Raw genomic sequence first — 285,428 nt, 5'->3', positions numbered from 1 at the left:
GTTGCCAAGAGAGGCCTTATGTAATTACTTCAGTCATCAGTCTTCGTCCTTGAGTCAGTTCAATCTAGGCACCAGATATGTGCTAAGGAGACTTCAGATGGCTCCAGCCCATAGTTAATGAGTCATCCCCAAGCTCAGGATATCCTAACTGAGGCATCACAGGACAGGGGAAACCCTTCCCCAGGGTTCCACCTGAATTCCTTACCTGTAGAATTCATGATCCTAATAGAGTGATTGCTTCAAGCCACTAAAAAATAAAGTGAAAGTGTTAGTCACTCAGTGGTGTCCAATTCTTTGTGACCCATGGACTGTAACCCACAGGTTCCTCCGTCCATGGAAATCTCCAGGCAAGAATACTGGAATGGGTTGCCATTTCCTCCTCCAGGGATCTTCCCAACTTAAGGATCAAACCCTGGTCTTCTGCATTGCAGGCAGATTCTTACTGTCTGAGCCACCAGGGAAGCTCTAAGCCACTAAATTGTAGGTTAGTTTTATAAACACCAAAGATAATCAAAACAAGAACCTATGCCAATCCAGTGGCTAATGAAACTAGTCAGACGGCCAGGCAGTTGGGAGGAGTAGGATTGGAGGATGATGGAGGAGTTTGGGGAAAGCGTATGTTGAACAAATCTGTGCTCTCATAATGTGAGTACCTTTCTTGGGAGGTTATATGTTCACCACAAAGTCTGTTGTGTGGATATGTGACCCACTCCATAAATACAGGTTAATCTCCTTTCTTGGCAATGTCAGTGGGTTCCTGAATCAAACGTTTATCATAGAGGGAATGAAGATTATCCCTGGTTTCAATAACATGGAGTTCTCATCAGTGGCCATCCAGCTACAGGGAACACTCCTTTTTCTAGCATCAGTAACTGATCATGGGCTTCTAAACAGCATTATACCTAGAGAGACCAAAGAACAATTTAATGTCAAACAGCTCAGCTGATAAAGAATCTGCCTGCAATGCAGGAGGTCCTAGTTTGATTTCTGGGTTGGGAAGATCCCCTGGAGAAGGGATAGGCTACCCACCCCAGTATTCTTGGACTTCCCTGGTGGCTCAGCTGGTAAAGAATCCGCCTGCAATGCGGGAGACCTGGGTTTGATCCCTGGGTTGTGTAGATCCCCTGGAGAAGAGAACAGCTACCCACTCCAGTATTCTGACCTGAAGTATTCCATGGGGTCGCAGAGTTGGACACAACTGAGCAACTTTCACTGTTTACACACAATACCAGACATCTTTATGGTATGGGGAGCAGAGAGCAGCAATTTCTCCAAATTGTAGTAGATATTCTGAATTTATTTTTGCTTTCCCTTATCATTTTTCTCCGTCATTATGCTACCTGTAGATTAATTGGTTGCCTTATGCAAAGACGTGGTACCCCACACTAAATATTTCAGATTAAAGAAAGTCATTTTTTAAAGAAACAGGAAGTCAACGAGTTAATGTTCCAGGGATTCACTGTTCCTTTTGCATACCCCATTCCTAGTCACTTAGGTAAATTACACCTGAGAGTCAACAGTGTGGGGGTTTGATGTGTTGTCCTGCAGGACATGTTATACACTTTGAATAAATGATTACCACATGGAGTTCCTTTTCCACTTAAATATTCAAGTCGGAAACCCTAGGGTTTGAAATTGGGATGGAGGTTCTCGGGGTTATATTTGTTGACTCTCATGCCAATTGTTTGCTTTCTATCCTTTTGATTTTAGATTCTGATGGAATAGTTACATGAGGATTGGAATTCCACTGAATTGAAAAGTAAGGCTGCACCTAATCAGATGGGGTTCTTCATGCCCTATGTGTGTCTGTGTGTGTATGCTCAGTCACATCCAACTCTTTGCAATGCCATAGGCTGTAGCCTGCCAGGCTCCTCTGCCCATGGGATTTCCCAGGCAAGAATGCTGGAGTGAGTTGCCATTTCCTTCTCCAGGGGATCTTCCCGACCCAGGGATTGAACCCATGTGTCCAATATCTCCTGTATTGCAGGCAGATTCTTTACCACTGAGCCATTGGGGGAAAAAACAGAAGCCTACAGAGAAGGACTTCCCTGGTGGTCCAGTGGTGGGAAACTCACCTTCCAGGGCAGGGGACACGTGTTCCATCCCTGGTCAGGAAACTAAGATCCCACATGCCATGGGGCAGCTAGGCTCCAGTGCCGCAACTAGAGAGCCTGTGCTTTAACTAGAGAAGCCTGTGCACCACCATGAAAGATCCCATGTGCTACAACTAAGACCCAATGCAGCCAAGTAAATAAATACTAAAAAAAAGCACTAAAATCGCTACAGAGAGAAGATGACTGTTGCTGTGTTGCTATGTTTGTCTGTTCTCCTTAAGGGAAAATAGACTTACTGTCACAGTGGTGGGTGGAAGAAAATGTCAGTATACTGCAAGCTGACTTAAACAGGGTTACTGGGGGCTCAGCTCCCTCACCATATTGGGTAAAAAGTCATGACCCACTGATATTCAAACTAAAGGCAAAGGAAAGTATAATGGACAAAGGGAGTCACAGAATCCAATTAAGGCCTCAGTCGAAGAAGCCACGGTTACTTTTGCTGTGTCATGTTGCTTTGTTTGTGTTATTGTTTGCAGCCAAGAACTTGGACTGGTATAGTCTCCAAATTTGTTAACTCATTTTTCTGGAAAGTGATAGAAAAATCACAGTCCAGTTTAAGTTTATTGCTATTGGAATAATATAAATTTGCATCGATTTTAAATTATATTATCTACATTAATTATAATTTAGGAAGAATTATTGTATTTCAAGTAGACAGACATATAAATTTTCAAAATAGGATTTATTTGATTTAAATATTTATTTGACTTAAACATTTCATCAGGTAGTGAATGATAGTGACATGGGAAATTATTAATTTTTAGTATCATAGTATTTTATGATTAAAAATACTTATTTCTCAACTTTACATAAAATCTTTTCTGTATTAATAATGTTTTAATAATACATTAATAATAATCTTTTCTGTAATAATGACATTTCAACTAGTCTCCACCATAAAAATGAACCCTTTTCTTAAATATTCTTAATAAGAAAGTAATAGAGTATGGAGAGTTCCAGAAAAACATCTATTTCTGCTTTATTGACTATGCCAAAGCCTTTGACTGTGTGGATCACAATAAACTGTGGAAAATTCTGAAAGAGATGGGAATACCAGACCATCTGACCTGCCTCTTGAGAAACCTATATGCAGGTCAGGAAGCAACAGTTAGAACTGGACATGGAACAATAGACTGATTCCAAATAGGAAATGGAGTACGTCAAGGCTGTATATTGTCATGCTGCTTACTTAACTTGTATGCAGAGTACATCATGAGAAACACGGGGCTGGAAGAAGCACAAGCCAAAATCAAGATTGCCAGGAGAAATATCAACAACCTCAGATATGCAGATGACACCACCCTTATGGCAGAAAGTGAAGAGGAACTAAAAGCCTCTTGATGAAAGGGAAAGAGGAGAGTGAAAAAGTTGGCTTAAAGCTCAACATTCAGAAAACGAAGATCATGGCATCTGGTCCCATCACTTCATGATGGACATGAGTTTGAGTGAACTCCGGGAGTTGGTGATGGACAGGGAGGCCTGGCGTGCTGTGATTCATGGGGTTGCAAAGAGTAGGTCACAACTAAGCGACTGAACTGAACTCAACTGAACTGAACATTAGTATATTAAATTAAATAGCTTATTATTGGGGAAAAGAGTGTCAAATTTATAATTCTAAGCATTTTTCATTATTGAAGAAACCATAGTATACCATGATATTTAGTACATTAAACTAACATAGATATTTTAAGTTTTAAGAACTGATAACTAGGCTGTGGAATGGAAATAAGAATTTCATAAATGTTAAGATTATTTGCTACCAGAAAGGGAAGTTAAGTCCTGCAGGGTACATGCTTTGGATCATACAAAGAAAATAACGTAATGATCTAGGGTTGTTGGAGTCTTTCAAAATAAGTTGGTAGTTATGTAAGAATATTATTTCAGTGTTTACAGAGTAATTTATCACAGAAAAATGTTCAATTAAGATCCCAAAATGATTTACCACAGACATTTTAAGCATATCCAAACATTTTCCCATAAATTAAACATGATGTAATTGAGTGTTGCATTAGCAATGTACCACTGTTGATTCATGTGGAAATCACAGACGTTTCACTGATTACTATCCTTTCACCATATTTAATGTAGATGTCATAGGTATTTTCACGAGATTTTCAGTAAATCAACTTTAATGTACCGTTTTAAAGATTGAAGCAGTTTTCAAAATGTCGTAGTCCGTTTATTCAGGTTTGTTTAGAACCTGTTTAGAACTTACAAATAAGTGCTATTTACTTGAAGGATTACTTCAAGTAAAACTATTTAAATAAGTCATTTACCCGTGAGAACTCTTCATGTTTACCAATATATGACTTGTGTGTGCTCAGTCACTCTGTGTTGGACTCTTGGAGACCCCATGGACTGTAGCCTGCCAGGCTGCTCTGTCCATGGAATTTTCCAGGCAAGAATACTGGAGTGGGTTGCAATTTCCTACTCCAGGGGATCTTCCCAGATCTGGGATTGAACCCCAGTCTCTTGCATCTCTTACTTTGGCAGGCAGACTCTTTACCACTGAGCCATCTGGGAAGCCCTGATACATGACTTATTATCTGCTAAAAAGTGATTCTTTCTTATAGCTATTCATTTTGGATATTCTAGCACAAACATAATTAAAACATAATTAAAGCATACAAAGGCTATTTCATAATTCTGGTCTTTGGGTTTCCTAATAATCATACAAATTCTTTAGCCCATCTTTATTTATATCTAGATAAGCACCCAGAACAATTTAGGGTAGATGATTGAGAGTTTATTTCACATGTGAAATCTTTTTTGAACTTTTAAACAAGGAAAAAATAAGAATGGAAAAGTTAGATGGAGCCAGGAGTGAGGTTAATATCTAAAAAGCATACACTTGCTGCTGCTGAACTGCAAATTTGGCTCCAAGCTCTCCAGCAGCCAGATATTCCTTAAATAGCTTGAGGCTGTCTTTACACAGAAGCGAAAACCAGTCTGAATGACCTTGAGGCTACTCAAAGTTAGTACAGTATAAGAAGATTACAAGTGAACCATGCTTTACACAATAGATTCATTACTGATAAACTGTGCAGAAACAAAAATTTTGTACATGAAATAATGTTATAAATATACTCATGGAGGGATCATAATGATCCCTTTTAAAGAAAACCAAAAAAATGACTCCTTGTGTAACATGGAACTAATACACATACTTCTCTCATGTGCTTTGAATTTTTAATATTGGATTTTTCAGAGTCGATATGTAACATAAGGCCATCCTCTCATCTCAATATTGTGGTAGTAGAAATATTTAATGTATGCACCGAAGGGAGTAGGTTGAGACTATGTAAAATCCTTTAACTTTTGTTTGTTCAGCTGTATTTATCATGTTTCATTGCTTTTGTTCAATTTTCTGAGTGCATAGGGCAACCTACAATTTAAATTCCTTTGTACAATACGCATGTATTATCCAATGTTTGAAAATAGAAATACACACATCTTTAGTCATATTCAAAGATAACTCTAACATTCACCAGGTATAGCCTATCATGGTAAACTCTAGATATTGAACCAAGTATCACTTAAAATATCTTATTTTTTTTAAAGCTTTGCATTTGCTAAAATGGGTAATCTTTTATGATCCTTGAAATAAAAACAATCAGATGAATTAGACAGTTTATACCTAAAGGGAGCTTTATGAAGTTATCGGTTTCCTATTTTGCAAGAGAAAAGCACAGGGTGCCAAGAGTTTTCCTTCCTGTTGTATTCCAAGGCACCACACTGCTGCTGCTGCTGCTAAGTTGCTTCATTCGTGTCCAACTCTGTGTGACCCCATTGATGGCAGCCCACCAGGCTTCTCTGTCCCTGGGATTCTCCAGGCAAGAACACTGGAGTGGGTTACCATTTCCTTCTCCATTAGGCACCACACTGAGCTAATGCATAATAGGTTCTTGGTATGTTTAATGAAAGAAAGAAAGTGAAGTCGCTCAGTTGTGTCTGTCTCTTTGTGACACCATGGATTGTAGCCTACCAGGCTTCTCTGTCTATGGGATTTTCCAGGCAAGAGTACTGCAGTGGGTTGCCACTTCCTTCTGCAGGGGATCTTCCTAACCCAGGGATCAAGTTTGGGTCTCCTGCATTGTAGGCAGATGATTATTTAATGAAGGTGAGGTATTTGAATATTATTTCATGATGACATTGCTTAAGTGTTCACCTATGATGATTAAATTAAACTTCAGAGGTGCTCTTATGAAAGCAGAGAAATATGACTTACATGTCATCTATAAAAGCAATGAAACAGAAAATGTAACAGTGTTACATTCTCATTTAGAGAAGCATAAGTTTTTGTAATACTGTCTGGTATTTTCAAATGCTAAAGGAACTAAGTCAAAGAAAACAGTCAACTTAGAATGTTTGCTTATAATCCAGACTTCATAACAAAATGAAAAGTCTAACTTTTACTTATATTTAGTAAGTTGAAAAGTATTTTAGGGCAGTTGATCCACTTAGACTGAAAATGTTTCAATATGAATAACTCAGAAAATAAATCATTAGCAACACAGAATGAAAATACAATATTGCAAACAGACTAAGCCACAGATACCTGGCTAGTTTATTCCAACGCCAATGAAGACCAGAAATACTATTCAACTGTATGACAAACTGTATACCCGAAGTGACAAAAGCTATTTTAAAAACAAGTGGGAAAGTACACTTAATTTTCCCACAAAGCATGTATTTTCACTGTGTAAATATTAGGTTGATACAAAAGTAATTGTGGTTTCAGACCATGAATTTTAAATCATTATAACTAGGCTCAAGCACATCCTTAATAATCAAAATAGGAACCATTACAATCAATGCATTTTTGCCAACAAGAAATAAGTTTGTTTATTCTTGTAGCATAAAAATCTGTGCTTCGGGATTTGAAGAACTCTTGGAAAGTATTTCCTGCCTCCTGCTGGTTGTGGAGGCATTTTCCCTGCCAAAAGTTGTTGAGATGCTTGAAGAAGAGTTAGTTGGTTGGCAAGAGGTCAGGTGAATATGGCAGATGAGGCAAAACTTCGTAGCCCAATTCATTCAACTTTTGAAGCGTTGGTTGTGGGGTGTGTGGTCAGGCGTTGTTGCAGAGAATTGGGCCCATTCTGTTGACCAATGCCGGCTACAGGCGTTGCAGTTTCTAGTACATCTCAACAATTTGCTGAGCATACTTCTCAGGTATAATGGTTTTGCCGGGATCAGAAAGCTATAGTGGATCAGGCCGGCAGCAGACCACCAAACCGTGACCATGACCTTTTTTTGGTGCACTTTGGCTTTGGGACGTGCTTTGGAGCTTCTTCTCGATCCAGCAACTGAGCTGATCATCTCAGGTTGTCTTGGTAAAACCCACTCTTCCCGGTATATAACAATTCAATCGAGAAATGGTTCATTGTTGTTGCGTAAAATAAGAGAAGACAACACTTCAAAACAACAATCGTTTTGGGGGGGTGCAGCTCATGAGGCACCCATTTATTGAGCTTTTTCAGCTTTCCAATTTGCTTCAAGAGCCAAACGACTGAAGAATGGTCGACATTGAGTTCTTCGGCAATTTCTCGTGTAGTTGTAAGAGGATTGGCTGCAATGATCCTCTCAATTGGTCACTGTCGACTTCAATGGCTGGCCACTGCGCTCCTCATCTTCAAGGCTCTTATCTCCTTGGAAAAACTTCTTGACTCACCACTGCACTGTACGTTCATTAGCAGTTCCTGGGCCAAATGTGTTGTTGATGTTGCGAGTTGTCTCTGCTGCTTTACAACCCATTTTGAAGTCGAATAAAAAAAAAAAAATCACTCAGATTTGTTTTTTGTCTAACATGAGTTCTATTGTCTAAGATAAATATACACAGCAAGTAATATCATTAGAAGAAAAACATAAAGTGAGAAATGTGCATTAGAATGATGTATAACATAACCGCAGTTGTTTAAGAATGTATTGCCATGTCAGACAGCAAAGTTCAGCAATGCAAAATAGCAGTTACTTTTGCATCAACCTAATGTAAAGAAATTTAAAGCATTTACTCTGTTTGTAACAGAATTTGAATAGAAGACAGGAATAATTAGAAGATATTCTTAATGACACGAAGCTATTGTCGTTTAGTTCTTCTGAGAAAGTTAACCATAACCATAAACTTAGCCATAACCACTTAACCATGAAGTACTGTTTAAGGGCTAGAGTTGAATTAACCTTTATTTATGTCCACTTCTGAAAATGAAATTATAGCCAGTCAGCCAGGATATCTTTAAGCACACACACACACACAAAGCACACACACACACACAAAATAGGGTGAGAATAAAAGTACATTAGTGAATTAACTGTAAATAACATATAGAAATAAAGGATAAAATAATTATATCAAGATGGAAGGTAAAGAAAAAAATTTTAGTAAAAAGTATTGAAAAGGGAGCCTTAAAGCCATATTGAAAAGAAATTTGTAAGAGGAAAGAAGAAAGGAGCAATATAAACATCTGCTGTAGTTGAAGGAAGAAAAGGAAGAAAGGGAGGGAAGGAAAGAGGGAGGCAAGAAGGGTATGATCTCTTTTTATTTATTTATTTTTTATTTATTTTCGGCTCTGCTGGGTCTTTGTCGCTGTTCACCGGCTTTCTTTAGTTGCCCTGAGTGGAGGCTACTCTAGTTGCAGAGCTCAGGCTTCTCATTGAGGTGGCTTCTCTTGTGGAACACAGACCTTTAGCATGGGCTCAGTACTTGTGGAGTATGAGGTTAGTTGCCCCAAGGCCTGTGGGATCTTCCTAGACCAGAGATTGAACCCATGTCCCCTGCACTGGCAGGCAGATACTTAACCACTGAACCACCAGGGAAGTCCGAGAGTAAGATCTCTCAAAGTTCACTACAAATTGAAGACCCCACTCCAGAAGATTGTTCTGTCTCTTTTCTCACCAGAGTGGCTATTTCAGAAGTGTAAGCTCTAAACATAATAGCTTTCCTTGGAGGCGAATGGCAAGGAGTTTTTTAAATGTTTGTATGTTTCTTTCTTTCTTTCCAGTTTTGGTGTGTTTGGTTGGTTTCTGTCACTGGGGGTGGGAAGAAAAAGCTCTATCTATTCTTCTAATGGCAAAGAAAACTCTCCATCATTTATTTATCTTGTTTTTTTTTAATGTTTGAACATGATTTATTAATTTTCATATTCACTTCTGAATCTAAGTATTGCATTATTTTGTTTTTCTTTTTTTTTTTTTTTTAAATTTTATTTTTAAACTTTACAATATTGTATTAGTTTCGCCAAATATCAAAATGAATCCGCCACAGGTATACATGTGTTCCCCATCCTGAACCCTCCTCCCTCCTCCCTCCCCATACCATCCCTCTGGGTCATCCCAGTGCACCAGCCCCAAGCATCCAGTATCGTATAGAACCTGGACTGGCGACTCGTTTCATACATGATATTATACATGTTTCAATGCCATTCTCCCAAATCTTCCCACCCTCTCCCTCTCCCACAGAGTCCATAAGACTGTTCTATACATCAGTGTCTCTTTTGCTGTCTCGTACACAGGGTTATTGTTGCCATCTTTCTAAATTCCATATATATGCGTTACTATTCTGTATTGGTGTTTTTCTTTCTGGCTTACTTCACTCTGTATAATAGGCTCCAGTTTCATCCACCTCATTAGAACTGATTCAAATGTATTCTTTTTAATGGCTGAGTAATACTCCATTGTGTATATCCGCAAATCAATCAATGTAATACACCACATTAACAAATTGAAAAATAAAAACCATATGATTATCTCAATAGATGCAGAGAAAGCCTTTGACAAAATTCAACATCCATTTATGATAAAAACTCTCCAGAAAGCAGGAATAGAAGGAACATACCTCAACATAATAAAAGCTATATATGACAAACCCACAGCAAACATTATCCTCAATGGTGAAAAATTTATCTTGTTTGTTAATTCTCTTGCATAGCTCAAGCAACAGTTTAAGATATTTAAGAAGAAAAAAAAAATCACCAAATCCTTATTCCTATTTTAACACCATTGCTTCCATTATTCAGTGTTAACCTTCTAGTTTATTCACATCACATGGTATAATCAAAGTAAACAGATCATTTAGTGCTCTGATTTTTAACATGTTGTTTTTCTATGTTATTATGCGGTTTATATTTATCATTATTTGAGGGAATGAAATATTCCATGTTGTTTACTTATCTATTTCTCTATTGTTGAATAATCAGTATGCTCCTTAGGTTTTATTTATAATTGACACTATATTTGAATTCTCTCTCCATTTATGTTTTTTTTTTCTTTTTAATTATTGCCTTAGAATAAATTCCCGGGAATAGGAGGAACTGTGCCAAATATTATGAACATTTATAGTGCACTTTGTAAATGTTGCCAAATTGTTTTCTAAAAGGAATATACCAATTTATACTTTCATCAGTAGTATCTGAACATATCCGTTTTCTCAGAAAGTTGACAGCAATTTTGCTTTATCATTTGACCACACACATGCTTTGGGATTTTTTTTCCTCACTATCTTAAAGGGATAAGTAGATGAACATGAAAAGAATGGAACTTTTAACTTAGTCAGTTTGGAATGACTGAGGGTTCTTGTTTTCATTCAATAGCTGTTGTTACATCCACTCAAAGAAATATTATGCAGGAATAAATAAGGATAAACACAAATGCTACATAGTAACATAAAAAACACATTCTGGAATTCAATTCAAAGGAAAAGGAAGACTTAAAGGGTTTGGCTTGTCCACTTATGTTTCCAAACCCACACCATCTGAGAGACAACTGTGTATACTCAGTCTCCTTTCATGCCAAAAACTTTCTTGCAACACAGTCTGTCTCCAAGGGTAATACAAATCTAATTTTCCAAGAACACTGCTTGCTGCCTAACCATTTCTAGCTACCTACAAAGTTTCAGAAGAGACGGATCAACTCTGAGGCCCTGTAACTTCTCTGGATGGGCGTAATAAGTCACTTGGGAACATTGCAAAACATTCTTTCTTAAAGAATAGGGCATCTATCTAATTCTTTTCCTGGTAGTTATCTATCTGGTCCTTTTCTCATTAATTGCAATTAAATTGTAAAAAATTTAAGGTCTTTTTAGAACGTTTGACTTAAACTGCAACATTAACAAAAATATCTGCTCAATGTTAAACTCTTCTATATCTGTTTATGTATGGTCAGGCCATTCAAGACAGCTGTTCTCTTATTCTCTGTACGCCCCCCTGCTCAACCAGGCTCTGCTTCTCTCACATGAATATCCAATCCTCTTAATCATGGAACCTAATTAACTGCCTGCGTGCTTGCCCCTTGCCTCAGCTGCTGGTCTCCGTGGTAACTGAGCCAACCTGACATCAATTCTCCTATAAACGGAGGCTTCCTCCCCCTGCCACCCCCAGCCCCAGGTAGCAAGGGTTGCTGGCGTTTCTTGCTCACTGGCTGCCTCACACAGCACACAGTGGGACGCTGCTCTGGGACTTCACTTCAGACAAGTAGGATCTCCTGTCCCTTAAGCCATTGGTGTCTCTGTCATAACTACAGACTGTTTCTTCAGTCTTAAAACTGGGCAAGTACAACAAAGGTCCATCTTAGTCAAAGCTATGGTTTTTCCAGTAGTCATGTGTGGATGTGAGAGTTGGACCATAAAGAAAGCTGAGCACTGAAGAATTGATGCTTTTGAACTATGGTGTTGGAGGAGATTCTTGAGAGTCTCTTGGACTGCAAGGAGATCAACCAGTCCATTCTAAAGGAAATCAGTCCTGAATGTTCATTGGAAGGACTGATGCTGAAGCTGAAATTCCAATACTTTGGCCACCTGATGCGAAGAACTGACTTATTTGAAAAGACTCTGATGCTGGGAAAGATTGAAGGTGGGAGGAGAAGGGGACGACAGAGGATGAGATGGTTGGGTGCCATCACCAACTCAATGGACATGAGTTTGAGTAAACTCCGGGAGTTGGTGAAGGACAGGGAAGCCTGGCGTGCTGCAGTCCATGGGTCGCAAAGAGTCAGACACAACTGAACAACTGAACTGAACAACACTTGCAGCCTAACAATTGGCGAGCCAGCCGGGTGGCTGAGAAAACTCCCGTAAATGTCAAGATGTTGGGAAATAAGGACAGGGAATGAAAGTTGCAAGGTAACCCCCCACCCCCAGCATGTGGAGCCCTGTGGACACTTTACCATGAAAGGTGTCTTTTTATTCCATTATGTCGATGAAATCCTGTTAAACTCAGAGTCTCTTGCCAGTTGAAAAGTAGCAGCCCCACGCTTGTGCACAGGAATGGCTGATGAATACTGACAAAATGCAGGACCTGGGTTCTCATATACCTGGCTGTTTTATAGTTGGGTGGAGGTGGTGGTTTAGTCACTAAGTCATGTCCGACTCTTGTGACCCCATGGACTGTAGCCTGCCAGGCTCCTCTGTCCGTGGGATTTGCCAGGCAAGAATACTGGAGTTGCCATTTCCTGCTCCAGGAGATCTTCCTGACCCAGGGATCAAACTATGGTGTTCTGCATTACTGGAAGATTCTTTGTCAACTATGTTGAACATACCCCTAACGCACCACCCCTAAGCAATTACAGGCACAGGCTTTATGGATATTAACTCAGGGACAGGCTTGTAAGTTGGAATGGCTGCTTACTTGGAAGGGTTTGTTAGGGGACTGTGACAATAGCAAAATAATTAGAGCATTCTTGGGCTTCAGGTCCCAGCTATGCAAAAGTGCAGAGTGACGATGCAGTGTGATGAAACAACAGCTAAATGTAGCCTACCATATAAGGTGGAAGACATTACAGGAGGCCTATCCTAGTTATCTAGCAACCCAAAAAACATTATTTGGGATCTAGAATAGCTATGCATGATAGACTTCCCCCCCGCTACTGTAAACACTGATAAGAACCAAGGGATCCACTTTTCTTGATCATGAATTCAGGAATGGGCCAATAAAAATGGCCTACACTGGTGTTTCCACCTTCCTTACAAGCCCACTTCTGCCAGGCTACTTCATTACTGAGACGGAAACCCTCTCTCCCCATGTGTGGTCCCATCACGGTTCTCATGCTGTGTTAACCCACAAGCAGCTGGTCCAGGCAATCCGAGTTCGACTACTGACCACCAAAGGATGACTGCTGGTTATTTATCAGGACACTTAACTTGCTTCTGCCCTTGCCACAAGATCTAGCCCCAGAGGAACACATTGTAAAATGGCCCTGGGACTGGCAGGTGCTTGGTGGTTTCAGTTTGCTGCCTACAGATCTCCCCTGTCTCCTGCCGGGCTTCACTTAGTAAAGCAACTACTCCAGGCTCTCTACCAGAGAAAGGCACCCTTACATTACCATGGGGTCTGTCACATAGCTTCTCCAGTATTCAGCACCAACTGTCAGCACTGTGAGTGGACAGGTGAGATAGCCCTGCAGGCCAGGATGAAAACCACAGGCAGGGCTGACATTGTCTCAGAAGGCTGTTCTGCTTGTATTTGCTTAGTGGTCATGATCTCCCCTGTATTGTGCCTGTTAAACATCTTGCATTTCATCCTTAGTCTGAGCGGAGGGAATCTGTTCATGAACAGGTGGCTTCACTGCAAAACAAGTATGATTGCTGAGTTGCTAAAGTGAGATGACTGTGTCGTCCTCTTCTGGACTTCCATGAAAAACTGACTTGATAAGCATGTGACCCCCAAATTGTCCATCTCTTGGCCCCTCAATACTCTTTAGCTACAGCTTGTTGATTCTGTATGTGTGGTATATGGTTTCCATGTACCTCTACATACCTACTCCAGGGGTATCCGGGAAGATGGGTGGACACAGACTATAAGAGTTATGCATGTGTGCAGTACTCTTGCCTGGAAAATCCCATGGGTGGAGGAGCCTGGTGGGCTGCAGTCATGGGGTCGCTATGAGTCGGACACGACTGAGCAATTTCACTTTCACCTTTCACTTTCATGCATTGGAGAAGGAAATGGCAACCCACTCCAGTGTTCTTGCCTGGAGAATCCCAGGGACAGAGGAGCCTAGTGGGCTGCCATCTTTGGGGTTGCACAGAGTCGGACACGACTGAAGTGACTTGGTAGTAGCAGTAGGGATGAGTGTATAGTCAGGCCGCTCAAGATGGCTGTTCTCTTGCTTTCTGCTTAACCAGGCCCTGCGTCTCTCACATGACTATCTACTTCTCTTAATTATAGGGCCTAATTAACAGCCTGTGTGCTTGCCCCTTGGCCCAGGTGCTGGTCTCTCTGGTAACTGAGCCAACCTGACATCAATCCCCACTGTTAACGGTAGCCTCCTCTTCCCTGAGTAGTGAAGACTGCTGTCATGTCCCTCCCACCGTCTGTGCACAGGAGGGTGTACAACCTTGGATAAGATCCCTCTATCCCTTAAACCACTGATGTCTCTGTCGCTTACTCTGGGCTTTTTCTTTAGTCTTAAGGCTGGGCAAGTACAGGGCTTGGTACCTAGCAGTTTATAAGAATGGACTCTGGAACTAAATGGATTGTGTTCAAACCCTAGCTTTGTCACTTAGCTATGAGATTTTGCATATTACTTAACCTGTCTTTGATTCATTTTGCTCATTTGTAAAATGAAAATGGTGATACCACTTGTCTCAGGACTGGTACAGGATTGTGAATCTGTTATATTAATGATATCCTAGTGTCTAGAAGCACATAATGAAACATGGAATAAATTGTCTCTGATGTTGTTACACGAGAGATCTTTCTGTACTGTGCTGGCTCCAAGCTCAAGACAGAGTAGCTTACTAGTGACCTTCATTTCTTCTCCAACTGTCATTTTTTCATTTAAAGTAATACATAACAAAGAGAATAATTACAATAGCTGTCATGACTGAATGCTTATTATGTACCATGCACAGTGCTAAGTGCTTCACATGCTTTATGAGTCATCACAATAACTATGAAGTTGATACCAATTTTCAGAGGTAGTGACAGAAGCTTAAACTAAGTAGTATGCCCAACACCAGCTAACTAGCAAGTGGCAGAACTTAAAAGCAGTCCTGCCTGTCAGAATCTGTGCAGAAAAAGAGAAAATGTACTCAAATATCAGTGGTTTCTGGATCATAAAGTTGGAGTGATGATTTAAAATGCCTCTGCTGCTGCTGCTAAGTTGCTTCAGTCGTGTCCGACTCTGTGCGACCCCATAGGTCGCAGCCCACCAGGCTCCCCCGTCCCTGAGATTCTCCAGGCAAGAACACTGGAGTGGGACTTCTGTTTTATGTAGTAAGAGCATATTTCTCTGATAATATAAGACTTTGCATATTTAAATATATTTCAGATTCTGTATGTATTAGCATTTCTGTTTCATAATGAATAATAGTTCCTCTTATTGCTCACTCCTGTGAACCAAAAAGGAAGTCTATCTTTGAATCAGTCTTTTTATCTTTTGCACAAAGCCGTTCTATTACCGCCTTCTAAAAATGAATATAGTGTTTTAGAATCTGAATTCCATCTACTTGTTCTTAGCGCAAACATCACATACACAGATTCTATTAAAATCAAGTTAACATCCAGCCTTGCCTTGAGCTTGGCATCGTAAGGTCTCCTTGCTGTTACCCCTAGTGTCTCTAAGGGAAATCCCCTGATGAATTTGCATGGGGATCAGCAACAGAAGACAGGCCAAATGAAAGCAGAAACACAGCCTGGTGACACTCAGAGGAGTCAGGTGTGCCCCACACTCCATCACTTCTCTCCCAGAACTCTTAACGAATGGAGAAGAGGCAAGAAAGGCAGTGTGTGGCACGTCAGATTCATGGTTAGTGTCAACTAACACTTACTCTACTGCCTGTTAGGTCCTGTGTGCTTTTACCAGCATTTTCCCATTTTATCATCCAAGACCAGTGTGAAATAGGTATTATTAGTTCCTCTTACAGGTAGGGGTAGTAAGGATCAGGTTCAGCAGCTTGCTCAGTCACCCAGAGGACAGGCAGCAGACTTGAAATTTGAACCCTGATCTGCCAGTGGCCTACACTAATCTTTATATAGTGCCACCAACACTTTCATCATTCCTAGTGCCCAGAGACATAAGAGACAGTAATCTATAAGAAGCATTATATATAAGAGCAGATCCATAAATTGGAATACTGTAACAACATTAGTAAATAAATATGGGTCTATTTGCTTACCAGTCTGTACTTCCTTTGCTTTTTTATGTAAGAACTTATTTCTTGATTACATGTTTCAGTTTAGATGGTTTTTGCTAAATTTGTGATTCTTGGTATGAATTACAAAGTAAAATTTCATTTATTGATGTATGATAAATCGTAGATCTGGTTTATAGAAAATAAATAGTTGGAACCATAATGTTACTGTAACTAGAAGCAGAGTCCACAAATGTGCTAATTATTCCCTTCTCTGAGGTCTTTGAGAAGATATAACCAGTTCTGTGACCCATCTCGAAGGCTCTCATCATCAATGTTTCTGTCAATTTTATTATTCTATATATCTGTCAACAGGGAGCTTAAATAGGAGTGTGGACTTATATTGCTTTCAGAACTTTATGAAGATAAGGACATTTTAGACAATGGAATATGTTACCGAAGTGTCTTATGAAGTTTTTTATTTTTTCTGAGAGGCTGAGCTGTCATTTGCCTGGAATGGTTCAGGACAGTTCTGCCTGGAGGCAGGACTATGGACTCATTAACCTTCTAGCCCTGCAACTCTGTCAATCTCAATTCTCTCCGCAGTTTCAATCAGATACAGCTGCCTCTAGTTTCATTCTGGTTGGTTCAGTGTGGCTGTGTGCTCTTGCAATTTTCCATATTGCAAGGGAAAAATAAAGCATCTTCAATATATGTAGCTGTGTGTGAGGCAGTGTGCATGGTGGATCCTTCCTTACCGAAAGGCTCAGCATAAAATACACTGATAGACAAGCACACTGGTGTATAGAGGAGCACCATATGCCAAATATAGAGGATTCTTATTTCTCTTTGCATATAGATGAATACGCAGCTGTGGCACTCTCAGGAGGCCTCGGAGTCGACTTGGTCCAGAGGAATGACTGTGCTATTTTTGCACTTTCCCTTACATTATTTCTCAAGGCTTGAGGGAATTTAAATGTGACTTACTTGGCAATGACAAGTCTCTGTCCCCTCGGTACCTCCTGAATGAGATCATTTGCAAAAGTCACCTCACCATAGCTCATTCTATTTCTTCATAGACAAACAGTATCACTTAGATGGACTCTAGATTTCAAGAAAGAATGGTGTTTTATTTCCCCTTAAAAATGACTCCTTTAGAATGTTACTATTAAATTCATAGTAGTTTTGTAATTTATTTAAAAAGTATACGTTCTCTGGAAGCGATAAGGGTCATGTCATAGAATCTTAGTTTTTCTAATGAAGGAATTGAGGTTCTGAGAAATTAAATGGCCTGGGTAAGGTCTCCTGGTAAGTTAGTAGCATTACAGGCCTAGAATTCAGCTCTCTGGTGTCCCAGTCCAGAATTCAAGCCTCCTTTCCTTCTGAGGCCCTGTTTGCTGTTTAGTTACTCAGTCGTGTCCAGCTGTATGCAACCCCATGGACTGTAGTCTGCCAAGCTCTTTCCATGGGATTCTCCAGGCAAGAATACCGGGGTGGGTTGCCATTTCCTTCTCCGGGGTCTGAGGCCCTACATACTCCTGAATGAAACCGATTTTAACAAAAGCAGTAAGATCTCTCTTCAGTAAAATGTTACTGTACTTATCATGGAGTAGAATTTTGAAACTGTCAGATGTATTCATTGGTGGTGATTTAGTTGCTAAGTTGTATCCAGCTCTTGCAACCCAATAGACAGTAGCCCGCCAGGCTCCTCTGTCCGGATTTCCCAGGCAAGAATACTAGAGTGGGTTGCCATTTCCTTCTCCAGGGGAATCTTCCTGATCCAGGGGTCAAACCTGAGTCTCCTACATTGCAGGCAAATTCTTTACCGACTGAGTTATTTCTTATACTTGAAGAATTTTTTGAAACAATGAAATTCATCCATTCCCCTGGAAAATCTTTTAAAATGGAGACAAGTAGTAATGGCTAAGCCAAGTGTAAAATACACAATGAATTGGAGTCTGGAAAAAGTGACCATTTGGAGTCCTTCTCTATAGAGGGAATAATCAAAGGCCCTGGAAGAGGTGGTGACTTGATTAGAGCTATAATATTTTAGAGAGTAGGGATGAGGATTTTAAAAATCAATAAACTCATTTATAGAAATTCTTTTTGGAAACCACTTATACAAATACTATGAAAGGTTTCTGTGCTTCCTAATGTATTTGTATATATTTCTGGCAGAATATGTTTTAGTGGAAATCAAGACAGCTTTGAGTAAATTTAACCTCAATTACCCAAATTTTCTGTCTCTTTAGAATTTGAGGGAATTCTACAATAGTTGTATCAAGATTGAAGTTAGGTTGTTGTCATTATTAAGCTCTCAATACAATTGGCTATCATTATTTTCTTACATTTGTAGAGAGGCGGATCAATATTTCTAATGAGAGAAAAAAATAAAAATTCAAATGATCCGTTTCTCACTTAGCCAATATTTTAAAAAGCTATTTACTGAATTGCTTATTCATGCTTTAACCAATACTTATCGCTTGCATAATATGACAGGTAATATAGGAGAATGGGGACTCTGAAGTCAGAGTACCTGGTTTATGTTCTGGTTTTCTACCTACTAGATGTGGTCTTTTGGTAATTTGTTCCTTAGTGTCCTTGTTTGTAAAATTGGAGGTCATAATATCTACTGTTAGATTAAAGAATTAATGTCAAAGCATTTAAAAGAGCATATGATCAGGGCAAAATGTTAATTAACTGCTGCTGTTATTATGTGTTATGGACTATGGATGGAAGATAAACTAGGTATGATTTTTTTCCCTCATGGAGAACAAGTTAGTAATTGAAAAATAGTAAACAATTGGATAAATAACTTTAAGATACAATTGTTAAGCGCTAAGGGAAGTACAACATGAATAATAGCACGTGGAAATAACGTCTCTCCAAATATTCATGTGTCATTGTCTTGTTTGCAACCAAGAGAACCACACTTCATTTTGCTGCTCCACACCCTCTATGGTGACTGAGTCTCAAAATCTTTGATATTTTTAGGATTAATCATACACTTTCAAGTGAGTAGCAAATGGAATTTCACATCAGGACCATTGTGTTGGGCAGGCATCCTCAAAATAATTTATTTTCCCACTTCTTATTGCTTTATGACCATTTAAAGTTTCAAAAGGGTGGCTCAGACAGTAAAAAATCTGCCTGCAATGCAAGAAACCTGGGTTTGATCCCTGGTTCACGAAGATTCCCTGGAGAAGGGAATAGCTACCCACTGCAGTATTGTTGCCTGGAGAATCCCATGGACAGAGGGGCCTGGGGAGCTACAGTCCATGGGGTCACAGAGTCAGACACAACTGAGAGACTAGCATGTACACACGCACACAATTTCAAGACAGCAATCCTAATTCCCAATGGTTTGCTACATTTCTTAAGGCATAAATCTCTGCGATGCTCCAGAGACCTTTGTCCTAATAAAGACAAGTTCTTCTGAGAGCAAATGAAGAGAGCGTGAGCCAAGGTTTGTTGAGGAGGAGCCCAGTTGTCTCTTCCATTCAGCAGCAGATGGCACGGACAGCCTGAGTGCCAAGGAGGAAATGCACAACCCCATCACCCAACCGTTCTTGTCTCGCTCAAAAGCTCCACGTCACAACTACAGTCACATCTTCTCATTCAAGTCTCAGCCTTCCAGGAGGGAGCTGATTTGGATAATCTGCACTGATATTAACCAGATACCCCTAAGTATGCTTGGCATTTTGGCCCTACCCAGACATTTGAGGCAGATTGTAAACTCATATTTAAATGAAGGTCAGCTTGTTCCAAAGACTGCTCATAAGGGTTTAAAAAAGAAAATGGTCAGATTCTGCAAGAAATCAGGCTTTTTTTTTCTGATTTTTTTTCTTAAAGAATAAAACAATTCTTATCCAAGGATTCCCCAAATCAATCCTGGACACAATCAAAGTCCTAGGTTTACTAAAAATGATTTACTTGACCTTTGGTACTTATATTAAATGTCTTATTTTTAGACAAGATTCTTGAGGTCCCCTGTCAAATACAGGGTCATCAAAATACTTTATTGCTCTTTTTTCTTCTTGCCACAACACGGGTATTCTTTGGGCAAATAGGAAAATTTAGACTCACCCTTTAAGTTGGAAGACACAGATGACTTAAGCACAGGCCGCCCGCTACGAGGGAGGGTGCAGCCTAGGACTGCCGCGGTTATATAGTGAAGTGTTAAAGCGTTTCTGCCCTGTGGTACTTGAGTGTACTAAAAATAGGCAACCCTGAACTATTACTACAGTTGAAGGACGAGATAAAAATAGGAAATAAAGTTGAAAAAGTTGTATAAATAGAGTACTGGGATTAACAACTCAACGCACAGGATTGAATTCGCTAATAAGATGTATTAGTTTTCGTTGAATGTAGCAAACAGGATACGATTTAAATATTTAAGAGCAATCTTGGTTATGAAAGTATGTTCAAAATTTAAGGACGATTGACATTCAAGCAATGACAACTTATTTGAAATAAGGTTTCTTTCAGTTTTCCAGCTGGGAAGTTCCTTTATATCTTTTAATGGTACTCTTCTCACTTAGAAACAAAAATGCAAAAAAAACACACCCAAATTTGGCTAATAGCATCAGCTAGCTAGACATAACTGATCTAGCACATGTAGCTAAAACTCACTGGTGATTTATGGTGTCACGTTACCCTTGAATTCAATTCCCATTCAGTAGGACTGGGAAGAGCCCAAGAAATAAAGCCATTCAGTTTATTTAGCATAAATTTAGCCACTTATAGAGACAGCATCAGAAATTTAAAATTCTTCACAAGACCTTAAAAGATGATATTGAAAATTCTGGCTTCAAAAATTCTGTGACGAAAAACCTATCCTGGGAGATTAACTCTTAGCCTCTTCACTCTTCCTTTGTTTTGGCCTTCTGTGTTTCCACCAAGAAAACTAGCAACACTTAGCCGTGTTTCTTGTTCCTTCTGATGCTCCTGCTGTGATTCCAGGACCAGAATGCCATCGCTAACTTCTGAATTTCTACTGTTGTCTGCGTCCAGCAGATTAACATAAATGTGTAGGGACACCACTTTTCTGCTCAAAAACTTCAGAAGATTAGAGGATAAATTTGAAACTCTTCACCTGGATCTAGACTTGCTAAACCTGCTTTCATGTTTTAACATTAATAAAGGATAGGTTTGTTTTTATTAAACCAATTTATTTTCACCCCTGAACCTGCCATCTAATTCATAACAAGATAGTAATACTAATAACCTACCTGTGTCCTCCTTGTCTACTTTAATCTTACCCTTTTCCTCTCTCTCAGAGCTAACCACAGTCCTAAATTTGGTGTTTGTCCACCTCATTCTTAAGATGTTTTAACGTATATAAATAATCTTCAGTTTTATAAAAGCTTATCATGCTCTAGTTTGCCTTCTATGGCTTGCTTCAAACTGTTTTCCTCAACATTTGGTTACCAAGACTTGTCTGTGTTGCTGCATGTCTTACGGTTGGTTAGTTTTCACTTTTGTATAATATTAGGTTGCAAATATATCACAATTAGCTTTGATCCCACCCTCCTTGTTTTCTGTTTTGCTGTTACCAAAGTGTGCCAAGTGTATTGCGGACATTCTTGAACATGTCTCCTGGAAAGCATTCCTGCTTTGGTTTCTCTTGGGTGTGTGCCTAAGAGTGAAATTGTTGAGTTTTAGGTTGTACCAATAAGGGTCCTGGCAGGAACAAGGTCAAATTGTGTAATTGAGGAAAGTTAAATAAAGGAACTATTATGGGATGATGAAGCATGCTAGCTCTAGCAAGGGCAGGGAGCCATGGCCATCCCATCCCTGAAGAGGAAGGGAGAGGGAGGAATTACTGGAACCTGAAGAGGGCAGCTGCAGCTGTAGGAGGGGATTACCCAACAGAGCTCTGGCTTTTCGTAGAACTCTACCAATCAACAGCCTGGCAAAGAGGGAGCTGATCTCACTAAAAACCCTGACCTCACTCTCAACCCGTCCCTTCAGTGTTTGGCAGAGTCTCTCATTAGCTCAACCCAACTCAACCAGAATGCCAGGGAGCCCATTGACTAAAGTCTCTAAAGGTCAGCTTGCAAAAACAGAGCAAGGTTTTGCCTTTTCATATTCACAGGGTTCTTGAGGCAGGAATTCTGAAGTGGCTTACCATTCCCTTCTCCAGTGGACCGCATTTGTCAGAACTCTACACCATGATTGTCTGTCTTGGATGGCCCTGCGTGGCGTATAGCTTCAATGAGTTACACAAGGCTGTGATCCATGTGATCATTTTGGGGTGCTTTCTCTGATTGTAGTTTTCATTTTGGAGGCTGTGCAATTATAGTTCTTACTTCTTCTCTTTCCCTTTGATGGATGAGGCTAAGAGGGCTGTGAATGTTTCCTGATGGGAGGGACAAGCTGTGGGGAAAAACTCTTGCTCTGGTGGGCAGGACCATGCTCAGTAAATCTTTAATCAAGTTTTCTGCTGATGGGTGGGGCTGTGCTCCCTCCCTGTTTGTTGTTTGGCCTGAGGTGGCCCAGTCCTAGAGTCTACAGGCTCTATGGTAGGGCTAAAGGCTAACCCCAAAAGGACTTAGGCCAACATGGGCCTCCTAGTACTGCTGCTGCCAGTGCCCGATCCCTTCAGGAGGCCATTACCAACCACATCTCTGCAGGAGACCCTCAAACACTTGCAGGCAGGTCTGGTTCCGTCTCTTGTGGGGTCACTGCTCCTTTCCCATGATTCCTGGTGCACACAAGGTTTTGTTTGTGCCTCCCAAGAGGATCTGTTTACCCCAGTCCCTGTGGATGTTCTGTAATCACATCCACTGACCTTCAAAGTTGGATTCTCTGGGTATTCCCAGTTCCTTTGCTGGATCCTCAGGTCAAGAAATCTGACGTGGGGGCCTAGAGCCTTTGCAGCTGAGCAAGAAACGTCTCTGCTGTTACCGTTCTTCAGTTTGTGGGCCTCACAGTGCGCATGGGATTGGATTTTAATGTGGTTGCGCCTCTGTCATGTGTTGCAGCTCCTCCTTTGTCCTTGGAGTCTGTGAGTCGAGTCTGTTTCTATTGTGTACATATTCATTTGTGTCATACTTTTGATTCCACATTAAGTGATATCATATGGTATTTGTCTTTCTCTTTCTGACTTCACTTCACTTAGTATGATAATCTCTAGTTATACCGGGTTGCTGCAAATGACATCATTCATCTTATGGCTGAGTAATGTTCCATTGTATGTATGTACCACATCTTCCTTATACATTCATCTGCCAGTGGACACTCAGGTTGTTTTCATGTTTGGGGCTATTGTGAATAGTCTGGTTGTGAACATGCTACTGCTACTGCTAAGTCGCTTCAGTCGTGTCCGACTCTGTGTGACCCCAGAGACAGCAGCCCACCAGGCTCCCCCGTCCCTGGGATTCTCCAGGCAAGAACACTGGAGTGGGTTGCCATTTCCTTCTCCAATGCATGAAAGTGAAAAGTGAAAGGGAAGTCGCTCAGTCGTGTCCGATTCTTAGCGACCCCATGGACTGCAGTCCACCAGGCTCCTCCATCCATGGGATTTTCCAGGCAAGAGTACTGGAGTGGGGTGCCATTGCCTTCTCCGGGTTATGAACATAGGGGTACATATATCTTTTTCAATTATACTTTTGTATAATTTAAAATTATATACACCCAGGAGTGGGATTACTGGATACTATGGTAATTCTCTATTTATTTTGAAAGTATCAGGTAAATCAAACTGACCTGTCGTATCATTTAGGATCTCTGTTGCTTTATGGATTTTCTGTCTAGAAAATCTATCCATTGATGTGAGTGAAGTGTAAAAGTCTCCTACTACTATTGTATTTCTGTCAACTTCTCCCTTTAGGTCTATTAGTTTTTATGTATTTGGGTGCTCATACATCAGGTGCCACATGTAGCTATATTTTTGATGTACTTGTGGGAAGAGATGAGCTCCATGTCCTACCCCTCTGCCATCTTCATCATGCTCCCTCTTAAATTTTATTTTCCTTATTTCTGTCCTCCCTCTCACAGATAATGCTATTTTTAATCAAATCTTGAAGTGTATCTTTTTTAGTTAAGACTTAACAATAAAACTGTTCAATAAGCTTTGCTAGTAGCTAGTTGCTTTTGCCAAGTTAATGCTTGCATCACAACATCTCCTCTGACTTGCCTAAAATTCTTCATTGGTGGAAGGGAAACAAATGACCACAAATTAAACTCTCCTTTTCAACTTGTGCATAGTGCAGCTGTTCACTATTATAGAAGTATCTCAATAATTTGTTCCCCAACTTTATATTATGAATAATTTCAAACATGTAGGAAAATTTGAATAATCATGTGTAATTATAATCCAGATAACCCCCTATTAGATTTATCAGTCATTATAATGATCATCATATGAATGATGCTGAGGTTAATGAGGACATTAGCAGAATATCTTTCTTATTTTATTTTTTATTGAATGAAAGTGTCTTTAAATTCTATAATGCTTTTAAACAGTTTTCCAAAACAGTTTTCCAAAGTTTCACACACACAATTTCATATACTCTCAGAATATCCCTTTTTTTTCCCACTATATTGTGGTCTTTCCACCCTTCTTACTCCCTCCTAGTAATGACTAGTTTGTTCTATATATCTATGTATCTGAGTCTGTTTCTGTTATATTCACTAATTTGCTAATTTGTATTTTTATATTCCACGTGTAAGTGATCTTTTACACCACTTTTCTTTTTCCATTTGACATTTCACTTAGCATAATGCCCTCCAAGTCCATCCATGCATCCATGTTGCTGCAGATGGCAAAATTTTATTGATTTTTATGTGGCATTCCACATCTCCTTTATTCATCATCTGTTGCTGGATACAGGTTGTTTCACATGTCTTGGCAGTTGTAAATAATGCTGTGAATATAACCATGAACATTGTTATTGTTGCTGCTTCTAAGTCATGTCCAGCTCTTTGCAACCCTATGGTCTGTAGCTCTCCAGACTCCTCTGTCCATGGGATTTCCCAGGCAAGAATACTGGAGTGGCTTGCCATTTCCTTCTCCAGGGGATCTTCCCAAACCAGGGGTCAAACCTGCGTCTCTTGCATTGGCAGGCAGATTCTTTACCACTGAGCCACCAGGGAATGTTGATGTGAACATTGAGGTGTGAAGGTGAGGTGTTCACCAATGTGAACATTGAGGTGCTTGTATCTTTTCAAACTAGTGTCTTTTTTTTTTTTTTTTTTAGGATACATACCATGGAGTGAAATTGTTGGGTAGTGTAGTAGTTCTATTTGTGGTTTTGTGAGAAACCTCCATACTGTTCTCCACAGTGGCTACACAAATTACATTACCACTAACAGTGTATGAGGATTATCCTTTTTAAACATTTAATTCTTATTTTGTATTAGAATATGGTTGATTTGTTAGTTTCAGGTGTATAGCAAATTGATTCAGTCCAGTTCAGTTCAGTCGCTCAGTCGTGTCTGACTCTTTGCGACCCCATGAATTGCAGCACGCCAGGCCTCCCTGTCCATCACTGACTCCCGGAGTTCACCCAGACTCACGTCCATCGAGTCAGTGATGCCATTTAGCCATCTCATCCTCTGTTGTCCCCTTCTCCTCCTGCCCCCAATCCCTCCCAGCATCAGAGTCTTTTCCAATGAGTCAACTCTTCGAATGAGGTGGCCAAAGTACTGGAGTTTCAGCTTTAGCATCATTCCTTCCAAAGAAATCCCAGGGCTGATCTCCTTCAGAATGGACTGGTTGGATCTCCTTGCAGTCCAAGGGACTTTCAGGAGTCTTCTCCAACACCACAGTTCAAAAGCATCAATTCTTCGGCGCTCAGCCTTCTTCACAGTCCAACTCTCACATCCATACATGACTGCTGGAAAAATCCACGTGCAAATATCCATCTTTTTTTCAGACTTTTACCATATAGTTTATTACAAAATATTGAGTAGCATTTCCTACATTATACATTAGGTGCTTGTTGATTATGTTTTATATATGGGTGTGTGTGTGTGTGTGTATGTTAATCCCAGACACCTAATTTATTCCTCCTCCCACCTTTCCACTTTGGTAACCATAAATTTGTTTTCAAATTCTGGGTGTCTGTTTCGATTTTATAAATAAGTTCATTTGTGTCATTTTTTTTTAGATTCTACATATAAGTGATATTATATGATACTTGTCTTTTCTCTGTCTCTTACTTCACTTAGTATGATAATCTCTGGATCCATTCATGTTGCTACAATGGCATAATTTCATTGTTTTTACAGCTGAGTAATACTCCATTGTATATATACCACATCTTTAACTACTCCTCTGTCAATGGACAATTAACTTGTCTCTACGTCTTGACTATTATAAATAGTACTACAATGAATATTGGTGTGCATATATCATTTTTGAATTAAGATTTCTCTGCATATATGCCCAGTAGTAGTGATTGCTGGATCATATGATAGTTTTATTTTCTATAGTGGCTACCAGTTACATTCCCTCTACCAGTGTAGGAGGTTTCCTTTTCTCCATACCTTCTCCTGCGTTTACTGTTTGTAGACTTTTTGAAAATGAACATTAACTAGTGTGAGATGATAATTCATTGTAGTTTTGATTTACAGTTCTCTAATGATTAGTGATGTTGAGCATCTTTTCATGTATTTTTTTGCCATCTGTATGTCTTCTGTGGAAAAATGCCTGTTTAGATCTTCTGCTGAATTTTGATTTGGTTTTGTTTTTTGATATTGAGATATATGAATTGTTTTTATATTTTGGAGATTAATCCCTTGTCAGTTGCTCCACTTGCAAATATTTTCCTTCATTCTGTGGTTTGTCTTTTTGTTTATGATTTCCTTTGCTTTGAATGCTTTTAAGTTTAATTAGGTACCATTTGTTTATTTTTATTACTCCAGGAAGTGGATATTGCTTCAGTTTATGTCAGAGTGTTCTCCTTATGTTTTCCTCTAATAGTTTTATATTATTAGACCTTACATTTAGGTCTTTAATCCATTTTGAGTTTATTTTTATGTATAGTGTTAGAAAATGTTCTAGTTTCTCTACTTTCTAGACTTGGATCACTGTTTCTTTCCCAGGTTAGGAGAGTTTTCAGAGATTATGTCTTCAGATGTGTTCTCTATGTCCTTTCTCTCTCTTATCTTTCTGGGACTTCTAAAATGCAATATTAGTGCACTTGATGTTTTCCCAAGGGTCTTTTAAGCTGTGCTCACTTGTTTTCATTTTCTTTTCTTTCTTCAAAGGCAGTGATTCCCACTACTCAGTTTATCAGCTCACTGATAGGTTCCTCTGTATCATTTGGTCTAATGTTGATTCCTTCTAGTGTACTTTTCATTGAAATTACTGTGTCTTTTAATCTGCCTATGTGTTAGTTGTTCAGTCGTGTCTGTCTTTTTGTGATCCCATGGATTGTAGCCTGCCAGGCTCCTCTGTCCATGGATTTTTCCAGGCAAGAATACTGGAGTGGACTGCTGTTTCCTTCACCAGAGGATCTTCCTGACCCAGGGATCGACCCTGAGTCTCCTGCATTCCAGGCAGATTCTCTAACATCTGAGCCACCAAGCAGGCCCATTTCATCTGCCTAGTTGTTTCTTCAGTTCAGTTCAGTCACTCCGTCGTGTCCGAATCTTTGCGACCCCATGAATCGCAGCATGCCAGGCCTCCCTATCCGTCACCAACTCCAGGAGTTTACTCAAACCCATGTCCACTGAGTTGGTGATGCCATCCAACCATCTCATCTTCTGTTGTCCCCTTCTCCTGCCTTCAATCTTTCATGCATCAGGGTCTTTTCAAATGAGTCAGCTCTTCACATGAGGTGGCCAAAGTATTGGAGTTTCAGCTTCAACATTAGTCCTTCCAATGAATATTCAGGACTGATTTGCTTTAGGATGACTAGTCTGATCTCCTTGCAGTCCAAGGGACTCTCAAGAGTCTTCTCCAATACCACAGTTCAAAAGCATCAATTCTTCGGCGCTCAACTTTCTTTATACTCCAACTCTCACATCCATACATGACTACTGGAAAAACCATAGCCTTGACTAGACAGACTTTGTTGGCAAAGTAATGTGTCTGCTTTTTAATATGCTGTCTAGGTTGGTCATAACTTTTCTTCCAAGGAATAAGCATCTTTTACTTTCATGGCTGCAGTCACCATCTACATCTACATCTGATTTTGGAGCCCCCAAAAATAAAGTCTGCCACTGTTTCTGCTGTTTCCCCATCTACTTGCTATGAAGTGATGGGACTGGACTTCACTTCAAAGATCATGGATGCCATGATCTTTCTTTTTTGAATGTTGAGCTTTAAGCCAACTTTTTCATTCTGTTCTTTCACTTTCATCAAGAGGCTCTTTAGTTCCTCTTTGCTTTCTGCCACAAGGGTGGTGTCATCTGGATATCTGAGATTACTGATATTTCTCCTGGAAGTCTTGATTCCAGCTTCTGCTTCATCCAGTCCAGCGTTTCTCGTGATGTACTCGGCATATAAGTTAAATAAGCAGGGTGACAATATACAACCTTAACATACTCCTTTTCTTATTTGGAATCAGTCTGTTGTCTTATGTCCAGTTCTAACTGTTGCTTCCTGACCTGCATATAGACCTGCATATAGACTGGTGGTCTGGTAGTCCCATCTCTTTCATAATTTTCCACAGTTTATTGTGATCCACACAGTCAAAGGCTTTGTCACAGTCAATAAAGCAGATGTAGATGATTTTCTGGAACTCCCTTGCTTTTTTGATGATCCAGTGGATGTTGCCAATTTGATCTCTGGTTCCTCTGCCTTTTCTAAGACCAACTTGGACATTTGGAAGTTCATAGTGCACATATTATTGAAGCCTGGCTTGGAGAATTTTGAGCATTATTTTACTAGCGTGTGAGATGAGTACAATTGTGTGATAGTTTGAGCATTCTTTGGCATTGCCTTTCTTTGGGATTGGAATGAAAACTGACCTTTTCCAGTACCATGGCCCCTGCTGAGTTTTCCAAATTTGCTGGCATATTGAGTGCAGCACTTTCACAGCATCATCTTTTAGGATTTGAAATAGCTCAACTGGAATTCCATCACCTCCACCAGCTTTGTTCGTAGTGATGCTTCCTTAGGCCCACTTGACTTTACATTCCAGGATGTCTGGCTCTAGGTGAGTGATCACACTATCGTTATTATCTGGGTCATAAAGATCTTTTTGTACAGTTCTTCTGTGCATTCTTGCCACCTCTTCTTAATATCTTCTGCTTCTGTTAGGTCCATGCCATTTCTGTCCTTTACTGAGCCTATCTTTGCATGAAATATTCCCTTGGTATCTCTAATTTTCTTGAAGAGATCTCTAGTCTTTCCCATTCTATTTATGGATCTAGTCCCTTAAATCTATTTCTCAGTTCCACTGTATAATCGTTAAGGATTTGATTTAAGTCATACCTGAATGGTCTAGTGGTTTTCCCTGTTTCTTCAATTTAAGTCTGAATTTGGCAATAAGAAGTTCATGATCTGAGCCGCAGTCAGCTCCTGGTCTTGTTTTTGCTGACTGTATAGAGCTTCTCCATCTTTGGCTGCAAAGAATATAATCAATCTGATTTTGGTGTTGACCATCTGGTGATGTCCATGTGTAGAATCTTCTCTTGTGTTGCTGGAAGAGGGTGTTTGCTATGACCAGTGAGTTCTCTTGGCAAAATTCTATTAGCCTTTGCCCTGCTTCATTCTGTATTCCAAGGCCAAATATGCCTGTTACTCCAGGTGTTTCTTGACTTCCTACTTTTGCATTCCAGTCCCCTATCATGAAAAGGACATCTTTTTCAGGTGTTAGTTCTAGAAGGTATTGTAGGTCTTCATAGAACCATTCAACTTCATCTTCTTCAGCATTACTGATCGGGGCATTGACTTGGATTACCGTGATATTGAATGGTTTGCCTTGGAAATGAAAAGAGGTCATTCTATCGTTTTTGAGACTTCATCCAAGTACTGCGTTTCAGACTCTTTTGTTGACTATGATGGCTACTTCATTTCTTCTAAGGGATTCTCGCCCACAGTAGTAGATATAATGGTCATCTGAATTAAATTTATCCATTCCAGTCCTTTTTAGTTCACTGATTCCTAAAATGTCGATGTTCACTCTTGCCATCTCCTGTTTAACCACTCCCTATTTGGCTTGATTCATGGACCTAACCAGAGAAAGCAATGGCAACACACTCCAGTACTCTTTCCTGGAAAATCCCCTGGACAGAGGAGCCTGGAAGGCTGCAGTCCATGGGGTCGCTAGGAGTTGGACACAACTGAGCAACTTCACTTTCACTTTTCACTTTCATGCATTGGAGGAGGAAATGGGAACCCACTCCAGTGTTCTTGCCTGGAGAATCCCAGGGACGAGGGAGCCTGGTCTCTGGGGTCACACAGAGTCGGACACGACTGAAGTGACTTAGCAGCAATAGCAGCAGCAGCATGGACCTAACATTTCCGGTTCCTATGCAATTTTGCTCTTTATAGCATCGGACCTTGCTTCCATTACCAGTCACATCCACAACTGGGTGTTGTTTTTGCTGACAAAATGTAGTCCACTGGAGAAGGAAATGGCAAACCACTTCTGTATTCTTGCCTTCAGAACCCCATGAACAATATGAAAAGGCAAAAAGATAGGACTCTGAAGGTTGTTTCTTAGTTATTTCTAACTCTTTGTTTAAAAACATGTAACTTCTTGCTCTGTGGATCCATTCTTCTCCCAAGATCTTTGATCATCTCTATTATCATTACTCTAAACTCGTTTTCAGGTAGACTGCCTATCTCCACTTCACTTAGTTCTTCTGGAGTGTTATCTGGTTCCTTTGTCTAAACCATGTTCCTCTGCAGCCCTATTTTGCCTGCATTGCTATTTGTATTTTTATGTACGTGTCAGTTATGTTTCTCAGCCTTGGAGAAGTGGCCTCCTGTGGGAGACATTCTGTGTGTTCTAGCAGCCCACTCCCCTCTCATCACCTAAGCTATGTGTTCTAGGGGTTTCCTTCCAGAGGGCTGCATGGCTTCTTCTTTTGTGACAGGCTGATTATGTTAGTGGTCTGGTAAGCTGGACTGGCCCATAGCCCAGTCGATTGCCATGTACTGCTTTGTGCAGATGCTGCCGGTTAGTGGGGCCGAGTCATGGAACAGCTTGCTGCAGAACCCTGGGGAATCCTAGGCTAGTGCTGGCTCAATAGTGTGTGAAATCAGGGTTCAAAAGACTCAAGAGCTGTTGCCTGCTCACTGGAGAGTGAAGCCAGATCATGGGGTTGGTGCTAAAGTGCTGGCTTGCTGAGCCAGGTCCTATAGTCTGGCTGTAGGACCCTGGGATACTAGTTGTTGTTCAGTCGTTCACTTGTTTCAGACTGTTTGTGACCCATGGCCCACAGCACGCCAGGCTTCCCTGTCCTTCCCTGTCTCCCAGAGTATGCTCAGACTCATGTTCATTGATCAGTGATGCCATCCAACCATCTCATCCTCTGTCGCTTCTTTCTCCTCCTGCCCTCAATCTTTCCCAGCATCAGTGTCTTTTAGAAGGAGTTGGCTCTTCGCGTACCAAAGTATTGGAGCTTCAGCATCAGCATGAGGCTTTCCAATGTATATTCAGGGTTGATTTCCTTTAGGATTGACTGGCTTGATCTCTTTGCAGTCTAAGGGACTCTCAAGAATCTTCTCCAGCACCACAGTTTGAAAGCATCAATTCTTCAGCACTCAAAGTTCTTTATGGTCCAACTGTCACATCCGTATATGACTACTGGAAAAACCGTAGCTTTGACTATACAAACCTTTGTCAGCAAAGTGATGTCTCTGCTTTTTAATATACTGCCTAGGTTTTCATAGCTTTTCTTCCAAGGAGCAAGCATCTTTTAATCACTATCTGCAGTGATTTTGGAGCCCAAGAAAATAAAGTCCATGACTGTTTGCATTTTTTCCCATCTTTTTGCCATGAAGTGATGGGACCGGATGCCATAATCTTAGTGTTTTGAATATTGAGTTTTAAGCCAGCTTTTTCACTCTTCTCTGTCACCTTCATCAAAAGGTTCTTTAGTTCCTCTTCTCTTTCTGCCATTAGGGTGGTGTCATCTGCTTATCTGAGTTTATTGATATTTTTCCCAGCAGGCTTGGTTCCAACTTGAGCTTCATTCATCCCAATATTTCACATGGTGTACTTTGTAGAGAACTTAAATAAACAGGGTGGCAATATACCACCCTGATGTACTCCTTTCCCAATTTTGAATCAGTTTATTGTTCCATGTGCAGTTCTAACTGTTGCTTGCTGACCTGCATACAGGTTTCTCGGGAGGTAGGTAAGGTGGTCTGGTATTCCCATCTCTTTAAGAACTTTCCACAGTTTGTTATGATTCACACAGTGAAAGGCTTTAGCGTAGTCAATGAAGTAGAAGTAGATGTTTTTCTGGAATTCCCTTGCTTTTTCTGTGATCTAATGGATGTTAGCATTTGCCCTCTGATTCCTCTGCCTTTTCTAAATCCACCTTGTGCATCTGGAAGTTCTCTATTCATGTACTGCTGAAGCATAGCTTGAATAATTTTGAGCATTACCTTGCTACCATGTGAAATGATATGATTGTGTAGTACTTTGAACATTCTTTGGCTTTCCCCTTCTTTGGGATTGGAATGAAAACACCTTTTCCAGTCCTATGGCCCCTGCTGAGTTTTCCAAATTTGCTGCCATATTCAGTGTGGCACTTTAGTAGCATCATCTTTTAGGATTTGAAATAGCTCACCTGGTATTACATCACTCCACTGGCTTTGTTTATAGTGATGCTTCCAAAGGCCCACTTCACTTCACACTCCAGGATATCTAACTCTCGGTGAGTGATCACACAATCTTGGTTATCCTGGTCACTAAGAAATTTTTGAACAGTCTGTGTATTCTTTCCACCTCTTCTTAATATCTTCTGCTTCTGTTAGATCCATACCATTTCTGCCCTTTGTTGTGTCCATCTTTGTATGAAATGTTTCCTTGGTATCTCTAATTTTTTTTTGAAGACATCTCTAGTCTGTTCTTTTGTTTTCTCTATTTTTCATTGTTAACTTAAAAAGGCTTTCTTATCTTTCCTTGATGTTCTCTGAAACTCAGGTAAGTATATCTTTTTCTTTCTCCTTTGCCTTTTGCTTCTCTTCTTTTCTCAGCTATTTGTAAGGCCTCCTCAGACAGCCATTTTGCCTCCTTGCATCTCTTTTTCTTGGGCATGGTTTTGGTCACTGTCTTCTGTACAGTGTTATGAACCTCAGTCCATGGTTGTTCAGGCACTCTCTCTACCAGATCTTATCCCTTGAATCTATTCATCACCTCTACTCTATAATCATAAGGGATTTGATTTAGGTCATATATAAATGGCCAAGTGGTTTTCCCTCTTTTCTTCAATTTAAGCCTGAATTTTGCAATAAGGAGCTCGTGGTCTGAGCCACAGTCAGATCCAAGTCTTGTTTTTGCTGACTGTATAGAACTTCATCTTTGAGTACAAAAATATATAATCAGTCTGAATTTGTTATCGACTACCTGGTGATGTCCATGTGTAGTTTCATCTCTTGTGTTGTTGGAAGAGGGTATTTGCTATGACCAGGTGTTCTCTTGCCAAAACTCTGTTAGCCTTTGTCCTGTTTCATTTTGTACTCCAAGGCCAAACTTCCCTTTTACTCCAGGTATCTCTTGACTTCTTACTTTTGCATTCCAGTCTCCTGTGATGAAAGAACATCTTCTTTGTGTGTGTTAGTTCTAGAAGGTCTTGTAGATCTTTATAGAACTGTTCAACTTCAGCTACTTCGGCATTTGTGACTGAGTCACAAATGTGGATTACCATGATGTTGACCTGTTTGCCTTGGAAGCAAACCGAGATCATTCTGTCATTTTTGAGATTGCACCCAAGTACTGCATTTTGGACTCTTGTTGACTATGAGGGCTACTCCATTTCTTCTAAGGGATTCTTGCCCACAGTAGTAGATACAATGATCATCTGAATTAAATTCACCCATTCCCCTCCATTTTAGTTCACCCATTCCTAAAATGCTTATGTTCACTCTTGCCATTTCCTACTTGACCATGTCTAATTTACCTTGATTCACGGACCTAACATTCCAGGTACCTATGCAATATTGTCCTTTACACTGTCAGATTTATTTTCACCAACAGATACATCCGCAACTGAGCGTTATTTCTACTTTGGTCCAGCCTCTTCATTCTTTCTATAGCTATTTCTCCACTCTTCCCCAATAGCGTATTGGACACCTACTGACCTGGGGGCTCATCTTCTGGTATCATCCTTTGTGCCTTTTCATAACTGTTCATAGGGTTCTTGAGGCAATAATTCTGAAGTGGTTTAAAATTCCCTTCTCTAGTGGACCACGTTTTGTCAGAACTCTCCACCATGACCTATCCATCTTGTATGGCCCTGCAAGGCATGACTCATCGCTTCAATGAGTTACACAAGGCTTTGATTTATGTGATCATCTTGGTTAGCTTTCTCTGATGTAGTTTTGTTTTAGAGGCTTTGTGATTATAGTTCTTCTCTCTGCCCTCTGATGAATGAGGATAAGAGGCGTGTGCAAGCTTCCTCATGGGAGGGACAAGCTGTGGGGAAAACTGAGTCTTGCTCTGGTGGGCTGGCCATGCTCAGTAAGTATTTGATCCAGTTTTCTGCTCATGGGTGGGGCTGTGCTCCCTCCCTGTTTGTTGTTTGGCCTGAGGTGGCCCAGTCCTAGAGTCTACAGGCTCTATGGTAGGGCTAAAGGCTAACCCCAAAAGGACTTATGCCAACATGGGCCTCCTAGTACTGCTGCCACCAGTGCCCGATCCCTTCAGGAGGCCACTACCAACCACATCTCTGCAGGAGACCCTCAAACACTTGCATGCAGGTCTGGTTCAGTCTCTTGTGGGATCACTGCTCCTTTCCCATGATTCCTGGTGCACACAAGGTTTTGTTTGTACCAAGAGTCTCCGTTTATCCTAGTCTCTGTGGATGTTCTGTAATCAAATCCACTGGCTTCAAAATCAGATTCCCTGGATATTCCCAACCCCTTAGCCTGATCCCCAGTTTGGGAAGTCTGTTGTGGTGCCTGGAACTTTCCCAACAGTGTGAGAACTTCTTTGGTAGTATTGTTCTCCAGATGTGGTCACCCACCTGGTGGGTATGGAATTTGATTTTAATGTGATTTCCCCCTCCTACCATCTTATTGCAGTTTCTCTTTTGTCCTTGGAGTCTGTGAGTCTGTTTCTATTTTGTAGATAGATTCATTTGTATCATATTTTAGATTCCACATTAAGTGATATCATATGGTATTTGTCATTCTCTTTCTGACTTCACTTAGTATGATAATCTCCAGTTATATCATGTTGCTGCAAATGGCATTATTTCATTCATTTTATGACTGAGTAGAATTCTGTTGTGTATATGTACCACATCTTCTTTATCCATTCATCTGTCTGTGAACACTTAAGTTGTTTCCATGTCTTGGCTATTGCAAATAGCACAGTTATGCACATAGGAGTGCACGTATCTTTTTCAATTATAGTTTTTCTTGGATATATGCCTGAGAGTGGGATTGCTGAATCCTATGGTAATTGTCTATTTCCTCAAAATATCCCTTAAATCTATCCCTTAGGATCTCTGTTGCTTTATGGATTTTCTATTTGGAAAATCTATCCATTGATGTGAGTGGAGTGTAACAGTCTCCTACTACTACTGTATTTCTGTCAACTTCTCCCTTTAGGTCTGTTAGTTTTGTTTTATGTATTTGGGTGCTCATATATCAGGTGCCACACGTAGCTATATTCTTTATATATTTGTGGGAGGACATGAGCTGCATGTCCTACCCCTCTGCCATCTTCATAACACTCCCTCTTAAATTTTATTTTCCTTATTTCTGTCCTCCCTCTCACAGATAATGCTATATTTAATCAAATCTGGAAGTGTATCTTTTTTAGCTAAGACTTAACAATAAAACTGTTCAGTAAAATTTGCTAATAGGTAGTTGCTTTTGCCAAATTAATACTTGCATCACCACATCTCCCCTGACTTGCCTGAAATTCTTGGTTGGTGGAAGGGAAACAAATGACCACCATTTAATCTTTCCCTCTCCACATATGGCCTCTGTAAAAGGAGTATCTCAATAATTTGTTTTCCAACTTTATTTTAAATAATTTTAAAACATGAAGGAAAGTTTAAAAAACCTTGTGTCATTATAATCCAAATATCTCCTATCTAGATTTCGTAGTCATTATAATAATCATAATAATGATGCCGAGATTAATGAGAACCATAGCAGAATCTTTTTTATTTTATATTATTGAATGAAAGATTTTTAAATTCTATAATGCTTTGAAACAATTTTTCGAAACAGTTTTCAAAAGTTTCAAACACACAATTTCATGTACTACCACAATAATCTTTTTTCCCTACATGGCAGCTCCACAGTTCTTTCACCTTCCTGGTAATGATTAGTTCATCTCTATATCTGTGAGTCTGTTTCTTTGTTATATTCACTAGTTTGCTGTACTGTTTAAAAATTCCGCATATAAGTGATATTATACACCATTCTCCCCCTCTGTTTGACTTATTCCACTTAGCATAATGTCCTCCAAGTGCATCCATGTTGCTGCAGACGGCAAAATTTTATTTTTTATGGCTGAGTAATATTCCATCATATATCATTATATATGTGTGTGGGTGTATACACACACACACACACACACACATCCCAGCTTCTTTATTCATCATCTGTTGATGGATACAGGTTGCTTCCATGTCTTGGCAGTTTTAAATAATGCTCTAAATGTAAACATGAACACTATTGTTCTTACTAGATCATGTCTAACTTTTTCATGACCCCATGCACTGTAGCTGGCTCCTCTTATCCACGAGGTTTCCCAGGCAAGAATATTGTAGTGGGTTGCTATTTCCTTTTTTAGCGGACATTCTCCATCCAGGGATCGAACCCGCATCTCCTGCGTTGGCAGGCAGATTCTTTACTGCTGAGCCACCATGGAAGCCCAACGTGAACACTGAGGTGGCTGTATCTTTTCAAACTAGTGTCTTTGTTTTTTTCAGATACATACCATGGTATGAAATTGTGGTTAGTGTGGTGTTCTCTTTGTGATTTTTTGAGAAATCTCCATACTGTTTTCCACAGTGGCTGAACAAATTTGCATTTCCACTAACCATATACGAGGATTCTCCCTTTTTAAAATGTAATTTTTATTTTGTATTATAGTTGATTTACAATGTTTTGTTTTAGTTGTACAGCAAAGTGATTTAGTTATACATGTACAAATAACCATTCTTTTTCAGATTTTTTCCCCCTATAAGTTATTATAGAATATTGAGTAGGGTTCACTACCCTGTACAGTAGGTCCTTATTGATTTTATATTTGGTAGTATATAAATTATACTATATATATTTTATATATATATTATATAATTTATAGTAGGTCCTTGTTGATTTTAAATATGGTAGTATACATACGTTAATCCCAGACTCCTAATTTTTCCTTCCCTCCACCTTTCCCCTTTGGTAAACTTTCCCCTTTTGGAAAACAAAAGTTTGTTTTCCAAGTCTGTGAGTCTGTTTCTATTCTGTGCATAAAGTCATTTGTGTCATTTTTAGACTCTACATGTAAGTGGTATCATACGATATTTGTCTTTATGTGACTTACTTCACTTAGTATGATAATCACTGGATCCATCCATGTTGCTGCAAATGGCGTTATTCATTCTTTGTTTACAGCTGAGTAATAGTCCATTGTATACAGACCACATCTTTAGTCCTCTGTCACTGGCTCTTACTTTGTTTCTGTCTCTTTACTATTATTAATAGTGCTATAATGAACATTGGGCTGCATGTATCTTTTCGAATTATAGATATCTCTGCATTTATGCCCAGCAGTAGGGATTGTTGGACTGTTTATTTTTTATAATAGCTACCAGTTTCATTCCCTCCACCAGTGTAGAAGGGTTTCCTTTTCTCCACACCCTCTCCATCATTTACTCTTTGTAGACTTTCTGAAGAGGAACATTCTGACCAGTGTGAGGTGTTACCTCATTGTAGTTTTGATTTACATTTCTCTAATAATTAGTGATGTCAAGCATCTTTTCATGTGTTTTTTGGTCATCTGTCTGTCTTCTTTGGAGAAATGTCTATTTAGATCTTCGCCAATTTTTTGATTGGGTTTTTTGCTTATTTGATATAGAAATGCATGTATTGTTTGTATATTTTGGAGATTAATCCCTTGTCAGTTGTTCTACTTGCAAATATTTTCTCTCTCATTTCACGTATTGTCTTTTTTTAAATGATTTCCTTTGCTCTGAAAAAGCTTTTAAGTTTCATTAGGTCCTATTTATTCATTTTTGTTTTTATTTTTATTACTCTAGAAGGTGGACATTGCTGCAGTTTATGTCAAAGAGTGTTCTGCTTATGTTTTCCTCTAATAGTTTTATAGTATTCAATCTTACCTTTAGGTCTTTAATCCATTTTGAGTTTATTTTCATGGAGAGTGTTAGAGAATGTTCTAGTTTCTGAACTTTCTAGACTTGGGTGACTGTTTCTTTCCTAGATCTGGGAAGTTTTTAGCTATTATGTCTTCACATATGTTCTCTATGTCCCTTTCTCTCTCATATTTCTGGGACTTCTAAAAGGCAAATATTAGTGCACTTGATGTTTTCCCAGAGGTCTTTTAAGCTGTGCTCACTTGTTTTCATTTTCTTTTCTTTCTTCTGTTCAAAGGCAGTGATTCCCACTACTCGGTTTTTCAGCTCACTGATAGGTTCCTCTGTATCATTTAGTCTACTGTTGATTCCTTCTACTGTATTTTTTCATTGCAATTACTGTATCTTTTCACCCGCCTAGTTGTTTTTTTACTTTTTTCTCTTTGTTTAAAAACATGTAACTTCTTGCTCTGTGGATCCATTCTTCTCCCAAGATCTTTGATCATCTCTATTATCATTACTCTAAACTCGTTTTCAGGTAGACTGCCTATCTCCACTTCACTTAGTTCTTCTGGAGTGTTATCTGGTTCCTTTGTCTAAACCATGTTCCTCTGCAGCCCTATTTTGCCTGCATTGCTATTTGTATTTTTATGTACGTGTCAGTTATGTTTCTCAGCCTTGGAGAAGTGGCCTCCTGTGGGAGACATTCTGTGTGTTCTAGCAGCCCACTCCCCTCTCATCACCTAAGCTATGTGTTCTAGGGGTTTCCTCTCAGAGGGCTGCATGGCTTCTTCTTTTGGGACAGGCTGGTTATGTTAGTGGTCTGGTAAGCTGGACTGGCCCATAGCCCAGTCGATTGCCATGTACTGCTTTGTGCAGATGCTGCCGGTTAGTGGGGCCGAGTCATGGAACAGCTTGCTGCAGAACCCTGGGGAATCCTAGGCTAGTGCTGGCTCAATAGTGTGTGAAATCAGGGTTCAAAAGACTCAAGAGCTGTTGCCTGCTCACTGGAGAGTGAAGCCAGATCATGGGGTTAGTGCTGGACTACAGCTGGCACAACCAGGTCCTATAGTCTCCAGGGGTCCTGGAGCTGGGGTCAGATCACTGGTGGGAGGAGGGGCTGTTCCTGACACCTTTAGGTATGGGGTCCTGGGTGTCCTGAAGCTTGTGTTGGCCTGCTAGTGGGTCGGGCTGGGGTCCCAGGGAAAGGGCTGGCTTTCTCTAGGCCGGCTGAGTCTGTGGGCTGCAAGATTATGGTTTTCTTATGTCTGATGTCTGCCCTCTGGGTGAGGCTGGTCTAGACACTAGTGCATGCTTCCTGGAGGCAGCACTGGTGCCTCTCCACTGTGGGGTTGAGTTGGGTTTTAGTCCTCTCATGGGCAGGGTCATATTAGAGGGATGTGTAGAGGTAGCCTGAGCTCAAGAAGTCTTTAGCCAGACTGCCTGCTGATAGACATGGTGTTTCCCTGCCCACTTAGTTGTTTGATTTGAGGTGTCCTAGGCTACAGGCCTAGAGGCTGTTGGGTGGGGTCCAATCTTGGCACTGATAAACTAGAGGGAGGGTCCCAACATGGCTCCCAGCAGCGTGTCCCAATTCCCAAGTTGAATGTCCCCAAGGTTAGCCACAGCCACCCTCCACCTCCCTAGGACACTCTCCGAGACCCACTTTTAGATCTGGCACTAAAGAAAGTGAAAGTGTTCATCGATCAGTTGTGTCTGACTCTGCCACCGCATGGACTGCAGCCTACCAAACTCCTCTGTCCATGTAATTCTCTAGGCAAAAATACTGGAGTGGGTTGCCATTCCCTTCTCTAGGGGATCTTTCCGACGCAGGAATCAAACCTGAGTCTCCCACATTGCAGACTGATTCTTTACCATCTGAGCCACCAGGAAAGCCCAGGCTTCTATCAGATTACTGCTTTTGCTCTGGGTCCCAGTGCACATGAAATTTTGTCAGCACCCTTTATGAGTGAAGTCTCTCTTGCCCCAGTCCTGTGGGGCTCCCGAAATTAAGCCCTGCTGGCCTTTAGAGCCAAATGCAATGAGAACTTGTCTTCCTAATGCAGGAGGCCAAGGCTGGAGAGACTGACATGGGGCTCAACTCTCATTCCTGTAGAAGGATCTTTGCAATATAATTATTCTCCAGCTTGTGGGTTACACACCCAGGGGTATGGAACTAGATTGTATCATGAGTCTGCTCCTCCTAACTGTCTCATTGCCTTCTTATGTCTTTAATCGTAGAGGGTCTTTTATGGTAGGCTCTGGTATTTTTCCTTGATCGTTGTTCTGCAAATAGTTATGATTTTGGTGGACTTGTGAGAAGAGGTGAGCTCACTGTCTTTCTACTCTGCCATCTTGGCTAGTCTCTAGCAGAATTTTGCGAGTATATTATTTCCTGATGACTTAGAAGGTATCTAAAGTCCACCAACAGAAGTCATCCACAGGGTTTCTTCACTGTGAACTATTCAATGAAACTTTTCCTATTTACCATATGAGGGTTTCTCTGATGGTGAATTATCAAAGAGAATAAAGGTTGAGTCACCCTTCCACAAGGTCACTTTCCAGTTTCCTGACTCAGCTGGGCCTGCTCTCTCCTTTCCCCACATGTGGGATGCTTCAATCCTCCTTCTAGACTTTCATGAAATAGTAGGGTTGCCAGATTTGGCAAAGACAAATATAGAATGTCCAGTTAAATTTAAATTTCAGATCGGTGATTAATTTTTTAGTGTATCTCCCAAAGATTGCATGGGACATACCTAGACTTAAAAATAATTCATTGTTTATCATTGACATTCATATTTAGCTGGGAAATCTTTATTTTACTTGGCAATTGTATAAAAAACAAGTCCAAAGAGTTTCTAAGGGGGTTGTGGATCTCTTTGGTATTGGATCTCTCATTCTCCCAGTTCTGAAGATAAATTGAGAGGTGAGAAAGGGAAAGAAAATATTGCTGTACCACAGTAATACAGCAATTTTTAAGTTAGAATGATTTTTTGAGCTAGCTGGGAGCTAAAGAGAGATTCAGAGGTATATTTTTGATGGATTTAGAGTTCCCCCTGTGGAACTCTGGGGGAAATAGGGCATGTGAATCAGAACCAATTGAATGAATTTATATTTTGGGTTGCAGTCATATGTATATTTGTTTAAAAGGATATATTGAATCTATTGCCACATTAATGCTGTATAACAATCAACCATGGAACCTTGAGGGCATCGCTAGTTGGTAAATATTGATTGCTCACATACCAGGGGCAGCTCTGTGGCCCTGCTAATCTTGATTGAACTTGCTCATGTTTAGAGCTATGACTGTTAAATGCTGTACACTGACCTCAGTTGGGAGCAGTGCTCTCTGCATCGCTCATTCTTTATTTAAGGACCATTCAGCCAACCCAGAGATGTCTCTCACGGCAGCATTTCAGGCCCAGGGAGAGCAAGCCAAAACATGCACACTTGGATATCTGGTCTCAGAACTGGCACTGTGTCATTTTCATCTCATTCTATTGGTCATGAAACCTATTTCTCTGGGTGGGGAAACGGGCCGTGTCTCTTTAGTGAAAGGAGGTGCAAAGTCACGTGGCCAAAGGTGTAGAGCAGGTGCGGTAAAGAATCGGGGCCGTCACTGCCATCTACCACAAGGAGTGGGTAGGAACATAAGGATCAGCTGGGAGGTAAAGAAATTCCTTGACTTGAAAACTATAAGTTTGGAATTCTAGCACTTTTGCTTCAAGATGAGTAATTTGTGAGGCATCCAAATGAATTTTCTCCAGTTTGTGGAAGCAGAAATGCCAACAGTTCTACACAAATTGTCAGAATGTTTCACAATTTCTCTTGAAATACCTGTCAGAAAATTCTTTTGAGAGACACATGGTGGCATTTTTTCTTGCCATAAACAAAATATATCTATCCATATGAAGAGTCTGAGGTGTTAAGGAAGAAAACTTGCAGGAAAGTGGTAACATTTAAGAGAAAAGCAAGACCAACTGAAGATCTGGAACAAGTAGGTCCCTAATCAAGTGTCCTTTGAAATCTAGCCCCAGATTCTCCATCATTTGCACAGTTTGGCCACAGGAAAGAGCAGACTGAAAATGAGATATGGGATTCGGTCACTTGTCTGGTTGTGTGACCTTTGTAAAGTAGTGATTTCTTGTGTACTTTTTTATTCCATGTGTGGATCAAATAATATAAAAGTTTTGTGTAAACTCAAACACCACATAAATTAGCTATTTTTACATAAAATATCATCTAAGAAAAACATTTTATCCATGGAAATCTTCATTGTGACCCCTAATTGCAAGTTCCCTTTTCTTTGAAGACATTTACGACAGTCAATGAATACTAAAAAATGATGAGTTTCTTAACTCTTGTGTTTTTTTGTCTCTACTCGTAGTGGGTAAGAAATGAACTGGCACTAGACAAATAATTGTATCAACTGCAATTCTTTTAAGTTTCAAGGACACACAACATTAGGTCTCAGGAGAATGGCTGGTCTCATTCAAGGACTTGGACCAACTAGCAGTGTGTGGATTCTGGTGTCTCAGGCCAAAGCCAGATCTGATCTTAAAATGAGAGGGAAGGTCACTCTTCAGGAGGATGGGAAATAGATTAGATTATTAGATAAATAATACCTGTTCACCAGTAGTAGTATTTAATATAGGTAGTTTTAGCTCCTCTGGAGAAGGGATAGGCTACCCATTCCAGTATTCTTGGACTTCTCTTGTTGCTCAGCTGGTAAAGAATCTGCCTACAATGCTGGAGACCTGGGTTCAGTCCCTGGGTTGGGAAGATCCCCTGGAGAAGGGAAAGGCTACCCACTCCAGTATTCTGGGCTGGAGAATTCCATGGACTCTGTAAGTCCATGGGGTGGCAAAGAGTTGGACATGACTGAGCAACTTTCACTTCACTTTACAACCATCACCATGAGGTAAGTTTATTAATTCAATTTTGCAAAGGTAAAGAGGCACAGATAAAATAATCCCCATGATTCATAAATGGCAGACATGATTTGAACCAAGTATCTTGACTCTCGGACAGAACTGTGTACCACAGCAAGAAACAAATAATAGAACAGCAAACTGAAACATGACAGGGTAGATCTGTATGGGCAAATGGAGAAGCTGTTCCAGACACTGCTGGTACAAAGGGAAGATGCTAAATAGTATTAAATCTTAAAAACAACAGTAACAAAAACAAACCCTGTAAAAATACAAAAGCCCAAAACAAACCTATGTATTGGATATAAATATATCTACATATAGGAATTCATATCAAAACATTAATGTTGGTTATCACTGAAGAGGGGAGTGGGATGCTGGAGACAGAAAAGAGGGTATCTCAGTTCATACCCTATAATTTACATAGAATCTGCATAACTAAAAATATGCATTGTAAAGAAATAAACTGGCGGAAAAGGAAAAGGAAAATACTTAGATGCCCCAAATTCAAGATGAAAATAAATTTAAAGTTGCTTCTAAAAATATGCATTATAAAGAAATAACCTGATGGAGGGAAAAAGCAAAATGCCTAGATGCCAAAAATTAAATATGAAAATTGAAGGTTCTGACTCACTCCTGTGTCTTCATTTTGTTGTCACTTAAGGACACTTTGTTGTCCTTTGTTTGTTGTCACTTTGTTGTCACTAGTTTCACTAGTTTTCACATCCTTTCCCAATTGGGAAGAGAATGTAGCACGCTTTTCTCAAAAATAGTGTGGATAAGGGAACTTTTTTCAGAATGTATGTGTTTTCATGGTTCATATATATCCCCCTAAGTCCTGTGTGATCTTTAAAAAATATCCTAATTACAAACTATTTCAAGTATGCTAAAATCTGGACTAAAACTTGTTTTCAAACCAGTTTGTAAAAGAAATGACTACAAACACAATTGATGGTTCCTATACATTTCCCCAATCCAGTCTTCATTTCTTGATTCCCACTACCAAACATGTGTATTCTGTTTTTTCTGTATTTATAGCCATAATACATAGTATCACTTTGCATTTTTTTATTTTATATAACTGGCGTCATAAAACAAGCATTGTTCCACAACTTTTCTTCCTCATTATTTTTGAGATGTATCCATGTTGATATGCGTAACTATTCATTTTCACTGTTGTATAGAAATTTATTGTATGAATATACTATCAGTGTTGAGTGCCAGTTAGAATTCATTTCTGCTGCTTACATATAAGGCTGCCATGAACATTTTTATGTCTCAAGCACACACACAGCGCTTCTTAGGTGGAGCTAGTGTTAAAGAATCTGTGTGTCAATGCAGGAGACATAAGAGATGCAGGTTCAATCCCTGGGTTGGGAAGATCCCCTGGAGGAGGGCATGGCAACCTACTCCAATATTCTTGCCTGGAGAATCCCATGGACAGAGGAGCCTGGTGGGCTACAGTCCATAGGGTTGCAAAGAATCGGACACGACTAAACAACTTGGCATGTACACGAGCACACACATAAGTACTTCCTTAAGGTAACATGGTAAGAGATCTTAAATTTTATTAAATATTGCACATTTGATGGTTGTGCCAGTTTACTTTGCCACCAACAGTTTAAAAAAAAAAAAAGTCTTCATTACTTCATTGTCCTTGACAACATTTGCTATTTTGAAACTTACATTTTGGGTGTGATGTAGTACACTTTTTTGGGTTTGTAACTTGTGTTTCCTTGATTATTAGTGCAGAGTATTTTTTCCATATGTTTATTAGCCTTTCAGATTTACTCTTTTAAGAAATACCTTTGTTTTCAGTGTGTGCATATTTCTATTGGCTAGTAGTTTCATGAATCTTAGGGATTTTTACATTTTTATAAATTAATCCTTATATACAATAAACACTTTGTGGGTTATTTTTTCACTTTTAAGCTCCTCCATCCATGCGGTTTTCCAGGCAACAGAACTGGAGTGGGTTGCCATTTCCTTCTCCAGGGGATCTTCCCGACCCAGGGATCAAACCCTGGTCTCCTGCATTGTAGGCAGACGCTTTATCATCTGACCCACCAGGTAAGTCTAATGTACATATTTTAATATTTGTAAATGTGTATCTTTTATGACTGTGCCTTTGTCTTATTTAAATAATTTTCCTATTCTGAGGTCTAAAAAATGTTGAATATATTCATTTGAGTTTTAAAATATTAATCTCAAAACTTTAACTCAAATATATCCAAGAGGATAATCAAATACAATTTTTCAAAAAAGTCACTCCTTTCCCTATTGGTTTATAATGATGTAACAGGTTTCTATATATGTAGGTCTTTTCAAGTCTGATTCAAGGTAATAGCAGCAATATTTAACTTAATGTGTACTTTCCCTGTGTCAGAAACTCTGCCAAGCATGTTATGCATTTTGAAGTTAGAATGCATGGGCTTACATACACTAGTTGTGGTGGTAGTGGTTTCTGGAGTTTGAACATGCGGGCTTATGTATACGAGAGAGCCCTGATGAATGCATGGTCTCAGTATAATGTTTACTGAGTGATGGAGATGAAATCAGGTGAAATGTAGAAATACCTGATTGACACACACTGCATTTAAAAAAGCATCCCAAATATATAACTTGCTTTTATTAAACAGGGGAAAAATCAACATATTTTCCAAAGAGGCAGATATCCCAGTAACTAACGTAACATCAGTTTGTTTGACAAGGCATTTAGAATAAGCAAGCAATTAAATTCTTCAGGTAGGAACAGAACATCAACACGCTCCAGACCCCAGAATCGTTACTAGCCAACAAGTTAGGCATTGTTCTGCTTAACAACTTTAACTTTAATGTAAATATATATTATTTAGAATATTAGCTTCTGAACTACATAATGACTTTATCACTTTAATTAAAACCAGGATTTCTGAAACCTCCAAGTAATCTTTTAAAGTTTTCCAATATGGACATAAACTAACCCCTATTCTTCTCTACATATCGAATTTGAAATAACTGTCATAATATATCAACATTTTCACAGGAAGATTTTTAAGGCTTCTGGCACATAAAATGTGCAAAATCTGTGTGACAATAATGTTATAATTATATACAGAAAATATTTAAAATTCTCCTTGAGCAACTTAAGTTCTAAAGATTAAAAAACTTAAATGTCCATGTTAATAAAATATTAAAATACTATGAGTTTTTTGATAAACTTGACACTGATTTTGTAATTACAAAAGGAATGTGCAAGATAAGACCTGCACACTAAGTGATTCATCATTGAAATTAACTGTTAAACTGAATATACTTATTGACATCGTTAGTTTTCTAGATCAAACTTTCAGCACAAACAGGCTTTAATATAACTTAAAAACATTTCCAATTAAACTGTAACATTGAGGCAGCAAACGTCAGATCTATGTTTGCCTAGCTATTTAGGTGTCACATAAATAAGTCTATGAATCCTAATTTATCCTTTTGTCTAAGTCACCATTGTAGATAATGTGTTAATAAGTGGAAAATAAGTGAAATCAACAAAAAGTGACCATTTGTCATTTGAAAAAATGAGTTATCAACACCTTGTCTTAAAGTTCTGAAGCAGCATATTCAGTTCTTAAGGCAAAAAAGGCCAAACTTATTATTATAAATTATAAATTCTGGTAATTCTTCTTTTGGCATTAAAAGTCACAGCACAAATTCTTATGCTTTAATAGATAATATATTAGTGTATATCTCAATATACATTTGCTAACATTCTCCATCAGTCTGAAGTTGTTCTGCGCAGCAGAGGTGGTGAAGTGCGGCATGGCAGGGCAACATTTAATGGTTACCCGGGGCATCAAGGGACATAGAACGGCTGAGTCTTGACTTCCCATTCACATATATTGTATTTGATTGAACTGTAACCTAAGAGAAAGAAACACACTTTGCAGCCATCAGTGTAAAAGTGGACAGCTGTCTAATTTTGAATTTTCATCAATTACCAACATTTTAATTTCTGCTTAATTGTAAATACTAACATTTCATGTCATTCGATAAATTTCAAATAATCAAGAATAAATGTTCATTCTACCATGAAATTAAAAATTAGTTATTTCCACAACAAACAAGTTAAATAATCCATTAACACATCTTAGTCTTTACAAAATTACCAAATCAATTCAAAGGACAAGAGCATAAACAGACTGCAGGCCAAGCTGTTAAAGCGCATTTTTAGCTAGATTAATTCTGGTTCCCTCAAAGTACATTGGAGAATGTAGAAAAACATAGTGAATCCCACAGAGCAATGAATTCTGTAATTTTCATACTGATGATATTAACTTGAAGTTACTCTCTCCCAGGTACCCCTTATTTATAAGGAAAAAATAGCTTTGGTTTTTAAAATGCCTTCATTTGAAGCGCTAAAAATGTCAAACCTGTGACTGTTTTGCCAAAACTGCAAATACATTCCTAAGTTCCAAAATTCAATGACAAAGTTTCCTGTTTACAAGCTGTAAGTAAATAAAAAACACTAAGACAAAATTTCCTAAATAGCTTGAAATTCCAACATTATTTATAAGAATGTAGAAGAAAATTACCTGGGTTCTACATAGTAAGCAGGTATAGTATTTTAAAATATTACATGTAAAATATAACAATATTTTAAGAAAAATTATTTATCTCTTGATTATAATTTGACTAGCTTAGCTTCCTAACCAAACATTATCTTCTTCTCCCAAGCAGAGAACTGAAGTATAAAAGGCCAGATTCTGCCTAGCAACAGAGTAAGTTAGTGGAAAGGAAAATAAAATTGGCAAATTTAGTTGGCTTTGGTTTCCTGGTGCTTCATTTCTTGCCTTTTACTAAACAAAGATAAGTAATCCAAACTAATCAATTTTCTTGACTATCTTAGGAACCCAGGACAGAGTAGAATGGTTGACAACCATCCACCTGAAACAAAACAGCTAAGGAAAAAAAGTTGCCACCAGAGGAAGAACACTTGTCTGCATCCTTTTCAGTACTCATGTGGGATTACTTTCCAAATGCAGCCAACAGACAGGTGATGGCTTTTTGCTATGCTGTCTTGGTCTGAAAAGTCTGTGTGTGAGGGGTTATTTTTGTAATTCTTGCCAAAACTGCAGTTCTCACATTCTTTGAAAAGTAAAAGAATATTTGGTTTAAGCATTTAGAAAAGATACAGATGGTTCTGCTGCTGCTAAGTCGCTTCAGTCGTGTCTGACTCTGTGCGACCCCATAGACGGCAGCCCACCAGGCTCCCCAGTCCCTGGGACTCTCCGGGCAAGAACACTGGAGTGGGTTACCATTTCCTTCTCCAATGCATGAAAGTGAAGTCGCTCAGTCGTGTCTGACTCTTAGCGACCCATGGACTGCAGCCCACCAAGCTCCTTCATCCATGGGATTTTCCAGGCAAGAGTACTGGAGTGGGGTGCCACTGCCTAAATATCTACAAATAAAGATGCTCATTGTAACATCATTTATAGGGTAAAAAACTAGAATCCAGTTAAATGTCTACCAATAAGGAGCAAATAAGCTATGGTTCTTTCACACAAATTCTGTGTAGTCTTTTTTTTTTTTTTTTGGCTGCACTGTACAGCTTCTGGGAGTAGGAAATGGCAACCCATTCTTGTATTCTTGCATGGGAAATCCCATGGACAGAGGAGTCTGGCAGGCTACAGTTCATAGGGTCACAAAGAATCCAACACGACTGAGCAACTAAGCACAAAACACATATGTATGTCTTAACTTCAAACGCATTTTATAAAATACTGTGCTGGATGTAGTAATGCTTTATATGAAGACAAGACAAATCACCATGATTATATGCAGGTTGAGATGGGGGTAAGGTACAGGAAAAAGCCTTCAGAAACATGAAAATTCATGACTACATTTACACTAGAGCTATCAACTAGATAATTGTTCTAATGTGAACCAAGTATATAATGAAGGTTAATTGCTCAAGTATGAACAAGAGCCATAAGGCAGGTTGGTACCTGGAGTTAAAGTGAACATTTGGGTGCCAAAATACAGGCAAACACAGAGCCAACTTTCTGATGAACAGTCTAAACCCACTGTCAAAATCACTGGAGATTTTGTTTGGCACTATAACTGTTGTTCTATAAAAGAAATGTTAGAATTTAAAACAAACCAAGAGACATGTTCAGAACAGCACAGAAATATGGGACTTAAGCACAAGAAAGAAATTAGCGTAAGAAAGGAAAAAAGCGTAAGAAATTAGAGCCTTGTGTCTGTTTCTACCACCTTCTGCAATTTTTTGAAATATAATACATGTACAGAGACGTGCATTGAACAGCGCAATGAAAACAGACATATAGGTAGCCCACCACCCAGGTCAAGAGAAAGAATACCTCCAGCTCCCTCCTGATCCTGTCTTTATTTAAAATTTTGACTTTATCATGGATTTTTGCATTAATTTTTATATTTAAAAATATTGCATTAAGATATATTTATTCTGATTACTAATTTTTTTGGTTCCCTCTTAAATTGTGTTCCAGTCTTGCTCCAATAAACCTCTAACAACCCTTTTTCTTCCCCTCTGGAAGTAACCCTATTGTGACTTATGTAATTATTTCCCAACTTTTAGGAATAATTGCCACCTATACATGTATCACTATATAATTTAGTTTTGCATGCCGTCAACTTTACACATACTGTTTATTTATGTCTGTATCTACATTGTTGTCTTTAGTATATCTTATCTAATTTATTGCCATTTGATAGTCCATGCTTTAAATATACCACTATTTATTCTACCATTTTTGGATATTAAGGTTATATGTATTTGGAGCTATTACAAACAATATTCTTGAGTCTTGGCACATTGAAACACATTTTTAGCATATATAACTAGAAGTGAAGATGTTAATCATGGCATATAGATATGATAAACTCCACTAGACCCCGTGTCTTTTAGAGGAAGAAAAAGGATTATGTAAGGGATTTTCATTAAACAGAATTTAGGAGCTGGCACTATAGAGAGTCAGAGCTATCAATAACCTCCTACTGAAAGAGATAAAATTTAGATTCAATAGAACCTAAAGTAATGAGTAATAAATAGGATACAATTATAGGATCATCATTTAGGGCCTGCTTTCTGTGTTGATTCACATCCAGCTTGTTCTGGAAGCAATGAGAGCTTTATCTGTGAAGAGACTGCCAAATCAGGGCCCATAACACACGAAGTATACAGCTGCCTGCCTGTATGATTCTGTTGGCCTAAAAGGCATTTCCAACTTAATGCACTATTTTCTGCAATTAGTTCATTGAAACTAATTATTAATAATACATCCACTGACTTAATACAAAGATACTGCAGTTATTTTCTATTCTGCCATGAGCGTGAGGAACCGCTGTTCTCAATCCCTGGCTCTGAACACCCAGAAGGCAGAGGCTTCTTTTGACTCAGTTTTGTATCCTCAGTATCTAGTACAGTGTTTGGTATTTTTCTGTTTTTAAAAAATGCTTATCAAATTTACTGAATTGAGAAGTTTGAAACTCTATCCTTAATTTATAAGATTAGAAACAGAATTAGAAATAGAATTATTTTCATGAATGAGAATGTGCAATTTATTTACAGGAACATATTTCCCCCCAAAAGTATAAATGTCATGCCCTGTGAAACACCAATTTCAATATTCCTTTTTCGCTGCTGTTGTTTGCTGCCTGGGACTAAACTCAAATTCTACAAATAATCTACGAAATTCAGACCTACCCCCCTGAATTATTCCTTTGTGTTTCCTCCACTCCTAACAGCACACAATATTTTGCCTTTTCACCATATGTGCCCAGATGGGAATGCTAAGTCCTCTGGGCAAATGGCCGTCACTCAGGGCTCCACTGAAACCCACTAGGAAGCTGACTGACCCTCACGAAATGCCTTCCCCTTTTTCTATCTTTGCAGCATTCCTGTTCCTTCGCAAATTTCATTTTTGTTGAGTTCAGTGATTTGCTCAACAAGTCTCTTACTTTTCTCTAAATAGCTTCTAAAATGATTAGAAAAGCAATTCACAAAATGAAATGCCTAGGGAGTCAGTGAAATAATGAGTACTTTTCTTGTCTTGGTGTTGAGGAACTTGCATCCAAGATGACTAAGGCGAACAAGAAAGACATTTAGGGGAGACTGCAGCCTCTGGGAAGTCCAAGTCATGATGCCAGGCTTAAGGCTTCACTACATCCTGTTTCAGAGGATAAGGGTGAGAGAGGAAACTTATCTGTAATAACTCCCTGTGATGCTTTCTGGGGTTTACCCGAGAACAGAGTGCGTCACCTTGCTCTCTCACATATCAGTAGAAGCTAGACTCTGGCAGTGCATTATTAAAACTTGAATTTCTGCATTAAGTTTCATCTAAATTCCCTACATTTTTTTAGTTTAGCCTATAAAACTCCTCCCCGCTTAACCAGCCAATCAGTACGGTAGTAACTGATTACTATAGGAGCCAGGACTGAAAACGCAGGCTCTTACAATATCGCAGCTTTTCTGGAATAAAGGAGGGACTTTCTTTCTAAAAGACTCTTTCTTGCTGTGCTAACACAGTTTCTTAAAATAAGAGTCCGGGGCACTTTCTATATATAGTTATATAATAATGAGCAAAACTTGCTTTCTGCACCTGGCTCATGTTTTGGAAAACAGACCTGACGTAGTTTTAAGGATGTGTAACACTGAGAGAGTCCAGAGCTTATACTTCAAAAATGACCCTTGACTTATAAAAGGGGAACTTCTGGCATCTTCCCTATTCAGATTTAAAAGCCAGAAAACAATTTCCCCTAAGTATTAGTTTGACAGTGTTGAAAATAAACCCGATGTCACCCATCTGATAAAGAAAACTTACCCTTTTCAATTTGGCAGCAGCCTCTCCAGAACGAATTGCAGTCAGCAAACTCTGTCGGATCTGTTCTGGGTCAGAGCTTTGGAATGTCGAAGAACTTTGTCTCTTAAGGGTGAACGACGGGCAGTCAGTTGGAGATGGTATTTGAGGATTCTGTTCATTATGTGCAGAATTATTTTCCTATAAAAATAAATGTGAAAGTTATATGAATACCAGGTGAAGAATGGGCCAGTGTTCAAAACACTTTCATCATCAATAGCTCTTTAAGAACCCCCATTTGCTACACTGGTGCTTTACAGTATTTCCTCATCCTCTGAGTTATCTCTGATGTCAGGCTCAGCTGTAAGATAAGGGCCTTACTTTCCCTCATTTTGAACTCAGGAGGCTAAGGAAGAAAAGTGATATGTCTCTTTGTTTCACAGTGCCGTGGTAATTTTACTGTCCTTGAGTAAATGAAATAATGCTGATTTCTCCAATAGAGTCAGTTAGAAGAGACAGAGTAATAATAAAAATCCAGACTTAAAAAAACAAAAACAAACCCATTTTCATAGTTCCAATATATTAGTATTATGAAATTATTTTTGATGGTACAAATGGACAAATATTGGCAATTTCATACTGGTTGAACCTAGTGCATCTTCTAATAAAGGAGTATTAATGACTATGTAACAGCTTATTTTGTCTTTCTAGAAGTCACTGGGACGAAGTGATGCCCATGTTTTATTTTTCCCATGAGACTGAAAATAAATATTAGAAATTTAAGAATCAAAATTTTAATTAAACTTCTTAGGCATATTTAATAACTGATTTCATTGGCAACTATATTCAAACAATCTTAAAAATGTCTTTTTCAAACTGCCAAATAAATATCTTTATAAAAGATGAGTTAAACAGAACTCAGGCAATAGCTCAAAAACTGTATTATCTAAATCAAGCTTCTGTTGTTTAGAAGTGGTATTCCATTCTAAGAAAAAAACACAGGCTTTGCTCCCAAGTAAAGAATTAATCTCTATATCATATATCTCTTCCTGATATATCAAAGTAATAAACAAAAATGCAAACTATAAAGGAATATTTTTCAAGGTAAATATTGCTTTAAATTATGGAAAAATCTTTACTTGGCAACATGGTTAATGTTCTGTTACTCTGGGAGTGTTTGAAAAAATAGCATAAGATACTTCTGGAACTGTCATACAAATATGAAAGTATTCTTTAAACACTATCATAAAAAGTACACAATGTATTTTTTTAATTGCATGGGGATTATCATAATTCATACTGTGAATTGCATCCTCTAACTATACTACTTGAATCTAGCAAATTATATCATTTAGTTGATCCAACATGAAGTCAACAAATTCTCCTTTTTGTACATCACTAAGGTCAGATACGCAGATACCACCACCCTTATGGCAGAAAGTGAAGAGGAACTAAAAAGCCTCTTGATGAAAGTGAAAGTGGAGAGTGAAAAAGTTGGCTTAAACCTCAACATTCAGAAAACGAAGATCATGGCATCCGGTCCCATCACTTCATGGGAAGTAGATGGGGAAACAGTGGAAACAGTGTCAGACTTTATTTTTTTTAGGCTCCAAAATCACTGCAGATGGTGATTGCAGCAATGAAATTAAAAGACGCTTACCCCTTGGAAGGAAACTTATGACCAACCTAGATAGCATATTCAAAAGCAGAGACATTACTTTGCCAACAAAGGTCCACCTAGTCAGGGCTATGGTTTTTCCAGTGGTCACGTATGGATGTGAGAGTTGGACTGTAAAGAAAGCTGAGCGCGGAACAATTGATGCTTTTGAACTGTGGTGTTGGAAAAGACTCTTGAGAGTCCCTTGGACTGCAAGGAGATCCAACCAGTCCATTCTAAAGGAGATCAGTCCTGGGTGTTCTTTGGAAGGAATGATGCTAAAGCTGAAACTCCAGTACTTTGGCCACCTCATGTGAAGAGCTGACTCATTAAAAAAGACTCTGATGCTGGGAGGGATTGGGGGCAGGAGGAAAAGGGGACGACAGAGGATGAGATGGCTGGATGGCATCACTGACTTGATGGATATGAGTTTGAGTGAACTCTGGGAGTTGGTGATGGACAGGGAGGCCTGGCGTGCTGCAGTTCATGGAGTCACAGAGAGTCGGACACAACTGAGCGACTGAACTGAACTGAACTGAAGGTTAGATGGTGGTTAATTGATATTTTGGTAAACATATAACTGGAAAGTTGACACTGAATTAACAAAATGGGAAACAGTATTTTTCACAGAGCTAGAACAAATAATTTCACAATTTGTATGGAAATACAAAAAACCTCGAATAGCCAAAGCAGTCTTGAGAAAGAAGAATGGAACTGGAGGAATCAACCTGCCTGACTTCAGGCTCTACTACAAAGCCACAGTCATCAAGACAGAATGGTACTGGCACAAAGACAGGAATATAGATCAATGGAACAAAATAGAAAGCCCAGAGATAAATCCATGCACCTATGAACACCTTATCTTTGACAAAGGAGGCAAGAATATACAATGGATTAAAGACAATCTCTTTAACAAGTGATGCTAGAAAAACTGGTCAACCACTTATAAAAGAATGAAACTAGAACACTTTATAACACTATACACAAAAATAAACTCAAAATGGATTAAAGATCTAAAGGTAAGACCAGAAACTATAAAACTCCTAGAGGAGAACATAGGCAAAACACTCTCCGACATACATTACAGCAGGATCCTCTATGACCCACCTCCCAGAATACTGGAAATAAAAGCAAAAATAAACAAATGGGACCTAATTAAAAGCTTCTGCACAACAAAGGAAACTATAAGCAAGGTGAAAAGACAGCCTTCAGAATGAGAGAAAATAATAGCAAATGAAACAACTGACAAAGTATTAATCTCAAAAATATACAAGCAACTCCTGCAGCTCAATTCCAGAAAAATAAATGACCCAATCAAAAAATGGGCCAACAGACATTTCTACAAAGAAGACATACAGATGGCTAACAAACACATGAAAAGATGCTCAATATCACTCATTATCAGAGAAATGCAAATCAAAACCACAATGAGGTACTCTTTCACGCCAGTCAGAATGGTTGCTATCCAAAAGTCTACAAGCAATACATGCTGGAGAGGGTGGTAGAGAAAAGGGAACCCTCTTACACTGTTGGTGGGAATGCAAACTAGTACAGCCACTATGGAGAACAGTGTGGAGATTCCTTAAAAAACTGGAAATAGAACTGCCATACCACCCAGCAATCCCACTGCTGGGCATACACACCAAGGAAACCAGAATTGAAAGAGACACATGTACCCCAATGTTCATCGCAGCACTGTTTATAATAGCCAGGACATGGAAGCAACCTAGATGTCTATCAGCAGATGAATGGGTAAGAAAGCTGTGGTACATATACACAATGGAATATTACTCAGCCATTAAAAAGAATACATTTGAATCAGTTCTAATGAGGTGGATGAAACTGGAGCCTATTATACAGAGTGAAGTAAGCCAAAAAGAAAAACAGCAATACAGTATACTAATGCATATATATGGAATTTAGAAAGATGGTAAAGATAACCCTGTATGCAAGACAGCAAAAGAGACACAGATGTATAGAACAGAACAGTCTTTTGGACTGTGTGGGAGAGGGTGGGATGATTTGGGAGAATGGCATTGAAACATGTATAATATCATATATGAAATGAATCACCAGTCCAGGTTCGATGCAGGATACAGGATGCTTGGGGCTGGTGCACTGAGATGACCCAGAGGGATGGTACGGGGAGGGAGGTGGGAGGGGGATTCAGGATGGGGAACACATGTACACCCTTGGCGGATTCATGTTGATGTATGGCAAAACCAATACAATATTGTAAAGTAATTCGCCTCCAATTAAAATAAATAAATTTATATTAAAAAAGAAAATTATATATTTAAACTCTGATTTTAATTTAAATTATATATAACAATATTTGGTAAGCTCAGGTTGAGTGTATATGACAGTGCAGAGCTATGTTGTTTATTTTATCTAGTCTTTGATGCTGCTTATGTTTTTATATAATTAAAACAATTTATTTTGCTATTATGGAGAATTGGAGAAGAAAATAAAGTAAACCAGAACATCCAGGAAAGTTTTCAACAAACTGAGATAAGCAAAACACAGAAAACTAGTCAGAACTATAGTACAGTATACAAATGTATAAGCAAAGAAACTTTAAATATTTGCTACTGAGGTGATTATATAATGACCTTATAGTAATATTTGATTAAATTATATGAATTATAATGACTGAGAGTAAATAATCAGATTCTATGTATCACTACTCGTTTTTTTCCCCTACAGCATCTTGATTGCAGATTATGAATTAAGTAACACACGCTCGTTAAACCCATTTAAGTCATGTTGTATAAGAATCCCCCATTTTATAAAATATTACATTTACCTTATCACTCACACCTAGTTGTGGCATGTTCCCAAATGTACTGACAGAAGGAATCTTCCCTTTGTCTGCATCAGTTGGAGTTCTGGCAGAGGCACCCTTGACCTCCTCACTGCATGACTCTGTAGGGCTTTTGCTGAAAGACTGTGACCGTTTCACCACAGCGAGGGCAAACGGTGAAGGAGCAGAGCTGGAGTATGGTCGTGGGGCACCAAAAGTTTTCAGAGTTTTCAGATTCAGTGTTGCTAATTGACTCTTGGGCAGAGGAACAGGTTTGGAGGCCACGGGAGGAGGGGGAAGGGAGGCGGCCACGGGAGGAGGGGGAAGGGGCGAGGCCACGGGAGGAGGGGGAAGGGGAGAGGCCACAGGGGGAGGGGGAAGGGGGAAGGCCACGGGAGGAGGGGGAAGGGGCGAGGCCATGGGGGGAGGGGTAAGGGGAGAGGCCACGGGGGGAGGGGGAAGGGGGAAGGCCACAGCGGGAGGGGAAAGGGGCGAGGCCACGGGAGGAGGGGGAGGTGGAGGCGGCGGCGGAGAGGCCACAGGAGAAGAGGTTTCAGTAGGCTTCTGATTGCTGTCATCATCAGTGTTTTGAACGTGTGGCTGTGGAAGAGATTGAATAGTTTTACTTAAGGGAGAAAGAGCTGGCTCTGGAGGAGGTATTGTATCTCTTTCCACCTCTTTCTTTAATTCCTTTGGAGTAGGATTAGAGGCAGCTTGAACACTCTTGGCGGCTGCAGATGACACATAGTGATCTGAAACTCTTTTTTGCATCTGCAAGAAAAAAGCACTTGGTTTGGAGTGGGGATTAGAAACCCGCGATTTAAATTTTGACTCCAAAATATTGTTTATATCTTCCAATTTTGGCGCAAAAGGAGCTGTGCCAGTGTCACTCGTCATTCTGGGAGGTTTCAGAGGATTCACCATTCTGCTGCGGGTAAAGCTCTCGTCACTTTGCATCTGATGCTCTGTTCTCAGGGTAGGCTTTGATTTCAGGTCTGCTTGTGACTCCTTTGGGCTTTGAGAAATGACGAGATCTTCTGTTTGGATTGTAGTTTCTTTCACATTCTCATAAGTGTCCTTTTTCCCTAAAGTATGTATCTCCCGATCATTTTTATACCCTATGGTTTCCGATTCCCAATCTTTTGATATTTCTAGGGAGCGAGGAGGCACTATTTTATAAGTAGTCATCCCAATTTTGGGTATGTACTCTCTTGTAATTTCATTTGAAGGTTTTGGCTTGGGATTATAATCTTGTCTGTAAAATGGATAATTCTTTACATAAGAAGCTGTTGGATTTTTATCAGTTCCGTCTACAGTAGGCAAAAGATTGTCATTACCATGTGCACAAGTTGGATCTTTTAGGGCGAGTTGCTCTTCTGTATGTACAACAAGGGGGCCCTTACTCCTGAATTTTCCTGAGATATCTATAGAATCTTGTGGGCTTAAAGATAAGTGTCGAGTTGATTTGTTGTTACTTGAAGTTTGCACACTTTCATCAACTTTGACGTCAGACAAATTATGATCTTGCTGATCCCCATCAAAACTGCCACAGGAAGGGATTGTCTGAATTGCTGCATCTTGCATTTTTGTCTTTTCGGCACTGGGTTGAATCAGGTTTTGATCTGGTGCTGATGAAACAGCAAGATGATTTTCTTTGTAACGTCCAGCAGTATCAGTTTTATATGCCTGATAATTTGATAGTCTGTCAACTTCTATGTCCACGTTGTTATTTTTGGCAACACCTGCTACATTGATTTCTGTTCTCCTCACTCCATTTTTCATATTATTTTCTGTGTTTGTTGGAATGACAATTATTTCATGTTGATCTGCTGAGAGAAAAAATATAAAGTATATGAAAAAAATAGAAAAGTGCAAGTTTTCAGTACCCACCCTCCCCCAAAGTGAACAGGTTGGTTTGAATTCTACAGATAAATATTCAGCACACCAATTATATAGTAATTATACAGGTAATGGCATACAGAGAAAGTGGCATGGACTTTGGGATCATAGAGACCTGAGTCAGGAATCCAGCTTGACTAATTACAATCTGTATGGACCACATCATTTTACTCACCCCGTTTGAGCCTCAGATGTCAAAAACAAAACTATGTATTATATATCACTTATGTAACAGTAACATGCTTATTAGGATACCATATTGCCCAAAACAAGTACTCATAGAAGATAGCTATGATTTTAAGATGATATTTCAGTCTTTGTTAAGAATGACAAAATGATACTGACAGATTTTTTAAAATGTTTTTGTTCTGTTTTTTTCCATTTTGATTCTGTCTTTTCTATAATCCCTAGTATACTTATATTTCATTTAGCATTTGTTAGGATTGTTTCCCTTTTAATGTTATCAGTTTTATTTATGACAGACCACAAAACCTTACCTTTAAGAGCTGAAATAAAAACAACCTAAGTTATTGTCTGACTAATTAGGTGTCCTTGCTAAATAATTTTAGAGGATTTTGTTTTCAGTCACAATATGGGGTGGTTTCAACTACATTAAAAACAACCATGTGGGTTTTTATTTTCTTCTCTGTGAGAAAAGATAACTTTATTTTTCTCATGTTAGAATCCAGGTAGAGAAAACAAACTTTCCTCTCCCAACACTACTTTTCCTCTTAATTTTAATTCAGACCTCCTGAAAACAAAAATCTTTTGCCAGTGTCTAGGTTAACAAAGCAACAGTTGCCAGCCAACAACATGATGGCAAAGAGTTGGAATGAGGCTTCTGGAAGGAAACAGAGGCTTATGACTGAGCCAAGTGATTCATATATACTGTCGTCCTCTAGTCAAGTACCATGAAGAATCATTTCTTCCGAATAACCAGCTAGCCCTCTTCTTCAAAATCCTTGGTGGCCTCTCCTTTCAGATATGACAGTTTGCACAGCACAAGTGAAGTGTGGGCCTTGGAAATCAAATTGTGAATGAATGTCAAGTATTTCTCTATAGTTTTATAATCACTCACTTTCACCTGTAAGATAAAGTTCACTGTCTAAACTATAAAATGGATCCTCTGTGAAAAATGAAAAGAAAAAAAGGAGCCTAAATGTATTTCCTTTTCTCTTGCTTATTTCTCATTTTCCACTGAATATAGATATATCCCAGTTACAGAATGGAAACACTTTCTAAAAGTAAATAATTATAAAAATATATTTTTAAAATGAAATTCCCTATAATAAATCCTAATTTATTGGTTTTAGAACTTCTTCACATTTTCTGTGGGTTATAATTACTTTACCATTATCTACTGAATTTCTCACCAAAATTTCAAAAATTTCAGTGATTGCCAGGCCTACAAACACTACTGAATTCATTAGCTTTTCCTGCTACGTATCTGCTGATAATGCAAACAAAATGTCAGTGAATAGACAGGCTATTTTTCAGAAATGGCCAGTAGAGGGAGAAGGTATATTTTGTACTATACTATACTTTCCCCTACTCAAAACTGACACGAACATCAACCACCTGATGAAAGGATCATTTAGATAAGTGCACAGTTTAGGTTTAAAGAAAAAAGGAGAAAAGCAGAATAAAATTAGTTCTAAGGATAACAAATTATTTTAAAAACCACCCAGAGTTGATAGTGGTCATTGTAAATCAAGTGCAAATCAAAATAAGTATATTACAGAAATGTGCTTGGGACCCTAATACTAATATGATACCCAGATCTTTGCAAAAATGATTTAATTTTACTATGATTTTAAACAGTAAGCAGCTTTTAAATCACATCTCAATAGAAATGCTATTGCCATCATAATATATGTTGTTAAAAAGCTGCATCAAGAAGAAAAAATGGGGAAATTATGTACAAGTATATAAGTTGTACACTTGTATCTCAGGAGGTTATTGACCATAAGGACAATGAATCAAAGACATTCATATTCAAATTAACCAACACATACCACATGTATAAAGTGTCATATCTATATACAGCTGTCTATCTTGTTTGTGACATTGGGATAATCCAATACCTATTGAATTTATATATGTATCTATGTATCTCCGGAGAAGGCAATGGCAACCCACTCCAGTACTCTTGCCTGGGAAATCCCATGGACAGAGGAGCCTGGTAGGCTACAGCCCATGGGGTCGCGAAGAGTCAGACATGACTGAGCGACTTCACTTTCACTTTTCACTTTCATGCATTGGAGAAGGAAATGGCAACCCACTCCAGTGTTCTTGCCTGGAGAATCCCAGGGATGGGAGCCTCATGGGCTGCCGTCTATGGGGTCGCAGAGTCGGACACAACTGACGTGACTTAGCAGCAGCAGCATATCTCTCTCTCTATGTTTTCTATGGATCTTAACCTAGTTTTATGTACTAACATAATAGATTGGATTTGAGAATAAGCCATTTCCTTCATATCCCCTTAAAATACCATTGTGTATTCACTGCAATTCTGATTTGTATAGTTTCTTTTTTCTGAAATTCAATCCTAACTATATATTTTAACTGTTATCTCAGTATTCTGCTAGGTTCCATAAGAAATTCAAACAAAGTATCAGATATAATTTCTCTGATCGAAGACTGTCCAATCTAGTCAAGTAGTCGAGACACAGAACTACATGGCTTCCGGCAGTCAAGCAACAGAATAAGTGAAGTGGCAGGATTTGGATAATAGTTGAATGGGTGAAGATTATTTTCCAGACAAAGATAATAATAAAATAACCATAGTTCTAATGATAGAACTGAGTGAAATATATATGCCATGAGAAAGAATAAACTATCTTGATTTGGAGGTATGGGGGGAGGAGTAGGAAATACTGGTAAACTATTACATGATTAGATGGCTTGAGCCTGAAATATCAGGCAGACAAGTTTTACCCAAGGTATATCAACTTGACTATGAAATAAAACAGGCTTGAGTTAGGGAGTCAGTAGAAGGAAAAAGAAGTAGATCATAAGTATGCATAGAGTATACATTGGTAAGATTCAGAGCTAAGTTAGATAACCTCTAAGATTTAACAACAACAACATCACAAGACATGGTAGTGAGAAGCAAATTTTGGAATCAATACATATTGAACACATACTGCCTGAGTTCAAATCTGAGGTCTACCATTTACTGTGGGACCTCAGGTGAGTTATGTAATATCTTTGTGGATCAATCATCTGTAAAATGGGACTAAAGTAACAATACCCATTAATGAGTTAGTATACAAGATTAAATGAGCTAATATAAAGTGTTTAAGAAAGGTCCTTGACATATAGTATGTGCTATGAAAGTGTTAGTTATTAGTGCTTATGGAACTCACCTTTCTCTTGGTTTGGGTCCAGTGACTTCAGGTTTCTTACACTGTCAACTACCGTCTCTTTGTCGCTTGAATTACATACCATAATGTGTAGCCTTCTGTAAAAATGATATTGTATATTATATATGATACTATTCAAACACACACTCACACAACAATAAAACAGGCAATAATTTCCAAAGACAGACTGGAACAATCATCTTTTTCTGCCAAATACTGGAAATTTAATAGCAAAGAAAAAATAAAGCTAAGAGGAAATGGTGCTATAAAACATTAGCTTTCGTATGTGGCCCTGTAACAAAGCAAGATATTAGAAGCTTGGTAGGATGGACAGTTTCCCCAAGAGAGTATCTTTTTCTTATTATCAATTATTATCTTTTAAAGAAAAAGGAGCTAAATGAAATTTACTTTCATAGACATTTCCCTTACATCTGGCAAGGTCACCTTGTGACAAGTCAGAATGTGAATTAACTTCACTGGGTGTTTTTTTTTTTTTTTAATGATAGAGCAGTTTAATTTGGAGACAATCTCGTGCAAATTATAGTAAAACTTTGATAAAATGGTTTATTTTACGTTCTTGATTTCATCTTTATTCATAGTGTGGTATTTCTAACAGAATGTAAGCATACTTTATTATGACTTTCTATTTCTAGAACCAAGGGGAAAGTGCATTCTCTGCTTCACAAAATTGACTGTAAAAATGATTAGTGGCTTAACATCATATTCTAATATGCAGAATTGTTTTATAAACCAGTCAGTAAAAGTTCTTTAGGAGTATTGGTGCAAATTGAGATTATATATTTCATTTTGGCCAAATAGGTAACAGGCAAAACAAACACAACAGAAACAAAAATGCTAATCATACTCATACAAAATAAGTACATGTTGTGGTTTATCTGGCACAGGGACACCAAAACCATTGGATTTGATTTTATTTAAAACCAATCACATGTAAATAGATACTCTATGAATAAAGTTTTTTTAATGATGGTAAAAGGGATAAAGTATAAACTAAAGAAATGACTTCACTTGTGTTTAAAATATCATTTCTGTATTTCAGAAGACTACTATCAGTTAAACAAAGCACCGCCACCACTTCTGGCGTATGGACTACTTACTGTTCATCTGTGTTTCTAGTTCCTTGTTTTTCTTCTTTGGAGTTTTGTGAGGACTCTCCAGTAGCACTGCCAGGGCCTGAGTGAGGATCATTTTTCAGTGTATTTATTATATCAGTAGATACAGTGGGAATGTCTTGTGACTTCAGAGAAGTATTTTCAGCCTCATCTTTAGGCATTTCACTCAGTTCTTCCTTTTCATCTATCTCTTCAAGGCTATAATCAGAGCTTATTCCAGCTACAAAGAAATGAAGATATAATCCTAAATAATAATTTGTCTCATTTATCCAATGCAATTCTGGCAAGGAAGGAATTTTTAAAATAATAATTAGCTGGACTCTTTTAAATTCTGATTCAAAGCTAATAGTAAAATACTTGTCTAATGGTGAATAATTATGTTAATGTATAATCAGATTATCTCAGACATGCATTTCTAAAAATATGCTATCGCTCTAGGTTTTCTTTGTGGTAGAAAAAATGGTTACTTAAGCTTATAAACTTCAAGTTATATATTTCATTTAAGAATGTGTCTTTCAATTTAAATGACTTTTACCTTGATCCAATAGCATTAAATGTAAACAAAAAGAACACAAATTTTTAGATAGTCTGTAAGTGTAATTATCAAGTGTGACTCAGTAGTTATAAGTACTGTGATTGAGAATTGTCTGAGCATCCTTTAAAAACACTGATGCTCACCTCTACTGTACATCTGTTAAATTGGAATCTCTAAAGGACAGGACCAAGAATTTTTAAGATTCTTTGGGTGATTCTAGTGTGTAACCAAAGTTAAAAGCCACTTACTTAGATGCTTAATATAATTTTTAATATAATAGAATAAGCATTATGCTATGAAAATTGATTTTAATTCCTATTGAGTTTGATTCTCAGAGGCAACTTCCATTAAATCTTTTCTCTATATTATCAAAGTATAATGAGCATATACCTTTTAAGCAGATACACATGTATTTCCTTCTCTTTTTCTTGTTGGTTTATTTAATATAAATGGAACCATCATGTATCTGATGTTTTCAACTTTTGTTTCTCCACTCAACTGTATCTTAAAGGTTGTCCCATATCAATATGTGTGTGTGTGTATGATTCTTTTCAATAGCTGTGGTTAATATTTTGTTGAAAAAATGGTTTTATTATTATTTCTAACAACAAATGGCCAACAGGGTAAAAGACAAGGAGCCATCCTAAGTGGTTAGTGTCCACACTAGTTCTGAAAGTATATTTAAACCAAAGAATGAAGTTTTGGATCTCTGCTTATTTGAATATAATTCAGTACCTCCACCCACACAATAGCAGCTGAACAAAGTTTAATTTTGCCCCAATTGAGGGAGGGAAAAAAAGTAGTATACCATTGAATTGTAGTGATCTGCACATCTACAAAATTTAACAAAAAGTTTAATATATTTGAAGAGTATTTGAAATACTTAAAATGTATTTGTCTTTAAGCATATAGACAGAGTAGTATGCCATTTGTGATTTTTAATAAATATGGGGAATTTTAACATTTTTGTTATAAATTGAAAAGTAGATTACTAAGAAAAAATAATTTGACTCTAAGTAAACTTATATATATAAATATGTGCCCATACTTATACATCCAAGTCTTTATTGTGACATGAAATAGTTATTTTGATGCCAATGTACAATATTCTGCCTTTAAAGTAACTATATAGATATGACATCTATATAGTAAGAGCGTATTTACATAATTTAAAAAATGTATCCAGGAAAACTTAATGGCCATTACGGTTTAGATGCAAGTTGTTTTATAGATGGCTCCTTGATATATGCTAAGCTCTTTTGAAATCAACCGAGGTAACATTTAGCAAATTATTGATCTTTCTCCCTATTTCTCTCTTCACAATCACAAGTATTTTATATAGATACACTATTTTAAGCATGAGGTCCTCACTGAGAAACTGGTCCTAAAGTATGAAGAATGAGTCACACGTTTCAAAAGTCTTTTCAAATTATTTTTCTGGGGTTTTATGAAGTGAAGTCGTTCAGTTGTGTCCAACTCTTTGCTACCCCATGGACTGTAGCCTACCAGGCTCCTCAGTCCATGGGATTTTCCAGGCAAGAATACTGGAGTGGGTTGCCATTTCCTTCTCCAGGGGATCTTCCCAACCCAGGGATGGAACCCAGGTCTCCTGCATTGTAGGCAGATGCTTTACCGTCTGAGCTACTTATACTTAGTAGTTATAAGCATTATATGTGTGCATGCTCAGTTGTATCTGACTTTTTGTGAGCCCATGAACTGTAGCCCACCAGGCTCCTCTGTCCATAGAATTCACCAGGCAAGAATACTGGAGTGAGTTGCCATTTGCTACTCCAGGAGATCTTCCCAACCCAGGGATTGAACCCTGCATCTCCTACACTGGCAGGCAGATTCACCGTTGTGCTACTTGGGAAGCCCAAGCATTATGTAGGCTTTCTTAAATAAATTCATTCCTGTCATTAAAAGTCTTAGAAAAGGCTGTGATTCTTTTAAAAAAAATTCTAATCATCCAAGAGCACTTTCACACTTTGTTATTTGATTAGTACAGATTTTCCCAAGCTTTAAAAAATATTAAATCAAGTTTGTTTACTGATACTATGGTCAAATGACCAAATTTTAGAACTACAACAATAACAACGATTATAACAAAATGAGGTGGGGGCTGTGAACAATGAATACTTTTCACAGATGTTATATCGCAACTATCATATTTCAGCTTCATACATTCTAAGGGAAGACAATTCACTTTCAAAGAACAGAATATCCAAACCTTTAGTGTAGTTTGAAGATACAACAACTCCCAAAGTGTGTTTAAAAAAAAAATTTACAAAAATATCATTTGAAAGTGTAATTATTGAAATTTCTTTTACTTCTATAATTTGAATATATTTATCATAATTTTTTCAATCCTTCTAAAGGTTACAAAATTGAAACAAAAATAAAATTTAAAATATTTAAAATTCACAAAATTCAATTGTGTAAAAGAAATTCAAATAAACATAGTTTGTGGCATCTTATGTTATTAAAGCTTAAAATTTCACTAAGCCTTTTGGGACATCTTGTATATTTTTCCTGGAAATAGTCAAAAGGGCAAAATTGTTTGACAAACACTACCCTTTGCTAAAACAGAATTGTATTAGATTAAAGCTATTCTTGTGAACTTAAAAAAAAAATTCATTTATTCAGAAAAATGCTCACTGTATCCGACACTATTGTGGTTGTTACATGAATTATTTTCACTTTCATTTTTAGCCACTGAGGAAAAGCCAGGTAACTTACAGGGCAGAGATGTGGCAGCAGCCTCAGGTGTTCCAGGGCACCCCGAGACAGGGGCTTCGGCGGGCAGCTGGGACACAGCGCACTGTTCATTCCCAGGGCCGAGGGAGGCTTCTGCCAAAGAAGTAAAATCTGTGGTGATGGCACTTAGAAAATAGAATTAAGCAAACAGAGACCGAAAAGCATTTTGGAAGAAATTATATTTGTCACCATCACAGAATTAAAATTCTGATTGCTGTATTTCATGCTCTGAGCTTAGGAGGGGAATATTTTTCATTTCATACTGTATAATGTGGGTGTTAGCCACTCAGTCATATCCAATTCTCTGTGACCCCATGGACTATAGCCACCAGGCTCATGCTCTGAGCTTAGGAGGGGAATATTTTTCATTTCATACTGTATAATGTGGGTGTTAGCCACTCAGTCATATCCAATTCTCTGTGACCCCATGGACTATAGCCACCAGGCTCCTCTGTCCATGGAATTTTCCAGGTAAGGATACTGGAATGAGTTGCCATTTCCTTCTCTGATCTTCCCGACTAGAGATTGAACCCATATCTTGCGCACTGCGGGCAGACTCTATCAACTGAGCTACCAGGGAAGCCCCTCCCTGGTGGGAAATGGAGTCAAAGTATCTGTATCTCCTTCATGTACAGAGATTACAAGTAGCTTCTAACTTCATTCCCCAACTCACTGGAAGTTCTTTCTCAGTGGTTACAAGATGAGGAACAGAGGTGTCATACCTGGGCTGGACAGGCCCTCAGAAGAGCTCACTTCTACACCACTGTCGGTAGGAACTGCAGGTACTGACTGCGTGGCTAGAGGACAGAAGAGACATAACCTATAAGCAGGCAGGTCATGTTCACCAATGAAACGATTCCTTACTGGCTTAACTTAGTGACGTTTATATAATTCAGAAAGAGATAGCCCTAACCTCGTTAGAAACCACTTTACTTGTCTAGCTCTGATACAACTAAATCTGGTTAGATTCCCAATCCTACATGTAGTCAGTCCTGGAAAGATAATATCTTCTTAATAGACTCATAAATTATAATATGCTCATTTTAGGATCATGGAGCTATACAGCTTTACACTTTGTTAGGTTGCAGATTTTTCAAAGGTGGTGAGAATAATCAGGGACTATCTAAGTATTACTATTAAAATCAATTAATTAAAAGTTTAAGAACTATTATTATTTAATAAAAAGACATGATTTATAACATATCATATCTGTTGTCTAAAGAAAATACAGCACAAATTAATGTTAATGGGAAAATTAACATTACCAGTCACATGACTGTTCTCATCGCTTTGCAGCAGGACTGTTTTCGAGGGCGGGGAAGGTGCTTTTCGCTTTGTCCTTTTCAAAGATGAATTCCCAGCAGATGTGCTGCTGAGCTGCAGAGAACCCGTCCTCACCCTGCCTTCTCCATAGGAACTCTATAGAAAACAAAACAACCAAATGGAATTTCCATTCAAAAATGAACAGCAGGCTTTAGGAAGACACTGACCTTTCCATTCAAACACATCACATGCCAACATGGAGCTTACCAGTCAGGAAGCATTTACAGAGTAACTGCAATGTGCCAGAAATGGATATGTAAAGAAAAATAAAACATGGTTCTTCTCAAGAAAGTCAGGCTAGAATGGGAGGCAGGCATATAAACAACTAATTAAAATGTACATGACTCATAAAAACTAGCTTCCAAAGAAAAATCTAGAGGAAACTACTGGAGTAAAGTCAGAAGTGAAAAAGGAAAGAATATTTGTACATTGAGACTGGCTTGATCTTTCTCTTGTTAGCACAATACATCAATGACAAACATTTCAAAAATCTATATGTTTACCAAAAGCAAGGTCATCTGAGGTCCTTGACTCTATACCCAGCTGACGCTCACACTCACAGCATGTGACTGTCAGCAGGCTGGCCACTGCCTCCTGGCCCATCGCCATGTCATCTTGCTCTTGCCCTTTACAACAAACCTGCTTAAAAGAGTTATTCATAATTTTTTTCTCCCATTTCTCATCTGCCACTTGAACCCCTCCAATCAGACTTCTCTCAATCTTTGATCCATTAAAACTATTCCTGTCTGTGAGATAATAGAAATACATAAAGGTCTCTGTCCCTGTTGCTGGCACAGAGCTCCTAAAACCCTTGAACTTTCCTAACTGACAAGAACACTAGAATCATCTCTTGTTCTAATATTGGTCTTGGGCCCTGGTTCCTGCCACACATCTGGTGAGCAGAAGTGAAATGTTTTGTGTGAGTAGCAGAGAAGACTCAGGGAAGAAACACATAGTAGGAAAGAACTGGGTTTTCCCTACATTGGTAGAAAACTGAGTTTTTACTTTATACTATGAAAGTCATCAATGACCTCCTCCCTGACTAAATCAGAGGTTACTTCTTCAGTTCAGTCACTCAGTCGTGTCTGACTCTGCGACCCCATGAACTGCAGCACGCCAGGCCTCCCTATCCATCACCAACTCCCAGAGTTCACCCAAACTCACATCCATCGAGTCAGTGATGCCATCCAGCCATCTCATCCTCTGTCGTCCCCTTCTCCTGCTGCCCCCAATCCCTCCCAGCATCAGAGTCTTTTCCAATGAGTCAACTCTTCACATGAGCTCACTTATTGGACATATTAGCAGCATTACATAGCTGACCATCCTCTAAAGTCTCTTTTTTCTTACATCCAGAATACTATATCCTTATTCTGCATACATCTAACTTTCTATTTCTGTGTGCGTTCCTTTTCATCTAGTCCTTGGACATATTCTCTTTAATATCTATGGTCACTCTTAGTAATCTCCACTATCTCTAGGTTTTCTGTATTATTTATATTATTTATAGGTCTTGGACCTTGTATACATAATTTTCTATATTTATTTATATAAATAAATATTTGTATTATTTATATGTTGGTGATTCCAAACTATGTCCCCATTCCTGGACTTCTGTCTGATCTTCATTTAGTATCAAAGCCCATTTCAAACTCAGCATGTCTAAAACTAAGATCCTGATAATCCCTCCTTTCATCTCCCCCATTAAAAATAATCCTGTTCTCACAGTCTTCCCTGTTTCAATAAAAAGCAAGTCATTCTTCCATTTGGTTAGGCCAGAACTTGTGGAGTCATGCTTCCTTATCCCGTCTCTCACACTGCATATCAAGTCCATCCTGTTGGCTCATCAGGTTCGACTGCTACCACAGAGTCTGAGTCACCACTAAGAACCTTCTACCTGGATTGCTTCTTCCACACTGCTTCCCTACAGTCCTTCCGCAACATAGCAGCAAAGGTGCCTGTTGAGACAAAAATCAAGGGGCTTCCCTGGAGGCTCAATGGTAAAGAATCTGCCTGGTTAAAGCAGGAGACACCAGTTCAATCCCTGATCTGGGAAGATCCCACATGCCAGGTAACAACTAAGCCTGCATGCCACAACTACTGAACCAGTGCTCTAGAGCCCGTGAGCTGCAACTACTGAACCCTGTGCCACAACTACCAAAGCCTGCATGCCTAGAGCCCACGCTCTGACACAAGAGAAACCACTGCAATGAGAAGCCCACACACTACAGCCAAGAGTAGCCCACCCTCAACCCAACTGGAAAAGGCCCATATGCAGCAACTGAAGACCGAGCACAGCCATAAATAAATCTTAAAAAAAAATCAGGTGAAAGCACTTTGTTCAAAACCCCCTAATAATTTCTCAAGTGATACAGAAAAGCCAAAGTCCTTGTAATGACTTCTAAGGTTATCAGTGACCCAGCACCTAGATCTTTCTGACCTCCTTCTCCAAGTGTGGAGCGGAGTGAGCCACACTGGCCTTCGCGCTGCTCCTCGAATGTGCCAGAAGGAGTGTTCTCACCTCAGGATGGTTGCCCTTGCTGTTCCCTATCCCGGGAATGCTCTTTTTGTAACTTAACATCTTACCCTTTCATTTTCTTCAGGTCATTTCTCAAGTGTCACTTCTCAGTGAGCTCCTCCTTGACTCCCTCCCCCCACCCACCCACCCACACACAATCTCTCTTCCTAGCTTGATTTATGTGCTTGTGCTAAGCCAATTCAGTTGTGTCTGACTCTTTGCAACCCTATGGACTATAGCCTGCCAGGCTCCTCTGTCCATGGGATTCTCCAGGCAAGAATACTGTGGTGGGTTGCCATTTCCTATTGCAGGGGGTCTTCCCGACTCAGGGACTGAACCCACATCTCTTTCGTACTCTGCATTGGCAGGTGGGTTCTTTACCACTAGTGCCACCTGGGATATTTACTGTCAATGTTTAATCTTTCTCTAACAGACTACAGGATTGGCCTGTTTACCTTGTTTATTGTTGCTTCCACCAGGTTTGACTCTTAGGGTCAGGATGTTTTTTCCTCCTATTTTGCTCACTGCTGTATCTCCAGAACAATGTCTGGTTCATAGAAGTTTCTCGATAAATATTTGTTGAATGAATGAGAGAAATGGACCAAAAATTGCCTTCTTCATTTGCAAATAGAGGCTCTTGATAAATTTGGAGAGTATGTAAAGCTTGGGCCATTCCAATCTTATTAGACAATGTAAGTACAGCTAAGGAAAGCAGTATAGTTCATAAGATGTTTATTAGTCATTATGTTTTGCTACACACCACAAAAAGTTCAGCCAATTACTCTTTTGAAATATTGTCATATTTCCGTCAGAGAAGGAAGAAAGCTTGCCCTCCCAGAGAAAATTTTGAGTCAGCTGTTGTCAGTGCCTGCTCTGTTAGGTACCAAAGTGGAAGGCAGATCATCTCACAGGGACAGAAGCAGGGTCTGGTCCACAGTGGCAGGCACTTGGCGGAACACACCTCTCACTAAGGTTAAGTCATCTTAACAAGGGGTCAGACAGGGTGGCACCAGGCTGACCTTATCAGTAACTGAAACATTAGACTTCTGTACCAGTTGATAAATAGCTGCAACCATCAATCTCCTCTCCTCTCATTACTCTGGTCCCTTCTACAGAACCCTTTGCTGCTGCTAAGTCACTTCAGTCATGTCCGACTCTGCACGACCCCATAGATGGCAGCCCACCAGGCTCCCCTGTCCCTGGGCTTCTCCAGGCAAGAACACTGGAGTGGGTTGCCATTTCCTTCTCCAATGCATGAAAGTGAAAAGTGAAAGTGAAGTCGCTCAGTCGTGTCCGACTCTTAGCGACCCCATGGACTGCAGCCCACCAGGCTCCTCCATCCATGGTATTTTCCAGGCAAGAGTACTGGAGTGGAGTGCCATTGCCTTCTCCACAGAACCCTTTAGACGTCTCCAAAATCCAGCATGAAATGAGTTAGAACCTGCCACCCAAACCCAGATTTTGATTCTGAGTCACTAAAGCCAATTCTGATTAAATCAGAGGGTCACCCCCTGAAACACCTCACCTGGATGGGCATATGGGTGGGTCCTCACCCATATGCTGCTTGGACCTTTAAATAATCAGGAGAAAGGCCCTTGATGATAAGAGATGAGAAAGGAACGTAGTGATAAATCAGCAGTATTTAAATATCATTTTGAGTAGAACATAAAGTTTAAATAAAAACCTTATGATGATGATGTGTCTGTGTTTGGAAATGTTCACTTGCCATCTTATAAAAGTAACAAATTTAGGGACGGTTAGGAAGAAGGCCAAAAATTCTCCTAAAACAATGCGGCACTTCACTTTTTGAAACACTGATCTAAAATATCAAAAGCAGTAAAAATGTCATTTTATTTCTTGATGAGGTTACTTCTGTAAAGCCCTATTCAAGTAGGCCTCATTCCTATCACAGACCTAGTTTATCAAAAGAAACACAGTAGGTGATCAGGAAGTAACTGGTGAGTGCATGAAGCCATGGCTTCATCTGGTCCTCCTAATTCTACGCTGACGCCATGTTTCCCATCTCTGGACTGATTGCTCTCATGTCATCTGAAAACAACTTGTGTTCCCCTTCAGGTCAAGTTCCCAGCCACAGTCATTTATTGGTCTTTTCTATGACCTGACAAAAGCAGTCACAACATGAATTTCTCAGACAACTATATCTGTTTAAGAGTTAGAGCTCTTAAAATTTGATTATAATATTATAAAGCAGATAGCACAGAAATAAAAAAAAAGGGGAGAAATGTATATACAGAGATTCACAAATTTATATGGACTGAATAACTCAAAGACAGAGTAAAAATAAACTCATGTATTTCATTTATCATCCTAGAGGTCTTAAAATAAGCTAACTTTTTTTTTGTACAGGATATTTATATTTCTATGGATAAATAATTTAAAATTTATCAAAATATACATATTTCAGCATCACAAATGTTGAACCATTTTTAGTAGCATTTGTGAAGACAGTTGAGGGAATGCATGTTAGAAGGGCAAAGCCATGAATGTCTTGCAGGGAGCATATGTTTTATAACCTTATTCTGTAAGATTTACCCCCTTCCTCTATTGTACGGGTGTGTAATGAAAGCAAATGGACTTGTGTTTCTAGACTAGCACATGGGTCATACAGACTTAAGAACAAAGACCTTTGAAGAGAACATGATCATCACTGCGTGTGACCAGGTCAACTTATGTTAACTATATCACTTGATTCCATGCTATAATTAATGATAAGAGCTTACTAAATTGATGACAAAAATGTAAACTTAACGGATGCTGTAAGATGGACCAGGCAGGATTTTTTAAGGACTAAGAATGATGAGTTTAAAAAATAAGCCTCAATTAGTGATGGGAATATTACTTTCATTTTGAGATATGAATGATATTAGCATTCAAAGAATAGCTTAATATACATTTTTTGTTGTCCTATAAGAGAACACCACAAGAGTTTTTAAATTAGTGTGTGTGTGTGTGTTTAGAGGCTGTTAGAAAAGAATTTTAATCAGCTAAGCAGCAGCCAAGAGAAAATCAAACTTGGACTTATTCCATGTTAATTAAAATATCGCTATTAAGATTAAACTGAAGGAACCCCTGGATCCTATATGAAAACATTTCTCTTGGGTAAAAACCTGCAGAAAAAGAAAGTGCATTTAAGGTAGAAGACCTAGGTATTTCTAAATAGACTGTAGCCAAGAAAACTGGCATGTGCCTTGGGATACTTGTAGAATAACAGATCCAGTACACACGTATCCAGTACACAAGTAGTACCTCTACTTTCTAAAAAGTAGACATACTAAACTAACGCAGTTATTTAAGTAAACACATGAGTTCCTACATAAAATATTAAAGAAATAAAAAAGGGTGAGGAAGGGCATTATGTATTCTTCAGCCCCATTTTGTTCTGCGCACTGCAGGAATATGCTCCTTAATCGACTCCCAGTGGTTCTACTCTTTCATTCATCAGGGTTGAGCTACCCAGGATGTTGAGTGTGAATCTGTCTAATTGGAGAGAAGTTTACAGAGGGTTTGCAAGCTGGAAGAGAGGCAATGTAATGGTTACCAAACACAGGGGCTTTGGAGTCAATGCCAGGGCTTGCACCAGGAGAGCATAGCATTTACTGTCCCTGCAACCTTCTGCTTCCTCCTCCACAAAGTGGGACAAGTAACAGTACCTGCTTCACTGGGGTTGGATGCTCATGTGAAATGACCTGTGTCAGGCACGGGGTGCTGCACCTGGTACAGGGAACCTGCTCCACAAATAGTAGCTCATGTTATGACACATAATTTGCCTCAAGTATGTGAAAGTGTAAATAGGCCAATGCCAGTTATAATTAGGGGTTAGAGCAAAAAGTATAGGTAAAAGGAGGTATTTAAGACTGGTCCTTTCTTTAGTGCTGGTGGTGCTGGGAGTCCTACTAGAGTCAGTCTCAGTTATAGTCAACCTCAAACAACTGCAGGAGCTTGTGCTTAGTCCACTTTACAAACCAATTCCACTGTGTGTAAAACTCCACCGTAAGTCACTTCAGGCAGCTTCATCATACCTTCATCAGACGTTAAAGGAGTTTAATAAAAGCTAAATGTTTAATACCAGTTTGTTAAATCTTAGTGGGGGGGGTGTATTAAAGTATATAAATCTGAAATATTTCATACATTTAGTGCAAACATTTAAAATAAAAGAACTGCTTAGAACTGTCTTTAGTTTTTACCAGCTAGCCAAGGTACATTTCCTTTGCTCAAATTACGATGGAAATTTTTAAAAGGAGTTGCTGCTGCTGCTGCTAAGTCGCTTCAGTCGTGTCTGACTCTGTGCGACCCCATAGACGGCAGCCCACCAGGCTCCCCGTCCCTGGGATTCTCCAGGCAAGAGCACTGGAGGGGGTTGCCATTTCCTTCTCTAATGCATGCAAGTGAAAAGTGAAAGTGAAGTTGCTTGGCCGTGTCTGACTTTTCATGACCCCATGGACTGTAGCCCACTAGGCTCCTCCGTCCATAGGAATTTCCAGGCAAGAGTACTCGAGTTGGTTGCCATTTCCTTCTCCAAAAGGAGTTGAGATCATATTATATTTAAGTCCAGAGGATTTACAAAACAAGAAAACAGAGAGGTTTCTTCTTACTGTGGGAAAAATGCTTTGGTTAGTGATTAGAAATCTCCAATTATTTATTTTAGTTAGAGTCAGTAAGTCTGATTGCCTTCAGCAAAAACTACACTTCTAACAGTAACGTACATCACTGAATTTTATTGTCTGTGAAAAAAAAATTAGTGCATAAACAGAATTCACTAGTGAAAGTGACAGGGTCAAGCTGAAAACCATGCCAGATAGTTAATCCCTCATAATTCACATCCAGATCAGAATTCACTGGTTCAAAATAAAAGTAAATTTAGCTGAAGAAAACAGAATTGAATGGCATTCAATAGATTTACTTAGTACTAGAACTGTAGTAGTTATTAAATTACTTATTAATCACAGTTGAATTACCTGATGTGGATCATTGAAATCAATATATTCTGGTTAAAAGAGAAGAATACAATTAGGAAAATAAAAAGACTAAATCAAAGGATGGAAATACAGTGATTCAACTTCAATGACATTGGTAAGTGTTTCTATTAGAAGCTTTTGGATTTTAGTTTGTTTATAATACGATTTTCCATGTAAGGTGGGGTTGGGTTAGAGAGAACTTAAGCAATCTCTTAAAATTGTCTTAAAACTCATATGATTTTCTTTTCTTCTTTAGGCACAGATTCCCCTTATCCTTCTCCAATTTGGACACTCTCAATAAATGCTGTAAAATATTATAATACCTTATAATTGATATTAGGTTTTCCTAATTTACTATGGATTAATCATTTCTATCCTAATGACTAAATTTCCATTTAACTGAAGGTCATGCTTTAACTTTTTTTTTTAAGCTAAAACCACAACTTTCAGGACCTTAATTCGCTGACCAACAACTGAACCCTGCAGTGAAAACATGGAGTCCTAACCCCTGGACCACCAGGGAATTCCTAACTCTTAACTCTTGATAGAATTCTAAAATACTTCTACAACTTAAACGACAAATCAATTTTCTTAAACTTTAAACATAACTATTATACCAGAGTGAATGTAATATAGAAGTATAAGATGTTCTATTGAATTTCAAAATGGGCAAAGCTCTGAAGGTAGGTTTTTCTTATTACAAAGCAATCGGTTTTATTATTGATTTGATCATAAAGTTAGCACAATCTCCCATGAGACTCAAACAGTGCATATGTTGACGAGGAAAAAAAAAAAAGAAACATCACTGTAAATATCAGTAAATACAGGTTACCTCCTAGAAATTTTGTTGTCCAACCTTTACCTTATACCTGCATACACTCACACAGACAAATGCACACCAGCTTTGACTTGTGCTGGATGAAGGCATACATGCCAGTTTCTTTGTCTATGATGGTTTTTCACACAGTATGCTATCGTTTGGTGGGTCTACAGCAAGTTTACTTTGCTGCCTTGAATCCTGCTTTTTCTATACCCTTTTTCCCCTTGGGCAGCACTTTGTCAAGACTCCTAAACATTTAGAACTTATATACTCTATTTTTTAATTCTCTCTGTAATCCTGTTTTAAGATCCTTCATTGATAGCACTGAAAGTCTAAGCTTGCTTTAGTCACCTTAGATTTTAAAAAGTCATATCAGTGAAGGAGTATAAGCAATAGGGGTGATATTCTAGGTATCACACAACTATAATTAGGGAAAGGAGAAATAGGGAAGCAGTCTCAGGGCCTGGAGCTCTCAAATCCACACTATATAAGCAGGCATCTGTTCTGCTAATTTTAATGGTGTTTCTATCAATCCCCTGAAATGAATTCTACAAGAGGTAGCAATGAGATTAGAGCTGGATCCACTTACAGATGTCTAAATGACTACCACCACCTTTCACTTGTGACTTTTAGAGTTACTAACAAGTTAAATCTCTTCAGAGAATTCTGAGTGGCCAAGCCTAGCAAAGCATTTGTCTTAGAATCATCTAGTTTTAAAGTCACTGTTCAGTTCAGTTGCTCAGTCTTGTCCGACTCTTTGTGACCCCATGGACTGCAGCATGACAGGCCTCCCTGTCCATCACCAACTCCCAGAGTTTACTCAAATTCATGACCATTGAGTCAGTGATGCCATTCAACCATCTCATCCTCTGTTGTCCCCTTCTCCTCCCACCTTCACTCTTTCCCAGCATCAGGGTATTTTCAAATGAGTCAGTTCTTCACATCAGCTGGCCAAAGTATTGGAGTTTCAGCTTAAGCATAAGTCCTTCCAATGAATATTCAGGACTAATTTCCTTTAGGATGGGTTGGTTTGATCTCCTTGCAGTCCAAGGGACTCTTAAGAGTCTTCTCCTACACCACAGTTCAAAAGCATCAGTTCTTTGGCACTCAGCTTTCTTTAGAGTCCAACTCTCATATCCATACATGACTATTGGAAAAACCATAGCTTTGATTAGATGGACCTTTGTTGGCAAAGCAATGTCTCTGCTTTTTAATATGCTGTCGAGTTTGGTCATAGCTTTTCTTCCAAAGAGCAAGCGTCTTTTAATTTTATGGTTGCAATCACCATCTGCAGTGATTTTGGAGCCCAAAAAGATAGTCTGTCACTGTTTCCACTGTTTCCCCATCTATTTGCCATGAAGTGATGGGAAGTGAAGTGATGCAACCAGATGCCATGATCTTCGTTTTCTGAATGTTGAGCTTTAAACCAACTTTTTCACTTTCTTCTTTCACTTTCATCAAGAGGCTTTTGAGTTCCTCTTCACTTTCTGCCATAAGGGTGGTGTCATCTGCATATCTGAGGTTACTGATTTTTCTCCTAGCAGTCTTGATTCCAGCTTGTGCTTCCTCCAGCCCAGCGTTTCTCATGATATACTCCACATATAAATTAAATAAGCAGAGTGACAATATATAGCCTTGACGTTCTCCTTTCCCTATTTGGAACCAGTCTGTTGTTCCATGTCCAGTTCTAACTGTTGCTTCCTGACCTGCATACAGATTTCTTAAGAGGCAGGTCAGGTTGTCTGGTATTCCCATCTCTTGAAGAGTTTTCCACAGTTTGTTGTGATCCACACAGTCAAAGGCTTTGGCATAGTCAATAAAACAGAAGTACATGTTTTTCTGGAACTCTCTTGCTTTTTCAATGATCCAGCGGATGTTGGCAATTTGATCTCTTGTTCCTCTACCTTTTCTAAATCCAGCTTGAACATCTCGAAGTTTTCAGTTCATGTACTGTTGAAGCCTCACTTGAAGAATTTTGAGCATTACTTTGCTAGCGTGTGATATGAGTGCAATTGTGCAGTAGTTTGAGCATTCTTTTGCATTGCCTTTCTTTGGGATTGGAATGAAAACTGACCTTTTCCAGTCTTGTGGCACTGCTGAGTTTTCCAAGTTTCTGGCATAACAGTGGCAAACTCACTGTTAGTCAATGATAATAACATCTGTGTTGTCTGGTTAACAGACTCATTAATCTGAACATACCTTCCTCAAATTTTATTACCTTCAGCCTCTTTTAAGGGATGCCCCAAACACATGTGTTGGCTTTTTGTGTTACAATTAAGAGTTCAAGGAGAAAGATCTCACTTAGCCCATGATTTATTTTGCTTTCCTTCTTCAGGGTTCAAAAATCTTTGGATGAGTAATACCAAGACTAGATATCACTGTCTAGTGTAACACTGACCAAACCCAAGACCCCTACAACAGAGCGCTTTCATTTGTTAAAGCCCGATTTTAAATGACAACAACTTAAACAAAAAACAATTTCATAATGCTAGAGTTGAAAAAGACTTGGAAATTTTGTTACAAAACCTTATTCTACAGAGGAGAAACCCAAGCCACAAAATTCAATGTCTTGTCCTTCAAGGTAGAAGATGATGAAGACGACAATGCGAAAAATGACCCCCAAATGAAGAATATGAGAAAAATGACCCCCAAACGAAGAATATAAGAGACTTCTGGCAGATTCAAGAGTCTCTCTCAAGCCAGGCTAGGGTTTCTTCTGCCACAAAATAATCCCAGCCCTCTCCACACATATCAGAATAAAACTAAAACACAAATTTTACAACCTGTGTTACACCTGTTCTTGCAAGGGTTTTACTTTTCTCTCCCTCAGGCAATCTGCTTCCATTTTATCAATCCTCCAGTACTTTGAGAAAGTATGTAATCAAGTCTTATTAGTGGTAATCCCTTACTTATAACATTTTTTAATCCCTGAAGATATGGGCCTAAGTAGTATATCTTGAATGAAAAAAGACAAGATGAACCAGGAGAAAGCAGAGATCAGGATCAAGTTAAAAACAGGACAGTGGTAACTATGGTTCTCTGTGGTCATAGTGATCAAGACACAGAGATGTCTAGAGGCACAGCAGGAGAATACAGGTAACTGAATTAGGGTCTCCACCAGAGTAAAGGAACAATCAAGGGAACAAAGTAGGACCAACTCAGTTCATCCCAGACGAGAGTTCAGACTGTATGGCCGGCATTATCCAAGTGACCCCACCTTTTTATTACTGAAGCTCCAGGAATGGGGCCAGCTTCTCTCCACCCTGACCTCTGTTAATATGCTGGTTACCAGAGAAAGGCATGTCTTTAGAACCATGTGGTCCCAAATACCACAGTGGTAGAAAGGCTAAGAAAGCTTTGTCCTATAAGAACTTGTAAAGGAAGACCCCTAACACCGATTATTTTCTATGATACTTAAAAAAAAAAAAGTTTTGGCTGTACCCTGCAGCATGTGAGACCTTAGTTCCTTGATCAAAGATTGAACCTGTGCCCCCTGCATTGGAAGGTAGAGTCGTAACCACTGGACCACCAGGGTACTCCCTCAATGATATTTTATTAACTCAGAATATGTACTTTAGAGAGGCAAACTAGATAAGGAAGTGAAAGCCCCACTAATTCCACAAATGACCTATTGTTCTTTGAATAGTACTGTTCTTTAAAATTTAGCAATTTTATAATGTGCTTAGTTCTTTGCATTTAGGTCAGAGGTAAAGCTGGCAGAAACTTAAAAAGTAATTGCTCAGAGGAATGTCATGAGCATTAAATGAATAAAGTGAGCCTTGTCTGAAATACTAGCAAATGTTATATAAACATTAGTCATAATTTCTGCCCTTGTGTGATTATGACCCTTTCAAGAATTGATGAAAAGTACAATGCAAAGTATGTCTTGTATCTGGGGAAACCTTCAAAGAGGAAGCATATCAAATATTTTATTGTGCTGGTACATTTCTCTACTGAATGAAACAAGTCATATTTTTGGAAGTACAGACAGCTGTATACTGTATATCAAGCTGAAAATGCCATGGCAACCACTGTTCCTAGGCAATTGGAGAATTATATGTGTGGTCCACTTTCTATATCATAAGTGGAAAGTGGAGGTGAAAATCAAATGTTATGAGATAACATGGAGAAAAAATTAAAAAGGGGTATATTTCTGAAAAATTATAAGTATATGCTCTATTACAACAACCTTAATGACTGCATAAAATGACTAGATTAAACTCATTAAGTGAAGCAAGTCCAAATATATGCTTGCACATTTCCTAAACGTATCACAATCTCTCATCTATTTGTAAAGCATGATAAATATTAAAAGACAAAATTGGGTAAGAGATGAAAAATGTCAAGTATTTAAAAAAAAAAATCAGCTGTTAAAAACTAACACTCTAGGTATTATATTTCACTTGCATAAGACTATATGGCAAAGAATTTCAGTTTCTCAACATTTGAGTGTTTGTCTGCAGCAGAAAGCAAAATGAGACCAAGTGAAATGCCCAGTCAAAAGCATTCCTGGTTGTGTTTCCAGCCAAAAGTCAATATCCTAAAGAAAATGAGATGTCATGCCACTAGCAGTGAAAAGCAGTTTTCTGTTGTATACACACACATCCAAGGAGCAAAGTCACACCAAATGTATGAAGAATTCTCCGAAAGATTCTTTGGATTCTATGGGTCAAGGTTACTACAGCTTCTGTCCAACTCTCCTTTCACTTCTTCAAATGTAAAATAAGCATAAAAGGTTAACTTGTCAATAATACTAGGACGTCATTTGGCCACTGATTTCATTAAATGTGCTCTTCACAGATACTTGGTCAGCAGACACGGGTCAGAAACTGGATTTTTGAACTTAGTTTCAATCCCAGAACTCTAAGTCACTTTTAAGCCAATACCATTGCATTTCTGACTTCTGTCATGTATGAAGTCAAGGACAACCTTATTTAAAAAATTATATGCATTTTATGCAGTGATACGTGTGATCTAGTCCATGAAATGACAGCATGGGCCAGCTCTTACATATGTTGTTGCACAAATGGCATTTCACATCTTCAGGCAGAATCATATTCAAAAAATGCTTTAAAAGAACCAAGGAAAACTGCCAGAAAATTTGTAATTGGATCGTTTTCTCTTCCAAATGAACATTTCCGTAGAAAACAAGGTATTTCACCTTTACAAGGAAAATGACACTGTAGAAGTGACAGTAAACTATGTAGTCTTTTTAAATATATGCTGTAGATGGATAGAAAGAATTAGAGATGCAGAAATGTTCCCCCAAAAGGTCAGGATAAATTATTTTACTAACTAGGATCATCATTGAGTTCTCTTTGGAAACTGCACGACTGGTTGCCAAAATTAGCTCAGAAAATCAACAGCCTTTTATGTGAATATTTTCAGTTGATGCCCCAAAATCACTATCCAAATACCTTAATTTGCCAGTGCTGAGAAATGCCTTAGAGGAATGAGGCAAATTATTAAATACAGACTGCCAAAAAGTATAAAATAGATGTGGCTAGCAACATTTTTTCCAAGCTACAGACTGACTTATCTCTAAGCCTAAGGCAAATAGAATTATCAGTGATTACTAAAGAACATTAAAATAAAAACTCAAAATGAATAAAACTGTGCTAACTATAAATAACTTTCTCACACATTACTGTTATTTCTCTCTCTAGCTCAGTTTCCTGGTAGTTCACCCACAAGAGATAAGCATTTGCTATTTCTAATATAATGTAACTATTTACAGTATTTTCTTTCTGCTTTATTCAAAGGATGCTTTGGGGGGAAAAACTGGAAAAATCAGAATGCTATAGTTCTGTTAAACAGCGCACCCTTGTGGTTTATTTTACAACCTAAACAATAAAAATCATAGGACAAAGATGTATCCAAAATTTTCACCAACATGGAAATTATTTTGTTGTTTATTTTTTTCCAGTAATTTTTCCCAGTTTGGTATTACTTTTAGGCTTTTAGGCAGTAAAAATAGTGCCTTTTTAAAATTTCAAATTCAAAACTAAATTGTTAAAAGATATAAAATGTCTACAGTGATTATGACTATATGCTTTGCTGAATTTCTTGAATATTTTCATCTGATGCTATAAAAAAAATTTCAATTCAAGAGTGAATTTCATTTATATACATTAGGTAATGCACACTACATTTTAGTTGTTGGTCCATAAGCTTTTAACACAACTTTGCCAAAATTCTGGCTTCTTTGTAAAAGCTTAGGAAAAATATGGCCAAGAATTATTTCAGCCAATTACTATTAAAAAGTAAATGTAAGCAATGTTTAAGTTATCCAAGTACTTCTTAAAATTTACCAGATCTACCCATGAAATGGCAAGAATACACAGAAGAACTGTACAAAAAGATCTTCATGACCCAGATAATCATGATGAGTGATCACTGACCTAGAGCCAGATATCCTGGAATGTGAAGTCCAGCGGGCCTTAGAAAGCATCACTATGAACAAAGCTAGTGGAGGTCATGGAATTCCAGTGGAGCTATTTCAAATCCTGAAAGATGATGCTGTGAAAGTGCTGCACTCAATATGCCAGCAAATTTGGAAAACTCAGCAGTGGCCACAGGACTGGTAAAGGTCAGTTTTCATTCCGATCCCAAAGAAAGGCAATGCCAAAAAATGCTCAAACTACCGCACAATTGCACTCATCTCACACGCTAGTAAAGTAATGCTTAAAATTCTCTAAGCCAGGCTTCAGCAATATGTGAACCGTGAACTTCCTGATGTTCAAGCTGGTTTTAGAAAAGGCAGAGGAACCAGAGATCAAATTGCCAACATCCGCTGGATCATGGAAAAAGCAAGAGAGTTCCAGAAAAACATCTATTTCTGCTTTATTGACTATGCCAAAGTCTTTGACTGTGTGGATCACAATAAACTGTGGAAAATTCTGAAAGAGATGGGAATACCAGACCACCTGACCTGCCTCTCAAGAAACCTGTTTGCAGGTCAGGAAGCAACAGTTAGAACTGGACATGGAACAACAGACTGGTTCCAAATAGGAAAAGGAGTATGTCAAGGCTGTATATTGTTACCCTGCTTATTTAACTTCTATGCAGAGTACATCATGAGAAATGCTGGACTGGAAGAAACACAAGCTGGAATCAAGATTGCCGGGAGAAATATCAATAACCTCAGATATGCAGATGACACCACCCTTATGGCAGAAAGTGAAGAGGAACTAAAAAGCCTCTTGATGAAAGTGAAAGTGGAGAGTGAAAAAGTTGGCTTAAACCTCAACATTCAGAAAACGAATATCATGGCATCCGGTCCCATCACTTTGTGGGAAATAGATGGGGAAACAGTGGAAACAGTGTCAGGCTTTATTTTTCTGGGCTCCAAAATCACTGCGGATGGTGACTGCAGCCATGAAATTAAAAGGCGCTCACTCCTTGGAAGGAAAGTTATGACCAACCTAGATAGCATATTCAAAAGCAGAGACATTACTTTGCCAACAAAGGTCCACCTAGTAAGGGCTATGGTTTTCCAGTGGTCATGTATGGATGTGAGTGTTGTACTGTGAAGAAAGCTGAGCACCGAACAATTGATGCTTTTGAACTGTGGTGTTGGAGAAGACTCTTGAGAGTCCCTTGGACTGCAAGGAGATCCAACCAGTCCATTCTAAAGGAGATCAGCCCTGGGATTTCTTTGGAAGGAATGATGCTGAAGCTGAAACTCCAGTACTTTGGCCACCTCATGCGAAGAGTTGACTCATTGGAAAAGACTCTGATGCTGGGAGGGATTGGGGGCAGGAGGAGAAGGGGACGGCAGAGGATGAGATGGCTGGATGGCATCACTGACTCGATGGACGTGAGTCTGGGTGATCTCCGGGAGTTGGTGATGAACAGGAAGCCTGGCTTGCTGCGATTCATGGGGTCACAAAGAGTCGGACATGACTGAGCGACTGAACTGAACTGAACCCATGAAATACTAGAATTTTATTTGACATTTTCATTGTATATCCCATACCTGATTGTGTGAAACTGTAGTTAAAAGTTTACTTATCAATTCTCTTGAACACCTACTGTGTTACAGAATTTCTCTGGGGAACACAAATCGTATCCTCTGGTTGGGAATTTAAAAAGGGAGAATTTAACAATGTTATAATCTTTAAACAATAAAATAATGTTTATCTTTAGAGGATGGGGTGTCTATCCCATAACATGTTATATCCATCAATAGAATATTATGCAATGTTAAAAAGGGAAGCCCTTTATGTATTGATAAGGATATCCAAAATATATCATTCAGTACCAAAAAGTGAGGTATAACATAATACATGTAGCATATGACTGGCTGAGAAATTAAATAATGTAGGTTGAATATTGACTTGAATATATATACATATAGTCAGGCTGGAAGAATACACAAGACTGTTATTGGTTGCCTTTAGGCACAAGAATTTGGCTGGCAGCAAGGTTGGAATGGAGAATTTTCACTATATTTTCCTTTTCATCTTTAGAAATATATATCATAGGAATATACTACCTAAACTTATACATAAATTAAAATGAAACATAAAAACACAAGAGAGACAAATTCAGAGAAAGTAAGATTATCCCATGTTGGAATCTTTAAAAAATTCTCCATGAAGCAGGTAAAGGAAAGGTATAATTTGAATGAGCGAGGAGGAATAAAGATGAAGCTGCAGGAATTACTCTATTCTAAAAGCATAGGAAACATGGTTTTTGCACAAGTGATGTCAAATCTTCTGATTAGAGTTAGAAGCATACTGAAAATGATGAGGAATTAACATTAAAAAAAAAAACTTGTGCTTTTGTACAGCAACAGAAACCACCAACAAAATGAAAAGGCAACCTGCAGAAAGGGAATATTTGCAAATCATGTATCTGGTAAGGGGCTAATATCCAAAATATATAAAGAACTCATACAACTTGATAGCCTAACAAATGCAATTTTAAAAAATTGGCAGAGGAACTGAATATGTTTACAAAGATTTACAGATGGTCAGTCAGTATTAGAAATGGTATTTAACATAATTAATCATCAGGGAAGTGCAAATCAAAATTACAGTAAGATGCCATGTCATACTTGTTAGAATGGCCATTATCAAGACTGTAAGAGATGTGTGCTAACAAGAATGTCAAGAAAAGAGAATCCTTGTCACTCTGGGTAGGAACATAAATTGGTGCAGTTACTATGGAAAACAGTTTGGAGGTTAGTAAAATAATTAAAAATAGAAACTACCATATGATCCAGCAATTGCACTTCTGGATATGTATTCAAAGGAAACAAAAATAGGATATTAAAGAGATACCTACACTCCCATGTCACAATAGCCAAGACATAGAAACACCCTAAGGGTCCATGTATGGATAAATGGACAAAGAAGATGTGATATGTTAAATATGTGTATGTATTATATATATGTATGTGTATTATATATATACATATATGTATATATATACATATGTATATATGTGTATATATATAATACATATATAATACACATATAATACATATATATATATATATAATACATACACATACATATGCATGCACACAGGAATATTATTCAGCCATGAGAAAGAAGGAAATCCTGCCATTTGTAACAACATAGATGGACCTTCAGGGCATTACAGTAAACAAAATAAGCCAAAGACTGCCAAATATTGCATGGTTTCATTTACATGTAGAATCTAAAAATCGAACTCAGAGTAGAAGAGGTTACCTGGGGCTGGGGGAATGCGGGAATAGAGAGAAATTGATAAAAGAGGACAAACTTTCAACTAAAAGATGAATAAGATTTGAGGATCTAACTGAAACATAGTGACTACAGTTGACAACACTGTATTATATAGTGGAAATCTGCTAAGACAGAACTTAAATGTTCATATAAAAAAAAGAATGATAATATGTGAAGTGATGGACATGTTAAATAGATAGTAGGAATTCTTTCACAATGTATTTCAAATTGCCACAATGTATTTAAATAGTTTACAATTTTATTTGTCAATTATACCTCAAAATAACTAGAAAGAAAGAGAGAAAGGGGAGAGAGGAGGGAAGATGTGTGTCGAGCCTTTCACACCCAACAAACTGTGTAGAGGGCCTTAAATGCCTGGAAAATAACAGCCATCTATCCAAAGTTTCTGAACTGACAAGTGACTATTATAAAACATAAATGTGGCAGCTTGCCACATCCTTCATATTGTGAAGATGAGAAGGGGCAAAACAAGCTAAGTACTGACCTTCTCCTTACATTCCTGCCCCTGGATTCCCTGAGGCATGGCTTTAGCAGAGGGAGTAGAAGAAAGGGACAAGGAGACACTGTGAGGAGAAACTGAATGGTTAGTCACTAAGTGGATGTGGAGAGAAAAAGAAAGAACATCAAAGATCATCTTGACCTTTTCAAACTAGGAGAAATAAGATTGATTTTATATACATTGATCTCCAGATGATCAATGCCCAAATCAGATTGATTATATTCTTTGCAGCCAAAGATCAAGAAGCTCTAAACAGTCAGCAAAAACAAGACCAGGAGCAGACTGTGGTTCAGATCATCAGCTCCTTATTGCAAAATTCAGGCTCAAACTGAATAAAGTAGGGAAAACCACTAGGCCACTCAGGTATGACCTAAATCAAATCTCTTATAAGTGGAGATGACGAACAGATTCAAGGAACTCGATCTGGTAGACAAAGTGCCTGAAGAATTATGGATGGAGGTCCCTAACATTGTATAGAAGGTGATGACCAAAACCATCCCCAAGAAAAAGAAATGCAAGGAGGCAAAATGGTTGTCTAAGGAGGCCTTACAAATAGCTGAGAAAAGAAGAGAAATAAAAAGCAAAGGAGAAAGAAAAAGAGATACCCAGCTGAATGCAGAGTTCTAGAGAATAGCAAGAAGAGATAAGAATGCCTTCATAAGCAAACAATGCAAAGGAATAGAGGAAAACAATAGAATGGGAAGGACTAGAGATCTCTTTAAGAAAACTGGGGATACCAAGGAAAAATTTCATACAAAGTTGGGCACAATAAAGGACAGAAACAGCAAGGATCTAGTGGAAGCAGAAGAGATTAAGAAGAGTAGCAAGAATACTCAAAAGAACTGTGCAAAAAAGGTTTTAATGACCCAGATAACCACAACGCTGTGGTCATTCACCTAGAGTCAGAATCCTGGAGTGTGAAGTCAAGTGGGCCTTAGGGAGCATGACTACAAACAAAGCTAGTAGAGGTGATGGAATTCCAGTTGAACTCTTAATCCTAAAAGATGCTGCTGCTAAAGTGCTGCACGCAATATGTCAGCAAATTTGGAAAATGCATCAGTGGCCACAGGACTGGAAAAGGTCAGTTTTCATTCTAATCCCAAAGAATGTTCAAATTACTGCACAACTGCATTCACTTCACATGCTAGCAAGAGTACGCTCAAAATCCTTCAAGCTAGGCTTCAGCAGTACATGAACTGAGGACTTCCAGATGTACCAGCTGGATTTAGGAACCAGAGATCAAATTGCCAACATCTGCTGGATCATAGAAAAAGCAAGGGAATTCCAAAAAACATCTGCTTCATTGACTGCACTAAAGCCATTTTGATAGTGCAGATCACAACAAACTGGAAAATTCTTAAAGAGACAGGAATATCAGACCACCTTACCTGTCGCCTGAGAAACCTGAATAAAGGACAAGAAGCAACAGTTAGAACTGGACATGAAACAACAGACTGGTTCAAAGCTGGGAGAGGAGTATATAAAGGCTGTATATGGTCACACTGCTTATTTAACTTACATGCAGAATACATCATGTGAAATACTGGGCTGGATGAGGCACAAGCTGGAATCAATACTGCCTGGAGAAATACCAATAGTCTCAGATATGCAGATGATACCACTTTAATGGCAGAAAGTGAAGAGGAACTAAAGAGCCTCTTGATGAAGGTGACAGAGGAGAGTGAAAAAGCTGGCTTAAATCTCAACACTAAAAAAATGAAGATCATAGCATCCTGTCTCATCATTTCATGGCAAATAAATGGGGAAAAACTGGAAACAGTGACAGATTTTATTTTCTTGGGCTCCAAAATCACTGCAGTGACTGCAGTCATGAAATTAACAGAAGCTTGCTGCTTGGAAGAAAAGCTATGGCAAACCTAGACAGCATATTAAAAAGCAGAGACATCACTTTGCTGACAAAGGTCTGTATAGTCAAACCTATGGTTTTTCCAACAGTCATGTATGGATGTGAGAGTTGGACCATAAAGAAGGCTGAATGCTGAAGAATTGATGCTTTAGAACTGTAGTGCTGGAGAGGACTCTTGAGAGTCCCGTGGACAGCAAGGAGATCAAACCAGTCAATCCTAAAGGAAATCAACCCTGAATATTCATTGGAAGGGCTGATGTTGAAGCTCAATACTTTGGCCACCTGATACAAACAGCTGACTCCTTGGAAAAGGCCCCGATGCTGGGAAAGATTGAGGGCAAAAGGAGAAAGGGGTGACAGATGAGATGGTTGGATGGCATTATTGACTCAACAGACATGAGTTTGAGTAAATTCAGCAGATAGTGAAGGACAGGGAAGCCTGGTATGCTGCAATTCATGGGGTCTCAAAGAGCTGGACATGATTTAGCAACTAAACACCAACCAGGCAGTGAGGAGTCAATAAGCAACCATGAGTTCAAACTTCAAGTGGAACGATATTGAGACTGGAATACAAAGCTGATGTATTCGTTTCCTAGACTGCCGAAACAAATGACCATGACTGGGCAGCTTCAACCAACAAAAATGTATTCTGCTGCAGTTCTGGAAGCTAGCAGTCTGAGATCAAGGTGTCAGCAGGACCATATCCCTCGGAAGTCTGGGGAAGAGTCCTTCCTTGCCTCCTCTAGGCTCCTGGTATTCTCTGGCTTGTGGCAGTGCCACTGCAATCTCCATCTGTCATCACATGACCTCTCCTTTGTGTCTCTGTGCCTGAGTCTTCCCTGGTGGCTCAGTGGTGAAGAATCTGCCTGCCAATGCTGGAGATGTGGGTTCCGTTCTAGGTTGGAACAATCCCCTGGAGAAGGAAACAGAATCCCACTCCAGTATTCTTGCCTGGAAAATCCTATGGACAGAGGTGTCTGGTAGGCTACAGTCCAGGGGGCCGCAAAGAGTTGGACATGACTGAAAAACTAAACAACATTCCCCTCTTGCTGTTGTAACACCAGTCACTGGATTGGGCCCAACGTAAGTCCAGGACTTTCTCATCTCTAGATCTTCAGCTTGGACTTCTTTTGAGGGGGACATTATTCCAAACACTACAGCTGAAAACTCAACAAAGAATAGATGTTTTCTCTGAAAGAGTAGACACAGACTAAGATCATGAAGAACTTGTGGCAAAAAAAAAAAAAAAAGAAGAGAGCTGAGCTATAAGAAGAGAATTAGGGCCATGGAAGAGAGAAAAAATAAGACCAAAGGGAGATCTATCTCATTGAATATGGCGAAGAAGTTAAGGAAATATGTGGTAAGATGCCTTGGAAGGCATGAACTCATGAACATGCATGTGTGCATGTCCACACACTCATACACATACTCACACAGAGAACCACAGCTTCACTGTTAAGAAATTTTTGTAATGAATAAATATTTTAAAATGATTTTTCAGCTTCTCTAGGGAAAAGTAAATAATTCCAGATCCTGCCAAACAATACATCAAAGAACTAACCAGATGTCCAGATCAAAGGAAAAAATAATTAGAAAATTATATAAAAATGTCTAAATTTCCAAAGGCAACAAACTTTAAAAAAAAAAAAAAAATAGCCTTGAACATGGGGGCATCAACTGGTCACAGAACAGAGAGTGAGAATCAAAAGAAAGGGTTTTTGGTGAGGTCACTGGTAGTACAGCCTAGAATTTTAAGAAGCTGACTTTTAGAAAGACAATGTAGACCTCTTCAGGCTCCAAACACAAAGGAGGTTCACTGTAATAGATTGGATGAAGTCATCTGGAAAGGTTTGTGAGCAGGGGCTAAGATGTATTTCTGTAGAAAGGAAAAGACAGACTTTGGTAACCACTCAAGAGTGTAATAATTTATACTCTTACAGTACAGTTTTATGGTAATTAAAAATATAAAATGATCCTGAAAGTGCTACCTTTTAAATGACTTGCTGTGAAGAAGTACAAACTAGTTATGGTCACAAAATGAAGTCTTTGACCCTGACGTGGGGTCCCTGCTTCTCTCACTCAGCTTCAATCTCAGTTTCTTGCGCATGCTCAGACTCACCAACACTCCTTACATTCCTTGCATCTTTCAACAAGGCTCCTCTTGCCTGACTAATACACCCCCACACATTTTTAAAGACTGAACCCAACCACCAAGCATTTGCCCTGGAAAACTCTGTAGTAAATGATTCTATAATTTGAAAAAAAATAACTATCCTCCTGATGCGTAAGATGAGATTTTATACCACAGCCATTTGACGAGAGAGCCTTATAGAAATAATAAGACAGCTTAATAAATGACTTTCCAAGTAACTACTGAGTTTCAGCATTTTTTTAAGTTCATTTCTATCTAATCCAGTTGCTACTTTCTAAAGACACATATGACAGTTTATAAATTACAATTTAAAAGTATAGTTAAAATATCTCTAAGATTAAGCAAATACAAAAAGTTTATTAGTTGAGAAGGGTTAATTTCTTGAGCATTGAATTTACTAACTTTCTAAGGTGGAAACAAAATCCTTCAACTAGACACAAGAAAACTGAGTTTCTCAAACACCTCAAAATAAATTTGCTCTCAAAGTTACTTAAAACAATTGTCAACTCCAAGCAACAAAATATATGGTCTTATGTTCAATCACAGTTACTTAAAACTTCAAATATAACTCACCTGAATAAAGCAAAGAATGTACAGACATTACAGACATGAAAAGTTGTTTGCAAGTGGATTTCTACAAAATAGCATGTTCCAGGAAAATTTGGGATTAAACAGAAGTAATAGTGAGAATGTTTGGGAAAAAGGTACACCTAGAACAGTGCCTTGAACATCTAAGTATATGATAGTAACTGTAGTATTTTATATATAAAGACTTTTTATAATAGAGTATATATGTATCAGGCAGACCCCCCTGAGAATCTGAGAGTCAGGTCAAGACCTGACTATATGTAGTTAGAAATCCATGAAAGTAACATAGATTGTGTTGCTGTTAACAAAAAGAAAAAAAGCTGTGTTCACAAATAAATATTTCCTTTCCTAATACATGCATCAAACAAGAACTTCCAGCTGGGCCTTAATGAACCAGGACTTTAAGGTTTACAGATGATGTATTTGCTTGTATATAAAAGCTACTTAAAATAGGCATATTTTATTCTTTACTGCATTTCAGAACTGTACATAGGGACTGTCTTCATGGTACCAATGCTGTTAGTAACTAGTTATTCATCTAATTACATATGAGTAAATGTTACTATTAGCAGCCTATGTGGAAAAGGACAAGTTAGTAAAGAGGAAAAATGGATGGTCCCCTTCCGCATCTTAAAAATACAAACCAAACAAATGTACATACCTCCTCTGTTTCATCCACACTCAGGGATTTCACCATACAAGAAGCTGGCCTCTCCTGGATGTGCGCGGGGTCCTGGGGGGAACTCTGAGACCCTGGCATTGGAGGCAGTGGAGCACGCCTCTTCTTGGGGGCATCCGACGGCAGGGTGTTTGAAATATACTGTTTGGAAATGGTATTGCTCTTTGTAAAAGTTGGCCGGTGCTTGCTTACTAGAGGAGTCGCGGGGGCGCTGACAGTCTAATACAGAATGAAAAGGCAAAATCTACAGGTAATTCCATGGTAAAAAGCACATGCAGTTAAAAACAGATTAGAAGAGTCTTATAAAATACTACATAAGAAAATACGTACTTGCTCCCGCTTTTTCTTACTGCGTTGAAATAAGCTGAAAAACCCTTTACTTTCTTTATCCTTCATAAGGTCTAGGTTTTGTGATATTTGGCAGGACTCTAAAACAGAAAAAAAGCACCTTACTTTTGTTCACAGAGTTATATGTTCACCTCTGAGGTTTCTCTCGATTACTTTTCCTTGATAACTATTTAATGATAAAAGCTACTAGCTATGATCTACTATAAACCAGGCACTCTGCTAGGCACCTCATATTTTAATTGACTCTCAAAGCAGCAAGCACATTTAGTATTATTGTTCCTGTTCCACAGTAGGGAAAACTGAAGCTTAAAGAAACTAAGATACATACTTGGGGCAAAGGTCAGGAAATGACAGAGCTAGGACATAAACCCATTTTGTAGTGACTCAGAGTGTGTTTTACACACAACTATCAACATTTTAGAAATAAAAAGGACACTTTTTACTTTTAAAAGGATGTTGTAAAAAGGATGTTGTTATCATACAGTTTGTATCTTTGTTGATTTTGAATTATACTTTTTTGTCTCAGCTAAACTATCATACTAAGTATTTAATTCTCCAAAGCATGATTCATTATAATTACTTCAGTTCAGTTCAGTCGCTCAGTTGTGTCTGACTTTTTGCAACCCCATGAATCGCAGCACACCAGGCCTCCCTGTCCATCAAATTACTTAGCACTCTGTTAAATGTTTTAAAATTTTTATTTCTGTAATCCAGGGGTTCTCAACTGAGGGTGGTTTTGCACATACACACACACACACATTCACCCGAAGACATTTAACAATGTCTAGGGACAATTTCTCTTCCCTGGAGAATCCCAGGGACGGAGGAGCCTAGTGGACTGTCGTCTCTGGGGTCGCACAGAGTCGGACACGACTGAAGCAACTTAGCAGCAGTAACAGTAGGGACAATTTTGGTTGTCACGACTGAGTTAGGGTGAAGAGAATGTGCTGTTGGGATCTACTGGATACAGGCTAGTGATGCTGCTAAATAATACTCTAAAGCACAAGACAACAATAATACTCTAAAGCGAACAGCAAAGAATTATCCAGCCCCAAATGTCAATAGTGCCGAAATTAAACCATATTTTAATCAGAATGGCAAATGTCAAATCTTGATGTTGCATAGGTAACATTTCATTTTCTAAACAGTATTTTCTAATGTCAACTGAAAGGGCTTACAAACAACAAATCCAGTACCCCCAAGTCACCCTGGCCCAGATTGTTTCTAAATCCCATTTCCCACTAAAAGGAACCATCTCAGGAACCAATCTGACACAGTTTCTCTGGGCCACAGTCAGGACAATTTGGACATCGTAAGAATAACTCAATAAAGTGAAACATAGCACACATGTTTAATTCCATAAATTCATAACAATACTAAAAAGTAACTGACTCTCATTGGCCATTATTTTTAAAATTAAGGGAATCACATTTTATCCTGCGTTTTCTGAATGAATTCTATTAGAGAGAATAGCTGACATAGGAAAACTGGCTTTTTTTAGAAATATCTCAACTACTAATAGGAATATTTGTTACAGATTATAATGTTTTATAACTCTTAATTAACTAAGACATGTGCAGTGATGTTCACAGCAGCACTGCCAACAATACATAAGACATGGAAATAACCTACATGTCCATCGACAGATGAGTAGATAAAGAAGACGTGGTATACACACACAGTGGAATACTACTCATCCCCCCAAAACAATGAAACAATGCCATTGGCAGGAACATGGATGGACCTAGAGATTTTCATACTAAGACAGAAAGAGAAATACAAATACCATATGCTATCATTTATACATGGAATCTAAACTATGACATAAATGAATCTATCTATGAAACGGACCAAGAGACACAGAGGACAGACGTGCGGTTGCCAAGGAGAAGGCAGGGGTGGGGAAGGAATGGAGTGGCAGCTGGGGTACAAGCTATCATATGTAGATAGGATGGCTAAGCGACAAGGTTCTACTGGATAGCACAGAGAACTATATTCACCGTCTTGTGATAAACCATAGTGGAAAAGAATGTTAAAAAGAATTATATATATGTATAACTGAATCACTTTGCTGTAGAGTGATATATCAACTATACTTCAATTTAAAAAGATACTGGCAATGATTATTGATGGCTAACATCAATAAAGGTAACTTGTTATTACATGTCTGTTAATGGAAATACACGATACAACCCATGAAATATTCTTATCAAAAATACCTCCCCCAAATCTGATCAAGTCTGTAGATTTAACAATCAATTTACAGGAAATAGAGGATAAAGGAACATGTTAAGTGGCACCACAGGATGCAATCAGCCAAATTCTGAATGTGGAAAACACCATAAGACAAATGACCTGGTTTCTTCAACAAATAAGTTGCAGATTTTAAAAAGAGAGACAGCAGTGGGCATTTATACATTTTAAAAGCCTCTCTCATGTGAAACACATATGAGTTTTATGGCAAATCACAATATAATCTCTGTGACATTGGAGACAAAGTACTATATGTTGAAATGTGCGGGATATATCCATAGCAGAATTTAGAGCTCAATGATAGTCTTAAATACATAGTCTTTTCTAGTCTTCTTATTTAAAGAAAAAGTTTCAAAAATTAAATAATTTATGACAAAGTAGGAGTTATTCCAGGAAAGCAAAGATAGTTAACACCAATAAATATATTAATGCAATATGCCTCAATAAGACATAAAGGAGAACTATATTTCACAAATTAAAACTTCATAAATCTGATGCTTCAAATATTAAATAAGCACTATGTATTCTGTACAATGAGTTTACTGACAATGCTAGCAACTAACAATAATAGGATTGTGGACAGCATTTTATGGTCACAAATTTTTTCACATGCCTAATTCATTCTTTAGAACAATCCTGGGAGGTAGGTGTCACAAGCTACCTGAGCTATTCTGAGCCCTTGTTATAAATTGGGGACTGTAAAAAATTGAAAGGCCTGGGTGACGATGACTAGAGAGTTTGAATAACTTGCACCACAACAAATAGACATTAAACACTAGAATTGAATCCAGTACCCATTTAAAGATGATGTGCAATACCTCTGACTTCTTTTTTTAAGAAATGCTACTATTTCATTTTAAGATAGACTCCTCCACTAGTTGAATGTAGATATACAATTAAATTTCATTGGAACAGTGAATAGCAAGTTCACATGGCGGTGCAGCGCAATAACTATAACCAGAGTACTCACGTAGTTATTTTTGGCAAAGTAATTTCCAGGCATCCTCAACAGTGGTTAATTCCTAAGTCTTCACTTAAAGCTCAATTTCAAAAAAAAAAAAAAGCTCAATTTCAGGGATCACTACAAGTCAGTGTTAAACAGCAGGACAAACAAGGACTTGAGCTTATTTAGAAAAGCAACTTAAATACTGTAGTTTCCTGTTTCTCAAAGAGGGGCTGTAAATAATTGCACACAAAGTTCTAAGCCTTCTGATCTTATCAGACAAAATAAGGAGGCAGGAGCATTTACAACATTTGGATTGAGCTTGTAGATTCGGACACTGTAAAAGGAGCTTTTTACATTTTCCTGTTACAATCTCTTACGATTATATTCACAACATTTAATACTCTGCATAAACCACATACTTTTTTGGCTGGAGGGGATATTAGAAATCAGCGCATTCAACAGCTTCAAAACGAGGCCAATAAGATTATGGAATGTGCTTTGGGTTATGTATGTAGACAGTGGCAAAGTTAGGAGTGAAAGCCATGTACAAGTAACAGAATGCTGTTGCTGGAAAGAATCAAGAGAACATTTTTTTCTCTTGATTATCATAAAAGTGGGAGGTGAGATCCAGACAAATAAAGTCATTTGCCTGATCAGCTTGCCAGATGAGCTTAGTAGCTAAGGCAATATCAGGATTAACATGCCTATCTTCTGATTATTAGCCAGTATACACTTTACACGGAGAAGGCAATGGCACCCCACTCCAGTACTCTTGCCTGGAAAATCCTATGGATGGAGGAGCCTGGTAGGCTGCAGTTCATGGGGTCACTAAGGGTCGGACACGACTAAGCGACTTCACTTTCACTTTTCACTTTCATGCATTGGAGAAGGAAATGGCAACCCACTCCCGTGTTCTTGCCTGGAGAATCCCAGGGACGGGGGAGCCTGGTGGGCTGCCATCTATGGGGTCGCACAGAGTCGGACACGACTGAAATGACTTAGCAGCATACACTTTACAATCATAAGAATTTTCAACTCCTTTGATTAGTCTAGTCTTCATGATAGCCACTAGAAATAAATAAGTACACTATTACTTATGTGGCCTTAATTCTTGGAATCGAGAGGTTCATTGTGTTATGAAAAAATTCTAAATGGTGAAGAAAGAAGATTTCAGTAATTTAATAACACTTAATGTATATAGTTTATTAAGTTTTTTTAGTAGGGGGTAATTATTACAATAATCAATTATCTGAACCTATTTTTTAATGGGGAAAAGATTTCCAGACTTTATTATTATTGGATAATTTTTAATAAAGTTTTCTGCTATGAAAGTAATATATTTCCATTATAAAATTCTATAATATAAAGAAAAGAAGGATGAAAAATGTCACTCATAGTCCTACCACCCAAAGGTATCCACACTTAAAATTTTTATATATTCATTTTCAGAAATTTCATGTAAAATTTTTTTAAAATATACTAAACATTAAAGAGCTTTAAAAGCTGATTTTAGCATAAGCACTTTCCATATTATTACAAAATATTCACAAGCAATTTAAATTTGCAAACATTGCCTATAATGAATATACCCTTAATAGTCTGAATAACTATTTCAAAAGAAATAATTTGGGACCCTTCTTGGAACCACCAAGCTTTCAGTGTATGTACCCAATAAAGGCCCTAGTAAAATCACTTTTTCTTGTCTGAGAGTGAAGGATATGTTTTTCTCATTCTTAATGTGATGTTAATTTTCAAATAGTTATTGAAATGTAATTATTGTATTAAATTCAGGAATCAAGGTGGGAGCTTATAAACTATTTTTCAGAAATAAAACCCAAAGATTTTCTAAATTAAAATCTCTTACAAAATGTATATATTAATAGTCTTAAGAAGATAAGTAATATTATCAGCTTGGTTAATTAGTGTTAGTCACTCAGTCATGTCCAACTCTTTGCAATCCCATGGACTATAGTCCTCTAGGCTACTCTGTCCATGGAATTCTCCAGGCAAGAGTACTGGCATGGAAAGCCATTCCCTTATACTGGCATGGATAGCCATTCCCTTCTCCAGGAGATCTTCCCAATCCAGGGATCGAACCCAGATCTCCAGATTCTTTACCATCTAAGCCACCAGAAAAGTTCCATGAGCAGTTTTTATAATTTACCCAATAGAAATAGAGATTTCATATTATAATCTTTCTACAGATTCATATCTTACCTTGTAAAGATGACTTGTTGAAGGCAGTAACAGAAGTGGCTACAGAAGGAGGGAGTAAAAGAGGGTAACTTGACTGTAAAGATAATGTCTGTTCAAGTATAAAACATCACTGAGTTGAAACATTTGTCTATGAGTTATTTAAAGCCACAATCTCAAGTTGAAGTTCTCTACACAGAGACGATGTAAGTAATCATTCTTCACAAAGCTTTTATTACTCCTAATAAAACAGATTTGTGTTGAATAAAGAAACTTGCATTTATCTATTAGATATCATAGAAACCAACATTATCTAAAATCTCCAAGTTTTAATACATTATATCTATAGATTTATACTCCAAGTTATCCTATTTTGAAGACTTTTGTTAACTAGACTGACTCATTTTATAAGCTAATTGATTTTGGGTGCTGAACTTAGAAAAATATTTGTCAATATATTCCTAAATTTGAAAGAAAATTAAGACTCAGACAAAACCATGGTGAGTCTCCCACAGTACAGTTGGATTTTTTTACCATCTGAGCCACCAGGGAAGCCCATGAATAAGGGAGTAGGGTGGCCTATCCATTCTCCAGGGGATCTTCCTGACCCAGGAATCAAACCAGGGTCTCCTGCATTGCAGGCGGATTCTTTACCAGCTGAGCTACCAGGGATGCCCTAAATATTCAAAGGTAGATGGAAAAGTGTAAAATGTAAATGACAGCTAAGAAAGACAAATTTTTATTCCAATTTTAATAACTGAACTCAAGTTAAATTTTATTACATTTAGTTTTCTCTTTTTATTTCCAATGACGTGTACTGACTTTACTACAGGATTCTTTATGAATTGGAGAATACTTATACATAAACACAAAACATGCATACATATGCACATCCTGTCAAATGAACAACATGAAAAGTCTTACTTACCTTTGCTGACATCGATGGCATATAATTCCCTCAGTCCCAGTTCATTAAGAGATTTTGTCAAGTCAAGGGGCTCCTGAGACTGATAGTCCTTCAATAACTGTGTGTGTAATGGATCAAACTCACATTTGCTGCATATAATGGCGATAAGTTCTTGAAGAGGTGCATGTGGGCTAACTCTTACTATTGTCTTCTGCGTTTTCTTAAAATTGATCACTACTCTCACAGTTTTCTGAAACACAGATTAAAGCCAGAGTTACACCATAATTTACTGGGGTTTTTTTTTTTTCCAAGATAATAAGAACCTTCATTTTATTGTGTAAGAATTCTTCTTCTATAGCCAAGTTCAATAATATAGGTAACATTAAGAATTAAAGTGAATAACATGATGATATACAAGTACTGTGACCTTATTTTTAACTTATGGTGTTTCTGGTGGAAGTAAGTGGCCTGAATTTCCATCCTGAGATCTGGAGAAGATTGGAGGCGTTTTCTAGAATAGTCTTTGTAGCACTGCTGTTGCTGCTAAGTCACTTCAGTCGTGTCCGACTCTGTGTGACCCCATAGACGGCAGCCCACCAGGCTCCCCGTCCCTAGGATTCTCCAGGCAAGAACGCTGGATTTGTAGTACTAGAATGTCATAAATTTCTGTCTCATACTTCAGACTTTAACCTAAGTCCCAGTTCTATTCCTGTATCTCTAGCACCCTCACATTGCATAATATGAAATTACCATAGTTTACTGACCATCTATCTCCAGTCATGTCTAGAACAATGAGATAATCTATGGAAAATTATGTGTTGGAACAAATACAACATACAGTATTTTCTACTTTGTGGTAAAATTTTCATTTTGATTAATGTTACTTCCTAAATCCAAACCAGATGCTTTGAAAAAGGTTGCTTATTAAGTAATCTAGATTAAATTCATAACTCTTATAAAGTATTAAGTCGGAGAAGGCAATGGCACCCCACTCCCGTACTTTTGCCTGGAAAATTCCATGGATGGAGGAGGCTGGTGGGTTGCAGTCCATGGGGTTGCTAGAGTCGGACATGACTGAGCGACTTCCCTTTCACTTTTCACTTTCATGCATTGGAGAAGGAAATGGCAACCCACTCCAGTGTTCTTGCCTGGAGAATCCCAGGGACGGGTGAGCCTGGTGGGCTGCCGTCTATGGGGCGCATAGAGTCGGACACGACTGAAGCAACTTAACAGCAGCAGCAGCAGCACACGCTAGTAAAGTAATGCTCAAAATTCTCTAAGCCAGGCTTCAGCAATATGTGAACCGTGAACTTCCTGATGTTCAAGCTGGTTTTAGAAAAGGCAGAGGAACCAGAGATCAAATTGCCAACATCCGCTGGATCATGGAAAAAGTAAGAGAGTTCCAGAAAAACATCTATTTCTGCTTTACTGACTATGCCAAAGCCTTTGACTGTGTGGATCACAATAAACTGTGGAAAATTCTGAAAGAGATGGGAATACCAGACCACCTGACCTGCCTCTTGAGAAATTTGTATGCAGGTCAGGAAGCAACAGTTAGAACTGGACATGGAACAACAGACTGGTTCCAAATAGGAAATGGAGTTCGTCAAGGCTGTATATTGTCACCCTGTTTATTTAACTTATATGCAGAGTACATCATGAGAAACGCTGGACTGGAAGAAACACAAGCTGGAATCAAGATTGCCGGAAGAAATATCAATAACCTCAGATATACAGATGACACCACCCTTATGGCAGAAAGTGAAGAGGAACTCAAAAGCCTCTTGATGAAAGTGAAAGTGGAGAGTGAAAAAGTTGGCTTAAATCTCAACATTCAGAAAACGAAGATCATGGCATCTGGTCCCACCACTTCATGGGAAGTAGGTGGGGAAACAGTGGAAACAGTGTCAGGCTTTATTTTTCTGGGCTCTAAAATCACTACAGATGGTGACTGCAGCCATGAAATTAAAAGACGCTTACTCCTTGGAAGGAAAGTTATGACCAACCTAGATAGCATATTCAAAAGCAGAGACATTACTTTGCCAACAAAGGTTCGTCTAGTTAAGGCTATGGTTTTTCCTGTGGTCATGTATGGATGTGAGAGTTGGACTGTGAAGAAGGCTGAGCGCCAAAGAATTGATGCGTTTGAACTGTGGTGTTGGAGAAGACTCTTGAGAGTCCCTTGGACTGCAAGGAGATCCAACCAGTCCATTCTGAAGGAGATCAGCCCTGGGATTTCTTTGGAAGGAATGATGCTGAAGCTGAAACTCCACCTCCTTTGGCCACCTCATGTGAAGAGTTGACTCATTGGAAAAGACTCTGATGCTGGGAGGGATTGGGGGCAGGAGGAGAAGGGGACGGCAGAGGATGAGATGGCTGGATGGCATCACTGACTCGATGGACGTGAGTCTGAGTGAACTCCGGGAGTTGGTGATGGACAGGGAGGCCTGGCGTGCTGCGATTCATGGGGTTGCAGAGAGTCAGACACGACTGAGCCACTGATCTGATCTGATCTGATTGTTGTCACTACTATTATTAGTACTTTGGTTAATTTTAATATATTAGTAAAGAATAGTATAATAGTCCTCATTTAGATATTTAATACTGCTAACTCAAAGTTACCAAGAAGATTTTAAGTTCCTCCATATTTTAATGCAATTGAATTAAATTTTGTATGTAAATGGAATTTAGAAACATGACCACATTAAATGAAACTTACAGATTGCAGATCTTTAAAGTTTAACATATATTCCTAAAATACCACATATAGTCAAATCCTACAGCATAAATAATACAATTTCCATCTAGATAAATAGGATACATATCTTTATGGAAAATAGCCCAATATCCTAATATTTAATATTCAATCAAATGTTGTAGAAAGCAAAGGATTTTTAGTATTGTCCATAAAAGGTACCGTTTTCATTAAAAAAAAAAAAAAACCCTTCTCATAAGAATATGAAGAAAATATGAGAATGTATGTACTCAAGTCATGTGTAAATGAACTAATTTTAAAAATAAACCTTTATATATTTTTTAAAGTTAAAAGTGGTTTATGTTGTTCCTAATGAAAGAGTATTTCTAGAAACCCATTACTTCTACCCCCTGTTTGCTTACGGAAAGAGAACAATTTTATAAAGGAGAACTGATGAATGATATTATCACTATGGTAAAAAATTTTTGCTTAAAATCCATACATTACAGAAAACCGAGCCATCATGCAGCTCAAATTAACAATAATTTATAAGTTAAAAAGTTACAACCACCACTTACCATGTACAGAGAAGTAAAAAAAAATTATTTTAAATTCTTAGAGGAATTTGTGTTCAAGAATTCTAAAGCCTTTTAAAAAAAATGTAAAATACTTTTTAAAAGAATAGCTCAAAATATAGATCTTTCATAACTGTCAGATTCTGATATTGTCAAAAAGATCACTTTAGCACATCTAAAATCTAAAGTATTCCCCAAATCCTAGTTAATCCAAAGATAAACAACCAAGTGAATCCTAAGCAAAAAGGTCCAGGAAAACACGATAGCCATACTTACACCGAATTAGACCAGGAAAAGCAAATTTTATTTCATTTACACTGAGCTGCAATGATTTTAAATGATTTTAAATGATTTTAAAACTTAACTTAGTATCATGTCAAAATCTACTATGAAAATCTTACCTCTGGTATTAAAGGTGTAGGTTTCTTCTTATCCAGAATTTTTGGCTTTAAAATTACTTTTTCCACCTCCAACATTCCTATTGGTGTGTTTGGCTTAAATTTAATGGGGTTCTTTTCAGCTGAGAGCAGATCAATTGTGTGACTTGATGGATTTAAGTGATATTGTGCACAGAGGAAAATCAACAAGTCCATCATAGGTTTACTGTAAAACAAGAGTAGTGCTGATCATGGAGCAGTTTCATTACCTGTTCAATTTATTGTTTCAAGCATTTTTTATGGGGCCTCTGGGGAATGGCAACCCACTCAGTACTCTTGCCGGGAGAATTCCATGGACAGAGGACCTGCCGGGCTACAGTCCATGGGATCACAGAGAGTCAGACACAACTGTGTGACTAACCTTCCTTTTTTTCTTATCTTCAGCAGATAAAACAAGCCTACATAATACTGTGAAAGCTGCTTAAAAAGCTAACTACAAGATATTATATTTAAGCAGACAAAATTATAATAGTTTAAAATTCTAAGTAGTATTCAAGAAAACTTGGATCCTTGTGTTGGTTTAAAAATTCTGTATATTTTATCTGCCAAATTGTCTTCATATCATAGATTTCAGGAGAAGGAAAAGATCTTCTTTACCCAAAAGCAGTCACTTAACTTAGCAGATGCTCCTTTACAATGTCACTTGGAATATGACCAATCTTTAGCTTACAAATTGGTTCTGATAAGAATACAGTATTGTCACTTTTGGTCTTTAGAAAGCATAGAATCTACATGAGGAAGGCCACAAAATCCTAACGAAAAGTGTCACACAGACTTCTTCAATTCATTCAAACAGCATTTAATATCCCTAGGCATTGGCGACAGGGTACAACTTTATGGCATACCTTCTCTCAGATACCCAAAACACTGCCAGATGGACTAGACTAAGTGTCAGCAAGCTACAGTCTGCAGGTCAAAGTGGGTCCACAGTCTTGTTTTTGTAAATAAAAGCTTATTGGCACACAGCGAAGCTTATTTGTTTATATAATATCCAGGGCTACTTTCGGAGAAGACAATGGCACCCAACTCCAGTACTCTTGCCTGGAAAATCCCATGGATGGGGGAGCCTGGTAGGCTGCAGTCCATGGGGTCGCTAAGAGTCGAACATGACTGAGCGACTTCACTTTCACTTTTCACTTTCATGCATTGGAGAAGGAAACGGCAACCCACTCCAGTGTTCTTGCCTGGAGAATCCCAGGGACAGGGGAGCCTGGTGGGCTGCCATCTATGGGGTCGCACAGAGTCGGACACGACTGAAGCGACTTAGCAGCAGCTTAGCAGCAGGGCTACTTTTGTGTTATAATGACAGATTTGAGTAGATGTGACTGAGACTGTAGGGCCCCCCAAACCTAATACTTTTTTACTAATTGGCTCTTGACAGAAAAAAGTTTAGGAACTCTTATGCTAGACAGTGAAAAAATAACCAAGTAAATGTATGATAAAATTTCAAACAGTGATTAAGTGTTCAACACTAATAGTAATACAGAACCTATTTCTATACGGAATTGCTAATTCGACTTGAGATTCAGAACACTTAATTTTTTGCTTCCCTTTCCACAGATTCCAACTGCTGACACAGACTTGTTTTCATTCACTTCATCTCCCTTCTCTCTCCCACATACAAGCTGTACCCATTATACATATAGCAAGAAAAATAAACAGAATTGTGTGGTCTCAAACTCTTTCTTAATTGTCAGCATTTGAGGAAAGCATACCAAAAAAATCTTTTATATTATGTGCTTTCTGCAAATGTCTGGAGGTCCTAAGCTGTTAGCTCATACTCAAGACTGAGGCAATAAAATACTGTCTAAAAGTCTTATTTTTGTGAACTGAGGTTTACAGGTTGATGGGCTTCACTTGAGGGTAATCAGGTGACCAGCTTCCCCCCACCCCAAAGGTAAGTATAAATGTCAATAAAAGATAATTCTCCAATTTCTTACCTAGATTATGAACAGCTATCAGTCTTTTAGAAACTTGACAGCGAAATGAGACTAAAAAACCTCACTGTTCAGTATGCTATTTTTAATTTAGTACATCTGTTCCCATATGCACCTACCCTCAGTCTCCTAGGTGGAATTCCCAGGTCTGTAGCCTCTCTGGTTCAAGGTTTCCAGAGAGGAAGTATCCTGCTGGGGAAGAATTAGTTGTCTGACATTCCGTGGTCCTGAGGTCAAATACTTTATACAGATTTTCAAACCATCCCCTGGGTTCAGCTCCCTACCTCACCCTCAGCTTCTGCAGTTGTTGCCCATTCTTAGGCCATTCCACTTGTTACGGGATAAAGAGGCATTTTTCATAATGGTGCACTCACTTTTCTCTCTCCCACATACTAGTTGTACCCATTATATATATGCCAAGAAAAATGAATAAATAAAAAATAAATCCCTCAGTAAAAAAAAAAGTTCTCTGTAATATGTTTCAGTCCCCCAAATATGTTTCGTATGTCTTTATTAAAGGCTTGTACAGTAATATTTAGGATTTTTATTTCCTTCTCTTGAGCTACCTAGTATGTTCATACATAAATTTTCTATAATTGCCCAAATTTTGGCTTTGGATAGTACACACTCAATTTCATCCAGAGAAAGACTAGCATAAGAGTATTGTTGAAGTTTATTTTTTGGTAACAGTACTCTATGATAGCAATTTGATGCTAAATACCAATTCTAGACTGGAAAATGGTACTTCTTTCCCTGATAGTAAATAAAGTTAAGAAGGATTAGGTAATGTCTAAATAAATACAATATAATTATAAATACAAAATATTTATACAAAATAATTATAAATTACAATAAATTATAAATCCTTATACATATAAGCTGAAAGAGGAGAGAATTTTCAGTGCCAACTCAATGGAGACATGTCCACTGTAGTCTATGAGTAAATGGTATTATGTTCAGATTATATTTTCCTTTCTCTCTATATATATAAATGTGCGAGTTAATACATGTTAAAAACTCTAAACTTTATACTTCACATCTTTTACTTGTTAAATGTACAGTCCTTCTAGAATCTCTGCCAGAAACACTGAACATTAGCAAGACAAAAACAGTGATTAGTATAAAGTTTTGTTTTTGTTTTGTTAATCTATTTTTATGCTACCATTTTTTATCTATTAGGGAAAAAGATACTTTAAAAACTTTTTAAAGAACAATTTAACACTCTAACTCTTCTGATATGCCTTAATGAATTATTGTATTTTTATCTGTGATATGCAAATTTTATTCCTTTAGTCAAAGTGGTCACCTATAATTTGCACACTATACCAGATTTCACAGCAAAAAAAGTTGCATGGTGACTAGAACTTTTGAATTCACTGCCTAAATATTTTCTAATAAACAACTCTTGGAAAAGCAACTAAAAGTTACAGATCTTCTTTATGACCTTATTCTCTCATTCTATAATTACAGCTTCAACTTTTACTTAATTCCAGAGGCCAATTCTCTCTAGAAAATATTTGTGGGCAGATAATAAAAGCAAAAGATCAGTAAGTTCTGTAACAGACAAAAATACACAGGGATTTGATACTGCCTGCAAATTCAGCAGTGGCCACAAGACTGGAAAAGGTCAGTTTTCATTCCAATCCCAAAGAAAGGCAATGCCGAAGAATGCTCAAACTACCACACAATTGCACTCATCTCACACGCTAGTAAAGTAATGCTCAAAATTCTCCATGCCAAGCTTCAGCAATACGTGAACCATGAACTTCCAGATGTTCAAGCTGGTTTAAGAAAAGGCAGAGGAACCAGAGATCAAATTGCCAACATCCGCTGGATCATGGAAAAAGCAAGAGACTTCCAGAAAAACATCTATTTCTGCTTTATTGACTATGTCAAAGTCTTTGACTGTGTGGATCACAATAAACTGTGGAAAATTCTGAAAGAGATGGGAATACCAGACCACCTGACCTGCCTCTTGAGAAACCTATATGCAGGTCAGGAAGCAACAGTTAGAACTGGACATGGAACAACAGACTGGTTCCAAATAGGAAAAGGAGTACGTCAAGGCTGTATATTGTTACCCTGCTTATTTAACTTCTATGCAGAGTACATCATGAGAAACGCTGGACTGGAAGAAGCATAAGCTGGAATCAAGATTGTCGGGAGAAATAGCAATAGCCTCACATATGCAGATGACTCCACCCTTATGGCAGAAAGTGAAGAGGAACTAAAAAGCCTCTTGATGAAAGTGAAAGAGGAGAGTGGAAAAGTTGGCTTAAAGCTCAACATTCAGAAAACTAAGATCATGGCATCTGGTCCCATCACTTCGTGGGAAATAGATGGAGAAACAGTGGAAACAGTGTCAGACTTTATTTTTGGGCTCCAAAATCACTGCAGATGGTGACTGCAGCCATGAAATTAAAAGACGCTTACTCCTTGGAAGGAAAGTTATGACCAACCTAGACAGCATATTCAAAAGCAGAGACACTACTTTACCAAAAAAGATCCGTCTAGTCAAGGCTATGGTTTTTCCAGTGGTCATGTATGGATGTGAGAGTTGGACTGTGAAGAAAGCTGAGTGCCAAAGAATTGAAGCTTTTGAAACTGTGGTGTTGGAGAAGACTCTTGAGAGTCCCTCGGATTGCAAGGAGATCCAACCAGTCCATCCTAAAGGATGTTCATTGGAACACACCAGTCCTGGGTGTTCATTGGAAGGACTGATGCTGAAGCTGAAACTCCAGTACTTTCACCACCTCATGCGAAGAGCTGACTCATTGGAAAAGACCCTGGTGCTGGGAGGGATTGTGGGCAGAAGGAGAAGAGGATGACAGAGGATGAGATGGCTGGATGGCATCACCGACTTGATGGACATGAATTTGAGTGAACTCCAGGAGTTGGTGATGGACAGAGAGGCCTGGTGTGCTCTGATTCATGGGGTTGCAAAGAGTTGGACATGACTGAGCAACTGAACTAACTATACCTAAATGTGAACTCCTCTCTAGCAGCTCCACCTCTTATCAGACTTTCTTTCCAGGACCTAATACAACACAGGTCAGCGTCACTGAATGAGGAATTTATAGGAGCCAATGATTATTTATCTCTTAGGTAATTCTGCTTAAATATCCATGAGCTCAAACATACAGCAGACAATATGCATTTGAGGTGGCTGTTCACTGTCTGATGCATGAAAAGGTGAAACTGTCAAAAGGCGACTCACATGCTTAAAAAAAAAAAAACCACAGAGGTGAGAAAGCAGTTTTGATTTTTGTTTCTTAATTAACAAACTTGACTACTAGCCTTGTTGCATCTAAAGACAGTACACTTAACATAGAAATGGGGTGTAAGCATTAACTGAACTGAAGACTTCATCCAAAATCAGCCTCAGATCAGTTTGACTGCTTGAAGTATTTAATTAAAGGCTCAGCATTTGGCCCTAAAAGCACAGAAGAGATAACCCTGACCTAGCCAATTCTGAGGGTGGGAATTACTGACCATCTGGTTCTACCTTAAAGGAGCTGTAACACAATAAAAGCAGGACACTAACTTTAAATAGCCCTGCACACAGTGGGACTGCTTTGAGGATTAACTAGTCACAAAGTGCTCCCCTAGAAAACAAAATCCTCTCTTGAGGATAGTTTAGAATTATCCACCCAAATGCCAAGTTACTTCTACCAAAAACAACAATTTTAGTTTGATGGTAATTATCCTAAGCTGATGTACCTAACAACTGTTGGCTGAAAGGTCTAAGCACGTGATCACCATAGTAAGGACACTTCTTTTCCTATTTGCTAAGGTGGGAGCACGTGCCAGCAGTCTACCCGAAACCCAAGCCAAATAACTGAATGTTGAATAGGATTGGCTGAATTTGATCACCACTTCTTCATTCAAACAAGAAACTGTCTTTTCCTCCTCTATATCACCATATTACTTTGAATTTTGGCTTATTATTGAACAAAGTCTGCTTTGCACTATTATTTATAGATTTTTTTTTAAATCTTGTAAAATAATGACTTTCTAGAGAGGGAATTAAAAAAAAAAAAAAAACTTAAAAAAAAACCTCTTCTTTGAACCAGAAGAAATCCTTATGAGATTTCCCACTCCATTTTGAAATAACAATTCTTTGTATTAATTTCATATCTAGTATCTCCTTTGAGTTCACAACCATGGCAAAAGCTACTTGCACTTTATGAATGAAGAAACTGTGGTTAGAAAAGTGACATAAACAGATTACAAACAGCATAAATAGAATTGGCTGCAGTCAGAGTGAAAATGTCCTGACTCCTAATCCAGCTACACTTTAGCCTCAGGATCACATGCAAGACTCAGAGCAGATGGCTTGCAACAGCTTTTATGCTATCTACTGCAGTTTTACTTCAAAGATTGATGGCATCACTAAATAACTCCCTGAAATCCTCCAATGACCCTTCCTGCATTTATGGTACATATGAAGGGTAATCTTGTCCTAGTTTTATTACCTGCTAGATAAAAGAAGACTTCTGCTTTGAGATTTTAAAGATCCACTTAGGTATTAAAAATGAAAGTCAGGATTCACCAAAGAGCTTTCAGATCAGCTCCAACAACTACCTAGGTGAATTTCCAAATCCTGCTGCTGCTGCTAAGTTACTTCAGTCGTGTCCAAGGGCTGTTACACTTAAATAATTTAACAGTTAAAACTACAACTTTTATTTAGCAGCTGTAGTTAAATAAGTATCTAAATCAAAATTTAGAGCTTTCTTATGGAGCTCAGTGTAAATGACCCTGATGCTGGGAAAGATCAAGGCCAAGAGGAAAAGGGGGTGATAGAGGATGAGACAATTGTGGATGGCATCACTGACTCAATGGACACGAGTCAATGCTGCACGCCAGGCTTCCCTGCCCCTCACCAACTCCCAGAGCCTATTCAAACTCAAGGTCATCAAGTTGTGATGCCATCCAACCATCTCATCCCCTGTCGTCCCCTACTCCTCCTGCCTTCAATCTTTCCCAGCATCAGGGTCTTTACCAATCAGTCGGTTCTTCACATCAGGCGGCCTAAGTATTAGGGTTTCAGCTTCAGAATCAGTCCTTCCAATGAATATTCAGGACTGATTTCCTTTAGGATGGACTGGTTAGATCTCCTTGCAGTCCAAGGGACTCTCAAGAGTCTTCTCCAACACTACAGTTCAAAAGCATCAACTCTTTGGCGCTTAGGTTTCTTAATAGTCCAATTCTCACATCCATACATGACTACTGGAAAAACCATAGCTTTGACTAGACGGACCTTTGTTGGTAATGTCTTTGCTTTTTAATATGCTGTCTAGGTTGGTCATAACTTTTCTTCCAAGGAGCAAGCATCTTTTAATTTCATGGCTGCAGTCACCATCTGCAGTGATTTTGGAGCCCAAAAAATAGTCTCTTACTGCTTCCATTGTTTCCTCATCTATCTGCCATGAAGTGATGGGACCGGAAGCCGTGAACAACAACAAATGGAGCTCAATGTGGTTATGCCATGCAACAGATTTTCAGCAGTGTGTTTTTGAAATCTATCACCCTATCATATAATGTATTTACTACACATCTGTCATTTGACAGTTTTCAGTAAATATAAGAATGATTCTGAAATTCTGAAGTTCTTCTGAGATCCATACCACTTGCTGTATTACTGGTTTAGGTGTGGGAGGTAAGCAAAACTGACCCACATTAATCCAGTGAAAGCTTGTCATTTTTTATAGTCTACTTTCTTCCAGTAGATGGCACTGCAGTTCATGTAAAACACTCCTGAGTTAGTTCTCTGACCCACCGGGTACCAGTCAAAACTCTGCTCACAAAGGTCAGACATACGAGGTGACTTGCTTGAGGTCACATAGCAAGTTATGGAATAAACTGTAGAGCCTGAGACTTCTAACTTCAAGTTCCATGCTTTCTTTATTTGTGTTTTCATCCCTGATATTCTAAGATTTGCTCACATCAAAACAAATCCCTATTTATAGTATTCAGGACATAAAACAACACAAATTATAGGAGAGAGAATAGGCTAAGACATAGAGTGCTCTCCCTGTAGGCCAACAAAGAGAGTTAATATCAGTCATTTATCAAATTTCCAAATTAAAACTGCTTTTAAAATGTCCCCAGAGAAAAAGGGAAAAATATGTATTCAATGAGAATGACACCCGACTATAAAGGACACAGAGTGACGTACAAACATACCTGCACATTTCCATCAGCGTTTAACCTATAAGCTCATTTTCATTAAAAATTAACTTTTCCCAAACACTAGTAGATACCACCACATGTGCTATTGCATAGCATGGCATTTTCTGAGGCGCTTAGCCCTACACAGCTTGCCTCTAACAACAATATTCTTTAATGCTCACTTTTAGCAAGGCCCAGAGCTGCTTTGCCTGGTGAAAGATTATTTACTTGACCTGCATACACACACACACACACACACAGATATATATGTATGTATGCATGCATATATATACACACACACACACACACATACATACACATATACCTGTACTTCCTTCCTTCAATCCAATCATCTGTAATAACAGGACAAACAGAAATGCCCAAAGTTTTTATGCTGCTACTCAGCATAAGGATCACAAGGCAGGATGACAGATACTGGGTGACTTTTGGTCACTAAAGAGGCAGTATCACTAAGCTCTGATACCAAAAGACTGGTAAGCCTGTGCAGATAGCTCCTAACCTGATTCAGGATAACAAGTTTTTAGTTTGCCCTTGAGCATAAGTCTATTACCATCTCCAACTTTATTGTGTTCCCTAATATGAATAAGCTCTTCAGTGAAAAATCAATGTACAAACAAGTGTATTCTAAGATAATGTTGTCTGTTACATCCTCAAAAATGGGCCTTTGAGCATACCTCTGCATGCGCTGTATGAGAACAGAGGGGAACTTTCTAAAGAACCTCCCCAAGAATACATTTTGAGAAGCACCAATTTTTCTGAAAAGTTAAATGAAGCATAAGTTTCTAAATATTTATTTCAGGCTTATATTGACATTATTCTTCAAAGGAAATATATATAAGTAACACCACTGAAATATACAATACAAAGAATATTTAGACAAATTAAGAAAAATGTCAAAATATTAAAAATATTAGAGAGCTCCTTCATAGTGACATAAGGAGCTTTGATTTATTAGTTGCTAAGAAAACTTTATGCCCTTAATTAAACTATTCAATTTAATTAAAATACTCTTCCATAGTATACTCTTCCACTAAATCCCTGTATCATTTTGTTGAAAATTGTCTTATTCCATTTATGGTAACAAAGCCAAGAAGAAATTTAAGTTATCTATACCATGGCTCTGTATATTAGGTAGCTAACATTTTTCAAAAATAGAATTTTTTTTCTATAATAACATTTTTGTTTTTCTTGTTATTGTTAAACATTGATTTTTTTTTTTTTTTAAACAATGGGCCAGCAATTGCTGCAACCTTTAAAATATCCCAAATCACACTCAAGATAGCCTGAACTGCCCTCTAAAATATTTGGAATCACTCCTAGATATCCAGAATCATACTCCTGAAATATTCAGAACTGCACAATCACTTTTAATCATAAAGAATTAATATAAAAAAATTAGTCATAGTGTTTTCAACTTGAGTCATTCCTGAGTGATAAAACTATTAGGAACAAATTCTAAAATCAAACTCCCTCATAAAAATATTGATATAAAACAAATTCTACTCTCAGAAAAGTTTTTCAGCCCCAAACAAAATTTAAAAAGCAATCAGAATTTGGGGCATTCTTGCCTTGCTGTCTATCTGAGAAAATATCTTTATTTAAGAGATTCTGGGAAAGCTACTGAGGCCCATCCAAATGCCTATTCAAGACACATCATTTAAGTTGTTACCTCCATCAGCACATAAGATTTAAGGAGACAACATCTGAATTTACTAAATGTCTACTACACTGCAAGAAACTGTAAAAAAAAAGAAAAAGAAAAAGAAAGAAAAAAGAAACTATGATAAAGACTACGAAGAAAAGTCATGAGGCCTGCATGGATGTTTTGGTTTGTTTAAAAAGATAAGACACACATACAAATTACAGCCTGAGATAATGTATGTTAACCATCAATGGTATCCAGTGTCAGAAGAGTTTGGAAGTTAGAAGTAAACAGTTCTTTCTTGGGAGATCAGGGAGCCTTTATATAAAAAGTGTCACTTGAACTATATTAACTGGATAAATGTGGCTGGTATGGTACTCAAGATGGAAAGGCTTTCCAAAAAAAACGTGAGAGTGGAAAAAGCAGAGTATCTGTAGAAGAAAAGAGTCGTGTGGCTAAAGCTGAAGCTATTCAGAGGGGAGTAGTGAAGGAAAGCCTGCCTAACTTCAGAGGAGAAGTTAGGCAAGGCACCTCATGTCCAGGCTCGGTAGCTTGGACTTCCTCACTTTGGTGCTGAATTGCCATTCCTGCAGGCTTTTATCATAGGGAGTGCCACAAACAGAGGGGTGTTTTAGTCAGATTACCCTGAGGGTGGAGAATGAATGGAGACAGCCCAGGGTTAAGGAAAACAGTCCTCAATAGAAAATGGAGGCGGCCACTACGTGCCAGGCACTGATAGTATTTCATTTAATCCCAAAAACAATTCAGTTATAAAACATTTTTATAGATAAGAAAACTGAAGCAATTCAACAATAGTTGGCAGCCCAGAAACAAACAGCTGACTGGTGGAAAATTACTCCAGTTTAGGAACCTGGAAGGCAAATAGGCCAGAAGGTCAAAAGGGTGCAGAAGATCTAGGGTCCTTGTAAGTACAAATGTAGTAGGAATGACCGATGAAGAATTCAAATCAGATACGAAAAAAACACGCAGCAATCGGAAGAGAAGTCATCAATTAGGCTTGAGGATGAAGAACAACTCCAATTAAAAAGTGGATAAGCTAGATTCAAAAAAAAGCTGTGTCAAAGTGGAAACCCTAAGATTTCACTTTTGAAACAGTAATAAGATACCACTGTCCAGCTGGACAGGGGAAGTAGACTATGGACACAGTTTTCCAGAGTTAAGGAAACAGAAGGAAGTTAGCTTGGTGTAGCAGGTGGGAAAATCTGAAGTAATTACAATGGGTTACAGGATAGAGAGGAAACCTGTGATTCTAATACTAAAGTCATTGAGATTAAAAAAAAAAAATCTAAAGAACCCAGAGGGCTAATAGTAGGGAAGATGGCAATATAAACAGGTGACTGGTACATTCAAGAGAAATTTTGAGTATTGATGAAACCACTGTTATCCGTCAGCATTAGTGAAGAACTAGGAAAAATAACTGACTTAAAAAAATTACCTTGAATCCAGGGAACATAAGAGGAATTGCCTTTACATTACCCGAGCCACATCCATTATCATCATTATTTTCAAACCAGGGTAACGGTGTGATCTCAAGGGTTAAAGATGATACAATGACCATTGTCTCTAATTCACAAGATGCCTCCTTCACCCAGAAGAGGTGGAAGCCCACCAAGGTCAGTCACAGGGTTCCCAACCTCTAAAACATGATTCCATGTGTCATCTCCAAAACTACTTTCAATACAAAACAAATGGCAAAGTACAACTTCCTTGAATTTAATAAGAATTTAATATGCAATACTATGGATTGTTTGCTAATGCTGAACTTTTCTATCTTCACGTACTTTCAGTAATTCATAAAGTTGTACATAAGGATAAATCTCCAAAGTAAGGTATCTTGAATGAATTTCTTCTAGATAAAACCACATTACAAAAATGCAATACCCAATCGATTACTTACTTATTCTTTCATTCTACAGACAAATATATATACATACACATGCAACTAAAGGTCAAAATAGCTTCAGTTTCTAAAACAGCACCCCTGATAACAAACAGGTAAAGGTAAAAGGTGGAACAAGGCCAAGCATACACCTCATGTAACTTTCCTCTTCAAAATGAAATGGAAAATTACACTTGGCTGCATTCCATTTTTCCAGTTTTTATTCAGGTATTAAAAATATCAGTCTGCTAAATCACATATTCCCTTCCTCCTGGGTTAAAGTTTAATTTTCTGTTTCTATTAAATTTATCTACATTTTAATAAATTCATTAAATCATTCAATGATGTAAAAAATCCTGCTAGTTTTAAAGACAGATTTATCTGTTTGGATAAATGAGAGAGTACCTTTTAAGAGTAGCTAACACAGCTTCTGCAAGTCAAATTTGAAGAAGCAGCTTAAAAAAGAAAGAATAATTTGGAAGCAAAGGGAAGGAGTTTTCTTATGGATCTCTGGCTTGCTTTGTAAGTTTGACTTAGAAAATCAATAAAACTAATGACTATTCTTCTGGAAAAGACCATTTTAAAAAAAAACTTAGTAAATGACTAACAAAATGTAACATAGTTTCAAATTTCAAGAGTCACTTCACCAGGGTTGTGGAATCCATACATTTGATATTTAAAGCATTGTCAGGAAAATTTTAATACCTCTTATCATCTACTCCTTTTTTTAATAGATAACTAAACTGAGTGATGAATAACGTATCTGGCAAAGAAAAAAGAAGTCCAAACAGAGGGTTTCAATTACAGAAGAAAGGGAAATCCTGATGTTTCATTCACTCCACCGTACCTGCCATTAACAGTAGTAGATTTGATAATATCTCCAGGTAGAACCACCAAGAGTTCAATGTCTTTATCTGTCATGTTCTCTTTCTGATCCATGATAAAAGCAGAAGACTCTACAGAATCATCAACTGAAGAGGCATCAAGGCATTTGGTCTCAGCTGGAGGAAGCGGTGCCTTGGCTTTTGGTTTTCTCCTAAAACAAAAACAAAACACAAAGAATAAAGTATACATGTTTTAAAAATAACTTGCTAATGCGATCTCATTTAATAAAAACACAAAATGTGTGTATGCTTTTTCACATCCGGGAAAAATGCACTAAAATATTACAACTGTTAGCTTACTAGGGATGGTAGAATTAAATTTAAAAAAATTTTTGCCTTTTTAAAAATCAGTATATTTGTTTTCAACAATATGCTTGCATTACTTGACAATACAAACAAACAGGATAACAAAGAAATTTGATATTGGCCTTCATTAAATTCAATTAGTGTGTGTTCACTACAGCAGGCAAAAGTATTGCATTTTGTTTGATGGAACAAATTATAAAATTCTTACTGTCCTAATATCTCATTCCCATACCTCCTACTAGCTCTTGCTTTCATGTATTTCATTCTGCTTTTTTCTAATGTAGTGTATTCTGCATCTTTATCCAGATTAAACTCTACCTATGCTACTAAATCTAGCTGCAACCACCATCCTCCCACCCCCTCCATCAATATGAGGTGGCACATATCCTACATGGCACATACAACAAATTACACAAATGTAACATTTTTTTTCCCCATTTTTCCTCCCTGGAAAATTTCATCTCTCTGCCTACAATTATTACTCCTTGTAAGAAAGAAGTATGCTGTATTTCCCACTGGACTTACTAATAAACAGTGAACTGCAATTGGTTATTTGTTAAATTATATGGAATTTTCCAAGCAAGAATACTGGAGTGGGTTGCCGTTTCCTTCTCCAGGGGATCTTCCTGACCCAGGGATGGAACTTGGGTCTCTAGCACTGCAGGTGAAGTCTTTACCAATTGAGCCACCAGGGAAGCCCTAAAAATAAAAAATGTTACAATTATTCTAATAAATGTTTCAGTGTCACTTACCAGGACAACCCCTTAACTGATTTATAACAGAAATAGTAGTAGACATTCTGCACAAGACCAATTCAATGATTTGAGGGGTTGAAAACAATGAGACATGGAAATAAACATCATGTAACTATAAGTAAGTCCATACGCATATTTTCTAAGTACTGCAAATTAGAGCTTTTGCAAATGTTACTTTATTGAATTATAGTTGACATATAACATTACGTTGTATCAGGTGTACTACATAGTGATTTGACATTTGCATATGTTATGAAATGATCCTAAGTCTAGTAACCATCTGTCCCCATACAAAGTTATTACAATATTACTGATAATATTTTTTGTGCTATTAATATATCTTATATCCCTGTGGCTTATTTAAAATTGGAGATTTGTAGCTCTTAATTATGGACGTCCCTGGTAGCTCAGTGGTAAAGAATCCACCTGCCAAGCAGGAGAAGTGGGATCAATCCCTGAGTCAGGGAATACTCCCTGGAGAAGGAAATGGCAACCCACTCCAGTATTCCTGAGTGGGGAATCCCACAAACAGTGGAGCCTGGAGGGCTACAGTCCATGGGGTTTCAAAAGAGTCAGACATGACTTAGCGACTAAACAACAGCAAATCTCTTAATTTCCTTCACCTATTCTTTCCCATCCCCAGACTGATTTTGAAAGAAAAAATACTTCTGCTTTCTATTCAGAAAAATACAAATTTTAATTTCTCCCTCTTTCCATTCCTAGGGAAAAATAAAAACCATAAAGATAAAAGGGCGTCTCTGTAAGTAAATATGTAACATCCAGTCACATTCAGTATTTTCAAAACTTAATGTCTCACAAATCTAAGCACCTTTGTGCGCTCAGCATCATGTAAAAACAGAAACAAGGTTCCTACATTAATTTTCTAAAATACTAGAACTTTAATTTTTAGGAGTATAATTGCAAAGTTACATTACACTTTAGAAAATATTTCTTTTACAATAGTGATAAAAATGAATTTTTTGGAAGTATTTCAGTAAATATAACAAGTTTATAAAATTTCTATGAAGAACAACTTTATCCAATTTCCAAATGCTTTTTAATCTATTAAAATTGACTGCTCCTCTATTCAACAAACATTTACCCTGTAACTGACAATCATGTAGCAGATTCAGCTAAACACTGGGGATGTAAAGACTGCAACAGCCAGACCAGTTCTCCTACCCCAAAAATGACTGATAGATACATGCAAAATTAGAATAAAGTTTGATGACTCTTCTAGTACAGGTATGCAGATGATACAGCTGAAGCTCATAGGAAGAGAAACCTGTGTAGCAATCCAGAAATGTTTGACAGATGGGAAACATGAGTTGAGTTTGGGGAATGAATAGAAACTCACAGGAAAAGACAAGAAATAATTGATATTTTAGCAGGGAAAAGCAAATCGAACCATGAAAGAAAGTGGTACTTCTCAAACTTGAAGAGTTTGGTAAAATTCCATAGAGAAGCCAAAGGAGAGGAGAAATCAGTGAATCAATGAAAACGTTTTTATAAATAAGAGAATTCAGCAAGGTAGCTTGGCACGAAGTGAGCATGCCAACATCAATAGCCTATGTAAACATAAGCAAAACCCAGTCAAAGTATAATGAAAGAGAAAACTTCTTTTACATTAGCAACAAAAATAAATTGAAAAATTATCATAGTAAATACAATAAGGATTTTGAAAAATCTATATGAAGAAAATCTTAAATGCCAAATATTCAGCTTGGATCTTTCCCTTCGACTCCAGATTTGTAAATCCAATGCCTACTTGACATCTGGACTCAGATGACTGACTGGAATCTCCAACTTAATTTACCTTCCAATTCCTCTTCGCAGCTCCTCCAAACCAAATGATTTACTCTCCAAGACTTCCATCTCAGTAAATCATAATTCTTTCAGTTGCTTGGGCCCCAAATCTCCTCTTTCATACACATACAATCCAATTCATTGACAAATTCTGCCAGCTCTATATTATAAATAGACCCAGAATCCATCAACAACCTTGACTACGAAATACCTCCGTTCAAGCTGCTCTTGGTCTTCCTATTCCCAGCCTTGTCACTTTACACTCTATTCTCAACATAGCAGCTGGAGTGATCCTCTTAAAATGTTAAGTCTAGTTACAGAACTTCCTTTCCCACCCTTCGATGGCTTCTGACCTCACCTGAAATAAGATGTAGAGTTTTATAATCTGTCCGCCCTTACCCTAGCCTCTCCAAGCTCCTCTCCCACATTCTTCCCAGGCTCACTGCACTCCAGGCCTATGACTCTTGCCTTTTCCTTGAACACATTTAGGACAGTTCTTACTCAGGCCTCTCTAAGGGGTCTGTCCTGACCTTAAGATAACACCTCTATTTCTCTGCTTTACTTTTGTCTGAGGGCTTATCAGCAACTACCATTCTTGCTTATCATGTCTCCTTCCATTAGTAATTAACCCCATGAGTACAGGTTCTTGTCTCCCCTGTCTAGTGTCACACATAATTGCTAATATGTGCAATCTCTAGAGCAATGTCTGCTACACAGCAGGCACTCATATCGCTAAATGAATGAATTCTGTGAATACTTCCCATAAGATGAGGTACCTAAGCATGTAATTAAGAAGGAAAAAAGTCGTACCACTAAGGTACATCAGAATTAGCTGTGTTGGATTTTAGAAACGAATTATGTTTTATTTTTAAGAAGATGAATATTGAAAATTATGCAGTAGTTTTATTAGCAAAGGATAACTGAGAAGTTTAGGGCTTTAGAGGAGTTTCATGAGAAAGGTCAGATGACAAGTCCAACTCTCTACAGGCACAGAAGTAGAGCATCAGGAACAACCTTGCACACAATGAACCTGGCTTTCAAGAGACGTGGTACCATAGAAGGTCTAATAGGCACCGCCTTCTACCAGTCACCTCCCTATCTCCTGCTTTCATCTTTGAAGGTACCTTCCCATCTCCAAGTGCTCCTCCTTCTGGTCTCTGTTTGAATGCCCTCCCTGTTTTCCCTGCACTGACACATATTATCTATCCTTTGAAGTCCAGATTGAATCACAATTCCTTGTGACATTTTCCCTGTCTATTGCACACTGCAATGAATTCTAACAGTTTTAATGTTCTGTATATATGTGACTGTCTCATTTCCTAAGCTTTGAGTCTATGATGAAAATCCACCTTAAAGGTAAGCCAACCTAAAAGAAAAAGCAGAACGAAGCATTTGTTGGAATATTTTTTACATGGAACATCTATTAAGATCACTTCAGTGTTCCCTATGATTATAATAAAGCATTTGTCACCTTTAGCCCTGAAAAGTGGCAAGCATATTAAGAATCAAACCAAGATCCTTCCACAATGAATCAGAAATTCAACAGGGAAGATGCAATATGTAGGTAATTAGGCTTCCCTGGTGACTCAGAGGGTAAAGCGTCTGCCTCCAATGCGGGAGACCTGGGTTCAATCCCTGGGTCGGGAAGATCCCCTGGAGAAGGAAAAAGCAACTCACTCCGGTACTCTTGCCTGGAAAATCCCATGGACAGAGAAGCCTGATAGGCTACAGTCCATAGGGTCACAAAGAGTCGGACACGACTGAGCAACTTCACTTTTCAAACAACAAATACAAAGGAAAAAAATATATATAACAGGTAACCTTGAAAATTCAGAGCAATGAGAGCAAGCTTAAATCCTCTGTGAGGATGAGAAGGCAGATATCAAGGTATACTTCAAAGAAAAAAGAAAAGCGACTCAGTTTGTGAAAGAAAAGTAGTATTTAGGAGGTAGAGGCTGTAGGTTCGTCTATGCGTTTAGTTCCCAACTGTGATCCATTTGCATTAAACTCAGGAATGTGTCTATCTAAAGTTTGCTCACTATATCCTATAGTCTAGTGAAAGGAATACCACACAGAGGCCTGGATTGGGCCTGAATCCTAAGTAGCTTTAAGACTTTTAACTTACTTGACCTTTTACTCACCAGCACAAATTTTTTAAATGCCTTTCACTTACTCACATACTTCCCAATGTTTTAAATGTTTTAGTTGAGATGCTTTGAAGTGATAGCAAAATTAGGTTAAATGTCACCCAAAGGCAAAGTATAGTAAAAATAATCAAAGTTTTTAGCATAATCTAAGCAAAGGAAATTCTGATAAAGAGAGTAACATATCAACGTGCAATAACAACTATCATTTACGGCTTATGAATGCTAGTTTTTATTAATATATTAAAATTATAGTACCATAACCGCCATTGAAGTCCCTACACCTCTTTTAAATAAGAATGATGTTTGAACCAGTTTAATCCTCTAGGGATTTCCACTTAAGCTCCTCTTCACCAGTGGCCTAGTTTGACTCCGTTTCTGCTCCTCAGAGGCCACTACTTTCAACAGTAACAACAGCAAATTTTATACAAGGGTGGTGGCTGCTGCTGCTGCTGCTAAGTCGCTTCAGTCGTGTCTGACTCTGTGTGACCCCATAGATGGCAGCCCACCAGGCTCCTCTGTCCATGGAATTCTCCAGGCAAGAATACCAGACTGGGTTGCCATTTCCTTCTCCAATACTGAAAAGATATTTAAGATAGAAATATTTTCTATGTCAAGGCAAAAATCCATTAATCGAGCCCTAAAAATAACAAGCCACAGTAAAATTATTGCTTAAGCATTATTTTACTCATTAAAATTATCTCAATATTATATTCAATTTCACAATGAAAATTAAGGTACAATCCCACAATATGAAATAACATGTCTTTAAAATACCCAAATTTAACTTTAACACAGAATTTAAGTGGTATCCTATTACTACTACTGATCAATTCTTTTTATCATTTGATCTAAAAAGTACTTCAAAATCATGTATCCACTGCAATCATCTCTCCATCCCTGTCAATATTAGTATCTTTAAGATAAAAGAAAAGGAATAAAAGAGAAGCTCAGCAAAACAAGTGTCTACTCAAACACCTCTACTTGGCTTGAAAGAAAAAAAGCTTTCAGTTGTATCGGGTTGGCCAAAAATATATTTGGATTTTTCCATAAGATATTATGGAAAAGACTGAACAAACTTTTTGGCCAACCCAATATGAGCTCTATTTGCATTCTTAATAAGCTACTCAAGTCCAGTGGGGTCTCAATTGATTGCTATATTTATATTGTATCCTTAAAGATTCAGAGAAATACTACACAAAAATACAGCTTTGATATTAAAAAAAAAATGTAAGAATAAAATGTCCTAACAGTAGGTTTTTAAAGTATTAAATTCTAATGACAAAAAAGAAATTTAATAGCCACCCTCTCTCAGTATTGGGCTTCCCTAATGGCTCAGCTGGTAAAGAATCTGCCCGCAATGTGGGAGACCTGGGGTCGATCCCTGGGGTTGAGAAGATCCTCTGGAGAAAGGAAAGGCTACCTACTCCAGTATTCTGACCTGGAGAATTTCATGGACTGGAGTCCATGGGGTTGCAAAGAGTCAGACACGACTGAGCGACTTTCACTCTCTCAATATAGAGGGCTGTACTAATCAAACATTAGAAGCATTGTAGTTGTGTTGACGAGGCATCCTTCAAAGCATCTGGCAATATTCTGATGGTTCCTAACTTACACATTTCAATGATAGAAACCAGTTCTTCAAAATAATTTCTTAGTGTGTCTCCCTGGGTTTAATAAAACAAGGGAAGATTATTTTAAACAAAAATCTGTTTCAATGGTGAACATAACACTGTGCTATGTGCTTGAGGGAATGCAATTAAGTGCCTTTTCTTGATGAGCCTTATAGCTAATCAAAGTAGTGATGAAAGGCAACATGGGCAGACCCAAGGCATTTTATGACTCTTAACAGACATTTCTCTGGTCAAGGTCACAATCACTTTTGTGTGTTCAAATCTGATAGACAATTATACAATTCATCTCAGTCACATTTGAGTAAGCTCCTAAATTCCAATAAGGACCCATTTCACAGCTGCTCAACCCCCCTCTGCTTGGAATTCTCTTCCCTTTATCTCTTTGTGTAACAACACAATCTCCTGTTTTCTTCTTTACTGCCACTCCTCAGCCTCAATGCCCTTAGAAGTCTCCTTGTCTGACTTCTAAGTATTGGGCCACCCCAGGGTTTCTTGTCTGCCCCTTTGTCTTCTCTTTCTACAATCCTCACCCCCAAGTAATTTCATAAACTCCATGGCTTTACACATCATTTACAAGTTGATAACCCTCAAATGCACATCTCCAACCCTGACATGTTTACTGAGTTCTGACTTACATGCCCCCAAATTTCATGGTCTTCTCCACTGGAAAGTCCCAAAGGTATCTCAGAATCAAAACTCTTGATTCTCCTCTCTTCCCCCAATTCTCATCCAACCCTTCCCCAGGATGTCCCATCCATGGAAAAGGCTCCACGCTAACCACCTTGTTAACTCAAGCAAAAATTCTGGGCATATTTTGATTCTTCTCTATTCTATTTTCAATCCATTATCAAGTCTTGTGGGCTTTTAACTCTAAAACATAACCTGAATCTGTATACTTTTCACCAGCTTCTCTACTACACCCTGGCAATTAAGCTGTCATCTCTTGCTTGGATTGCTCCAATAGCTTCCTCACTGATCTCTCCCCTTTTCCTCTTGTTCCTTAAAATCGTTTCCTCTTGTCCCTTAAAATCTATTATTCTCTGTAGTCAAGGGGGATCTGCTAAATATGTAAATCAGATTACATCACATCTCTGACCCTTCACTGGTCTCCCAAAGCATTGAGAATAAAACCAAATCCTGTCCTGATTTACTAGCCCTAGATGAGCCAGGCTGCTGGTTCTCAAAGCCTGATTTTAGAGTGGCAGCTGGGATCTTGTGAGAAAGGCAGACTCTCAGGCCCTACCCTAAAGCTAAATAATCAGAAACACTGAGGGTAGAGGCTGCAAAGCACCTTTGACAACTCTCCCAGAACTCCTGATGTAAGTGAATGTCTAAGAAATCACCGAGCCACTCCATGCCAACATCTGAGCTCCCTTCTGATTGCGTGTGTAATAGTTGCTTGGTCATTTCCAACTCTTTGGGATCCCATGGACAGTAGTTCACCAGGCTTCTCTGTCCATGTAATTCTCCAAGCAAGAATATTGGAGTGGGTTGCCATTCCCTTCTCCAGAGGAGCTTCCCAACCCAGGGATCAAACCTGGGTCTCCGGCATTGCAGGCAGATTCTTTACGGCCTGAGACACAGTGGAAAGCCCTGGGAAGCCACTCCTATTACTAGGCTACAGCTCACTGTAGCTCACCCTGGCCTTCTTTCCTTTCCTTCACATCTGAGGATTTGTAGAGCTACTCCCTCTGTCCCAAATACTTTTAACTACAGAACTTCAAACTGCCTGTGCCTTCAGCTCTTTCAGATCAAATAATATGACAAATTTCCTTGTCATATAGGTATTCTCTGACCACTCAGAAAGGCGCCAATTCCTATACCCACTCATCTCAGCCCAGTCTTCACCCAGTGGTGTTCAAATTTGGCAACAGAATGAACTCATTTTGGAGTTTTATAAAATGCCAATGCCCGGGTCCCGTGCCCAGAAATTCCAATTTAACTGGTTAGCCGGATTTTTTAAATCTCCCCAAAGGATTCTCAAGGGCAGCCAGTTGATAACTACAGGTCTAGCATAATGCCTGACAGATAGTAGGTATTCATTTAAAGTTAATGATTTACATTCCTAATGACTTTGCAGAGTCTGAAACACCCCCTGAAGGTTGCTATTTAGGTCAATCAAGTTTTTGTAAATCAAGAAGGTCTCAGTGAAGGTAACAAATTTTAACAGTATGCCTGAAGTTTAGTAATAACTTTTCCAAATTAAAATCTTCGTTATATTTTTGCTTCTTTTTCTCTAAGAAGGAAGTTTCTTATGAAAGGAAAGAAAACATAAATTTCCCTTGATATTTTTCACTAAGTTACAATTTATACACAGAAAAACATAAAATATAAACGGATACATTTTCACATATATGTGAATGTGGAATGTGGAACCATCATACAAAGATTAAAGTAGGCAAATGTATCTATAAATTAAATATTAAATTTCTCATTATCTGTGCCATAAATGTTGCAACTTCAGCTTGTCTCAGGGTTTTCTAAATATCTTATGTGGGATGTTTGTTTTATGCACAGTTAAGAAAGTCAAACATCAACAAGAGGAGAAATGAGGAAAGCCTTCACTAGCAAAGAACATATCAATGGAGAAGATACAAAATTCATCAAAACAAATGAGCAAAGTTGAAAAAACAGACTTGAAAGCAAAGTAAACAGTGAGTCAAAAGACAGTCATCGGCATTAATTGGTCACCCACCGTGTCCTTCAGTGCTATAGAAAGAATCTGGGTAGATTAAAGAAATACCGCATGAGATCCTCTGACACTAGTAGCTTAAAAATGAAGTGAGTCCAAGCAAGCAATTTTAAAGATATCCTAAATGGGCCCTACAAAACTAACTTAACTGAAGCTTATCTAGTTCTAGGAACTGTGCAAATGTTTTACATAGATAATCCCTTAACAAGTGCTATTCCTTTTTGAAAAAAATTAGTATCTTATTAAATTCTTAAACCGTATAGAGATTAGTAGGTAATTTTTTTCAAAATAAAGTGTAACTCCAAGCTACCCCATTCACTCTGTGCATTAGGCTTTTGCTCTGTAATAAATGTCAGTAGCAACTGGGCTTAGCATCATTTACTGAATGCTTCCTTTGAACTTCATATTGCTGCCTTGCAGGCAATGTACATGGAAACGTTGATGCAGTTTATGAAAATTAGTCTGAAAAGGTAAATAAAAAATGTGATTGACAATACAACTTAAAAATTCAAAAATGATGGGTAGAGAAGACTACACAAAACTTCTTGGGCTTCTTTTTTATTTGCCACATAATAATTAAATATAAAAAGCCTTATATATTAATATTTCCACTTTTTAAAGAGGTTACTTATTAAATTTATGTACTAGCTTCTCTGAAATAACAACAGTAAAAGTTAAAAAAAAAATTTTTTTTTACCCCCAAAAGGAAGTTAAAATGTTCTTAGTTTGCAACCTAGATGTCCTTCAGTAGGTCAATGGATAAATAAACTATGGTACATACAGATAATAAAATATTACCCTATCATTTCCACTTTTTTCACTAAAAAAGAAATGAACTATTAAGTCATGAAAAAAACATGGTGGAGCCTTAAATGTATATTACTAAATACAAGGAGCCAGTCTGAGAGGGCTGTATATTGTATACTTCCAATTATATTACATTCCAGAAAAGGCAAAAATATGAAAAAGTGAAAAACACCAGTGGTTGGCAGGTGTTTTGGTGAGAGATGAATAGGTGGAATGCAGAAGATTTTTAGAGTAGTGAAAATACCCTATATGATACTGTAAAGATGAATACATGTCATTATGTTTTTCTCAAAACCTGTAGAATTGAACTTTTCTGGTGGTACAGTGGATAAGAATCTACCTGCCAATGCAGAGGACATAGGTTCAATCCCTGGTCCAGGAAGATTCCACATGCCGTGGGGCAGTTAAGCCCATGTACCACAACTACTTAAGCCCATAATCCTAGAGCCTGTGTGCCAAACAAGAGAAGCCACCGCAATGAGAAGCCTGTGCACTGCAAGGAAGAGTGGCCCCTCCTCACTGCACCTAGAGAAAGCCCACGTACAGCAGCAAAGACCTACCGCTACCCAAAATAATTTCTTTACAAAAATCTGTAGAATGCATATCAAAAGTGATTACTAATGTAAACTATAGACTTAGGTGATTGTAATGTATCAGTGTAGGTTCATCAGTTGTGACAAGGGTACCATTCGGGGAGAATGCACGTGTAGGGGCAGGGCTATATGGAAAATCTGTATCTTCTGCTTAGCTTTGCTGTAAACCTAAAACTACCCTAAAAGTATTAAGTCTTTAAAAAAAAAAAAAAGAGTTCTTAGTTCAAATGTTTTCTTAATTTTAATCAAGCTAGGTAAGGAACTGAAGAACATTAAATGTGGATATTATAATTATTAAAATATATGCACACATGCATATTAAACAGTAGGAATGTATATGTCAGCCAAGCAAGCACACTGGTAGACTAACCAACCCTAAAATGAAAGCATAAGATGCTTTTGAATCATAACCTCAATAACCTACTCTCAAATATGTACTTTTTGGTAAATATTAAACAGCACTTAGTCCTTAGTCTCTGTTAAAGTTTTAAATATATGTTTGCGAATGGTGTCTGTTGTCATAAACCATGTTCAAAGGCATAACATTCACTGCCTATTGATAAAGAAAAATCCTAGGAATGAATTTTCCAAGTTAAGTTTCCTAGCTATAAGCTTTGTCAAACACTGGCTAGAAAAACTACTTAGAAACAGTGTCTCAGAATTTACAAAAGTTAACCTAAAATTGATCTAAATGTAAAATATAAAATTATAAAATGTTCAGGTCAAAACATAGGAGAAAATCCTTGGGACCAAGGCTTAGGCCAAAGGATCTCAGACATGACAACAAAGATGCAACGCAGAAGATATTTTAAAATATCAGTAAACTGAACTTCATCAAAAACTAAAGCCTTTTGCTGTGTGAAAGACCAAGTTAACAGGATGAAAAGACAAGCCACAAACCAGGAGAAATTATTTCTAAGACACATGCCCAACAAAAAGTCATATTCAGAATATATAGTTTTCAAAATGCAATGGCTAAAAAACAAAGAATCCAATCATTAAATAGGAAAAGATTTGAACACTTCACCAGAGAGGAGGTAAGAACGGCAAACAGGCACATGAAAAGATGTCTGACACCATTATTCATTTAGGGAAATGCAAATTAAAGCTATGATGAGATACCACTACCCACCTAAATCAAAACCACTGATAATATCAAACACAGACAAGAATGCAGAGAAACTAGATCTCTCATAGATGTCTTGAACAAAGTGAATGCAAAGTGGTATGGCCACTTTGGCAAAGAGTTTGGCAGCATAATATGAAACTAAACGAATGCATACCATTGACCCAGCAATCTCCTCCTGGGTATTGACATGAGAGAAATGAAAATTTATGTTTGCATAAAACCTGTACCTGAATGTTTATTGCAGCTCTCTTCATAACAAACCCAAACAGGCAACAACCCAAATGTCCTCCAACGTGAGAATAAATAAACTGTGATGCATCCACACAATGGAATACTGCTGCTGCTGCTGCTGCTGAGTCGCTTCAGTCGTGTCCGACTCTGTGCGACCCCAGAGACGGCCTCCTACCAGGCTCCTCCGTCTCTGGGATTCTCCAGGCAAGAACACTGGAGTGGGTTGCCATTCCTTCTCCAATGCATGAAAGTAAAAAGTGAAAGTGAAGTCGCTCAGTCATGTCCAACTCTTAGCGACCTCATGGACTGCAGCCTACCAGGCTCCTCCGTCCATGAAATTTTCCAGGCAAGAGTACTGGAGTGGGGTGCCATTGCCTTCTCTTACTTAGCAATAAAAAGCAAGCCTTGATATACATCATCTTGGATGATCTCAAGGGCATTATGCTGAGGGGGTGGAAACCAGTCTCAAAAGGTTAAGTACTATATGTTCTATTTATATGAGTCTCATAGTAACAAACTTATGGTCATAGAAGACAGATCACTGGCTGCCAGGGTTGGAGGCAGGGTGTAACCATTAAGAGCAATATAAGGGAGTGCCTTTGTGGTGATGCAACAGTTCTGTATTCTGCTGTGGAATGCCACACACATTTACACATGTATGAAAGTTTCATAGAATTATAAATCAAGACAAATTTTTTAAAGTAAAGAATGCATGTAAGAGGTGATACAAATCTAAATAAGGTCTCTATTTGAGTATTGTACCAAAATCACTTCCCTGATTTTGATAACATACTGTGGTTATGTAAGATATTATTATCAGGGGAAGCTTGGGGGAGGCAAAGGGAAACCTCAGCATTATTTTTGCAATTTCCTCCAAATCAAACTATTTAAAAATAAAGCTATACACAATTTCATTTACAATAAAATTATATCTAAGGTAGCGATTCTCAAAATTCAATGAGCATTAGAGTTATCTATGGAACTTGCTTTTAATACAGATCTGCTTGAGTGGGCCCACATTATAGTTTTTAAAATAGAATCTGAATATGGGGTCCTAATCCCATCCACTAGTGGTCCAGCACATTACAGTTTGAGACCCACTGGACTAAAATAAAGGAAAAGGTATCAGAAAGAAAAATGATGATTTCCATCAATACATACTGTTCTATTTAATGGCTAATTACTAAAGAAGTCTTACCCACACAGAACCTCATTCACAGACATCTTACTGAGTGAGGAGACTCTCATTTATAGAGTAAATGAAAGACATACAAATAAAACCAATACCTGATCTATTTTTTTAAATGCAAATATCAATATTCATAACCCAAATCTTTTATATCAATATAGAAGGGAAAATGCTGGCATTAAAAAAAATGTTATTAAAACAAAGGCATGTAGGGGAAACATTCTCAATAAGAAACACAGGTCACATTTTTAAATGTCTATTAAAGGTCCTTACCTGTGCTCCTATGTAAAACCACTGTAGTTGGCAAATTACACACACATACATAAGCATGAACACATTTGATCTAAAAGCTTCTTTTTTTGAAAAATAAAGCATTAAAAAGATCAACCTAGACATTACTTCATATACAACAAATTAAGAATTAAAACCCAAGAAGTCTACCAAGACTTCCATCAATTATCCCCTCACTAAGCAGCCCAATTTTCAAACTCAGACCAATGGTTTTTGCATTTCTATTGGGGAGTCTTTGTGCCAAGGACCCACTGGTTCCTTTCACTTTCCTCAGGGAGAATGACTGGCAGTTTCACACTGTCTTCCATCCATCTTATTACCAGGAAAAATGTAGCAATATAACAGAATAAATCAAGTCTTAGAACACCTAAAGCTGCTAATTTCTGAAAGACTGCTAATCTCTATCTCAAACAGTTGCTATAAACTCTAAAATGCTAGCTCCCTTGCTCTCAGCTCTGTGGAAAACTAATTCAAAACAATTCAAAAGGATGAAACATTAGTCATTTTGTTCAGCTGTTTAATAATTATCAACATATTAATTATCAAAATCTAGAATGTGGATAGTCTACAACCCAGTTTCTCTAACAAATTGACAATGTGGGGGGAAAGATGAGGGGGTAAGAACTGATATAGTATGAGAGAATTAAATGACATAAACACCAAAGTAATGTGTGAAACTGAATCCAATTTGGACAAAGCGAACATTAGAGAAATTTAAATAAAAACTGGGTATTAGATGATATGCAAAAGGAATTGTTAATTTTGTTGGGTATAATAATACCGCAGAAGGTATGTTTAAAGTCTTTATTGCTTCTTCTACTCAAATAGTCCTAGTAAGTGCTTCAAGCAAGCAAGGATCATCATTTTTCTTTCTAATATCTTTGCCTTAACTTTAACACATCTCAAGCCCTAAGCACTCACTAAGCAACTTTCTGTCTCAGTACACTTGCCTTTTCGGACATTTCATACAAATGAGATCATACAATATGTGTCCTTTTGAGTTTGGCTTCTTTCAGTGACCACAACCTTTTGAGGTTCATCCATGTTGTAGCATGGTATCTGTACTTTTTTACTCTTTATTACCCGATAGGATTCCTTTATACGAATATATAACATTTTATTTATTTATCTACCAATTGATGGATACTGAATTGTTTGCACTTTTTTCTATTTACTATTGTAAATAATGCTACTATGAACATTTATAGGCAAATCTGTACACATCCATTCTTGGTACAGTATGTCGTTCATATGAAGACTTTACAAACTAATACAGTCTCTTCCTAGTATTCCTAGTACTCAGTATAACTACATGCATGCTCAGTCCATACTCCGTGTAATAATTCCTCCCAAATCCCACAGGCATAAGGAAATAGTTTAAAGCCAAGATTCCTCAACATTATTTGAAGTCACTGGCACTTAAAATTAACACATAGTTACAAAAGACCAATAAGTATTCAAGAATTATAAGCCACATGTAGACTATACAAAACACAGCTTCAGACACAAACTGATTATCCAAGAAACATTTCGACTATAATTAAAACAGCTCAGACCATAGGGCTTCCCGGGTGGCTCAGGGATATACAAGCATCCGCCCGTAATGCAAGCAACAGGAGTTCAATCCCTGAGTCAGGAAGATCCCCTGGAGAAGGAAATGGCAACCCACTCGAGTATTCTTGCCTGGAAAACCCCATGGATAGAGGAGCCTGGTGGGCTATATAGTCCACAGGGTTGCAAAAGAGTCGGACATGACTTAGCAACTAAACAACAACAAGGACCATAAGATTCTGCTTTTCCATTAACTATAATGAATAATATAATTAAACTTATTTGTTTTTAGACAAGATACAAAGTAATAATCATTGAATAGACTAACATATCTAACAAAGGAAGAGGTAGTTGGTATAATGAAAACTCAATATAACTACATTTAACTTATATACTGACTTCACTACCTAAACACAGAAAACATAGGATTCCCCGCTAGGTATTGCTTATATAACAAAGTATGGTTCAAAACTATACTTTTATCAGTTCAGTTCAGTCACTCAGTCGTGTCCGACTCTTTGCGACCCCATGAATCGCAGCATGCCAGGCCTCCCTGTCCATCACCAACTCCTAGATAAAACTACATAAATGTTTTTAGTATTTTTCTCATATATTTAAAGTTTTCATTAGGAGAAAAAAATCTATTGCATTTCTAAATATATAAATAGAATAGATATCAATGTTCTCTTACAGAAAACAAAAGTTTGAGAATAGGGATTTAGGAAAAGGATCAAAAAGCAATGCAAATATAACAAAAACCCTTTAAAATTTCTAATCAGTAGGTTATTTTAAAAAGCCATTTAAAGTGAGAAATCAAAAGTTCAAGGAAACCTTGAGCATTGTAACTTAAAATACACGATAAATTAATTCTTGATCTTTGTTGCAGAGTGAAATGTTTATATTTGCAACTGTACCCACTTACTGAATTTTCAGCTTGTCCTTCTTACATAAGCAGCACATAAAGGCTTGCCGCCCACTTCCAATTTTTTTTAACTTTGTCAAGGATTTCAAGACACCTGCAAGCAATTCGAACGCAAATTCCTTGATTTTAGCATTTTGTTTCATTCCTTCAGTTGCCTTATTACATGTAATTCAACAGTACATTTTTTGGAGGGGTGGGGTAGCTGGCTCACCAAAGACTCTTTCTTCAGTATTTAACTTGGCTTTTATCAGACAACTGTTACTGAATTCAAATCATATGTCTGTCATATTTAGGTTAATTACATTATTATAATAAGTAATTATAAAAACAGGCCTTAACAGGTTAGGAAATAGTCAAAACAAATTTTTGATGAAACATAACAAGGGGCATGTGCAGGCAATGTATTAATAGCTTACTGACTTTGGGAGTTCATTGTGCCAAGGACAGCCACTCAGCACGTTTCACTAAGGGAATGGAAAGTTTATTTGACCCAATGAATGAGTTGTCTGAAATTTAAGAGCTTCGACAGTATTACTAGACATAAGATTGCTGGAAAACTCTGACCCATACACAGACAAACCTTTAAGACACTGTGGCCCAAAACTCAATTTGTTAGTTCATCCAAACACTTGAAGTCCAAGCAAAAACCACACCAGCTGTCTCTTCATTTACCGCTTAATTTTGTAAGAAAGATAGTGAAAAATGAGAACACTATGGATCAGTTCACACATGTCAGTTCAGTTCGGTCACTCAGTCATGTCCGACTCTTTGCAACCCATGGACTGCAGCACGCCAGGCCTCACTGTTCATCACCAACTCCCAGAGTTTACTCAAACTCATGTCCATTGAGTCAGTGATGCCATCCAACCATCTCATCCTCTGATGTCCCCTTCTCCTCCCGCCTTCAATCTTTCATCAGCATCAGGGTCTTTTCCAATGAGTCAGCTCTTCGTATCAGATGGCCAAAGTATTGGAGCTTCAGCTTCAACATCAGTCCTTCTAATGAACACTCAGGACTAATCTCCTTTAGGATGGACTTGTTGGATCTCCTTGCAGTCCAAGGGACTCTCAAGAGTCTTCTCCAACACCACAGTTCAAAAGCATCAACTCTTTGGCACTCAGCTTTCTTCACAGTCGAACTCTCACATCCATACATGACTACTGGAAAAGCCATAGCCTTGACTAGATGGACCTTTGTTGGCAAAGTAATGTCTCTGCTTTTTAATATGCTGTCTAGCTTGGTCATAATTTTTCTTCCAAGGAGCAAGCGTCTTTTAATTTCATGGCTGCAGTCACCATCTGCAGTGATTTTGGAGCCCCCCAAAATTAAGTCAGCCACTGTTTCCACTGTTTCTCCATCTATGTCAGAAATGATACTTTTTTCTCTTAATAGAATAACAATCTAAGCAGTAGTAGGATATAAATACATAAGTATAACTCTCCAGAAACCATCATTTTAAAGTTATGTAGAAATAATCCCTTTTATCCAAGGAAGAAAGACATGAAACAATCCAGTTCTCTTCCCTGCCCCCACTCCCCGCATTGAAGTATAGTTGACCCACAATACTTCAGGTGTACAACAAGTGACTCAGCCCCACACACACATGCGCACACGCATTCTTTACAGATTCCCATCCACCACGAGACACTGAAAATACTTCCTATGTCACACAGCAGGCCCCTGCAGTCCATCCGTTTTATACACAGCAGAGTGTATCTGTTAATCCCAAGGTCCCAAACTGATACCTCCCCCAGAAACAATCCATTTCTATTAATTAAGTGTTTTAATGACTCCTTTCAGTCCTCAAGTAAACAACTTCACCAAAGGAAGTAAAAATTTATTAAAAACTGTATTTATGCCATCATAACTAAAAATCACCATGAAATTAAAACCAAATAATATTTATTGACAAAGAATACTGACAAAGAGATAAAGGCCTCTGTGAAAGAGTTGTCCTTCCTATCTCCTTAATTATCCTTAAGGTGTTTATTTGTTGTAAGCATATAGTGGCACACTAAACAAAAGACCCCCGTTCACAGACCATATCCTTTTCATACAGTGATGGTCATGTTCAAATGGCTTGTTGTACACGGTCACATTTCTGATTAGTGATTAGTGAATGGGAGCTCACTGAGTCGAGGCACTTTACTCTCTTTTTAGTGCTATATCCTGAAGGATCTAGGAAACTTTGGGCACAGAGAAGGTGCTTAATAAAATAGTGTTCAATGAATGGATTCTCTCTTTCAGATAAATAACGTACACATGCACATCAGGTGCTTAACCATCTTCCTAGTTTTCTAAAAAATATCCAAATTTCTTAGAAGCATACTGGGATAGGGTATTTGATGTATTTGGTATGAAATGACAATTTCCTTTGACCATTTGACCCTGATTCACAGAAAAACTTATAAAAGGAGTAAATTATCCTCAGTCCTACAAAACTCTGATTGTCTTTAAGCAATGTAGAAAAATAACCAATCAACATTTAGGATTCTAACATCTAGATCCCGTTAAAACGGTTTGTTTTCCTCCTTCCATCTAACAGAAAGTCATTTATATTTGTTAATGTTTTCTTACATCGTCAGGCAACTCTTTCCAAGAAATTATTTTATACGTAGTTTCCCATAATCATCAGCAAATAAGAATGTATTTTATATTTCAGTTTGTGAAAAAAATCAAATCATAGATTAATTAATTAAAATGAGCACTTTTAATGTAGTAATCATAAGTTAAAGGTAATGATACAGGAGAAAGACTCTGAACCAGGAGACAAAGAAACACTAGGTCTCCCCACATACACTCCCATACAACAGGTAATTATTCAGCACCTAGACTATCTTATTGCCTGTTCATACTGTTCATTGTGGTGCTGGAGAAGACTCTTGAGAGTCCCTTGGACTGCAAGGAAATAAAACCAGTCAATCCTAAAGGAAATCAACCCTGAATATCCATTAGAAGGACATGCTGCAGCTGAAGCGCCAATACTTTGGCCACCTGATGCAAAGAGCTGACTCAGTGGAAAAGACCCTGAAACTGGGAAAGATGGAAGGCAAAAGGAGAAGAGGGTGGCAGAGGATAAGATATTAGACAGCATCACCAATTCAATGGACATGAATCTAGGCAAACTCCAAGAAATAGTGAAGGACAGTCTAGTGTGCTGCAGTCCACGGGGTCGCAAAGAGTTGGATGTGACTTAGAGACTGAATGACAACAGTTCATTTCCAAGCTTGTTTCCTTTCTCTGATGCCATTCTGTTGCTGAATCTCCTACTATGTACATCCAGTACTGGTCAAACAACTACTGAAGTCTTAAAATTCTACTTAAAGTGACAGTTTGAAAAGAAAAAACACTGTATGACTCTATCCAATAAATACAATTTATTTTCACTGAAAGAAGCACTGACTCAGCAAAAGAAAACCCTGAGACATGTATATGCTAAAGACTAACTTCATCAGAACCGTGCCTTTGTGCTCTATAAAACCACAATCCTTTCAAATAGGAAATTACTCACATGCTAAAAGGTAAGTTTTGTGTCCTCTGCATAGTTTAAGCAACCCAAAATACTATTCCAGGCCTTCCCAACTACCATGTATTCATTTCCACAAAAAGGTAGCTAATTTACCATAGAAATACAATAAAATCCATTGCAGTTCTTCCTCCTGAGAAACAACAGAAGGAAATGACAAAGAAATATACAGTAGTCTCATTTATATAAACTTTCCCTGAGGAAATAGGTGGAACTAGAAACAAAGGCATATGTAACATGCCAAGTACTGGTGGTCAATACAGCACAGTCTTAGCAAAGATTTTGTTCAAAAATAGCTCTTAGAATATCAAAGCCATTAAAACAACTTTTTTTTAGCAGAAGAATTCTGGTATAATAGGTGTGGTCCTGTTATGATAAATGCCAAGATAAAGGAGCTAAAATAATAACAACACATTCACTTTTTGACCCTAAAATAAAAACGTATTAGATGTATTTATTGCAGCGATCTCACAAAAAGACCATTACATTCTTTTTGTCCCCTAAATTTCTTAAGCACCAGTCCCATGTTATTTTTACATTTAGGAAAACTAAAAATGTAAAAAAAAGTAACGACTAGAAAAGATAAAGAATGTTATATTTTATCTCACAAGCAAAACTAACCTTTTTCCTATTTCTCTTTTATAAACTATTGCATGATAAACTATTGCATGTTTTCATGAATTAGATGAGATATAATGTATCTGCACTTCAAAAAATGACAATTAACTTTGACCAACAACCTTTTTTCCAATTCACTGTGAAAACTGGAAAACTATCTTTAGTGATTCCATGAGAGTAATTCTCAAACAAAAAAACAAAAAGCCCTTATCAAATGTAATCAGTCATCACTTTAATACTTCATCATTTTTGTGTGTTTATACAACAGTTTTACATTGTTTTCCAAAGAGTTTCTCTTTGAGAAAAAAAAAATGGGTAGGTACATATTTTATAAATATGTTAATAAAAACGATTAACAAACAAATTACTCTGACAAACAGAACCATCAGTGGAATTTCTATATGACTTGAGAGTTTATTTAATAACAGAATTGCCTATAGGCTGAAGTTTAATAAAAAGGAAAGAGGGGAACGCTAGTCATTACAAGGGACAGCATTGTGGGAAGGTTGAAACAGTAGGGTTCAAAAAACATGCGTTTCTAGTTGTGTATGGTTTATAGACTAACCACCGCAATCTGTCTTTGTACAAATAACTCTCGTCTTTGTTTTCACAGTTAATGAGTGAGAAGAACGCATCCTCACATTCCATTTAAAGTCATAACTATATAAGTCCAAGATTCCGCAGAAAACACTCACCCAAATTTAATTCTAAAGATTAATGCATAATCATTTCAAACATGAACATGGTATATAATTATATTCTTAATACTGAAAGTATAATGACTTTGGGTTAAATAATTCTATTACTCACCTTAGCTTTTCCCTTATTCCTCTGGTTCAGTAATTTGCTTTCTAAAGAGCATATGCCTAGTGGGAGTAAACAAGACACCCTAGAAGTACTCTCTCTACTTCCTTATTAATGGCATCATTAAATCTGCCTATTTATAGTCTCAACTATCTGACCTCATGGCTTACATGGATAAATGGATTTGTTTAGTTTTTAATCCTCAGTGTGTGCTTAGCAGCAATTAACCAGAAGGAGATAATAACATATCTTTTTGATCTTTAAAATAAAATATTGTGCATTTTCTATAGTTTTGACTTATGTGAACCTTAGGTATGATCATGTTTCTTTGTGAGTAAAATTAGAAAAATATAAATCTCATGTACTTATTTCTATGAGAAAAACTAAATTTGAATTACGCAAGTCAGAGTTCTACAAGGTATTTAGAAATATAGCCACTGTGAAAAATACAACCACTTTGATTCTATCAAACAAATTATTTTTCAGGTTTAAGATCTATTTTATAATAGCATGTTGATTTATAATCTGAAACACATAAAATCTTTCCTAGGGACAGATAATTGTTGCTTATTCTCTACTCCCTACAGTTTCTATAATCTTATCATTTCTAAGAAGACTTCTTTAACTACTAAACACCTATAAGTAATACTTTTGTGCACTGTGATGGAAAGATTAAATTGGTGCAGCCACTATGGAAAACGATGTGGATCTTCCTCAAAAACTTAAAAATAGAACTACCATATGATCTAGCAATCTCACTTCTTGGTATATATTCAAAGGAAATAAAAGAGGATATCAAAGAGATATCTGTACTCATATATTTATTTCAACATTATGTACAATGGTTAAGACATGAAATCAAAGTATCTATCAATGGATGAACGGATAAAGAAGAGGTGGTGTATATATATCATAATATTCCATACATATAATGAAATACAATTCATCTAGGAGAAAAAGGGAAATTCTGTCATTTGTGACTACATGAATGGACCTTGAGGCCATTATGCTAAGTGAAATAAATCAGACAGAGAAGGACAAATACTTATGATATCACTTACATGTGGAATCTATATAGCTGAACTTGGAGAAACAGACATTAAATGGTTTTAACAGTGGCTAAGGGAGAACTGAGAAGGCAATGGCACCCCACCCCAGTACTCTTGCCTGGAAAATCCCATGGACGGAGGAGCCTGATAGGCTACAGTCCATAGGGTCGCAAAGAGTCGGACACGACTGAGCGAATTCACTTTCTTTCTTTCAAAGCTGGAAAAAGATACTTTCCCCTACAAGACAACAGTAGCTCATATTTTTCTTCATCTTATTATTTAAGTCATCAAACCTCCACAGATATCTACCCCCAAATTTCAGCATATACAAAAAGACTCATTTTCACATTTTGTCTAAGATTACATAATGCCAGGCATCTATTTTAGCGATGAGGTGAGTGTAATCTTTAAAAAGAAAAAATATTTTCAAAGGAAAATACTAGACCATTTTAAAAAGCGGATGATTAGAAAATGTGAAATTATTTTAAAAGTTGTACAAATCATATTTCCACATTTTTACAAAAGTACAGTACTCTAAGCAAAGTGATGAGTCAGGTTGTATTCTTTGGTTAGTTAAGTGAGTAAAGTTGTATGTAATCAAGTACCAGCCAAGTCAGAATTTCCAATAGCGACTTTCTTACATCATATGCTGACAGAGCTAATATTACATTCAGGGTCTGCTCTAAAAGTATTGTGTTAATCATTGGCGTTTTTTTTTTTTTTTAATTCAGGTAAATTTGACTAAATGCTATTTTTACTCACAACCTAAAGGGATGTTAACACAGACAAGCCCCATGCCAAGAAGGTATAAGTGAAGAGCACAAATCTAGAGATCAAAATACTACATTCTAGTTTGAATTTCTCTTGTTAGATAACTTCACACCTCTGAATTTCAGCTTTCTTGTTTACTGATACTGAGTGAAGAAAACATCCGAAGAATGTTTATAAGGTTCTTGTATTTAAAAAGATAGTGATTAGTGCTTTGTAAAAGTGAAAACTCTAGATAAGTGTAATTACCATACATTCTTACTGAAAGTGAAAGTCCCTCAGTCGTGTCCTCTTGCAACCCCCATAGACTCTACAGTCCATGGAATTCTCCAGGCCAGAATACTGGAGTGGGTAGCCTTCCCCTTCTCCAGGGGATCTTCCCAACTCAGGGATCGAAGGCAGATCCTTTACCAGCTGAGCCACAAGGGAAGCCCAAAGTGAAAGTGAAAGTCGCTCAGTCGACTTATTGAAATGTTCATGATAGAAGAAACTTTACTGCATCTTCAAGCTTGAAAGTTTCAAGAGCAGAAATGAACAGCAGTAATTAATTTTATATATACATGGAGTTTAGTGAATTAAACATTAAATTTTTGTTCTTCTCCAACAAGTGTGAGTTACATCATTGCCGTATATTTGTGTCAAGGAAAATAAATTAAGTGATTTACTCTCCAAAATACCAATTCAAAAAAAAAAAAAACCAATTCAAAAACCCATAAGTATAATTCAGCCCTTTCTATAAAAATTTTGACTAAATGAGTTCCCACACATGTTAAAAAATGTTTAAGAGTAATAATAGTTCATAGGACAATATCAGACCATTTTTAAAAGCAGGTGATCAGAAAATGTGAAATTAAAAGTTTTACAAATCATATATACTTACAATTCTTTCCGAAAGTCTCTATGAAACAGTACTGTTCTATTGGCTACTTAGAATGTTACACAGACTGTCCTGTTCTGTTACTGACTCTTCTGTTTATCATGTGTTAAGTGCCAGGTAGTCCTTACTTCTGGCAAGTACATAAAAGAAGGAATTCACTGGTCTTACAACATCATTCCAGGAATGATCATGTAATGTTTTCACAGGTCTTTTTTCTGAAAAGAATGTATTTTACACAGTAGTTTTAAAAATAACTCCTTACCAAACAGTTTTAAAATCGAAAATTTCAACATGTGTCTCCTTTATAAAGTTATAACTGCTTGCAGATTCTCAACATATGTAATTTTAAAAAGATTTTAAGCAACATCTTCCTAAATAATTATTAGATGTTAGTTAAGAAACACATCTATATAATATTAAGGAAAAAATTATTTCCGGATAGTTTGAAGAAAGTTGGGTATATAAAAATCAGATTCCGAGAAAAGATCAGGCTTTTAAAATTTGTAAAAAAAAAAAAAAAGAAAGAAAAAGAAACAGGAAAATTCCCTGCAGATGCTCCAGTTGGTTCAAGACAAGCACTATTTCCTACCAAGGAAACACTGATACAGCCAATGGAAGCTGATACTTGATTGAGTTGCACAGGCTCACTCCACTTCTCCAGAAAGACACGAGCCCTGATGTGAACGCATTGTAATCTGAAAGGGTGTATTTTGTAGTTGGTCCTTTTATAAATTAAAGCTCATCTTTGCAACAATTTAGATTTTTCTAGGAAGTTCAAAATCAAATACACATTATTCAAATAAAAACAACAGAAATTTTGATCCAAAATTGCATGTACCATTATTTTCACTAATAGAGGTGGTTATTTCTTTTTCCACAAGTGCAATATTGAAACTAATGAAATCATAGTCTAAAATAAAACTGAGAACCTCCACTGGGAAGTTCTGGGGCTTGCTTTCCAGTTTTGAGGAGAGGAGAATCAATGGTCTCTTGGGCTTCCCCGGTGGCTCAGTGGTAAAGAATCCGCCTGCCAAGGCAGGAGATGAAGGAGACGCAGGTTCGATCCCTGGATCAGGAAAATCCCCCGGAGGAGGGCATGGCAACCCACTCCAGTATTCTTGTCAGGAAAATCTCGTGGACACAAGAGCCTGGTGGGTTACAGTCCATGAGGTCACAAAGAGTCAGACACAACTGAACTGACTGAGGAGCAGCAGCAATGGTCTCTTATAGCACTCCAGATATTTTTCACCAACCTCTCCACAGCAAAATCTCTTTAAAAGAGTACCTATGGCTTCCATCCCTACTTCCCTACTTCATGTCCACTCAGAAGTGTATACCCGTCTGGCTACCATTAATCCCTGCCACTATCCCTAACCCCACTAAGATAAGGCTATCCTATGGTTTTTATTATCACCAGTGATACACCATCTGTATACTTCGATGGATACTGAAGGGACCTCTTCTTTGTTCTTATCTCACTTGACATCTTTGTAGTATTCTAAACATCTGATATTGTCAATCCTGAAATCTTTGCCTGGAAGTGGATTCCCACATATCATACATTCCACTTTGCCAAGACAGTCCCGTCTGGCCTCTGTTGTCCCAGCTTTAGTACTTAAAATTCAAATCCCACCCTACCCTCCTTTCACTCTTGAAGGTGGCCCTGGGTGCACAGCCAATTGCCTGGTCACCCTACCTGGGTGTTTCTGCCCATTTTCTTTACACCTCCTGTTTGCTGTCTAATTAGGCATCCTAGATTTGACAATGCTGGAAGTGAAATCTTTGTCTCTCCTTCCCTAGTCTTCCTAGCTCAATAAACAGCCCCATTAAAGCCAAAAATCTAATAATTAAACGCAAGCCCTTTCTTTCCCTCTCTGTCCCCATTTAACCCACAATAGACACTGAAACCATAGACTTAATTTCCACCACAACTATCCCAGTCAACCCACCACCCACTCCCACCTGCAATCCAGGTCTTCCTGCCTCTTTGCTCATGCTGCAATCCAATCTCTTCCCGAAACTTCCATGGTGATCATTTTAAAACAAACTCTTTCCATTTATTCCATTTTCAATCCTCTGAAGCCTTTCTACAGCTCTAAGAATGAATCCCAAATGCCTCATCCTGGTAAATGAAGCCCAACAAAACCGGCCTCTCTGGCTCTCACCGTTTCCCTTAGCTTCCCCTGCACACACACCCCTCACTCCAGCCCCCTCCTGTGCTCCAGCAGCCCTGGCTTTCTTGAAGGTCTGTCATCCACGAGTTCTCCCAGCCTTAGCAGCTTTGCCTTTGCTCTTCCCAAGACCCAGGAGGCTTTTTTTCCTTGAACCTTCCTCATCCCTGAGATCTCAGTTTCTCATGAAGACTTTGGATCTCATTGACAGTAACAAGCCAGTTGCTATCACATCACCCTATTTTAATTGTCTTCAAAGCACATCTAACTGTTATTTTTCCTTCATATGTTTTGTTGGTCTGGCTGTCCTCGACAAACTCAGCTTCCCTTAGAATCTAAATTCTGACAAGAGATACCATGCCATCTTTTCACTGCAGGACATCTCCCAGCCTCCCCCAGACCCTCAGGCCCAGTCAGGGCTGGGTCCTCAGAGCAGGGGGTCCCCTTGAGCACCTAACCAACAAGTCCCTTCCGCTCCAGCAAGAGAGAAGGCACAGACTAGGAACTCCACCAGCCACCATCCCAGTAATTAAGTCTAGGGAGAGAAAAGAAGAGCTTAGGGGATAGAGCTCCGCTAGCTTAGATGCAAAATTAAAAGCAAAGTAAGAAATGTCAAAGGGGGAAATGTGGGTCAGGCCTCCATCTGCAGAGAGTTCTCCTGTTGCACTGAGCCTGAGGTGAGGCCTGTTGAAGCCTCATGCACTTTTATATTTTAAAAAGGAAAATTATGATGTGATTACTTTATTCCTTTTGTGATTTAGATATACAATTATGGCATCACTTCCCTGTCTTAAAATTCAAATAGCTACTTTTGCTACATGTGGGGCAATCTAGCAAGATAGAGCTGATCACCTGGGCTGATTCCCAGCATTGAGTGGCTGCGTGATCCAGGGCCAGTTACTTACCCTCAGTCTATCTTAGATGCTTATCTGTGAAATCGGGTGGAATAATGAATACTCAGGGGTTTACTGTGAAAATTTAGTAAGTTAGTATAAAGTCCTCAGCACAGTGCCTGCACCATACTTTGAGATTTCCAATGCCTCAAAGCCACAAAAGACTTTCAAATGCAGTACTGTTCTTCGCTCAGCTATTTTTAAAGCCTCCTCAGACAACCACTTTGCCTTCTTGCATTTCTTTTTCTTTGGGAAGGTTTTGATCACTGCCTCCTACACAATGTTACAAATCCCTGTCCATAGTTCTTCAGATCTAATCCCTTGAATCTATTCATCACCTCCATAATCAGAAGGGATTTGATTTAGGCCATACCTGATGCTGGGAAAGATTGAAGGCAAAAGGAGAAGGGGGCAGCAGAGAATGAGATGGCTAGATAGCATCACCAACTCAATGGACATGAATCTGAGCAAACTCCGGGAGATAGTAAAGGACAGGGAAACCTGGCGAGCTGCAGTCTACAGGGTTACAAAGAGTCAGACGTGATTTAGTGACTGAATATACAATGCCCCAAACAGAATATAAGCAGACCTTCATAGTAAATAATTCAGAAAGTAAAATGATATTCAATACCGTTTTTTAAAAGGTAAATCAATTAAAATGTTTTTTAATTTGCAAGTTATCAGTCAATTTAAACTATATATGTATGTGCGTATGTATATATGTATGTGTGTGTGTGTCTATTTTTTTAAAGGGATTCTGAGTGAGTCACATGAAAAAATTTTGAGATTTTTTTCATGAGGGTTTTTCCTCATGAAAAAACTGGCTTTTTTCATGTGGCTTCCTCTTGGAAAATAGTTAATAATTAAACATTAGTTGAAGAGGTAAATAAGTTGGAGAGTTAAACATTATTTTCCTTGGCTCTCAAGATTTGGGGTTATGAGCTCGACAGAGACATCATCACCACAAAGCATGGACAGAAGATGCAGGACTCTTATTGATTTAGTATCCACTCCATTTTTACGTATTTTCAGCTTTGTGCCTTATTTAGAAACCAAACACTGTTTGCCCTGGGTGGTGCTGCCAGTGTCTCTGCTGGGCTAAGCGGAAACTCAAAGGCAGGGTAAGCAGAGACACAGTGGAGATGCTGTTTTCATGGAGACACGTTGTTACCTTGTGAGGTCTCTGGGCAAGGGGTAAATATAATTCCCAGTCAATAATTTGCTCTTCCACTTGGTCAAACTCTAGAACAGACACCCTTTAAGAATACCTTGCCTGTGATGTACATGTTTTCCCCTGGGTGTTTCTCTCATCTTGGGTGAATTTTAAATGCACACACACATCCCTCCAGAATTTCACCAGCAGTGAGTAATGTGTTTTCCTCTGTAATATTCTGGACATCATACTATTATATTTTCTTTGTAAAAATGATTTTCCTGACTTTAAAATCAAAAGCATGAAAATAAGATTTGATACCTTATATGAAGATCACCATGAATAATGCAGAGAAAACAGTCATTTACCTTCTTTGCATTAAGTTATCAGACTTTTTATCAAAAGTCTTCATTTTTAGGTGCCTTCTATCAGGGTTCCATCCCTGGGTCTGGAAGATTCCCTGGAGGAGGGCATGGCAACACACTCCAGTATTCTTGCCTGGAGAATTCCAAGGATAGATGAGCCTGGTGGGCTTCAGTCCATAGGGTTGCAATGAGTTGGACATGACTGAAGCAACTTAGCATGCATGGATGCATCTATATGACAAAAACATCACAATAATGGCCAATATCCAAAGGACAAATAGTATGTGGATACTTACGGAGAGGGGTTGAAACAGTTTTGTCATAGGTTGTTGACAATAAAATTGCTCCTAATGAGCTGTACAAGTGTTGAGCTAACATTTTAATATTCAGATAAAGAATGCTTTGTCATTGTCATGGGGCCCCCACATACCGAACACTTAGCTTCTCAGGCCCTCTTTCACTCTTCCTCATAACAGCCCACAAACAGGCACTCTACTTGTCTGCAAGATAGTAATACTTAAGGATAAGAAAAATTTTGAGTCTTGTCAATGAAGTAGTTCAACTGAGGGGCAGGATTTGAACCTCAGCAGTCTGACTCCAGTGTTGTTAAAATTGTAAAGTAGGCATTTTCATATACTCTTTGGAGAGCTCCTCTGTCCATGGAAAAAAAGGTAGGTAGGCATAGGTTAGAATCCATGGAAAATACACCATAATCAACAACTAAATATCTTCTAAAAATCATAGGAACTAGACAATGTAATATCTGCTTTTCTACTTAGTAGTCACAACCCGTATACAACTTCGCCTAACCTCATAATATATTATATTCAAAGATGTGAATAAGAATTCTTGGGACTTCTCTGGTGGCTCAGATGGTAAAAAAAAATCTGCCTGCAATGCAGGAGACCCAGGTTTGATCCCTGGGTCAGGAAGATCCAGTGGAGAAGGGAATGGCTATCCACTTCAGTATTCTTGCCTGGAGAATTCCATGGACAGAGGAGCCTGGAGGGCTACAGTCCATGGGATTACAAAGAGTCAGACACAATTGAGTGACTAACACATAGTCTGACTCCAGACCTCACTAAACTTAAAGTCAAATTTCATTCCAAATGTGCTCCGCATTAAATCTGCCCACACGGTTTTGTTTCAAAGGGCCTCACTGTGAAAGAGCTTATCTATAAGCACTCTGCCCTCAAAACATTCTTTTTAAAAGGCATAAGGGAACTACATGCACAGAGGAAATCAATAAAACATATTTTTCAACAGATATCAAGACCACTAATCAAGACTATAATTAGTATTCAAATATCACTACTGTTTTTTAAGGAAAAAGTACAAATGCTTTTCTAAATAAATTATAACATCGTTTATCATCAATGCACTTACTTTTTAAACCTGAACAAAGTCACACATTATTTTGTAACAGTATTTTTTCTTTAGCCTCAGAGTAGATTATCTAGTAGGAAAAAATGGAATTTTTATCCTTGTAATTTAGGATGTATTTTCATTTAGATGATATGTTAATTCCTGGTTACTCTGCATTGCTTTTTACTTTGATGTTTTACAATAAGAAAATACCTAACCTAATTATTTCTATAACAATTTTGTGAGTTTTTTAGTCTGTTAATAAAATCACCAATATATTAATATTAAAGAAAATTTCTAACGTACAGCTGCTCATCCCTAAATAAACTCTATATGTTGGTGAATGTATTAAAAAAAAATTCACCTGATCAGAAAATGAGTCTAACAAATTGAATAGAGAAGTATTATTTTACCACTGTATAAACTGAGCAATAAAAATCAAACCAAAGTACTTCCGTTATTTTGCAACCTATGACATCAAAGTATATACATCAAAAACCAAACAGAAAATAGATTAGTGGTTGCCAGGAGCTGGGGAGACAGGATGTGGAGTGACTGCTGAATGGGCATGGGTTTCCTTTTGGGGATGATGATGAAATGTTCTAGAACTGGATAGTCATGGTTGCACAACACTGTACATGTATTAAATGCTACTATAGTGCACACATTAAAACAGTATGTCTCCCAGAACACTATAACTTCCCAAAGAAAGTTACAAGTAAAGTAAAATGGCTAGGTTTAAAAATGTTATCAATAGTTCAGTAGATTGTCTACTTTCCAACATTTTTTTTCATCTATTATACACAGGTAAGATTAGTATGCGATCATGATGACCATGTATTTTTGGACTCTACAGCAATAATGCAACAATAAATGCCAGAATTTCACAGATCTGTCAGAAAGGCACAGTGCATACCTCTTGGACTGTGGTCTGTGGCCCTGACAGGCCATCCACTCAATCAGACAGTGTCAGAAACACAAGTCCTGGCTGGACCGGCCAGAACCGAACACTAAAATCTCCTCCTCCATTCCAGACATTCCACACACATCCCAGATTTAGAGATAATGGCATTGCACATTCTAATCTTGTAAGCAAGAGGTTAAGGATGAGTTCAAACCATCAGACACTACTGACAGGAGTGGATATCGTGACTGAGCGACTTCACTTCACTTGGCGTCTGTGGAAAGAGTGTGACAATATCCACTCCTATCAGTAGTGTCTGATGGTTTGAACTCATCCTTAACCCAAACCAGGCCACAAAGAAGAGAAGTAGCAGGTCCAAGGAGACCATTACAACCTCAGGGTTCTTTTCTCTCCTTAACTATTGATGATTTCTTTTTCTCACTCCGTAGTGTTCACAGTGCTTATCTCTAATGCATTCTTATTAATTTTATGGACTATCTAAAATGCTAAGCTTTCCTCTATGTATGTTTTATATTCTCAAATAGACTTTATAGACTAAAAACAGGTTTTCCTGGTAGTTCAGTAGGTAAAGAATTGGTCTGCAATTTAGGAGACGCAGGAGATGTGGGTTTGATTCCTGAGTCGGGAAAGTGAAAGTGGAAGTTGCTCAGTTGTGTCTGACTCTTTGCGACCCCATGGACTATACAGTCCATGGAATTCTCTAGGCTAGAATACTAGAGTAGGTAACCTTTCCCTTCTCCAGGGGATCTTCCCAACCCAGGGATCGAACCCAGGTCTCCCTCATTGCGGGCAGATTCTTTACCAGCTGAGCCACAACGGAAGCCCAAGAATACTGGAGTGGGTAGTCTATCCCTTCTCTAGCAGATCTTCCTGACCCAGGAATCCAACCAGGGTCTCCTGCATTGCAGGTGGATTCTTTACCAACTTAGCTATGAGTTGGGAAGATCCCTTGAAACAGGAAATGGCAACCCAATCCAGTATTCTTGCCTGAAAAATCCCATAGACAGGGTCACAGAGTCTGATATGACTCAGCGACTAAGGAGAGAAGAAAGGATTGCTATCCCCACAGACCATGATGCAGCAGCCACACCATAAACATTAGGAACACTTACAATCCTAAATTGTCTTATTGTTCTATTTTCATGTCTGCACTATGTGTGTGTGTGTGTGTGCACGCACATGCGCACACATGCACAGGCACACACAACCACATACACTCAGCCCTGTCCAACTATTTGTCACCCCATGGACTGTAGCCCACCAAGCTCCTCTGTCCGTGGAATTTTCCAGGCAAGAATCCTGGAACGGGTTGCCATTCCTACTACATGGGATTTTCCCAACCCAGAGATAAACCTGAATCTCCTGTGTGTCCTGCATTGGCAGGCAGATTCTTTACCTCTGCACCACTGGGGAAGCCCCAGCATTTTGTATCTCTAAAGTTTGAGTTCCATTTGTTCAATATTCATAGATACATTTTTTCAGTCCCCCAAGTTCCTTACACACTACTAAAGCATATAGAAGGTGTTCAATTCACACATATAATTATTTTGCACGGCCACTTCCATGAACCCCATTGGTGATGTGTGCACATTTATTGTCCTAAGCACTGGTTCTCTCTAAAAAGCCAGTTCTCTCTCTCTTTTTTTTTTTTTTTGGCCATACTGTGTGCAATGCAGTATCTTAGTCCCCAGCCCAGGGATGAATCCAGGCCCCTTACAGTGAAAGCAAGGAGTCTTTCACAAGAAGCCAGGGAAGTCCCTAAAAAGCCAGTTATGATGTTAATTCTTTGTAATCTTTAGTCCTTTCTCCTTTCAGAACATTCTAGCCCCCTGTCCTGTGTCCACTAAGCCCTGAGAGTGGGCCATTCACGGGTAATCAGGGTAAAAAACTCTATATGATATTTATTATTCATTTATTTGTTTTCCTTCCTATATTACAGATTTATTTACAGGAATTTATAGGGCAGGAATTTTTTCATTTTTCAATTTCAATGGTACCAGAAGGATCTATAAATGATTTTTAATGATGAACATAAAAACAAATGGACATAAAAGTATTTTAATTTATTCACAAGAAAACTTCCAGAGAGTCTCATGAATGAATTGAAGTACTCAGAGATTTAGAGTTGGGTTTTTTGTGTGTTTGTGTTTCTGTTTGTTTTTGGGTTCTTTTAAAGAAAAAAAAAAGGTAATATTTTTTATGGTGAAACAGAAAGAGAGACACAACTTCCAGAAGGGAAGTTACCCCAAACATTTTCACGTGTGAAAGGCCTTTTGGCTAAGATCAAGTGTAGTATGGGGGCGCTCCTGGTGACTCCATGGTAAAGAATCTGCCTGCCAATACAGGAGACATAAGAGATGCAGGTTTGATCCATGGGTGGGGAAGATCCCCTAGAGTAGAAATGGCAACTCACTCCAGTATTCTTGCCTGGAGAATTTATGGAAAGAGGATCCAGGGGGGCTACAGTCTATGGGGTTGCAGAGTCAGACGCAACCGAGCATGCTGGAGCTCCAAAAGTGAGACAATGCAATTGCTCAGAGTTGCAATGGCAGCAAGAAAAAACCTGGTACAGATATGCCAGTCATCATTTAACTATGCTATCTGCTTGTTGAGGGGTTTTCAATGAGTTTGAGCCCAAGAAAGGAAAAATAACATCCAAGGCTTATTCTCCAGGAAGAGAATGCATCTAGAGCACTGGCCTCCTGACACCTGTACCCATCACCACACCGGTACCCCATCATCGCAGGGTCTTGCCAGTGCCTGAAAGATTGCCACCTCAGAAGTACTATAATACCTCATCCTTCTTACACCTTTTCCACTCCTGCATCCCCCTGCTCTGTGAACTTGACCTCTCAAATAAACACTATAGCCTCATTCACTTGCCATCCACCACAGACTACCTGGTGAAATCACCTGAGCTACACTCTCACCTACAATCTTAACTACTTTGCATCCTAGATCTTGAAGCTTATGGCTCATAAAATCCCAATTTGGAATTACTATAGTAATACTTCCCCTAGTCCTAGCTGAGGCTACAAAAAGCCCACGGAATTGTTCTATTATTGATTTCAGACTGTCTTCTTTCATGATTTAGTCTTATATTGTCTGTAACAAAACTGAAATATAAACTATTAGAATTTGAAAATGTAAGAAGTCCTTTCTTCATTTTGAATAAAAATATCAGCCACCATAGCAGACTCTTGTCAGGTGCTTCCTCAATCTCTATTTCATACTTCCTGTACAGTTAAGCAGTTGTGGTGACTAGACAGAACTGATTTCCATGAGCTAGCCACACAAATGGGTACTGGCCTAAAACAACTGGCAAAATCTCACAACCTTACTATTGTGATTGGCAGTAATTCAAGCCCAAACTAACTTGAGGCTGGCATCACTCTGACCATAGGAATTGCTATGGAGACCACAGCTTAAAAACAGTCCAGAGTGAAGCCCAGGAGTCCTCTTTGACAATCAGGGAAGAGAGACTTTCTTCCCCAAGAACGACTGCAGTTCGGATGTGATGTTTGAATTGCTGCATCTATTGCACTATAATGCATCAGAAGAGCCGAACTCAAATCAACTTTGTATCTTTTTTTAATCTAGAAAATGATAATAACTTTTATAGAGGTTAGGGAAATTATGAGATATATGCAAAGAATCTGCCACCAAGTTATCCAGGCCCACTTTCTCACCCTACCTGTTGTTCTTGTTCAGTCACCCAGTCATGTCCAACTCTTTGCGACCCCACTGACTGCAGCACACCAGGCCTCCCTGTCCCTCACCATCTCTTGAAGTTTGCCCGAGTTCATGTCCATTGCATCAGTGATGCCATCCAGCCATCTCATCCTCTGACTCCCTCTTCTCCTTCTGCCCTCAATCTTTTCCAGCATCAGGGACTTTTCCAATGAGTCAGCTGTTTGCATCAGATGACCAAAATACTGCAGCATCAGCTTCAGCATCAGTCCTTCCAACAAGTATTCAGGGTTGCTTTCCCTTAAGATTGACTGGTTTGATCTCCTTGCTGTCCAAGGGACTTTCAGCAGTCTTCTCATCAATTCTTTGTCATTCTGCCTTCTTTACAGTCCAGCTGTCATAACTGTACACAACCACTGGGAAGACCATAGCCTTGACTATATAGACCTTTGTCAGCAGAGTAACGTCTCTACTTTTCAACACACTGTCTAGGTTTGTCGTACTTCACCCTAGTAGCACCCATTATCTAGAGGACTGAAATGGGAGATATTATAATTTGGGCTAATTCATTTTTATGATTGGTGGCTTGTTTGTCCAGGGAGAAAACTTGAAAGTGAGCTAGCTATTGAAGGGAGTTTAAATGACTGATCCAGGTATTTAGACAGAACAAAAGAATAAATGCATAAAAAGTCAGGTAACTAAAATGATATAAAAATGTGTAAGAGGTGTAAAGAGCAAATAGAACAGGTTTAGTAAGAAAGAGTGGAGAAGGCAATGGCACCCCACTCCAGTGTTCTTGCCTGGAGAATCCCAGGGATGGGGGAGCCTGGTGGACTGCCGTCCATGGGGTCGCACAGAGTTGGACACGACTGAAGTGACACAGCAGCAGCAATAAGAAAGAGAGGAGGATTAGAATCTATAGAGTGAGTGAAATGTCTGAACTAATTTCAGAGGTATGCTAATTCCAGTTCATAGCAAGCGAGACAGTTGGCAAGACTACAAAATAGGGGATTTTTTTATTTTTAAAATAAAAACATAAAACATCCAGGGTACTAGATGAGTCAAATACTCCATCTTAATGGAGAGAATGAAGACAGTTTAAAGGGACTGAGAAAAAAACTGGTAGGGGATGGGCAGCTATTTTTCTGTTAACTTATAAACTGGTATCTCATATTTTACTAAGCATAAAAACTTTAAAGACGATAAGAAAAGAAAAAAGATGGAAAGACTACACAAGGAACTCCAGAAAAGAAAACATGGTTTATACGGTCAAGTGTTTGGACAAACAGTATCCATCTACCAGGTAATGAGCATTGCTATCAATCTCTAAGGTAGTAAGGATTCTTGATTTTTTATATCCCCTCTGATAAGAATATAGAATAATATGAATCAAAAACAGGATTCAGGGAAAAGCTACTACTAGTATTACCTCTGTGCTCAGGAGAATGACTATCTTCCAAAGGAAATGCAATGTTCTTGAAAAGCATGAATAACGTGGACAAGTAGACAGAGGTGTGAAGTTGTGTTTGTTCCTGAGAAGTTCAGAGGGTATACTGAACACTTAGCCAATCCATTAATTCTCAAGTCTCACTATTTTTAGCATTGTATTATTTCTATGCAGATTTCAGAATAGGTTAGAAGATTAATTACTACTTAAATGTAATACCTACCTGAAAACCTATAATCAGCAAGTCTATTTCTCACATCAGAATATAGATTGTAATTGCATATATTCTCTGCAATTATGCCTTTCATAGGACATATTCCAAAATAAGTAATAATTGAGTGCAACTGGATAATTCTCAGCTAAGATTACTACTTACTTTGCTGCCCTTAAGTTGATGAACATTTCATACATATTGGGCGAATTAAGCTGAGTGCCACAGAATTGATGCTTTTGAACTGTGATGTTGGAGAAGACTCTTGAGAGTCCCTTGGACTGCAAGGAGAGCCAACCAGTCCATCCTAAGGGAGACCAGTTCTGGGTGTTCATTGGAAGGACTGATGCTAAAGCTGAAACTCCAATACTTTGGCCATCTGATGCGAAGAGCTGACTCATTTGAAAAGACCCTGATGCTGGGAAAGATTGAGGGCAGGAGGAGAAGGGGACGACAGAGGATGAGATGGTTGGATGGCATCACCGACTCAATGGACATGAGCTTGGGTAAACTCCAGGAGGGGTGATGGACAGGGAGGCCTGGTGTGCAGCAGTCCGTGGTGTCGCAGAGTCAGACACGACTGAGCAACTGAACTGAATAATTCCAAAACAGTGAGCTGTCTTTTTTTAGCCTATCAGGTTTTTTTTCTTATACTCAAATACATTGAGAAGAAACAGATGAAGGTGATAAAAATACAAATGTAAAGATAAAAATATGAATATAAATTTTCTATAATTAAACATGAACCAAAGATTCTTCAGTCAATTTTTTCTTTTAGCTTATAAACTGGTATTTTGTATTTGCTCACTAAGCGTAAAAAGTTTTAAGAAGATAAGTAAAGAAAAAAAAATGGAAAGTCTACACAAGGAACTTCAGAAAATAAAACATGGCTTGTATAACACACATCGGTCATTAAGGGAAAGTTTTGGAGGTCACTCTACTTCCCTCTAGTAACCAATTCAGCTTTTGACAGTTTTAGGCACCTGACCTAGAAACAACTGCCAAAAGACACAATTCTAGCTTAAAAATAACTTCCTTCTTTTCCATACTTTTATGTAACTGGAACGGTTGCCTTATAAAGTACTCTCCAAAAGATAACACCCATCAGAAATCTCCAGGAAAATTCATACCTCAATTACTTTCCATTCAGAAATAAGATACATATAAATATATGTTTATATTATATGTACACACTTTATTCTCTGCAGCTTGCCTTTGAAAATAGAATACTGCAGAACACTCTCCCTGAGATTTAGGACACTCTCCTAGAGTTATATTGCTAACTTTTTTCAGGTACTTTGGGATTAAGAACTAGAGTTTAGCTCTAGCATCCCTTGCTCCATTTGCTATAATATCCAACCTCCCAAATTAAAAAAAAAAAAAAAGTATTACTACAAAAAGTATAATCAAATATTTAAAGTATTTATCCCCTAAAAAGTCCCCTAATGGCATGGTTAAAAGAAAACCTTAGTGGTTGTCAGAAGTAGGGGTGGGAGGGGGGCAGAATTGGATGAAGGTGGCCAAAAGGTACAAGTTTTCAGTTATAAGAGAAAAAAGTACTAAGGATGTAATGTACTATAAGATCACTATAAGACTATTCTATGTTATGTGTGAGTGTTGTTAAGAGAACAAATCCCAAGAGTTCTCATCAGAACCAAAGAATATTTTTTCTTTTATTTTGTATCTAAATGAGATGATGGATGCTCAGTAATCTTGTTGGTAATCATCTCATGATATATGTAAGTCAAATCATTACACTGCACACCTTAAACTTATACAGAGCTGTATGTTAATTAAATCTTAATAAAATGGGAAGAAAAAATGAACAAACATAATAACTGAAAACAGATTACATCTAGTAGTCAGAAACATATTATGACGGCAGTTTCTTAGAAATTAAATTATTATTAGGAAAAAATGTTGTCAATTATATGTATGTACCTGCTGAAAACACTGGACAGGAAAGGTTGGAAAATCTTCCACAGGACACCGGCCCAGAAAGGCTGCAGGTGATATTTTAAGGAGGGTTGGAGGTGAGGAAGATCAGGAAATGTGATCATAGAAAAACAACAAGGTCTTCTCCACTGCCATGCTTATTTTTTAATGGGATTAATGGTATGATGAGTATAGTGGATGGGTGCTCCATGCCAGTTTTCTTAGAGGAAAAAGTCTCCATACCAACTTTCTTCCTGTGTGCCTTCCTATATAATATAGGCCCAAACCAGTCACATTTCTTTTTCCAGGCTCCCCTGCAACTAGTGGTCTACTAATAAGATATACAAGCATGAGATTAGGAAGAAGAAAGTGAGCTAAGCAAGGCTGTGAGACACTGCTGCAGCAACCCAGTGTCCAGTAACTAATCTCATGCATATAAAAAAAGCAAAGCATGGGACTTTTTTTTTTTTTTTCCTGGGATGAAGGTAACATGCCCAGAGTGGTTTCTGAGCTGTTTACAGTGATGTCACTGTGACTCCTGGATCACAGATACACTCCCAAGGCAGCTTCTCCACTTTCCTGACTATAGGAGAGGCACAGTACCCATCAGACCAGATAAATGGTATTTCCACACCTGAAGGCCTAGCTCAGGTCCTTCTACTCCAAAAGTACCATTCCCTTTTCTTTTCTATTTAAAACAACTACCTTTCCTTCTTTTCAGATGATATCACTCTAATGGCAAAAAAAAGTGAAGAGGAACTAAAAGCTTCTTGATGAGGGTGAAAGAGGACAGTGAAAAAGCTGGCTTAAAACTCAACATTGAAAAAGCTAAGATCACAGCATATGGTCCTATCACTTCATGGCAAATAGATGGGGGAAAAGTGGAAGCAGTGACAGATTTTCTCTTCCTGGGCTCCCAAATCACTGCAGATGGTAAATGCAGCCATGAAATTAGAAGACACTTGCTTCTTGGAAGGAAAGCTATGACAAAACTAGACAGCATTCTAAAAAGCATAGACATCACTTTGCCAACAAAGGTCTGTCTAGTCAAAACTATGGTTTTTCTAGTAGTCATGTATGGATGTGAGAGTTGGACCATAAAGAAGGCTGAGCACCAAAGAATTGATGCTTTCAAACTGTGGTGTTGGAGAAGACTCTTGCGAGTCCCTTGGACAGCAAGGAGATCAAACCAGTCAACCTAAGGGAAATCAACCATGAGTATTCATTGGAAGGACTGATGTTGAAGCTGAAGCTCCAATACTTTGGCCACCTGATGCAAAGAGCCGACTCACTGGGCGAAAAAACCATGATGCTGGGGAAGATTGAGGGCAGGAGAAGGGGGCAACAGAGGATGAGATGGTTGGATGGCATCACTGATTCAATGGACATGAGTTTGAGCAAACTGTGGGAGACAGTGAAAGACAGTGAAGTGTGGCATGCTGAAGTCCATGAATTGCAAAAAGTCAGACACGACTTAGCGAGTGAACAACAACCACACAGAAACAAAACTAAACACTACGTATTAAAATTATATATGTCAAGTATCTTAACAAGCACTATGTCATGAGGGGGGCGGAAATTCCCATTTCAAGTCACTTAAAAGTTATTAGGGCTCAATAAGACTTCTAGTAACATTTAAATTTTTGAAGCCTCCATTTTTCAACTAATGCTCATATGGAGAGAACATTTTTAAGCATGTACTCTTTCTCTGTGAAGATCCAGCCCTTTAAAAACTCTTGCCTGCAAAGTTGGACAGATTAAGTGACCCCTTGCTGCTCCACCCCAAGGTTAACCCCTTCCATGGCCTCCTCCTCTGGGACCTTTCCCCAGGGCAGACATTCCAGGGGAAGCTCATCCCGCGGTCCCCACCCATGGGCATTCCCACCACACAACTCCATGGAATTTCCTATTAGGGGTCACTACTCAGCCTGGGGTAAAAAGAATCACCGATTTATCTTCTGCCCCTTAATTATAAAAACAATCCAGAGATAATATGCTCCTAGAAACCCCCACCAAGAAGCAGAAATATTTGTTTACCCTAATAAGCCAGATGTACCTCTAAGTAGAATATGATTGAAATCTCTTGAAATACCCGGTTTATCCCTTTCTAAGGTGACTTGCACACTACTTAAATTGTAGAAATAAATGGAACTCTTTTTACAGCTGGAACAAAACCCTCCTACATAATAGTGGTTTATAAATCCTTTTCAGGAAAGGTTTTGGCTTTTTCCTCAAAATATTAAAGTAAGAAAGAAGGGACTTATACCATCTTAGATCTCCAGAACCACCAAAACTGAACCTTTTACAAATGTGATCTACTTTAGCTAACAAGACTTAATTTCAAGAATTTTCACATGTATGTAATTTTGCCATATATTTCATTTTGCTGGAAAACGCTAGAGAAAAACAAATGAGAGACTTTTATGTTAATATTTTATGCTAATTCATCTTCTTAAATCAGATCCTTATAGTTCAAATCATTAGTGATTGATTAGGAAGTGTCTTGTACTTTGACAGATTTTTGTTTTTACAGCTTTCATGTTAAGTTCTATGTGAAAAGTCTCTTCCAATATTAATGGATCTACATGTGATGAGGAATAAAAAGAAAAAAGGAATCCTGGTATTTCACAGAATAAGACAGACATTTGTATGAGGAAACATTCAGCAACTCAAAAGCAAGCATCAGTGCCTATTTTATAAGCAGGATAGCAGGCTGAGATTAGTATCATATTGCTTATCATAAAAACCAGTAAGACCAGAAGTATTTTCCTTTCCAAAGCATTACAAAGTATGACAATCTTGAGGCTCATTTATTATAAAAGCAATTTCCAATTACAAATTAAAGATTTGTGTGCTTGGGTTTTTTATTTTTAATTGGAAGATAATTGCTTTACAGTGTTGCAGTGGTTTCTATCTTATATCAACATGAATCAGCCATAGGTCTGGGACATGGATGAGGGACATACGTCCTGTCCCTCTTGAACCTCCCTCCCATCTCCCACCCCATCGCACCCCTCTAGGTTGTCACAGAGCACCCAGGTGAGCTCCCTGTATTACACAGCAATTTTCCATTAGCTATTATTTTACATGTGGTAATGCATATAATTCAGCGCTACTCTCTCAATTCCTCCCATTCTTGTCAATTTTCCATTAGCTATCTATTTTACATGTGGTAATGCATATAATTCAGCGCTACTCTCTCAATTCCTCCCATTCTTGAGTCTTTCTTTTAAGATTTTTCTTTTTTTTTTTTTGGATGCAGACCATTTTCAAAGTTTTTATTGTATTTTTTACAATACTGCTTCTGTTTTACGTTTTGGTTTTTTGGCCAGGAGGCAAGTGGGATTTTAGCTCCCAAACTAGGGATTCAACCCTCACTTCTAACTGCATTGGAAGGCAAAGTCGTGTGTGTGTGTGTGTGTGTGTGTGTGTGTGTTAAAATTCATGTTATGAAAGGTTCTGCAAGATAGTTAAAACAGCTTCTATATGTTATTTATATATAATAATGTTATTTAATTACTCAACCATAGTTAGGACCTCCCCAAATTAGATGGTATTCGATTTACAAGCACTAGGTCACACATATCTAGAACAGGAATAAATCTGAATAAAGTAACAGCAGGACTCTCTCTATCAAGCAAAAGAGTTGTCTGCCTTTTTAATGTGCCAATCTCTTTGAAAGGAAAAAGTCCCTCAAAACTGAAGTAGAACCACACACAACCTTCTCATGTGTATCCTGATTATCACAGCACCTATAGTACCTATTCTTAATGTCATTATAAGGCTTAAATTATGCATACCTAAGTAATAATTCCATAGATGTAAGATAAAAGAAAACTGCAACTGAAGCTGCTCAATGCAACTAAATACAATATGGAATCCTGAATAGGATATGAAAACAAATAATGGACACTAACATAAAATGCTGTGAGATCTGAACCAAATCTGGACTTTAGTTAGTAATACTGTATCACATGTTAATTTGTCTTCAAAAATTTTTTTCTTATTTACAACATAGTATCAGCTACATGCAACAAATTCTGATAAATTCTCTTTTCATTTTCATTCCATTACAAATATTTTCTAATTTTCCTTGTTACGGTTTCTTAGATATACCCATCATTTAAAAGTGGACATTTAATTTCTGTGAGTTTTTTTAAGTTGCTTTGATATTAATTTCTCATTTTGATATTAATTTCTCATTTAAATGCTTTCTTCTCTGCCATCACCCGCTGTGTCTTTTCAGTCTTTTAGCTATATTGAGGCTTTCAATGGCTAAGTCAAAATCTCTCTTGGTAAAATCTTTCTTGCACTTGAAAATATGTGGTTATTTTCAAATATCTTTTGATATTGATTTCTAACATAATTCTATAGTGATAAGAGAACAGACTCTGTATGATTTCAATACCTTTAGACTATGAAAAATTTGCACATTGTTTTATGTCCCTGGATATGTTCCAGTGTCTCCTGGTTTATAGTCTAGAATAGACTATAGTTTATTCTATAAACTATTCTATAGTTTATAGAATAGAATTTGAATCCTGCTGGTTGTGTGAAAATCATATAAATCCTAATTATGTTAAATTGGTTCATAGTACCTCTCAGGTCTACTACATCCTTCTACTTTTCTGTCTATTCATTTCATTAAGTATTGAGAGTTTTATATTGAAACCAACTAAAAATCTTTATCTACTTAAAAAATAATTATAATATATAGTGGAACTATATACAACTTTGTTCTATATTTTCCAAGTCTCCTGTAAATGTGTTATCATACTTTCATAATTTAAAAAAATAAAAAAGAAAGAAGATTCACTAAAATTAAAAAGAAAAGAAAGGAAAGTACACTTGTCTAAAGGCCACATGTGAAGGGTAGAGAGAATATCTTTGAGTTTGAGAGGTATCTTATACCTGGGGACAGTCCTGGTAAGAATTTTCAGAAGTATGCAAATTCATTTCAGGTGATTTGAGGGCATGGGGTGAGGTAGGTAGGAGAGACAAAAATCAGGGAAATGCAGACATCCTTAAAAATTGTACAATGCCATACTTAGAATTCTGATATTCAGTGACCCTTCAGTTTCGGTATGGTGATGACCCAGCAAATTTCATACTACTTGGCAAATTCCACTGTTCAGTCAGTGCACACTCTTGAACAATGCAGTCAGAGATGAAGGGAAGAGAAAGAGTAGGACTAACTGGAGATCAGTTACATACACAGCGCAGGTACTTAAACTCCCCAGGAATCACAAGGGAATTTAAACTCCCTAAACAGAGTATGATTGTTCAAAGACATCCCCTTTCACTCCACCGCCTTCTCCACCCTCCCTGCCTTGGGTTGCTGGAGTGTTTTCTTCTTAAGTCAATACCATTTATACATAAAAGTGAAAGACATTGGTAAACTCACAAATCCCTTCCCCACCCAATAAGGACTAGTAATGAAGACCCAATATTGTTTAGAAAAGCCAAGAATATGAATTTTTAAGCCTCCTAAGCCAATGCCAACAGCAAGAGCCAATACAAACAACAGTGAATTGTGAAGAATACTTATCACAGTTACCAGTCTTCACTAAGCCCACTTCCTTCTAGGACTCTTCTCATCTTCATCCCTAGGGGAAAGTTGCTTCCACATATCAAGTAATCAAATATGTTTATTCTGAAAGGGAAACTACCTTAGATGCTTCTTTTAAAGTTACTCCTTTATAATAACATACTAAAATGAGAACTTAGTTTTTTAAAAAGTGACACAGTACTTTGAAATACACTGAAGAATTTTCAACAGAAGAGGATTATGCACATTATACACATATACACAGAGAAAGAGAGAAAGAGGGCAACAGAGAAGACATTACAAAAGGGAAATGACACTTTTTACTTCTGATAAAAATATGCAACTCCCTTAGGGCCTAGCAAATTAAAATGAATTAAATGCCACTTAATTTTTTTTCATGGCATTATTACTAATCATTTCCATTGATTATATTTTATTAAATTTACCATGCAAATATCTTCTAAACCCTTCTTGTATCTGGAGAGGGTAGACTGCCCAATTACCATCTCCCAGTTAAATTAACTCTCTCCAGGATTGCATTTTAAGAAAATTGAGCCTGAGCTTGTGCTGCCTAATGTGACATGCTATGATTTCATATGACAAATATATTTTAGTCAAAAACCATTTAACTTCAACCTATATTGGCTAGATCTAACTTTTCCATACAGGATTTAAGAACAAGCTTACGCCACCACAAGGAAGCAACAGAAAAATCCAGAAAGTGCAATATTTTGTTGGACAAATGACCTGCTTCTTTCAAAAGTCAGTGTCATGAGTGGAGGAGTTTACAGGACATAACCAGATGCATGGCAAAGTCCCAGAGTAGGTCCTAGTTAGAACAAAGTACCTATAAATGATTTAGAGGTGACTGAACCATTGTGAGAATGGACTGGGTATTATGGAAAATGAAAATGTATTGACATGGGAAGGTTAAAAGCATTAACAGAAAAAAACAGCAACTGATAAACCAGCATAAACAGCATTTTATTTGCATAAAAACAAATGTGTGTGGACATAAACAGATCTTAAATTCCGCATATTGAAGGGTAAATGGAGATAACCTCTAGATAAGAGAATGTCTCTACCTTACTTTTGCTTATTAATATCTTCTACTTTCTAGAATGGATATTTTTAATAAAGTAGCATTAACAAAATTATAATTAAATAAAAACCTTAAAAAAAAAAAAAAAGATAAAGGTTGGGCTTCTGCCCAGGCAACCAATCTCCTAAAATTTTATAGGAGACAGGTATCTGTGTGATAACAGGTAAAGTTGCTGGCCTTCCAAAAAGAAGGAAAGGTGTTTAGTTAATAAAACCGTCTGATGGAAAAAAGTTAATTAAATCCTTTCACATCTAGTACTTCACATTAAGGTTCTAAAACTCAGCGCTGTTTACAAGACTAGAAGGAAAATAGAGCATTGCTTCTAGCAATTTAGGTGATGTCATCAGTCACAGGTAGAGTAATCAGTGTACCTGAAAGCCCTTTCATGTGCAGGCATCACCAAGCTAAGCAATGTTGGCTCCCTGCTGGCTGAAGTCTGTTAGGCAAGCTAGAAGAGGGGGATGATAAGGGGTAACAGAGAGGGAGGGATGGACCTGCAGCTTCTCCACTTATACTACAACCTAAAATACCCTCTCCAAGACACCCATGATGAACTTGAGACCAGATGATGCAAAACTAAATAGCTTACAGCAGATTTAAAGGATGTTATGATCAAAGTTCAGCAAGTCTTTCGTATACCATTGTTAAGATTTCAGTTCTCATCAGTTTTATAAATAGTTACTACAGAAGACAAGAAATTGTATGCAAGGCAAAATGAGTATGAAGTTCACATTTTGCATAATCTCTAGATTTGATATGCTGGTATAACCCCTAGAACAGATGATATGTGAGTTATCAACTTACTGCCTCTTGGTCCCAAATGCTCCAAAGAAGGCCCTGAGATAAACAATGAAATTCCTCTAAGCACTCCTCCTTTAAAGTAGATATGATGTTAAGCTTTCATAGACAGGGCACTAGGACACTAAAAAGTAAGGGGCTTCCTAGAATTCCTAGCCCGAATCTACTACATGTTGCTGCTGGGTAAGGACATCTGGTAGACCTTGCCTCAGTCAGGGGCATGCATCACTATTCCCCATGATCTTGCTGCTGCTTCCTAGAAATAACCTTTCTGAGAGCCCCCACATACCAAATGCTCTGAAGGGCTTCTGCCTGTGGTACTGGTGTCTTCACTTCCTAGGCAAGGCCCTTCATGGCCCACACACAGTTACTTGTGATCCAGAAGGTCATACTGAGCAGTGACTCCTCTACATCCCTTCAACTTCACCAGCCCCATCATCCCGGTTCCCATTATCTCACACACTGGGAAGGACTTCTGCCACTTTTACCTCCAGTACTTAAGACTCCCACGGCAAGTTCACGTCTGTTCTATGCCTACAGTGTGGAAGGTGGTCTACTGCTTATCCAGAAACTGCAGAGCAGCTCTAGACTGGCTAACCCAACAAGCTTCTCTGCTCTCTGGGGACTGATCCACATCTTCAAGGAGGTCTGAGCCCTTTGAGAGTCTATTCATCCTTGGTTACTCTCCTCCTGCCCTAGGACACTAGGCAGTGTTTCCTTACATGTTATAGTTACTCATCTATCTTAGTTAATAATTCTTGATATTATATTAAATATAAATAATCATTTGTGTTATAATAAATTACCCATTAACTTAGTGTGTGCTTTCTGTGTCCTTAGGAGACCTAGATGACTACAGATGCTAAATAACATGGTCAGTGTTCTCAGGAACATGAAGTAAGAAACTCATATAATCACTACTTGGCCTATTACTTTTTATTGTGCAACTTCTTATCAGTCTAATACCTTCATGAGCTCACCTAAAAGATAAAAATGTCCATATAAATCCTGTATGGGATCTTTCTGATCCCAGAGTCTATGCGCTTTCATTTCATCAAGACCATCTACCCATTCCTCCCTTCAGATGCTTATCCTTCATCAAAACGAGCATAACTGAGTATTTTGTCAGCTAGTCTTTAAGATATTTCAGTTATATTTTTTGAACTAAGGTACACTTTTCTTCCAAGAAAAGCAGGAGGAAATATGGAGGACTCTGCTCACTTTTGAAAAAGTCACTGAGTATTTTGTTTCCCTGTGAGATAACTGACCCCTCCTTTTTCCTTTCCCCCACCAAGCAAGAACTGTTCTAACAGATATAAATGTTACTAAATAGCCTCAGTTTCTGGGGAAACCCATATTGAAACTGAAACTATATAATTTTACTCCTAAATTATTATGCTTGGCTGCTGCTGCTGCTAAGTCATTTCAGTCGTGTCCAACTCTGTGCAGCCCCACAGATGGCAGCCCACCAGGCTCCTCTGTCCCTGGGATTCTCCAGGCAAGAACACTGGAGTGGGTTGCCATTTCCTTCTCCAATGCAGAAAAGTGAAAAGTGAAAGTGAAGTCGCTCAGTCGTGTCCGACTTTTAGCGGCCCCATGGACTGCAGCCTACCAGGCTCCTCCGTCCATGGGATTTTCCAGGCAAGAGTATTGGAGTGGGGTGCCATTGCCTTCTATGCTTGGCTACAGAATTAATAAAATTTACACTGAAGGATCGATTATTATCAGAGATAAGGTCAGAAATCTATGGTTATGTTGGCTTCTGCTCATTATACTGAAAGCAAACTTTAAACACCAAATTGGCCAACAAATTTAAAAGAAAATGTATTTGCTCTAATTTCAGCACAAAAATTGTTAGTGCTCTCACTGCAGAATTTCTGGATAGATGATAAATCCGCAGTAAAGAAAAAGTAAAATCTGAGACTCCTATGCAAATTAAGGAAATCTAGCAATGGCAACCCACTCCAGTACTCTTGCCTGGAAAATCCCATGGACAGAGGAGCCTGGTGGGCTGCAGTCCATGGGGTCGCTAAGAGTCGAGTCGGACACGACTGAGCAACTTCACTTTCACTTTTCACTTTCATGCGTTGTAGAAGGAAATGGCAACCCACTCCAGTGTTCTTGCCTGGAGAATCCCAGGGACGGGGGAGCCTGGTGGGCTGCCATCTATGGGGTCGCACAGAGTCGGACACAACTGAAGTGACTTATCAGCAGCAGCAGCATTCCTTCTTTAAAGTACCTGCCTCTACATCTCATTATCATTTGTGTAAAATTTTTTTTAATGTGTAACATTTTCCATGATTTGTTTCATATACACAGATTTGTTTTTTAAATATTAATTCTTTAATTCTCTCTACAGTTTGCCAAGGCTGCCAGCCTAATCAGTCTTAAATAACTCAAATATAATCTTTCATGACTGCTCTTTGAGGAAAACTGTCATAAATATGTCACTTTGGCATCACATGTTCAACTTCAAATACTCAAACTAAAAATACTTCAATAAATACTTTAAGACTACAAATAGGCATTGGATATTCAGAGTTAAGAAAAGAGTACCATAGTTTTTCTACAGGGAGTAAACGAGGAAGAAATGTTACAAGATCTCAACACATCGGTGGATTCCCTAATAACAAACAAAATTAGATATGTGATTAAAAAGATAGCTACAATCACTGCAAAAGAGATAGTTCTTCCAGTTTCAGGAAAGATCAGGTAAGCACACACTACCCTATCTCTCGAACAGAGTACAACTATAAAACTTGGACAGGATGTATGAAAAAACAATTTGAAGACTCAGAGTAAACTGGTGTAAGTGGACTGAAGAAGACCAGAATTCAAAGTACCACTGAACTGGCAGTGAATTAACCTCTCCTTCAGTACACCCCAGCCAGGACTTAAGACAGTCCCAAACTCAGAAGCAGACAACAGATGCAAAGAGAGACCCAGCCCTGTAGCTCAGGGTCCAGGAGCAGGAAAATGGTCTCTTAATGCACAGAAATTAGAAGGAAAATACCTTTTACATTTTCTTTCATAAAAAAAAAAAAAATTCTACATAGTAGCCAAGAAAAAAATTTTAATACCACAAAGATGAACTACTTGGGTATAATATCTTCATCAAACTGTACACAGAATTTATTTTCTGAAACCCACATTACACTGATAAAAGAAATAAAAAAAGACTTAAATGAATGAAGAGGCATACAATGTTCATGGATGAGAAGACTAAACACAGTAAAAAGGTCAGTTCCTCTCAAATTGATCCATATATTTAACACACTTCCAGTCAAAATTCTAGCAGAATTTTTGTATCTATATACAAGCTAATTATAAAATACACAATAAGACAAAACAGCAAAAATAGAAACAATTTTGAAAAAGAAGAGAAAACTCTTTGATTTCAATCTTACTCTAAAACTACATTAATCAAAGCAACACGGCACTGATAAATGGACAGACACACAGGCTGACAAAACACAACAGAAAGTCTAGAAAGAAAGCCACACAAACATGAAGAAAGCATTTGTGATGTAGGTTAAAATTAAATAGACAGCAGATAGTCTCTTTCAACAAATGATCTTTGAGTAATTGGACATATGTATGTTAAAACCTTATACCTTTAGCAAAATTTAGCTCAAAATAAAAAAGAGCTTTAATTAGAAAAGAGAATCTGTAAGACTTACACACCCAAAATATATACAGGAGAATATCTTCATGATCTGGAGTTAGGAAACAAGTTTTTAGATAAGACACCAAGGAACAATCCATAAAAGAAAAAATATTGACAAATTGGACTTTATTGAAATAAGAAATTATAAAATACACCATTAAGAGAATGAAAGGACAAACTACAGTTTGGGAGAAAATATTCACAACTTACATTAGACAAAGAACTTATATATAGAATACATTAATAACTGAATATTCAACAATAAGAAAACAAGCCAATTTTTAAAAAATCAACTTAAATAGACAGTTCACTAAAGAGGATCAGCAAAAGGCAAATAAGCACACAAAAAGCTCTTCAACCTCTAACACCACTAGGGATATATAGATTAAGAGCAAAATGAGATCGCTATACACCTATTACAATGACTAAAATAGATACGGACAATACCAAGTGTTGATGAGGATGCAGAACACACACAAGTCTCAGGCATTGTTGGTGGAATGCAAAATGGTACAGCCACTCTGGAAAACGGCTTGGAAATGTCTCATAAAGTTAAATACACATTTATCGTATGACACAGCAATCAGTCTCCTGGACGTGAGAGAAATGAAAACCTAGTGTTTACAAAAAATCCTGTACATGAATGTTCTATTTAAAATGACTCATAACTGGAAACAACCCAAATGGCATTCAATGGATGAATGAAAAAGCACACCATAGAACATCCATATTATGTAATACTACACTAAGCGATAGAAAAGAACTAGTGATACATATAAAAACTGGATGAATCTCAAAGGCAGTATGCTGAAAGAAGATAGTCTCAAAAGGTTATGATTCCATTTGTATGACATTCTTAAAGAGCCAGCCTAGAGACAGAATAGATCAGCGGTCACCAGGTGTCAGTGACAGGGGAAGGTCTAACTACAAAGAAGAGTTTTTCTAGAAAGATAGAATCGCTCTGTGTGCTGACTGTGGTGTTTTCACGAATCTGTGCATGGGTCAAAATTCCTAGAATTTTGACACCCAATAAATGTGATGTCTACACAAGTTAAATAAATTTTAATAGAATGGCCTTTATTTATATCCATACTGTGACATAATTTTTCACATTCCTTCCTCCACTCCATTTTAAAGTAAAAATATCCATGTCAGGAGAAGGCAATTGAACAAGTAAATAACACATTTATTTCCATTATCTGTGAACATGCAATACATTTCTAGGAAAACAATGGGCTCTAGAGACTGAAGGGAGGTTAGTGAAAGTGAAAGTGTTAATTGCTCAGTCATGTCTGACTCTTTGTGACCCCATGGACTGTAGCCTGCCAGGCTTCTCTGTCCATGGAATTCTCCAAGCAAGAATTCTGGAGTGGGTAGCCATTTCCCTTACCCAGGGGATCTTCCTGAACCAAGGATTGATCCCAGGTTTCCTGCACGAAACTGTGTCTGAGTCTGCAGGTAGACTCTTCATTGTCTGAGCCACCAAGGAATAGAGTATAAATTCCCACAGACACTGCTAGTCATCTGAATCATGCTTTGTCTGAGCATTCAAAAGTAAAAATAAAAAGAACACAATAATGTTTTTTCCTGATTCTTTGTAATTACACTTGAAGTAAGTGTGAAAGTTCATTTTAGCTCAGAACCTGGAAATACAGAGTTAGCAACTGAGTAACAGGAGATGAGCGTTCACAAATGGATGCTAGCAAATAACAAAAAAGAAAAGCATATCTGTGGGGAAATCAAAGTTAAGAATCTTAAAAAAAAGTAAAAGAGTTGCATTTTTATAGACTTCACAGCATTTGGCACAGTACCTGGCACATCGGAAACAATCACCATAATTCCATAATAAAAAGGAATATCCAATATTAGGCACCCAGACCAAGCAAGTACCAATACATTGAAAGCTAAGTTTTAACAACAATTCACACAGGCAAACATGTGGCAGCACCTGCCAGTAATAAACCTGAAGACAGGAGTGATCAAATGTGGAAAGACTGATTCACTTGGCCCAGCACAGCAGGAAAAAGCAAGGGATGCGGGTTACTGAAGTCAAGCAGAGAGTATATGCTCAGCTTCCAATGCACTGTTCACCCAAATACACGGACTTACTTTCCAAGTAAGGTCCACTGGAAGGTGGAATGGAGGAAGTTAGAGCATGTGGATGTTCAGGGATGTAGGCCACAGAAAATTTGAAACAAATTAAAATTCTGAGATAGTTTTATTTCAATACTAACACGTTTCATTCTTTTAATTACCAATATTTTGACATACAACTATTTTTAAAAGCCTGTACCATTCTCTGAGAAGCATCCAATTACTTTTACTATCAAGTTGGGAATGACACTTAAAAATCAAACTTAAAATAAGGGAGTCAGGAAGGAAAGGGAGGGAAGGAGAGAGGGAAAGAGTGAAATGATTAAACGAAGACCTGACAGATGCTGTCCAAAACCAAACAATAATCAGATAGCATAGCAGTGCTAAATAATCTTTCCCTTTCTGAAGAACAGAAATTGTCACTTCAATCAACGATTAAAATTTGCATTATAATGGGGGTACGGAGGTGTTCCCATGGTGACTATGACACTATTCTGTCTAACTCTTTGTGACACCACAGACTATAGCCCACCAGGATCCTCAGTCCACTGGCTTCTCCAGGCAAGAAAACTGGAGCGGGTTGCCATTTCCTTGCCCAGGGGATCTTCCCGACCCAGGGATGGAACCTGTGTCTCCCACACTGCAAGCAGATTCTTTACAGTTGAGCCACCAGAGAAGCTCCTCCCTATGACAAACCTTACCTTAAATCAAAGGAAAAAATAAAAGAAATGCAAAAAAGCAAAATGGCTGTCTGAGGAGGCCTTACAAATAGCTGTGAAAAGAAGAGAATCCAAAAGCAAAGGAGAAAAGGAAAGATATATCTATTTGAATGCAGAGTTCCAAAGAATAGCAAGGAGAGATAAGAAAGCCTTCCTCGGTGATCAATGCAAAGAAATAGAGGAAAACAATAGAATGGGAAAGACTAGAGATCTCTTCAAGAAAATTAGAGATACCAAGGGAATATTTCATGCAAAGATGGACTCAATAAAGGACAGAAATTGTATGGACCTAACAGAAGCAGAAGATATTAACAAGGTGGCAAGAATACACAGAAGAACTGTACAAAAAAGATCTTCATGGCCCAGATAATCATGATGGCTTGATCACGCACCTAGAGTCAGACATCCTGGAATGTGAAGCCAAGTGGAACTCGGGAAGCATCACTATGAACAAAACTAGTGGAGGTGATGGAATTCCATTTAAGTTATTTCAAATCCTGAAAGATGATGCTGTGAAAGTGCTGCACTCAATATGCCAGCAAATTTGGAAAACTCAACAGTGGCCACAGGACTGGAAAAGGTCAGTTTTCATTCCAATCCCAAAGAAAGGCAATGCCAAAGAACGCTCAAATTACCGCAAAATTGCGCTCACCTCACATACTAGTCAAGTAGTGCTCAAAATTCTCCAAGCCAGGTTTCAACAGTACATGAACAGTGAACTTCCAGTTGTTCAAGCTGGTTTTAGAAAAGGCAGAGGAACCAGAGATCAAATTGCCAACATCCACTGGATCATCGAAAAAGCAAGAGAGTTCCAGAAAATCATGTACTTTTGCTTTATTCACTATGCCAAAGCCTTTGACTGTGTGGATGACAATAAACTGTGGAAAATCCTGAAGGAGATGGGAATATCAGACCACCTGACCTGCCTCTTGAGAAATCTGTATGCAGGTCAAGAGGCAATAGTTAGAACTGGACATGGAACACACACTGGTTCCAAATAGGAAAAGGAGTACATCAAGGCTGTATATTGTCACCCTGCTTTATAACTTATATGCAGAGTACATCATGAGAAACACTGGGCTGGATGAAGCACAAGCTGGAATCAAGATTGCTGGGAGAAATATCAGTAACCTCAGATATGCAGATGACACCACCCTTATGGGAGAAAGTAAAGAGGAACTAAAAAGCCTCTTGATGAAAGTGAAAGAGGAGAGTGAAAAGTTGGCTTAAAGCTCAATATTCAGAAAATGAAGATCATGGCATCCAGTCCCATCACTTCATGGGAAATAGATGGGGAAACAGTGGAAACAGTGGCAGACTGTATTTGGCGGGGGGCGGGGCGGGGGGGGCTCCAAAATCACTGCAGATGGTGACTGCAGCCATGAAATTAAGACTCTTGCTCCTTGGAAAGTTATGACCAACTTAGAGAGCATATTAAAAAGCAGAGACATTACTTTTCCACAAAGGTCCATCTAGTCAAGGCTATGGTTTTTCCAATAGTCATGTATAGATGTGAGGGTTGGACTATAAAGGAAGCTGAGCGCCAAAAAATTGATGCTTTTAAACTGTGGTGTTGGAGAAGACTCTTGAGAGTCCCTTGGACTGCAAGGAGATCCAACCAGTCCATCCTAAAGGAAATCAGTCCTGAATATTCATTGGAAGGACTCATGCTGAAGCTGAAACTCCAATACTTTGGCCACCTGATGGGAAGAGCTGACTCATTTGAAAAGACCCTGATGCTGGGAAAGATTGAAGGCAGGAGGAGAAGGGGACGACAGAGGATGAGATGGTTGGATGGCATCACTGACTCAATGGACATGAGTTTGAGTAAACTCTGGGAGTTGGTGATGGACAGGGAGGCTTGGTGTGCTGCAGTCCATGGGGTTGCAAAGAGTCGGATGTGACTGAGAAACTGAACTGAAATCAAAGGAGGAGGGAGGGTTAATGTCCAAAGGATCAGGAGACAAGTATTATGATGACCAATACTGAAAAGTAATCATGTGGCAAGCCATCCCCAAACACCTCCCCCACCCTACCTACTACTGGGATCCTGACCTCCACGTACATTTAGTTTTATTAGCAGACAGATTTCTGACTGAGGCTGCAGAAAATCCACTCCACCATTCAAGGGACCTCAAAGAATTGAATTAAGTTCCTACTGCTACAAGTTTCTGCCAAGAGCTTCAAGAAACACCAAACGCAAAAAACACAGCATCTAAAGCAAGGTGCCAGTTCCATACACAAAAGAGTCCTTTCCTGAAAAGATCAAGGTGTGGGATAGGGGTTTGGGAAAGAGAGAGTCCATCTATTTGTCCATATGTGCCTTCCTCTTTGAAGAACTCAGAAAATAACCCACTCTCCAAAACCCCATACTTAAATTGCAATATGTTAAAAGATAGAGCCACATGAGGCTGGCCAAGGTGCCCCCAGCACAGAAAGCTCACTGTCTCTTCCCACAGCGTAAGTTCAGCACCACACATACAGTCTCTGACCCACAGACTGGGTCATGTCCTCAGTGCCTAACCATGTTTTAAAAATCAATTAAAAATTAACTTCGGTTTCTTTTAAAATTACACATCAATGAAGTTCTAATACTTTCTCACACCAGTGAGTCATCCCCTACTCCCCCTTCTCTGGAGATTCCAGTGATTTGGAAGCAGATGATGATGCCCTAAAATGGCTAAGGGGCAAAGACGCAGATTTTTCCATATGACATTTTTAACAGACTTTTTAAAAGAACATTTTAGGATTCTGGAACAGTTGATGAGACAGTACAAAGAGTTCTCATATACCCTTTGCCCCTCTCCTCTCCCACATTCCCATTATTTGTATCTTGTACTAGTGTGGTACATGTGTTACAACTGATGAACCAACACTGAAACATTATTATTAAAGTCTATAGTTTACATTAGGATTCACCACTTACGTTGTATAGTTCTGTGGGTTTCAAACAATATACTGATGTGTCCATCGTTACTGTATCATACAGAATAGCTTCACTGCCCTAAATATCCCAGACTCCACTCATTCACACCCCTTCCCCAGTCCCAAATGTCGAGCAGTTGATTTTTTTTTTTTTTTTACTGTTTTCATTGTTTTGCCTTTTTCAGAATGTCTTGTAGTTGGAATAACACAGTATATACTTTCAGACTGGTTTTTTTCACTTAGCAATATACATTTAAGTTTCCTACCTGTCTGTTCATGGCTTGATAACTCATTTATTTTCATCCATGAATAAAGTTTCATTGTATGGGTGTCAATTACAAATTCTACAAATTGGCACTTGCCACAGGCACTTGCCATCTACCTCTACAAGGATTAAACCACGAGCTTCTGCACCTGCTGATTTTCAAACCCACCACCCCCCCCCCCACCCTTGACCCCTGGGTCCCGAAAGGAACTCAGAGTGGACAGCAGAATTGAGGCACTCTGCACTCTGGGAAAAACTAGCAGAACAGGTCTTCAGACAGTGAGATACTCTCAAGAGCCAATTTTATGAGCCCAATTCTTATATCTCCTCACATCTAGAAAAGCACTAAAATCTTTCATGGTGATGACTGCTCCTCATGACTAGCAGAAACCTGCAAAAAATATGTGCTAGATTGTATGTGTTCCCCCTTCACCAAAATCACACAGATACTAAGCTTCCACCCTGACTCTTTGGAGCAGTTTCTAAGAGCTATCTGAAATGCTGTCTCCTGGGCTGTAGTCCTCATTTTGCCCCACATGAAACTTAACTTGAAAATCTCATGTTGTGCTTTTCTGGATGGAGGAGCCTGGTAGGCTGCAGTCCATGGGGTCGACAAGAGTCGGACACGACTGAGCGACTTCCCTTTCACTTTTCACTTTCATGCATTGCAGAAGGAAATGGCAACCCACTCCAGTGGGGGAGCCTGGTGGGCTGCCGTCTATGGGGTCACACAGAGTCGGACACGATTGAAGCAACTTAGCAGCAGCAGCAGAAGCATACCACAGTTAATCCATTCACCTATTTACAGAAATCTTGTTTGCTTCCAAGTTTTGGCCTTTATGAATAAACCTGATACAAGCAATCATGTAAGGTTTTTGTGTCGATATAAGGTTTCAGCTCATTTTGAAACACATACATACCAAGGAGTATGCTGACTGAATTGCCTGGTTAAGAATATGTTTAGTTTTGTGAGAAACTGCTCACCTTTCTTCCAAAGTGGCTGTATGATTTTGCATTCCCACCAGCAATGAATGAGAGTTCCGATCTTTCAATATCCTTGTCAGTATTTGGTGTTGTCAGTGTTTTGAATTTTAACCGTTTTAACAGATAAATGCATATTAACTTTCACATCCAGACAACTTTCTAAAACTCTTCATTGTCTTTAAATGTTTTGCCCCTTGATTATCTTAGGTAGCTTACTTACCAAAAAGGGGCAGGAATAAAGAAAAAAGGGAGGGGAAAAAGTACACTCCTTTGAAATTTGTTTACCTCTCATTGCCATATTTGATCTAACAGCACTCTCTACAACTTTCAGGGGAAAAGTTATATAGTAATGATGACTCATTCCTGGTTTCAGTGACAGAGCTAATATTTCATTATTAAATACAATGTTTTTTATTAGCTTAACACACATATTGCTTAATCAATACCCCTCCGTTTCTAGGTTTCTAAGTTCTTAATTTTCCATCATCTTTTGAGACGAGATATTCAGTGGCAGAAGGACCAGACAATGCTTTATCTCTTTAGAGGACATAATTATATATGCTGCTGCTGCTGCTGCTAAGTCGCTTCAGTCGTGTCCAACTCTGTGTGACCCCAGAGATGGCAGCCCACCAGGCTCCCCCATCCCTGGGATTCTCCAGGCAAGAACACTGGAGTGGGTTGCCATTTCCTTCTCCAATGCAGGAAAGTGAAATGTGAAAGTGAAGTCTCTCAGTCATGTCTGACTCTTTGTGACCCCATGGACTGCAGCCTACCAGGCTCCTCTGTCCATGGGATTTTCCAGGCAAGAGTACTGGAGTGAGTTGCCATTGCCTTCTCCAATAATTATGTATAACTGTATGTATATAACTATATACAACTATAAAGTAAAAGTTATAAGGACATGTACTTCAGTTCCATAAAGACATTGTTCTGTCTGAGCTGCCCAATTATACCATATAATCTTTCCCAATCTATTTCCTTTCAAGGTTTTCACCACATTAGAGTAATATTAATGTTTTATTTGTATATTTTACTCAGTTTAACTTCTTTTATTTTAATTAACAATATATCAAATCCATGAAATTATATTTTCTAACACAGAATAAAAATGAGCATTAAAAGGAAAAAAATTATATCCTCCCCAAAACAGTTCATTACAGCATTCAGAAGTATTGATAGACCAGGAATTTTTCCAGTCAGGAACCCTCTGTTATTGACCTTTGTCTCCCCAGATACTAACACAGTGGCTGGTCCTGAGCAGGCACTCAGTCAACATTCATAGGATGAAAGGACAAGTATGATGTCAAGGACCTTGACTGGCTCAGAAGCATGTGTGGCCTCTTGCCTTGGAGTTATTTTAGTATTAGAGAAAAGATAAAACTGGGAGATACAGCAAGGTAGATAACCTCCAACAAGTTTAGGATAAGTACTTCAATTTGTAAGAATAAGAAATCACTTCCCAGGAAAGGATAATGACTGGCTAGCTTTTGCATCACAAAACTAAGTTTAACACCTAGGTCTGTCACTTAAAAACTATGCAACCCTGAACATGATTTTCCCTTGATTTATTAGTGTGAGCTACAGCTTTATACTACTAAGCCATTTGTGAATTCCTGTATTAATTCTACTTAGTGACATACACATTTATTCTATTATTATTTTATTAAATATTCTTATTTTATTTTGCATGCATGCATGCATGCAATGGCACCCCACTCCAGTACTCTTGCCGGGAAAATCCCATGGATGGAGGCGCCTGGTAGGCTGCAGTCCATGGGGTCGCAAAGAGTCGGACACGACTGAATGACTTCGCTTTCACTTTTCACTTTCATGCATTGGAGAAGGAAATGGCAACCCACTCCAGTATTTTTGCCTAGAGAATCCCAGGGAGTGGGCTGCCATCTCTGGGGTCGCACAGAGTCGGACACAACTGAAGCGACTTAGCAACAGCAGCAGCAGCATGCATATTCAGTCAGTTCAGTTGTGTCCAAGTCTTCGTGACCCCATGGACTGTAGCCTGGCAGGCTCCTCTGTCCACGGAATTCTCCAGGCAAGAATACTAGGGTGGGTTGCAATATCCTCCTCCAGGGGACCTTCCCCACCCAGGAATCAAATTCACATCTCCTGCATTGGCAGGTGAACTCTACCACTGAGCCATCTGGGATGCCCATTTGTTACCCTAAGAGCTTAGAAGAATTTGATTATTATTTCCACAAATAGTCTTTGTTTGAGCTTTAAATAATATCTTTGGGTCAAATAATGTCTCTGTATAACTCATATTTATGGAAATAAACTAGGTTTTCTTCTGGCCCAGTCTATAATTAATTTTTAACCTTCTTAAATATAAAAAGTACATTTTACCTTAGTTTGCTGCCCTATGGTCTCTTTTAAGTGGGTAAACACTATTTTCAGTGCTCTACGCGTGCTGGATTACATACCACTTTGGGGGCTTCACTAGGATGTGCAGGCTCTCATGGTAAGGTCCACCAAGTCCTTGAATCTAGTTCTAATAGCCTTTCTGTCTCTTTCTTTCAGTCATCACCACTTGCTGTTCGTGTGTCACTTGCAGTAGTCTATCTCCACTATTCTAAATCACTCTTTCTAGCATCTGCCATTGCTTTTGAAATATAATAGTATCACCTGTTAGGAATAAATGTTAAAGAAAACCTGATAAGGTTTCAGTCAAGAGTCTGTCAGTACCCTTTGAGAAAAATGCTTGACCTCTGTGAAAAAAGCTTTAGCTATTCCAATCTCGTATTTACTTACTTTCTTGCTCTCAGTTTAGTTTCCCAAGGCACAGAGTAAGTTTAACTAACATTCCCTCCTGCAATGCAGGAGACATGGGTTTGATCCTTGGGTTGGGAAGATCCCCTGGAGGAGGGCATGGCAACTTCAGTATTCTTGCCTGGAGAATCCCTATGGACAGAGGAGCCTGGAGGGCTACAGTCCCTGGGGTCACAAAGGGTCGGACATGACTGAGCGCCTAAGCACATAGCACAGAGATTAGTAAAATACTTAAAGTATTTATGTACTTTAATTATAAGGATTTTAAAAGTACGTAAGTACATTTAAACAATAAAATGCTGCCCATTATTTTTTTAATTTGTGTTAAGTATACAGAGAAAAGTCTGCAGTATTTTTATAGTGTTTTCTATATCACTGTCTTTGAGAGGGGCTATCACTAAGTCAAACTGTTTCAACCAGAAATAGCTGCTTTGCTCCCCCACTCACAGTCTTAAAGAGAAAGAACAATGTTTCTTTTTATAACTAAACAATGTGGTACTTTCTACAACATTCTCTCCTCTCAATGTACCTTCCTTTGAGAACAGCACTAGACCATACTTAGGATTCTTTAACCACTGGACTATCATCCTCAAAACATAATACGTTAAGTAGCTCACATTCCCATTTTGTCTAACAGTGTTTTGTTAACTTAGAGAATAAATTTATTCTTGGAGAATACATTTATTTGGATCATAATAAATGATCCAAATAAATAAGATCATTCAATTGGATAGAATGATTCAATTCAATCCAATTCATTGGATCTGAAGAAAATTTATATGATGAATTTCAAGAAAACAATTAATCTTCAGCAATCTATTACCACATTTCTGTAGAAACCACAAAGCTGAGAAATATATGCAGCTTATATATTTTAATACTCTGGTAGGTATGTTTAATAACATTCATATAAACTATGTAATATACATATTCACATACAAAGGAAATAAATATTCCTTATTACATAACAAATTTGATGATGAATTATTTCTACATTATATAATAAAATTTCCCTAGACAACAAAATTCTTGTTTCTAACAAAGTCATGCTAGGGATTCCTAGTCTTCACCTATATTATCATAAGATTAACATAAAAATATTTTTGTGGTCTAAAATTCTACAGGATTAGTTGCCCAAAGTAAATGTAAAATACCTCCCAATTATAAAATTGTTCTTTCAAAAATAAATAGTCAATTCTTGGAGTATTAAGAAATGAGAAGATAACATTTAGTCTCTAAGTTATCAGCTACTAAGGAGTTTATCAATAAATTTCATACTTGGGGCTTTAAAGAATATAGAGACAAAACAAACTTGCAACTCTTTCAGAGATCTGTCACTTATTATCAACCTACCCATTAATGTACTGATGAATTTATAACAGAGAGGACATACCTTCCAATCATAAGATTGATTACCTGTATTTCTTTTGGGGGGGGGTGTTGCCAGTTTAACTTTTTAAATTTATTTTTAATTAGAGGATAAGTGCTTTATAATATTGTGTTGGTTTCTTCCATACAACAGTGTGAACCAGCCATAAGTATACATATGTCCCCTCTCTCTCGAACCTCTCCCCAACCCCCCAGCCCATTCCACCCCTCTAGGTCATCACAGAGCACTGGGTTGAGCTCCCTGAGTTGGACAGCAACTTCCTATTAGCTATCTGTCTATTTTACATATAATAATGTGTCTATTTCAATGCTGCTCTGTCAATATGTCCTACCCTCTCCTTCCCCTGCTGTGTCCAAAGTCTGTTTTCTGTGTCTACATTGCTATTCCTGCTCTGCAAGTGGATACATCAGTACCATTTTCCCAGACTCCATATATATGCATTAATAGACGAAATTTGTTTTTCCCTTTCGGACTTACTTCAGTCTGAATAACAGGCTTTAGATTAATAATGCTAGAGAGGGTATGGAGAAAAGGAAACCTTCTTGCTCTGTTGGTAGAAATGTAAACTGCTACACTCACTATGGAGAACCTTCCTTTAAAAGCTAGGAGTAAATCTACCATATGTTCCAGCAATCCTACGACTGGGCATACACCCTGAGAAAACTGTAACTGAAAAAGACACATATACCCCAGTGTTCACTCTTGCCATCTGTTGGATCATCAAAAAAGCAAGAGTTCCAGAAAAAATATCTGCTTCTGCTTTATTCACTATGCCAAAGCCTTTGACTGTGTGAATCACAACAAACTGGAAAATTCTGAAAGAGATGGGAATACCAGACCACCTGACCTGCCTCTTGAGAAACCTACAAGCAGGTCAGGAAGCAACAGTTAGAACTAGACATGAAACAACAGACTGGTTCCAAATAGGAAAAGGAGTATGTCAAGGCTGTATATTGTCACCCTGCTTATTTAACTTATATGCAGAGTACATCATGAGAAACGCTGAACTGGAAGAAGCACAAGCTGGAATCAAGATTGCCGGGAGAAATATCAATAACCTCAGATATGCAGATGACACCACCCTTATGGCAGAAAGTAAAGAATAACTAAAGAGCCTCTTGATGAAAGTGAAAGAAGAGAGTGAAAAAGTTGGCTTAAAACTCAACATTCAGAAAACTAAGATCACGGCATCTGGTCCCATCACTTCATGGGAAATAGATGGGGAAACAGTGGAAACAGTAACAGACTTTATTTTGGGGCTCCAAAATCACTGCAGATGGTGACTGCAGCCATGAAATTAAAAGAAGCTTGCTCCTTGGAAGAAAAGCTATGACCAACCTAGACAGCATATTAAAAAGCAGAGACATTACTTTACCAACAAAGGTCTGTCTAGTCAAAGCTATGGTTTTCCCAGTGGTCATGTATGGATGTGAGATTTGGAGTATAAAGAAAGCTGAGGACCAAAGAATTGATGCTTTTGAACTGTGCTGTTGGAGAAGACTCTTGAGAGTCCCCTGGACTCCAAGGAGATCAAGCCAGTCCATCCTAAAGGAAATCAGTCCTGAATATTCATTGGAAGGACTCATGCTGAAGCTGAAACTCCAATACTTTGGCCACCTGATGTGAAGAGCTGACTCATTTGAAAAGCCCCGATGCTGGGAAAGATTGAAGGCAGGAGGAGAAGGGGATGACAGAGGATGAGATGGTTGAATGGCATCAATGACTCAGTGGACATGAGTTTGAGTAAACTCCGGGAGTTGGTGATAATCAGGGAGGCCTGGCACGCTGCAGTCCATGGGGTTGCAAAGTGTCGGACACAACTGAGCAACTGAACTGAACTGAACCCCAATGTTCATAGCAGCACTACTTACAATAGCTAGGACATGGAAGCAACCTAGATGTCTACTGACAGATGAATTTGTGGTATATATATATACAATGGAATATTGAAAATGAAAGTGAAGTCACTCAGTCGTGTCTGACTTTGTGACCCCATGGACTGTAGCCTACCAGGCTCCTCCATCCATGGGATTTTCCAGGCAAGAATACTGGAGTGGGTTGCTATTTCCTTCTCCAGGAGATCTTTCTGACCCAGGGATTGAACCCAGGTCTCCCACCTTGTAGGCAGACACTTTACCATCTGAGCCACCAGGGACTCGGACATTAAAAGAAACCCATTCAAGTCAGTTCTATTGCCTATACTTCTAATGAAAATCAACATATTTTTGGATGCTTGACTATGGAATAGCTTCACTGGCTGATATTTGAGATGTATTCAATTCAAGATCTTTTTTCTAAAGAGATTTGAAAATTGAATTTGGGGTGGGGACTGGTTGTATTCCAAAAATATAAGAATGTCATATATATTTCCAGAGCAAATGTTTAACAGGAAAATGTGTTTTTTAAAAAAGCTTAATTTCTAAAAATTCAAGCTATATAACATGAGTAAATTATATAAGAAATCATGTGCCAAATAAGAGTTAAATAATGGCACAATAATACAATTGAATGTGATGTAGAATTAAAATTCTGATGAAGATTGTACCAACATAGAAATATTTATAGAAAAATACAGAATCTAAAATTTTAAAGCAGTTAAAGAAAACACCTAAAATCAAAATATTTGATTTTTTGGATGGCAAAATTGAAGCTAATTTTGTATTGTTATCTATGCCATGAACAGATTTTAAAAAATTGATTATTCTCCAAATCACCAATTATCAAAATTCTTACTGCTGGATTTTATTCAGTTCCCTAAACAGAATTCAGATGTCAGAAATGTGGTTGACAATGGGAGCTTTAAAACCAAAACTATCCTAAACAAAAATTACTTGAAAAGAAATAAAGAAAAATATATGAAAAGCATATACCAATTAATTATAAAAGCACTATATTGCTTACTCCTATCTAAGTACAAAAATTAGATCAGAAATACACACACATTAAGTGGTATTGGTCACTTCTCAAAGGTGACTAGAACAGGAATGGTGGTTAAAGGGGACTTTAGCTTTATAATGCTTTCTGTCTTTGAAAAAAAGATAGTAAAATATTATGAAAAAAATGTTAAATGATTTCTGGGTGGTGAAAATCTGAATGTGTTTTGTAACTTCTAAAACATACCTGTGTTTAACTTTTCAAAACAAATACAAAGAGCAAAACAATATAGAATCCTTTAAGCATTTGGACAGTATTGTGCTAGAGTCACTTATTGAATCAGGAAGCTCCCATGACTTAAGGAAGGAACTACAGAGTGTATGTTTCATGTCAATGATCAGACTCGTGGGACTTTTTTGTCATGCCCCAACACTTACATGCCAGGACCACAGAATTTCACAACATGATAGAGAAACTTAAAAGCCTCTAGAGTTATCTACCATACATTTGAGACAACAGGTTTAATTTCATACAAAGGAAAAAAGTGTGGAGAAAAAAATATTTTTTCAATTCTAAAAAAGAGTATGTCATATTTTTATGCAAGTATTCATTAATTTTAACAATTCTCTGAAGGAAGAAGTATCATCATCATTATCTCATTTCTTGGATAAGAAAAAAATGAGAGACAAGGAATGCAGATAACTTCCCGAGACACAGGTTTGTAAGCCCAGAACCAGAATACAAATAACTCATCTGTTCGACCACCAAGCCAATAGGCTTGCTATCACTCCTGTTAGATCAAAACATCTCTCCCAGGGGTATTATGAAAAGATCTTAAAACTAGCAGACAGAAACCTAGTGTCTGGCTTCAGCTTTGCTCCCAGAGTTCTATGACCTGAAACTAATCACTGTGTACCTCAATTTTCTCATGCATAATAATCTGTAGTGGTAGGCATAAAACACTATTTTGTCAATGCTAATCCACATTTTCCCCTCACTTTTTAACAAGTGTGAAGCCTAGTTGTGTCTAACACTCAATGTCATCTGACACTCGCTGTTGGCCAGGTCACAGTCATGATGCAGGATATCCACGTGAGGTCCTAGGTATCCATGTTGTCATTAACCTCCAGGAATTATGTGCACTCTTGCAGCTACTCATTTGATAATGCCAACCAGATAAAACAGCAGGAGGTAAAGAAATTACCAGAGCTCTTGGAAAAGACAAAGATACGTGAAAGCAAGAAACAGCTAAGGAGACCAATGACTTAATGCATCCAACAAGTGAGAGTTGGACTATAAAGAAAGCTGAGCACCGAAAAATTGATGCTTTTGAACTGCGGTGTTGGAGAAGATGCTTGAGAGTCCCCTGGACTCCAGGGAGATCAAACCAGTCCATCCTAAAGGAGATCAGTCCTGAATATTCACTGGAAGGACTGATGCTGAAGCTGAAACTCCAATACTTTGGCCACCTGATGGGAAGAACTGACTCATTTGAAAAGACCCTGATGCTGGTAAAGATTGAAGGCAGGAGGAGAAGGGGATGACAGAGGATGAGATGGCTGGACTGCATCACTGACTCAATGGACGTTAGTTTAAGTAAACTCCGGGAGTTGGCAATGGACAGGGAGGCCTGGTGTGCAGCAGTCCATAGGGTCACAAAGAGTTGGACATGACTGAGCAACTGAACTGAACTGAAAGAATAACACAAAGGCTTCAAGCCTCAATATGTGAGAAAGTTCCTACCGACTTTGCACAGAAGTTGCTTAACTTTCAGTGACAGTCCACTCAAGAGAAAAACAAAACCTAGAAGTTAGTCAAATAAGAAAATGTTAGCCAAAATTTATATAATGGATATAATCAACTTGAAGGAAAAATCCCAGGAGCCAACAACAGAGCGTATTTCCAGGAGTGCCATATCATCCTCCATGCTCTTGACTGCAGAGGACGAGAATGAATGAAATAGTAGTCACTGACAACTCTGAGTCCAAAAAAAGAATCAGACTCAGAATATGCAGAAATTTAAGGGGGAAAAAATGTTTATTTTATTTATATGTTCCTTTTTATGATTACCAAAAAATAATAATTAAATTGAAATTCTTTATATCCAAGAAATAGAATTTAAATGAAATTAGAGATGCTTGCTTCTTAGAAGAAAAGCAACATTAAAAAGCAGAGACATCACTTTGCCAACAAAGATCTGCAGAGTCAAAGCTTTGGTCTTTCCAGTAGTCATGTAAGGATGTGAGAGTTGGACCATATATAAAGAAGGCTGAGTGCCAAAGAATTGATGCTTTCAAACTGTGGTGTTGGAGAAGACTCTTGAGAGTCCCTTGGACAGCAAGGAGATCAAACCAGTCAACGCTAAAGGAAATCAACCCTAAAATATTCATTGGAAGCACCGATGCTGAAGGTGAAGCTCCAATACTTTGGCCACCAGATGCAAAAAGCCGATTCACTGGAAAAGACCCTGATACTGGAAAAGACTGAGGGCAGGAGGAGAAGGGGTGGCAGCGGATGAGATAATTGGACAGCATCACCAACTCAATGGACACAAACTTGGGCAAACTCCAGAAGACCATGAGAGACAGGGAGGCCAGGTGTACTGCAGTCCATGGGGTCACAGAGAGTCAGATATGACTCAGTGACTGAACAACAACATAATTAAATATGTCAAATTTATTTAAAATCTCTTTCAACATTGTTAAATATAAAAACTAATTGGAAATATATGGTGTATGGGATTTTTCTATAGCTCAGTTTTGATAGTGCTGGGATGGTATGTTAAGACTGCATTTGTTTGTCAAAACTTGCAGCAATAAACATTAAACTAAGTAAATTTTACCGTACAATTATGCCTTAATAAAAAAAAGAAAAACTTAAGAACAGTGTACTAGTTTAATTGATAGTGTTTTTTCTTTTAGTAGTATATAAAATAAAGGTGAACCTAAAACTCGATAGCATTTTAGATTCAATGAAATATATATAAACAGTGACTGTTAGAGAGCTAAAATCCATCATGTGTGACCAGTGTCTATATTGGGTTAGACTTTCCACACCCCAATGCAAATATTTGCACCAGTTTCTCTCTCAATTTCCTTGCCTCTGTGACTACTGATTTTAAAAAGATATTCCGGGAAATAAAAAAAGAGGTATTCTAGAAAAAAATCAAACATTAAGGATGAAATTAACAAGTTTAAAAAATGACACAGACAAAAAGCAAGTCCAACTTTCTGCCATCAAGTTAAGGCTAAGAATAAATCAAGAATCTGAACAGCAATCTGCAAAAATGCAGGGGGGAAAGTTTTCGTTTATATCTTCCAAGTCAAATGCTAGACATCTACTCACACCTATTAATATAAATTTATCATCCTCTGTGGTAGCATTTTTATAAGACATCACAACTAGAGGTATTTAGAGACTCACTTTCACCAACATCCAGCACCACAAATAAGAGAGAAGGAAACCAATAGAATTTCTGACATTCATTATATTATGTAAGAAACTAGATCAGTAGACAAGACACTGAATGCCTTTATGGTTAATGCCTGCTTTACAGACAAAATTTAAATCATTATACATGTATAATTTTTTTCATACCACAATTCTACAAAAATTCATTTTAATTGATTCCATTTAAAAAATGAATTAACTGGTCTACTGTGTGCTAGGCATTTGTGATCAATGTAGGGAAGTGGGTAAGGCATACATTGTCCCTGTAGTCCTCTAGTTTCATAATCTACTTGGTTCACATCCAGTATTTATCTATATTCTAGAATAAAATATTAATGACAAATTTCATTTCCACAGGAAAAAACCTTCATCAAATAGGGACCATTCTTCTAATACTAGAGAAGCCTGGTAGACGAGTGGTGAAGTGAATGTGAACGGGTCCACCCTGCTGCTCTCACCACCTTCTAAGTCTCTAATCTTGACAAGGTCTCACCTTTCTCTGCCTGAATTCCTCCAGATGCTCAACAAGCATCTTAGCTCTCATCTCTGAGTTGCTACAAAAATAAAACACATGCTAAGCTCTTGGTACAATGCCTGGCTTATAATAAGTAAACACTTCATAACTGTTTGCTAGGTTTTATGTTTAAAAAAAAGTAGGGCCCTGATTTAAAATAGAATAGACCTTATTTTAAAAAGTTATTAACTTTAATCACACAGTTGCAAAGTGATGTGTAACAAGATAGTCCTCTTTTGTATTTTCTCCATAAATGTGGTGTAACTCAATAAAGTTCATTTGTTGTTGTTGTGTTCGTCACTCAATTGTGTCTGACTCTTTGCAACCCCATGGACTCCACCAAGCTCCTCTGTCCATGGAATTCTCCAGGCAAGAATACTGGAGTAGGTTGCCATTTCCTTATCAAAAGTTCATTTATGTAAACTCAAATATCTTAGGGTTTGATTATTCACCTCACCCCAAATTTCACATTGATTCCTTTAAATAAACTTCTTTCAGTATATTTAAGATCAAAAATCAAAGTTCCAAATTTAAAAAAAGCTATTTTGAACAACTTTTCCAGAATTATAGAAAGTGACATATACTTTTAATTATGATTCATATAGGTGTATCAAACAGAATGATGTGGACACACTAAATTAACACAGTATTGCACATCTTACTGTAGTGAGTTGCTACTTTAAGTCTAGTTTTTCAGCACAGTTTAACACAATACCAACAAGAAAATCCACACTGTCATATGACATCTTTGTTTAATCAACAACAAAGATTTTCTAGTCATGCATTTACTTTAACCACTGGATAAACAACCATGTACCTTCAAAGACCTCATGGGGATAACCAAATGTTACGAAATTGTAAAGTCAAACTGGGCACTCGAAAAGCTTACCCATGAGGAAAGATTTTATCTAGAATCACAGTTGCTTCCCACATGGCACAGTGTTAAAGAATCTGCCTGCCAAGGCAGGAGATGCAAGGGACGTGGGTTTGATCCCTGGGTCAGGAAGATTCCCCTGGAGTAGAAAATGGCAAACCACTCCGGTACTCTTGACTTCAAAAATTCCATGAACAGAGAAGTCTGGGGGCTACAGTCCATGGGGCCACAAAGAGTCAGACATGACTGAGCATGACTGTGTGAGAGTGCACCCACACACGTGCAAGCTTACACACGCACGCACGCACACACACACACACACACGGTTGTTTAGCTTGAGAGATGGAAACAGCATTATTCCCATTATGTAACTGACTCTCATCATCCAAATGGAACATCGAGGGTGTGGATTATTTCTCTCTGCCTGACTGCAGAGCTGGTAGCTCTTTCAAATATGAAGAAGTAGTAAAAGTCATGAGGTAATTATCAACTGAAAGCATTTCCATCCCTCTTAAAATAAGAAATGGAAAACAAAGTAGCAAACAAAACACAAGACTTCCAATTTCAAATTCAATGTTTACTTTCCAACTTCACAACTTATTAGGCTGCTGGAACTCATGTTGTTTACAAGAAAATTATTAGTGGTCAAGCTAAAAAAAATTCAGTACTACTTTTTTATATGGTTTTGTGATTGAGTCATTTTATGGAAAAGTAGAAGAGAAAAGAAATGGGAGCTGCTTTTAGGGATCTACTACCATGTGCTTTACAAATACATGAAAATGTTTTAATTGCCATTTTATGAGCAAGGGAACAGGGGCTCTGAGAGTAACTTCCCCAAGGTTACTCAATAAGAAAATGGCACATCTTCAGACCCAAGTTCATGTGACAAAGTCAGAACAGGCAGCAGAATATTGTTTGTCAAGAAGTTTTGGAAAAGTAATTTCTAAAGAAAGTCTTTCACATGAGACATACTAAAATCACATACACTTTGAAAGGATGGATCGTAGCAGTAAAGTACCAAGGATGATCTTGGAGAAGTTGCTTTCTCTCTCATTATCTCAGGTTTTGTTCTGTTTTATTTTTTCATCTGATAAATAAGGACAAAGATAGTAGTATCTCATACACAAGTTAGAAAGACAAATGCTTTAACATAGTTAACACACATATCATAAGATCCAATACCTAATAGTGTGTGTGCTCAGTTGTGTCTGACTCTTTGCAACCCCATGGACTGTAGCCTGCCAGGCTCCTCTGTCCATGGGATTTCCAGGCAGGAATATTGGAGTGGGTTGCCATATCCTTCTCCAGGGGATTGTCCCAACCCAGGAATCAAACCTGCATCTCGTGTCTCCTGCATTGTCAGGCAGATTCTTTACCACTGCACCAAGTGGGAAGTCCTTAGCATCTAATAAGGTCTTAATAAATGTTCATCAGTTTTTGTGCATTACTCTTGCTGTCATGTGTAAAATTCAAGAGTATTCTCTACTGATCATCAGTTATGAGGTCTCTGAAGAAATCACTGGGTCTGTCCTATTAGAGAGTTTTGAATAGAGTAAGTGCTCAACAGTTGTTGAATAAATAAATCTAATAATGTCCCATTCACTTTTATCTCACTGCATAAATATTGATGTTCAGTAAAATAAAAGTTATCACTTTTGCTAATTTATTTTTCCCACAATGATGACTTAATTCAAAAGTTCTGAGGACAAATGATCCTTCACTGGAAATCCTATTTGATTAAAGAGGAAAAAAAGAAAAAGAAAAGAAAAACGAAAAAACAGAACTTCCATACATCAGGTAAAGAAAAACTAGGTAGACATATATGCAAAAAAAAATTCAATTCACAGCTTTTCCTTCTCCATTTGAAGGTATCACCCTGAACTCTAGAAAAATGTATAAATTCTCATTATCTTCTGAAATCTTCCACCACCCTCCAGTAGGATCTGATTACTAGTCCTCTAATCACACAGCAAAGGAAGAAGAGCTAAAAATCAATTCTTTGTGTTTATCCACTGACCAACTCTATATGATATACAAGTCTTTGAATTAATGTTTACATTTTTAACTTAACATCTTTATAATTGATTCTGATAAATTAATTTACCTTGTTGTCAACTTAAGCATCTACAAGCTGATAAGCACTAGTTTGGGGAAGGGTACACACTGAAATTACTTTTTCCACTGCCAGCTGATCTTGTAGCTGAACTTGATTTGATCTCTGCAACAGGTAGGTAGGGTCAGAAACATACACTATTCAAATGTTCAGGTAAAGCAGGACAGCACTGTGATGGAGAATATAGGCTTTGGAATCAGACGACATGAAAACATGATTCTATCCTTTCCTCCATCTCAGTTAAGAAAACTATGAGCCTCAGAGTGTCCTCCTGTGTAAAAAGGAATGAAACATGAGTCCCATAGGGTTGTTGGGAGGACTAAGTGAGCCAGTGTATGTGAAAGTGTTGCCATAGTAGTTGGTTTTAATCATATCAATAAATGATAAGGATTATGACTTATTTTCAAGCAACTTTCAATGAAAGCACTGCAATCACTTTAATTAGTTAAAGGTCCCTAGGGAGTGCTCCTTCCCAAACTATTCCTTTTAAAGTCTCAAGCATTCATCCAGATTCTTCTGACATGTAAGAAGGAGAAAAGAGAAAGAACAGGCTAGAATAAATAGGCAACTATCAGAAAAACACAAATCCTTCCACTACATTGCTCTTCGCAAAAAGTAGTTTCTTAGACCACCAAAATCCTAATGGACAAAGCAGTAATTGAAAACCCACTGTGAACAAAATAATGTGAACCACTGCTATTGTGGATAAAACGATAAATAAATCTTACCCTTAGGAAACTTACAACTTAGTGAGAAACAAGCTTATAAACAAAACAAAAATAACACACAATAATACATGCTCTGACAGAGTTAGAATCAAAGTACCATGAAAGCAAAAAGCAAAAAGAAATACATTTGGCTTGGGGATCTGTAAAAACTTCCAGGAGAAGGTGGAATTTGCAACTGAGCCTTGGAAAAAATGCGTGGATTCCTCTGGGCAGTGAGGTGGGCCAGTAGAATTCCACACAAAAAACACTTGACCAAAGCAAGGAGACTGAAACTTCCCAGTATTCAGGAGATACCTCCAGGTCTGAAAAGCATGTGAATAGAGGGAGATGATGGGAGATGAAGCTAGAAAGGAAAGTGAAGACCAGGCATCCATGCGTTCCCAGTGTTTGCTCCAGAGTCTGGCCTTTACAGTATAACAAGGAAAGACGTTTTGGGGGAGAGCCAGGGGAGCTTGATAAGAAAACCTCATGATTTGGAAACATTCTTATAATTATATTACATCCTGTAAAGTAAAAACGCAGAGCTAAAAGGGGCTATCAAAATAGCCTAGGCTCAAACAAGAACATCAAGTAAAAGGACATTTTATTGTAAGAATCCACAAGATTCAGCAATTTCTAATTCTTATAATGTACAAATACATTTCTTGCACTCAGAATAAAAGTAAATAGTGGGCTAAGGGGCATGGGGGTGAGAAGGGCTGACCAGCCTGTGAGACCAAAAGTCAAAATTAACCCCCCAGAGTCGCTAGGCTTAGGTTCAGTATTGGTTATAAAAGGTAGCTATACTATAATAAAGGGCTGTCAGTTGGTGGGTAAAACACAATAGCCCAGGTCTCAAGACACTTTGGTATGCGTGAATGTCAGGTTGGGGATGCGGTCAAGGCTCTTGGTGGGTCTCTCTGATTCATAGCAGGCTCACAGCTAATTAAAGGCCATAGAAATCCAGGCCCCAAGAGTAAAAAATTAGCCAGCCAGGGACTCAGGGCCCAGTCAAATGGCCTAGTTCCGAGGCATGACTCCAGTGAGGCATAAGAAACATCCATAGACTCGGTGGGGAAGCCTCGGGTATGTGGATGTTGACAGCACGCTTAGCAGTGGTGCTTCACGCAGCAAGAATAATTCTAGACCCCACCCAAGGGTGGAAGAGGTTTTGTTGAAATTCACTAACCAACTTTTGAACCCACAAGTCATGTCTTTAATACTGAGAAAGGCCAAATAGGACACAAAACAAAACTGTGCTACATAACATGAACTTTTAAACAGAAATGCTTTTCTGAACTCATAAACTAAATTCCTTAGGTGATATGATTGTAATGGTACAGGTTACCAAAAAAAAAAAAAAAGATGAAGACCTAAAAACAAGGCAAAGTACTAAAGCAAAATGTGTTTTAGTCCACCATAATCTTAGGAGAACTTGCGTAACTGGGCTCAGCTTTGTCTGTAGCCTCACCTGCCCCTGCCCAGCCCATGAGCTCTACTCACACTGGACTACTCCACATTCCCCAACCTTCAGGGCATTCTGGTGTATGTTTGTCTCCATTTACAATATCCGTCTCCTTTTTCTGGCTTGGCAACTTCCATCTATCCTTTAAGTCACCTTCACTTTAAGAACCCTGGTGCCATCAACCAGAACTAATCACTGGGTGAGTTTTTACAGCATTTTCTACATACCTCTCCCGGAGGAGGATATACTTGTCTTTCAAGATCAGCTCAAGAGTTACTTCTTCCAGGAAGCCTCAGAGCTCTCACAGCCATCCGCGTGTGCCTTTCTTCCTAGCCTTACTACCAATAGTGTCACATCAAATAGGTATTTCCATCATTCAATTGGGAACCACTCATAAGCTATATCCAAACCCTAATCACTATTTTATGCCCAATACCTAGACATTTCTGGCATAAACTAACCCATCCATATGCTGAGTAACATTTTTTTTTTCCATTTTCCAGGGTTCCATGAATTCCTGATGGAATTCAGGGATTTCAATAATAGAGAGCTATCGTGTTTTCTCACTTAAAAGGCATCAAACCTTTTTTATTTATTATTTAGTTTAGTTTTAGTTTTTTAGAATTTAGTTTATGAGTTCATACAAACAAAACCGAAAGTGTTAATCCTCGCTGTCCTACACTAGGAATACTTATGCCTTTCTTGGCATCACCCAGTATCTAGAACCCAACAAAACCAGCAACACCCTGTGCTTTCTAGACCTTTCTCTCCATTTCCCAAGATGTCACAACTATCTAATACTCATATTGTGTACTAGAAGGCAATCTGATAACAATAATAGCTACTCAGCGTCTATACCCTTTGCTTATGAGTATAGATATAATTCTCTTATATATATACACACACACACATACATACACCCACATGTAATTCTCATAACAGCCCATATTACAGATGAGGATATGTAAATACAAAATATGTAAGTACCCAATATTTCCCAGGAGTAAAGGGCTAAAGTGGGAATTTATACTACAGTTGACCCGTGAACAACATGGGGACAGGGAGACTGACCCTCCACAAAGTTGAAAATCTGAGTGTAACTTTATACCAGCTCTCTGTATCCTGGATTCTGCATCTATCCATAGGTTCAACCATGAAGGACCACATATTACTGTAGCATGTATTTAGTGAAAAGTACCCACATTTAAGAAGGCCCAAAGTTCAAACCTGTGTTGTTCAAGGGTCAATTGTATGACTCCAGTGCTATGCTCCATCCATTACACCAGTTCTCAATCTTTCCCTTTAATTAGAATCGTCTGGTGGGCTTAGTAAAAGACTGTTGGGCTCCACTCTCAGACTTTCTGATTAAGTAGGTCTGAGAATTTGCTTTTCTATCTAGTTCCCACTTGATATTAACACTGCTGATTACACTTTGAAAACCACTGCAGTGTACCGTAATGACAAAGTTAATTTACTTAGTTGTAGATACTTGGTTAATTCAGTAGCTCTCAAGGTGATGTGTTATTGGCAGAGGGCATCTAGGAAGGCATATGTTTTCCCAATGGTAAAATCTGTAAGTTCTGATGTTCTTAACAGAGGTAGACATCAAGGGAAGAGAACAATGCTGGGGACATGTTCCCAAATGAGAAAATTCAATAGAATAGCAATACCAATTCCCTAAACATTTGCATAAAAACTGAAGTTGCTAATCAATTCTCATTTCCAATTCCAAATTTAACATGGAAAGAGAAATGCCTGAGAGCAGCCAGAAGAATTTCTAAAAAGAAAACTAACCATGATGACTTACCCTACCAGATCATTAAAACATACTAAAGAGACCCCTAAACACATTTAAATAAAACATTTTAGACCCATAGGAAAGCAGAAAAATCAACAGAGTGGAAGAGAAACACAGAACACAGACACAAAACAAAACAACACATTAACAAACACTGAAGCAAAAATATATATAATAAATGTGCCATTTCAAATTGGTAGGAAAAGATCAATTGTTCAATAGATAATGTTGAGGCAATTTTTCAAAATTTAGATCTTATTTCATATCACAAAAGGATTAACTTCAGTTCGTTTCTGTCAAACATTTAATCTATAAGTTTAAGATAAAGGAATAATTTTAAGACTTATACAGTAATGCATTCCTAAGCAAGTACATGCATTTCTGAGTAAGACAAAGGAAAACATATGGAATTGTCTCTCAAATAATGAAAAACTAGAATGCTAAATGTTTCCATAAACAAACCTGCATGATAAGTGATTAAGACTGAAGAAATATTTAGAACACAAGAAATAAAAAGTCAATATTTTTTCCATATTAAGAGCAAAATACATATTAAGGACTTTCACAAAATCAATAAGAGAAAGATGAATATAGAAACATAAATGAGATAAAGCGTATGAAGTAGATTTTTAAGAGAAAAGTGAATAAAATTAAACATTTTAAGAGTTCCTCAAACATCACAAATGGTCTAAGAAATACACATTTAAAATAATCATAATTATTTTCCCCCATGAGACTGGAAACCATCAAGGTTTTACAAGGCCAAAAATGATTTTTTTTTTAAATCAAATTGAAAACTAAAAAAATGAAGTGAAGACTCAGTGATACCAGAAAAGATGCCAAACTGTCAACCACATTGGATTCTCTACCACTGAGCCAGCTGGGAAGCCCCATAAAATATATAACTACTGTCATGAAACGAAGTATGTCTGTTTCTCTGAAATCGCAAACTAGTAATGTGCACCTAGTGTTCATACCATTCAAATAGCAGCCAGTTTCAATAAGAATGCTTGCACTTTTAACAAAACACATCAGTTCAAAATGTGAACACACTATAATGTGCTACCCTCTTCCATGATCATCCCTTCTTTCTTCACGACCTTGAGGGTTCTCATCAATTTTCTATAGTTTATGACCAGAGGGAAGCTGGTTTGGATACCGTAGTGAGAAAACAATGTAGCTGTTCACTTTATGACCAAAGTAATGATCTACCTTCCTTCAGAAATGGCATTGACACCTTTGAATTGAATGGGTATGGCACAGTGGTAAAGAATCTACTTGCCAACACAAGAGACTCAAGACACTTGGATTGTTGGGTTGGGAAGACAGTCCAGGGGTCAGGAAGATCCCCTGGAGTAGGAAATGTCAACCCACTCTAGTATTCTCACCTGGAAAAACCCACGGACAGAGGAGCCTGGTGGACTACAGTCCATGGAGTCACAAAGAGTTGGACGTGACTGAGCGCACATCATGTGGAAACGAAACTGGCAGGACATGAAGATGGCACCAACACATGTGATGAGAAAGAACAGCTTTATGCAGATGTCACCTTGTGCTCCACACCTAAGAGAATGTGTGCTGTCAAGAGAACTAACCTCATCAAGAATCTTAGAAGGAAATGCATAACCCGTTCAACCAAATCACTTCAAGACAGGTATCTGTAACAATGCATAAATGGTTCCCATCTTACAGATCATTTTTAACATAAACTATAAATGGTTATTTATAGTTTACAGTATGTGAACACCTGGTACCAGGTGGCCAGCCTGTATTCTGCTCCTGCAGCTTCCTGATAAAAGAGTGAAACCCGAGCCATGGATAGGGAAGGTCCAAAAAATAAAACCTGGTCTTCTTATACATGAGCGAACTGCCTTGGAATCTCAAAGATAAGCTCTTTTCATCAGGAAACACTGCCAATAATTAAGCCCAGTGAAAGAACATATTTGGTTAGTTGGTTATTTTCTTTTTTAGAGGAAAAAAGGAACAAATATTGACAATATACATATTGTGTGCTCACTATCTCCACATCTTACCAGGTAGAGGCTTTTCCAATGATTGTAAAGGACGAGAAAGCCTGCTTACAGAGAACCACATTCCACGAAGTAACAAATTACAAAACAGCATGATTTTTATTTGGGAACCATGATCCTTACCCAAATGTCAAATACTAATTTACTTGAAACCAAGAGTCAGCAGCTTAAACCAATCATGTGAACTTTTCATATGGCTAATGTTCAAAATCTCTAATAATTTAACTATAGACATTTAATTGTTAAATTTAAATCACAGCCAATGAGCTTTATTATTCTGTCAATATTTCATGATTTCACAAACAAATACTTCCAGTTAACCTCAGGCTTGAGCCTATGAAATAGGTATCTTCATTTGCAGATGGAAAAAAGCAAAAGAAAACAGAAGCAAAGAGGTGAGACAATTTGTCCAAAATGTCCTAACTGTTCAGTGGCTGAGCCAGGATTCAATACTACATCGTCCTGAAATGCCAAGACTATTTCCAGTTCTTCTTGACTGTCACTTCACACAGATCAGTCACAAGTTTAAGGCTACAAAGGTGATGGCTGGAGTCCAGTAGGATGAAGAATAACCTCCACTGTTGCCTGATGTCAGACTGGTGGCTCTGCCCTACGCCTGCTGAGCTGTACCCCCCCAACACCCCCACCACCCCGCTGGGAGCTCCAGGCGGGGAGGGAACAGGCCACAGCCAACCACCTCTTGCTGCCATAGCAACGGTCCTCAGGCCTCCTGGGCTGCTGGATATTCCCTTTAGGAATTTTCCCTTTGGCACCTCACTGGGCCTTGCAATCCACTGCCCCAGTGAGGGCAGCATTCTCCAGTCTTGCCATTAAAAATCTCAGCCTGAGCAAGACAGTTTAGACACTCAGTTCTAAGAAAGTCAATGCTAACAACTTCCTAGAGTCCAGTGAGAAGAACTAATTTCAAGGAGAATTTTCATGTGGGGAGGGAGAAGGCACATCTACATTTATAAGTTCTATATTCAAGGAAAGGGTCATCTGAGGAACCAGATATAATGTTAACCAAGGCAAAAAAGAAAAAGAAAAAAAAAAGTATTTGAAACTACAGAGTAACTGGCATTTCAGAGATTTGGACTTTACTTATTTTAAAACAGAGAGGGTATTGTTTACTGTGCCTTGGAGGTTGTTCAAAGATGTGTATTTTTAATAAGATTGAATCACATTTTCATGCCAAAGTAATTCTATTCCATGAATATAATTTCCATGTACTGTATATTTTCAATATAATTAGCTGCCAATGCCCAGCCCAATGCCTGACACATCATTAACCTTCAATAAGTGACTGTTGAATGGGGGAAAAAAAAATGAACTGTTGATTCTTTCAGGGAGATTTCTTTTCCTTGTTGTTGTTAAAATGAGTTATCTATTAAAGAACTTCAAACTCAAACCTCCCCAATTAATCCAAGTTCTCAACCATCCTTCTCAAAAGCCAAGCCCAGTTTTATCACCCCTCAACAGAGCCTGAGACTCCCAGCCCTCTCACCCTCCTTGACCCAGGGAAGATTTACTAACCCAAACTCCCCATGTGTCCAGGCTTCTGGGAGGAGATCAAGCCTAGCCTGGGGACCACACAGGTTGCATGTGAAGAAATGCATTCTTCCAAACCAAGTGGCTAATTATACACAGAGACACCTAAATTCCCAGCCCATTCTAATAACTGACTACTCCTATTCCCCCTAAGAATGTTCTTCCTCTGGCATGTCTCTCTCAGAGAGCAAGTCACAGGACCATCCCACACAGATTTCTTTGAAACTTATAATGGTTTTCACAGTTTCTAGCTAGGCTGGTTTCCTCACTGCTAAAGACTCTTCAGTCTTTCAGCTCTGGAATCACATTTACCCAAATCTGAAACTCAGACCCTATTAATGATTTCATGGGAAACAATCCAAATGTTTAACCACAGATGAAAGATTTTTTTAAAAGAAATGCAAACACACACAGAGACCCACATATGGTTTGTTATACAACTATTTCAAAAGGCATCTTTAAATGAGTTTTAAATAGCTGGAATAACCTATAACACAATCCTGGAGAAAAGGAAAAGAAAAATAGTATTTGTAGTTAAAAACTTAGATATTTATTTAAAAGCCTAGAAGGATGCATTTTATCTAAACTATATTTGAGACAACACTCATTTTAAGATACAAATTAGTGTTCTTCTCATAAATTTGAAAAATGTTATTTTCCATGTTTCCATTTTGGAAGCCCATTGCACATATTAGCATAGTAAAGTTTCCAAGAAGACCTTTAGGGAATAAAACAGTTTCATTTTGTTTAACCCAGACTTTCCCAAAATTGGGACCTGCCTGATAGCTCAGTTGGTAAAGAATCCGCCTGCAAGGCAGGAGACCCCAATTCAATTCTTGAGTCGGGAAGATCCACTGCAGAAGGGAAAGGCTACCCATTCCAGTATTCTGGCCTAGAGAATTCTTGGGGTTGCAAAGAGTAGGACATGACTGAGCATCTTTCACTTTCACTCTCACTTTCCCAAAATTATTTGACCATATAAGTTGTTTTGACAGAAAACATGTTACCATGTCTTATTCAGAAAGTAGCTTGGGGAATGCTAAAATGTAAACCATGTAACAGTGGTTATCTCCAGTTGGTCTAGATAGTGATTATTTTTCTTTACATATAGTCTTATTGCTTTCAAATATTCTGTGATAAGCATATCATTTAATAACCGGAATAAAATAAAGCAGAACACCAAAAAACGTTTAGTCGCAGTTTACATCACTCCTATTATTAGTTGTTATATTGGCTTTGCCACCCCTAGCAGTTGGGGAGGGAGGGAAGTAGAGTACAAAGTGGTCAAAACAACGCATCCCCCTCTGAGATGGGCCACTGCCTAGCCATGTGACCCCAGACAGGACCCTCAGCTTCCTCTTCTGCACAACCTGGATAACAACTCCACTGGCTTCATAGAATGGTTGTTGACTGTTAAATGCAGTAGTACATGCCACGGATTTAACACAAACCTTGTGAACAGTGTTCCATAAACGCTTTTTGCTTGTGTGATCAGAGTCACTCAAGCCATCATCCTCTGTTCTTAAACAACTGTGACCCGGATCCTTTCAATTAGTAGAAATTTGAAGGAATTTACAAATATTCATTCAATCTTTGAAGCATTTAATAAGGCTCCATGTGATTTTACATACTATCTTGTAAAACACAGGGGGAAGGAGATCCAAGACAGAGGGGATATATGTATACATATAGCTGGTTCACCTCAATGTACAACAGAAACTAACACAACATTGTAAAGCAAACACACTCCATATTTTTAAAAAGTATATTTACCGGGAATACCTTAGTGCTCAAGAAACTTTCCAAGTGCAGAGTCTGTACATGGGTATAATTTATTCTGCCTGAATTTTTTCATTAAACTTATCAAGTTTACTTGGAAAGCATCAATTGATGCTTTCAAATTGTAATGCTGGATAAGACTGTTGAGAGTCCCTTGTTCTGCAAGGTCAAACCAGTTAATTCTAAAGGAAATCAACCCTGAATATTCATTGGAAGGACTAATGCTGAAGCTCCAATACTTAGCCACCTAATTCAAAGTGTCCACTCCTTGGAAAAGACCCTGCTGCTGGGAAAGACTGAAGGCAATCAAAGGAGAAAGAGACAGCAGAGAATGAGATGGTTAGATAGCATCACCAACTCAACAGACATGAATTTGAGCAAACTCTAGGAGACAGTGGAGAACAGAGGAGCCTAGCATGCTACAGTCCGTGGGGTTGCAAAGAGCTGGACACAACTTAGCAACTGAACAACAACAACAATTAAGGGAAAATGGATCTTAATTAGGCAAAGAAATTTTGAATTAGTCTTTCTTCTTTGACATCAAAACTTACCTCCAAGAATAGAGAAAATATTCCTATATAACATCCAGGAGATGGTGAAGGACAGGAAAGCCTGGCATGCTGCAGTCCATGGGGTCACAAAGAGTAAGATACGACTGAGCAACTGAAGAACAGCAGCAACAACATAAAAAGTGAATCCAGGAAAATAAATAAGGCTAGTTTAACTATTTTCTCGACAACAGGCTTTTAGTCAAGGGTATACTGGGTTAATTTTCAGACTATGTCATCGTGTTGCCACCAGAACTTAAAGAGGTACAACTTTACATAATCTGGACAAATGCTGCCCACTGGCCTCCTCTGTACTAAATAATACAGTCATATCATCGTTGAGGGTGAAGTAGTCAGCACCTGGAGATCTCCCTTATCAATAACTAAAGTTAGTTTCTAAATTGTCACTTCATTCTACAGCATTTGTGGTAAAATATAATGATTCACTATACTTTTGAGTCAAGTAAACTTTCTTGACATCACCATTTTGGCAGAAAGCAAATAAGAACTAAAGAGCCTCTTGATGAAAGTGAAAGAGGAGAGTAAAAAGTTGGCTTAAAATTCAACATTCAGAAAACTAAAATCATAGCATCTGGTCCCATTACTTCATGGCAAATAGATGGGGAAACAATGGAAACAGTGACAGACTTTATTTTGGGGGGCTCGAAAATCACTGCAGATGGTGACTGAAGCCATGAAATTAAAAGATGCTTGCTCCTTGGAAGAAAATTTATGACCAACCTAGATAGCATATTAAAAAAGCAGAGACATTACTTTGATGACAAAGGTCCGTTTTGTCAAGACTATGGTTTTTCCAGTAGTCATGTATGGATGTTGAGAGTTGAACCATAGAGAAGGCTGAGCACTAAAGAATTGATGCTTTTGAACTGTGCTGTTGGAGAAGATGCAAGGAGATCAAACCAGCCAATCCTAAAGGAAATCAGTCCTGAATATTCATTGGAAGAACTGATGCTGAAGTTGAAACTCCAATACTTCGGCCACCTGAGGCAAAGTACTGACTCCTTGGAAAAGACTCTGATGCTGGGAAAGATTGAAGATGGGAGGAGAGAGGATGACAGAGAATGAGATAGTTGGATGGCATCACCAGCTTAATGGACATGAGTCTGAGCAAACTCTGGGAGTTGGGGAAGGACAGGGAAGCTGGCGTGCTGAAGTTCATGGGGTCACAAAGAGTCAGATAAGACTGAGCAACTGAACTGAACTAAACTTTCTTGTTTACAGGAGGTGAAAGATCTTATTATAATCTATGTGTAAAAAAACAAAGTTCTCTTCAAAACATGATAGCTTATGATTAGAATGGTGTATCATACCTCAACTCCCTCTTTTGAATACTGATGATCCAATGTATGATACTACAATGGAAAATTTTCAGTCACTACATATCAGTCCTAACAAAATCAGAGAAATGCAGTTAGGGTTACTCTCATCTTACACAGAAGAAAAGTGAAATATTAAAAGGTAGGCACTTCCCAAATGGTGAAGCAGAGAAACAAACAATTGCAATCACCTTGGTAGCATATTCCAAATCTCAGTCAGGGCATTTTTCTCCTTTAAAAGGGAATGTGATTTTCAGCCAGATCAGTACCAATTCTGTATTCAGTGTTCCAAGAACAACTTCCCTGCATCTGGCATGGGGACTTTCACAGTATGCTTAGGAAGAAAACCAACCCATCGCCCATTTCCGGGGAGAGGAAAATAAAAATAGGGCCTGACTCCTTGTTCTGTGGTTTCCAGTTAGTGTAGTAATGATGCCAGCATTACAAAAGGCTGAGTACCAACAAAGTAGATAATATTTAAAAGTTAACAAACATAAACACAATGCCTGACATGTGGTATTACTTTCGTACTTTCATTCTGGGCTGTCATTTCCTCCACCAGGGAGGAAGCCAGGGCCAGGTGAGAGGAGTGTGTGTGCTTTCTCAGTTGTGTGCAACTCTTTGAGAGGCCATGGATTGTAGCCTGTCAGGTTCCTGTCCCTGGGATTTTCCAGTCAAGCATACTAGAGTAGCTTGCCATTTCTTCCTCCAGGGGATCTTCCCAACCCAGGGATGGAACTGCAATGACTCCTCAGTCTCCTGCATTGCCAGGTGGATTCTTTACCACCGAGCCACCTGGGATGTGACGAGAGAGAAAGTGCCTAAGCCAGTGAGTGGCAGAGCAGAGATTTGGTTCCAGGTCTACTGCCTCCAGCTGCCCTCTGCAATAGCTGCCTGCCAAGTGCTTATTCTGACTTCTGGCTGGACCAGTTTTATTTGAAACCAAAACCACATGCTGTTAAATGCCAGAGAGCCAAATTAAATGTACTCATTTGCCGTGTCAGACAACAGTAAGGTAGGCTGCTGAGTTAAATGGAGAGGATCAGACTTGCTTAGAATGCTTTACAGAATGACCTCTCACCTGCCCATGAATTAAATGATTACTTCTTTAGAGGGTTTTTTTTTTTTTTTAGATCAATTCTGGCTTAAGAATTTTATCTTACTTTGGAACAGTGTAAAATGCCAACTTGTTGGTGAAAGCATTCTTAAGAAAAAAGTAAGAATTAACTTGTTTGGCATTATAATATTCAGTTTTAGACGCATTTTGAAGTGTAATTCTCAAAAACACTAGGAGGACCACTCATACTGATTTTTCTTTCCTAAATGCCTATCTGACAATATAATTTCTTTCGTTATGATACCTCTAAATTTTCAACCTCTTCTTTCATGAGCTGGAAAATATACCCTCTTTTTTTTTTTTTATCTTACTCTTCTGTAATTACTGTTCACATCAAAATACTAATTTCTTCTACTGATAGAAGAACTGGATCAAAGTAGTAAAGCTCTCGTCAGTTTAGATTTCAGGGTGTTGACACAAATGAGAAGAATTCTTATGTACTAATTAATTATATAATTAATGACTACTTGTTTTACTCTCAAACCTATAAATTATTCTGTAAATCAAATGTTACTCTGCTATCATTATTCAAATAGGACTATTTAAGCTGCAAATAATAATACAGCACTTATGTCCTGTTAAACAACACTACCCATGAAGGCCAGAGTTATTCTTTCCTGGAAGTTTGTGATGGAAGTGTCATTACTCAGAATTTTCACTTGAACTACTAATGAAATGTATATTTCTTTCATAAATACTACAGCAGGGATTAATGCTAAAAGAGAATCTCAAACCAAGAATAGAGTTTTATAGTAGAATACTGAGAGATTTACAACAGCACTTTTATATGTGAGGCTATTTGATAGGGTCTTAGCAACAATTTGTTGGTTAATGGCTACAAAAATGAATGTTAACTATATTGTACACTTGTAACTTGCTTAGCATTGTACATCAACCATATTTCAATGAAAAATATCATTGGACAGTTTCAAATAAGAAGATGAATGTTAACTACTCAGTTTCTGTGTAACTAAGTTTATACCACAAGTAACAAGTAGACAAGTAATTTGCTGATCCGTATCCCCAACACTGATCTCTTGCCCAGGTTCACACAAATAATTTAAATAACACCCATCCCACCAATAACTTATCATTATGTATCTAGTTATGTTCATGCATTAAATTAAACCCAGCAATACATACAAGAACAATATTTAAGAACATGGTTTCACAAAGGAAACCATTTACAAAACGAAAAGACAACCTACCGAATGAGGAGAAAATATTTGACAATGATATAACCAATAAGAGGTTAATATCCAAAATACATAAAGAATTCATACAACATAAAAAAAAAAAAAACAGTTAAATGGGCAGGAGACCTGAACAGACATTTTTCCAAAAATGATACACAGATGGCCAACAGGCGTAAGAAAAGATGCTCAACATCATTAATCAGAGAAATGGAAATCAAAGCCACAATAAGATATCACCTGCCAGAATGGCTGGCATCAAAAAGCCCATAAATAACAAATGTTTGTGAGGATGTAGAGAAAAGGGGCCCCTTGTACCCTGTTGGTGGTAATATAAACTGGTACAGCCACTATGTAAAACAGTATGGAGGTTCCTCAAAAAACTAAATACAGGATTACCATATGATCCATCAATTTCACTCTTGGGTATATATCCAAAGAAAAGGAAAGCATTAACTTGAAAAGATATATGCACCCCAATGTTTATAGCAGCATTATATACAGTTGCTAAGATATGAAAGCAACCCAAGTGTGCATGAACAGATGAATGGATAAAGATGTGGCATACACACACACACACACACACACAATGGAATATTACTCAGTTGTAAACTTTATAAGAACGAAAGTTTGCTATTTGCACAACATGGATGGACTTCAGGCTATTAGGCTTAGTGAAGTCAGACAAAGACAAACGCTGAATGATATCACTAACATGTGAAATCTAAAAAATAGAACAAATTAGTCCCTATAACAAAAAAAAGAAACAGACTCACAAATATAGAAGACAAACAGTAATTACCAGTGCAGAAAATGAAGAGAAGGGACAAGATAGGGGTAGGCAATTAAAAGGTACAAAGTATAAAATAATACACTTAGTATTTTACTAAATGTAAAATAAATAAGCTACAGGGATACGTTGTATAACAGAGAATATAGCCAGTATTTTGTAATAACTATAAATGGAATATAGGAGAAGGCAATGGCACCCCACCCCAGTACTCGAACCTTTAAAAATCGAAATCACTAAGTTGTACACCTGAAACTAATGTAACATTGTAAATTAACTATACCTCAGTTTTTAAAATAAGGTTTAAAAAAGGGGAACAAGAGAAAAGAAATGTGTTATATCTCATATAAGAATAATAGTGTCTATAAGGAACTATTGTTCAATATTTTTAGTAAGATTCAACTAACCTCACAGTACATGACTAGTTAGTAATGTATCTTTAATCATTTAGTGATCATCTAGCATGTGTTAAGAACCACATGGAATTAAGAATCGTGTGTGTGCACGTGCACACACATGCATGTATGTGGAGAGAGAGAGATGAGGTTAATTCCAAGTTATTTAGCCAAAGCAAATCTTTATGCCAATGAAAAGACTGGTACAAAATTGTTCACAGAAAAGGTCCAAATGTCTATAAATATAACAATAAAAATATATACTTACATGATGGAATATTACACAGCAATGAAAAAAATGAATTACTGCCAACAAAAGTATGTAGATGAATCTAACAGACATAATGCTAAGCCAGACACAAAAGAATTATTTGATTCCATTTATATGAAGTTTACAAATAAGCAAAACTAACCTATTGTGCTGGAAGTCAGAGTAATGAGGAGAGAGCAAGACAAAGGACTGACTCTAGGCTTCTAGAAATATTCTATATTTTGATCTGGTTTGTGATTACAAGTTCACATATGTAGAAATTCACTGAAAATGAAAAATTAAAAAAAAAAAGAATACGGTTTCCGCTTTTTAGGGTTTCACAATCTAGTTAATTTAATCAAACATACCAGGAAAGGATATTAGTACAGGAAATTGTACCCTGATTAAAGGATGCTTATTAAAACTTAATAACCACTTAATAACAGTAAAAGAGCAGGAGAGGGAGAACTAAATTCAAGTATCCATCATTAAGGGACTGGTTGTATAAATTATAGTCATCCCTACAAAGACATAACATGCAGTTATGGAGAAAACAATAGAGCCCTTTATGTAATAAAATAGAATATAAAAGGGTAAGAAACAATATGCATACACACACCCATTTCCTCCTGAGTGTAAGGAGATGCTCTGTCCAATGGAGTACACACCAGCCACATAGGGCTTTTCAGCACTAGAGAGGTGACTGATGTGACTAAGAAACTAAAATTCAAATTTTGCATAGTTTATCTATATTTCAAATCTAACAATGTCAAATATTTTTTTCTATTAAAGACAACTTTACTGTTCTGTAGAACTAGAAACATGTTAACCACTACATCATGCAATATATCATTTAAATTTAGTTTTTAAATCTAGCTCCTAGATTTAAAATTGTATTTGTGGCTCACATTATATTCCCATTGGACGGCACTTGTGTAGAGTATCCCACAAGGGTTTGTAAGAACCATAACATGATTGCCTCTAGGGAGAAAGCCTGGGTGAACAGCGTATAGGGAGAATCTCTCACTGTTTCATCATTTTTCTCTTTTGAATTCTGTGCCATTGAATATATTGCCTATTAGAAAAATAAGTAATAAAGTGATGTGACCTATAAATAACACTGTAGAGAATAACTGTCATTGGCATAGCTACTAATTAACATTCATGGAATCTCTCCTCCCACAAAACATACAGGGTATTTTTGAAGATGTTATATATACATTTTGGGGCAGAAAATGCTTTCTAATAACCTAAGATCACAGAAGTGTTTCACAAATTAATAGTACCAGAGTTACCAACTGAATGTAAGAGATTAAAGACTACAAGCCTCAATCTGCTAGTTTAGCGCCTGCGTAGTCTAGCAATTTTGCACCACTGCCTCTTCTGCCATCAGAGACTGTTCTGCTCTTCATTTTTCCATCACTGAATATATTTTGCCTATTTTCCTGTTCCTTTCTTCACCTACCTCCCCAAATAAAACTGTACATTTCCACTTAACTCAGCATGCATCTATTTGGCTAACCAAAGAAGGAAAAATGTCAAGAAAATTCTCCCCTTCACAAACCATGAAATTTCACTTTTCATGAAACAAAAGTGTAAAAACATAAGCAGATCACTTAAGGGCTCAATATACAACTGAAATACACTTAATGTATTTAAATATAAAAAATCAAATTACAGATATTACCATTTTTCCCACTTTATTTTAAAAATAAATACTTTGAACATTGTTTCTGCACTGACATAGCCAATTTTAGACTTGTTTTCCTTTTTAGTTGTGCTGCAGGGCATGCAGAATCTTAGCTCCCCAACCAGGGATCAAACCCACACCCACTGTAGGAGAAGCATGAAGTCCCACCACTAAACCTCCAGGGAAGTCCCCAGTTTTAGAATTTTAAATACATACATCAGTGAAAACTGTTTCTTGTTAGCAGTGTTAATTTTAAACTGGGTTTCCAGGTTTCAAGGAAGAAAAAAGCCTCCATTCTCAACTCCTAAAGGCTCCTCTCCTTTTCTTGCATATTCTCCATCCACCTTCACAAGAGTCCCTGACTCAGGGTTGCACTGGTGAGTATCATCCTGAGGAAATACTCCAGGGGCCACAGAGATAAACTGTGCAAAGTTCAGCCCTGAGACACACCCTCACCAGTCACACAGATCACAGGCCAGGATGCACACTCATCACAATGAACAAAGGCTTTGACTGGGTTTGAGAGCACAGCATTCTGAAATGCCTTTAACTAGTAAAGCAAAATAGCTAAGTGCCAGAATTTTTAAAAATTGTTTCTTGACAGGAAATTTTATGATATCCCCTGTGAGGACTGGTAAGTGGTAAAGATGTCGATGATAAAAACAGCTACCGCTGTACAACTCCCTGCCTTCTATACTGAATGTGCCTTCAGTACGGCCCGTCATTTCTGGATGCTCCTTTGGTTGGTCCTTTAACATCAATGGCACCTGGGATGCTTTTGTGTCCAAACCATTACAATTTTCTGGGGAGTTCCAGAAATTTGATCTCTTTACTTTGCCTAGATTTTACAGTGATATAAAGAAAATGTGAATTCCCCAAATCCAGGACATCCAAATATTCTACACTACCAACTTCAACTTGTGTTATGCTTAATACCTGGGAGAATACAAAAATTACAGCAAATATTCATTCAACACCTTCAGATAACTTTCAGAATTGCCACTAAGTTGAGCTTGAATAATCTGCTTAGTGTCCTAAATAACTGTGAGTCACACAAAAATAAAAGTCAAAATATTTGGTGTACAACACACACACACACACACACACATATAATCCTAAATTTAATTAGGAAACTCTAAAAATGCCTCTAAATGCATTCATTCTAGGCTATATCACTTATAACTACTAAATTAGCTGAAAACACATTCCTAGGCTTCACAAAGTTACCAGCACAAACTTCAGGACTATGTTTTCTTAGCATTGTCTAAGAGTGAATTTCCTATGTATTTCCACATACATACAGGATCACAACAGATGAACAGACTATATGAACTACTCTTGGACACTGCTCCTTTCAGATCAGACTGTATATCAAAAATGTATGATAAACTAAACTATAGGTTGGAATAAGTTCTAGATACAAAATTTGTCCTAATCATACATAAGGGGGAAAAATCAGTATTATTTCCCTTTTCAGATCTAGTGTTAAATTAAATTTTTTTTTTTTTTTCAGATGAAGTCACACCTAACTCTTCTGAGGTGGGGGAAAGTTCACTGGTAATAGAGTCAAACTTCTCCTGTTTTAGAGAAAGAGAAAAGTGAAGAAAGATGACTGGTAGCCTGGTATCAAAAGACAAATGTGTAAAAAGTAGTTTCTCTCCACCTGCCAACATTCTTTGCCACTTTCAGCTTTGCTCTTTTGAAACACAGCAAAAAAATTCTGTTTTAAGGTAAAGCATCTAACTGCTTTCCGGGAATGAGCACCTTATGTAGAAACAAGAGAGAGGGAGGTAGGACACGTTACTCAGTAGTCCTGCAGCCAGTAACAAACAGAACCACGCACACCCGAGAATAATGAGAGCTGCTCAGACCTCAAGACACAGAGGCTGTCCTGTAAGACAGGGACCCTGTCTATTTCCTGACTGTCCTGGAGCTGGGATACCTGACAAAAATGAGGAGGAGACTGCTCCTCTCTTGGCCACTTCCACTTTGTGTGTAACATGCAACCACGTGAGCGCAAAGAAGCAAAGCAATTCAATGGCTTTATATTTATCTTGACCACTGTGAACTCAATTGATCTAGAAACTACAGCACATCCATCAGACGTGGGAAAGGCAAAGTGGTAGCCATTTTCGGATTTAGCAACTCAATTTCCTGCTTTCCCAGGGCAACTGAACTGATATACATGACTATAGCAGCTGTTACAACTCTGGCTGTTCCCCTTGGGGGTATTCTAATACTTCTTCACTTCCATTTCCCCAGACACAATAGCATGTGTGAATGTGCTTGTAATAGCAGGTGTACAGGTTACAGAGACGAAAGTCAAGGACAGGTGATAAATGGCCCACCTAGATTTGAGCATCTTAACTCTATTTCCTTACAAATAAATATTGGTGTTAAGTATAGAAGCATCAATTGCATCGCTACAAAGTAAAATGGTGTAATTTTAAAAAATACACCAAAACATATACAAAGTAGTTTTAATCTCTCAAATTAATTACATTGAGAAACAATGCATTTTTCCACTGATATTATTATTTAAAAAACATATTGTGATTCCCTTGGTATTCAACCCTATTTAAAATCAAGTTACACCCTACATGAGAAAATCAAAATCATTATTTTAAAAGCAGATCCACATTTTGAACCCAAAGTGTTGTATCTCAGGTTCTTTTCTGATCCCACTGCAGAGGCTCAACTCTGAACCATTTTGAAAGTGAAACTCGCTCAGTCGTATTCAACTCTTTATGACCCCATGGACTATACAGTCCATGGAATTCTCCAGACCAGAATACTGGAGTGGGTAGCCTTTCCCTTCTCCAGGGGAATCTTTGCAACCCAGGGATCGAACCCAGGTCTCCCACATTGCAGGTGGATTCTTTACCAGCTGAGCCACAAGGGAAGCCCAAGAATACTGGAGTGGGTAGTCTATTCCTTCTCCAGCGGATCTTCCCAACCCAGGAATCTAACCAGGGTCTCCTGCATTGCAGGCAGATTCTTTACCAACTGAGCTATTTTTAAAAAATCAAATCCCATCCAATATGGATGGCATTTTCACTTTTAATTCCATCCAAAGCAACTTTCTCCAAGCCTGAGGCAACCAAGAAAAACCCCTGTCCTATTAACCCATACTCTTTTTCAAAAAGTAATTATTTATTTACATTGTCTCTAAAGCTCTGCTTTCAGTGGAGGAGGGCATTCAATAGGAAGGGTACATGAGTACCTACAGGAAAGAACAGGAATTCAGACATCATTCTTCTCCCTGCTCACCTAGCACCTCCATCCTCACCATGTCACAACCACATACCTGAAAGCCATAATGAGGCTACCCATTTTTTTTTTTTTTCCTAGAGAGTAGAGGTTAAGAAAATGACTCAGTTAAGCCTGCCTCTGTCTGAGCTATCAGTCTGAGCTACACAGAGTGAAAAGGCACATCACGATACTGCCCCATATAGGATACCTAAATATCTTCATTTGTTCCCTGTGAAACTTGGAAATTGTAACCTTTGTAAAGATGTGTAGCTATTTAAAATACAGTAAAAGTTGCAAATAATTCTTAGTTTTTGGCTTTCTACGAGTTGAACTTAAACTGTTTCTCCTGTCTGCATTCTTTGCTGTTGTGATGATGAGATGAGTATCCCATTTAAAGCATTTCTTGGTCAAACTACTCCACAGTTCAACTCCACAGCACTTTTTTTCCATCCCCCCCCCCCAGCTTTATTGAGATATTATAGAATGCAGTATTTTTACATACTTGACAGAAAAACTAAAGTGGAAAAGACTGACCATTACTAATTCTTAGCAAAACTGTGGAACGACTAGAACTTTCACATGTTGCTGATGGGAAGTATAAATTGGTGGAATCACTTTGGAAAAATGATTGTCTATAAAAGATGAATATACATGCATACTCTTCTGACTTAGCAATTCCACTCCTAAGTATACATGCTCATCTGAAGTGAGATTGTTTTTAATTATTTTTTTTTGTATTTTGACTGTATGGTGTGGCACACAGGATCAGGGATTGAACTCAAGCCTCTGCAGTGTAAGTTTTGAATCCTAACCACTAGACTACCAGGGACTCCCTTCCACAGGTTTTTTTCTTTTTTCTTTTAATGTCCAAAGTCAATAAATAGTTTCAACTTATTTAAGTTTATAAGCAGCAGTGTGAACTTAAAGTATGGGGTGGGGGAAACAAGCTCACTCTAGCATTTTTCTAAAGACTAGTCAGTCTTTGAGAATCTTTTCCAAGGGATTCATTCCTCAGATATGAAGTTTGTATCAAAACTGAAGACATTTGGCCCTTTATAAATAGCCATGGGAAACTTCTTTCTCCCATACTTTTAGTTTGTTTTTACTGTAACAGATGGGAAAAAATTTAGCAAAGTCATTAAAAAAAAAAAAGGTCTTCTAATAACTGTCACTCTAATGTTAGAGCACTAAAAGCTGCAGGATATGAAACACTATTATAAAGACAGTTTGCTTAACTGAAAATAGGTATAGGCTGAAAAAAACTAGATAGGAATTAAGTATACCTTTGGTCAAGCTTCTCCTAGGCACGTTTGTTTCTAAACACCTCTATCATACATCAGTCATTTTTCATGACAGAATCTCCAGAAGTGTAGAACTTTTCTTTAAAATATATTCTGATATCACATCAATGTTATAATTTCCACATTGCTTGCCAACAGGCCAAGCCTAAGTTTTCAGTTGGCAGGGGCAGGAGGAAACACAACCACTAAAAAAAAAAAAAAAAAGAAACACAACCACTGATCACCACTGAATATAAATGCTTACTAGAAGAATTATCTTGCTTTATGCAAACAAATATCATTTTGTTCTAATTTATAAGTTCAATACTTACATGCCTCCCTCCCAAGTAAATAAATTTGGAATCACCACTACTTCATTTACCAATTTCATAAGTTGGCCCATGGGATCAGCAAACTTTTACTGTACATGGACAGAAGGCTAATATTTTTAGCTTACAGATCATAATATCTCTGCCCGGACTACTTAGCTATAATATGAAAGCAGCCATAAATGATATGCAAATGAGTGGGTATGGGCATGTGCCAATAAAGCCTTACAAAGACAGGTAGAGGATAAGGGATTACCATCTGGACTATGAGGAGAATTCCTGAAACTCAACAGCCAAAAGAAGCAAACCAAATGAAACACAGGCAAAAGCTTTAATAGACATTTCTCAAGAGAAGATATACAAATGGCCAATAAGCATGTGATATGATGCTCAATATCATTAGAGAAAAGCAAATCAAAACTACAACGAGATACCATCTCACACGTAACAGAATGGTTGCTTTCAAAAAAATAAAATAACAAGTGTTGGCAAGGATGTAGAAAAACCAAAAGCCTTGTGCTCTGTTCTGGGAAATGCAAAATGGTATAGCTGCTACAGAAAACAGTAAAGCTGTCCTTGAAAAAATTAAAAATAGGATGACCATGCTGTGTGTGCTGTGTTAAGTCGCTTCAATCGTGTCTGGCTCTTTGAGAACCAATAGACAGTAGCCCACCAGGCTCCTCTGTCCATGTGATTCTCCAGGCAAGAATACTGGAGTGGGTTGCCATTTTCTACTCCAGGGGATCTTCCCAATCCAGAGATCGAATCTGCGTCACTTTTGTCTCCTGCATTGGCAGCAGGGTTCTTTACCACTAGCGCCACCTGGGAAGCCCAGGATGACCATAAGATCTAGTAATTCTGCTTCAGAAGAACTGAAAGCAGGGTCCCAAAGAGATAGCTAAACACTCGTGTTCCTAACAGCTACACAGTAGCTAAAACATGGGGAGCAACCCGTGTCCATCGATAAATAAATGCATAAAAGTAAATTGCTATTCAGTCTCAAAAAGGAAGGAAATTCTGATATACGATACAACATAGATGAATCTTGAGGATACTATAATAAGTGAACTAAGTCAGTCACAAAAAGACAAAAGACTGATTCCACTGATGCGAGGTAATCAGAGTAGTCCAAAATCATGCAGATAGAAAGCGGAAGAGCAGATGTCAGGAGTGGTGGGGAGGAGAGAAATGGGGAGTTAGTGTTCAAAGGGTACAGAGTTTCTATTATGCAAGATGAAGAGAGTTCTGGAGACAGACGGTGATAACAGTTGCACAACAATATGAGTGTACCCAATACTGAACTGTACACTTACAAATGGTTAAGATGGTAAATTTTGTGTATACTACACCACAATAAAAAAAAAAAGGAGGAAAACATAATACAAACAGATAGAGGGCCCATTTCAACCTTCTGAACAAAGTTTGCTGACCAATGAACCATGACATTATATTTTAAATCCTAAGCATATGCTTTTAAAGTTAATATCAAAGTACCACTTCTACACTAACAGCACTTTCTTTTTTTTCCTGCATAGTTACAAATAGTTTTTTTGTAAAACTCTTTAGATCAGGAGCCAGTCTCCCCGTGCCCAGAAAAATGCATTTTATATAAAATAAGGGCTCACAAGTTTTGACTAATTAATTGCATTAGAGCAGTTGTCTCAATAACATGAAGCTTGAAATCTACTATATAAATACAACTGGCATTTCAATAATTAGGTTAAGTGATAACAGTATTAAATTACCCTCTAATACATTCAGAGAAAATTATAGACTTTGAAGAAAATGTCTAGCAGTGTCTTAATAAACACTTTTATTTTTCTTATTTGGTCAAAAATCCTACATTTGAAACTATGCTATAATAAATTTAATTGCTGCCTAAGAGCAAAAATAAGTACAGCTATGACATATCTGTCATCTGACAAAAAGAAAGGTGCCAGTTTACTATGAGATAAATCATCCCAAACACATGAAAATGTGAAATATGACTTTCAAGATATAAACCAAAAATTTAAGTTCCTTTTAAATGGTAGGCTTTGGGTTTTTTTCATATGCATTCAATTTTGTAGGATTTTGTTTTTTTTAAAGATACTACAAACATAATTTTAAGAAGAATCAAGACAACGTATGCATAAGGCCACTTTAAATAATCCATTCAGTATCATCCAGGGTAGCAAACATCCTGGGTAACAGGCCTAGGGATGAAGAGCATAGTTTTGGGGATCAGACCTTGTTTTTATTACTCTTGCATATCTTAGCATTGTATAGCCTTGCGTATGTTAATTAAGTTATCTGAGCCCCAGTTCCAAAATCATAAAATGGAGTTAATATACTTCCTCAAAGAGTAAAAAAGTAAAATAAAAATTAAACAATACTATAGAGCATCTAAATGGAATCTTTCAAAAGGTAAAAAGAAAGCTGAACTCTAGGGTCTTGAGTTCGCTAAAAATGATTAATAGCAGCCTCCATTCCATTTATGGCTTCATCTCTATCTCAGCTGGTGATACCTGCTTAATCAGTGATTCTCAGATCTGGATGCATATTAGAATCACCTAGCAGTATTTTAAAATTCCCCATGTCCTCCTCCCCTCCTAGACCACTTAAAATTAGGATAGGTAGAAGTGTGAGAGCATGTGTACCTATTTTAAAGATACCCAGGTGATTATGTTGAAACCTTTGCTAAGGCATTCAGCTTCTAAGTAGTCAATACATGTTAGCTAACAAGACCTGTTTAAACAATCAAAAGTAAAACTTTCGAACCAAAGCCTCCAAATAAAAACTAAAGGAAGCAGCTGCTAAATCATTTCTTCTTAGTTTTTTTTTTTACTATGCCTTCAATTAGTTCCATAGTTCCAATGCTGCAAGATGATAAAGAAATATGCAAATGTACCATGCCTGAAAATTTGTTTCAGAATCAAAACACCAATAAGGTCCCTCAAAGCAAGGTCAACTTTTGACATTTAAATTTCAAAGAGTTAAAAATATCTATCTACTTTGGCAAGTAAAATCACCAGCACTAGTAGCTCTAAAGATAATGTATCCAGCTGATATGTTATCATATTGTGATCTGAAAAAGATTAAAAGCAATTAATGCAATGAACTAGGCGACTAACACCCTGGGTTTTTCTTCAGGTTTTGCCATTAATTTGCTCTAGGCCTTCGAAAATCACTGTCTCTGTGCTTCAGATTCTCATTTGTAAAATAAGGAGTTGCATTAAATTTCTTTAAAATGACGTGTTACAAGGATCTAAAACTTGGAAAAGTACATACAGAAGCATCCTTTAGAGCAGCAATATTCAAGAATAAGGACTAAGCTAGGCCTCATAAGTTATTGGAGTCATGAATCATGATTAGTAAAGAATGTACTTTCCAAACCTAACATTTTATTATAACATATAGATTGGCCCTACCACTTCCCAAAGAATTGTCCATCTCTTTGATAATTCCTTTTTTTCCCTCAGAATTAAAACCTTTTTAATGTACTGGGGTTTTGAGAAAAAAGAACAAAAGTAATATTGAATAATGAATATTCAACAAATACTATATAACAGGCACTTGGAATACACCCAGGGACAAGATAGACAAGTGAAAGCAGAGAAGTAATTTTTTTGGTTAACATTTATACCTTTCAAATATTGTTAACGTCTCCAAATAATACAGAGTAAAATGATATGGGGGAGGGGATGCTATTTTAGATGTTGAAGCATTTTTCAACTTATCTCTTTTTAAATTTGGAGAGGGCAGGACAAATTTTCTAAAATGTATTTTCTTCATATTTGAGAAGTTAGATAAAGCAATTTTATACATTCTTTTGTAGCACAGAATTTCAGTTTAACCTTTAAATCCTCAAAAGTAAAATCTGAAGTGTCCTACTACAGTAGTGTTTATCATTAGAAAGCTCTTCTCATTTCCTTTGTCAGAGGCATCTGACCTCGCCTATTTTACTCACAGAATTATTTGACTTCTGAACACCCATAAAAGTATACTAGTGTTATTTTGTGTACATGCATATGCTGGGTTCTTTCTTTTTTTTTTTTTTTTTTAATAGTATCTATATGTGTGCTCAGTAATGTCAGACTCTCTGCAACCCTATGGACTGTAGCCCGTCAAGCTCCTCTGTCCCTGGGATTTTCCAGGCAAGAATATTGGAGGGAGTTGCCATTTCCTCATCCAGGGGAGCTTCCCCAGTCAGGGATCCAACCCTCCACTCCTGTCTCCTACATTGCAGGCAGATTCTTTACCACTGAGCCATGGAGGAAGCCCAAATAGTACCTTAATCTAATCCACTTTCAAATTCACCAATTTAATACTATTTTATTTTGAGGTAACCTGAATACATTTCAGTATTCCCGCAGCTGCCTTTAGACGTTCATGCTTTTATGATTAATATCTTCCTGCCAAGGTACTTCTTTCCCCATACATCCTAATGTGATAATATATATGATCATATCTAAATAATGAAAAAACTGGGTAAAGAATAGGAACGGAAGTCAACAGAAATACAGCTGTTTGCAGAGGGGAGAAGATAACTAATTGGAAGAAAAAGAATTAATTCATACACTGCATGTTTCCTCTACGTAAGCATTATACTAAATATCTTTTATATTAGTCATGCTGCTTTGAGACTCTTCCATGTTTCCTCTAGACAACTGCCAATGTTCGAATGGTCTCTGATGAATAAACATGCTGTGACTTGCTTCTAAGGAAACGTGTGTCATGTTCCGGGGTAAAAATGATTTTTCTACTCTCAAATCAAGAAAACTGTACAACTCTCATTCATTAGCTATAAAACAGACTTTTCCTTCCCGATTCTTTTCTGAATGTTCATGGTCTCTTGAGAGCACTGCTGTGTTCCGATTAACTATCGGAAAAGAAACTGAATTGGGGGAACATTTGAAGGAAAATGTTACACTTTCCCAAAGGGATTTCCCACTTCAGAAGTTCAACTAGCGCCCATGTTAAGCCTTCACTGTTTACCAAGACGAAGGTTATTCTCAGGTTCTCCCCACCTCTTGCAGAACTACCTGTTCTCATTACTGTTTACCCAAACGCTTAGCAAGGTGATTATTAGCATATCTGGCAGGAAGACGTGCTCCACTGAATATTAACTCACCATGTGACAGCCCCTTCTATTCCAATCTCTCCTAAACATGTGAGGGTACAAAGAAATGTACCCTGTCTGCGGTCTGACTCTGCGCTAGACTTTGGCACTGGCAATTGGCCACAGGCACACACATACCCCCAATCAGAGGCGCGCACCCGGCCGGGTCCCGGAACTGTCATTGCGGGCTGACAGCTGGCACACCGTCCTGTCGCCCTCCACCCGCTCGCAGAAAACCTCTTCCTTACAGTCACCTTGACACGGCTCACCTGCTGAGCCTCAGCCCTCGGCCAAGGAAACTTTTTTCCCTCTCTCAGGAGCTCACTTACAGGTACCGTCCGCCGGTCTCCCAGAGCTCCAACAAGGAGCCCTTTGTTACCAGTTTTGCTCCCGGAGTCCTTACCCAATTCTTGGCATTCAGCTGCCCTTTAGCAACTCAGAGCAGCCCGGGTAGGAAAGCAATCAAAAGCTACCGAGCCCCCACCCTGGGGCGGCCTCCGAAGAGGCCGGGAGGAAGCAGCCCCGTCGGCCGCGTGTCCCGCGGCTGGTGAATTCGGCCGCCGACGGGGCGGCGAGCTGCCAGCCAGGTGACGGATGAAGGCCCGGCAGCTCTCGACCTCCCGGGTGAGCAGCGGCGCGGCGCTCGAAGCTTACCCTGCGGGTGCGGCCGGCGGGAGCGCCGCCGGAGCGTCCTGCACGCGCGGGGCTCGGCCGTCCATCGCCTTGCGGGGCGCTGCGCGGGCTCTGGCTTCGAGGCGGCGCGTCACTGCTGGAGTGGGAGAGGCCGGCGGGTCAGGGCGGGACGCACGTTTACCCGAGGCCCAAGCGGGGCTGGCCGCACAAGAGCCCGCCCGAGCCGCCCCCAGCCCGGGACCCGCCCGCCCGCCTCCAGGGTGCGCTTCCACCTGCGGGCCCGGCTCCCCGCCCGCGGGCAGCGCCGCCGCCTGGTCTAGCGGCCGCCCGGAGCGGTGGCGGCAGGAGGCGGCGCTGCAGCCCCCGCCCCGCGAGGTTACCGGGTAGCCATTTGGCGCCTCTCGGGGAGGGAGCGGAGCTGCCCAGGCTGGAAGGAGGAGGAGCGGGGCGAGGCGCATAGGCACAGCCGCCACGCCGGCAGCGCGATCCCGGGCTCCGCCGGCCGAGTTCGCACAAACAAAACGCCCTGGGAAAACTTTCCACGAAGAAAAGTTGGGAGGGCGCCTTTGTTTTTTCCCACCCAGGGTTCCTACTTTCTTTTCAAAAGGACACAGTGGCTCCCTGTTCTCTCCCGCGGCTTCCTCTCCCACTCTTCCCTCCCTCGGCCGGCGCTCTCGCGTTCGGCTGCCAGCCGGGACTGGGAGGAAGAGAGCGGCAAGCCTCTCCCAGACTCTGCCCCGCGCGGGCGGGCCAGACAGCGCCTCTTCTGCCCGTGGGCGGGTGCGGGGCGGTGCGGAGCTTCTCGCCGGGCCGGCTCACTCACCCTGCCCCATCTCCGTCCCTGGAGCCCGGGAGCTCGCAGCCGCCTCCGCTTGACGGCCGCCCAGAAGTGGCGATGGGGCTCGGCGGCATCAAAGCGAGACAGGCAGCGAGCCGGAGAGAGGAACGGGGCGGGGATGGGAGAGCACTGAATAGTAGTTTCCTTCCCCTGGGGTTTCGGGGTCCAGCTCGGGGAGCCGAACCGAAAGGAGGCTCCCGCGCGGCGTGTTCTCACTCCCACCGCTAGGGCATCGCTTCGGGAAGCCCAGCCGGACAGGTGGGGAGGAAAGGAGCGTACCCCCTTGCGAGGACCGGAGCGGAGGACCTGGGCGCTGCGGAAGTACCGGGAGAAACCCTCAGGCTGGGGCCTGCAGCTTGCCCTCCCTGCGCTGACCTCTGTCCAGGGCGCTTTCTTCCCCTCCCCCCAACTTGACCTCTGAGGTTACTATCCTGTTAAAAGCATACCTGTGACACTGTGATCTTTCTAATTGGTGGCAGGTTTAAGCTTGTCCTGTCTTCAGAGGCATTTTTTTCCCTTCTTTTTTTAATTTTTAAGCTTTTAACAGCTGTGACATGAGGACCAGACAATATTATGTCTAATAACGATCTATAAACTAACAATGGAATGAAGGTTTTATTCACCTCTTGAAAGTTTTACGGGAAGAAAGGACTCACATAGGCACAACCATGTACTTGTGTATGTTTTAGTTCCCACGTGCATGCTCTTTACGGGATTCTTTACACCTGACAAACAAGTATTGGTAAATCCTGTGTGCTACTATATGTGCCTGCCAGGTTTTGTAAGGCGCAAGCCATTTCTGATGGGCCCGAAAGAAAGTTTGCATTCCGAAAAATAATGTGAATTAATTAAGAAAGTAACTTTACAGTTTAAAGTATTTCCATCAACTGTAGTAGAGAGGTTAAGTGAAAGAAGGTCGTAAATGAGGCCTGTACTGTGGTATTAGCATCGTGTAGTACATCTGTTAGCTATTTCACCCTATTGACACAATAACATTTGGAAGGTGGTAAAAATTAGGTTGATACTTAGAACCACTGCTTGACTACATGTTTTCTCAGTTATATACCCATTGTAGCTGAAACTACAGTGACTGATACAAAGATTGCTGAAACTAAGTAACATACTAAATATCTAGTAGTATGCCTTTTGTCTCTATGGAGAGGCATTAATTTAATATTTATTCCCTCCTGTGAGTGATATATGTCTTTCAGTTTATCTCTGAGTATAAAAAGGAGAAAAAAGTAGCTTATGTGGATTACAATATCAGAACCATACCAGAAAAATTTGCTTTTCAATATTTTCTTTGATATTAATAATCAAATCACTCCGTTTAAATCCATCTGAATTTTAGTCTTTAAATGACACAGGTTAAACAGTTTCATGAATCAGATATGTAACTTTCAATCGCTAGATGAAGAATAAACTTTAGTTAGTTTCAACCTTCGGAGAAGGCAATGGCAACCCTCTCCAGTATTCTTGCCTGGAAAAGCCCATGGATGGAGGAGTCTGGTAGGCTGTAGTCCATGGGGTCGCTAAAACTCAGACATGACTGAGCGACTTCATTTTCACTTTTCACTTTCATGCATTGGAGAAGGAAATGGCAACCCACTCCAGTGTTCTTGCCTGGAGAATCCCAGGGACAGAGGAGCCTAGTGGGCTGCCATCTATGGGGTCGCACAGAGTTGGACACGACTGAAGCAACTTAGCAGCAGCAGCAGTAAACTCCATTAATCTAATCTGAACCATAAAACGTTACCATAACATTTCATGACTGCTGAAGGCATTTTGAGTGCTTGCCAATTTTTCCTGTCCTCCTTCTGGGTTTAGGTATAGGGGAGGATTATACTCTCCACCCCACTGAAATTAGGTATGGTGATGTAACTTGTAAGTAAATGTGAACAGACATGTAATGTTTCATTTCCTGGTAGACTCATTGACAGGCTAGCGCTTGGTTCTCTAGGTTCCCTTCCCTTGCTGCTGCAATCACCGAAGGTTATAATAAGATGGAAGTGGCACAGGACTGAAGGACCCTGGGATGCCCTATTAATTACTGTGAGCACAGCTGCCCTGGATAGCCCAGGACCTACAACAGAATCTGCATAAAGCAAGAAATAAACTTGTTTTGGCTTAAGCTTCTAAAATATTGGAGCAATTTGTTGTCCAGTATGCCTTAGACTACCTTAGATATAGTTGACCATTTTCAGAACCCCTAATAGGCTAGACTTGGTGTTCTCATATGGTAGGCACTAAACTGTTCCCCCTATAGTCTGCTGGTTACATAGTTCATTAGCAAAATAGTAAACAAAGTTGCTATAAGTCTTTATATATAATAGTGGGAAATTATTCCTACTCCCTGCATCCTTTCCTCTCGTTGTGATCAACTACTGCAAAATTGTCCAAGTTTCCAAGATTCTGCTCAATTTCTATTTGGAAATCTCCTTTGACCTCTTGATCCAGTCATGGTTAGCCCCCTTTAGATTCTGAAAGGCGGGGCCAGGCCCCATGACACTTTGTTTCAGTCATTCATTTACAGAAGAACACAATTAGAGTGTTTAGGGGGACATCTCTTATTCTATGTCCTGAAAAAACAGCCCAAAACATGGGAAGTTCTCTGCATGTATTTGTGGAATGAATTAAGGAGTAAAGTGAAAGTGAAAGTCACTCAGTCATGTCCGACTCTCTGCAACCCCATGGACTATACAGATAGCAAATCATTATTTTGTTACCTGATGGATCTGCAGGTCTTGCACACAAAAAAAGATCTTTTAAGCAGCAGGATTGATGCTTTATATTGGGAAATAGTATATCAGTAAAGGTCACTGTGACAGTATGACTTATTCAAATACAGTGCTATTACAAGCAGTCAGTTTTCACATTCCAGAATAAATGGCAGGTGTTTTTTATTTGTGTTTATGTTTCTCACAGAAACTTTATTTGAAATGTTTCATTATTTACTGTTGCTTTTTAGAAATGAAAGGAATGGAACTCTTTCCATGGAATTCTCCAGGCCAGAATACTGGAGTGGGTAGCCATTCCCTTCTCTAGGGGATCTTCCCAACCCAGAGATCGAACCCAGGTCTCCCCCATTGCAGGCAGATTCTTTACCAGCTGAGCCACAAGGGAAGCCCAGGAATATTGGAATGGGTAGCCTATCCCTCTCCAGTAGATCTTTCTGACCCAGGAATCCAACCCAGGTCTCCTGCATTGCAGGCGGATTCTTTACCAGCTGCGCTACCAGGAACGCCCTATTAAGGAGTAAGGGAATCCTTAAAAACTCCACTTCTAGGTTACTTGTAAGAGGTAAGTGGGACCTCAAGTCAGGGAAGGTCTTTCCAATTCAAAGGGTCTAGTGGATTATTTAAAAAGGAACAGATAAAAGTTGAGTTTGTTCTATTAGAGAGAGAAGATTTATTCTCTGCATGGAAGTAATTTCAAAATACTAGCTAGAGAGAAATTCTCAGTTCAGTTCAGTCACTCAGAGAAGGCAATGATAACCCACTCCAGTACTCTTGCCTGGAAAATCCCATGGACGGAGGACCCTGGTAGGCTGCAGTCCATGGGGTCTCAAAGAGTCAGACAGGACTGAGCGCCTTCACTTTCACTTTTCACTTTCATGCTTTGGAGAAGGAAATGGAAACCCACTCCAGTGTTCTTGCCTGGAGAATTCCAGGGACAGGGGAGCCTGGTGGCTGCCGTCTCTGGGGTCGAACAGAGTCGGACACGACTGAAGCGACTTAGCAGCAGCAGCAGCAGCAGTTCAGTCGCTCAGTCGTGTCTGACTCTTTGCAACCCCATGAATTCAGAACACCAGGCCTCCCTGTCCATCACCGACTCCTGGAGCTCACTCAGACTCACGTCCATCAAGTCAGTGATGCCATCCAGCCATCTCATCCTCTGTCGTCCCCTTCTCCTCCAGCCCCCAGGCCCTCCCAGCATCAGGGTCTTTTCCAATGAGTCAACTTTTCCCATGAGGTGGCCAAAGTACTGGAGTTTCAGCTTTAGCATCATTCCCTCCAAAGAAATCCCAGGGCTGATCTCCTTCAGAATGGACTGGTTGGATCTCCTTGCAGTCCAAGGGACTCTCAAGAGTCTTCTCCAACACCACAGTTCAAAAGCATCAATTCTTCGGCGCTCAGCCTTCTTCACAGTCCAACTCTCACATCCATACATGACCACTGGAAAAACAATAGCCTTGACTAGATGGACCTTTGTTGGCAAAGTAATGTCTCTGCTTTTGAATATGCTATCTAGGTTGGTCATAACTTTCTTTCCAAGGAGTAACCGTCTTTTAATTTCATGGCTACAGTCACCATCTGCAGTGATTTTGGAACCCAAAAAAATAAAGTCTGACACTGTTTCCCCATCTATTTCCCATGAAGTGATGGGACCAGATGCCATGATCTTCATTTTCTGAATGTTGAGTTTTAAGCCAACTTTTTCACTCTCGTCTTTCACCTTCATCAAGAGGCTTTTTAGTTCCTCTTCACTTTCTGCCATAAGGGTGGTGTCATCTGCATATCTGAGGTGATTGATATTTCAATCAGCAATCTTGATTCCAGCTTGTGCTTCTTGCAGCCCAGCATTTCTCATGATGTACTCTGCATAGAAGTTAAATAAGCAGGGTGACAATATACAGCCTTGACGAACTCCTTTTCCTATTTGGAACCAGTCTGTTGTTCCATGTCCAGTTCTAACTGTTGCTTCCTGACTTGCATACAAATTTCTCAAGAGGCAGATCAGGTGGTTTGGTATTCCCATCTCTTTCAGAATTTTCCACAGTTTATTGTCATCCACAAATTCAAAGGCTTTGGCATAGTCAATAAAGCAGAAATAGATGTTTTTCTGGAAGATCAGTTGCTCAGTTGTGTCCGACTCTGCGACCCCATGAATCACAGCACCCCAGGCCTCCCTGTCCATCACCAATTCCCGGAGTTCACTCAGACTCAACGTCCATCAAGTCAGTGATGCCATCCAGCCATCTCATCCTCTGTCGTCCCCTTCTCCTCTTGCCCCCAATCCCTCCCAGCATCAGAGTCTTTTCCAATGAGTCAATTCTTCGCATGAGGTGGCCGAAGTACTGGAGTTTCAGCTTCAGCATCATTCCCTCCAAAGAAATCCCAGGGCTGATCTCCTTCAGAATGGACTGGTTGGATCTCCTTGCAGTCCAAGGGACTCTCAAGAGTCTTCTCCAACACCACAGTTCAAAAGCATCAATTCTTCGGCGCTCAGCCTTCTTTACAGTCTGACTCTCACATCCATACATGACCACAGGAAAAACCATAGCCTTGACTAGACAAACCTTTGTTGGCAAAGTAATGTCTCTGCTTTTGAATATGCTATTTAGGTTGGTCATAACTTTCCTTTCAAGGAGTAAGCGTCTTTCAATTTCATGCCTGCACTCACCATCTGTAGTGATTTTGGAGCCCAGAAAAATAAAGTCTGACACTGTTTCCACTGTTTCCCCATCTATTTCCCATGAAGTGATGGGACTGGATGCCATAATCTTCGTTTTCTGAATGTTGAGCTTTAAGCCAACTTTTTCACTCTCCACTTTCACTTTCATCAAGAAGCTTTTTAGTTCCTCTTCACTTTCTGCCATAAGGGTGGTGTCATCTGCATATCTGAGGTTATTGATATTTCTCCTGGCAATCTTGATTCCAGCTTGTGCTTCTTCCAGTCCAGCATTTCTCATGATGTACTCTGCATATAAGTTTTCCATGATCCAGCGGATGTTGGCAATTTGGTCTCTGGTTCCTCTGCCTTTTCTAAAACTAGCTTGAACGACTGGAAGTTCATGGTTCACGTAATGTCGAAGCCTGGCTTGGAGAATTTGAGCATTACTTTACTAGTGTGTGAGATGAGTGCAATTGTGTGGTAGTTTGAGCATTCTTTGGCATTGCTTTTCTTTGGGATTGGAATGAAAACTGACCTTTTCCAGTCCTGTGGCCACTGCTGAGTTTTCCAAATTTGCTGGCATATTGAGTACAGCACTTTCACAGCATCATCTTTCAGGATTTGGAATAGCTCCACTGGAATGCTATCACCTCCACTAGCTTTGTTCGTAGTGATGCTTTCTAAGGCCCAGTTGACTTCACATTCTAGGATGTCTGGCTCTAGGTGAGTGATCACACCACCGTGATTATCTGGATTGTGAAGATCTTTTTTGTACAGTTCTTCTGTGTATTCTGCCATCTCTTCTTAATATCTTCTGCTTCTGTTAGGTCCATACTATTTCTGTCCTTTATCGAGCCCATCTTTGCATGAAATGTTCCCTTGGTATCTCTAATTTTCTTAAAGAGATCTCTAGTCTTTCCCATTCTGTTGTTTTCCTCTATTTCTTTGCATTGATCACTGAGGAAGGCTTTCTTATCTCTTCTTGCTATGCTTTGGAACTCTGCATTCAGATGCTTATATCTTTCCTTTTCTCCTTCCTTTTCGCTTCTCTTCTTTTCACAGCTATTTGTAAGGCCTCCTCAGACAGCCATTTTGCTTTTTTGCATTTATTTTTCTTGGGGATGGTCTTGATCCCTGTCTCCTGTACAATGTCAGGAACCTCAGTCCATAGTTCATCAGGCACTCTATCTATCAGATCTAGGCCCTTAAATCTATTTCTCACTTCCACTGTATAATCATAAGGGATTTGATTTAGGTCATACCTGAATGGTCTAGTGGTTTTTCCCTACTTTCTTCAATTTAAGTCTGAATTTGGCAATAAGGAGTTCATGATCTGAGCCACAGTCAGCTCCTGGTCTTGTTTTTGCTGACTGTATAGAGCTTCTCCATCTTTGGCTGCCAAGAATATAATCAATCTGATTTTGGTGTTGACCATCTGGTGATGTCCATGTGTAGAGTCTTCTCTTGTGTTGTTGGAAGAGGGTGTTTGCTATGACCACTGCATTTTCTTGGCAAAACGCTATTAGTATTTGCCCTGCTTCATTGCGTATCCAAGGCCAAATTTGCCTGTTACTCCAGGTGTTTCTTGACTTCCTACTTTTGCATTCCAGTCCCCTATCATGAAAAGGACATCTTTCTTGGGTGTTAGTTCTAAAAGGTCTTGTAGGTCTTCATAGAACCGTTCAACCTCAGCTTCTTCAGCATTACTGGTTGGGGCATAGACTTGGATTACTGTGATATTGAATGGTTTGCCTTGGAAACGAACAGAGATCATTCTGTCATTTTTGAGATTGCATCCAAGTACTGCATTTCGAACTGTTTTGTTGACCATAATGGCTACCCCATTTCTTCTGAGGGATTCCTGCCCACAGTAGTAGATATAATGGTCATCTGAGTTAAATTCACCCATTCCAGTCCATTTTAGTTTGCTGATGTCGACATTCACTCTTGCCATCTCTTGTTGACCACTTCCAATTTGCCTTGATTCATGGACCTGACATTCCAGGTTCCTATGCAGTATTGCTCTTTACAGCATCAGACCTTGCTTCTATCACCAGTCACATCCACAGCTGGGTATTCTTTTTGCTTTGGCTCCATCCCTTCATTCTTTCTTGAGTTATTTCTCCACTGATCTCCAGTAGCATATTGGGCACCTACCAACCTGGGGAGTTCCTCTTTCAGTTTCCTATCATTTTGCCTTTTCATCCTGTTCATGGGGTTCTCAAGGCAAGAATACTGAAGTGGTTTGCCATTCCCTTCTCCAGTGGACCACATTCTATCAGACCTCTCCACCATGACCCGCCCGTCTTGGGTGGCCCCATGGGCATGGCTTAGTTTCATTGAGTTAGACAGGGCTGTGGTCCTAGTGTGATTAGATTGACTAGTTTTCTGTGAGTATGGTTTCAGTGTGTCTGCCCTCTGATGCCCTCTTGCAACACCTACCGTCTTACTTGGGTTTCTCTTACCTTGGACATGGGGTATCTCTTCACGGCTGCTCTAGCAAAGCGCAGCCACTGCTCCTTACCTTGGACAAGTGGTATCTCCTAGAGAGAAAGTCTATTTAGCTACATATCTCTGAATGATAATCTAGACCTCAGATTTGTGCTGGAGAATATTAAAAGGGAAAGAGGTTTAATACTAAATAAATATGTATATGCTTACATAAAAAGACATATACTGGTTCAACTGGGCAATTCAAAACATGTTAGAAAATGAAATTGGGGTATGTCTAAATATTTTAGGGGTATGTCTAAATAATCTCAAACTCATGGACAGGCTCCTCTGTCCATGGGATTTCCAGACAAGAATGTTGGAGTGGGTTGCCATTTCCTTCTACACGGAATCTTCCAGACCCAGAGATTTAACCTGTGTCTCCTCCTAAATATTTTATTAATTATTTGGAACAATGATAGTTTTCTTAATATTTAGGTGTGCTCTTGTTCAGGGCTTCCCTGGTGGCTCAGTGGTAAAGAAACTGCCTGTTAATGCAGGAGACATGGCTTTTGTACTGCTGTAAGTCCTATTGAAGAGATTTACTTAAAATGGAAATATCACATTTCTGAGGTGGTAAATATCTTCTTACGCATTTCATTTTTGCATATTACAACAATAAGAAAAAGATTATTTTATGTCTTCCAGAATTGTGTGTGTGTGTTTGTGTCTGTGGTTTACATAGCAAGATCAGAGATGTTGCAAGGTAGTGTTCAATTTTAATGGACCTCTTCAGTTCAGTTCAGTTCGGTCGCTCATTCGTGTCCAACTCTTTGTGACCCCGTGGACTGCAGCACACCAGGACTCCCTGGCAGTCCATCACCAACTCCTGGAGTTCACCCAAACCCATGTCCATTGAGTCGGTGATGCCATTCAACCATCTCATCCTCTGTCATCCCCTTCTCCTCCCGCCCTCAATCTTTCCCAACATCAGGGTCTTTTCAAATGAATCAGTTCTTCACATCAGGTGGCCAAAGTATTGGAGTTTCAGCTTCAACATCAGTCCTTCCAATGAACACTCAGGACTGATCTCCTTTAGGATTGACTGGTTGGATCTCCTTGCAGTCCAAGAGACTTTCAAAAGTCTTCTCTAACACCACAGTTCAAAAGCATCAATTCTTCGGCACTTAGCTTTCCTTATAGTCCAACTCTCATATCCATACATGACTACTGGAAAAACCATAACCTTAACAAAACAGACCTTTGTCAGCAAAGTAATGTCTCTGCTTTCTATTATGCTGTCTATGTTGGTCATAACTTTCCTTCCAAGGAGCAAGCATCTTTTAATTTCATGGCTGCAATCCCCATCTGCAGTGACTTTGCAGCCCAAGAAAAGAAAGCCTGTCACAGTTTCCACTGTTTCCTCATCTATGTGCCATGAAGTGATGGGACTGGATGCCATGATTTTAGTTTTCTGAATGTTGAGCTTTAAGCCAACATTTCACTCTCCTCTTTCATTGTCATCAAGAAGCTCTTTAGTTCTTCACTTTCTGCCTTAAGGGTGGTGTCATCTGCCTATCTGAGGTTATTGATATTTCTCTTGGCAATCTTGATTCCAGCTTGTGCTTCATTCAGCCCAGCATTTCTCATGATGTACTCTTACTTCAGACTTTATATTTCTAGAAGCTATTTAATCTCAAGCAAGCAAATGTTTTATTTAGATATTTATGTATGAGTTTATTGATGACATCAGGGAGTTAAAAATTGGGATTGTGGCTATATTCTGAAATATATTTGTTTTTAGTTTCTAAGTTATGTCCAACTCTTTTGCAACCCCAGGGACTATAGCCTGCTAGGCTGTTATGGCCATGGGATTCCCCAGACAAGAATACTGGAGTGAGTTGCCATTTCCTTCTCTAGGCAGTCTTCCCGAACCAAGGATCAAACCCATGTCTCCTGCATTGGCAGGAGGATTCTTTACCACTGAGCCACCATGCTGCTGCTGCTGCTGCTAAGTCGCTTCAGTCGTGTCTGACTCTGTGCGACCCCATAGGCGACAGCCCACCAGGCTCCGCCACCCCTGGGATTCTCCAGGCAAGAACACTGGAGTGGGTTGCCATTTCCTTCTCCAATGCATGAAAAGGAAAAGTGAAAGTGAAGTCACTCAGTCATGTCTGACTCTTAGTAACCCCATGGACTGCAGCCTACCAGGCTCCTCCGTCCATGGGATTTTCCAAGCAAGAGTAGTGGAGTGGGGTGCCATTGCCTTCTCCGTAAGAAGTGTTCTAATTTCATTCTTTTACACGTAGCTGTCCAGTTTTCCCAGCACCACTTGTTAATGAGGCTGTCTTTTCTCCATTATATATTCTTGCCTCCTTTGTCAAAGATAAGCTGCCCACAGATGTGTGGGCTTTTCTCTGGGCTTTCTATCTTGTTCCATTGGTCTACATTTCTGCTTTTGTGCTGGTACCATAGAGTCTTGATGACTAAATTTGTAGTATAATCTGAAGTCAGGAAGGTTGATTCCTCCAGCTCCAATTTTCTTTCTTAAGATTGCTTTGGTTTGGGGGATCTTTTGTGTTTCCATACAAACTGTAAAATGTTTTGGTCTCATTCTGTGAAAAATACCATTGGTAATGAAAATATGGAATGCTTCATAAATTTGCATGCCGTTTTTGTGCAGGGGCCATGCTAATCTTCTCTGTTTCTTTCCAATTTTAGTATAGGTACTGCCGAAGCGAGCACTAGAAATCACTATTTCATGAAAAATTCTAGATTTGTTTTTAATTGGAAAGCTTTTTTCTTTTTGAAGACAAAGTTATACATAGGAAAATATTTTAACAGCTTTTAATTGATTTCATGTTTAGTATAATGTCTAATATATGTAATTATAAAACCTCAGTTCAGTTCAGTTCAGTTCAGTCACTCATTCATATCTGACTCTTTGTGACCCCATGAATTCAGCACACCAGGCCTCCCTGTCCATCACCAACTCCTGGAGTTTACCAAACTCATGTCCATCGAGTCGGTGATGCCATCCAGGCATCTCATCCTTTGTCATCCCCTTCTCCTCCTGCCCCCAATCCTTCCCAACATCAGGGTCTTTTCCAATGAGTCAACTCTTCGCATGAGGTGGCCAAAGTACTGGAGTTTCAGCTTTAGCATCAGTCCTTCCAAAGAACACCCAGGACTGATCTCCTTTAGAATGGACTGGTTGGATCTCCTTGCAGTCCAAGGGACTCTCAAGAGTCTTCTCCAGCACCACAGTTCAAAACATCAATTCTTCAGTGTTCAGCTTTCTTCACAGTCCAACTCTCACATCCATACATGACCACTGGAAAAACAATAGCCTTGCCTAGATGGACCTTTGTTGGCAAAGTAATGTCTCTGCTTTTGAATATGCTATCTAGGTTGGTCATAACTTTCCTTCCAAGGAGTAAGCATGTTCTAATTTCATGACTGCAATCACCATCTGCAGTGATTTTGGAGCCCCAAAAAATAAAGTCTGACACTGTTTCCACTGTTTCCCCATCTATTTCCCATGAAGTGATGGGACCAGATGCCATGATCTTCGTTTTCTGAATGTTGAGCTTTAAGCCAATTTTTTCACTCTCCTCTTTCAATTTCATCAAGAGGCTTTTTAGTTCCTCTTCACTTTCTGCCATAAGGGTGGTGTCATCTGCATATCTGAGGTGATTGATATTTGTCCCAGCAATCTTGATTCCAGCTTGTGCCTCTTCCAGCCCAGCGTTTCTCATGATGTACTCTGCATAGAAGTTAAATAAGCAGGGTGACAATATACAGCCTTGATGTACTCCTTTTCCTATTTGGAACCAGTCTGTTGTTCCATGTCCAGTTCTAACTGTTGCTTCCTGACCTGCATACAGATTTCTCAAGAGGCAGGTCAGGTGGTCTGGTATTCCCATCTCTTTCAGAATTTTCCACAGTTTATTGTCATCCACACAGTCAAAGGCTTTGGCATTGTCAAAAAAGCAGAAATAGATGTTTTTCTGGAAACATCTGGAACATCTGGAAGTTCATGGTTGACATATTGCTGAAGCCTGGCTTGGAGAATTTTGAGCATTACTTTACTAGCGTGTGAGATTAGTGCAAGTGTGCAGTAGTTTGAGCATTCTTTGGCATTGCCTTTCTTTGGGATTTGAATGAAAACTGACCTTTTCCAGTCCTGTGGCCATTGCTGAGTTTTCCAAATTTGCTGGCATATTGAGTGCAGCACTTTCACAGCATCATCTTTCAGGATTTGAAATAGCTCCACTGGAATTCCATCACCTCCACTAGCTTTGTTCATAGTGATGCTTTCTAAGGCCCACTTGACTTCACATTCTAGGATGTCTGGCTCTAGGTGAGTGATCACACCATCATGATTATCTTGATTATGAAAATCTTTTTTGTATAGTTCTTCTGTATTTTCTTGTCACCTCTTCTTAATATCTTCTGCTTTTGTTACGTCCATACCATTGCTGTCCTTTATCAAGCCCATCTTTGCAAAACTTACAGGATTCATTTTGTTCATTGAAATTGCTTCATGAGTGTTTGTCAGTTAAATTTAATAAAAGCTTTACTATATAGTTTTTGATAACCATGGTAATCATAGCTATTTTTATATGTAAAGAATGCTCATGAAATTTATAACATGTGATATAAATGACATACTCAAATGAAGTGGTAATATAACTATTCATGTTACCAAGTGTTACTGTAATATATGCCTCCTGTTTATTGCATATCACATGTCTCTTATAAATGGCACTATATGTCTATATCATCAGAAACATTTCTAGGCATAGACTTTCTAATTAATATGCATACTTTCTAGGATAAAGATAAGGCCTGGAGAAACAAGCATGGGCATGTGGATGTATAAAATATTTAGTACAATGAACACACAGGAGGGCCAACTTTTCAGTACCCATCCAAATTTTAAGCTACAGATTTAGATAGGTCAGCACCATGTTGTCTAAAACCCACTTTCTTCTTCACTTTTTAAGATGCCTTTTTGTCAAAGTGAATTTTGGTTATTATGTAATCTGTTGCTGCTGATTGGCAGTAAATTTTCTTACTCTTTGGAAGAGAATATTCCCTTTTAGGTCATTAAAGTATCAGTGGTGTTAAAAAATATCCTTGTGATTTAAAATTTAAAAGCCATTCAAATAATGGTTATTTCCTCTCTTTTAACAAAAGGCTAAGGATGAAAAATCAATTCAAATAGTATCTATTTGATATAATACAATTAAAATCTTGGTGTTTAGCATTTTAATATTGCCTATTAAATTGCAACTATAACTGGAAACTACACTTCTCCTTTTATAGATCTTAAACAGCTTGGTAAACTCTTAACTGCTTGTCAGTTTCCATGTATCAAAATGTACAACTTTGAACCAGGCAGCCACTGACTCTGGCTTTCCAGGCCTAAAAATCTAACAAGTCTCAGCACATTTCCTTCTGGCAGGGCTTGCCACCCCCTTCTCTGCCTTTGCTCTTGGGAGGCTGAGCGAGCATGTGTGTGATTAACTAACTACCACAGTGGCTCAGGCTCTGGAGCCAGGCAGATTTGAGTTCATGTCCCTGGCCTGGCTATTCACTATCAGGGTGACATGAGGAAAGTTACTGTTCCTGGTAGAGAAAAACCACCAGTGAAGATACAATCAGCATCCAGGGAAGGTAATGAAGATCCTTTTCTTAAAGAATGTTGCAAATGGGAGTCACCTGTGTCTTGGTTAAGGCTCCCTTTATGAAGCAGAAGTCTTCCTGCTCCAAGCTGAGACTTCTGGCTTTTTGTGCTTTTGATGATCTTGATCAAGTGACTCAACTAGGGAATTTTCAATTTCCTTATCTCTATAATGAGTCTATAAATATTCCATGATCTCTAAGTTCTTTTTGTCTCTGTGCTAAGCAATCAAACTCACTGTCAAGAACTATTGAATTTTTGTAGGTGGATGATTAATAAAAAGACTTTGCACTATAACACCATGTGAAACATTTTTGTTTACTGAGACTGGGTCAAGCCTTTCAAGTATTTGCAGAGACAGACACTGCTCTCCCCACTTAACAGTTCTGGAAACTGCAGCAAGTGACTGGCCCAAAACTGCAGTACGAGTGAAATGGCACAACTAGGAACAAAAATTACCCCTTCTGGTTTCTACTTTTTTATTTTTTATTGACACTACGGCTACTTTGCTGCAAGTATAGCACTTTAAAAAAGTACCACCACAGCAAATTAATGTTATTAGGTAAATAGCATGTTGAACATCTTTTCCCATCTCTGAACTCTAGGTCAGTGTTGAAGGTATAGCGTTATCAGACATTGCAAGACGAGTAGGTGGAAAATAAGACTACTTGAACAAAGTGGTTTTCTTATTTGGTATGTTTTTATATGATGACATAGTTACAGGAGCTATTGTGTAAATTTCAGGGGTAATAATATATATTTTCTAGATATTTATGATTTTCTGTTTAAATAAAGTGATGACTTTGCTCAGAAAGGAACAAATATTCTCATACAGAGATCTGGGAATGTTTTAAATAAATACAGTTATTTTGGTGATAAAAACATAAAAATGGGATTAAGATGTTCTTTCTGAGGATGCTAATGAAGATTGTGTACAATCGTATCAGTTTTAACCTCTTCATTCCCTGATATATAGGAACTATTTATGATAATCAGTGACCTTTTATTTGGAATATCACTAAAACATAGTTTTACACCTGGCAAATGTAAAGCTACTTTTCTCTCTATATATTTTGATTTGGATTAAGTGTTGCCTCATAGCTCCACTCATGATTCTTATGCATATTACAAATTTTGCAATCTGTTAATGCTATAGAACAGGCTGAGCTATTGCTATCATTACTATTTCAACACCCAAGAGCTTCCTTCCAATTAATTCTGAAATATTTCACCTTTTCTCTTTTCCCCAAATGTTAGACGAGGTTGAGGAATTTAAGAGTAAGTTGGTGAAACACAGGAATGGTAGTTTTGTAATATAATCCTTCCATTCACACTTTAAAGTCAAGTCAATTCAGTGAAGCTAGTAATTTTATAATTATCATAGATTTATTAGTCGGTGTTTGTAATCCCATATCTGAAGGAAAATTTAGAAAATAATTTTGTAAGTTTGTTCATCAATAAGATGGTGATAAATTAGTATGATACCGTATGTTGCAAGGTTTGAATTATGAATAAATATTTTTTAAAGTCTAACTGTAATAAACAAGGATCATACAATGTTAAATCTGAGCAAGTCTTTGGAGATTGTCTACTCAAACCATTCATTACATTTATTAGAAATGTAATGACTACCCTGAGACATGGGGTAGTCAGATTTCACCAGATGTCCAGTTAAATTTGAATTTCAGATGAACAATAGGTAATTTTTGGCATAAATACGTCCAATATAATATTTAATTATACTAAATAATCATTTGTTGTCCATTTGAATTTCAGATTTAACTGGGTGTCCTGTGTTTTATCCAGAAACCTTACCCACAGAGGTAACTTAATTTCTTTCTTTTCTTTTTTTTTGCCCATGCCATGCATGCAGAATCTTAGTCCCCTAACCAGGTGTGAAGCGTTTGCCCCCTACAGTGGATTGCTAACCACTGGACTGCCAGGGAATTCCATAATTCTTTTCAAAGGGTATACAGTTAACTATACACTGATGAAGGAATAGAATCTGAACAATTAAAGGTTTACAGAAAACTCTTCCAAAGAATTAAGTTCTATAGTAGAATGTTTTAGAAAAACAAAGTAACAATATGTCATAAACATAATTTTATAAAAATTGAAAATAACCAACCATTTAAAATGGAAACTTTCTAATCTCTTGACTCTAGCAACCAAATTCTGAATTACTTTATTCTCTTAGAATTTGTAAAGAGCTCACATTTAAAAATCAGAGTTTCTTTTTTTTTTTTCTAAAACAAGAGTATATGGTCCTCACTGTTAACCAGAACCGAATAGCAGCGATTCCTCTAAGCATGTTTCTGAATATGTCTAGTCAATGATTAAAGTAATTTTTAGTTATAGTGAAACCTTAGCTATGAAAAACTAAGAATAATTTAGTATCATATAGCTCTCAGTTCAGTTCAGTCACTGAGTTGTGTCCGACTCTTTGCGAACCCATGAATCACAGCACGCCAGGCCTCCCTGTCCATCACCAACTCCTGGAGTTCACCCAAACTCACGTCCATCAAGTCGGTGATGCCATCCAGCCATCTCATCCTCTGTCGTCCCCTTCTCCTTCTGCCCCTAATCCCTCCCAGCATCAGAGTCTTTTCCAATGAGTCAACTCTTAGCATGAGGTGGCCAAAGTACTGGAGTTTCAGCTTTAGCATCATTCCTTCCAAAGAAATCCCAGGGCTGATCTCCTTTAAAATGGACTGGTTGGATCTCCTTGCAGTCCAAGGGACTCTCAAGAGTCTTCTCCAACACCACAGTTCAAAAGCATCAATTCTTTGGCGCTCAGCCTTCTTCACAGTCCAACTCTCACATCCATACATGACCACAGGAAAAACCATAGCCTTGACTAGACGGACCTTTGTTGGCAAAGTAATGTCTCTGCTTTTTAATATGCTGTCTAGTTTGGTCATAGCTTTTCTTCCAAGGAGCAAGCGTCTTTTAATTTCATGGCTGCAGTCACCATCTGCAGTGATTTTGGAGCCCCAAAAATAAAGTCTGACACTGTTTCCACTGTTTCCCCATCTATAGGGGTAGGGAGTATTAAAATACTCCTACAATATAGGAGTAAGAGGCACAAATTATTAGGTATAAAATAAGCTACAAGGATGTATTATACAATAGCTGCTGCTGCTGCTGCTAAGTCACTTCAGTCGTGTCTGACTCTGTGCGACCCCATAGACAGCAGCCCACCAGCAAGGAAGCCTATTATGTGATACAGGGAATATATATTAATACAAAACAGCCAATATTTTATACTAACTCTAAATGCAATACAATCTTTAAAAATTGTGAATTACTACATTGTACACCTATAACTTAATATTGTACAGCACTATACTTCAATAAAAAATAAATAAAAGATCTTAAAATTTTATAAAACAGAGTTTATTAAGAATCCAAATTACAACACATGGTACCTTTTAGCAAGTCACAAAGAAAGAAAATCTTGTACTAATATAAAAATACATTTGATATTTGTTATATCACTTACTTGTGTTATATCACGACTTACAAGGTGATAAAGAGCTCTATATATTTTAAAGATGCAATTAATTCTTGAAACATGTTTATGAGGCAAAGAGAAGGCATAATTATTATTATTTTAAAGATGAATAAAATGCACCTCAATTTTATTGCAGGATCACCCCAAGGACACACAAATTAGTGGAGGAGTAGTAACTGAGTCTCCACATTTCAGTAAACACAGTACATCAGCTACCTTAATACAAGGAGCTACTTAAATTACTTAAGGTATATAACATTATTTACAGTTATTTTAACATTCAGATCAGATAAGATCAGATCAGTCGCTCAGTCATGTCCGACTCTTTACGACCCCAAGAATCGCAGCACGCCAGGCCTCCCTGTCCATCACCAACTCCTGGAGTTCATTGAGACTCACGTCCATCGAGTCAGTGATGCCATCCAGCCATCTCATCCTCTGTCGTCCCCTTCGCCTCTTGCCCCCAATCCCTCCCAGCATCAGAGTCTTTTCCAATGAGTCAACTCTTCATATGAGGTGGCCAAAGTACTGGAGTTTCAGCTTTAGCATCATTCCTTCCAAAGAAATCCCAGGGCTGATCTCCTTCAGAATGGACTGGTTGGATCTCTTTGCAGCCCAAGGGACTCTCAAGAGTCTTCTCCAACACCACAGTTCAAAAGCATCAATTCTTCGGTGCTCAGCCTTCTTCACAGTCCAACTCTCGCATCCATACATGACCACAGGAAAAAACCATTACGTTAAGATTATTCTAACTAATAATATTAAAATCACTGTAAAAATAACAAAATGAGGTAAAAATGGAAGGGCCTTAAAATTTCTCTTATAAAAATAGTCATGCCAGGATGGCATTAGCCAAAAGTATTATTTTATAAGAAGAGTGCAATATACAAATAAAATGATTTAAACATTAAAATCTATCTCAAAATCAGCTGGATATTTTGAAATCCCTTAAGAAGGGGTTCCTCTTTGTCATATAGGTAGAGAGCACATTTAGATGAACAATATTTCCCTATAATGATCTTAACTCAAATTTACTAAAGCTCCTAAATAAGAAATGATAAGTATCTACTACATTCAGGGGATTTTGGTTACTAAATGTGGATAGACTGAGAAGCTGTTAAAACAACAGCTGGATAGTGAGAATATGATAACTATTTGAATGTTAATTATTATTTAGCATTATATATTTTGTTTAATTTGTACATTTCATGTTATTTATACATTTAAGTATTATATATTTACTATTTAGCATTACATATTTAGTATTTACTTACATTTATTTACATTTGCTATTGAGATATTTAATAAAACTATATTAACAAAATTAATATCCAAACCTAAACAAATTATACAAGCAATATTTGATAAACACCTACAATAATGATTTTGTTGTTGTTTATTGCAGCCTCATGGACTGTAGCCCATTAGGCTCCTCTGTCCATGAGATTTCCCAGGCAAGAATACTGGAGTAGGTTGAGGGTTGCCATTTCCTTCTCCAGAGGATCTTCCCAATCCAAGAATTGAATCTGTGTCTCCTACATTGGCAGGTGGATTCTTTATCACTGAACCACTTGGGAAGCCCACAATAATGATTTCAGTTCAGTTCAGTCACTCACTCGTGTCCGACTCTTTGCAACCCTGTGAATCACAGCATGTTAGGCCTCCCTGTCCATCACCAACTCCCAGAGTTTACTCAAACTCGTCCATCGAGTCAGTGATGCCATCCAGCCATCTCATCCTCTGTTGCCCCTTCTCCTCCTGCCCCCAATCCCTCCCAGCATCAGGGACTTTTTGCATGAGGTGGACAAAGTATTGGAGTTTCAGCTTTAGCATCAGTCCTTCCAATGAACACCCAGAGCTGATCTCCTTTAGGATGGACTGGTTGGATCTCCTTGCAGTCCAAGGGACTCTCAAGAGTCTTCTCCAACACCACAGTTCAAAAGCATCAATTCTTCAGCGCTCAATTTTATACCAATAAATAATATCAAGATTCCCACATAATCTTGACATAATTCCTAAAGGATTTCCAAAAGGAAATCCCCATTTTGACTCTCCAAGAGATTAAGATTCCATTTTCAAACTCCCAGTTTAAGGGGCATAGACAATATTTAAATATAAATTTAAAATGTTTAATTTATCATCAGCCTTGATTCACGGACCTAACATTCCAGGTTCCTGTGCAATATTGCTCTTTACAGCATTGAATCTTACTTCCATCACCAGTCACACCCACAACTGGGCATTGTTTTCCCTTTGGCTCCACCTCTTCATTCTTTCCAGAGTTGTTTCTCCACTCTTCTACAATAGCATAATGGCCACCTACCGACCTGGGGAGTTCATCTTTCAGTGTCCTATCTTTTTGCCTTTTCATACTGTTCATGGGGTTCTCAAGGCAAGAATACTGAAGTGGTTTGCCATTCCCTTCTCCAGTGGACCACGCTTTGTCAGAACTCTTCTTGGGTGGCCCTACATGACATGGCTCATAGTTTCATTGAGTTAGACAAGGCTGTTATCCATATGATCAGTTTGATTAGTTTTCTGTGATTGTGGTTTTCATTCTGTCTACTCTCTGATGAACAAGGATAAGAGGCTTATGGAAGCTTCCTGAATGGAGAGACTGACTGTGAGGGAAACTGGGTCTTGTTCTGATGGGTGGGGCCATGCTCAGTAAATCTTTAATCCAATTTTCTGTTGATGGGCAGGGCTCTATTCCCTCCCTGTTCTTTGACCTGAGACCAAACTATGGTGAAGGTAATGAGGATAATGGCAACCTCCTTCAATAAGTCCCATGCACCCACTGCCGCACTCAATGCCCCCAACCCTGCACAGGCCACTGCCGGCCTCTGCCGGAGACTCCTGACACTCACAGGCAAGTCTGGGCCAGTCTCTTATGGGGTCACTGCTCCTTTCTCCTGGGTCCTGGTGCTCACAAGATTTTGTTTGTGGCCTCCAAGAGTCTGTAAATTAGAAGTGGTCAAAAAGGAGATGGCAAGAGTGAACATTGACATTTTAGGAATCAGTAAACTAAAATGGACTGGAATGGGTGAATTTAATTCACATGACCATTATATCTACTACTGTGGGCAAGAATCCCTTAGAAGAAATGGAGTAGCCATCAGAGTCAACAAAAGAGTTCAAAATGCAATACTTGGGTGCAACCTCAAAAATGACAGAATGATCTCTGTTCATTTCCAAGGCAAACCATTCAATATCACAATATTCCAAGTCTATGCCCCAACCAATAATGCTGAAGAAGCAGAAATTCAATGGTTCTATGAAGACCTATAAGACCTTCAAGAACTAACACCCAAAAAAGATCTCCTTTTCATCATAGGGGACTGGAATGCAAAAATAGGATGTCAAGAAATACCTGGAGTGACAGGCAAATTTGGCCTTGGAGTACAAAATGAAGCAGGGCAAAGTCTAACAGAGTTTTGCCAAGAGAACACACTGGTCATAGCAAACACCCTCTTCCAACAACATAAGAGAAGACTCTACACATGGACATTACCAGGTGGTCAACACCAAAATCAGATTGATTATATTCTTTGCAGCCAGAGATGGAGAAACTCTATACAGTCAACAAAAACAAGACTGGGAGCTGACTGTGGCTCAGATCATGAACTCCTTGTTGCCAAATCTGGACTGAAATTGAAGAAAGTAGGGAAAACCACTAGACGATTCAGGTATGACCTAAATCAAATCCCTTATGATTAAACAGTGGAAGTGAGAAATAGATCTGATAGACAGAGTTCCTGAAGAACTGTGGGCGTAGGTTTGTGACATTATACAGGAGCCAGTGATCAAGACCATCCCCAAGAAAAAGAAATGCAAAAAGGCAAAATGGTTGTCTGAAAAGGGCTTACAAGTAGCTGAGAAAAGAGAAGCTAACAGTAAAGGAGAAAAGGAAAGATATACCCATTTGAATGCAGAATTCCAAAGAATAGCAAGGAGAGATAAGAAAGCCTCCTCAGTGATCAGTGCAAAGAAATAGAGGAAAACAATGGAAAGGGAAATACTAGAGATCTCTTCAAGAAAATTAGAGATACCAAGAGAACATTTCATGCAACTGCTGCTAAGTCGCTTGAGTCGTGTCTGACTCTGGGCGACCCATAGACAGCAGCCCACCAGGCTTCCCATCCCTGGGATTCTCCAGGCAAGAACACTGGAGTGGGTTGCCATTTCCTTCTACAATTTCATGCAAAGATGGGCTCAATAAAAGACAGAAGTGGTATGGACCTAACAGAAGCAGAAGATATTAAGAACAGGCGGCAAGAATACACAGAAGTATACAAAAAAGATCTTCATGACCTAGATAACCACAATGTTGTGGTCACTCACCTAGAGCCAGAATGCATCCTGGAATGCAAAGTCAAGTGGGCCTTAGAAAGCATCACTACAAACAAAGCTAGTGGAGGTGATGGAATTCCAGTTGAGCTATTTCAAATCCTGGAAGATGATGCTGTGAAAGTGCTGCACTCAATATGCCAGCAAATTTGGAAAACTCAGCAGTGGCCACAGGACTGGAAAAAGTCAGTTTTCATTCCAATCCCAAAGAAAGGCAATGCCAAAGAATGTTCAAATGACCACACAATTGCTCTCATCTCATACACCAGCAAAGTAATGCTCAAAATTCTCCAAGCCAGGCTTCAACAGTACATGAACTGTGAAATTCCAGATATTCAAGCTGGATTTAGAAAAGGCAGAGGAACCAGAGATCAAATTGTCAACACCCGTTGGATCATATAAAAAGCAAGAGAGTTCCAGAAAAACATTTACTTCTGCTTTATTAATTATGCCAAACCCTTTGACTGTGTAGATCACAGCAAACTGTGGAAAATTCTTCAAGAGATGGAAGTACCAGACCACCTTACGTGTCTCCTGAGAAATCTGTATGCAAGTCAAGAAGCAACAGTTAGAACTAGACATGGAATGATGGATTGCTTCTAAATTGGGAAAGGAGTATGTCAAGGCTGTATATTGTCACCCTGCTTATTTAACGTTTATGCAGACTCTAGTACTCTTGCCTAGAAAATCCCGTGGATGGAGCAGCCTGGTAAGCTGCAGTCCATGGGGTTGCTAGAGTCGGACACGACTGAGCGACTTCACTTTCACTTTTCACTTTCATGCATTGGAGAAGGAAATGGCAACCCACTCCAGTGTTCTTGCCTGAGAATCCCAGGGACAGGGAAGCCTGGTGGGCTGCCGTCTATGGGGTCACACAGAGTCGGACATGACCTAAGCGACTTAGCAGCAGCAGCAGAGTACATATGCGAAAAGGTGGGCTAATTGAAGCACAAGTTGGAATCAAGATTGCCGGGAGAAATATCAATAACCTCAGATACACGGATGACACCACCCTTAATGCAGAAAGCGAAGAGGAACTAAAAACTATCTTGATAAAAGTGAAAGAGGAGTGAAAAAGCTATCTTAAAACTCAACATTCAGAAAACTAAGATCATGGCATCAGTTCCATCACTTCGTGGCAAATAAATGGAGAAACAATAGAAACAGTAACAGATTTTATTGTCTTGGGCTCCAAAATCACTGCAGATGGTGACTGCAGCCATGAAATTAAAAGACGCTTGCTCCTTGGAAGAAAAGCTATGACCAAACTAGACAGCATATTAAAAAGCAGAGACATTCCTCTGCCAACAAAGGTCCATCTAATCAATGGCACCCCACTCCAGTACTCTTGCCTGGAAAATCCCATGGACGGAGGAGCCTGGTAGGCTGCAGTCCATGGGGTCACTAGGAGTTGGACAGGACTGAGTGACTTCACTTTCACTTTCATGCATTGGAGAAGGAAATGGCAACCCACTCCAGTGTTCTTGCCTGGAGACTCCCAGGGACAGGGGAGCCTGGTGGGCTGCCGTCTATGGGGTCGCACAAAGTCGGACACAACTGAAGTGACTTAGCAGCAGCAGTCCATCTAGTCAAACCTATGGTTTTCCAGTAGTCATGTATGGATGTAAGAGTTGGACTATAAAGAAAGCTGAGCAATGAAGAATTGATGCTTTTAAACTGTGGTGTTGGAGAAGACTCTTGAGAGTCCCTTGGACTGCAAGGAGATCCAACCAGTCCGTCCTAAAGGAAATCAGTCCTGAATATTCATTGGAAGGACTCATGATGAAGGGAAACAACAGTACTTTGGCCACCTGATGTGAAGTACTGACTCTTTGGAAAAGACCCTGATGCTGGGAAATATTGAAGGCAGGAGGAGAAGGGGACAACAGAGAATGACATGGTTGGTTGACATCACTGACTTGATGAACATGAGTTTGAGTAGGCTCTGGGAGTTGGTGATGGACAGGGAGGCCTGGCGTGCTGCGGTCCATGGGGTTACAAAGAGTCCAATATTGAACTAACTAACTAATAATTGAGCATTGATTAGATTAATAAAATCCTGCTCAAAGGAGAAGTTAAAAGAAGTATACAGATTAGGCAACTTATGGAGTTCAATAATTCTGTGACAGTTCTGTTATTTGGTCTTTAACAATAGTAGAGGATTTTATATAGGCTGAGCTGCATAATCACTAGTATACCCACTACAGATATGATTTCCTAGTCTTCTGACCCACTCACACCTGCCTTTCCAACCCAAGTACAAACTACACCTCAAAATATGGAAAATTTTGACGTAAGCAATTAAAAAAAAAAAAAAACTTTTATTGCCCTTCATTTGTCTCTACTGAGACAAAAATTGGGGGATATACTGAATAATTGTGAAATTCCTGACTATACATAGAAATTCTTAAGGATGTCAATATCACCAGTGCTTAGCTCAGAGTTAGGTGTGCATAAGATCCATCATGGAGAAGGCAATGGCACCCCACTCCAGCATTCTTGCCTGGAAAATCCCATGGACGGAGGAGCCTGGTGGGCCACAGTCCATGGGGTCACTAAGAGTCGGACAAGACTCAGTGACTTCACTTTCACTTTCATGCACTGGAGAAGGAAATGGCAACCCACTCCAGTGTTCTTGCCTGGAAAATCCCAGGGACCGGGGAGCCTTGTGGGCTGCCGTCTATGGGGTCGCACAGAGTCGGACACGACTGAAGTGACTTAGCCTAGCATAGCAAGGTCCATCATACGTTTATTGAATTGGCAAAGTGAAAACAAATAATAATAAAACAAGGTTTTCTGCCTTCTAGCAGCTTGCTCCCTTTCTTGGGTGTAGTTAGAGGTATACACAGGAAACAACAGCAGTACAGAAACATACTAATGCGTACATGCTCAGTTCTTGGTTTTGTCTGACTCTTTGTGACCCCATGGACTGTGTAGCCAGCCAGGCTCTTCTGTCCAAAGAATTTTCCAGGCAAGAATACTGGAGTGACTTGACATTGCCTGCTCCAGGGGATCTTCCTGACTCAGGGATCAAACCTGTGTCTCTTACATCGGCAGGTAGGTTCTTTACCATTGAGCTACCTGAGATGCCCACACAAATATGTTCCTGTGTGCAAACAAGTGGCTCAGAAAGCAAGTGCTCCTGAAGTTCTGAGTTGGAAGAAATCTGTAGAATGTTTTGCTAAGGAGAGAGGCCTGGATAGACGTTAATTTGAAATACAAATGCAAAAGTATTCCTCATTGTGGAAGCAGCTTAGCCTAATGTGTGGTGATTGGAATAAACTCTTAATTGGAGAGACAACATGGACCCAGTCTAAAAGGGTGTTTAGAAAACAGAACAGAGCATTGTCAAAACTAAGAACTTTGCATTCAATGGTAGGACGTGTGTATCACATAAAAGACCAACTTCCTTTAATAAATGATAATTTAAGGATGTATAACGGAGTGAATATTCAGGAGACAGTCTTGAACATTTTACACATAACTAAGAGGGGACAAGGGCTTCCCAAGTGGCACTAGTGGTAAAGAACCCACCTGCCAATACAGGAGACATAAGAGATGAGAGTTCGATCTCTAGGTTGGGAAGACCCCCTGGAGAAGAAAATGGCAACCCACTCCAGGATTCTTGCCTGGAAAATCCCATGGACAGAGGAGCCTGGCAGTCTACAGTCCATAGCATCGCAAAGCGTCAGACACAACTGAAGCAATTTAGCATAGCAAGAGGGAACAAAGGGAAATTGCTGGCTTTTCAAAGCAGGCTTTTTGAGAGAGAATAAAATGATGCCCTTTTTACCTGTATACACTAATGTTTAGAAGTGGTGAGACAAAATTCAGAATTTCATCATTTCTGAGTGTTCATTGCTATGTAAATCTTGGTTGAAATGAAATGAAAGTACTCTTTAAAATGCCTTAAAATAGAAATTGATGTGCTCCAGAATGTTTTTATTTATTTATTTATTTTTTGGAAAGAATTTATTTTTTTATTTTATTTTTTTAAATTTTATTTTATTTTTAAACTTTACAATATTGTATTAGTTTTGCCAAATATCGAAATGAATCTGCCACAGGTATACCAGCACTCCCCATCCTGAACCCTCCTCCCTCTTCCCTCCCCATGCCATCCCTCTGGGTCGTCCCAGTGCACCAGCCCCAAGCATCCAGTACTGTGCATCGAACCTGGACTGGCGACTCGTTTCATGCATGATATTATACATGTTTCAATGCTATTCTGCCAAATCTTCCCACCCTCTCCCTCTCCCACAGAGTCCATAAGACTGATCTATACATCGGTGTCTCTTTTGCAGTCTCGTACACAGGGTTATTGTTACCATCTTTCTAAATTCCATATATATGTGTTAGTATAGTGTATTGGTGTTTTTCTTTCTGGCTTACTTCACTCTGTACACACTGAGGAAACCAGAAGGGAAAGAGACACGTGTACCCCAATGTTCATCGCAGCACTGTTTATAATAGCCAGGACATGGAAGCAACCTAGATGCCCATCAGCAGATGAATGGATAAGAAAGCTGTGGTACATATACACAATAGAGTATTACTCAGCCATTAAAAAGAATACATTTGAATCAGTTCTAATAAGATGGATGAAACTGGAACCTATTATCCAGAATGTTTTTAAATCTCACACTCTCTGGGTGTTTCCTCACCTCAATGTCTCTGCCAGTGTTAACAATTGCCATTTTCCTTCTCATCTTTGGATTGCCACTGACTGCTACCTAAGTGAGCTATTCTATAACATGACCCTCAAAAGGCAAAAATTCAGATTTTCTTTACCACAAGGTATTAAAAACTAGTCATGTAGAGTTTGTAAAGATTTTCTTCCTTAAAGATTGACATGAATTTGAGGCTAAGACAGGCAGTAGCCTGTATATATTAGTTTCTGACTCAGGTTGCATACAATGATACCCAAGGTGAAAATTTTAAGGAATGAAAGCAAACCCATTTTTATAAAAGTTTTACTTCTTGGCTAGCATTGTCTTATCATATTTAGAAACCTGGAAAAAATAATGGAGACTTTTCAGTTAAGACATTTCTATTAAGTTTAACTAAATTTCTGAGTCACAGCTGTGACTCTATTTAAAAATTCAGATTTGTCCTCCTTGACCATCTCTGTGCTCAAGGATTGTGGCTACCCTCAGGGAACTCGGGTTCAGCACTTGAAAGACTTGCTTGTAGAAACACACAGCTCTGATGCAACCCGGAACGATACAAATGCGTAATGAATGTGATAGTGACAGCCAGCACTGGAGAGGACAGAACTCTAAAAAGATTATTTAAGTCTTCCAAGTTGGTTTGTTTGCTGTCACTTTTTAATCAGTCTTTTGGATTTCTTCAAACAAACAATCTCATCATGTATCTTCTACAGAGAAGCCAAGAAAACAATAGCAACTAATTAGCATATATTTAAGACTTACCAGGTTCCAGGCACTATATTAAGTACTTTGTGGCTCAGATGGTCCTACAAGGCGGGAGACCTGGGTTCAATCCTTGGGTCGGGAAGATCTCCTGGAGAAGGGAATGGCAACCAACTCCAGTATTCTTGCCTCCCCACCCCGCCCCCCCCGCCCCAAAAAGGGGCTCAAAGGAATATTTTGGAGAAGGAAACGGCAGCCCACTCCAGTAATCTTGCCTGGAAGATTCCATGGACTGAGAAGCCTTGTAGGCTATAGTCCATGGGGTTGCAAAGAGTCGGACATGACTGAGCAACTTCACTCACATCACTCAGGCATTATTTGGGCTTCCTTGGTAGCTCAGATGGTAAAGAATCTGCCTGCAATGCAGGCGACTTGGATTCCACCAAAGGGTTGGAAAGATCCATCCCTGGATCAAGAAGATACCCTGGAGAAGGGAATGGCTTACCCACTCCAATATTCTTGTCTGGAGAATTCCATGCACGGAGGAGCCTGTAGACTACAGTCCATGGGGTCTCAAAGACATTATTTAAGAGTCTTAAAAATATAGTGTGGTTAATATTATTACCTTCTCTTTATGGATAAGAACTCATAATCATCACTGTAAAAAGCACTTCACAATATTAGAGTATCTTTTTCACAAACGTAATGTGAATAACATAGCAGTATAATAGCCTCTTATTAGAAGATGCTATTGATTTTCTGTATAAATACTATATTGACTCAGAGCATTTGACATCCAAAAGAAGGCCATGACCCATGGTAGACAAATAAAGAACAGATCCTTCATAATTTTTTTGGTTCTGTCCCGTACTCACTCAAATGTATTTTCATCAAATATCCATGAATGCCTTTATAAAAGATATTTAAATTATGGAAGCATTGATGAGGCAAAGTGGAAATGAAAGAATTATTCTCTTCCAGCTTATTTTTAAACTAAATATGTAACTGAACTTTTATTGTGTAATTCTGATAAATGTATCAGAATTTGGTGCCCTCTGAAAAATTTATAGCTGTCTAATTTCTACTCGAGGGTTTCCCTGGTGGCTCAGTGGTAAAGAAGCTGTCTGCCAATGCAGGAGACATGGGTTTGATCTCTGGGTCAGGGAGATCCCCTGGAGAAGGAAATGGCAGCTCACTCCAGCATTCTTGCCTGGAAAATTCCATGGACAGAGGAGGCAGGTGAGCTACAGTCCATGGGTTCACAGGAGTAGGACATGACCTAGCAACTAAACAAACAAAAAACCAGTTTTTACTAGACATACCCCACTCTTGCAGTATAAGTTAAGTTTAAACGTTGTCCTGTTAAAGTGCTGCATTCAATATGCCAGCAAATCTGGAAAACTCAGCAGTGGCCACAGGACTGGAAAAAGTCAGTTTTCATTCCAATCCCAAAGAAAGGCAATGCCAAAGAATATTCAAATGACTGCACAATTGCTCTCATCTCACACACCAGCAAAGTAATGCTCAAATTCTCCAAGCCAGGCTTCAACAGTACATGAACTGTGAACTTCCAGATGTTCAAGCTGGATTTAGAAAAGGCAGAGGAACCAGAGATCAAATTGTCAATACCCGTTGGATCATACAAAAAGCAAGAGAGTTCCAGAAAAAACATTTACTTCTGCTTTATTGATTATGCCAAACCCTTTGACTGTGTGGATCACAATAAACTGTGGAAAATTCTTCAAGAGATGGGAATACCAGACCACCTTACGTGTCTCCTGAGAAATCTGTATGCAAGTCAAGAAGCAACAGTTAGAACTGGATATGAAACAATGGATTGGTTCTAAATTGGGAAAGGACTATGTCAAGGCTGTATATTGTCATCCTGCTTATTTAACGTTTATGCAGAGTACATCATGAGAAACGCTGGGTTGGAAGAAGCACAAGCTGGAATCGAGATTGCTGGGAGAAATATCAATAACCTCAGATATGCAGATGACACCACCCTTATGGCAGAAAGCAAAGGGGAACTAAACAGCCTCTTGACGAAAGTAAAAGTAGAGAGTGAAAAAGTTGGCTTAAAACTCAACATTCAGAAAACAAAGATCATGGCATCTGGTTCCATCACTTCATGGCAAATAGATGTAGAAACAATGGAAACAGAAACATATTTTATTTTCTTGGGTTCCAAAATCACTGCAGATGGTGACTGCAGCCATGAAATTAAAAGACGCTTGCTCCTTGGAAGAAAAGCTATGACCAACCTGCTGCTGCTGCTGCTGCTGCTAAGTTGCTTCAGTTGTGTCCGACTCTGTGCGACCCCATAGACAGCAGCCCACCAGGCTCCCCCATCCCTGGGATTCTCAAGGCAAGAACACTGGAGTGGTAGACAGCATATTAAAAAGCAGAGACATTACTTTGCCAACAAAGGTCCCTATAGTCAAAGCTATGGTTTTTCCAGTAGTCACGTATGGATGTGACAATTGGACTATAAAGAAAGCTGAACGCTGAAGAATTGATGCTTTTAAATTGTGGTGTTGGAGAAGACTCTTGAGAGTCCCTTGGATGGCAAGGAGATCCAACCAGTCCATCCTAAAGAAAATCAGTCCTGAATATTCATTGGAAGGACTGATGCTGAAGCTGAAACTCCAGTATTTTGGGCACCTGATGGGAAATATTGACTCTTTGGAAAAGACCCTGATGCTGGGAAAGATTGAAGGCAGGAGGAGAAGGAGATGACAAAGGATGAGATGGTTGGATGACATCACTGACTCGATGGACATGAGTTTGAGCAAGCTCTGGGAGTAGGTGATGGCCAGGGAAGCCTGGCATGCTGTAGTCCATGGGATCTCAGAGAGCTGGAAATGACTGAGCTACTGAACTGAAACGTTGTCCAAAGAAAAATATCCAAGAAGTCTCTATTTGCATTGATTTATTACTCAAATTGTTGATCTTCATTTCAGAGAAGCCTAGTCTTTTAAACTACCATGTAAAGTAGGGTTTTGCTGGACTTTCATTACCAAGGTTTCTCTATAGTTTCATCCACTGGTCTCAATACTGGACCCATACAATGTTAGGAAGTTACATTCTTTTATTTTGTAGCTATGTTCATAGATATCTTCCTGACATAGATATCTGTATAGAAAGCCATGTAGATGTCATCTCTTTGAAATGTACTTATAATTTGTCTTTTAACTGTTTTTTTCATTAAGGAAATGAGTAATATTAATTGTTCTTCTTGTTACAAAATGTAACATTCACTCAAGAAAATAATGCATAAATGACTACTTGTACAATCATTTTACAGGGGTTTTCCTTCTTTGAGAGAGATTATGAAACCTTTTCTCTATGCTCTACTGCAGCACATGAGGTATTTATCTGTTATCTATTTAGAGAAGGAAGTTATACAACTTTTATTCTACATTTACTGTTGTGTATTTACTTAATAGGTTCTTCCCTGTAGCTCAGATGGTAAAGAATCTGCCTGCAGTGCAGGAGACCCAGGTGCAATCCCTGGGTCAGGAAAATTCTCTGGAGAAGGGAGTGCAATCCACTCCAATATTCTTGCCTGTAGAATCCATGGACAGAGGAGCCTGGTGGGCCACAGTCCATGCGGTTGCAAAGAGTCAGATGCGACTGAGCAACTAACACTACTACTACTTACTTAATAAATAAGTAAACATATCTAGCTCCCAAAATTAGTCATAAGATTAAGAATAAAATTAAATTAGTGATAAATTCAGGTAGACACTTCTAAGTAAGGTTTAATACCCTGTATTTCTACCAACTGAGACATTTCTCTCCACCAAAAGATTCTTGCTGTATGCAAGGTTCATGTGAAAATGAATCACACTCATGCCACTACTGATTTGTACCTGCAATTTATGATTACTGGTATTTAAGATAATTATGCATAATCATAATTCAGAATACAAAAAGTCACACAAAAGGAAAACAGGATGGTTTTGATATGTATCACGTACCCAAGACAGCCAGTCTTATTTGCCTTCTGGTTATAAAAATGTTTACTCCATAAATGACTCCAATAGAGCCAACAGCTAACCCTGGTATAATTTTAACTGTAGTTTAGGATAACACTCTCCTCCATAACAATTATCCACATTGTTTAGTTATTAACTTACTTCTTGCAGGAATAAAACTGGAGATTCCATTCAGTCAAAACCAGGCAACTAGCTTTTACTATATATACTTACAACATATTTACATAGAGAATACATAGGACATATAAGCACACTTGCAACTTTTAGATCCCTTATCCTGGTTTAAGCTCATTTTCCAAATTCTATCTTATAATAACAAGAAGAACAAACAGCATCAGAAGGTGACTTATAGTTTAGATAACTGCTGTCTCTTAGGACTGGTGACTTTGTAACTGTGCTGTTACATATAAAGATGTATAATCAACAAACAATGCAGTAAAAGCAGTCACTGGAAAATTCTCTTTCAGATTAGATGGCTTAAAGCTCCTTGTGTATCTCAGGGTATTTTAATGTTAATTATTGCACATTTATATAAAATAGATATAAAATAAGCCTAACAGTGGTAGGGTTAATCGCTCTCTAGCAAATTGAATAATCCCTGAATTCTTCTGCCCCTTCTCTGTGATCCCACACCTGGCCCTTGATTGGGTAGAAGAATTCATAGTGTAGGACACAAGAGATAGATCAATTCTGTACTCCTACAAACTCACCTCTGCCTATATTTTCCTCTCTTTGGTCTCCATCCATCAGCTTCATTCCAATCTCCTATAGTGGCAGAGTGCCTGGCATTTAGTCCCCATTAGACTAAAAAGGGTCCATCGGGTTGAAAAAAGTCAGACACAACTTAATACTGAACAACAAGTGTATGAAGGATGCTAGAAACTTAAACGCCAGCAACGGCAATACTATATTTGATACAATACACCGATGCATCTTCACGTTTACCCATCTTCAGAGCCTGATGGTACAGCAGCTTGCATTTTGAGCAACTGCCTGATATGCCCAGATCCTAAGGTTTCTCCCACTGAGGAGAGAAACACAATACCTAGCATTAAGGCTAAGCCAACAGGTTAAGTGATCCTTGAAGAAAGAGACTGTGACTAAATTGAAATGCCTGCAGAGAGGAAGGACAAGTAGACAATAGCTTCTCCAGTCTAAGAGACTGGGTGAGAAAAACTGGCACAGCCAGAAGGAGAAGGTCAGATCTGTGCGTCCTCATCGCCCTTCTTCAAAGGTGGAAAGTACAGAAAAAGGAATGTATTAGAAACACCCAGATAAGTGTAAGATAGTCTGAGAACACAAAAGTGTGTGGCCTACATTCTGAGGCCTCTGGTAGGAGTCAGCTTGGTGACATACAAATATGGTTCAATGGTGAAAAGGGTGGGTGAAGAGGATTAGAGAGGTAAGTAAGATCAACACAGCACTCCTACCATTCCCTCTTCTTTGGACCAGGAGCTCTTAGAAGGTGTCGAGGAGGGCTAATACAGGCTGGCTTTGGGGTCTGGACAGACAGCTGGTGTGTGAGGATGCCTCAAGTGCAATAGGCGTCCTATGGCATCAGCGTGGCAACAAATACAGGAGCCATTCTGACCCAGTAGGGTCCAGAAGACTGTACATGTATGGGTCTCTGGCACCATCATGTCTTTCCTCCCCAAGTTCACATAAGCCCCTACATGCCCAGAAGCCATGTTGTCCAGATAGAAATCTAAAAAGCTGAACATTTAGTTGAAAAAAAGTGAATTATTTAAAAGTAACATGAAACACTTGTATCTTGTAAAAGTGATACAAAGTAACTTCATCACCTCTTGCTATGCCACTCAGGGGTGGGAGCTCAGGAGGGTTAGAATGATTCGGTCATCCTTGAATTGAGCACATGGAAGTATTGAACAGAATGTGCTTATTCTTCACAGGTTATCGGCCACTGCTTGCTTCAGTCTGGGGAAGGGAAAAAAAAAAACAGTGAGGATGTTGGTACCCAACCTTCTGATTCTATGTAGTTGTTTCCATCCTCACCCTCCTTTTTAAACTGTCCTCTTTCAATTTGACATGGTTTGGCTGGCTGTAAACTGGGAGAGGTTTGGCTGACAAGACAAGGGTGGCTGTCTTTGATGTCTTTGGTTGTAAAGTTTTTTTAGTTAAAAAACACTCTAGCAGCTGCCAGCTTCTTACCAAAAAACCAAACCACAAAACCAAATGCCATTTTTCACAAGTGTATGAATCATTCTTTTTTCCTTTTTATTCTAAACTCTGTTTGAAGCTAGTTTTTGTTCTTATATTGCTTTTTTCCCTTTAAAAAAGTGGCACCTATAAAAACTTGCCTGGGCAAAAGAAGGGAAGGAGAGGTATCAGCCCCCCCAAAATTGGTAAAGAAACAGATGATCTGTACAACACTATAATCCATTCAGACCTAATGATGTTTATAGCCCAGGACACCCAACAAATGCAGAGTACACGTTTTCAAGTGCATGTGGTATATTCACCAGTATAAAGCATTTGCTGAGCCAAGAAACAAACCTCAGTATATTTAAAAGATTTGCAATCATACAGAATGTACTATAACTGCAATGAAACCCAACTAGAAATTAGTGACAATAAGATATTTAGAGAAAATTAACTACTTGGAAATAAATGCACTTCCAAATAGTTCATGGGTGAAAAATCACTAGGGAAATTAGAAAATGTTTTAAACTTTATGTTAATGAAAATACATCATACGAATATTTGTTGAATGCTGCTAACATTTGTTGGAGAAGGCGATGGCACCCCACTCCAGTACTCTTGCCTGGAAAATCCCAAGGACAGAGGAGCCTAGTAGGCTGCAGTCCATGGAGTTGCAAAGAGTCGGACACGACTGAGCGACTTCACTTTCACTTTTCCCTTTCATGCATTGGAGAAGGAAATGGCAACCCACTCCAGTGTTCTTGCCTGGAGAATCCCAGGGACTGCGGAGCCTGGTGGGCTGCCGTCTATGGGGTTGCAGAGTTGGACACGACTGACATGACTTAGCAGCAGCAGCAGCAGCAGCAGCAGCAGCTAACATTAGTGCTTGCAGGAAGTTAACATTGGTACCTACTGTTGCATAACTTAGGGTGACTAATTTTTGTCAGATTTTTCAAGATTAGCTACCTTCTCTAATTTAGAGAAGATTGTCAGTGGAAATGTAGGCACATCCTGAAAATGTATATAATGTGCCTGTAAAAGGAATTTTTAAAGCAAATACTAGGGGGAAGGGATAGTTAGGGAGTTTGGGGATGGACAGGGACACATTGGTAAATTAAAAATGGCTAACTGAAAGGACCTATTGCATAGCACAGGGAACTCTGCTCAGTGTTATATGGCAACCTGGATGGGGGGAAGTTTGGGGAGAATGGATACATGTACATGTATGGCTGAGTCTCCTTACTGTCTACTGGAAACTATAAAAACATCGTTAATATACTCCTGTACAAAAAAGAAAGTTTTTTTTAAAAAAGTAAATGCTAGGATTAAATGTATTATAACAACATTTGGGGATACATTTTCTTCAGTGTTTAAGTATCTGTGAAATGTTGCTGTAAATCAAGAAAAAATGTGATATACACTCAGATATTTGGTTTTGGTGAGCATTTAATGGAATTCATCTAATGCACAAAGCAGAGTTAAATTAATCATACACAGATGAAAAACCTTACTTATTTACATAGCATGTAGTTTATTGATATTATTTGGTACAAAAATTCCCATAGAGCTAGTGCTTTATACATACTAACTATTCACAGCACAGACCGAAACAGTAGAAATATTGTGCAGATGGAAATTCATTAGTTTAGATTCTAGATTGAATTAAAGGGGAAAGTAGATTTTCTGGTGTAGTAATTAGTAAACACTGGTAATTTTTATAAATATACGGTGATTTTTTTAGGGCTTTTGGTGTACTAGAGTATTGCTCTTCATGCTTTCTGATATTCAGGTTCACAGATTACTAGTGAATAAGTACCATGGGCTTCCCTGGTGGCTCTGTGGTAAAGAATCTGCCTGTCAATGCAGGAGACCCAGGTTCAATCTTTGGGTCAGAAAAAGTCCCTGAAGAAGAAAATGGCTACCCACTCCAGTATTCTTTCCTGGGATAATCCCATGGACAGAGTAGCCTGATGGGCTATAGTCCATGGAGGTGCAAAAGAGCCAGACACTACTGAGTGACTAAACAACAACTGTCTCTTGTCAAAAAAGAGGGGATTTGAACCTGTGCTCAGGACTTTTTATGAAACTTCATTAGCTACATTATAACCAGAAGGTCCTCTTTCAATAGTTAACATTAGTATTTATTCTCCTCTATAAACCCAGGTCAAATCATACCTCCTTTAGGCAGACTTCATTAACATCCTCTCTCCATCCCCAGACATAGGAGTTCCTGTTAGCTGCTTAGTCTCTTAGTTTTATTACATGTGGCCCTGTCTTTCTTTGTACTTCCCATATTCCTTGATGTGAGGAATGATACTTAGCAAAGTACCTATCATTCTGATTTGTACATTGTAAGTGCTAACAATACTTGGGAATAAACAACAAATATAATAATAACAATGACTAATATTTACTGACCCAAGAAATGGGGGTGACAGACTTTTTATAGTTCGTTATTATCAATCCTAAAGAAAGGTTAAGTTTTGTGACTACAATGTGCTGTGCGAGCATCTTCCAATCCTGTAACTCCTTGATGCCAGCTTGAGAAGCACACTTAGAGTTTGCCTAATATATGGCATAAGGGTTGTTGTTTGTTGTTAGTCACTAAGTCATGTCCTACTCTTTGGGACCCCATGGGGTGCAGCATGCCAGGCCCTCCTGTCCTTTGCTATCTGCCAGAGTTTGCTCAGATTCGTGTCCGTTGAGTCAGTGATGCTGTCCAACTATCTCATCCTCTGCTGCCCCCTTCTCCTGTTGCCTTCAATCCTTCTCAGCATCAGGGTTCAGTACCTGGTATAGTGGAGGGCTCAATAAGATTCAAGGAAGAATGGTATTCACATTTTAAAATAATTGAAAAATACCAAAATAAAATAATATTGTGTGATGTGTGAAAATTTGATGTAATCAACATTGTGCTGTCCCTAAACAAAGGTTTTTTGGAAGAGAGCCACATTTATTTGTTTGCATTTTGTCTGTGGCTGCTTTCATGGGAAATGAAGTCAAATAGTTGCTATAACAAGGGAAATCCCTGACGGTCTACTGGTTAGGACTCTCTACTTCCACTGCAGCTGGTATGTGTTCAATCCCTGTTTGGAAAACTAAGATCCCACAAACCACATGGCATGGCCAAAAAAATAAAATTACTCTAACAGAAATTGTATGATTACAAAGCCTAAAATATTCACTATCTGGCTCTTTTTAGAAGAGTTTCCCAATCCCTAGTATAGTGAATTGTCATGTCAATACGGCATATCAAGCTTTCTCTCAAACATTTTATTGTGTGACTCTGACTTTAAAAATCTCATAGGCAGAATAGAAAAACAGGAAAGACAATAAACAATAATAAAATGCCTATTATTTCACTAGGCTATACATTTTACCTTCAATGGATCATTGCATTTCATGATCTCTGACCGAACAGTGAATTCTGGATAGCCATCATAAAAATACAGGATACAACCTGTAGGTGGATTTGTGTGATTTCATCAGCACTTGTGAGTGATAACTTACTGTTAATTGTCCTACTGAGAGTAATTAAAAAGCAAAGATGGCACATCTTTTTGGAAGCACCTCTTACCTTGCAGGCTCTCAATAAATATCAGAAATTCAGCCATTTTAAAGCACTTAAAAATAATACAACAGTATTTGTTCTATCCTAATGTAGGGCAGTTTGTGCCCTGTGGATAGTGTGGAGAGATAATACAATTGTGAATTAAAGATGAGAAGCATGGACAAGCAGAGAAAAAAGGACTACAAAATAGGAGTTTGGAGGGTCAACATTTTTCCTTAACAAAAAAGCTAGTCCGAACAGAAATTGTTATTACTTTGTTGGTTTTTCAAAATAAAATAATGATTTCTTGTGACTGAAATAGCAAGAACTCAAAGAAAAAGAAAATGGAGCGTAGCTAAACCTTTCACAATGCTTTCTCTTTTGAAGTCTTTTGTTGGGGTGGCAGAAAAGAGACTGGAAGCTGTGAGTTAGGAAAGAGGTTAGTGTTGAAATCCATCATCTTCCATGAGGTGGAGAGAGGTTCAAGAACAATGTGAAACAAGTAAAAATCTCTCACATTAATACTTTTTAATGACTCCAACTGCTCTGAAAATATCATTTAGATAAGAATAGATAAGGAGTATTGAGTATGAAATTATGAAGTAGTAATTTATTCATAACATTCAGAATATTTCTATGTAGTATTGTCAATTCCCACATTGTCCCTAATATGTTCTTTTTCTTATGAGAAACATTGATCAAATTCATATGAAATAAATTAAACCTGGGTAAAGGATTTTACTCTTTTCTATTCAGATGCTGTAGTGATAACAATAAATTATCCCCTGTATTCAGTCTTATCTTCCACATGTGTCTTCTCCTTTCTTCTATCCTTCTCTAAAGTCTCTTCTTTAAACTACAGACTAGAAAAAAATGAGATTCTCAGAACCTTGTGAAAAGAATTATGTGATCAACAGAATCCTAAAATGCTACTTTTTTGCCTTGAGTGTAATGGGGGCTTTCCTGGTGGTGCTAGTGGTAAATCTGCCTGCCAATGCAGGAGACACAAGAGCCGCAGGCTCAGTCCCTAGGGTGGGAAGATCCCCTGGAGGAGGGCATGGCAACTCACTCTAGTATTCTTGCCTGGAGTACCCCATGGACAGAGGAGCCTGGCTGTCTACAGTTTATGGGGTCCAAAGAATCAGACTCGACTGAAGCAACTTAGCACACACATGAATGTGATGAGCTGTTAGGTCTGTACCTATGTTATGTTACAGAACAAGTGGGGTTTTACAGAGGTAATTAAGATTACTAATCAATTGACCTACAGAAGGGAGACTATATCAAGTTGCACCTAACTGAATCACAGGTGCTCTTTAAAAGCCGAGTTGTCTTTAGCTGATAGGAAAAAAAAAAAAGCAAGAATTGTTGAAGAGTGGAGGGATTCAACTCACTGTTGCTGCTTTGATGATGAAAGGGACTACAGAGAGCTTCCAAGAGCAGAGTGGGTCCTGGCTGTCAGCCAATTTGAGATGTTTGTCTTTTGTGATTAGCAGAAATCTTTTGGTGTTTGAGTACATGTTGTTTTCATTTGTTTGTTTCCCAGCAAAAACTCCTATATAGCCTAGCTCTTTCCTTATCTCTTTGGAGTAATTCCTCAAAGCTATCTGAAAAGCTGTCTCCCAGGCTATGGCCCTCAATGTGCGTGAATGTGTGCTAAGTCACTTTAGTCATGTCCAGCTCTTTGTGATCTTATGGACTGTTAGCCTGCCAGGGTCCTCTGTCCATGGGATTCTCCAGTCAAGAATACTGAGGGGGTTTCCATGCCCTTCTGCAGGGGATCTTCCTGACCCAGTGACTGAACCCACATCTCTTGTGTCTCCTGCAATGGCAGTCAGATTCTTCACCACTAGCGTCATCTGGGAAGCCCATGGTCCTCAATAAGGGCCCCTAATAAGGCATAACTTGCAACTTTTACATTGTGTGTTTTTCTACAGTTGACATTATGTTTGTATTATAGTCATGTTTTCAGCTTTTTGAAAGTATATTATCTAAAATATAATTAAATCCACTTGAGATTTCACACTTAACTTTTTATAATTTTATTTTGATTGATGATTTTTAACTTTGAGATTTTACTACAGCATAAAGAGTGTTTAGCTTGTATTTTTAAACTATTAGCTTTATAAATTTTAAAGGAAACACTTATAATTTGATGACTAACTTGCTCTTGGTCTTGGATGTTCCTATAATGTTAGATGAGAGGAAAAGATCATATTTCTCCAAATCAGTTGGTTAATTTAGGCTTTTACTCTGTTTCAACATAAAAATCACCAGATCTATTTCTTGGTAATTTATCATTCAGTTCAGTTCAGTTCAGTTCAGTAACTCAGTCGTGTCCGTCTCTTTGCGAACCCATGAATTGCAGCATGACAGGCCTCCCTGTCCATCACCAACTCCCAGAGTTCACCCAGACTCACGTCCATAGAGTCAGTCCATAGATGCCATTCAGCCATCTCATTCTCTGTCGTCCCCTTCTCCTCTTGCCCCCAGTCCCTCCCAGCATCAGAGTCTTTTCCAATGAGTCAACTCTTCGCATGAGGTGGCCAAAGTACTGGAGTTTCAGCTTTAGCATCATTCCTTCCAAAGAAATCCCAGGACTGATCTTCAGAATGGACTGGTTGGATCTCCTTGCAGTCCAAGGGACTCTCAAGAGTCTTCTCCAACACCACAGTTCAAAAGTGTCAATTCTTCGGTGCTCAACCTTCTTCATAGTGCAACTCTCACATCCATACATGACCACAGGAAAAACCAGAGCCTTGACTAGATGGACCTTTGTTGGCAAAGTAATGTCTCTGCTTTTGAATACGCTATCTAGGTTGGTCATAACTTTCCTTCCAAGGAGTAAGCGTCTTTTAATTTCATGGCTGCAGTCACCATCTGTAGTGATTTTGGAGCCCAGAAAAATAAAGTCTGACACTGTTTCCACTGTTTCCCCATCTATTTCCCATGAAGTGATGGGACCGGATGGCATGATCTTCATTTTCTGAATGTTGAGCTTGAAGCCAACTTTTTCACTCTCCACTTTCACTTTCATCAAGAGGCTTTTGAGTTCCTCTTCACTTTCTGCCATAAGGGTGGTGTCATCTGCATATCTGAGGTTGTTGAGATTTCTCCCGGCAATCTTGATTCCAGCTTGTGCTTCTTCCAGTCCAGTGTTTCTCATGATGTACTCTGCATGTAATTTAAATAAGCAGGGTGACAATATACAGCCTTGACGTACTCCTTTTCCTATTTGGAACCAGTCTGTTGTTCCATGTCCAGTTCTAACTGTTGCTTCCTGACCTGCATACAAATTTCTCAAGAGGCAGATCAGGTGGTCTGGTATTCCCATGTCTTTCAGAATTTTCCACAGTTTATTGTGATCCACAAAGTCAAAGGCTTTGGCATAGTCAATAAAGCAGAAATAGATGTTTTTCTGGAACTCTCTTGCTTTTTCCATGATCCAGCAGATATTGGCAATTTGATCTCTGGTTCCTCTGCCTTTTCTAAAACCAGCTTGAACATCAGGAAGTTCATGGTTCACGTATTGCTGAAGACTGGCTTGGAGAATTTTCAGCATTACTTTACTAGCATGTGAGATGAACGCAATTGTGTGGTAGTTCGAGCATTCTTTGGCATTGCCTTTCTTTGGAACTGGAATGAAAACTGACCTTTTCCAGTCCTGTGGCCACTGCTGAGTTTTCCAAATTTGCTGGCATATTGAGTGCAGCACTTTCACAGCATCATCTCTCAGGATTTGAAAGAGCTCAACTGGAATTCCATCACCTCTACTAGCTTTGTTCGTTGTTTTGTTTTAAATTTGCAACAGTATTTTCCAATAAGTAAATTCATTGATAGCTTTGATATCAACATACCCTTCTTATGATTTTTTGCTTGTTTGTTTGTTTTTGGCTGCAGCAGATGTTTGTTACAGCGTGAGGGCTTTCCAGTTGCAGCATGCCGGCTCTCTATGCCCAGGGACATGTGAATCTTAGTTCCCAGATCAGGGATCAAACAAACCTGCATACCCTGCATTGGAAGGCAGTCTCTCAACAACTGGACCACAAAGGGAAGTCTCCCTTCTGATCATTTTTTCATTGAAGAAAATTGAGACAGCATACTTTTTGAGTATGATATGCTACTTATTTCCATAGAGTCTCAAAGAGTTGGACATGACTGAAGCAACTTAGCATGCACACACTCATGCTACTTATTTAAGAGCAACTATAATTGGGTAAGTGAGAGAAAGAAGAGTAAGTATCAATGATTGAATGTAAAATGTGATCAGTAGGAGCAATAAGTAAATAGAGATATTAGTAGTAAATAGAGATATTAGTAGTAAAAAAGAAATTTATTTTTAAATTATTTTTCATAGGGAAAATGAGCTAGGTATTTTTAATAAATTGCACTTGGAAAAAGAACAGTGAAATATGTATATATTTTGCTTTACCTTTAGATTTCTTATAGAATGTCTTTCATTTTTATGTATACAACAAAACCAGTTACGTATTTTAGATGACTTGAATACCTAGATCAAGTTATATTTTGTCAAGTAATATTGAAATTATTTGTGCCTGCCTTATTCTGGAGAGAGATTTTATAAGATGAATGGAGTAGTTGGTCTTGGTTAGTCAGTAACTCTTCATGACCATCAATTTTCCCCAGTAAGTCTTCAACACCAATCTATAATTTAAGTAATTACTATGATATTAGCTTAATTGTTCAGCCAGGAAACTTTTTCTAACCAGTTACTGACAAACAAAAACAACAATAGGCTGTTACTCATTTTTATTTCAAAAATAGCAATTAAATTCAGCAAATTACAGGTTAAATTTCTTTGTTACATGATCAGTGCAAAAGCTGAGATCCTGTTATAGATGCCACTGAACTAGTCTTTCCCAGACAAACATGGAATTAAAAGTAGAAACTGCTATTGAATAAAAACAAGATTTTTACATTGTTTTACAAGAAAATAGTTTAATTAACAAATATTATGTTAATTAAGGTATATGCAGAGTACATCATGAGAAACACTGGGCTGGATGAAACACAAGCTGGAATCAAAGATTGCCGGGAGAAATATCAATAACCTCAGATATGCAGATGACACCACATTTATGGCAGAAAACAAAGAAGAACTAAAGAGCCTCTTGATGAAAGTGAAACAGCAGAGTGAAAAAGTTGGCTTAAAACTCAACATTCACAAGACTAAGATCATGGTATCTGGTCCCATCACTTCATGGCAAATAGATGGGAAAACAGTGGAAACAGTGACAGACTTTTTTTTTTTACTCCAAAATCACTGCAGATGGTGACTGCAGCCATGAAATTAAAAGACACTTGCTCCTTGGAAGAAAAGTTATCACCAACCTAGATAGCATATTAAAAAACAGAAACATTACTTTGCCAACAAGTACCCGTCTAGTCAAAGCTATGGTTTTTCCAGTTGTCGTGTATGAATGTGAGAGTTGGACTATAAAGAAAGCTGAGGGCTGAAGAATTGATGCTTTTGAACTGTGGTGTTGGAGAAGACTCTTGAGAGTCTCTTGGACTACAAGGAGATCCAACCAGTCCATCCTAAAGGAAATCAGTCCTGAATATTCATTGGAAGGACTGATGCTGAAGCTAAAACTCCAGTACTTTGGCCACCTGATGCAAAGAACTGACTCATTTGAAAAGACCCTGATGCTGGGAAAGTTTAAAGGCCCGAGGAGAAGGGGACAACAAAGGATGAGATGGTTGGATGGCATTACCGACTCAAAGGACATGAGTTTGCATAAACTCTGGGATATGTGATGGCCAGGGAGGCCCGGCGTGGTGCAGTCCACAGGGTTGCAAAGAGTTGGACATGACTGAGTGACTAAACTGAACTGAAGGTATATCCTTGGAATTCCCTGGCAGTCCAGTGGCTGGAACTTGGCACTTTCACTGCCATGGTCCTGTGTTCTATCCTTGGTCCAGGAACAAAGATCCTACAAGCCATGCTTTGGGGCCAAAAACAATTAATAAATAAAAAGGATATTCTGATTTGTACGTTTTACCTGCAGTCACAGAACTGTATATTTGATTGGTGTTCCACTTGGAAACAATTTAGGATAGGAACCCAACTAGTTCCTAGGTTGGGTGTTGGTTGACCACATGATGAATATACAGGAAAGTACAGCCTGAATTTCACTGGAAACTTGGGAAAGGAAGAAAGTAGACTAAACTACGTGAGTATTATATATATATATATATATGTTTTTATATATGATACACTCCAGATTACATTGAGAGCCAACATTTCCATAATTATAAAAGTTTATTTTTTTGTCTACAGACCTTTTCTCAGAAGTGTAGACCCTAAGATCCTGGACAGAGTTGAAATTCTGTCCTGTCCTTATAATGATCCCTGTGAAGTACTATGTGAAGAATTGATTAATTAGGTTGGTTTCAGATCAATAACTTATTTCCTGGAAAGAGGTAAGGGATCATGTATTTGCTTTAGCTGTAGAGTAGAAAATTCATTATTATACAGATGTTTGGAAAAAGTGTTGCTTAAAAAAAATTATACTTATTTATTTTTAATTGATTGATGATTGCCTTACAATATTAGTTTGATTTCTGCTGCTGCTGCTACTGCTGCTAAGTCGCGTCAGTCGTGTCTGACTCTGTGCGACCCCAGAGACGGCAGCCCACCAGGCTCCCCTGTCCCTGGGATTCTCCAGGCAAGAACACTGGAGTGGGTTGCCATTTCCTTCTCCAATGCATGAAAGTGAAAAGTGAAAGTGAAGTCACTCAGACGTGTCCGACTCTTAGTGATCCCATGAACTGTGGCCTACCAGGCTCCTCCGTCCATGGAATCTTCCAGGCGAGAGTACTGGAGTGGGTTGCCATTGCCTTCTCCGAGTTTGATTTCTATCATATATCAACGTGAATTAGCCGTAGGTATACATATGTTTATTTACCTATTACTGATAAAGTTTTCCTGAGCTGTGAATTCACTCAGCGGGGATAACTGAGGTAGGGATCAAATTTTCAATTTGCCAGGAATTCTCTGGCAGTCCAGTGGTTGGGGTTCCAGCTTTCACCGCTGTGGCCTTAGTTCCATCCCTGGTCGGGAAACTAAGATTCTGTGAGTTTCATGGTGAAGTTAAAAGAAAAAATTTTGATTTGTCAATTCGAGGTATATCATTTTCTTTCAGCTTAGACAGAATTTGATTATGTGAAACAAACATTTAGTCAACTAAAAACTCAAAATTTAAAAGTCAAGACTATTTGTCCTGTGCTTGCTTCCTTCAAAAGAAGGCATTAGATGAAGGGAAATTGAGGGTCCTCATTGGAGAGATGAGGTCCTCATTATGGTCTTTGTGCTGGTCTGGATTTGCAGTGGTTGATGTTTGACATCCACTGACTTAACTAACCCAGTCTGCTCCAATCCATGAGTGTCTTGCTGGTGTTCGTCAGTGAAATCTATGGAAATTATGGTCTATTTATCTTGACTAGGGCAGAAGTATTTGCTTTTCCTATGTGTGCTATCTTGTTGGGCTTCCCTGGGGGCTCAGGTGGTAAAGAATCTGCCTGCAATGCAGGAGATCTGGGATCAATCCCTGGGTCGGGTCCCCACTATGAGCATGGTCTCATGGTACCAGAGTACAAAGTGGGAGATGGGGTCAAAGCTCCTGATTCTTGTTCGCCTTTCAACTTAGTCAATACCCAGCTCCCAGGATTTTAGTCCTGAGAGGTATAGGTAGATTATAATAGACCTCTGAAGGGTTGTTTTCTCTGCCTCTCTCCTTTTCTTTCCAATATTACCCCTCCTGGAAGGGAAAGGTTTCTACTCCTTCCTCCTTTCTGAAAGAAAGTAGCTGATGCCAAATCATGGGGTTCCTCTTCCCTCTGATCTGAAATAAAACCCTACCATCCCATTTGCTCAGCCTTGTTCTCTCTCTCTTTTTTTCCCCACAGCATACAGCTTGTGCATCTTTGTTCCCTGACCAGGAGTCAAACCTGGGCCCGTGGTAGTGACAGCGTGGGGTCCTAACCACTGGACCACCAGGGAATTCCCTCAGCCTGGTTCTTAATACATTCATGGGAGCTCAATAAATTAGAAAAGTATTTTGTTTCTCAACAAATTTTGACATTCAAGCCTATGGACTGCCTAAAAATTTACACCTTGATGGTCAAAAGCTGAACTTTTTTCCCCCCCTTGGATTTCTATTGTAATCATCATAACTATCCTAGAGGCAAATGGATGGCTCTGGAACCATTTGTTTATTTTTTCATTTAGCAAAAATTTATTGAGCATGTTATAGGCTTGGCACTGTTTCAGGGGCTTAGATGCTAGTGGCAGGGACTGACAATAAATCAAAGAGATAAGGAAGGTATTAGTGATAAACACTAAGAAGAATGAGGCAAAGAAGGGCCACTGAAGCGTTAGGTGGGGAACCTGTACTATTCCCTTGGGTGGGGATGGGCATGTTTGCTGGTGGGGAAGGCCTCACTGAGAATGTGACAGTTGAGAAAAATCTGAAGGAACTGAAGGACTCAATCATCCAATATCTAGGAGAAGACCATTTCAGGCAGGAAAAGAAAAAAAAAAAATCAACTTCAAAGGCTTAAGGGCAGGAAGGTGTCTGCTTGGAACAAGAAAGGAGCTAGGGATGAGGTCAGAGAGGTAATGAGTAGTCAGAACACAGAAGACCTTTGCAGATCAGAGTTGGACTTTGGATTTTGCTTGGGAAGTCCAGCTCTTTTTATAGGAAGCCACTAGAGACTTTTAAGAGAGGAATGACAGGATCCAAAGGAAGTTGTATCAGTCTACAGAAGGATAACAAAGCAAATATGGAAAGTAAAGGAAAGAAAAGAAGCAAGGATGGCACCAAGATTATGATATGGAAAATGAAAGAATGAAATGAACTGAACTGAAAACTAAAATGGTACCTATGCGGTGAGGGAGTACCAAGAGTTTAATTACAGACATGATAAATGTGAAGGGTCCATTAAACCTGCAAGTGGATGTTAAGTCAGCAGTTAGATCCAGTTAGATCTGGAGTCCAAGGGAGAGGTCTGGTTTGGAAACATTCTTTACATTGTTGTCCTGTTAGTCTTAATTTGGTTATCTAAGAATAATACAAACTTGCCTTGTTTGACAGGAAAGAAACCAAACCAGAGTAAATGGAAAGAAGTCAATGGGGTGCCTGAAAACCACACCAAAATTTTTGGTTAACAATCATTTTATACAACATCTAAAATCTGCCCCTCCCCCACAAGAGATGTCAGAGTGAAAAAGATTAGAGATGGAAATTACTCAGCAGTTCTTTATGACTGAGAGTATTCAGATGTTTTCAGTTTCAGTTATCTGTGTGACTTGTTCCTTCACATGCTTCAAGTCATTGCTCAATTATTTCCCTTTTAAAAGAGGACTGCCCTGACCAATGTACCCAGGTTTCAGACTTATTCTGTAACATCACATGTAAAAATCTGAACGAACTTTTTGGCCAACCCAATAAATATATTTTTTTCACCCTCTCCATTCCAAATCTCCTTCAACTGCTTTGTTGTGTTTTTTTTTTAATTTATCATTAGCATCTGTCATTTTCTCAAATACTGCATGATTCACTAGTATTTGTTCATTGTCGCAGTGAACACAACTTGTCCAAAGCTCTCCATTCTGCTGAACTCACCTATGATTCCAACTTTGGCCATGAACACAGGTTCCCTGAGGGCTTTGATCAGCTTCAAGCAGCTTGTGTGAAACTTGAACCTGCCTCACCTTAGACTCACATCTTCAATTTCCAGCCTTAGGACTTCTTTGCAGACAGTTTTGGAAACCTGAAGCTCAGAGGATAAAGTAGTCTATGGGCAGTGGGTTCAGTCCCTGGGTCAGGACGATTCCCTGGAGAAGGAAATGTCAACCCACCCCAGTACCCTTGCCTGAAAAATCCCACAGACAAAAGGACCTGGTGGGCTACAGTACATGGGGTTACAAAGAGTCAGACACGACTGAGACTAACATTTTACCTTTACCTCTGGAAACCTGCTGAGTACAAAATAAGCGTCAAAGTGTACTTCATTTGGGTACGGAATAAGTGTAACCTGAAGTTGGGGGCGGGGAGAGTTACTCCTGCAGCGCTATTCTGGACCAATGGGAGGTGAGCATTTTCTCCCCTCAGGCAGAGGTTCCCAGACACTTTCCACAAAGTACCCCATGGAATGGAACAACCAGAATGGTGGCCAACTTATTTCATCTATTGATTGATTCTTCCACATTCTTTTTTCCACCCCACCCCCACCCCCACCATCTCTAAGTCCTGTCCACTGAGATCATACTCCTGAATTAACCACCTACATTTAATTAGCCCTTAGTCACGGGCTTGGCTTTATGGAGAATTCAAGTGAAGATTTTCTTTTTTTTTTTTTTTTTCTGTTTTCTACCTCTTCCAACAACACAAGAGAAGACTCTACACATGGACATCACCAGATGGTCAACACCGAAATCAGATTGATCATATTCTTAGAGGCCAAAGATGGAGAAGCTCTATGCAGTCAACAAAACCAAGACCAGGAGCTGACTGTGGCTCAGATCATGAACCCCTTATTGCCAAATTCAGACTTAAATTGAAGAAAGTAGGGAAAACCACAAGACCATTCAGGTATAACCTAAATCAAACCCCTTATGATTATACAGTGAAAGTGAGAAATAGATTTAAGGGCCTAGATCTGATAGATAGACTGCCTGATGAACTATGGAATGAGGTTCGTGACATTGTATAGGAGACAGGGATCAAGACCATCCCCATGGAAAATAAATGCAAAAAAGCAAAATGGCTGTCTGGGGAGGCCTTACTAATAGCTGTGAAAAGAAGAGAAGCAAAAAGCAAAGGAAAAAAGGAAAGATATAAGCATCTGAATGCAGAGTTCCAAAGAATAGCAAGAAGAGATAAGAAAGCCTTCCTCAGTGATCAATGCAAAGAAATAGAGGAAAACAACAGAATGGGAAACACTAGACATCTCTTCAAGAAAATTAGAGATACCAAGGGAATATTTCATGCAAAGATGGGCTCGATAAAGGACAGAAATAGAATGGACCTAACAGAAGCAGAAGATATTAAGAACAGGTGGCAAGAATATACAGAGGAACTGTACAAAAAAGATCTTCATGACCCAATAATCACGATGGTGTGATCACTGACCTAGAGCCAGACATCCTGGAATGTGAAGTCAAGTGGGCCTTAGAAAGCATCACTACAAACAAAGCTAGTGTAGGTGATGGAATTCCAGTGGAGCTATTTCAAATCCTGAAAGATGATGCTGTGAAAGTGCTGCACTCAATATGCCAGCAAATTTGGAAAACTCAGCAGTGGCCACAGGACTGGAAAAGGTCAGTTTTCATTCCAATCCTAAAGAAAGGCAACGCCAAAGAATGCTCAAACCACCACACAATTGCACTCATCTCACATGCTAGTAAGGTAATGCTCAAAATTCTCCAAGCCAGGCTTCAGCAATACGTGAACAGTGAACTTCCTGATGTTCAAGCTGGTTTTAGAAAAGGCAGAAGAACCAGAGATCACATTGCCAATATCTGCTGGATCATGGAAAAAGCAAGAGAGTTCCAGAAAAACATCTATTTCTGCTTTACTGACTATGCTAAAGCCTTTGACTGTGTGGATCACAATAAACTGTGGAAAATTCTGAAAGAGATGGGAATACCAGACCACCTGACCTGCCTCTTGAGAAACCTGTATGCAGGTCAGAAAACAACAGTTAGAACTGGACATGGAACAACAGACTGGTTCCAAATAGGAAAAGGAGTACGTCAAGGCTGTATATTGTCACCCTGCTTATTTAACTTATATGCAGATTACATCATGAGAAATGCTGGACTGGAAGAAACACAAGCTGGAATCAAGATTGCCAGGAGAAATATCAATCACCTCAGATATGCAGATGACACCACCCTTATGGCAGAAAGTGAAGAGGAACTAAAAAGCCTCTTGATGAAAGTGAAAGTGGAGACTGAAAAAGTTGGCTTCAAACTCAACATTCAGAAAACAAAGATCATGGCATCCGGTCCCATCACTTCATGGGAAATAGATGGGGAAACAGTGGAAACAGTGTCAGACTTTATTTTTTGGGGCTCCAAAATCACTGCAGATGGTGATTGCAGCCATGAAATTAAAAGACACTTACTCCTTGGAAGGAAAGTTATGACCAACCTAGATAGCATATTCAAAAGCAGAGACATTACTTTGCCAACAAAGGTCCATCTAGTCAAGGCTATGGTTTTTCCTGTGGTCATGTATGGATGCGAGAGTTGGACTGTGAAGAAGGCTGAGCGCCGAAGAATTGATGCTTTTGAACTGTGGTGTTGGAGAAGACTCTTGAGAGTCCCTTGGACTGCAAGGAGATCCAACCAGTCCATTCTGAAGGAGATCAGCCCTGGGATTTCTTTGGAAGGAATGATGCTAAAGCTGAAACTCCAGTACTTTGGCCACCTCATGCGAAGAGTTGACTCATTGGAAAAGACTCTGATGCTGGGAGGGATTGGGGGCAGGAGGAGAAAGGGACGAAAGAGGATGAGATGGCTGGATGGCATCACAGACTCGACGGACGTGAGTCTGAGTAAACTCCGGGAGTTGGTGATGGACAGGGAAGCCTGGCGTGCTGCGATTCATGGGGTCTCAAAGAGTTGGACACGACTGAGGGACTGAACTGAACCACTTCAGCTGTCCAAAGGGAGCTGATATGTTCCAAACAACCAGAGGACTGTCTGGCATCTGATAGGTTCTCAACAAATTTGCGTTGAAATGAGTTGAATGTAATTTGGTTCTCTAATTTCCTAATCAGGTTGGGAGTAGGAATTTGGAATTCAATGCCAAAGGACAACTATCAAAATGATATATGACCTCATAGGTCTTGAACTGCACTACAGGGGAGTTCAAATAGGTATGGAATAGAGAGTAAGGTTAAAGGGTTTGCGTTTAGGAATCATATTGCTTGTGTTGTGTGTCATTTGCTGCACATATAAACTTGGAAAGTTACTGACTTCCTCTATGCTACAATTTCCTCATTTGCAGAATGGGGACCATAGAAATCTCTATTGGAGAAGGAAATGGCAACCCTCTCCAGTGTTCTTTCCTGGAAATCCCAGGGACAGGGGAGCCTGCTGGCTGCTGTCTCTGGGGTTGCACAGAGTTGGACACAACTGAAGTTACTTAGCAATACCAAAGAAAGGCAATGCCAAAGAATGCTCAAACTACCGCACAATTGCACTCATCTCACATGCTAGTAAAATAATGCTCAAAATTCTCCAAGCCAGGCTTCAGCAATATGTGAACAGTGAACTTCCTGATGTTCAAGCTGGTTTTAGAAAAAGCAGAGGAACCAGAGATCAAATTGCCAATATCTGCTGGATCATGGAAAAAGCAAGAGAGTTCTAGAAAAACATCTATTTCTGCTTTATTGACTATGTCAAAGCCTCTGACTGTGTGGATCACAATAAACTGTGGAAAATTTTGAAAGAGATGGGAATACCAGACCACCTGACCTGCCTCTTGAGAAACCTGTATGCAGGTCAGGAAGCAACAGTTAGAACTGGACATGGAACAACAGACTGGTTCCAAATAGGAAAAGGAGTACGTCAAGGCTGTATATTGTCACCCTGCTTATTCAACTTACATGCAGATTACATCATGAGAAATGCTGGACTGGAAGAAACACAAGCTGGAATCAAGATTGCCAGGAGAAATATCAATAACCTCAGATATGCAGATGATACCACCCTTATGGCAGAAAGTGAAGAGGAACTAAAAAGCCTCTTGAAGAAATTGGAGAGTGAAAAAGTTGACTTAAAGCTCAACATTCAGAAAATGAAAATCATGGCATCTGGTCCCATCACTTCATGGGAAATAGATGGGGAAACAGTGGAAACAGTGTCAGACCTTATTTTGGGGGCTCCAAAATCACTGCAGATGGTGATTGCAGCCATGAAATTAAAAGATGCTTACTCCTTGGAAGGAGAGTTATGACCAACCTAGATAGCATATTCAAAAGCAGAGACATTACTTTGCCAACAAAGGTCCATCTAGTCAAGGCTATAGTTTTTCCTGTGGTCATGTATGGATGTGAGAGTTGGACTGTGAAGAAGGCTGAGCACCGAAGAATTGATGCTTTTGAACTGTGCTGTTGGAGAAGACTCTTGAGAGTCCCTTGGACTGCAAGGAGATCCAACCAGTCCATTCTGAAGGAGATCAGCCCTGGGATTTCTTTGGAAGGAATGATGCTAAAGCTGAAACTCCAGTACTTTGGCCACCTCATGCGAAGAGTTGACTCATTGGAAAAGACTCTGATGCTGGGAGGGATTGGGGGCAGGAGGAGAAGGGGACGAAAGAGGATGAGATGGCTGGATGGCATCACAGACTCGACGGACGTGAGTCTGAGTAAACTCCGGGAGTTGGTGATGGACAGGGAGGCCTGGCATGCTGTGATTCATGGGGTCTCAAAGAGTCGGACATGACTGAGGGACTGAACTGAACTGAACTGAATTTAAAGAGTTATGAAGAGTAAATGTGGCTGCTACTGCTGCTGCTAAGTTGCTTCATTCGTGTCCGACTCTGTGTGACCCCATAGATGTAGCCCACCAGGCTCCTGTCCCTGGGATTCTCCAGGCAAGAATACTGGAGTGGGTTGCCATTTCCTTCTCCAATGCATGTACGTATGCTGTCGCTTCAGTCATGTCCGACTCTGTGCAACCCTATAGACAGCAGCCCTCCAGGCTCCTCTGTCCACAGGATTCTCAAAGCAGGAATACTGGAGTGGGTTTCCATTTCCTTCTCTGGTTTTGATCTAGGACCAATATAAAAGGTTCAGACTTCCTACATCATTTTGCTAACTCTGGGTGTGGTACCATAAATTAAGCCAAAGGTGATCATGACATGCAGCTGACCAAATAGAAACAGAGATCCTACAGTGACTTAATTTTATCTGGATACACATCACTATGATTGACCTGCTTTTTTGTCTGGGCAGCCAGTTAATATCATCCTCAAAGCTAGATATGAAAAATAAAGGATTATATAAAGCCAAGCAGGAAGGCATGATATATTGGCATGAGTAAATGAGTTAATATATATAGAACTACATGGCATAGAGTAATACATTTGAACATGAACATATGTGTTTTTCATTATTATTGTTATTAATTTCCACTGCACATATTACAGAGACGCAATATAAATTAAAAGTAGACTTCGCCAGATTTTAAATCAATCTAGCCAAAATTAACCATTTTCTGATAACTTACTTTCTTTAGTTGTATTTAATATTTGCTCCAATAAACATGTAGATAATATAGAAATATATATCAATGAAATATTGATTTATTTGTTTATATATATATATATATATAGCTTCCCTGGAGGCTCAAATGGTAAAGAATCTGCCTGCAGTGCAGGAGACCTAGATTCGATTCCTGGGGCAGGAAGAGCCCCTGGAGAAGAGAATGGTAACCCACTCCAGTATTCTTGCCTGGAGAATTTGATGTACAGAGGAGCCTGACAGGCTACAGTCCATGGGGTTGCAAAGAGCTGGACATGACTGAGAGACTAATACAAACACACAAGGTTCCACAGTATGTTTCACTGTCACAGCCCAGTTGAATTTTCACTTTATTCAAGTATGAATTATTTTGTTTGCTAATACTATCACCCCAATCTATAAATGAATTAACCAATTCAAGATAAATACTGAAATTTCATCAAGTACTACCTTATACTTGAGCCCCAATGCGAGATGCAGACATCAACTTATTTTGCAAGTCTGAAACTTATGGACAAAACATCAAATTAAGTTTCAGAATCCTGAAATATCATTTGTGAAGTGAAGATGGCCATGTCTACCTCACCGTGTCTGAGGGGGAAGAGATGTCACAGTGTTCATGACAAGGGGCCTTGCACAGCCTCTGGCATGCAGTTGAGATCAATAGCACTAATTGAAAGCAGTGATTAATTGGCACAATCCTAAATGGAATCTCACCCATATCCCCACTTCTCGGAGTTAGGTGTTGTGATTTTCCTTAAGAATTCAAACACAAAGTTTTAGCCCTACACATATTTCGTTAGTACTTGGCAAATGGAACACGTTCATGAAAATAAATATTCTGGAGATGTGTGTGTTAGGGACTGAAAACTTTTCATTAGCCATAACAGCACCATTGACAGCTGCATTTCAATTTGTAATTTAATTTAGTAAGTCATAATGAGAATTATTAAAGGCAACCAAATCTGAGTTCTTTGAATTCTTTTAACTTGACAGTATGTGCTGAGCAAACGGGTTTATTAAGCAAGCTGCTTGTAAGGCATGATACCTTGGTTCAGACACTAACCTGTGTTTTATGAAGTTTAAACTTATAAGTCATGCTGAGTGTAATTTTTAAGGTAATAAAGATAAGGTAATGAATGGAACACTATACCTTGTGTTAAAAAATTAATCTCTAACTGGATGACCTCGACTTAACCCTCGATTTTTAAGGCTATAAAATTTGTAGTTATGGCAAGGTAGAAGGATATTATAACAGATGTCTTCTATTTCCTTCATTGGTATTTATGCCAAAAAACTGTACAATGAAGGTCCTATATACATTTAAGACATTGTTCTTTTAGCAGGCTTGAACCTCATCGTGAGATTCAAAGACTAAGAGAATGCTTCCAAGAACCTGAAGGAGGAAAGGAAACGGCTTAGTTTTATTACAGATGGCTGCCAGCTTCAGGATGTGCCTCAGTCTTTTTCCATTGTAAGGTGATTTATGAATATCATACAATACCCAGTTTAGCAATTTTACTGCTTTAAGGTTAAGGGCCATAAGCTTATGGGATCTGTAACCTCACAAAATAAAAAAGATGAGAAAAGCATGATTTTTAATCAGTCAGTCCTCTAACATGAATTTATTTACAACCACATTGTCCTAATCACAAGTGAGATGATTTAGAATAATAAAATTGTGTCTTTTTACATCAATACTAATTAAGTGTCTGAGGCTCAGCAGGTACGTCCTGTGGCGTTTCATTCAGATCAGTTCAACTCAGTCGCTCAGTCATGTCTGACTCTTTGCGACCCCATGGGCTCCAGCACGCCAGGCCTCCCTGTCCATCACCAACTCCTGGAGTTTACTCAAACTCATATCCATTGAGTCGGTGATGCCATCCCACCATCTCATCCTCTGTCATCCCCTTCTCCTCATACCCTCAATCTTTCCCAGCATCAGGGTCTTTTCCAATGAGTCAGTTCTTCGCATCAGGTGGCCAAAGTATTGGAATTTCAGCTTCAACATCAGTCCTTGCAATGAATATTCAGGACTGATACCCTTTAGGATGGACTGGTTGGATCTCCTTGCAGTCCAAGGGACTCTCCAGAGTCTTCGCCAAAACCACAGTTCAAAAGCATCAATTCTTCACCGCTCAGCTTTCTTTATAAGAAGGAAATGGCAACCCACTCCAGTGTTCTTGCCTGGAGAATCCCAGGGACAGCGGAGCCTGATGGGCTGCCGTCTATGGGGTCACATAGAGTCGGACACGACTGAAGCGACTTAGCAGCAGCAGCAGCAGCAGCTTTCTTTATAGTCCAACTCTCACATCCATACAGGACTACAGGATAAACAATAGCTTTGACTAGATGGATCTTTCTTGGCAAAGTAATGTCTCTGGTTTTTAATATACTGTCTAGGTTGGTCATAGCTTTTCTTCCAAGGAGCAAGCGTCTTTTACTTTCGTGGCTGCAGTCGCCACCTGCAGTGATTTTGGAGCCAAAAAAAAAATAAAGTCTGTCACTGTTTCCCCATCTAATTTCCATGAAGTGATGGGACCAGATGCCATGATCTTAGTTTTGTGGATGCTGAGTCTTAAACCAACTTTTTCACTCTTCTCTTTCACTTTCATCAAGAGGCTCTTTAGTTCTTCTTTGCTTTCTGCCATATGGGTGGTGTCATTAGGGACATAGGTGGTTTCATTAGGGATAAACAATTATTACTAAAGTAAACCAAAATACTAGAAGAAACACATATGATGTCATAAAAAAGGGTTTCTGAAGCTTAAAATGAAGGATTTTTTACTTGGAATAATAATGGGTAATTAATGAAAAGGACTGAATCTGTGTAAAAGCTTTCAATAAAATCTTTTTCCGAATAACTCTTCAAAAATAGGATTCTAGAATTCAATTATCCCTTTCTGTAACCTTAAGAATTTACTTAGTTGATTTGAGCCTTCATACAATGCTAAATTCTACATAACCAAAAATTCCAGAAATGTAGATCAAAGCAATAATTAATTCTCAACCTTTTAAGATCATCATTTTTCAAAGGAGCTTCCTGCCCAGTTTTAACTGTCTGGTGCTAAAAATAATAAGCAAACACTCAGTCAATAGACCGCTTATATTCCTTACTCTGTTCTCAGAGTAACTGAGTGCCTTGATTCCAGCAGTGATTGTCCCAGTCTGCTTTTCTCCTTAGGTTTCCACTGTGACTGTTAACTGCAGAAACCCAGCCCAGAACCGAGGATCCCAGGATCTGCACGTTGCAAGTGATACCAAAGAGGTAAATTAACTCATCCTTCCACCTCTAGGAAGGACAAACTGTGTCCAAATATTTCCAGAGGAATAATTTTACATCCTAATGAGAGTGAAAAACTAATGGGAATTTCTCAGAAGCTTGTTTGCATACTTTGGGACTATTTCTATTCTAATACAGTTGCAACAACAAGGAACGTTCTACAGGGCACATGGGTGGTGCCCCACACAGCCAAATGAGCGCATGACTAGGATTAAGCATCTAGCTATTACAGACTCAACTCATTAATTTGCCTGAGAAAATTCTTTTTGCAGATCAAACAACCCCATAGAATATGATCTCCTCATATGTCTTATTTTACATGGATAAGCATTTCTACTCTTAGTAATTTTCCTTCTCTCCCCTTCTTTTAATTTCCCCTTCCATTCTGTTCCTTTTTAAATTCGGTCCTCTTTCTCCCTGGCCTGCTCTGTACCCTCCACCCTGGGTAATGACACACCTAAACTTGAAGCTAAGCTCATGACCTTGGCACCATCTTTTTTTCTGACCTTTTATATTCTCTTGGAGGCCAAATTCTGTCCTTTTAAAGCTTTAAAAATGACTCCTGAATCAGTCTTTTCCATTCTGTTGCTATAAGCTTACTTTAGTCTTCTATTGCGCTTTGAGTGGATAGAAATTAATTCCCCTACTCTTCTTGCTTTGATTTCTCTCCAGCTCCGGCATATATCTCATGCACTGCTGTCAAAGTGGTCAGTATAATGCGTAGCTTGAACTTCACCTTGCATTGGAACCGTCACTGATTCCTCACTGACTTCCCAGATGTCAAGTCTCCTGACTTGACTCTTACATCCCTCCTCCCCATCCTATGATCCAGTTCCCACCTAACTCTCTAGCTTTACCATCCATGTCTCCTCTTTCACACGGATGATCCTCGTCCTAAACTGTATAAACTTTTCTGAACACATGCTAAATTTTCTTATACATTTTTCCTAATTCCATGTTTTTGCAATCTTGCTTTCTTTATCTTAAATTTTATTCTTCCCATATTTATTTATTGAAATCTAATACAGCCTGTCAACCAAGCAATAGTCTTGGTCTGTTGCTTAACAGACCAACCAACCAAACAGTAATAAAAGCAGCTTTATATTACCTTGTGCTCCTACCATATCAGGACCACACTGATATCCTAAATACACTACCTCTAATCCCCACTAGACCATTCAGGTATGACCTAAATCAAATCCCTTATGATTATACAGTGGAAGTGAGAAATAGATTTAGGGACTAGATCTGATAGATAGAATGCCTGATGAACTATGGATGGAGGTTCATGACATTGTACAGGACACAGGGATCAAGACCATCCCTATGGAAAAGAAAGGCAAAAAAAGCAAAATGGCTGTCTGAGGAGGCCTTACAAATAGCTGTGAAAAGAAGACAAGCAAAAAGCAAAGGAGAAAAGGAAAGATATAAACATCTGAATGCAGAGTTCCAAAGAATAGCAAGAAGAGACAAGAAAGCCTTCCTCAGTGATCAATGCAAAGAAATAGAGGAAAACAACAGAATGGGAAAGACTAGAGATCTCTTCAAGAAAATTAGAGATACCAAGGGGACATTTCATGCAAAGATGGGCTCGATAAAGGACAGAAATAGTATGGACCTAACAGAAGCAGAAGATATTAAGAAGAGGTGGTAAGAATATACAGAAGAACTGTACAAAAAAGATCTTCATGACCCAGATAATCATGATGGTGTGATCACTGACCTAGAGCCAGACATTCTGGAATGTGAAGTCAAGTGGGCCTTAGAAAGCATCACTATGAACAAAGCTAGTGGGGGTGATGGCATTCCAGTGGAGCTATTTCAAATCCTGAACGATGATGCTGTGAAAGTGCTGCACTCAATATGCCAGCAAATTTGGAAAACTCAGCAGTGGCCACAGGACTGGAAAAGGTCAGTTTTCATTCCAATCCCAAAGAAAGGCAATGCCAAAGAATGCTCAAACTACCACATAACTGCACTCATCTCACATGCTAGTAAAGTAATGCTCAAAATTCTCCAAGCCAGGCTTCAGCAATATGTGAACCATGAACTTCCAGTTGTTCAAGCTGGTTTTAGAAAAGGCAGAGGAACCAGAGATCAAATTGCCAATATCTGCTGGCTCATCGAAAAAGCAAGAGAGTTCCAGAAAAACATCTGTTTCTGCTTTATTGACTATGCCAAAGCCTCTGACTGTGTGGATCACAATAAACTGTGGAAAATTTTGAAAGAGATGGGAATACCAGACCACCTGACCTGCCTCTTGAGAAACCTGTATGCAGGTCAGGAAGCAACAGTTAGAACTGGACATGGAACAACAGACTGGTTCCAAATAGGAAAAGGAGTACGTCAAGGCTGTATATTGTCACCCTGCTTATTTAACTTCTATGCAGAGTACATCATGAGAAACGCTGGACTGGAAGAAACACAAGCTGGAATCAAGATTGCCGGGAGAAATATCAATAACCTCAGATATGCAGATGACACCACCCTTATGGCAGATAGTGAAGAGGAACTAAAAGGCCTCTTGATGAAAGTGAAAGTGGAGAGTGAAAAAGTTGGCTTAAAGCTCAACATTCAGAAAATGAAGATCATGGCATCTGGTCCCATCACTTCATGGGAAATAGATGGGGAAACAGTGGAAACAGTGTCAGACTTTATTTTTGGGGGCTCAAAAATCACTGCAGATGGTGATTGCAGCCATGAAATTAAAAGACGCTTACTCCTTGGAAGGAAAGTTATGACCAACCTAGATAGCATATTGAAAAACAGAGACATTACTTTGCCAACAAAGGTCCATCTAGTCAAGGCTATGGTTTTTCCAGTGGTCATGTATGGATGTTGGACTGTGAAGAAAGCTGAGGACCAAAGAATTGATGCTTTTGAACTGTGGTGTTGGAGAAGACTCTTGAGAGTCCCTTGGACTGCAAGGAGATCCAACCAGTCCATTCTAAAGGAGGTCAGCTCTGGGATTTCTTTGGAAGGAATGATGCTAAAGCTGAAACTCCAGTACTTTGGCCACCTCATGCGAAGAGTTGACTCATTGGAAAAGACTCTGATGCTGGGAGGGATTGGGGGCAGGAGGAGAAGGGGACGACAGAGGATGAGATGCCTGGATGGCATCACTGACTCGATGGACGTGGGTCTGGGTGAACTCCGGGAGATGGTGATGGACAGGGAGGCCTGGCGTGCTGCGATTCATGGGGTCGCAAAGAGCTGGACACGATCGAGCGACTGAACTGACTGAACTGAATCCCCACTCAATTACCTAATGCTGCTGCTGTAAGTCACTTCAGTCGTGTCCGACTCTTCACGACCCTATGGACTGCAGCCCACCAGGCTTCTCCGACCATGGGATTTTCCAGGCAAGAGTACTGGAGTGGGGTGCCATCACCTTCTCCAATTACCTAATAAGAAGGTATTATTATAATCAGTTCACAGCTGAAGAAACTGACATTAAGAAGAATTAGTGTTTTGTACCTAGGCTGCACTATTAATAAGTGGTTTGTGGCACATCCTTGCTGATACCACCATAATACTCTTTCTTCCATTTTTTTTTTCTTTAGGAGAACCCTGATTTTTTTTGAAAGGGTGGAACAGTGTGGCTAGATTAAAAAACAACAACAACTATATATCCCAACCCCCCATAGAGCAAAAAGTGCTTTGTGACATAGTTCCAACCAAGAAGACTTAAGTTGCAGTCTGCTAGGGATTTTTGACCATGTTGTATGGTCACCTGTATGTGTCTTCCTTCGTCCCTGTTCTTCAGAAGCAGGGCTGAGATGCCTGATGAAGCACAGACTATCAGGTTTGGGGTCTAACACTAAAATGAGTGAGTTAAGTGAGTGAAGTCGCTCAGTCGTGTCTGACTCTTTGCAACCCCATGGCCTGTAGCCTAACCAGGCTCCTCCGTCCATGGGATTTTCCAGGCAAGAATCCTGGAGTGGGTTGCCATTTCCTTCTCCAGGAGATCTTCCTGATCCAGGGATTGAACCCAGGTCTCCCGCATTGTAGGCAGACGCTTTACCGTCTGATCCACCAGGGAAGATCTAATAAGCAAAACTATGAAAAGAGCCCGAGGCATGGATAATACTGGGTGGGAGCTGCTGCACTGTCACTTAGCCAGACATTCTTGTTGGGCAAAAAGACTAAAGCCAAGTTAGCTTAATTTATACTTTGGGTTTTCTGTTCCTTGATTGATGCATGATGGAAATGGGTTTTATACCTGTATCTGTCATCCAGATTTTCCTTTAGACATTGTCACTGTGTTACCCTTCATGGATCCACTTAAAGCTTACCTGAATCTTCATCTCAGAAATAATTTTTTCTTTTTTATATATGCTCATGAAATTTTGACTACTTTTAAGGGTCTTATAATTTCCTCTTTTTATTTATAATTTTTATTGTAGATTGTGAATTTCTCAATAATAGAGTCCTTTTATAACTCCTTTTCTTCCCTATACATAGAAAACACTGAATGAATATTTACTGTTTGAGTAAAATCCATAAAATTTACAGGTTAGTTTTCTAATATCTGAGTCTTTTATGAATTTTATTCTTCTTTAAATTTGTTAGAAATACATGTAACCCAAATCACAGTGATTTGAACTCCCAATGAGTCTGCCAGAAATGAGCTCCCTCAGCTCTTCCTGCAAGTTTCTCTGTTTATTGCCTCAGGGGTGCTTAGGAACAGGGTCCTCTCGTTGGTTCATCTGCTAGTTCTCATCTTCCCTTCTGATGCTGCTGAGGCTACCACTCTGCCTATTCCTGACTTAGGGGAGGAAATACTGCTCTTACTACCCCTTTACTCATACTGAAAAACAGATCTTTTCCTCATTACTCATTGCACAATTCAGACCAGCTTTGCCACAAAGAAAACAACCCAAGAGTAGGGAATGATGCAATGGAAGCATGTAGATTACATTCTGGACCTTGAATCCCATAAATAGTTTCCAATAGCTGAATGAATTTTCTTAATAATATTGTAATGGTTTTATCGTCAATTTTGTCAATTGCTAGTGACAGTGGGATCTTGTTGCTAATTTTCACAAAAGACATCTAAAGTTTTAAAATGTGACTTCACTTTCACTTTTCATTTTCATGCATCGGAGAAGGAAATGGCAACCCACTCCAGTGTTCTTGCCTGAAGAATCCCAGGGACGGGGGAGCCTGATGGGCTGCCGTCTATGGGGTCGCACAGAGTCGGACACGACTAAAGTGACTTAGCAGCAGCAACAGCAGCAGCAGTAACCTCTTGATTTCAAACAATTTAAAGAGCTAGGAAGTGAGTGTATGTAAAATTTTAAGATATTTTTGTGGAAAAAGGAAGAGAGTAAATCTCAGGACAAGGGTTGGAACTTAAGGAAATGGTAGGGATCAGGTTTTTGCTAAATAAAGAAACTTGAAGAAAGAAAAGAGGGATGGAAAGGAAGAGAATTGAAATAAAAAGGAGAGGAGAGATTTAATTAAAGACCTGTGAGTAATATCCTGGAATTCTCCTATGCAGTGTACAAACTGTGCTCTGCGCTCCTAATAGGAAGAGGAAGTTCAAGAGATATGTCTTTGAAGAGAAGTTATTTAGGAATTAATGTGGAAAGAACTTAACGTCAAGTATTTTTTTCAGGCACAAGAGCAATATAATTAAACTGGGTTCTTTCATCTATACCAATATGTACTCTATACTGTATAGCGTTTATGTACTGTATACCATATGTACAAATTTTCTCAGCCTTCTGTTGGTCTGTTTATAATTTTGTAATACTTTTTGATGTTTTATTATTGATTTCGAAGTGAGGTCGGCTTTGATAACACATTTTGATTTTAAACTACTATAGTAGAAAGTTGTAAAATCGACTATTATTTAAAATCTTAAAAAAAAAAAAAAAAAAGACACTCTGAATGTGCTCCAGGAGACTGAGGCTGATGCAAGAAGACACTGTAGCGCTATTTAGCCTTGGGATTCAGTTGTTAAGAGACAGCTGCCAACTCCGCCTTACCAACAGGGGAGTGATTTTGTTCACTCTTCTCTGGCTCCAGCACGGAAGGCGAGCTGTCTGCAGCCTTTGTAAAGCTTAAGGTAGTTCTTCGTGTGGAAGATAAGACCCTCATTGCTGTTTGATCCCTTCCTGGAATCTTAAGGTGGTAGAATAGACACTGACTTACAGGAAAGCATGTAATGAAGAGAAATTAAGAGATGCATCTTAAGGAGTTTTATAGCTGAGTTAATAATGATTGTTGTTTGGCATATAGACTTTCTGGGTTGGCTACAAAATAAATGTGATACACTCTTTACAAATTCTAAAATATTTTATACTTTTTGAAGTAAGTTCTTTCAGATTGAGTGATTCTTGGACATCTAAGAGTTATTCTTGGATATTTATATTGTTGGAGGCCCTTGGGATATATCAATTGCCAAGAAGACTATAACTGATTTGTAAGATTTAAAGTCATGTGAGCCGATGTTCTTATGTGCAATGTCTAAACAGGTGTCTGTGCTCATGGATAAAAAGAGAAAGCTCAGGATACGTCTTTGAAGAGAAGTTACCTAGGGGTTAAGGTGGAATGTGAGGTTGGATACTTCAGTGTATTTCAAAGGAACATATCCAGTCTGCCCCTGGAAGGAAGGATCTCTCCCTGCCTCTGTTTTCTTGTTCCAGGCAAGCAGAAAGCTGTGATTACAAAGCCTGCTTGTTCCTCCTTAGTAACTGTCACTGCCTCCTGCGGGTCTTTCATTTAGCAGGAGTAGGGGTCAGATGAGTCTTGATTAATAAATCCTCATTTCTCTCCTACCCATCTCTCACAAACTTTGCTATCATAGAGTTGATGTTAAATTGGTATCTATGTTATCTTAAATAGCTCCGATCTAACAAACTGAAATTGAATCTGATATATATAAACACTGCTTCTTCCACCTCCTATCCCAAACCCTACTGTGAAGTACACAAGTATTAATACAATAGAGGAGAGGTTTATTAATTCACTTATTAATAGTAATTAGTAAAAAAAGGTTTTATTTTTACACTTCTCTTTTTTTTTCTTAAAAAAGCAGCTATTATCTTCCCAACAAAAGTTTAAGCATCATTTACCATTGTTGTGGGACTTCCGTGGTGGTGCAGTGGATAAGAATCTGCCTACCAATGCAGAAGACACAGGTTCGAGTTCCCTGGTCCAGGAAGTTTCCACATGCCCCCTGGAAACTAAGCCAGTGTGCCACAAGTACTGAGCCCAAGCTCTAGAGTCTGGCAGCAGCACCACCCAGCCCATGCGCTACAACTACTGAAAACTTTGCACCCTAGAGCCTGTGCTCTGCAACAAGAGAAGCCACCATAATGAGAAGCCTGCACACCGCGACGAACAGTAGACCCCTGCTTGCCACAACTAGAGAAAGCCTGAGCACAGCAAGGAGGGCCCAGGGCAGCCAAAATAAATAAATAAATGGATAAAATTATTATGAAAGCTCATGGAAGATAAACTATGCCCTCCCAAATTTCCTGCCTCCAAATGTTTATATAATTCTGTGCATAGTGGGCTCTGATCTTTGCCAATGTGTTGTATTACATCAACTCCATGAATATATCAACTCCATGAATGTTTTATCATCATCTAGCCAGGAAAACAAAAACTACCTTCAATCTCTCAAACAGAGGGAATTAATACAGAGAATTGATCACCCAGGTGATGGAACACAGAGAAGCTAGACAAGGGGTGGTGCAAGCACCTCGGAGAAACTTTGATCATCACTCTCGGACTGGAAGGACAATAGATAAATGTGTGTGGTTCCCAGACACCAGAAGTTAGACTCAGGCTACAGCTAGACATCACATGATGAGAGGTGGACCAGTCACTGGGCAAAGGGTGAGGATGCTATTTGTTGTTGTTTAGTTGCTAAGTTGTATCCAACTCTTTGGGATCCCATGGACTGTAACCCACCAGGCTCCTCTGTCCATGGAATTTTCTAGACAAGAGCTCTGGAGTGGGTTGCCATTTCCTTCTCCAGGGGATCACCCAACCCAGGGATCAAAGCCACATCTCCTGTATTGCAGATGGATTCTTTAGCACTGAGCCACCTGGGAAGCCCCGAAGATGACTTGGAGGATACTGCTAACAGGACTAGAGCCACAGAAGAGACATAGACATTGTTAGAGATTCTTCAGGATGCCCGGAGAGAAGGGAAGAAATACCCTAACTTCTCCCTGTAGGGAAAACCCTGTTAGGATAACAAAACCTTGCCTGTGTCTTTTAAAGACTCCCATGTTTTGACTGCAAGGGCAGGAATCAGCTGTGGACAAAACTGAATTCTGTTCAATAGAGACATTCATAGTACTGCAAGATCAGAGCCAGTGAGTAGAAGGACTAGCTCATCATGAATCAGTTAATATTTACCAGTGGGGTAAAGCAAGGTTGTCTTTTTGTCCTTCTCTTTATAACAACTGAAAGACTGACTTATGCCCACCCATTTGCCATTCTGTAGAACAGAAAGTTAATAATATTAGCTGTATTTATTTGTACTATGTGCAAAACTCCATTCTAAGAACTTTATAAGTGTTAGTGCTTAATTCTCAAAATAACCTCATAGGCAAAAGTCCTACTATTGGCCTGTTTCTTGGAAGAGGAAGTTGAAGCATAGACAGGATAGCTAATAGACACATGGTGACACAGAGATGACACAGTTGTACTTTGAGATACTAGAAGCGGCCTTTGTGATAAGCTCTGCTATGTGATTTTTACCACAAAGAAGGTCATCAGATAAACTCTTGTAAACTGGAACACTGTTTCCTTGTACTATCACCCACTTGTCAGTACCTTAAACCAAGCTGCATCTTTTCTTCCCTGTATGACTACAGCGGACTCTGGATTCATCTCCTTAGCTCCATCCTTGTCCTATTCCATCTGTATTCTGTATAGCAGCCAGAATAATCTTTTAAAAACACATAGTCCTTCAGTGGTTTTCCCACTGTTAGTAAAGTCTTACATTACTTTAAAATCCTATACCATGGGGTTTTAGTGGGCAGGCATAGTTTGGAATGCTGTTGCTTTCCTGGTGTGACTAGGCAGCCATTTATTTACCAATCTCTCTCCTTCTGAAGGGACATCATCTTTACCTGTGTTATACTCAGATGCCATGGGCAAGCTCTGTAAATGAGTCAGAAAAATCATTCTGAAATCATAGTCACCCCCTGCCTATGAGAAGAGCATTGATCAATAGGCAGAGATCCAGAGAGCTCCAGAAAGCCCAAGGATTTGTGTGTTAGACTCAACTCACTCCTGGAAACCCCCTGGGGGTCGTGAGTCTGCTGGAGCTCCTGGCAAAGTGACAGACATTTAGTAATGTCTGTCAATGGTGCTATTTGTTTTGGCCTTTTCTGGGTAAATTTGGTGGGCAGCCAGGGCAACAAAGGGCGCTCCTCAGACTAGAGTTGGAGGAGGCAAGCTGGGGTGAATCTCTAAGTAGCGGGGAGGGGTGTAGGGCAAAAGAAACTGGCTAAGAACAAATATAAGGTAAAATCACTGCTTCCTTATATACTTGCTTCCTATATTGAACAAACAGCAAAAGCTAAAAGAATGCTACAACGAGCCTTAACATGTTGGGAAAAGTGCTTGGTCCCCAGGGTGCTCTACAGTTCATCCAGGGGGGCAATGAGCCATGGGGCCAGGATTCTAGCCTAAGTGTGGCTCTTCATCAGCAAAGTTTCTTAGGTATTTCATATGTGGGTGTGATTAATATTTAAATAAGAAACAGTGTGAAAATCTTGGCACTGTCTTTGACCTGTTTAGTTACATTCACATTACTGAGAGCTAAAGAAGATTAATTGATATGCAAATATTAGGGATGTGCACTGGATGACAAGTAAAGAGCATGAAAAAAATATCTTTTAAAAATCTGTGTCTCAAACACTAGTTATAGCTGATCAAAATTACTAGAATAACTCTAGAAAAAATTTCTGGCTTTGTTTCTAATTTTTTCACAAAGCTGGAGAAGGTGGGCTGTGTATGATGACTACAACAAGAATAATGTTTTTATTAGTTGTTAGATTTTAATCTAAATAAGTTGCCATGATTCTTCCCAAGGCTTCACTGCTTACGAACTATATTGAGTCTCATGGATTCTGTAATAGAACTTTGAAACCTCTTTCATTGCTTCAGACTTTATTCAGCCAAAATAATTACTGAGGACAGTTGAGCCTGCTTTTTTTCAATTCAAAGGTCATTCACACTGACTTTTCTTACTTTGAGTTCATGCATGACATCATTGATTACATGAGCTCTTAAAATGTTAACTCTCCAAATACTTCATTAATGTACACATGTATGTAACTATTTATATATTTTTATCTGCCTCAATGAAAAACCTCTAAGGTGAAGAAAAAACTTATTTTCTTACACCTTGAATTATAAGGCATCACAATCTTGTACCTCATAAATATTTTCCCTTCTTAAATCATTGCCTGGAAAGTAAGTTCGTGTCACTTTTCCCATAAAGCTAAAGCTGTAGAGGTCAAATTTTGTAGATGACACAAAAGACTTTCTCCTCCATGAATAATGACAAGCTCATGCTATTGGAAAGGTCAAAGTGACTTTCCAAAGTGACTGAACTCAAAGTGACTCAGTTCGGCCTGAGTCCAGATGGGTCCACTACACACACAATTGTTTTATTTTGCAGACCCCCTGAGACAGACTATCCAGAGCCCCTTGCTATGGTGGCATAGCTGTCTCATGTTACTAAACCTTTTTTTTAATTTTGATTGTTTTATGAGGCTTTATCTTATTTCTGATTTCTGTTCCTAAGAATTATGCCCATTTTTGCCATGGTTTTGCTCTTGGCAGACAGAATGTCTGGAAAAAAGAAATGCTATGACGGTGATTACTGAATGGAAATCGAGTGGGAGCTAAAGTTTGGTGATATTTTACTATTTTAGATGCTTTAATGCATTTTGAATGTTGATATATAGATGTTACATATTTAATATACTTGAAACAAGTTTAAGAGAAGAATCATTGTGGAAACACCTATAAATGACTGAAATTTTTACATCAAACTAAGTCATATTTTTATTTAGTATTGATATGAGAGAACTCTTTTCTCAGTAGAAGTGCTGTTTCATAAATTAGCTCCATAAATCTTCACATTCTTTCCAACGGATTAAGACAAGTTCACATTTGAAGTGAGAAAAGTCTGAAATTGAAGTCGAAGGTACTCAACAGTATATAATATATTTTTTAGATTAAAGCCTTTCCTTAGAACTCTGATATTAAAATCAGTGACTAAATATATAAAAGGATAACCAGAATACTGATAAGTGTACATTTCAAACACAAATCATTACTTTGCATTTAGGGAGGACAAATATTAAATTCTTGCATCTTGCTCTGTTTCCTGTTCAATCTGCTTATGTTAGTAGATGTTCTTGTTTTGATTAAGGGTTTTTACATGTGAATATGAATTCTGAATCTCTGCATGTTATATAAGTACCAGAAAAACCTGCCTCATCATAGTGATGCTCATTGTGAAATATCTTGCTTAATCAATTAATGAACACAAGGCCAAATAAAAGTTAATTTTTTTATTACAAAACATCATTTATTTAGCAAACGTGAATTGTGCTCTAAAATTAAGTAATCTTTAGGTGGAGGAAGCATAGCTTGTGATTTTCAATACAAAAAACCATGATCTGGAACTTTTTCTTCATGGGTTAACATGTAGATGTCTTTAAAAATCTATAAAAATCATGTGAGCTTACATATTTTTGGAAGTTATGCTTTTTAAACATTTCTATTTTCTTTTATTGTTCATTCGTACTTGACATTTATCACTATGAAAATAAATATTCCCATGATAATTATTTAAAAAATAAAGACAAGCAGAAAAAAGGAAAACATCCTAACACAAATATAATATTTTGGTGTATTTCCTTCCAGATTATTTATACACAGTAAAAAAAATGTTTATACTGTATTATATTCATAACTGAGAAAAATTGGAAAATATAAAATTAAAGTGAATTTATTCACCATAAAAATATGTGTTCATTAATAGAGTTTTCATGTATTTGAAAATGTTTTGTAACATAAAAAAACTCTAAAAATTTGACATTAAGTGAAAAATTCAAATTATGAATTATTATATATATGCTAACTTTCTGTAACTCCATGGATTGTAGCCCACCAGGCTCCTCTGTGCACGAAATTTTCCAGGCAAGAATATGGGAACAGGTTGCCATTTCCTCCTATAGGGGATCTTCCCAACCCAAGTATCAAACCAACGTCTTTTGCATCTCCTGCATTGGCAGGAGGATTCTTTATTACTGTGCCACCTGGGAAGCCAGTATATACATGGCTTAAACAGTATATAATGAACTTGGAAATGTGGTAAAGTTAGATTTATAAAACAAATCAACCGTAATGACTTCTGGAACTGATCACATTTTTGAGCCATGTGTTATAAAAGAAAATAAAATATTTGGGAGCAAAGATATAGAACAAGAGATTGTATTCAGGTTACAAATCCATCCCTTTTCTGTTTAATTTATACCAAAAAATAAAAACAAAAAACCCACATAGGTAAATTTTGGGGGACCTTTGTTAACAAAGGTAAATTTTGATTTTTAAAAATATGGAATTGAACACTAGTTTTTTTTTTTAAACCTATACCCAAGAAATTAATACAATATAAAGAATTAGTAGGGTATAGTTTGTTTGCTTGTTTGTTTTTGGCTGCATCGCTCATCTTGTGGTGTCTTAGTTGAATTTATGCCCTCGATAGTGAAAGTGCAGAGTCCTAACCACTGGCCTGCCAGGGAATTCCCTAGCATAATTTTATGTCTAGATTTTTTTTTTTTTTTTGTGGGGAGCATTTAGAATGGGAGTACAAACTTCTTCCTCTCAAATTCTGGTAAATCTGGGATGATCAGAATTTAGGGGATTGTTTGTAATTAAATGTTGGCATGTTCGTGGCATGGACCCAGTTTGAATTCTCTTGAAGCTAATCTTGTGATGAGGATTCGGATTTATGTATCAACATTTGAGACTTACTAAGCGTTCCTGGGAGAATCAGGGAAGGAAGTGGAGGAAGCAGGACTGAAGATAGGGAAGAAGACAAGAAAGAGAGTAATTTCTGATGATTGCTGAGTCTCAGATTCCACAGGGTACTCCGGATCATAAATTACATCTTAGATTTGTCCCACTTTGAAGCAAAGAATGGACTATCAAACTTCCACATAACTCAGTACCTAGCTATAGGTTTTCCCAGGAACGCAGTGCGTCTGGCGCACTTCTGCTTCTCTGTATAAAGAACAAAGTTGGTTTTGGAAGAGAGGGTCTGAGGGAATCTGAATATCCCCAGGGCTGTGCTCTACACATGGCTATCACAAATCTGTCTTGCCTGCAATTAAGTTGCAAAGTGTGATTCTCCATGTTTTTCTGGGTCAAAGAGTTCAACTATGAGGCAGAGTTTACAAGTCTAAGGATGCAGTTAGAGCCTGCACATTTTCACAGAAACTTCCATTAGAATTTGGCCTGGAGACTGGTGGTGGGGAACCCTTAGCTGTGTGTGATCAGGAGTAGAAAGAAGAGGATAATACAAGTTCTAAAATTTTTGAAGCATATGAATGAGAGAGGGGAAAAAAAGTAAAACAATTATGAGGAAACCTGGGATATACTTATTATGGGAGAATGCTTGTTATTGTTGTTCAGTCGCTCAGTTGTGTCTGACTCTTTGCGATCCCATGGACTACAGCATGCCAGGTTTCCCCGTCCTTCACTATCTCCTGGAGCTTGTTCAAACTCATGTCCATTGAGGTGATGAGGCCATCCAACCATCTCATCCTCTGTTGCCCTCTTCTCCTGCCCTCAATCTTACCCAGCATCTAGGTCTTTTCCAATGAATCAGCTCCTTGCATGAGGTGGCCAAAGTATTGGAGCTTCAGTTTCAACATTAGTCCTTCCAATGAATATTCAGGGTTGATTTCCTAAAGGATTGGCTGGTTTGATCTCCTTGCAGTCCAAGGGACTCTCAAGAGTCTTCTCCAGCACCACAGTTCAAAAGCATCAATTCTTTGGTGCTCAGCCTTCTTTATGGTCCAACTCTCACATCTGTATGTGAGTACTGGAAAAACCACGGCTTTGACTATACAGACCTTTGTTGGTAAAGTGATGTCTCTGCTTTTTAATACTGTCTAGGTTTGTCATAGCTTTTCTTCCAAGAAGGATGCTTATTCAGGCAAGCTGTTGTTGCCCAGACTTCAGAGGAAGGTTGGACAGAAAATTCTCAGCTCACATTTGGAGTTACCAGAACAGTTTCCACGTGACTGCAAAAAACTTGACTTGGAAAGGAGTAAAACTCAGAGGAGGCCTTGGATGATGGTAAGTCTAGCAAGAAAGGACAGTCACCCTGGGTCAAGGCCAAAGGAGGGGCCAGCTGCATCTAAGCAGAATAGAAGTGAAGCCATCCAAGAACAGACTGCTTAAAACTTTAAACCTGTGCCAAGTTTATTGAGGAATGTGAGACTGTGTACTTGCAAATTACCTCAACACTATATCATCTGTATTCTGAAAATTTCTCACACTGCAATAGAGACTTAGAGCCTTTTCAAATGTTTTTTAGTCTGTGATTCTGCGATCCTAAGTGAGTTGTGTAAGCTATGCACTCTGAAGGTGCTGTGTTCCTGCGGACATCACCAGGATTGAGTATTGCTGAGAAGAAGAGGGAAAATGAAAAAATCAGTGATCTTTCATGTGTGGTCTTGGGGGGAACTATTTTGCATTGTGATTACCCAGAAACTTGTCCAAAGCAAGTGCTCAAAGGAACCCACTGAGAAGCGACTTATTCATGCCTTAAATTTGAGTGCCCCATCTGGAAACTGTCTGTCTTTTAGTCACATTTGCATGCTGGAAAAACTACATTTAAAAAAAATCACAGCAGATAATAATTATAAACCTCTAAAATTTTTTATTTGTTTATTTATTTTTACTGTGCTGGATCTGCCTTGCTGCTCCGGCTTATTTTTCTAGTTGTGGCAGGTGGGGGCCACTCTCTAGTTGTCGTGCTTGGGCTTCTCACTGTGGTGGCCTGTTTTACAGAGCACGGGCTCTAGGGGCTCAGTAGCTGTGACACATGGGCTCAGTAATTGTGCCTCCTGGGCTCTAGAACACAGGCTCTCAATAGTTGTGGTACGCAGGGTTAGCTGCTGCTCGGCATGTGGGATCTTTCCTGATCAGGGATTGAACATACATCTCCTGCACTGGCAGGTGGATTATTTATCACTGAGCCACCAGGGAAGGCCATTAATTATAAATCTTCAACACAATTAGAGCATAAGCTTGCTTTGTCTATATTCTAGCCAACTACATTTGTGACAAAAAAATAACAGAAAGCTAAGAAAAATATTAATGATTGATGACAATTTTTTCACAAAAAGGAAAATAAAGTGTTACTAATAAATATTATTTGAGTTCCAGGAGCACTCTGTCATCTCATACTAACTGTTCTTTAAGTTGGGTACAGATAAAATTTCTTTCACAAGCACCAGATTATGAGCTCATACAGTTTTTCCCTTAATACTGCTGCTACTGCTGCTAATTCACTTCAGTCATGTCCGACTCTGTGTGACCCCATAGACGGCAGCCCACCAGGCTCCCCCATCCCTGGGATTCTCCAGACAAGGACACTGGAGTGGGTTGCCATTTCCTTCTCCAATGCATGAAAGTGAAAAGTGAAAGGGAAGTCACTCAGTCGTGTCCAACTCTTAGCGACCCCATGGACTGCAGCCTACCAGGCTCTTCCATCCAAGGGTTTTTCCAGGCAAGAGTACTGGAGTGGGGTGCCATTGCCTTCTCCGTCCCTTAATACTAAAAAATAATAAAATATGAAAAAAAAGTTCCCAAATAGGTACTATTATGTATAAAATAAGCTACAAAGATATATTGTACAATACAGGAAACAGAACCAATGTTTTATAACAATATAGGATTTATTTTAAATCACTGCTATTATTATCTTGATTGACACTCTTATCATCCTGTCTTTGATCCATGGAAATAAACCTCTTCAAGCTGATTTTCATGTTTTTTTGATAGTTTTGCTTCTTTGTCTTTTGTCATCCATAAGATCACTCCTGCTTTAGATGCCAGTCATGAGTCCAGATGTCTGGTGTTTCTGACTAAGCCTTATATCAGGAGCTCCCACAATCCCCTCCTCAGTTTAGACAGTTTGCTAGAATGGCTCACAGAACTCAGGAAAACAACCTACTCACTATTTCTGATTTATCATGAAGGATACAAGTCAGGGGAGATGTACAGGGCAAGGTATTGGGGCTGGTTGGCCGCACAAAGCTTTCATGCTCTCTCCACACAGGCCACCCTCCCAGAAAGACGCTCTCCCAACCCTGTTGTCTTTGGGAAATTCCATTACTTAAGATTAATTAAACCATTGACCATTGGTGATTAAATCTATCTCCATTCCATCTCCCCTTCCCCACAGATTGCAGGTGGGAATGAAAGTTTAAACTTCTAATCATGCCTTTTTGTATGCTAATGAAAGAGCAGTCCTCTCATTAGGATACAAAAGGACACTCCTCTTTCTAGAGATTCCAAGGGTCTTAAATGCTCTGGTATAAGGAATCTGTGTCAAAGACTGATTGACTATTAGGACAAAAGATGCTTTGAGCACCCTATTGTTTAGGAAATTACAAGGGTTTTAGGAGCTCTATGTCAGGAATTGGAGTAGAGACTAAATTTATACTTCTTATTAGGTCACAATATCATCATCTCAATTTTGGAAAAAATATATACAGAAAAATAGCTATATGGTAGTAAACCAAAATATTAACATTGTGGTGATCTTTGTTTTCGATTTGTGCTGTTATTCCTTTTTAAGGGGCTTCCAAGAACCTGACTGCCAATGAAGGGGACTTAGGAGAGTTTGATCCCTGGGTCAGGAGGATCTCCTGGCATAGGAAATGGCAACCTGCTCCAGTATCCTTGCCTGGGAAATCCCATGGACAGAGGAGCCTGGCAAGCTACAGTCTACGGGGCCACAAAGAGTTGGACATGACTGAGTGCACACACACACACACACACACACACACACGTTTCATTTTAATTTACAATTTGTACTTTATAATTTTATAATAAAAATAAAGGACACGAGTGAATTGTAGCTAATTCAAAGCTAGAAGATTGGTGTGAAGAATTATCTACAGATCTTCCTCTACTATATGCCTGGGCTTAAGTCCTAATAAATCCATCATAAGTTGAAAATGGTATATGTCGAAATGCATTCAATACACCACTGAACATCATAGCTGAGCCTAGCCTACATTCAATGTACTCAGAACACTTGCATTAGCCTACAGTTGGGCAAAATCATCTAACACAAAGCCTATTTTATAATAAACCGTTGAATGTCTCATGTAATTTATTGACTACTGCACTGAAAGTGAATAACAGCATGTTCATATGGCTACAGAAAACTTGAAAATGTGTCTGTATTTACCCTCCTGGTGGGGTGGCTGACTTGGAGCTGCTGCCACACCCAGCATCACCAGAGAGGAAAGCAATGCATATGGCTAGCTAGAGAAAAGATCACAATTCACAACTCAAATTACAGTTTCTACTGAATCCATATCGCTTTTGCTTAATCATAAAGGCAAGAAATTGTAAGTCAGAACCAGTCTGTCTGTACTCTTACATGGAAGAATAACTTTTACAAATACTATTAAAAAAATCTTAAAAAATATATATATTTGGCTATGTAAAATAAAAACTTCATCAGATAAAATAATCAACAACACAATTAAAAGATAAATAAAATATTTTAAAGTTAATACATTATTCATAAGGCATGATATCATTAATTCAT

General features: G+C 38.7%; 1 protein-coding gene and 1 non-coding gene across 5 annotated transcripts; both read right to left on the bottom strand.

Moving 5' to 3' along the window:
- Nucleotides 1–46,117: 46,117 nt before the first annotated feature.
- On the bottom strand, nucleotides 46,118–212,790 carry COBLL1 (cordon-bleu WH2 repeat protein like 1). Of its 4 annotated transcripts, none has more exons than XM_061436517.1 (16): nucleotides 212,544–212,790; nucleotides 211,742–211,856; nucleotides 114,493–114,681; nucleotides 101,939–102,140; nucleotides 98,289–98,517; nucleotides 97,385–97,423; nucleotides 91,951–92,048; nucleotides 91,603–91,839; nucleotides 67,730–67,883; nucleotides 67,187–67,261; nucleotides 66,447–66,557; nucleotides 63,161–63,395; nucleotides 62,046–62,140; nucleotides 56,782–58,607; nucleotides 52,343–52,519; nucleotides 46,118–47,402 (listed from the first exon to the last, which is right to left on the bottom strand). In XM_061436517.1, exons 1-16 carry the CDS (start codon nucleotides 212,551–212,553, stop codon nucleotides 47,316–47,318), a joined length of 3,879 nt encoding a protein of 1,292 aa, XP_061292501.1. In that variant the 5' UTR covers nucleotides 212,554–212,790; the 3' UTR covers nucleotides 46,118–47,315. The 4 variants fall into 4 exon arrangements, with proteins under 4 accessions (XP_061292501.1, XP_061292505.1, XP_061292523.1 ...); XM_061436521.1 differs by having other exon boundaries at nucleotides 56,782–58,604; nucleotides 212,544–212,789; XM_061436539.1 differs by lacking the exon at nucleotides 212,544–212,790 and adding an exon at nucleotides 212,101–212,310.
- A 10,230-nt stretch (nucleotides 212,791–223,020) lies between these two features.
- LOC133236484 (U6 spliceosomal RNA) lies at nucleotides 223,021–223,127 on the bottom strand. Its single transcript, XR_009732907.1, has one exon. It is a non-coding gene; the product is annotated as a U6 spliceosomal RNA (small nuclear RNA).
- Nucleotides 223,128–285,428: the final 62,301 nt, after the last annotated feature.

Source organism: Bos javanicus, chromosome 2 (assembly GCF_032452875.1).
Source record: "Bos javanicus breed banteng chromosome 2, ARS-OSU_banteng_1.0, whole genome shotgun sequence".
Lineage (NCBI taxonomy): Eukaryota > Metazoa > Chordata > Mammalia > Artiodactyla > Bovidae > Bos > Bos javanicus.
Note: the sequence above shows the minus strand (reverse complement) of the source record. Positions and strands in the feature narration are given on the sequence as shown.

What these genes read in the sequence shown, in the direction of transcription:
- COBLL1 (XM_061436517.1), bottom strand. An exon ending in TGCCATCGATGTCAGCAAAG is followed by an intron (nt 97,424 to 98,288) that starts GTAAGTAAGACT and finishes CTCCTTCTGTAG; the next exon opens with CCACTTCTGTTACTGCCTTC. An exon ending in TGAGAACAGTCATGTGACTG is followed by an intron (nt 67,262 to 67,729) that starts GTAATGTTAATT and finishes TCTGTCCTCTAG; the next exon opens with CCACGCAGTCAGTACCTGCA.